The sequence below is a fragment of the Mustela nivalis genome (genome assembly GCF_964662115.1).
Source record: "Mustela nivalis genome assembly, chromosome: 14".
NCBI classification, from domain to species: Eukaryota; Metazoa; Chordata; class Mammalia; order Carnivora; family Mustelidae; genus Mustela; species Mustela nivalis.
Window position 1 is genome coordinate 1468201 of NC_139033.1, and position 285993 is coordinate 1754193.

Here is a 285993-nt window from a genome sequence, read left to right on the forward strand (position 1 = left end):
TGGGTCTCTCCCCCTGAGATCATTACCTGAGCTGAAGGCAGAGGCTTAACCCACTGAGCCACTCAGGTGCCCCATGAATGGTTGTTTTAATGTATTATTGGATTTGGTTTGCTAATATTTTTTAAAAGATTTTATTTATTTATTTGACAGATAGAGATCACAAGTAGGCAGGGAGGCAGGCAGAGAGAGAGGGAGGGAAGCAAGCTCCCCACCGAGCAGAGAGCCTGACGTGGGGCTTGATCCCAGGACCCTGGGATCAAGACTGGAGCCGAAGGCAAAGGCTTTAACCCACTGAGCCACCCAGGCGTCCCTTGGTTTGCTAATATTTTTTGAGGATTCTTGTATCTCTGTTCATCAGAGATATTGGCCTGTAGTGTTTTTGTTTGTTTTTGTAGTGCATCTCGTTTTTGGTATCAGGATAATGCTCACATCATGGAATGAATTTTGAAGCTTTCCTTCCTTTCCTAGGACTAGTTTGAGAAGAATCGGTATCAAGACTTTAAATGTTTGGTGGAATTCACATGGGAAGCCATTTGGTCTTAGACTTTTGTTTGGGAGGTTTTTTTTTTTATTACTTATCAATTTCATTGCTGGTAATCATCTATTCAGACTGTCTATTAATGATTCATTTTAGGGCCATATGTTTCTAGGAGTTTCTTTCTTCTAGGCAGTCCAACTTGTCAGCATGTAATTTTTCATAGTACTATAATCCTTTGTATTTCTCTGGTGTTGATTATTTCTCTGCTTTAATTTCTTTTCTTTTTTTTTTAAGATTTTTTATTTATTTATTTGACAGAGAGAGATGAGAGGCAGGCAGAGAGGCAGGCAGAGAGAGAGGAGGAAGCAGGCTCCCCGCTGAGCAGAGAGCCCAATGCGGGGCTCGATCCCAGGACCCTGGGATCATGACCTGAGCAGAAGGCAGCGGCTTAACCCACTGAGCCACCCAGGCGCCCCATTCTCTGCTTCAATTTCTGATTATAATTTTTTTTTTCAGTCTGGCTAGAGGTTTTTCAATTTTGTTGATCTTTTCAAAGAATAAGCTCCTGGTTTCCTTGGTCTGTCCTATTATTCTCTTAGTTTCTATTTGATTTCTTCCTTTTTTTTAATTAAAAAAATTTTTTTTAGATTTTTATTTATTTATTTGAAAGAGAGAGAGAGTGAGAGAGAGCATGAGAGGGGAGAAGGTCAGAAGGAGAAACAGACTCCCCGTGGAGCTGGGAGCCCGATGTGGGACTCATTCCTGGGACTTGCTGATTGTGACCTGAGCCAAAGGCACTGAATCATCCAGGTGCCCTATTTCATTTATTTCTAATTTAATCTTGATTATTTCCTCCCTTCTACTGGTTTGGGGGCTTCTTCTTCTTTCTCTAGCTCCTTTAGGTATAGTGTTAGGTGTTTCCTTGAGATGTTTCTCTAGAAAGATTCCCGAGGTAGGCCTGTACTGCTCTTATCTTCCTTCTTAGAACAGCTTTTGTTACATCCCAGAGATTTTGGACCATGGTGTTTTCATTTTCTTTTTTCTCCATGTATTTTTTTTTTTAATTTCCTCCCTGATTTCTTGGTTGACACATTCATTGTTTAGTAGTATGCTCTTTATTTAACCTCCATGTATCTGTGTTTTCTCCAGATTTTTTCTTGTGGTTGATTTTCAGTTTCCTAGCATTGTGGTCAGAAAAGATGCATGGTATAATTTTAACCATTTTGAATCTGCTGAATGTGGCCTAACAGGTGACCTATCCTAGAGAATGTTCCATGTGCCCTTGAAGAGTGCATATTCCACTGTTTGGGGATGGGATGGTCTGTATATAGATTTGTATTCAGAAATATTCACATTCATATTCAGAATCCTGTTAGATTCATCAGGTCCAACGTGTCATTCAAAGCCACTGTTTGCCTATTAATTTTCTGTTTGCATTGTCTATCCATTGATGTAAGTGGGGTGTCAAAGTCCCCTACTATGAGCCTATTCCTATCAATTTCTTTATGTTTGCTAATAACCATATTATGTATTTGGGTACTCCCATGTTGGGGAGTATTTACAAAGTAATACTTCTTGTTGGATTGTTCCCTTTATTGAGCATGTAGCGTCATTCTGTATCTCTCATTACAGTCTTTGTCTTAAAGTCTGTTTTCTCTGGGGCACTTGGGTGGCACAGTTGGTTGAATGTCTGACTCTTGATTTCAGCTCCGGTCATGATCATGAGAATGAACCCTGCATCAGGTTCCATGCTTATCACAGATTCTGCTTAGGACTCCCTCTCCCTCACCTTCTGCCTCTAGCCCCCCTCAAATAAATAAATAAGTCTTTAAAAAAATTCTACTATGTCTGATAGAAGTATTGCTCCCCCATCTTTCTTTTCATTTCTGTTTGTATACTCAATGTTTTTTCATCCCCTCACTTTCAATCTACATGTGTCTTTAGGTCTGAAATGAGTTTCTTGTAGGAAGCATAAAAAGGGGTCTTTTTTCCCCCATCCCATCACCCTATGTCTTTTGATTGGAGTGCTTCATCCCTTTATATTCAAACTAATCATTGATGGGTTTGTATTTATTGCTATCTTGTTATTTGTTTTATGGTTGTTTTTATAGTTCTTTTCTGTTTCTTCTCTTGCTCTCTTGTGGTTTGATGGATTTTTTAGTAATATGCTTAGATTCCTTTCTCTTTATTTTATGTATATCTATTACAGGTTTTTAATTGGGTTACCATTAGGTTTATATATGATATCCTATGTATATAGGGGTGTATATTAAGATGATGCTGACTTAAGATTAAACCCATTCTAAACACTAATTTTTTACTCTTCTTCCTCCTGCCCCCACAACACACATGTTTTAGGTATATGGTGTCCTATTTTACATCTCTGTGTGTGTGTGTGTGAATCTTGTAACTGATTTTTATAGATATATTTAATTTTCCTGATCTTTGTGCTTCCTACTTCTTTCTTTTTTTTTTTTTTTTTAAAAAGATTTTATTCTTATTTATTTGACAGAGAGAGACACAGCGAGAGAGGGAACACAAGCTGGGGGAGTGGGAGAGGGAGAAGCAGGCCTCCTGCTGAGCAGGGAGCCTGATGTGGGGCTCCATCCCAGGGCTCTGGCACCATGACCCAAGCCGAAGGCAAATGTTCAATGACTGAGCCACCTAGAGACCCCTGTATTTCCTGCTTTTCTTACTCCTGATTTTGGTCTTTCCTTTCCACTCAGAGTTCCTCTTTTTTTTTTTTTTTTAAGATTTTATTTATTTATTTGACAGAGACACAGCAAGAGAGGGAACACAAGCAGAGAAAGTCGGAGAGGGAGAAGTGGCTTCCTGTGGAGCAGGGAGCCCAATGCAGGGCTTGATCCCAGGACTCTGGGATCATGACCTGAGCTGAAGGCACATGCTTAATGACTGAGCCACTCAGATGTCTCCCCCACTTAACATTTCTTATAAGACTGGTTTAGTGGTGATGAATTCCATTCACTTTTGTTTGGGGGAAACTCTGTCTCTCCTTCTATTCTGTATGATAGCATAGCTGGATAGAGTATTCTTGGTTATATGTATTTTTCCTTTTGATGCTTGGAATATATCATGGCACTTTCTTCTGGCCTGCAAAGTTTTTGCTGAAATATTGACTGATACCCTTATGAGGTTTCCCTTTATATGGAACTGTTTTCTTTTCTCTTGCTTCTTTAAAAATTCTCTATCACTATTTTTTGTCATTTTAATTATTATGTCTTGGAATGGACCTCCTTGGGTTGATTTTATCAGGGGAATCTTTGCACCTCCTTGATCTAGGTGTCTGTTTTCTTCTCCAGCTTGGGAAGTTTTCAGCTACTTTTTATTCCAATAAATTCTCTGCCCCATTTTCTCTTTCTTCTCCTTCTGGGATCTCTATGATGAGAATGTTATTAGTTAAATGTTAATGGTGTCACTGAGTTATCTTAACCTATTTTCATTTTTAATCCTTTTTTCATTTTCCTTTTCAGCTTGCTTATTTGCCATTACTGTCTTCCAGCTCACTAATCTGTTCTTCTGCTTCTTCTACTCTATTTATTCCCTCTTGTGTATTTTTAATTTCAGTTACTAAGTTAATCTGATTCTTTTTATATTTTCTGTCTTTTTGTTGAGGGTCTCCCTGAGATCCTCCACTCTTAAGTTCAGTGAGTATCTTTAGGATGATTACTTTATATCCTCTATCAGGCATATTGCTTATCTCTGTTTTATTTAGCTCTATTGCTGTGATTTTTGTCCTGTTCTGCCATTTGTCAGAACTTAACACCTCTGTCTCCTCATTTTATCCAACTGTCAGTGTCTGTTTTTATGTTTTAGGCAAGTCAGCTTTGTCTTCTGCTCCTGAAAATAATGAGAAAGAGGTCCTGTAACAAAAAAGGCACAGTATTTGAATAGACACTTAAAAGGAAATATAGAGCTAGTAAGTACATGAAAAGATGTGCAACACCATTCACTATTAGAATCACAGTGAGATACCACTAACATGTACTAGAATATCTAAAAACAAACATATGGGCATTACCAAAGTTTGGTGAGGATGTGAGCAATTGAACTCTTGTACACTGTGGGTAGAAATACAAAATGGGACAGTCTTTCTGGAAAACAGTATGGCAGGGTTTTTTTTTGTTTGTTTGTTTGTTTTTTTATAAAGTTAAACATACACTTATGACCCAGCAACAATTCCACTCTTAGGTATTTACTCAAGAAAATGAAAACTTAAGTCAGCACAAAAATCTGTATGCCAACATTTATAGCAGCTTTGCTGATAATAACCCCAAACTGGAAAGAAGCCAAATTTGCTATCACTTGGTGAATGGGTTAAAAAAAGACATGGTATGTCCATACAATGGAATACTACTCAGCAATGGAAGGAATGAACTACTTATACTGATCGTGCAACAATTTAGATAAATTGAAAAAGCATTAAAATAGCTAGAAGAAGAGAGTCTTGTATGACTTCATTTATATGAAATTCTGGAAAAGTATAATGCTAGCAAAGCTAACCAGTAGTAGCCAGGGGCCAAGAGGGAGAGCACAGCGGAAGGAGGGAATTAACTGCAAAGGGCATGAAAGAACTTTTTGAAGACATGTTTAAGTTCTATAGCATTATAGGGATGGTAGTCATATGATTATATCATGAATACTAAAATTAACTAACTCATATACCTGAAATTGGCAAATTCTGTCATATAAAAAATATATTTCAATAAAGCTGACCCCAAAGCAAAAGAAAACATTGAGCTCATGGTAAAAGAAGTATCAATATTGACAACAATAATTAAGTCACTTCAATGGGTCAGATACTCTGCATATATTTGCCTCCTTTTCTAGACTAGGAAGCAGATGCTCAAAGACATGAAGCAACATTCCTAATGCCACACATCAGGGATGTGGCAGGGCTGGGGCAGCCTGTATGCTTTCTGCAGAAGTCCACATCTGGGCTCTGATACCAACTAGCCTGCTATCCTGAGGCTTGGAAATTGGATGACTTGCTGGAGAAAGATGCAGCCCTCACACCTGAGGGATTCCTGGTTTCTGCTTGGGAATCAGCTAACAATTACCAAATCCATGCATTTAATGAGGTGGAAAGTGGCCTATGATAATAATAATTAGCCCTCAAACATTGTTCTTTCACATTAGCTTGCTTTAAAGGCATGTTTATTAATTAAATACTTTGCACAGCCCTAGGAGGCAATAGAAGGATGGGGTGGCTGGCTTTCCAGAAAAGTCAGCTGAAGCGAGGAAGTGGGTATGGTATGTCCCAGGTCAGGGTGCTGTCAGCCTCCTATCAGGAAACAGTGGCCTCAGTAGTTCATTCAACCCATCAACATGCAGAGCGAGGACACATAATGGGTGGAAGCTCTCTGACTCGTAGCTTTGACATCAAGAAAGTAGGTGTGAAATACCGTGTGCCTTTGGGCAAAGCCCTTTCCCTCTCTGGGCCTTATTCCCCTGGTGGGTCAGTGTGTGTGATTCCAAGTCCTCCATATGCCCCCAGTCTTCTCAATCCAGGGGTGAATGAATTCTTAGGGGATTGTCCAGTTCAGCATACTGGTTTTGCAGAGGGGAGACCAAGACCTGGAGAGGGTAGAGCCTTGTTTTGGTAGTTTTTCTGAAGCAACATTTAGCTCCTTGATGAGGGAGAGCAGAATGAATGGATTTGAAAGGAACAAGGAGTCACTGAAAATGCCACTCTGTGGTTCAGTCCTTGTAGGATAGCCTGGATCTGCAGGAGGGCTGGATTCCTTGTGAAGTGTGTTGGATAAGTAGAACTCACCAGGGAGCGAGTAAGGGTGTGGTGATGAGTTGATGGTGAACCAATCATTTCGTGAATAAGCAAATAATGAATTCCCGTTTCTTTGCATGCCTTGTAATTTTTTGTGGACAGCATTTTGAGTATCATAACGTGGTAACTCTGGAAATAAGGTTCCCCCCAACCCCCTTCTCTAAGGTTTGTACTTGTGGATGGTTGGGGTCTGCAACCATCTGTTTCGTGACTTTTCCAGCCATCTCTATCTGCCTCTTGTATTCCTTGTTGTGTGTGGTCACTGAAGTGTCCACTCTGTTATCTCCATGGTCAGTCCAAAGTCTGAGTCCTGTCACTTACTTAAAATGCAGAAATTCAGTCCTTACATTGTTTTCTTCATGAAGCGTGCCCTGGTTGCTGGAAGTCTTGGATTAGGTTTCAAATGCAGAGGAATGTTCCTCTTGTCCGGAGTTGATTTTTATTGGTCTTTGCAAGTCAATGGTTGTTTCAGTGAGGGGTTTGATTCTTTGAATGGTGTACTCCACAATCTGGGATGCCAATGTGCTATAGAATTCCCACCTCATCACAGTTCCAAGCCCTCCCTATTGCCTCCCCCACCACCAGTGCCAAGTTGACTGCACTAGTGTATTTTTCTTACAGTAGAGAATGAGTTCTCTGGATGTGTCTCTAGTAAAGGTGTGAAAACTAAGGATACGAGAGCCTGATCAAGCAAGTCAAGAAAATGGGGAGGGTCTATTTCTTTACAGAAAAGAGGAATATTCCTCTGTGTTCAGTGTGTGGGCTTACTGCACACTTACCTCCTTTATGGCGCTAGACTGCTTCCCCCTGGTATTCAAGTTTGAGAACTTCTACTAAAGCTGGTCTCATGGTTTTTTCACTTGGAAGAGTGGAGAAAGGAAGATTTTAGAGCATTCTAGCTGAGCCAGTGTCAGGTGGAACCTGTTCCAGAGTGAGCTGCAGATAGGGACTGGGGGCATGTCAAATGAGCTCCTCCCTGAAGACCATTATAGTGGCATTCACCCACAAAGAGCCTCCTGGCGACTCCCTCTCTCCCTCTCTCCCTCCCTCCCCTGCCAACCTTCCCTCCATTTCACCCTTTGTCTCAGAGTCCCTCAGAGGCACCCAGTTTTGTTTCCTAGGAGTTCCCTTTGTGGGATAAATCATGTCAGACAGGTTCATGAAAGTGAGGCAGATTGCAGAACTGAGAAAAACCACTTTCAGGTCAGTGCAGCTGCACTGGCAGAAAGGTGACCACTCCTGTTTGCTGGGCACCTACTGTATGCTTTAAGAGAGTAAGTTCAGCCCCTCCTCCCAGCAGCTCTGTGTGAGAGAGGTGCCATTATGCCTACCTTATGGAAGGAAACACCAAGACTCCGAGAGTTTCATCATCAGTGGGGGTGAGGCTTGAGCCCAGAAAAGGAATTGTGTGTCTGTGGTGCCACACACTTGTTTGCTCACTCTGGCTTTCAGTCATGGCTGGTGTGGACCATTCTGTGCAGGGGTGGAGGGTGGGGCTTCCCATTCTCATTCCTGTCTTGCCTCAAGTGTGGGCCACACACCTTGCTTTTGGTCCTGGGTCTCTCTAGTGCCATGAACTCCTGCTGCATTCCACATGGGCCATACAAGGAAGATCAAGGCTTCACTGATGACCCCTGACCTGTGAAGGTGGAGAGCTGATGGGCAGATGTTCCCAGCTCCATTCTGTGCATGGTCTGGGATACATCCTGTATACTCTTCAAGGGGTCCTTGTGGCATAGCCCCTTCCCTTCCCTGCCGTGGTCTCCACCTGAGACCTTCATAAGATACCTAATGTTGTCCTTTTCTTGTGTCATCATTCCTGCTCCCAGGGATTGCCTCTTGATTAAATGGCCTGGACATAAATCCTTGCCTCAGGCTCTGCTTTTAGTAAACTCCCCTCTGCCCCAAGCAAAGGCAAGTAACATAGATTTCTTAAATCAATAGTCATCCCAAAGATGGATGCTGGGGTTCTAACTGGTGAATGTAGGAAGTGTGGGTATGCAATTATAAGGGGGTGTTTTCTATGAACTGCTAGACCAGATATGCCCACAAGGGGGTTGTCCGTCTGCTCCAAGACAGTCCTTGTGACAAGTGCCCCAGTTGACATTGATGAGAGACATTCATCTACTTTGGGGCTAGTTTATAAGCTGCACAAGGAGAAACAGTCCTGTGATCACGCTGCTGTGGTACATTTTCAGTCTGACAAGACACCTCTCACCTTAACCACATCCATGGAGGTGGCTGTAAGAGAACATCACGGACTGGGGGATTTAAACAAGACATTTATTTCTTGTGGTTCTGAAGGCTGGGAAGGACCCTCTTCTTGCCTTCTTGCTGGGTCCTTACATAGTGGAGGGAGGGAGAGGAGTAGAGGGACCCCAGTCTTGTGTCCTTGTCTTCTGTTATATGGGCATTAATACCATCATTACTTCATTGAATCCTGGTTCCCTCCAAAGGCCCCACATCCTGCTACCATCACCCTGGGCCTTAGAAGGATGCATTTTGGGAGGACATATTCAGTCCCTAGCTGTCCTGGGTCCCTTGGGCTAGCCAGGGAGAGATGCTTCTCCAAGTTATTACAAATGGAATCCTTCATTTGTGAAATCTCCCACGTCACCATTAATAATGTCATGAGAGCAAAAAGTACAGCACCCTTGTTCTTCACTTCCCCTGATAGGGTCCTGTGGCCAGCATAGCAAGCCCCCATGATTATAATTCACGATAACCTCCTTTTTAGAGATGAAGACATTAGGTAGCTCCATACCCCCACTCCTCACCCACTTTGCTGAATCAATGAATGAAAGAATGGATGGATGGATGGATGAATAATTCCCCTTTTTTGATATTATACCAGGGTTTGTCGACCTTAGCGCCACTCACCTTTTTGGGCAGATCCTTGTGTCATGGAGGGAGCTGCTTGTGCTCTGTGGGATACTGAGCAGCATCCCTGTATTTTACCCAGTTGATGCCAATAACCCTTCTCTCTCCCCCAGTTGGGACAATCCACAATATCTCCAGACACTGCTAAATATCTCCCCGGCTGCAAGATCACCCCTGATGAGAACCCCCGTTACGAGAGGCATCACATTCGGTTTTGATTAAAGATAGGATTCCGTTGCCCTAATTGGGAAACCACTACATTAGATGATTTTTAAATTTCCTACTTTAGGTCCCAAAGGATCTACACAGTCCCCGAAACCACACAAAATTCTGTAAGTGTGGGTGCAGGTGGGCGCTCATGTTCTTCTAGGGAGGTAATGCATGGTTTGTGTGAGATTTTTATGGTGGTCTGAAAACCACATTCTGCAGGCCCTTCCCAGTCTGATGATTAGACCTTTGGGGTTTTAAGCCCCCCTCTCTCTTTTCTTCTGCCCCCACCCCACTCCAATATCCCTTTTCTATTGTCATAATAAAAGAGTCTTGGCTCATCTTATCCAGCACAGCTTTTCCTGGGGAAGAGGCTGTCACCTTGCCTCTGTGGGCTGGGGGGAGTGGCCATGAAAGGAGGAGGAAAGAATTTCTAGAGAATCACTGAGCTGTGGAGTAAGAGATTATCGCTTAGCAGTTGCCATGGGGATCTATAAATCAGCCTCGCTGCTTAGAATCCAGTGACGTCTGGCACACCGCTTCCCTGCCTGCCTCCCCGCCCCACCCTGAGGGTCCTCAGCTCCAGAAAGGCCAACCCTTTCCAGGGTTTATTTTCCTTTCTCATCTCCTGTGCTCTGGTCTATCTTCTTCCCCAGTTGCCTTGCCAGAGCGGCGCCTTCCTTCTTGGTTTGGCACTCCTTTTCTCCTGAGGATGCAGCGTAGTGGTTAAATGCAAGAACTCTGAACTCTGAAGCTAGACTTCCCAAGTTCAAAGTCCGGTTCCCAGAGTCTGGCTGTGGGACGTTGGGCAAATTACTTACCTTCTCTGAGCCGCCGTTCTCTGGTGGTAAAATGGGTAAACTGCCTTCCAGAGGGCACTGATGATTCCATACATTCCTCATGTGAAGCTCTTACCTTAGTGTGTATATATATATATATATATATATATATATATATATATATATAACTTGCACTCCAACGTATAATTTGTCCTCAATAAATATTAGTTACTCTCATATGTGGTTTCTCATTTCCCTTCTTGGCCCTTGTCTGGGCAGCTGGATCCTTCTATCCTTCCATTGCAATGTTTGTGAGCACTGAGATTGGGAGCTCGTGTTAAACAGAATCTTTCATTCTTTCACTGGCTAAATATTTGCTTATTACCTAGTCTGTGCTGGGGGCCATGGAAATGGACATTCAGAGGTAAAGATATGGTTTCTGTCCTAAAAGAGCTCAGGTCCTGGTGAGGAGAGAGAGAGAGAGAGATCCCAAATTATTCAAGTGATCACAACAATGGTCATGTCCAAATCTATGATCAAGGTTAGAGGAAGAGCTGAATGTGGTCTTTGTAGTCTGGGGAGGCTACCTAGAAGAGGAAGAGCCTGAGTCAGTTCCTAGGAGGTGAAGATATTAACCAGATAAAGGCTTTCCCAGAAGAGGGGACAAGCCCTAGCACAGTGTGTGTCTGTGTGTTGTGGGCAGTGGTGTGCTTGTAAGTACTTAACAAATGACTGGCCCTACCCCTCACTGCCCCACCAAAAGACAACTCTGCCTGATTTGCAGCATTTGCCAATTTCCATGGTGTAAATACTCTCCCCACAGCCAATTTCCAGCTACCAGCACGACTTCACTGAATGTGAATTTGAGAAGAGATGTGACAGACGTTTCTCAGGATCATGTGGAGCCATTGGCTTTGGGGATTCAAGCAGGGGGTCTGTCATTAATTCGGTATTACTGCAGATAAAACTCAGGGCAGCTAAGGGAATAATAACTCAGGTCTGCTTCGGCTGATGACTTGTGGCTTTTCTCTGAATATCCTTTAGTATTCCTTAATTCACTTACTCAGAAAACCCCACACACATTTCCTTAGCACTTACTGTATGCCAAGTACGAGCTAGTTCCGAGGCATACAGAACTCTCAATGCATGAAAAGCCGGGATGCATGCATGATAGCAATGGTCCTTTATGCTTTGGCTGTGGTGATGCCCAGAATGGGGCCAGTGGTCATCAGTAAGACCCTCATAAGCATACATTTGCCTCTGGCCCCCACTCCTGGGCTCCATCTTTGGGAAAATCTGACTCAAAGTCTGACCTCAGACCAAAAAGCCTGGTGGACTTCTGAGCTTTGAAAGCCCCGGCAACGAATTACAGATTGGGTGTTAACTCGGGTCCCAGAGGAGAATTTGGCCTCATGCTTGCCTTCCGCTTGCTCGTGTCCCGTCCCCACTGTCTTGGACACACAAGAGTCTGGTCGCCTCTGGTCCCCTCAGAGATGGACCCTCTCCATTCTGGTTGATTGGTTGTTCCCTGTAATTGTTGAGCAAATGACTCCAGAACACACAAAAATCCTCTCATTTCCTTGCATTCCATTCTGTAAGGACTGTTCATTTCTTTAAGATTTTATTTATTTATTTGACAAACAGATCACAAGTAGGCAGAGAGGCAGGCAGAGAGAGAGGAAGGGAAGCAGGCTCCCTGCTGAGCAGAGAGCCGGATGAGGGGCTCGATCCTAGGACCCTGGGATCATGACCTGAGCCGAAGGCAGAGGCTTTAACCCACTGAGCCACCCAGGCACCCCAAGGACTGTTCGTTTCAATTACCCATCAGAGGCCCGAAGCAGAGATGCGTGGCCTGCTCTTGTCCATCCCCACCTTTGTTTCATGTTGGATTTTGGGCAGCCGGGGAGTGGGGGTGGGGGATGGAGTGAGGGGATAAATATTTTATCATAGCTTCTTCCACGATGTTCTGCCAGTTCTCATTTCCATGTTTCTCCCCCTGCACGCCGGCAGATTGCAGACTGTAAATTTGAGGGGAAATAGTAAACGTGCAAACATGATAAATAAACATGTTGCCTTTGCGAGGTTGGATATTATCATCCAGATTTATGGCTCGCCTCGCCCGCACGTTTTATTGCATTTTGGGAAAAGCCGAGCAGGGATTCTGTGTTCCATTGATCAACTTTCTGCCCTTCGCCCCTGTCACCCTCTCACCCTCACTGAGTCACTGAAATATCAACCTGGACCAGGGACATAATTTGTCTCCCAGGAAGGGAATGCATCTTGACAGGTGTTTTCTTTGGGGACAACTATTTATAGCTGTAATAACGATCGTACTGCTGGGCACTGTTGTCTATCCCTCCCCTCCCTCAGTTCTCAAAAATGAACATATTTGTGTTGTCCTGGTGGGAAAAAGTGCCAAATCAGTGATTTAAGTCTCTGCTCTGTTCCTCTGTCTCTCTCTGCCTCTCTTTCCGTCGTCAACCCTCTCCGTCTTCTGCCTTCTGGTGGACAGGCTCTGGATCATGCCCCGGTTCGAATCCAAGCGTTGCCACTAATTTCTGTGTCACCCGAGCAAATTACTGACCCTGTCTTGCAGGGAGAATTGCCGGAGGCATTTCTGTGCCTGTCTTCACCTTCCCTCCCCGGTCTCACCCCAGCTAGATGGTGAAGGCTTGACGTCTTCTTTCCCTGCCCTCACCTGCTCCTGGGCCCCATGTTCTCCGTCTGTCACAGGACCCCCACCTGGGAGCTGCCTAGTAGAACCTTGGTGACCCCACTGCCTTCTTTGTCACTGCCCCTTCCCCACATCCAGCCGTTCACCTGGTCCTGTGGATTCTTCTGCTTGCCTCTCTCTGCCCCTATATCCCTCCTATTTTTGAGTGTCCCTAGAGTGCCAGGCACTGAGCTGGTCTCTGGGCACCGTCCCTTCTCGGGTCACAACAGTGATCTTTCCGGAGACTCTTGTCTCCCGGCCTGACGCTGCCTTCCCGCTCTCAGTACTTACTGTAACCGCTAAGGGACCGGGCAGTGGCACGCGTGCCTGCATTTCTGTTGCTAAGGAAACCACTTCCTTGGTTACCGGCCGGGTAGCATTTGTCTCACTGTGTCTGCCTCCTGCAGAGTCACCCCTCCACTCTCCAGGAAGATGAGGAAGAGGAGGAGGAGGAGGAGGCAGGAGAGGACAAAAGGGGTGGGGGTGAGCAGGGGACAGGTAGGGAGATAGAGATCAAGAGGTAGAGAGATGCTGGCACAGACAGCACAGAAATCAAGAAAGAGATAAGGAGGAAAGAGGGAGAGGATGGAGGGAGAGGGGGTTGGTGAGGACAAGACAGAAGAGGTTTAATGAGCAGCTGGAGAAAATAAAAGCAGAAAGACGGAAATGGAGCCCAGGAGGCATGCGAAGGAAAATGGAGAGAAACCAATTGGGGGGGGGGTGGTCTGGGCCTCTGGGATGAGATGGATCCTTGTGGGATGGGCCCCCAACAGCCCTCTGCCTCCTCATCCTTCTCCCCCTCCCACACTGTCCACTGAATGTTTGCAGTGGCCTCCTTGTTACTACGCAAATCGGGAGGAAATCCCGGCTATCAGCAGACCCCAGGTGCTGCCTGTTCTCTTCTAGAGGTGACAACAGGATAAGCCAGTTGTCCTGACTTCTGAGCCAGGCACCCTGCCCCTACTGGGTGACCCCTGGAATCCCCAGTGGGCACTGTTCCTCTGTGCATGCAGGACTTTCTGGAGAAGGCCCAGTTCTGCTGTGGCCTCTGTGGTGCTCAGGCCAGTTCCAACCAGTCTCAGGTGTCTGTGTGTATCATTCCCACCCGTTAGGGTCGTTAGTAACCTCCCGGGGGTCGGCCAGGACCCGCATAGGGTCATTGCCTTCTCGGCCCCGTGATCACATCCTCAAAAGCTTTCTGCCACTTACAGGCATCTGCTTGGGACTTGGTAAAATGTAAGCTTGGCAGGAGCGGGGCTTTTTTTGTGTTTTGTTCCTCTTTAAGTCTCTAGATGCTAGAGCAGGGCTGGGCATGCAGGAGATGCCCAGTAAATATCTATTGAATGAAGAGTCAATGCTACCTTGGTTCCTTTTGGGTCTGGAGTACATATTTGCTTCAAGAGGGTTGCAGGAGTGCAGTAAAGATGGGCAGAGACCAGCCAGAGAAGTTGCTCAACTGTCCAACTCACCAGCCCCCTGCCCTGCTGTCCAACTCACCAGCCCCCTGCCCTGCCCTTTGGTGGGAAGGACACAGCACAGGATCTGTGAGATCTGGGGAGGAGCGTCTAGGGGAGCACAGGGTTGGATAATTGCTTCTGGTCGGGGAGGAAGAGATCATAGACAAGGTCAAAGAAATTGGCATAGGGCTTCAGCACTCTATTTGGTAGCAGAGTCAAGTTTCCACCTGTGGTTGGGTGAGGGCCCAAGGGAACCAAGAGAAAGACTCCTCCAAGGTCAGGAGTGGAGCTCAATCTCCAGCCAGAATCAGTTGTGGCAGATTCAGGCTCAGTCCAGACACACCCTCGGCCCAGGTTTCGGGGCAAGTCAGGGTTTAGCCTGTGCCCCAGGTTGGAGTGTTGCCAATGACCTGGGTCAGGACTCAGTATGGAAAGGGCCAAGGTTTCACGTGTGGCTGGAATTGGGCATCAGTATGAGACTGGGATCGTTGATCAGTAGATGTTCAGAATAGGGACTCAGTGGTGACCCGGGATCAAGACTCTAGGATTGGGGCTCAGTCTATGAACAGGTCAGAGTTGGCTGATGGGTGTAGCCTGGGGCTGGTGAGTCTCTGGAGAAGGCTTTCTGAAGCCCCAGAAGAGAGAGACCCTGCCCTTGGTCCTGGAGCAGCCTCACACTTTCCCCCTCCCTGAGCTCTTGCCCTGCCCTCCCTATTTCAGAGAACCCAGGCTTGGGGGTGAAAGGCCTCCTCCCCCTCCTCCTGAGCACTCTCCCATGCGGCGGGTGGGGGAAAGTCTCTCCCTGCCCCTCCTCTGCCTGCCCCAGCTCTGCTTCCGATCTCCCTCCCCATCTCCGTCCACAAGGCTGTATGTAAACTCTTGTCCCTCCCAGAAGCCGCCTGCTCCGCCCCCTTGTGTGCTCACGGGTTTCCTCTGCACACACAGGTGCATAGCACCACACACTCAGGACACATTCTGTTGCTCGCACGCAGAAGGGACATCCCTCCTTGACAACCTCTTCCAGACCCATGCACCCGCCCCCACATATGCACACTTCCCAAAGATCAAGGGCAGAGGCAGGAGACACCCCCCTTCTCTGGCAGGGGGCTCAGGTACTCTGGCCCGCTCCTGTCTACACATGGGAGCTGACACAAACGCCTTAGAAGTGGGGTGGTTAAAAAAAAGTTGCCATAAAAAAAAAAAAAGTTGTCATGTGAACATGGGGGACGCAGTCTCTTCACTCAGAAGGGCAGGTGAACACAATTTTACACACACACACACCCCACACCCCCAAATTCCCAAGCACAGACACAACGACCTGCCCCAGAACCAAAAAAAGAGAAAAACCCGTTTGTGAACTCGCCTTACACAACACTCTACCACGTGATAGAATCAGCAACAAAACTCGCTTTTAATGACGGTGTTGACCTGAGGAATCTTCAGACAGAGGCCTGCGGCCTGAGGCGACCGCCAGCAGAACGGGCCCAGGTCTCAGACCCCATGGCTCCCAGAGAGAGCAGATGTCCCCGTGGGAGGGGAGGCCATGCCGTCTACTGCTTCTCAGAAGACTAGAAACTAGCCTGGGGTGGGGAGGAGCGGGGAGAAACATGGAAACACGGTACAAAATACATTCCGGGCTCCCTGGCTGGGTCCTGAGCCTGGGTGGGGGGCAAATCTCACAGAGGAGGGGGTCAGGGAAGAGAACCACAGGCCCAGTCCCTAAGCCCTGCTTCTCTTTGCGTGGCCAGGTGCCAAGGGGCAGAACGTAGTAGTTATATTCCTCTTAAAAAAATAGATCTCTTTACAGTCACCTTCTCCATAGTCTCTTGGGTATTTGGGAAAGAGCATTTACCTGCACCCCAAGCCTTCAGAGGGGCTGACGGGGGGCTGCTCCAGACAGAAGAGCAAAGCTCTGGGACCTATGGCTTTTGCGTCTATGTTGTAGGGGGCGGTGCAGGTGTGGGCAGGACATGAAGCCACTGGGATCCGAGGTGGGACAGATGGGGTCCTGAATCAGTGCTTTCTGAGACTGATGGTTAGCGACCCAGGTCCTGGAGAATCCTTTGGTTTGATGTCTTACCACCAAGGGAGGTGTGTTTCTATGGAAACGAAAGAACCATTCTCTTCCTTAAAGAATCATTTCCAGGGGAGCTGGCCCCACAGGACTAGGACCAAGGGGTGGTCGGTGATCTGGGAAGGTAGTGGGCGATCTGTGTGGATCAAGGTCCCCACCTGATGTGGAGCACTCCAGGCTCTCTCACCTGGATACCAAAGGACCCCCTGCTAGGGGTCAGAGGGCAGTATAGGGTCACTGTGTTGGGCCCCACTGTGGGAGAGCTGCCCCTGGGTGCGGTCAGTCTTATTCAAGCTTTTGCTTGTAGCATGTGACCATCCTGGGGTTAACTGCTGGCACCTGAGGACCCCTGGGAGTGGGATCAAAGATGCCAAGGTCCCCTCCTGGGTACAGTGAGGGGGGGGGAGCAGGGAAGGGCAGCATTCTGGCAACCAGATTGTTTCTCGGAGCCGTGGGACCTGGGGGGTGGGCTCCTCACACCAGCCCCCACATGGCAGTGCCCGTTAACCTCCTGGGGGTACCACGCCTCCATAGCTCCCACCGAGTGTCAGAGACCCTTCTTCCAGCAGAAGCAATCTGGGTCCATGTTGGAGTCCCTGCTTCCCTGGGGCGTGGAGGAGAGAAGGGGAGGCCGTGAATGCTCAGCCTGGAAGGGAAGAGCACCCGGGGCCACTTTCTCCCTCGACCATCCCTTTAGCTCTCGAATCAATATCTTTGATTTCTGCAGTGGGACACCTGCTTCTCGGGGGACACTGTGAGCCCTCGCTCCCTACAGGCGGGATCCTGAGTGGTGGGGGCTGGGGCACCGCAGACAGGCAAGGGTCCATGGGGCTCGAGTGCCCCAAACCAGCAGGGAGTTGGGTGGGGAGTACCCCCACGGTCTCTTCCCTTGAGCTTCCTTCGTCATGCAGGAAACTCCACTGAGGGCCAACAGCCACCATGGGGATTGTTCCCAAACCAGAAAGAGAGGACAGGTTGGGGGGAGGTTCCCCAAGGGAGGAGAACCTCGAGACCCCAGCTGGGTGGGGACTCCCAACCCCCTCTTCCCCAGCCCAGGCATCATCTGGGGTAGTAGTCGTCGGGGACGCCCGTGAGGTTCCTCCCCTTAAGGGCCGCATCCACCATCTTGATGTAGGCCGAGATGACCTTCTGCATGTCAGCCGTGTAGGGGTCATACTCGAGCTTGCGGAGGCCCGAGCGCTTGAAGTTGCCGTCCTTCTGGCTCTCCACGCACAGTAGCCGGTCCTCCCTGACGGCCACGCCCAGCAGGCTGACCATGCGGCCCAGCTGGACGAAGAGGTCCTGCTTCAGGTCCTCAAAGTGCACCACCAGCACCTTCTTGCCAAACTTGAGCCAGTCCAGCGTGTGAGTGGCCCACCACGGGGCATAGTTCCTCACGAACTCTGGCCACTCTGGGGAGAGGAGGCAGGGCAGGGTCAGAGAAGGGGAGGGGCGCCCAGAGGACCAGGGTCAGGATCAAGGCAGTTACGGCAACGCCCTTCACTCCTTCAGATCCCACACTGGCCCAGTCCCTCCCACCTCCGTGCTGTTGCTGCTACCTGCAATGTTCTCCGCCTTTTCTTGTCTTTGGAGAGAACAGTAACCACTCTTAGGTGCTTCCTGCGTGGCTGCCCCAGCCTTCTCCATAAATGCATGTTATTGTGTTTTTATATACGTTTGCATTAGTGTAGCTAGTAATTTGCTTATTCCTCAAGGCAACCGTTCTCTTCCTTGAACCAAAAGTGAGGCACAGAGAGGTCAAGTAACTTGCTGAAGGTCACACAGCTATGCAATGGCAGAGCCAGGATTTGAAACCAAACAGTCTGGTTTCAAAGTCTGGGCTTTGAACGATCAGATCAAGTTGTCCTGTTTAGTGATGTTATATACTCACAGGAGGAGAGTAGGACCTTTGAATAGAGAAGTGAATAAAAGCATATGAGGTTTGGCTGGGGGGATGGGGTAACTGGGTGATGGGCATTAAGGAAGGTACTTGACAGAATCAGTACTGGGTATTATATGCAACGGATTACTCCTAAATTTTACCCGAAATTAATAATCTATACTATGTGTTAACTAACTTGAATTTAAAACAACAAAAAAGTGACTTGCCCACAAACAAAAAAGGCTCTGAGGGTTTTAGCACGGCACCCTGTACCCAGTAGGTGCTCAGTAAATGCTGCCTGTTTCTCTTCCTGTCATTGTTCTGAGCTAGGACCGTGTCTCCCCGGACTCCCCAGGCCCAGGCTGGTGCTGCCTCTGGGCTTCACTGCCCCCTCCACAACCCCGTGTATTGTGTCTCTCTCCAGTAGACCAGGCTGGGGGTATAGTTTAAGTCAGATTATCTATCTTGCAATCTTTGCCTTACTGTTCTACTTTTCATCATGTTTTTTTTTGTTGTTGTTGTTGTTTTGGATTGTTTGTTTTTGTTTTCAGTTTATTACCTTGCTGCGGTAATCTGGCAGCGGGGGGACTGTCACGAACAGGGAACGGTGTGTTGGGGTGGTCTGGCTTGAAGACAGGCTACACCAGAATGTGGCTGATTGCTTGGGAAGCCCCAGAGAGGATCTCAAAGAGCTGCAAAGCCAGTCCTGGGGCTGCAGAAATGGACAGAATGAGAAGTCCCTGCAGAGGAGGGGGGTGTCACAGAGAACGTCGGGAAGGGAGAAAGGGATGCTGAGCCCCCGATGGACAGTCACAGGCGGGTGCTCTGAAACCCGGGAGCCACACCCCTGCTGCTCACAGAGGCAATGCCACCCTGTACCCCCAGAGGGATCTGCTTTTTGAATGAGGGTCTATCAGTCTCCCCAGCTGGGCTGGGGGAGCCCAGTTGCTTCTTGACAACGAAATCCTCCTCCTTTGCTGGGTGATGGGTACTTACAATCTCCTTTAATCCTAAAGTGTACCCTGAAGGGAAAGGGCTATTGCAGACTTGTATCACCAGTGAGGAGACAGGAGGCTCAGAGAAGGGAAGTGACCGGCCCAAGGTCACACAGCCAGGCCCCAGGTCCTAATCTTTCCGAGGCACCAGCAGCCTCACCCCACTCCCTCCCACTGCCTTACCCCCAGCAGGGGCTCAACGAACGGCTGTGAACTAAATTGGAATTCCCCACCGCCAAACTGTGACATGATAAAGGGCTCCTCTTTCTTTGCAAAACCCATCCAACCCCGTGGCGAGCCTCCTGCTCCCCCAGCGCCCGGAACACCGCTGCTGCTAGGGAAACGTGAATGCTGGGGACAAGGATATCTTTTATCTTTACGATAGATGATTTACAAGGTGTCTGGCTAATTGGGCCCACACTGTTGTAATGGGTTAAGACCAGATGTATCTGAGTGATTAGAAGAACGTAGAGCATGTACATAGTCTGTTGTAATTTTTTTTTTTTTTTGGAGTCTGCCCCCTCCTGAGTCCTCCACCCACCCCTGCACACATCCCTACGAGGTCCAGACACCTGCTGCTCTTACCATAGAAGCCCAGCAGGATGAAGGTGGGACTCAGTTGCCCAGGAGCACAAGGATCAGATTTCTAGGCCGGGCTACTTCTGACCAATCATCTCAGGTATTTGCTGGGGGGTTACTGCACAAGCTCCCCCCAAAAAGGAGAGGGAAGACCCATCTGCAGGGTGGTCAGGGGCCTGCAGAGGTGGTCCCAACCTTGGGTGCTTCTTCAGGGGTTGTTTAAGGCTCAGGGTCTGGGCACAGACCATTTTGGAAGCAGACAGCAGTGTTCACAACCCCCTTCCTCTCTCTGTTAGTTGTGGCAGTGGGGGGACCTCGGTTGGTCTCGAGACTCAGTTTACCCATCGGTGAAAGAACTGTGCTAAGACCTGCATCCTGGACGCGAGAGGGAACAGAAGCAGAGGGGCCAGGACCCCGGCCCCAGGCCCCAGGAGTGGCTCCTTCAATGTCAGCTGCTGGTACGAGGATTCTGGAGGTAAGTGCCCTGGCGTAACCAAGATGCACCCCCTTATGTCCCATCAGCTGGGTCAGCGCTTCCCACCAACAAGGCTAGAACTCCCCCGGGCTGCTTCAGCAATAGCTGCTCACCTACCCCCCCTCCCCCCAGATTCCTTCCTGGAAGCTCCTGAATTACTTCACTAAAAAGAAAAAAATTATAAACAAGAGCCCTGATGAGCACAGGATCCCCGTCCCAGTGGGTCATAAAGGCACGCTGAGCCCCAGACCATGGGTCCTGGCACCGGTTCTGCCAAAACAGTCACCCACGAGCAACTGGCAGGGCCCCTAGGAACTCCCGCCTCTTGCCAGGGGGAGGAACCAGGGCCTGATTAATAGCTTAACTGCACTTAATTCCCTGCGGAATCATTAAACACAGTCTGTTTCATTAAACGGATCCGGGACAATTCACCTTGTGTAATCATATCACATAAAACTTTGCTTTGGACCCACTCCAGGGAGACTGTAAAATTAACATTATGGAACCAAAAATGGGGGGCGCGGGGAGGGTTGCAAGAGCCTTGCTCCAGCTCTACATGGAAAAGCGGGCACCGGCAGGGAGGGGTGGACCTGCTCCCCAATGGGGACCTCTGCTTTGGGGGGGGGCGGGGAACCCTCCCACCCTAGGCAATGATGCCCAAACATTCAAGTGCACTGGAAGCTTCAGGTGAGGGGTGTGTGTGTGGCGGGGATCTTTTTCAAGTGCAGATTCCCATTCAGGGATCCTGAGGGCTGAGCTGGGCTTTTCTAAACCCTCTTCCAGGTGGGGTCAAGGCACTGCTACAGAGACCCCACTGGGAGCAGCAAGGGTTTAAGGCGGTGGTTCTTAAATTGGAGTGTGTATCAGAAACGTCTGGAGAGACTGGGAAAACACAGACTGCCAGGCCCCCTCTGAGTTTCTGATGCAGCAGGTTGTGGGGTGGGAAGGTGTGGGGCTGGAGGATACGCGTTTCTAACCCATTCCCCCAGGCTACGTGTGCTGGCATGGCTGGCAAGGGCACTCTAAAGCCAGGGTCTCAACTCAAGTGCCTGCAGGGGCCAGATGGGAAAGCCAAGAGCAAAGAAAGAAAAGGGGTTCTTTGGGGGAAGGCTCTCAGAGCCCTGAAGACTTGGGTCAGGCCCGGGAGGGGATACAGAGAGAAGGCTCCCCATCCCAGGCTACTGTGGGGACCCTAGGCCCTCTGCCAGGAGATGCGTGTGCTGGAACCTTCTCTCTCCATTGCCCTGCAGTCTCGTGCTGCAGCAGGTCCTGACTCCTCCCTAACCTTCGGTTTGCAAGCTCCCAGCTGCTCCGAGGGAGGAAAGAGAGGCCAGGCGGCTCCTAGGAACGGGAACTGCCTGAACCTGAGACCAGGTGCCAGGCCGGGCAAGCTGTGAACTCATCACAAAGCCAGGGTCACCCCTAGGTAAGAGACAGCTTGGGAGCCAATGCCTGGGGTCATGCTTGCTTAGCCCCGTGATTGCTCCCTTCCTGGGCTGGTTTTCTCACCTGTGCAATGGAATGCTGCGGTGACCAGCAACCTTTCTTACCTCCTCCAGGAATTAGGTTTAAATGACCCAATGAATGCAAAGAACTCAGACTGGGAGCTGCCCCATGGAGTCCCCTCTCTTCCCCCTGGGGGCAGCAGGAAGCCTGGGAGGCAGATAGTTGGATTTTACTCCTGTCCCTGGGTGCCCGAATGACCTTGGCAGGTTCCTGCCTCTCTCTGGGCCTCAGTTTCCCTGTTAATCAATAGAGGGCCAACCGAGGTTTGGGGTCCTACCTGCACTCTAGAAGCAGTGAGAGCTTTAAAAAAAAATAACACTGGAGCAAAGGTTGCATTCCAGCAATGGTCCCAGTGTGGTCGGGGCACTGGGCTTTGTCCCCACTCCTCCAGGGAGGCGTGGCTGCTGTGTGGCAGGGGCTGAGGACCCCTGGGCTTGGTCGCCCCCAGGTCCTTTCCAGCTGGGCTGGCAAAGTCTTTGCTCAGCCAGGCCTCTGCCAAGTGCACCTGCAGACTTCTCAGCCTAGCCCTGAGTGTTCATTTCCAACCGTTCCACAAATGAATCAGAAACCTCTTCTGGGAACAGTGGAACAAATGTCACCACCTAAGCTCCCACTCTCTGAGAGGGGGAATGAAGCAAGGGGAGGGACAGAGGACCCCCTGGACTGAACTGGGAAGCCAGGGCCCCGGTGGCCAGACAGGCCCAGGGGTTTTAAGGAATGACATCATTAACCACAGGATGGCCGCGTTAACACCTGTGTATGTGGGGGGGCAGTGTGTGTGGGGGCTTTGGAGCAGCTTTAGGAGGGGTGAAGTGGGAGAGCACCCCTTCAAGGCTGAGGCTGAAGCAGCCTGGTTCCTGGAGGCTAAGGTGGAGGGAGCTCCCCTTTATGGAACACCAACTGGACTGACTGACCCCACTGTTCCATCGACATTTTATCCCATCCATCATCATAGCTCAGTGGGTAAGGGCTTGGGTTCAGGAGCAAAACTGTGTGGGGTCAAACCCCAGGTCCACTACCTCCGGGGAAAGCCTCTTCACCTCTCTGAACTTGGCTCGTCCCATCTCTAAAACGGGGTTAATTATGGGGTTTCAAGACTCTCCTTATAGTGATGGAGATGCGGGTGATAATGGATATGGGATTTTTTTTTTATAAAGATTTTATTTGAGAGGGAGAGAGAGACAGTGAAAGAGGGAACACAGTAGGGAGAGTGGGAGAGGGAGAAGCAGGCCTCCCTCAGAGCAGGGAGCCCAATGCAGGGCTCGATCCCAGGACCCTGGGATCATGACCCGAGCCGAAAACAGACGCTCAATGATTGAGCCACCCAGGTGTCCTGGATATGGGATTTTAAGAGCCAGAGGGCTTAAAGTTTTTCAAGATGCTCAAAGTTGGGTCTGACTTCAATGCTCTCACCACGATCGTGGGCCACCGGCTCTGGACTGAGATCTTTATCCACATGGCTCTGGACTGAGATCTTTATCCACAAAGCCGTCATCTACTAAGTGCCAGAAGTGAATCTCAAACCCTGATCATATTAAATTCACGGCTGCGGGGCCAACTTTTTCACTCCTCAGCTGGCACAGTCATTTGTGTGACCTGGCACAAGTCACTTACCCTCTCTGAGCCTCCCAATCCAGAGCTGTTGGAGGTGGTTCATTGAAATGATGCTCTGTGAGTTCTTACGGGGCTCTTGAGTGACCTCCTGGCCATCAGCCACTGACCATGGGCTGAATTCTGACCATGGGCTGGATTCTGGTCTCCCGACTCCCAGGAAAGGGCTCTTGAAACTGCTTCCAGCCATCCCATATCAATTACACGAGGATCTCCATCTCCATAATTACTGAGTGTTTTTAAAGGGTTAAACTCTTAGAGCCCCACTATTATTAACCCCATTGTGTAGGCGGGACAAGCCAAAGTGCTGGGAGATGGTGGAGCTGGGGTTTGAACCCAGGGAGTCTCGCTCTTGAGCCCATGCCCTTGACGGCTGCCTGTGACCCCATCGGGCTCCCAGCAGGTGCAGCTTATGGGCTGGAGGCCATGGGGAACCCTTCTGGATCCCCGGCAGCACCTAGCACCAGCTATACCGCCCACCCCCGCAAGGCAGCCTGCCCCTCACCCCCATCCCTTCAGTACCTTTGCCCTTCCAGTGGGCGTGTGCAGCAAAGCCAATGTGGCCGCCGTACTTGCGGTTGAACTCAGCCATGAGTGCCTTGTAGGGGTTACGAATGAGCAAGATGGCAGCATCGAAGGCCTCAATCTCCTTCTGGCCACTCTCATGTGTCTTGATGCAGATGGTCCTGCCGCTGCGCCAGTGGTCCCGCTCACCTTTGAACCCTGCTCCAGTCAAAGGAGGGAGATACAGAGCAGTGAGCCCAGGGACAGGAGTCCTGCCCAGTACCCCAGGCCAACTCAGGAAGCCTGCTGCATTCACTTGTTTCTGCCCATGTTTACTGAGTACCTGTGTGCCAGGCACTGTGCTGGCAGGTGGGAATAAAATCTGCAAAAATCTTCATGGGTCTTGCCATCTTTGGGAGTCAGGTAATGCAGATCATGACCTCGTTGACCACAATGAGCCACTGTGCCACAGAAGTGGCTGGGATTTCATGCCCAGGTGCCCCAAGAAGCACGGGAGAGGGACGCACTGGGGGAGTCCTCTTTGGGTGGAGTGTATGTCTCCAGGCATAGCCCTGTGACTCTCCTTGGCCAGGGCAATGAGGACAGAAGTGGTTTTCTAGCATAGCCCCCAGGTGCGTCACATGTTCGTTTAGTCTTATATGCTCTGCTGTTACTGTGAGAAGGACATGCACTACAAGGCTGCTGGTCCCAGATGGTGAGAGACTCGTGAAACAGACACGGGTGCAACCTGGAGGGGAAGGGGTGTAAACTGACATGGAAAGGATGAGAAGGAATGACTAGCCCGAGAGAGGAAGGGAAAGGTGTGAGGGGAATAGCAGATATAAAGGTCCTGGGTGCATCAGAAGAAATGTGTCACATGGATGACTTCTGAGGGGGAAAAGAGGGGAGTGTAAAGTCAGATTGGATTGTAGCAGTCATGATGGAGAGTTCAGCACTAAGACCACAAAGATTAGGAATCCCTGAAAAAGGATAGACAGCAGGACAAGATCAGATTTTCCTTTCAAAAGCCGAGGAACTGACAGAAGTTGTGGGTTGCAGGAGAATGTTTCTCTGGCACCAATGGTATGCTGGACACTGACCTGAGCCTTTCATGTAATTGGGCAACTCCATGCTTGCACTGATCCTAGGAGAGATTTTTATGGATAAGGACAACTGAGGCACCGGGAGATCAAAGAATTTGCCCAAGCTCTAGAGCAAGGGAGGGAGACATGAAGCCAAGATTCAAACCCAAGCCATCTAGGCGCCAGAGACTGAGCTCTTAGGCCTCCTGCTCTCCCGGGAGCGAAGGCACTTGGATGGCATCTTGAAAGCCAAGAAGAAATGTTCTCAGATGACGCCTTCAAGATACCCGCTGTTTTTCCAACTCCAAGTTATTTCTTTGGGCCTCCGTTTCCTCATCTATAAAATGGAACCACGCTGCTGCTTCTTCACCGGGCTGTTTGAGAAAATCAATGAGGCCCAGAGGAGGAGTTCAATCAATGGCAGCTCAATGACAACAAGTGTTGGGGGGGACACGATGGGCTGAGAAGCCACGCTTCCTCCCCTTTTCTCTCCTTGTCCCAGGCACAAAGGTTTCTGAGGCTTTTAATAAGGTGGATTACAATGAGGCCAGCCTGGTACCTATTTCTGTTCCTGGAGATCAGGTTTTAGAAAAGGTAAAAGTCCAGTTTCAGAAAAGGTACAACAACCCACCCCCCGACTCCCCGCTGGGGTCACAAGAACTGGAATATCATATCCTGAGCTAGATTCCATCCTGGGACTTGCCAAGTGAAACCTCAGGAAGTATCTTAGCCTTGCAAATTAGCACTGGCCCCTGCCCAGAAGGAAATATTCACCCCGTGTTGGAGCCCCACGGACTGCCCCATGTCATGGCACAACGAGGAGTGGGGTCTGGGAGCTAGAGAGCAGAGCCTGGGATACAGATGTTGGCCCATGAGTTGGGTCCAATTTCAAGGCATGCAGCCCCACATTCCATCAGTAAAGTGCCCCACGACACAGACAAGGAACTTCCCATCTAGGATGGCATTTTATCTTTGCCAAAATGCATTTCAGCATGCGCACAGTAAGAGAAAAACACGTGCGGGGGTTACATAAGGACACATACAGGTTCTCAGAGAAGGAAGAGAACTAGAAACGTGGCAGAGGGGTTACGGTAGTTTAAATCAGCTTTTGCCATCAACAGATGAATGGATAAAGAAGATGTGTATATATACACTCTGGAATACTATGCAGCCATCAAAAACCCAAAGTCTTGCCATTTGCAACAACATGGATGGAACTAGAGGGTATTATGCTTAGCGTAATAAGTTAATCAGAGAAAGACAATTATCATATGATCTCTCTGATATGAGGAATTTGAGAGCAGAGTAGGGGATTGTAGGGGATAGGGAGGAAAAAAATGAAACAAGACAGGATCAGCAGGGAGACAAACCATAAGAGATTCTTAATATCAGAAACAAAACTGAGTGTTGCTGGGGGGTGGGAAGGGAGGGATAGAGTGGTTGGGTGATGGACACTGGGGAGGGTATGTGCTATGTTGAGTGATGTGAATTGTGCAAGACTGATGATTCACAGACCTATACCCCTGTGGGCAAATAATACATTATATGTTAATTTAAAAAAATCAGTTTTGGTGCATTGTGAGACCTGGAGTCCATTTCTCTGTTACATGGTAGAGTCAACCCAGCACAGTGTTTATCAAGATACAAAGATTACACATATTGGAAAAGACCTGGTCTAGACTCCAGATGTAGGTCTCCTAAGAAGTTAGTCTGTAAGGGCACTGCAAAAGTAGGTAGGTGGAGAAAATTCCATTTAGCACAATGCCTCCCAGAGAGAGGAGTTCTCTGTCTAGGAAGGAGCCTTTAAGAATCTGCATGGGATCTGCCTGCCTGAGGAACTAGGGATGGTTGCTCCAGCAGCCTCCAGGGAGGGCCTTCTAGGTGATTTCAATCAGGGATGCAAGAGGGGGGCCAGAGCGGAATTGCTGAACTCAACCACCGGGGGCCCCCTCTCCCCTCCTCCGTGATGCAGTACCCAGCTCCATTGCATCTGTGCGGAGCATTTCAATCCTGTTCCTTTGACGGTTCACCATAATAGCAGCTCACTGGGGCATGCATGGGACCCTCAGAGACTCTGAGAAGCCAGACAATGGTCGAGGCTTTGGAGAATAAGCTATTTATTCTCCTCTCCACCCCACTGCCCACTATGACATGTGCTTGTGCACTCTGCAGTTAAAGAAGCTGTCACGGAGAGGGGCAGGAGGCAGGGCTCCACATTTCTGCATGCCCTGCTGTTTACTGGGGAGGGAAAGGCCCCTAAGAGCCTGCCTCATCCACGTCCCGCCACATCTGTGTGGCCCCCAGGAGCGGAGAAAGGCCCTGCCGAACTCTGGGCAGTCATCCCAGCCCCTCCTGCCTCGGGATTCACTCAGCCCAGAGAGCTGGAGCCTGCACTCCCGGCAGTGGGGTCCCTGAGATGGGGAGGAGGACAGAGAGGGGAGAGGGGGCCGAGGGAGAGGGAGGAAGAAGGGGAAAAGCAGACACAGACACAAAAGAAGACAAAAAAGGAGAAAGGGAGACAAAGACAGATGGACACAGACACAGAGAAAATCATGTTTTGCAGATGGCCAGCCTCTCTGGGTAAGGGCAAGAGGGGGCAGAATGCAAGTGGCACATACAGTCGGATTCCAGGAGAATGTTCTCCCCCGGTACCCCTCCTTCACTCAGCAGCCCCTCCGGGGGGCAGGCTGTTGCCAGGAGGAGAGAAGAGGAGGTTGCAGACAAAGTGCCAAGCAGCCCGTTAGACTTAGAAGGACCCTGGGGGTCACCCACTGAACACAAGCTTGTTACACAGGAGGAGATGGAGGTTTCAAGCCGGAGGGGTGGGGGGTTTTCCCCCCTTATCCAGCTAGTTAGCTGCAGGGATGAGGGAGGAAACTCTGAAGTATCACAAAGCCAGAGTCCCTGGAGCATCAGCTCATCCTACAGAAACCAACCCCCTCCAGGCCCATCCCTGAGGCCCCTCACTTCCAATCAATGGGCTCCTACTGTCTTTCCCACTGTCCCCACTACTGTCCCTGCAGCTGGACATCCTCTCCAAGTTCTGCAGCCAGAGGCGTATTTTCACACACACAAATCCCAGCACACCACTCCTCGGCCCGAGATCCCTCCATACCCCACTCCGCACCCAGCCGGGGGCCCCAGCGTAATAGGCTTTCAAGGGCTTTGCCCACCCAGTCCTGGCTGTCCCTCCTGCGTCGCACCCCCAGCCCTCACCCCTGCCACCGTCCAATGCCACCGAATGGTCATTGACCAATCACATAGTCCCCTGCTCCTCACATCACTGCCCCCATCCACAGCCTCTCTCTGGAACTCCTCCCCCACCAAGGGGAGTCCTGTGCACTTTTGCACATCCCTGCCCCAGACTAAATCACAAAATATAGAAAAGCACCCACCCCAGAGCTGGGCCCATCGCAGACATTCCATAAACACCCACAACACTTAGTATCACTAAGGGCGACATGGCGTATTGTAACGATAGGGACCATGATGAAAGAGAGCTCTGGGAACAAGGAAGATGGGGCAGGAGGACGCGGGAGTCTGCCAGAGGTGCTGGAAGGGGGTTGTGATCTCGGCTTGGGAAGAGCAGGTTTCCAGGCAGAAGAGCTAGGAGGGGTGTGGGTGGGGACTGACAATCCAGGGAGAGGACAGTCGTGGGCGTGTGGCTGGCATGTTTCCCAACTACGAAGACCACATACTACCTGGAGCCTGACACTCAAAGGGGGCAGCAGACCAACCAGCCAGTGGGCGGCAAACCCCCTCTCCATCCCCCACCCCCCAGCGTTTGAGGATTTTCTTAAGCTGAATTTGTCTCAGCTGCAGAGGTCATGTGGGGAGGGACTTGGGGTTAGCAGGACTGACCAATGGTATTTTAACACCAGAGCCTCATAACATTGTCTTATATCTTTGTTCAAAACCAGTGTGCATTCGCTGTTGACATCCCCGTATTATAAATGAGGAAACGGAACCTCAGGGAAATAATGAAATCTTGCCCAAGGTCCCACACCTGATAACTACCAGCGTTCAGTCTGAAGAGTCAATCCCCTGACTCTGTCTTAAGACACAGTTTCCCTTTGAAGCTAGGAGGCTGAGTTAGATCAGAGGTGGTCCTATCAGGCATGTAGCCCACCATTCCCCCTTCTATACCCTCAACAGGCATCACTGCTAGATTAAGGCACTTAAAGAGAACCTCAGAATCCTTCTTAACACATCAACCTAAAACAGGGATTCATCGGAATGAACACAGGAGATGAAACCACTTTGAATCCCTGGACTGATGATCCTGAAAGACCCTTATATTTGTAAACTCTAATTCCATAAATAGGGTTCCTGCCCCAGCCCAAGGGCCAGCCATGGGATGCTTCCTGAGTCTGCTTCTCCTTGCCACTCTCTAGGACAAGCCAGAGATATTCCAGACTCTGCCTGGGTTTCTCCCAACAACCCCCATAAAGGCAGCAGGACAAAGTGTTTGTTAAAAGCATGGATGTAATGTTGACACCTGGGCCTGGGTTCAGATCCTGATAGAAGCATGAAAAAACCTCACCTTGAAGCCTCGAACACATTTCATGCTCAATAAATGATCGCATAAGCCAAAACTAAAAAATCAGTCCTACCAAACATTGGGATCCTAAGACACACCTGACCGCTTGTTAACTCCGCCCTTCAACCTGTCCCTTTTCATCCTTCTTGACCTTCCTGCTTCCCTCCCTCAGACAGAGGTCCCCTGGCTCTCCCAGTGCCTGGTCCCCAGACTGTAGTGTTTACAGCCTACACTGATGGCTCGCTCACTCTGTGCTAAGCCTGTTACATGGAGCAACTTCTTAACTCTCACAATGACCTCACCAGGGACATACCATGATCTCTGATTCATGCATGATGACGCAGGATCAGAGAGGTGCAGAAACTTGCTCAAAGTCACACAGCCAGTAAGCGGGTCTTCATCTGGTTTGCAGACACAAAGACCCACAGCCACAGGCAGCCCCATGTAAAGACAAAACCTCTCACAAATAGAGCTGCTTCCCTGATGCCCCTGCCAGAGCTGGGGGGGGGGGCTCACATCCAATGGGGCTTTCACCCAAGGTTTTCAGTTTCCCAGTAAGAACCCCCAGGGTCTTCTTGCCCATATGATGGGAATAGTAAGAATGCAGGCTTTGAAACTGGGATATCCTAGGCTGTAATCCTTCACCAGCCTGTTGAAAACAATGTGCGTGACTTGGAGTAAGTTACCTTTTCTCTCCAAGCTTCAGTTTTTGCATCTGGAAAATGGTACCACATCCTATGTCCTAGGGTTACTATGCTGGGCTAAAAATGGAGCACCTGGCATGGCTCTTGGTGGCCAAAGTAGTCTGTCCATGACCATCTAAACCTACACGAAGCACATGGCACACAGCGCTCCATAAATGCCTGCCAGGAGACTACACTTAGGAAGTGCCTCTGGAGCCCAGAAACGCTCAGTGAACATCTGTGAGCAGAAGGAAAATAAAGCACCCGCACAACAGATACCACTGGTTTCAGGGTAGGTAAGACACTTGGTACATAGTAGGTGCTCAGTAAATGTCTCCCCAAATGAGCCTCCTTCTTTCCCTCTGTATACAGCACAGAGATGCTGGTCCATCGACATTGGTGGGGAGGGACCTGGCTAGAGTTGGTGCTCCAGGCAAGTTGCAGTGCCCTAGCCAGAGAGAGAAGGTAGCATGCACATAGTAGGAGCTTGATAAATGCCCCTTTTTGAGTAGATGCTGCTCAGGCAACGTTTGTGGGGCATACAAGGAGGCAGGGTACTGAGTGCACAGTAGGTCTTAGCAACCATGCCCAGGTGACTCAAGTGGCACATAGTAGGGACGCAGGAAGGGTTTCCCCCTGCCCTTCCCCAGGTGGGTCCACTCCAGCCTCCTCACCTTTATTGTAGAGGGAACCGTCGAAGTAATAGCTGCCAGTGTAGAAGCCGGTGGCCAGCTCGATGAGGTGGCGAGCCCACGTGTTGCCGGCACCGGGGAAGCTGGCCAGAGCAATGAGCTGCTTGGACTTGGCTGGGAGGAACTTTCGGTCCATGCAGCGGTTGTCTGCAAAGGGCAGGACACGGTCAGGTGCAGGCAGATGGAGCTGGACAGGAAGGGAGCAGGGCATGAGTCCCACCCCGACCCCTTCCCAGCCCTGCGGCCCAGGTCGTGTGTGGGACCCCCCCAGGCCCCCTCCCTTCCCATGGCTAAAAGGAGAAAAATGGTTCCTTGTCACTGGGTTGACAGGAGGGTTGAAGGAGACCATGGATGAAGAGGGATGATCCCATAGCAGGAATTCAATGAATGCCGGCTAGTTCTGATCTCCTGCCTCAGTTTCCCCCCAGGACAGAGACTCACTCTCATACTGCCCCAACCATCCTTTGCTTTAGAAGACAACCCTCCAAAGTCATCTGCCTACATGGGGTGCAGTCCAGGGTTCTGACCTTGACCTCCAAGCCAGGTGTGGCCAGGCTCATGTTTCCTTCCAGGCTCACCCCTCCCACCCACCTGCTGGCCTCCAGGGTCCCTCCACTTTCTGTCTGTGCTCTGCTCCTTCCTGACCCAGCAGTACCCCCGGGGACAGTAAGACTTTGCTGCCCGCACCATCCCCGCTTTTGCCAGGCTCTGCCGAATCAGCCCCGCCTGGCTTCCCTCTTCCCCAGGCGAGCCTTACTGAATGGGGTCCTTCCCCTCCTTGTCACGTATCTCCATCGTAAACTCGAAGGATGATTTGATAATGCCCTGTGCTGATTCTCTAGCAATTTCTATATCCTCTGGCACAGAGTAGGGATAATAAAAGCGTCTTGGGTGGATGGATGGACGACAGATGTGTAGGTAGGTGGACGGATGGAAGGATGGATGGTGAGTGGGTGGGCAGACGGGGAATAATAGTATTTACTTTATAGGAATCTTGTAAGGATTGACATAATACATATAAATACATTAAAATGATAAAGTACTCAAAGGGGAGATTTTTTCCTTTTTTTTTTTTTTTCTTTTTAGTCTTCATCCTCATGTGTATGTCTAGATTCTCTGGCTTTACAGAGTCCTGAGGGTGCTCCTGTTGTCAGAGCCTCAACACCTCCCACTGCAGCACAGAAGGCACCGTGCTGATTTATTTTGACCCCTAGAGATGCAAGGGAAGCTGAGGGAAGGCCCAGCATAGGGGACTCTGCAGTGGGGGAAGGAGAGGAGAGAATCCTAGATTGGGGTTCTAGCCCTGCCTCCTCACTCAGGACCAATGAGCTCGGTCCTTAGTTACCACAAAGGGACAGCAGACAGCCCTGTCCCCCGGACACGTTTCGCCTGCCCCTGAGCCCGCCAGACCACCTGCCCCCCCCCCCACGCTCCTCCTTCCCTCCCACTCCCAAGGGAGAAGGGCTATCACCGCTCCCGTGCCTGGGTCCCATGTCCGCCCTCCTCCCCTTCTCTCATCCAGCTGGCTCCATCACATCCACATTCACACATGAACAAATCATGCCATCATTACAAAAATCTCTTTAAAGGAACACCTCTCTGTCCTCACCCAATTCCCATCCCACCTCTGGCTGAGCTGTCCACACTCGCCATTCTACTCTCTTTCTGCTCCTCCTTGCTCCCAGGAACTCCCCTCTGAGCTCCGCCCTGCTCATGCACAGACTCAGACCCTCTAGAGGCCCTCGTGACCGCCCGGAGCTCTGTGCAGCACCTGACACCATGCCCCATCCTGCCCTTCACAGAATTCCTCCCAGGGTTGTCTTTCCTGTCCTGCAGGACCTGTCCTTACCAAGATCTAGCTGGGAGCCACACTGATGTCTTGTAACAGCCCATCAGGGAAACATCTGAGTTCCTAAACTGAAATTCCAATTCTACCACCTGTTTGCTGGGTGCCCTGGGAAAAATGACAGGTCTGAGCCTCACTTTCCTCACCTATAAAATGGGACTACTGATAACAGTGCTGCCCTTGGGAGGGTCACAGGAGGGAAGGTGTATGAACACAGGGCTCCCACATTAGAGCTCCAATCAACCACACCTCCTCATGCTGTGGCTTCCAGTTGGGGGGCCCCAGCTCTCCATCCCCCACCGCCCCAGGTTCAGTATGTTCAGAGCAGACTTCAGAAAAAATAAATCCAGTTTTGGTCTTTGTTAATGCCAAGTGGGTGTCTGGGGACAGTTTTCCTGGAAACACTGCAGAAAAAGACTAGGTGTGTAAAATTCTTGGTTAGGTCTTATATTCTGATAGGGGTACGGATTATCCTGTTGACTCTGAATGGTCCCCTTAAAATCTGAGCATTTCATGCTATGTAAATGTTACTTCAAAAAATCAATAGTGGGAAGCCTGCGTGGCTCAGCCAGTCAAGCCTCTGCCTTTGGCTCAGGTCATGATCCCAGGATCCTGGGATAGAGCCCTACATCGGGCTCCCTGCTCAGCGGGAGCCTGCTTTTCTCTCTGTTAGTTGCCCCCTTTGTGTGCGTGCTCACACCCTCTCTGTCAGATTAAAATCTTAAAAAAAAAAATTAGCGAAATTCAAAAATTTTTTTAAAAAGCCAAAAATAGCAAATATTGAATTATAATTAATGACATGAACATGTAATAATGCAACTTAGAGGTGACCTTCAAAAGACCTGGGTTTGAACTGTGCAGGTCTGCTACACACAGAATTTTTTTTAAATAAATCCAGTATATCACCATAAATGTGTTTTCCTTAATATTAATAATAATATATAATAATTTTATAATATACAATAATATAATTATAATATATTATATATAATACATATAATAAATAGTAATAATATAATAATAATAAATGTGTTTTCTTAATAATATTCTTTTCTCTAGCTTATTTATTTGGATACAGTGTATAACAAAATAACATACAAAATATAAGTTAACTGAACGCTGGTGTTACTGGTATGGCTTCTGACCAACAGCAGGCTGTGAGGTAAGCTTTTAGGGAGTCCAAAGTTAAATGTGGGGGTGCGTGGCTGGCTCAGTCGGAAGAGCAATGCAACTCTTAATCTCTAGCTTGTGAGTTCAAGCTTTGCGCTGAGCACAGAGATTACTCAAAAATAAGTAAAACTTAAAAAAAAAAGTTAAATGTGTGGGGCGCTTGGGTGGCTCAGTGGGTTAAGCCTCTGCCTTCTGCTGGGGTCATGATCTCAGGGTCCTGAGATCGAGCCCTGCATCGGGCTCTCTGCTCAGCAGGGAGCCTGCTTCCTCCTCTCTCTCTCTCTGCCTGCCTCTCTGCCTACTTGTGATCTCTCTCTGTCAAATAAATAAATAAAATCTTAAATAAATAAATAAATAAATAAAACTTAAAAAAAAAAGTTCAATGTGTGGGGCGCTTGGGTGGGTCAGTGGGTTAAGCCTCTGCCGTCTGCTCGGGTCATGATCTCAGGGTCCTGAGATCGAGCCCTGCATCGGGCTCTCTGCTCAGCAGGGACCCTGCTTCCTCCTCTCTCTCTCTCTGCCAAATAAATAAACAAAATCTTTAAAAAAAAAAAAAGTTAAATATGGATTTCTCAACCACACTGGGAGGTCATCACCACCCCTAACCCCCATGTCGTTCAAGGGTCAAGGGTGTTTTGAAACGCATGGAAAAAATAAGAAGGATCGAAGGATGGCAAAACGGAGAGATGGAAGGTCAAGTCCGTATAATAAAATGTCTATGGGATGCATCGTGGGTGTTCACGGTGTGATTCCAGTTTTTTTGTGGAGGTTTGACAATTTTTCCCCCCCAATCATAAAATGTTGGGAGGGAGGAAAATCAAAAACAGAAAACAAAACCCTGGCCCCTCAATTTCTCTAGAAAACGGCATTCTCCATTCAAATGCTGCCTGGGAGGTCAAGACCCATTCTGAGGTAAAGGCTGTTGTGTTCGGCCCGCAAAATAAAGTTTATTTGTTTATTTCAGCCCTGAAAAAGACAGCTCCTAAAGTCCAAGCAGGTGCTAGAGCTTTGGAATCAGAGCTCATCTTATACCAAGGCTGTCACGGCCAAGCGTGAACAAGGCTTTTCCCTCTCAGAGCCCATTTCTTCCTGGAAAATGGGGCTAATCTCCTTACAAGATGAAATGGAGAATACGTGGGAAGCATTTTCAATGGATACTGAGAAGCTGCAGTTGCCCAGGATTCAGACCCCACCTGGGTCTGCATCCCAGCTCTGCCCCGTCCTAGCTGTGCCACTCAGGCCCAGCTACCAAACCTCTCTGTGCCAAGTTGGAAGACAGTCATTTTAGAACTTTTGTATATTTCAGAATATTTCTAAGTATTTAGAATTTTTGAGCAGGTGTGGATCAGTAATAATAGGGGCACCTAGGTCCTTGCGAGGACTGAATGAGTTAATTCAGTCTCAAGGGCTTGGACAGCACCTGGCACAGAGTAGGTGTTGGAGAATCCCATTCCTGGCAGGAACATCAGGGTTTAGCACACAGCAAATGCAGAATAAATGGCAATCATGATGGACCAGACTCTTGGCAACCTAATAAACCTCGGGTCTCTCGAACCTTGCCAGTGTGAGGGACTGCAAACCTATTGTGGAAAACTGGAGAGCAGTAATGGCCTGAGGACATGGCCCAGGGGATGAGCAAAGCCATCCATCAGGGACTCTTTATCTGCTATTGAAAAGGCTCCACTGTCTGCTTCATCCACATCAAAGCCATTCACAGTCATGGAATAATTAATCTGTGCATGACTCTGCCTTAGGCCAGGGCCACACGGATCTGTGCAGAGTCACCCACACTTCCTAAATGCTAACACATGTTCATCCCTCCTCGCTATGCTATAAACAAAGCTAAGAGCTGCACTTACTAGATTCTTGCTCACTGGGCTCTTAGCACAACTTCAAGTACCACAGAAGAAGCTCCAGGAGGCTACTACTGGTATCCTCATCGGACCAAACAGGGGACAAGCTCTTACTGGAGCTGCCACTAGCTCTTTAGACACGTTTGTGCCCATTAGAAAAAGACACTCTGCCCTTCCTCTGGGTAGAGGTGCTGCTATCTAGAGTGCAGAGCATGGCCTGACTTTTGGGCACCACTTATCTTACAAGTTGTGACTGTGCAGTGCCCAACCTGCCCAACTGTACATAGAAGCCCAGTTCCTGGAGATGAAAAGGAGGTCTAGCCCAATCATGTTTCATTGTATCTCCAGGCTTCAGGGGATATGGGGAGTGTTCTTTGCTCTGTGGGCAGAGTTTTCTAGCAAGGGCTTTGGAGTTTGAGACATGAAAGCAAAGCACTCTCATAGAGTGCAATTGTGGCCGGTTCCCAACCCCGGAGTCCTGCTCCTCCCACCTCGAAAACAGCGATGATGTTGTCTTGATTATAGGCTTACTATGGGCTTTACATCATTCAGAGAGCTGAGGTGGGGCAAGGGACCTGTTCTTAGTAGGTGGTCAGCATATTCAGATATTCAGATACTGGGGTAATCCTTCAAGGGTTTCCTTTGGCCTGAGTGCCCCAGCACCCTATGTGCCACCCACACTTCATGATGCCTCAGTCTGGGGAAATGGCTTTCAGCTAGAAATTGTATAAGCAGCGTGACCTCGGGCAAGGCTCTTAACGGTTCTGTGTCAGTTTCCCTGCCTGTTAAAGCATCCATATTGACCATTCCCACCTCCTGGGAGAGCTGAGGGGATTCAGCGAGGAAGCATGAACTAAGAACTCAACACAGACTCGAGCACCAGGAGACCCTCAGCACTGCCACCATTATGGGCCAGCAGCCCCAAGAGTCGGGAGGGCAGCCAGGCAAGAAGCCGAGGTCCTTCCAGCAAAGAGAGGATGACAGAAAATGAAGAAAGAGAAGATTTTATAAATAAATGGACAGACTCCTGGAATTGAAAGGCCTCCTAGAGATCAACCATCTAGAGCTGCGTTTTGCAGATGGGGAAACTGAAGCCCGGAAAGGGGCCGTGACTTGCCCAGGATCCTGCTGCAGGTCTGGGTCACCCGCATCCCCCACTCCCAGCCCCAGTGACATCACACTCAGTCTCACAGCCTCTACCACAGGAGTTGAGCCACCCAGGTGGGCGGGGGGTCAGTATGAGGGACAGAGATGAGGGTCTCTGGAACCTCCACATCCCTTGCCTAGGGCCCTTGCCTCTGCTGTCCATTGGGATCACTGAGCCAGGCCAAGTTCTCCAGCCCTGCCCTTGCCCCTGCACTCTGGCCTACATAGTCGGAGCGGGATAGGCTGGGATGGGCAGGCCGGGAGCCCTCGGGGTGGGGGGCGTCCAGGGGGAGAACCCCGGCTTACCTTGGACTTGTGTCTGGTACACAATGAAGTAACTGGGAGTCCCGCAGCTCTCAAACTCTTCTGCACTACACTTCTGGGCACAGAGCTGCTCGTCCTCCCTCTCGTGGAGGGGGAATCGCGTCGTGGGGAACCCACAGTGGCAGGCATTGCCAGCAAGGGCGGCCAGCGGGTACTCCTGGACCGGGGAGATGGGAAAGAAGAGCGTCACTAAATCCCCAGACGGATGGCCCAGACTCCCCATGCAGACCAGGCCTGGTGTCCCAATCATCCCCAGACTGAAAGGTCCCCAAACTTCACTTGGATGAGTTCCCCGCCCCCTTCACGTCCCTCCCATGCTAGCATTTCTTTCCAGCTTAATTAAGGTATAATTGACAAATAAAACCAGGCACTTCGGTACCTTTTGCAAATACTATAGAAAGAAACAATGTAATTACTTTCCAAGGAGGCACTCTGCCTGCCAAGACTCTGAGCCCCCAAGGGCTCTGTTTCTCCTGCAAAGGGGAGATTAGGGGAGGGTTGAGAGGCGTTAGAGACACCTGAGCATGGAGACAGAGCTTTCTCCAGGAGGACTAGAAAGAAAACTACAAAGAAACTGCTTTTCTTACCATCCTGCGCCCTGCCACCAGAAAGCCTCGGCTCTCAGAGGGACCCGAAGCCCCCGCTTTGGGAAAAGCTGTCTGAGCCCATTCTTTTAAGCCAAAGAGGATACGGATCCCCACGTCAGCTACGCTCTTCTTGGGGACAGCTGCTCCTAACTGCTTAATTTGTTCTGTGGAACAGCTGAGCCAGAGTGAGGTGGGGCTCAGTTTGCTGTCCCTTGTCCAACCCGCAGCCCTGAATCCTCCCCGACAGGAATAACCTAGTAATACACCAAGGTCGCATCTCTGTGGCCAGTCCTGCAAACTTTGCACAATAGGTTCGGCTTCTTCCTAACACATACTTTACCTCTCCGCTGAAGGGCAGAGGCAGAAAGAGAGGGACAGCCAGACGATGGTATGCAGGTGAAGCTGCGTGGGGCGTGACCGATGGCGTTTCTAACAGGTGATACACATTGAGTCTCGGCCGATCGCCTAAATCTCCTACCCTCCACAGCACAGGCAGTTCTGTACCCCTGCCCACGGGATCCCCTCAATTTTTCTCTTGTGACCCCTAAGGAAATCAGAGGAACTGGAAGAGGGAGCTTTGCAGAGGGGCCTTCCTGTCCATCCACACACGCTCGCTTCCCTCCAGTCCTGCGTACAGTCTGACTCGTTGGGGCCTCATGGTCTCACCTGTGTCCCACCTGCTGCTGACCTGCATGGTCATCAGGGACTGGGGCGTGTCCACGGAGGGGATGCTACGGGGAGCGGAAGGGCATTCCCGCCCGAGAGAGAAAGCTGGGCACACCTCCTCAACTTAACAACTTGCCCCCTGACCTTCCAGGATGCCTCTTAGAAGCAGAGAAAGCACTCAGGAAATGCTCGGTAACTTGAACTCGCCTGGCTGCCCTCGAATGGTTCTGGAAGCCTCTCTAGTGTAGCTCAGAAATTCGGAGTGTAGATGCGGAGTCAGGCCCAGGTGTCACCCCTACTTGCTTGTGCTATGAGCTCGGGCAAGTGACTTCACCTGTCTGGGCGCTGGCTATGTCATCTGTGAAATGGGCTTGAAAATCCTCAACTCCAAGTCTCCGTGTGAGAGGTAAACTGAGACCCATGGTGCAGAGGGCTACACAGTGAATGTGCTCAGGAAGCAACAGCCTCCTGGCATTCGTGGATGCCATGAGGGGCTTCGTGGATCAGGAGGCTCAGAGGAGTGAGACAAGCAGGGGAGGTGGGCACTGGAGAGTTGGGGTGCAAGCTTGAGCACCCAGCAGGAGCCACAAGGCAGGCCCCCAGCAAGTGCCAGCATCTCTGAGGACAAACACAGCATCTGGTTGACCCCGCATCCCCAGCACTGAGCACAGGGGCCTGGCACAAAGCAGTTTCTTGGTAGATATCAGCAAATGAATGAAAGGGGCAACCACTTTTTGTGGCGTGGAAGGGGTGGTTTTTTGGCCCCTCATGGAATGAGCTCATCTTGAAAGAAGGTTGGAGCTCCTCAGACAGCACTTCCTAGCCCAGCTCTGGGTGTTGGGAGGGCACCAGCGTTCAAGGCACAGCCCCTACTCTTGTGGAGTTCACAGTCTAGTCAGGGAGGAAGGATCTCAGGATCTCAGGCTAAGACAGGACCCACAAATCATCTAGTTCAACTCCAATCCAATGCCCGAAGCCACTGGATTCAGCTGGACACAACACCTGCCCTGACTCTACTTGCATGCCTTCAGTGACGGGGATCTCACTCTGTCTCAAAGTGGGGCTGCTCTTGTCTTTCCCTGATAATCTCATGCTTGTGGGCCCAAGTTAGAATGTTACCCTCATTCCTGAGCATTCCTGAGATTAGAACAAACTCACCTCCTCAGTGGGAAACAGACCCCAAGTAACTTCTACCCCTTAGATTCACATGTCCCCCGCCTGTGTCATAGATCACAGAAATGACCCCCTCATCCTGGCTGGGCCACTGCCTCTCCAGCCAAGCCCCTGCTTCCTGCAGCTGTTCCATACCGCCTCTTCCCGTAATTCTCTGAGAAGGACCCCTGGCTCACCTTCTCAGTGCAGAGGTCCACACACTTATCCACGGACATGTTCGGCATGGCAGCTGTCACGGGCAAGGCCAGGGAGAGGTTGTCAGGCCTTCGGAAGCAGCCTCGGAAGACTGCGCTTCCATCTGGAGAACCGGGGGAGGGGAAAGCAGGAGTCAGATTTCAGCTGGAGAACCACCTTCTGAAGAAAGTGCTTTTATTTACTTATTTAAGATTTTAAAAATTTATTTGAGAGAGAGCACCAGCGGGGAGGAGGGGTAGAGTGAGAGGGAGAAGCAGACTACCTGCTGAGCAAGGCCCGCCAAAGCGGGGCTTGATTCCAGGACACTGAGATCATGATCTGAGCCGAAGGCAGACGCTTAACCGACTGAGCCACCCGGGAACCCTATGACGGTTGTTTTAGGTCAACATGGCTAGGCCATGGCGCCCTGTTGTTTGATCAAACATACATCTAGGTGTGGCTATGAAGGTATTTTGTAGATGTAACTAACATTTATACGTACTGGATGTCAAGGAGACTTACAGGACATTACCCTGGAGCACATGAGTGGGCCTCACCCAATTAGTTGAAGGCCTCCAGAGCAAAACCTGAGGTTCCCCAGAGAAGAAGGAATTCTGCCTTAAGGCTGCAGCATTAACTGCTATCCGAGTTCCCAGCCGGCTGGTCTGCCTACAAATTTCAGGCTTGCCAGCTTCCACAACTGCATGAGCCAATTCCTTAAATAAACCTCCTAACATGTGTGTATGTGTGTTTCTCTGGAGAACGCTGACTAATAGAGTAGCATCATAGGCAATTTTTATTCCGATCTTTTTAAAACCGTTTCTTGCTTTCTCTACAGTGAATATGTATTTTTAAAGTAATTAAGACAAATTAAAAAAAATGTTTAGGGGCACCTGGGCGGCTCCGTCAGTTGAGCGTCGGACTCTTGATTTCATCTGAGGTCGTGGTCTCAAGGTCGTGAGATAGAGGCCCACATCAGGCCTTGAGATCAGCAAAGTCTGCTTGAGATTCTCTCTCTCTCTCTCTCCCTCTGAACCCCCACAACATGCTCACATTCTCTCTCTCACTCTCTGAAATAGATAAATCTTTAAAATTTTTTTTACTGCCCCTGTCAAATCTATCGAAAGGCTCATGATGCCCATTTAAAATTGAGGTCAGCTGTTCTCAAATTGGAGTTGCACGAACCTTTCCAGAACACAGCTGTCAGGTAAAACCAAGGACACTGTCCAGACAGCACACCAAAATCAGAAGCCCAGACATTGGTGTCGTTTACTGAGTGCCTGCCGCGTGTGATCTACTCTGCTGGGAACTTTACTGACATCCTCTCAATGCCCCTTCTGGAAAACTCTGCAAGGTCTGGAGTAAGCTCTCATTGTGCCCCTGAAGGCAGCAGGGCTCAAGCCTTCGGTTACAAACCGAAGGACCCACTGTTGGCAAAAACTTACTGAGGATCATCTCCCCAACCAAATAAAGCAAGCTGCAAAAACCATGCACCTCCATCCCTGTCTCCCGGTCCTTCTGGAGCATGAAACCTCCCGGTTGGCACACACGCATATGTTAGGTTTGCGTGCAGGGAAAAGATACAGAATTGTTCCCCGGGCAGCTGGGTGGTGGAGGAGCAGGAGGGAGGGAATTCGGGAGTGATTGTTTTAAATGTCAGCTGTCATCCTGGGGATTATCTCTAGCACTTGGCACCCAGGAGCCCGAAGTCTTTCCTGGCAGAGGCAAATCTAGCAAACTGACAAGATATCTGGAATTTGGGTAAATGGTGGCTTTCCAGAGCTAATTTCCAGCCTCGCACCATCCAGTCCTGTCTCCCTCACTGTCCTCAGCCATTGCTCCAGGCTGGTGAGGGAGCTGGCAGTGGCTGTGGTGGCTAGAAGTGGTCAGTGTGCTATGGACCCACCCTGAGGTCCTCTGGGCCTCAGTTTCCCCACATACAATTGGCAGAGAGGCGGAGAGACCACACAGATTCTCTTCCATACAGGGGGCATTCCACGCCCCCTCAAGTAAGGCACTGTCACACCCCCAAATACCACTAGGGTCCCATCCCGTGGCCCAGGGTGCTCACAGGGGAGCCCCAGAAATCAGTCACCCCCAGGAAGATTTGACGATGCTCAGAGAATGTGCCATCGAAGGTGAGGCCTGGGAAAGGAGTCAGGCATTGGAGCTAAAGACTCACGGCTACGAGGTAAAACACCGAACACAGGTGTGTGGACCCTCATTAACCAGAAAACTCTGTCTGGAAGCCCACTTGGGTCCCAGGCCAGAGAGACACTGCCTGGTTTCCAGAAAGAGGGGAGCTTGCCTTCTCTCTTCAACTCTCCCTCCGGCTGGGTGCCTGGCCTCTCTTCACAGCAGCCCCTGGGGTAGATGCTGGGGCTCCCCCCACTTTTGGATGCGGAGCCGGAAACTCAAGGATTTTCTGCCTTCCAGCATCACCAAGTGGTCCAACGACAGAGTGATATGAAGCCAGGTTGCTTTGCCTTCCAAGTTCCAGCTTCTTCCAATAAGAATAATGCAGTTATGATGATTGGGGGCTTCGAGGAATATTGGGGTATGGCTGGGATCACCATGGTTCCCGCGTACCAGCCACATGGCTGTCTGGGGGAACCAAGCTTAGCTGCTCCCACGCATAGACTTGGTGAACACGACCATCACTCTGGTGGCGTACACTTTCCCCTTCGTACGGATGCAGGAACAAGGCTCAGAGAGCTGAAACCACTTGACACAAGTCAGTCAACATCAAAGAGGCAGAGTGGATTCTGGAATCGAAGCGAGACACCTTGTCCTGGCTGGGTGCCAGCCACTGGGTAAATACCTCTTCCCTACAAGAAAGGTCTCATTCTCCCCATTATATAGAAGGGGAAATGGAAGCTCAGAGAGGGAGAGTGACTTGCCCAAGGTCACACAGCTGACGAGGAGTGGCTTCTGGATTCTGAACCCAGGAATATCTAAGCTCCAAGGCCTCACACTCTGGGCTGTTCTTCTTTAAGAAGCCACATCCGAGCCTCACTCGTTTTGCCTCTCCTGCCCTTTATACTCACTCCACTTTGACCATGAATCCTTCACAAAGTCAAGGCCGTCGCTCTGAGGTTATCTTGACACTGGAGTCAGATTTTCTTTAAGTACCAAGAAAAACTCTTGACCCTGAGTTTCCAAAACCAGATTCGAATTGTTAACCTTGGGGTGCCTGGGTGGCTCAGTGGATTAAGGCCTCAGCCTTCGGCTCAGGTCATGATCCCAGGGTCCTGGGATTGAGCCTCACATCAGGCTCTCTGCTCAGTAGGAAGCCTGCTTCTCCCTCCCCCATGCCTGCCTCTCTGCCTACTTGGGGTCTCTGTCTGCCAAATAAATAAATAAAATCCTCAAATTGTTAATCTTCCTCTTTCCCATGGGATTCTATTCAAGAGACCATCCTATAGCCACCTGGGTCATGGTTGAGGCTGGGAGGGCTGCTCTGGGAGATCATTCCAGGGCTGAGGCTCAGGGAGGACCATTCCGGATGGGGGGGCAGGCCGGGGTGTACTGTAAAGTTCTGAAGCTCACCACCTCTTCCCCTCTAGGAGCTTCCTTCCTAAGTGCCCCTGCCACTCCCTTGAGACCGTATGGGGAAAGACAGAGTGTGTTAGAAGGTGTCAAGCGTGTTGGGGCACATGTGGGGTGAGAACATGTCTCTGCATCAGTGAGGCAAGAGGAGACAGCCATGAGGTTAGCTGTGGCCTGATTGTAGTGAAGTGTGTGGGAGGTGGGACAGGTGTGCATACTGTGTGTGACAAGGAGGAAGTGTGTGTGTACCTGATTGTGGCAAAGTGAGTACAAATCGACTTGTTCAGGCGTGTGAATGCTAAGCACTGAGACTGTGAACCTGGCCATGAGAGTCTGTCTATGTGGGCATCTGTACGTGGCTGCGGCTGGGCATGGCACCCCTACCGTGGGGTGGAGACATAACCCTAGGTGATCTCTCTGGGCTGCCCGGCAACCATGTACCCAAGAAGAGGGCTCCTTGTCTCCTAGAGGAGGGCCAGGCGGAACATCAGCCAACCTCCCACCAGACAGGCTCAATGCCACCAGGGGTTGGGCATTCCTCAAAAATCCCTGAAGAGCCTGCACCTAGGTTCCAGCCGATATGGGTTTCCGCAGTGCACCATGCAAGAGAGAGATTAGGAGGGGGCGGGTCCCTCTATTGAGCCCAGCCTGAGTGGTGTCTTTCCCCAGGATGCTGAGAGTATGGGGACTATCCTCACTGGAGCTCACAGCTGGGCACTACTGGTATCTGTCTGGGTCCTGCGTATCACAGGACCTGATGTATAGATCTCTGGACAGCAGTGTGGGTCTGCCCGTGGGCATGTGTGTGCAGGCACCCACCCACAGTGGTCTCTGGGGTCGCCCCGCTAGGAGTCACCCCTGCATCCTCTTGCAGACGTGACTTGGAGTAACTAAGGTCATGGGGCCATGAGCCCACACACACCAGGACCCACCCCCAGGGCCAAATGCTCGGCCTTCCATCACCCCAAGCCCGATATCTGCATCTGGGGGTCCAACTGCTGACGGGCCCACACCAGCATGTATCTGCAGAGGCCTCGAGGTGCTCAGCCCTGACTCAGGGTCTGTCCAGTCTGGCCCCATGCCCGGAAGCCGCAGTTCCTCCCTGGAACCGACAGACTGGGGACGAGCTGCCTGGTCTGGGAGCGGAAACCCAGTGGTCAGCACACACGAGCTCTGGTGCTCACTTTGCTTCTCTCCCCTGGAACTTGGAGTCTCCACCTGCCACACAGGCAGCTCCACCCTTCCACGATGTTTGCCCCTGGGCAGTTTTGGGGCCTTTACATTCTCATCTCTAAAATGGAGGCACGGATGCTGGGTGGAGGACACAGAGACTGTGATGCAGAAGTCTGGTGAGCGGGAAGTAGGGTGGAAGGGGCAGGGGAAGGTATGGACACCCGTCTCCTTGTCACCCGGCCTTAGGCTTAAACAGAAAAGCAGGTGAAGTAGTTGAATCTCTTCCCCACCATCTCTCTGCGTGACTTCTTCCGGCTGGCCTGGACACCGTCTTCAGGCAGGCAGACTCCGAGGGCGGGAAGGGGTGGGAAGACTCTGTCAGCCCAGCTCCACGCAGGTTGTCTCCCTTTGACATTTAAGCATCTGCTAATGAGTCCCTGACCCTCCCAGCTTCAGAGGACGGCTGAGCTGAATTCTCTGAACAGCAAATGTGGCGAGGTTTTCCAAGGATGAACGAGCCAGGATGGAATCAGGAGGGCACTGTTCTGAGTCTCTCTTTGGGCAAGGTGTGCGCTAGGGTTGGGGAAGGAGGGGACCAGAGGTGGGGAGGTGGGTCCAGGCACAGCTGACCTGTGGGATGTGGGGTCTTCCTCCAGTCCTACCTGGTCACTGGGGGCTTCCTGATGTCCGGCAGAAAGGCAGGGCTCCCAGGGATCTGGGAAGCATGCCTTGGAGGCCACTTCTCTCAGCAGCTTGCTCTCCTTCATGGTTTGGCGATCGGAACGTGAATATCCATGGTGGCCAAGACCTTTAACTCTTCCGCCCAGTTCTCCCCATCAGCGGTGAGTGGCCCTCTCACTACTTACATCTGCAAATGAAGAAGGGGCCAAACCCAGGTCCCTTGACCTTCCTGACACTCTTCTTTGATAGAAAGAATTTTGCATTTCCACGGCAATCAGGAGAAGCCTTCCTGTTTGCAAAAATCCCTGGTGTCTGAAGAAAGGGAAATGATTTACAGTTCAGGCAGACCTGGGCCAGATATTGACTAAGCTGTGTGTCCTCGGGCAGGGGTCTTCCCCTCCCGAGCCTCGGTTTCCTGAGGAAATAAACAGGGATCCTATTAGCGCCGCACAGTGAAGGTGGAAGTCCGTGTGATCATATTTACGGTGCCTGAGACCTAACCAGGACTCCCTGCTCCTTTCTCCTTTGCTCATCCATGATATGGGAAGGGTGTCCGGATCCTACAAAGGAGCCACTGTCTGTGCCCCATTAACGAGCCCCTGGCACTCCCTATCCTGAGACAGGTGGGCAATGATCAACCACAAACACCCAGGACTGGGTCTTTGAACCAGTGAGGAATGGACTGGACCTACCAGGGAGCTCCTCTCCCTCGGACCCCCCCTCAGCCCATGATGGGGGAATGTGGGAGGGTAAACACCGCAGCTGCCTGTCCCTTTGGTGGGACACCTCTGAAGCATGTTCACCCCCATCTCCCAAAGCTCCCCAGTGGGATTAAGCTTCAGCTGTCCTCAGTGGTGAGATCTGCTTTGTAAAAGACCTTGTAAGGGCTTCCTCCCTTCCTTGTCTCACTCCTTCTTCCCTCTACAGGTGCACCTGCAGCTGACTTCCCCAACAAACCAAGGGTCACATCCTGGCCTCTGGGGGAACCCAACTTGAAATGGCTTTGGATCTTGAAGCATTTTTAATCCACAGGGGAAATCCCACATGGAGTTCAGGGCCATTGCTCTCCCCAGGCCACAGTGTGTGGGAATGGTGCTCAGGGAGTTGAGCCAGACTTAGCCTCTGGACAATGGCAGTGACCCTGGGTAGGGTCTTCCTCCTGACCGACACTAAAGCCAATGGAACATTAGCTGCTGGCTCTATGTCACCAGTGTTGTGTGTTACATGTACCGTACCTATAATGTCAGCCAGACTGTTACCTGGTTTCACAGGTGGGGACCCTGAGACATAATGAGAATTCAGTTGCTTTTCCAGGTCACACAGCTAGCAGGGAACAGAGCTGGGATGTGACCCCCATCCTGCTTGACATCTCCTCTTGGTTTTCTACCCCTCTGCCATTCCGCGGGAGGCCTGCCCTATTCGCACATGGCTGGGGGCTCCAGAGACCCCACACCAGCCCCCTGAATTTCCCAGAAACCCTCTCAGGCCCCACAGCAGGGGGCCGGGAATCACAAAAGCCCATGGCCCACATTCTGATAATGTCAGCTCTTCATTGCCGGGCCAGCGGGGATGGTGCCTGACCTCGGCAGCTTGAGGCTTTTACTAGCAAGAGGTAAGCAGAGCAACTGTTTGGCAACTCCCTTTGCTGGGGGCAGAAGAAGAACAGCCTGGAACCAGCTGCAAGTGTCTCTGAAGTCCTATCATCTCTTTGTTCTGGGGCTTCACAAAAATGAGGTAAATGTCACCAGGCGTCAGCTTAAAGGCAGGTGTGGAAGAGTTCCCCTCGGTTTGAAAGAGGCCACCACCCCCTGGGTAATTAGGCCAGGCTCTACTGCATTAAAGATGCCAGTGAGGAGGGAAGGCAGTGAGCTGGGAGCTGTTAACGGCTACCTATAATCAGAGAGAGATTGAATTACACAAAGAGCCTAACTGTCCGAGAATTCAAGCCAGCTATTTTTAGCCATCACCAAAGGCTCCAGCAGGCTGTTGCAAATTCAGAGAGCATGAATTGGGTGCTGCTTAGAGTACATTGAGAAGTTTTCATTTCAGGAAGAAAGGGGCATTACAACTGCTCAAGAACACTGAGCTAGGTGCTTGCTTGACTTTATCTCCCTTGGTGGTCACAGCCATCTTTAAAGGTTGGAATTGTCCCCATTTTACCGATGGGGCACTCAAGGCTCAGAGAGTCAGCAGCCTGATCAAAGGCAACATGCCAGGTAAGTGAGAAACCTGGAAAAGAAACCCTGTCCACCTCAGTTCAAGACCTACAATGTCTCTATCATAGTCTTTGTGGACTTTCTAAGGGGATAAAAGCAAACCAAGTATTCCCCATCATGCTGTAAAAGAAAAATTTTTTAGCTATCATCTTTTTTTTTTTAAGATGTTTATTTATTTATTTGTCAGAGAGAGATAGAGAAAGAACACAAGCACAGGGAAAGGCAAGCAGAGAAGGAAGCAGGCTCCCCGCTGAGCAAGGAGCACAATGTGGGACTCGATCCCAGGATCCTGGGATCATGACCTGAACCGAAGGCAGACGCTGAACAGACTGAGCCACCCAGGCATCCCTAGCTATCATCTCCTTGACCCTACACAGCAGAACTCCTGAAGACTCATATAAATTATAAAATTCAGGGGTCCTGGGAACATATCAAAGGGGACAGAGCTCCAGAACTGGCAAAGAAGGAGCTAGGGATGGTCCCTCCAGCCACTGGGACTTTCCACGATCATCTGTGGCTCTCCTTGGCAGAAATGGCTGGAATGGAGTTATCAATGAGCATAACACAAGCACAGACAAAAAACTCTCCTTCTAACTTTCAAAGATAACAAATTGCCAAAACTCACAGTGCACAAAATACACTATGTAAATTGTGAACCCTAAGTCAAGGATTTTTTTCCATGATCATGTAATACTTCCACTATAGTAATAACTTCATAATACTTACACCAAGACAAAAAACAAACAAACAAACAAAAAACAAGAGGAAAATGTGCTGAGTCCTGGGAGAAGCTAGTCTGTCGGCAGTCCCGGGGGTTTCAGGTAGAACTAATGGGAGGTCAGCACCATGGACAGCCACCCAGTGGGTCCTATATGTACAGAACAGGTCCAATATACTTCTAAGAATCCATGTAACACGTATCTTGGCAAGACTCTTCCAGGTAAATAGAATTTCTTGCAACATCCCATAAAGCCGTAATGCTCTCAAATCACCAGCAGGTCTGCCCCTGGGAGGAGAGCTATGCTTGCTGACACATTTAGCAAACTTCTGTGAAAAATGTAATCCAACCAAGAAGGAAGTCCATTTCTCGCTTCTTTTGTAACAAGAGCAAAGAGTCCATGTGCCTGAGAGTCTGTGCTAAGGAAGAATAGCAGGACGCCTCCAGACATTTGTTCTGCCAACCTCTTAATGCTCTTGCTACTAAAGGAGCATTCCATCACCCAGGAACACATAGGCTGCCTCCCTATGCAAGGCGTATGTCCCACCAGAGTGGAGCTCAAAGATAACAAGCCTCCTTTAGATCTTTCTAGTCATTAAGAATTCTGTGCCACTGCTCAGGGAAACACAATTAGGATACACTGTTAATATGAACTAATGACTATACAAATGGAGTCTGGTTTCTACCATACCTGTTTCCTGGTGCATTTTCTCATTTCCCTGACTAGTGTTGTGAGCCAGTAACTTGGAAGGCCTCCCATTCTGATTCATTTGTACACAAATGTATAAATCAGAACCAGAAATGGGAAGCCAAAGGTACACTGGGTTAGAGCAAAGACACTGGCAATACTGTTTTGCTTGGAGTCAGCAAAGGGGGCAGGACAGATCAGAAGTCAGGGAAAGTGGAGGTAATGTGCTTTACCAAGGGTTGTAAATCCAAGGAATTCTCCCAAAAGAGAGAAGCTGAGGTCCAGAATCCAATACAAGATGTCAAGGGACCCAGAGCACCCAAACTAGGAGTCAGAGGGGTGGGTTCCTGCCCATGTGCAGTCCCTAGGAAGCACCGTGGCCTTTGGAAAATCATGCTTGCTCACCATTTCCTGAAGCCACCTTCAGACATTTGCACACTAATTTCTTCTGCCTACATTTCTCTCCCACCCCTTTGCAACTTGAGTCTGGATATCCCCCTCTCCTACACCAAGAAAAATCCTATGCATCTTTTCAGGCCCTAATCAAATAGCTCCCTTCTGTGAAGCCTCCCTCTATGGCCATTCAACTCAGCCACTTATGCTCTCCAGGCTTCAGTCCCTAAAGCTATAAAAGGGGACATAAGCAAGGAAGGTGCTTCCAACAGGGTACTCAACATAGGACCTTTGCTGACCCTGTACCTTTTGCTCGTGGTTGGAATACAGGGCTCTCCCTTTCATCTAGAAATCTCCTTGGAATGAGATTCAGCTCAAATGTTGCTCCCTTGGTTCCCACTGACAGGGCCCTTGCGATCCACCAACACATACCATCCCTGGAACTGCGTCTGTTTCTCCACTGGACAGTGAGCTCCCAGAGGACAGGGACTGTGCTTCATTCTCCACTCATCTTCTATGCCTAATCCACGTGCATGCCCCTCAAGCATTTTGCCTCAATGAATGGTCCCCATGCTCTCTCCAGACACCATGTTGCCAACTGGGAGCCCACCACGAATCTCAATCTGACATATCATCAACCATCCATCCCCTTATCCAAGCCACTTCCATTCTTGTGTCAATCTTGAGGTTAATAAGGCTTCGGTTTTCTTCCGGATGCTTTCGTTGAAGGTACCCAAGCTGCAGACCTTGTAGAGTGATGTTTCGGAACAATGTGTTGGACTGAGAGACTCTAGGACGCCATCCTCTGTAGACACGACTTGTGTTCCCTTCTTGGTCATCAACCCCAAAGACTCCTTTCTCAGATGGAATAAAATGCCATCCTGGGTAATTTTGCTGCTGCAGGAGGCGGGTAAGCTGAGAGGAGGCAGCGGCATCCCTGCCAGCCCCTGGGGGCTGACTCCAGCAACCACTCCAGACCTCCTGCTGCTACAAGGGCAGGACACACCCTGTCATACAGAATAGAGGGTCTTTGCATGCTGTGGCTTGTGTATTTCAGCTGACTGAAAAATCTTTGATGGCCTGTGATACTGTTCTTCCTATCAGGTGGTCACAGTAGTTGTGTGTGTGTGTGTGTGTGTGTGTATAAGAGAGAGAGAGAATGTCAGAAGTCGGGGGGGGAGGGGCAGAATATGTCCAGATTATCCAGCCAATCTGAACATTAACCAAAAGGAGGTCTGGCTGCTTTCTGGCTAATGACCGACATGGCCTAATTCGGTGACCCAGCTCTTTCTCACGCACTAGGATGCTGTAATGGCAACAGCTTTCTCGCCAAACACCCAAAACTCTAATGCCACCTCTCCAGATAGTCAAAGTCGCCATCAAAATAACATAAATATTGGCATAAAGGGATCTGCTTGAGGATGGTAAATCTGCCATCAAATTAAGACCTCATTACACTAACGACCAAACCAGAGCCTTGCCATGTGGACATTCTCCAGCCTGGATGTCACACACTGCCTGTGCCCGCTGCCAGCCAGTCACCTGGGGCAACTCTGGGGCCGTCGATGGTGCCACTGTTTGCAGCAGTCAGCACCCTTGGAAACTGGCAGCACCCTCGACCGTCCTGTAGCGCAAAGCTCGAGCAGAGGCTTCAAAAGCACGGGATTTGGGAGACAGAACGCATTATCAGGCAAACCAACAATGAGTTTTTATAAACAACAGCACTGGCCCTGTGGAAGACAGGCAAACCTGCCCACGTGGGCAGGCCCCTGTTCTGAGCAGGGCGAGTCCCCCGCTGAGGTCTGAGGCCTTATTATTCAAAGTGTGGTCCCTGGCCCAGCAGCCTAGCATCAGCTGGGAGCCTCCTCAGAAATGCAAAATCTCACCCTGACCTGCTGAAACAGAATCTGCATGCTAACAACATTTCCATAGGGTTCACAGGCGCAATCAGATCTGGGAAGCACTGGCCCAGGGGTCAGAGGTGCAGTTGTGGGTTCCTGACCCTGCCTTGGGACCGCATCAGAAGGGTAACGGGGGAAAAACGCAGCCCTCCATCTTTTGTACAGGCCCTTAGCCATTTTCCCAAGTTTGTGGGTCACCTTTAAATAGCCGGGGTGACCTTGGCAGGTTTACTTAAACTCAGCGAGCCTCAGTTTCCCCACTATAAAATGGGAATTAACACTGGTAACCGCCTGGAGAAGCTATAGGGAAGGGATAAGAAATCGGGTCTGCAGCAGGCTTGGCATAGCCCCTAGCACACGGCAGATTCTTGCTAAACAGACATCACTGTTAGGAAGCACCCAGAGCAGGGGACAATGCGAAGATGTCAGCAGAAGACTGGCCAGCGCCCACGCTCTCCTGCTTGTCTCCCTCCCTCCACGTGGAAAGGGAGGGTTTTTCCAACAAGAATGAAGCATCGATATGCAAGAAATTGTCTCAATGGGAGCATTAAAGACACAGGCTGCGGAGTTGGTTTAAATCCTCTGTGGCTTAGGTGACACGACCCTCAATTTCCTGGTCATCAGATGGGAGTCAGAGGAGAACAGTGCCTACTTGCAGTTGTGAGGATGGGCTACTCCACATAAGGCACTTAAAAAGGACCAAATGTCCGCTCTTGCCATGGTCATAGTCATCTCCCTCGCCCGCATCATCAATACAGACAATAGGCTCTCAGGAAATCAGGAAGGCTCACTTTGTCAAGGAGGAAGACAGGGGAGAAAGGGGGACGTGGCTGGCACAGGGGACAGCTCGGTGTGGGAGGGAGAGGTCACCGACAGGGGGGAAATGTTTGGAGAAGCTGGAGCAGAGGATTCTGCAAGGACTGTGGTGGAAGCTGGGGCAGGGCAGGCCCGTGGGGGTGCTGGGGAGCCAAGGAAGGCGCAGGGCAGGGAGCAGCACAGCCACGGAGAGGGGCAGGGCCGACTCACGTACACCTGCGTGCAGACTCCTGGGCCAGCTGCAGCCGGTACACGGAGAGGCGGTTGGCGCCACCGCACACGCTGCCACGCTCGCCCTTACATCCCATGTCACACTCGGCCTCGCTCACGTTTGTCGCCTGGATCTTGTGGCCGCAGTAGCACTCGGCTCCGAACTCCAGCCCGGCATACAGGTAACCCCTGGGGAAGGCTGCAGTCAGGATACCGTGCGGACCCCAGGGGCCAGGAGACTCGGGGGATGGGAGGTCTCCCGGGCCCAGGACCCCCAGGACCACCCCCTGCCTTCATCCCCATACACCTACCCACGTGGCCACAAGTGTCCTCCTGACTTTATACATGTCACACACACACACACACACACACACACACACACGCCTCCAAGCCTGGGGTCCGTCCATCCTAACCCACCCTCTTGCTCCTCCCGTCTAGTGCCAGGCACTAATTCTATCTCCAGAGTCCAGCCCCTTTATTCCAGGAAATGTCCCCCAGGAATGATGCCTCCAGGTCCCTTGAGAAGAGTTGGAATGAAAGGGGGAGGCAGGGACTCTTGTATCCCCTTGGAAGACAGCAAAACCAAGGTCACATAGCCAGCCAAGGAAAAATTCCTTCCCCTAAAAAAAAAAAAAAAAAAAATCCAGGCACTGCAAGGTTTTCAACTTTTTTTTTTTTCTCTCCGTAGCCATCAGATTGTTTCCTAAAAAGGACTCTCAGTGGACACCCATTCTGTAAACAGAAAGGCATGGCCTGCTCTGGCTGCAGGGGTGGGGATGGAAAGAGAGGCTTGGGACAAGTCCTGCTCAGCCCCCTTGCCAGTGAGGTGTTCTCCAGAACCAGGAAGGCTCAGCCTGCAGGGACCCTGGCCATGCATGGTGGCTCCAAGGGGAGCGGTCAGTTCACATCTTCAGCCTGGATGCCCGTGGGCAGCTGGACAGATTGACCCACGCAGACTCAAGCCTCCACACACCCCCACTACCCATGTGGCATGTGCTAGCCTCTGCTTCACACGTTCACCTGGACAGGTGCAGCCAATGGGTACCTTGGTGCCTATCCCCAGCATCCTGGGGCTGGGCCAGCCTGCCTTGCTCCTGTCTTTCTCAGAACTGCTGTCTTTCTGAAGCCCTGGTTCTGGGGTACCCTGAGCCCCTCTCGTATAACTAGATCCACTGATGGAAGGAACCCAAGGCGGGGGAGAACCACTTTTAGGGGGTGTCACAATTCTAGAACAAGCAGTAGCTTCCTCCTAGCCCTCTCCCTGGGATGGCTCACAGCAGGGAGGGCGGGGGACAGCTGCCCTGGGAGGATACAGCCACCAGCTGGGAGCGCCTGTCTCAGAGGGGGATTTTCAAGTCCCGTCTGTGCCCTCAGATGGCTGCAGTCGCTGCCCCCCTTGACTATAAGGTCATAGAGTCACTGAGGCAGAAGCACCTGGCTAACCCCACTCCCAGGCTGTAGTTTCTGGCACCCAGAAACTCTGGGAGATGATAATGTTTGTTGGCTTAAGACGCTAAATTTGGGGATAATTTGTGGCCCAGTGAAGGAAAACTAATACAGGAAGGGAAACAGAGTTGGCCTTGCTATCCTTAGGGTCCCTGGGAGGACCGCAGACAGTTAATCTTGATGTGCCCACTGTGGCCTTCGACAGAAAGATCTTTCCAGAATTCAAACAGATCACACCTCTCTACTGCCCCAACGCCCCCTCCCCTGCCCCACCCCCAGCTTCCACTGCAGGCAGATAAGCTTCCAGATGGCTTGGCTCAGCCTACAAATCCTCCGATCAGTGGTTCTTTAACATGGACAGCCATTAGGATCACCTGGGGAACATTTTTTAAACGCCACACCTGGCTCCCGCTTCCACAGAGTCTAATTTAATTGGCCCTGTGATTCTAACATGCCGCTTTGTGTGAAATTTTGAGGAGTGGTGCTCCAGCTGTGGGCCCGGGACCCACAGAATCCATATGATCTCTGTCTCGGAACTCAGGAAAAACGCAAATTCTGGTCGCCTTCCGCCCCCTCTCCCCCACCCCGGCCCAAACCTACCAAACCAGAAAGTGGGAATGGCGTCCAGCCATCTATTTTTACAAGAGCCTGGGTGATGGAGATATTCACTCCAGGCCGAGGACCCCTGTCCTAGATGATCTGCTCCCCGCCACCCTGTATTCCCCCCCAAACTACCCCTTCATTCTCAACACCTGGTGTATGCTAAGTGTTTAACAAATATTTGTGGAATGAGTTTAAATCAATCCCCCAATTAACAGCCTCCAGCAGCTCCCCCTTGCCAGTGGCCAATCCAGATACTTCAAATGGCATTCAAGGCCACACATCAGCAGGCGTCAGCCAGCCCTACAGCTTCCCCTCTCTCCTGACAGCTCCCCATTGGGACTCCCTGTGCATCCCCATCCTGCCTACCTGAGGAGGCTTGGTGTTGAGGATGTTTCAGGAGTTCTGGTTTTTGAGTATGCTGCTCTTTCTGTCCTACTCCCTAGAAAACTCCTATTCATCCTTCAAAACCTGGTTCAAGATCTCACCTCTGTAACTTCCTGAGCTCCCCATTCCCTCAGCCTTTGCAAGCACATGCCTGGGTAGCACATGCAGCCCAGCACCCCTCATACTTGATGTCCCCATAGTCTGGTTTCCTCATCAGCCTCTTAGGGATTTTGTGGGAGGGGAAGGAGTTTAAGAGTTAATATTTGCAAAGTGCTGAGAACCGTGTCTGGCACGGAACAAATGCCCAGCACAGATAATATACTGCTCTTCTATTCCCCTAGCCTGTGCCTGCTTCTGTCTTCCCAACTAGCTGGGGAGCCCCCAGAGGGCAGGGCTGTGGCTGACTCATTGCTGTGTCTCCAGCACCCGGACACACACACGGGCAGCAATAAATATTTGTTGAACTCAAACGGATTTCGTGAGTTCATCTGACTCACTCTGAAGCTCACCTTGGTAGTCACCTCCTCTGAGTCTTTCCTGACGGCTGAGGCAGGCTGGGGGCTCTTCTGCATTTCCACAGTCTGCAATTTATGCCATCTGAACCCTCATCCCGCTACAAGGCCCTTTTTGGTGTACCTGCCTATCTTCCCATCAAGGCATGACTCCATTGGGGCCATGAACTCTGCAGAATTCACCTCTGTCTCCCCACAGTTTGGTACATCCTCAAGGGCTCCGCATCTTTCCCAAGATGGAGAGGGCCCTGGGCTCAGGGAGCTGATTATAAAGGGACATCCTCATCAAGCACAAAGGGAGGAGTCCCTCAGCCACCCTCCTGCTCATTTCTAGGACAGCCATGCAGCGGAGGTCCATCAGAATTTGTGACCTTAGAGCTAGCCAGAGAGAGTCTGAAGGTAGGCAAGCTAGCAGCCCCTTCACAAGTCACCCCCAGGCTAAGGTGGCAATGCCAGGGCCCAGGCACAAGCTGAGGTCCCCATCCCCACTTGCCAGTCCTGTGGGACCTCCTCCACCTTTGGGAAGTCCACTGCCTCTCTCAGTATATGTCCCCATCAGGAACATCACTTACTGCAACTGGAAATCACTGTGGGTACAGGTGTGTTTCTACGTGTGAAATGTCCCATGGGTGTCCTACAAGCCTCCGGCTCACCGAGTCACATCTGTGAGCTTCTCCCGCACACGCGCACAGGTTTGGAGCCTTGCACACAGATTCACAAAGTCTCCTGCGCACACAACAACCATTACTTAAAGATCATGGCGCATGCGCGTGAGGCTTCCGAACCTAGGCCGCTGTACGCACCCGCACGCTGTACACACAAACTCACACCGAGGCACAGGGTCAAACTACGCGACCAGAAACTCCCACAAACCAACGGTCGGGGGGCGCCTGGGTGGCTCAGTGGGTTAATCCTCTGCCTTCGGCTGGGGTCATGATCTCAGGGTCCTGGGATCGAGCCCCGCATCGGCTCTCTGCTCGGCGGGGGGCCTGCTTCCTCCTCTCTGCCTCCTCTCTGCCTGTGTCTCTGCCTACTTCTGATCTCTGTCTGTCAAATAAATAATTAAAAAAAAAAAAAACGTCCGGCTCATTTGCATACACGCAGGCGCACAGCATACACACACCCCCACCCCCGGCATCATATGTCCCTGGTGACCACGTGCTCACCCTCCACCGTGCCTTTCGGGGAAGAGGAAAGAACACCGCCGAAGGAGGGAGTCTGGAATGAATGGAGCGAGGGACATCAGGGCCCTACCGTTCTGCGCAGTTGTCCTGGCAACGGAAGATGGTCATCTTCTTGTAGTCGAAAAAGGACACACCTCGCAGGGCCCGGCTCTGGGTGTCATCCAGGTAGCAGCCGATGTACTTGGCTTTGGGGAGAAGAGAAAAGTCAGATCTGGCTGGGCACAAAGCCGAAAAGGATTTGCAAACGAGTGGCAACCGGTGTCCCTCGGTACTGGTCCGTTCCTCCTTCCCATCAGAAAAGCAGACAAAAGAGACTGAAAGTCACGTGGGCTGGCAGACCGTGACCCTGAAGGGCAGCGGAGGCCAAAACAGGAAGAAGGGACTCTTCTGCGGCCAGGGTAAGGAGCAAGCCCTTGGACTCCACTGGCGACAACCAGTAGACGCCCAGAGAGCCAAGCCAGGGTCATTCTCCAGTGACCAAGCAGAGACCCAAATGGAGACAGCTCGGAAGAGTCTGAAACAGCTGATAGCGTGTTCTCATTTCTACAAGCTGCCTCGAGATACTTACTTTTCCTTGCACATGTGGGCTGGGAAAGCTCAAAGGACAGCCTCAAAGGCTTCCCAGTTTGGTTACTTCCGGGCACTGGCCTAGTGAGTCTGGGCCAGGGTTCCTCTCTAAGGTCTATTGTTCTTCACTGTGGGGATGAAAACACTACCAGTAAGGTCAAAACGGAACGATCTGCATAAATGTTTCTACCATAGTGTCTTGAGTGTAACAGGCGTGAAGGTAAAATGAGTGCAACACGATCTGCCATTCACAGCGCCTGCAGGTACTTCACAGTGTGCCCGCACGTGGGCCAGGGTGAGTGCTCTCATCCAAAGAAAAATTTTAAATGATGTTTGAAAACCAATGTGCTTTTGTACTTCACGGTAAATAGTCATTCTTGCACATCAAGACCACACTTCACAGTTTATAAAATGGTCTTTCCCTGTATGTTCTTGGGACTGGGACGTGTGCTTTGCTAAGTGGTTTACACAGACAGTCTTGCTGAAACCTTACGATGATCTTCCAAGTGCTAATATTCCCACGCTATACAGAAGAGGAAACGGAGGCCCAGAGGGGTGAAGTCACTTGCCCAAGGAAACACAGCTGGTACTTGTGGAGCCAGGGTGGGCCCCGGTGCATGTGCTGAACCCCTGCTTATTTCTAGAATCCAGAGAACCTTGCAAGGACCCAGGTGAAGTGGGGAGTGCTGGCAGGTTCATGCTCTCTGATGACTCAGCAGAGGCCCAGAAAGGTCCAATGGCTGGCCTAAAATTTGAGGCTCAGTGGTGGCAGGACAAAGATTTCAGTCCGTATCTATGGGAGCCCCAGATCATGGCTCTTTCCACTAGTCCATGTGCAAGTAATGGGTGGATGCCACCAGCCCTCACCGAGGATGACAGGACAAGATGACATGTTGCTGGGTCACTTTCCCTGGCAGGCCTGCTTCTCTTTCAGCTGTGAGCTGGCACCCCCCTCGCTCGTGGTGGAGAATGGGCTTGAGCAGAGGGCACAGGCTCTTGCTGAGCAGCCAAGCCCCTTGGGGCCAGCCTGCTAAGTGCAGAATTTGTCACCGCTGCTGGAAACGGGCCTTGTCCTCATCACTCTGAATTTCTTTCTTTCTTTTTATTTTTTTTTAAAGATTTTATTTAGTTATTTATTTGACAGAGATCACAGGTAGGCAGAGAGGCAGGCAGAGAGAGGAGGGGAAGCAGCCTCCCAGCTGAGCAGAGAGCCCGATGCGGGGCTCGATCCCAGGACCCTGAGATCATGACCTGACCTGAAGGCGGAGGCTTTAACCCACTGAGCCACCCAGACACCCCTGAATTTCTTTTCTAAGACAGCGGTGATGTGGTTGGCTAAGAAGAGTCCAGCTTGAATAGAAAGATCGCTACCCTGCAGCAGGCCCATCAGACCGGGACAGTTGTGGAGAAGCCCCCTCCCATCCCCATGTTTGCTCTATGGTGTGTGTCTTTCCTGTCACAGAGGGGGTCCTGGTCTGGGGTGCTGTTCGCACCGGAGCTGGGAGGAAGAGCTTCAGCTCAATAGTTCGGTAGAGGACATAGTGTTCCGGGACGGATTATAGAAGGAATAGGACAGGCGTGGGGACAGGAATGGGACAAATGGGGAGTAGGAAGAGGGAGAGAGGAAGGAGGAAAAGGTTATTTTGACAGCGTGAGTTCTTTGTTATCAGATCAAAAGACTGTGTGTGGGGCCATGGATTGAGCATCTACCGCATGCTGTCTACTATGGACCATTCCTTTTAGTTTAAAAATTGTTAAGGTTTTGGGGCGCCTGGGTGGCTCAGTCAGTTAAGCATCTGCCTTTGGCTCTGGTCATGATCCCAGGGTCCTGCGATCGAGCCCCACGTTCCTTCTCCATCTACTGCTTCCCCTGCTTGTACACTCTCTATCTCTCTCTCTGACAAATAAAATCTAAAAAAAGAATGTTTAAAATTTTTAAAGTTTTCATTCCAGTAAGTTAGCGTATAGTGTTATATTAGTTTCAGGCGCACTATACAGCAATTCGATAACTCTGTACGTTACTCACTCATCATGGTGAGTGTCCTCTTCCTCCCATCCCCTATTTCCCCCAGTCCCCCTCCCACGTCCCTTCTGGTCACCATCAGTTTGTTCTCTAGAGTTAGGAGTTGGGTTTCTTGGTTTTTCTCCCTCTCCTTCTCCCCTCCATTTGCTCATCTGTTTCGTTTCAGGAAGTCCGGATAGGAGTGAAATCATACGGAATGTCTTTCTCTGGCTCATTTTGCTTAGCATTACTTTTTTTTACATTCACACCCTCCCATGCTTATTAACCCATTTTACAGATGAGGAAGCTGATCCTAATGACAATGACACATTCCTGCCTTAGAAGCGAGTCTGAGTTTTGGCATATTGTGTCTGTTCTGACCCGTCACCACATTACTTCTGTTTCTCCTCTTTTCTAAACAGAATTAGAAGCTACGGCATCTATCTCAACTTCCTACACCCTTAAAATTTAAGCCCGAGTCTGTCCTCCAAATGTTTTATTTGTGGGGAGGATCTGCTTCCATTGGTCCAGGGTCACCAAGAGCCACATAGACCTAATGGGGAAAATTGCAAACACTCCTGGATCTGCTGGGCTTGAAATGAGATGTGCTATGGCTTCAGGTGGTCTCACCTAAGGGTGGAGGTAGGGGCATTTTGCTCTATGCGGGACAGTGGATCTGTGCTCGATGCAATTTTGATCATCAGAGTAACAACAGTCAGAGTACATGTGTGTATACACATGTCCACTTTGGAGTGAATGGGGGTGGGGGGGCTGTCATGATATCGTTCACACCTTCAAAGCAATACCTCTTCTGTTTTTTTTTTCTCCTAATAGACCTTACCCGCCCCTGACCTTGGCAGGGCCAATTATGTTGCCCCTCCCACCAGCCAGTGATTGCCTGATTGCTCCAGGGAAGAGCACATGGTCTAGACTCTGGATTCTTGCAGATCAAAGCTGGGAGAAAGAAATCTGTTTCCCTTGGGTTAATGACATTGGCAAGTCTGTAAACCCAGAGCAACCAAGAAACATGATCCCTGGGACTAAAGTCAGTCTGTTTAGGAGGATGAAACCCATGGAGGCAAGCAGAGAGGAGAGCCACAGAGAGACAGGGCACACATCACTCCTTTGAAAACTCCAGTCCCTTCTGCAGTTGGGTGACAAGACACAATGCATTTTCCTCTTTAGCTTAAGCTGGTTCAAGGTGGGTTTTTGTTCCTTGCCCCCAAAGTGACACTGATTTACATGTTAATACTCAAGCCAAAGGGCCTGAATCCACCCCGCTCTGAGGGTCCAGACTAAACCCATGCCCAGGCCTGTCTGTTCCATGCCCCTGGATGTGTACCATGGTGAGTCTTGGCCTGGGAGGAGGACATCTCTGACCCCAACAGAGAGACCACCCTGGCGATGCTGGGAGAGAGAGGACCCCTTAGAAGAGAGCTGGGATTTGAGCTTATGTCCATCTGTCCCAAAACCTGCACTTTTAAGTGCTGTGCTACCTCCTCTCCATCCCTCCCATCTGGCCAGACATCAGGCTGCAAGGTCTCACACAACAGGTGCTCAAACAAGGTGGGGGTGAGGTGGGGGGGAGATACATGGTCCCTCGTGAATGCCCTGGAGAAACATGGGTGTGTTACACACTCTGACCTGATGGAACGGCTGAACTCTGTGGGTTAGGAAACAAATTCTGAATGTTTCCTCCCTGGCCTGGGCGATTCTAGAGCGTCTTTCCCCGCGGACCCCCGGTCAGCACAGCCGTCATCCGGCCCCGGTGTGAGCCACCTGCTGACCTCATCACTGCGGTTCCCCCGCCAACCCGCCTCAGCGATTTCCCCAGCGCCCTGCCTTCAAATCTTGCTGTGGTGGCACGATGTGTCCAAGACGAGGGGGGACGCCAGGTGTGTAAAACTCAGGCAAAACCACAGGCAACTTGAGGGGGGATAAATGGCCGAGTTCACACCATCTATCAGCTCATCTCTGCATCTGTTCAAATATTGCTGAAACGGCAGAGTCGCCCCGGCTGGACTATTTATCTCCGGCACGGGCACCATGGAGTGGGGAGCCCGGGGGGACGCAGGCAGCTGGAACAGAGCCCTCCCCACTGTGGGTTCCCCTCCCCGCTTTCCTTTCCTTTTTTCCTTTTGCTTCAATTAATCTTCCTTTTCAAGAAATTTTGCTCTCTTCAATAAAGGTAATTTGTTAAAAGGATAACTAAACACAAACAGATCTGTATTCCTTTTCTTTACTATCCGTGAGTAGATTCCACAAACCGGGAGGGATTACAGAGTGTGGGAAGAAAACCAGCTGTGGGGTCAACCAGATTTGGGTTTCAGTCTGAGCTCCTGGATATATCATTACCCTGCCTGGAAAGTGGGAATAAGAAAGTGGGGGAGGGGATGGGTTGAATTGTGTTCCACTCCTCTCCCCCCACCCCCCAAAAAAGACAGGCTGAGGTCCTACACTCAGAACTTAAGGATGTGACCTTATTTGGAAACAGGGTCATTGCAAATGTGATTCATTAAGGTACGAGCGCATATCAAAGTGATGGCACAGCAGTCGATAGGACTGGTGTCCTTATAAAAAGATGGCCATCTGAGGACACAGAGCCACAAGGCAAAGGCATATGAAAAGAGGCAGAGGCAGGAGTTTTGCAGATGCAAGCCAAGGACTGTCAACGGTTGCTGGTGATGCCAGAAGCCAGGAGAAAGGCATGGAACGGGTTCTCTCTTGGTGTCTTAAAGAGTGCACGCCCCTGCTGACAACTTGATTTTGAACTTCTGGCCTCCTGAACCGCAAGAGAATACATTTCTGTTGCTTTAAACCACCTAATTCCTGCTGTTCTGTTATAGCCGTGCTAGAACAGGAATACAAAGGGGTGTTATTAAAGTAAGTAGTATTAACCTATACACTGAGCCTTGGCACCAGGCTTGGCACAGAGCAGAGGCTCAGGAGTTATTTTCTCTGCCATCCTGAATTCTCCATCCTTCAAGATGACCACTCCAGTGCTGTCTGTGTTTCCTAGTGCAGAGAATAAAATTTTCTGCTTGTACCCAGGCTTCTGTGTACCCAGGCACAAGAGATGCATCTTTCACTTTGGTCAAAAGGCTACAGATACCACAGACTCAGCTCAATAGTCTCTTCCTCCAGGAAGGCAGTCATGATACACTCCAATGGCTGAACGGGATCCCTCCCTTACGATGCCAGATCCCCTGGCCCCCACCCTTCCCTAATGCTGTTCTAAACAATTCTCCAGACACTGTCCATTCCTTTTTCAAACCAGAAATGATTTAGGCTCATCACAGAAGAATTCTGACCACAAAAAAAGGTGTTAGCATGGGGGAAAGCAAGACACAATGCTATCTAAATACAAGATGTGCTTTGTCAATACACACGGGAAGGAAAGAGACCGGCAAGACACCGAGGATAGATGGTGGTTGCAGGCAGATGATCTGTATTTTCTTTTTCTTTTCTTTTCTTTTTTTTTTTTTTTTTTGATCTGTATTTTCTTCTCTCTTCCTACACATTTTAAGTTTTCTACAATGAGCACGTGTGATTTTGATAATCAGGACCAAGTTATTTTTTGAACATACAAATTTTTCGTTTTACTTGCCTGTCTGCCTCCCCAGGGACTGTGACTGTTCCTCAGAGGGAAAACTGCTCTTGAATCATTCCTGTGTCTCCACCAAACAGCACTGGGCAGAGGACATAGGGGGCATGTGATAACTATGAGATGGATGGATGGATGGAGTGAGGTGGGGATTGTACAATTCAGTGGTTAATAAGAGCTTTAGGCTCAGACTCAGGTTGGAGTCACTTCTTGACAGCTGTGTGACATTGTTTAAGTCACTTAAACTCTCTGAGTTTCAGTTTCTTTGTCCATGAAAGGGGCTCCAGTTGCTGCCTCATGGGAAGCTGAGGGTATGGATACACCGTCCCCGACATAGACTAGACCCTCAACAGCCCGCAAAGATTGTATCTTCAACTGTAGGAGATGGGGAATGGGTGCCCCGCTGCTCTTTCCAAAATTGCAGATTGATTCTCCCTACCGTCTTTCTTCATGCCTGGGCTTCAAAATCAAACTGGATTTGTTTTCTGCACAGGCTCTGCCTGTGACTAGCTGTGTCACCTTAGGCAAGTCCCATCATCTTTATGCTTCTCTGTTTTCTCCTGTGGAATTATAATATTGATAATAAAAGCTGCTATGCCTTAAGTGCTTGCTATGTGCCAGTCTCTGGGCTGAGCCCTTCCTGTATACCAAGAAGTGAGGGGCTACAATGGTCAAGGTTCAGAGGTAAGATTCAAAATAGCAGCGTTCACATCACTAGTTTATTCCCTCCTCCTGCTGGACAACCTTGGGCAACTGCCTTAACCTCTCTGTACCTCTGATTCCTCCCTGTAAGATGGGGTTAACAACAGCGTGCACCTTGCTGGGTTGCTATGAAGATTGTGGGATGGAACAGGTACAAGGTGCTTGGAAGCATGCCTGGCACTTAGCCCACAATCGATTCGTCTTAGGTAATCTGCAGGATAGCCTGCTGCTGTTATGTACTTCTTAGCTACAAGAGGAAACGGAGGCTCAGAGAGGTGGAGAGACCTGCCCAAAGCTGCACAGTCAGCAAGCTACAGAACTGGCAGGTGGACCCTGACTTAGCAGCTCAGAGCACAGGCTCTTCCAGGGCTGGGGGAGGTTAAAGGAGCCCACAAGGTGGGCGTGGTACATCCAAAGTGACTGCCCCACCCCAGTCCTGGAGTGGCTCCTCCTTCCCCTCCGAGCCGGGGATGGGCTCTGAATCCTTGACAGCCCAAGTCCTGCATCACTGCATCAAGTAGAGCCCTTGCCAGCTTCAGAGAAAAACCAAATGTGTTCCGCGTCAGGTCAGATAAGCGTCTTGTTTTTATTAGTGTTAATCTAATATGTTGTCTTTCCTCGCTGAACTCTGAATAAGTTAATCAAGGACAGGCTGGATTTGTGTTTTCTTAATAACGCTGCCTGATTCCGAAGACTGCCTGCTGTGAGCTCTAGGCTCCGGCTCCTTGTTTAGTTTCTCTTCTTCTCTCTTTACATTTTATAAAATATCTATGATGTCCAGGGGCAGAAGGGTTAGCATGGTATAGAAAAAGGCTTGAGAGCTTTGGAATGAAATGAACCTTGTTTCAAATCTCAGTTCCTCACGTCTACCCATGTGACCTGGGTTTCTGAGTTTTAGATTTTCCCATGTGTGAAACAGAATAACAGTTGGTTTCTAACTTTCTGAGTTGTTGTGATAATTAAGTAAGGCAATGAAGCACTTACAACATGGTCTAGACCACAACGATCACTCAAGAGGTGGTAGTTACTATTTCTACTATAGACAGTAACAATACCGATTAAGTGACCTATTATTATGAACTAGGAGAGGTGATAAGCATCTTACATATAACATTCCATTCAAATATTATGTGAAAAACAGGACACCTGGGTGGCTCCTTCATTTAAGTGTTTGCCTTTGGCTTGGGGTTGTGATCTTGGGGTCCTGAGATCAAGCCCTGTGTTGGGCTTCCTGCTCAGCAGGGAGTCTGCTTCTCCCTCTCACTCTGCCCCTCCGCCAACTCTTGCACTCTCTCTCTCTCTCTAATACATAAAATTTTTAAAAATCTTTAACATACGGAAAACAAACCGGACAGTGGTTGGCATGATGTAGGTGTTCAAGAACTGATAATAACTGCTAGTAGTAGTGGCAGTGAGTTCATTCTCACAACTGGGAGGTGTTGAGGTGTTGTGAGTGTTGTTTGTATCAACTGCACCACAAGAAATTCATATTCTGTCTGGAACCTTGACAAGCACAGGTGATTATCATTCGCCTAAGGGCCCTGACAAAGACCAGAGAGGAAGGAGGAGCATTTGATCAAGTCTGGCAGGGGATCACAGACAATTTCCTGGAGGTGAGCAAAGATAAGAGCTGGAGGAAGAGTAGAGTTGACCCTCAGAGGCACTCCAGACAGAAGGGTAATTATTCATTCACGGGTCCATCTGATCTTTCATTCATTCAACAAGTCGGTACTGAGCACCATGCCTGTGCTGGGCGCTGTCCCAGGTGCTGAATGAACAGAAACACCCACCCGGGGTAGGGAGGGATGGTGGGAATAGGACTGGCAACATCTCTGCCCTCACGGAGCTGACAGTCTAGTAGGGGAGGCAGACTACAGACAAGTAAGCAAAGACATCAAGAGGATGCTTTTGGGTGATGGTAAGTTGGTAGTGCTGTCACAAAAATAAACGGGGAGTATGGATGTGACCAGGTACAAAGTGGGGCTATTTTCCTTAGGAAGGCTTCTACCAGAAGGTGAGGTTTGACTGGGGACCTAAAGGAAGGGAGGAATAGAGCCATGGAAAGATACAGAGGAAAAGCATCCCACAGAGAAGGAAATGGCCATGTAAAGACCCTGCGTTAGGAATGGGCTTAGTGCATTTAGAGAAAGGGAAGAAGGACGGTGGGGTGCGGCAGTAAGAGGGACAGTAGGAGTGCTACGAGATGAGATCTGAGAGATGGCCACAGTAGGAGACTCTGGACTTTATCCTAAGTGGAATAACAGTATAGCCTAAGATGCGGGCTTGTGAAAAACTTTGGGTCTTGCAAACTACCAGAAGGAGTTGGGAGTACTTGGGGAGAAATACAGCCAAGTGGGTGGAGAAGGAAAGAGTAGCCACTTCCTGATTTCTCCATCAGTGCAGCACCTCAAACCTCTCCCGTGCCTACAGGATGGGGTCTCTTCCCCCAGGCAGATCCACGAGAGTTTCCTGGCCACCTTTAAGAACCACTATGTGCCAAGTGCTTTTACAACCACTGTCTCAGTGAGCTCTCAGGAAAAGCCCAGGCGGGTGGGGTTCCTGTCCCTACTTTACAAATGACGAAACTGAAGCATGAGAAGGTAAAGCCATGTGCCTAGTCACATGGCCGGCTGGGACAGAAGTGGAATACAAATCCAAGTCCCCCAATCTGTTCTGCCACCTCCCACCTTCTCCTTCACCTCCCTGTGAACGCAGTGTTCTTGAAGAGGCAGCTTCTAGGAAATCCCTGAGGACGGGATGGTGGGGTCTCCTGGCTGGCTCCTGAGCCAGGTATGGGGTGGGACGGAAGCAAGGGAACGTGTTTGCGGGGGATGGGGGAGGGGCAGTCCCACCATCAATCCTGCTTCCCTCCGTGGAGAGAGAAGGGGTTTTCTAGGCGCTGAATCACAGCGGAAGTGTGACATGTGGCAGGAAACACAAAGGCTGGGGAGGATTTCCTTCTGTCCTGATTGGTGCTGGATCTTCCCAAACCATCTGGTCCGGACTCCCAAAACGTGCGTTTGTGTTCATCTCCGGACTGGCGGGGTTGCCAGCTCCTCCCCCACACGCCAGCCAGCTGCTGGGGAGACATTGGTCCACTTCGGGAGACTGTCAGGGGGCCAAGCATTCAGACCAGTTGGGTTTGATTTCAACTCTACCGCTCTCCGGCCTTGGGCAAGGGTCCGTCCCCCTTCACCAAGACTCAGTTTCCCAAAGTGTAACCTGGTTGTAGGATCATGGTTCTTGCTCAAGTCCGTGGGGTGGGGTAGAAATCAGATAAGGTACTGCACTCACAAAGAAGAGCCCTTTTTGACTGAAAGGCTAGGAAAATGCAAGGACATGTGCCCAGGGCAATGATGTCCTCCGGGAGCCATCACCAAGAGATCCAGTGAAGCATGCGGGAGAGCAGTAGCTCTACCGCTTACCAGCTACACAGGCCTGGGCTTGTGGTGCCTGTTTCCCCATCCCTAAAATGGGAATAACAGCACCATCCATGTGGAATCGTAGGAACACTTTAATACACGTAGAGGGCTTAGAAAAGTCCCAGGAACACAGTAGGCGCTCAATAGATGCTGCTTCATTCTCGTGTGTTATTTAACAAGACGGAGAAGGCTGCGAGGAAGAGTTAGCTTTGAACTCTAATGGTTGCAGGATCCTAATCCATGCTTGGCTGTTAACAAGCTGTGTGACCTTGGGCAAGTTACTTAATCTCTGAGCTTCTAAAATGCGGGTTACAGCACCGCCCCAGCATGGATAGCAGTGACTGTATGGCAGCTGGCTCCTATTATATGCTGAGACCTGGTGGCTCTTGGTATATTCTTCCAAGCCCCTCCCTTCTGCTTGGCCACCATCCCTGTCTACCCCTTACCTCGTTCCTCCTCCTTCTCCCGGACGATCCTCCCCTTGAGGGCTCGGCTCCAGGCTCCACCGTAGTCACCCAGCTTGGTCCTCTCACTCCCGTCCTTGCCCTTGAACCAGGGTCCGTAACGGCGGGCGATGCTGGAGGCTTCGCCTGTGTCCCGGAAACCTCTGCCCAGATGCAGGTCGCCCAAGAAGGGCAGCTCGGCGCCCTCAGCCGGGACCCCCGCAGCAGGGCTGGCCTGGTTCTGGGAGACGGCCGGCTGGCCCACAAAGCCAGAGTGCAGGAAGACCAGGCTCCCGGCCGTCAGGTAGAGCACCAAGAAGGTAAAGAAACGCACGGGCTTCCTGCGGAAATACCGCTGGAATTTGAACCAGAGCTTGGCCATAGCAGGCTCATTCCGGACTGGCTCGCTGGGAGTTCGGCTGGTAGGTCAGGGGTTCAGGAAGGGGAAGGAGGGGGCTGCGTTTCCCAAGCTTCCCTTAGGGATGGAATCCCTGGGGGTCTGCAGTCTTCTTTCCTCCGTGAAAGTGATGGCCAAAACCAGAGCAGAAGGCCAAGACTGGCACTTGGCCGAGACCAAGAGAACAGGACTCTCCTGTGGTCAAGGCAAGCTTCTCTGGGCCACAAAAGAGGCCCAACATCCAGGAGCTGGTCCCATTTTCCTACATCTTGTTCTTTGTCATGGAGAGTTCCCGAAGAACTTTGACCACAGCAATTGCAGGAGAAATCTGCCAGCTCACTTCTCGCCTCTTCCCGGCTCCTCAGGCCTGTCAGGGCTGGATGATTTCATTCAGGGAAGTTTTCTGGTCCCTTCTGCAGCTGGGAGCCAAGCTCAGCGTGTCCACCTCATGGAAACAGAAGCGGGCGGGCTTCCATCAGAAGCGGGCGGGCTTCCATCAGCTTAAGCATTAAGGCTTGAAGCTGTGACCTGCAAAGCAGCACGAACACAGATTTAAGAAGCTTGCTCACAGAGACCCTCAAAGGTTCCCTGAAACCTTCTCAAGGGGGATGTAGAGGCCCAGAGAAGTGAGGAAACCATGTCCTGAAGCATGCAGCATGACCGGGTCTTCTAGAATCCCTCCCTTTTTCTTCAAACCAAACTGGGAATCTGGGGGCTTGACTCCTACAGGGCCCATATTTTGGGACAAGCTTTATCTTGGACAAGCCCAAGTTCTTACACCTCCCTATTTCCTATATGTTTGTCAGATATATACAGATTCATGAATTGTTTTAGGTCCGAAAAACACCTCCTGGGGTCCTTGCTGAACTGCCTCCTGGACCTGGCTGATTCTGAACCAGATCAAATTCATTCCCCACTCCCACCCCACCAAGGAAATACTTAGTGATCCCCTACTATAAAACAGGTGTTGTGCTAAGTTCTGGAGATAACTCTGTGAACCAGAGAGACCAAGCCCCTTCCTTGATAGGGCTCACATTCTAGAGTAGGAGAGATCAGTGTCCTAGCCTCTCTCCTCTATCCAAGGAAGAAAAGGAAATCAGGATTATTTAGCAACAGAGTCATTCGCTCTGCATTTATTTAGCACCTACAGTATACCCAGCTTTGTGTCAAGCCCTCTATGTGTATTACTCATTCATTCTTCCCAGTGGTCCTAGGGGAGGTAACCATTTCCTCACTTTACAGATTAGGAAACTGAGGCCACGTAGCCAATGAGTGGTGGAGCTGGGACTTCAACCCAGGACAGTCCAAAGGCAAAACCACAGCTCGTAACCACTGCTTTTATGACTTGGTTTTTTTCCCACCCAGACTGGGTACCGGGGGGGATTGGGAGAGAGACCCTGAGGCAGTAGCCCATCTCCACTGCCTCCCGGTGACCAGTGACTCATTAATTTGACAGGGGGTCCTCAGAGCGTGGTCCAAGAGCCCCTGATTCATAATCACCTGAGAGCCTGGTCAAGTATGAAGATTCTGGACCTCTCCAACCAGAATTTGATAGAAGGGGAAACCTACAGGTATAACAAGGTGCCCTCAGAAAATGGTGATGGGCACAGAGGGCTGAGGGCACTGCTTTATGAGTAAACGTTAAGGATCATTAGTCAAGAGGAAAACAGAATATAAATTAGGAAACAGAATATGCCTTTTGGCCAATGCGATTTCATATTCTCACCAGCAGGGGGCCTTGGGACCATCTTGGCCAATGTCCAGGATTAACTGGCCCCCAATGGAAGATCAGAGGGGTAACCGCTCCTCTCCAGTCCAGAGCAACATGGGAGTTTAACTGTGGTTCGTAGTAGATTCCATCAGTCCTCCCTATGCCATCCTATTCATTCCGGGACGAAGTACTAAGCACGTACTAGGCACCAGTGATTGTTCAAAGCACTTGGAATAGATCAAGAAACAAAACAGCCCCAAATCCATGCTTTTGTGGAGTCAAACTACCTGTTTATCCATTGATCCATCTATCTGCCCATCATCCTTTAATCCATCCATCATTCCATCCATCTATCCATCCATCCATCCATTGCCCACAACTCAGTCCATCCACCCACCCCCCATTTGTGTCTCCATCCATCTGAACTACAGCACCCCATTCATTTACACAGCTCTCCCCCCATCCGGCCACCTGCCTGTTCCTTACTCATTCAAACACGTGTGTTGCTCGCCTACTGTGTGTGCTTGGGAATAAATCGTCCAGGGTCCCGCTTTCAGAGAATTCAGAGTCTACTGAGGGGGACAACATCACACCAAATGGCTGTACTAGATAGTGATAAATCCTGCTGGAGAGGTACGTAGAAGACAAGTAACAGCAATAACATGAATAGCTAATGTCTCCTGGGCACTTGTTATGTGCAGACATTGCTCTGAACACGTATGGACTCTGACTCAATCCCCACACCAATCCTAGGAGAGAGAATAGTAGCCATTTCACAGAGGAGATAAGTGAGGCTCAGAGAGATTAAGGAATCTATCCAGGGCCACACAGACACAGCAAGCCTTGAAGGCAAGTGCAAGAGTCTGGTTGGGGTTCTAATGGCTTGCGCGGGGAGTCAGTGAAATTTCGTGGTCACACCAACAATCTAGAAAGACCGATTTCTTAATCAACCTGAAAGCCTCCAGCCCCCAGGCAGTGGGGGATGAGCCATGGTATTCCGCGCAAATCACACACGGGCCAGATGTTTCTGCAGCTGGGCCAGGATGAGACCCAGCCAGCAGCCAGCATGGGGATGGGCAGGTGGAACACCAGCCCTTCCCGAAGCAGACAGGCCTGGGCTCTGGAGGTGAACTGACCTGGGTTCAGAACCTGCCTCTTCCACCCACCTGTGGCATGACATGGGTCAAGACACCTGTTCTCACCGGCTGAAAAGCCCGGCCTGTGAAGTGGGCATAAGAATCTTGACACCTCCCCAAAGATACATAGCTGGCAGGACTGCATTTAAAGACGTTGCCAAGGGCCTGGCATGGGCGCTCCAGGGAAGCACGTCCCCGCCCCGCTCCTCGCTCCTCGTAAGGGCACGTGGGAGCTGCCTTCAAAGGCGTTTGCCTCGGCAGCACATTTGCTGCTGTGGAGACGACAGAGATTCTGGCTGTTGTGTTCCCTGTGGCTTTTTGTCTCTCTGAAGATATTTCTGGGTCTAGTCCTTTTTTGTTGTTCCCTTCTCGTTCTTTTCTATTTCAACACATCTTTTCTCTAAGTGGGTGCCAAATGGGTTTTAAGAGGATAATGAGCTCATTAGAAGCTGGCAGGGAACAAAAAGAGATGGAGGCACTGGTGATGTGGGGAGTAAAGGCGGCCCAGCCGGGAAGGGACTGTGAGGAGGGGGACTCCTTCCAGGGGGCTGGGGCTGTGTGGGGCTGACTTGAGCCACCCACACACCTGCCAGGGCTGGGAGGGAGGGCACCTCGGAAGCTGGGCTCTCCACAGAGGTGGTAGCATCCTGTCTGTTCTCTCTCCAAGTGAGCCCCAACATCTGGAGCACAGGCAGTCCCCAAGACGTACAGGACATGAGTGAAAAGAGTCAGGGGAATGACCTCCCCTGGGGGCTTAAACCTAAACCCTGTCACCAGACACTGAAGAGCCTCAGAGAACAATGTTCAGGACTCTGTGGAGACAGTGTCTTCCGTTTCTCAGCTCTGGGTTATCCTGGGGTTCAGGGCCCCCCACTGAGCCTCCCCAAGGGAACCCGGAAGACTTCTCTGCCTCTCATGACCCTCTGTCACTCCCCCATCCCCAGGTTGCTCTCTCTGTCTTTCCCTCTCTCTGTCTCTCTCACCAGACAGAAATTCTGACCCCAAAGGGAATGGGGACATGAAGCGAATGCCATTTGTGGAACACCTGCCACACGCTGGACACTGCCTTCAAAGGCTTTGCAATACATTTGAACGAACTCCTTCCTCCCAGCAATCCCGTAAGGCAGGGGACGGTCCTCCCCAGCACACAGACAACACATCTACAACCCCAGGCAGGGGGTACGTGGGGGCCTCACATCTCGGTCTTCATTGGCCCATTATGTGTTGGAAACCACAACCCTGTCAGCATTCTCTCCTGTTGCTTACAGGCGTGAGACCCGGGCACGTACCCTCACCTCTGTGAGTTGCGATTTTCTTTTTCTGAAAGGGGTCAACCATAGAGTTTTCTTCTTGGGGTCCCGGAAAGGCCTAATGGGACAGCCCACCAAGGGCTGGAGCTAGTGCTCGCCATGAGCTCTTAGGCTCGATCCGTCTCTGTTCTGCATGAGCACACTCTGAGCCTCAGTTTCCCCATCTACTGAATGTGGTGGATGACCTGATGCCTACCCTGCCTTCCTTCCCCGGGGCCAGTGTGAGTTTCCACAAGGGGGAGGGCAAGTGGCTGCCTTTGCAAGAACGGCAGCACTTGGTTACTGCAGCTCGTGTTTCCAGCTGGAGTCTCAGAGTGTCTAAACACAGCCTATTTTTAGCACCGAATGAACCTCTGGTGCCAAGCTGCCAAGAAAATGACTGGCGGGGCAGAGCTGCCCTGCGGGGAAGGAAAATGGGAGGTTCAGCTGCCCACAGCTCCCTCCCCTGGGGGGTGTGTAGAGCTGCTTCTCCAGATTTGGGGGGCAGGCAGATCCCGCTGGAAACCCATGAGCCTAGGCAGGGGGCACTCCCTCTCTCTCTCCAGCCCCGTGAACTTGACTTGAGGGCACCCGCCCAGGGACCAGCTGACCCATCAGACGATCCAAGCTTGGGAGCCAAGAAAGAGCTCCCAGGTTGTGATTTCTTCACACTCTGAGTAGGAGATGTTGCCGGGGCTCTCCAAGAAGCTGGGAGACCCGAGATAGAATTTTAGTCTTAGCCTAATGATAACAGTATTAGCCAGAAATCACCAGTATTTGCTAGGGATTCACTTTGTGTCAGGCACTATGCCAAGCACCTTATTCCCACTGGGCCATTTAATCCCTTCGAGGACTCTTTTAGGTGGTTATTAATCTCTCTGTTCCTCAGTTTCTCCATCCCTAGAATGGGGGAAATAATAGTACTTTTCTGATAGGATCCGGGGGAGAACCAAATGAGTTCATGTACCCAAGTGTCACCTATGTGTTACCTCTTACTGTAATGATTTGTAGATCATGTATGTGGTTTTGCCTGCCCAGCACCGTTTTTGTTTTGTTTTCCAGGAGGACCCCATTTTCCTGCACAGAGCTTCTGTGTCATTAATTCTAGCTTGTATGGCTGGGGTAGAATGAAACTCCCTCACCGGCTGCTGCAAACACTTGAACCTGTCATCTCCTGATACCCGTGCTCCAAGCCCCCCTCCCCCCCAGTTGGAGTATGGGCTTTCTTGTTGCTTCAAATCAGCATCAACACTCAACATTGTCAGCCTTTTGCAGTTTTGCCAATCTGATAGGTCTTTCATGGATACTGTATGTGTCCTTCCCGGGGAGTTAACTCCCAAAAGCCATTTGGAAGCAATGGCGGGAGCTGGTGAGTCAACACCCCCAGCCCTGGCTTCATCTACCCTGGGATGGGGTAACTGTCAGGTGGTCAGTTTTTACAACCTCCCTCACTCTCCCTGGAGGAAACTGCCAGTTTTCCTCCCTTATAAATAAGTAACCCTACAATTAATCTCGTGTACGTAGATCTTTGTCCAGATTCCTGGAAGGCAACATAGGACCACTCAATAATGAGATGTCATTATAATTATACCCATTTTATAGATGAGGAAAGCCAAGGATCACAGAGATGAAGTGATTTGCCCAAACACATAGCTTGCAAGACACAGAGCATGAATCCAAGTGCCCAACTGTCTATATCTCAAATTTGTGCTATGCTACCACCAAGTAGATCACCAGAACAGCCAGCTTCCCCTTACCTATTCCCCCCTTGGGGAATCCCAGCCTCAATGCAAAGGTTCTTCCTGAGCTTGGAGACATGGAAAACCATCCCTCAAACACTTCTCTAGGGAGCCTAATTAAAAAGTTCTGGGGCTTCTGGGTGGCTTGGTGGGTTAAAGCCTCTGCCTTCGGCTCGGGTCACGATCCCAGGGTCCTGGGATTGAGTCCTGCATTGGGGTCTCTGCTTGGCGAGGAGCCTGCTTCCCCCTCTCTCTGCCTGCCTCTCTGGCCACTTGCGATCTCTGTCTGTCAAATAAATAACTAAAATCTAAAAAAAAAAAAAAGTTCTTCTTTCTCATCCTTCCTGCTCCTGGACCAGCCATTTAGCAAATGAAGGAAGTCATGAAATAGCCCCCAAAATGTCATTATAAATTATATGCCAGTCTCGTGGTTTTCACTCATGGTCTTTAGGAATCTAGAATTTTCTTTCTGTTTTTTTTTTTTTTTTAAGATTTTATTTATTTATTTGTCAGAGAGAGAGCAAGCGAGAGCGAGCACAGGCAGACAGAGTGGAAGGCAGAGTCAGAGGGAGAAGCAGGCTCCCTGCGGAGCAAGGAGCCCGATGTGGGACTCGATCCCAGGATGCTGGGATCATGACCTGAGCCGAAGGCAGCTGCTTAACCAACTGAGCCACCCAGGCGTCCCTCTTTCTGTTTTTTTTTTAAAGATTTTATTTATTTATTAGAGAGAGAACATAAATGGGGGGAGGGTGGCAGGTAGAGGGGGAAACAGGCTCCCTGCTGAGTAAGGAGCCCAATGTGGGATTCTATACCAGGACCCTGGGATCATGACCTGAGCCGAAGGCAGATGCTTCATGACTGAGCCACCCTGGTGCTCCAAGAATCTAGAGTTTTCTTAACCCAATGAACCTGGGGAAGAACTTTATACCCCTCCATGGTGTGTGGACACCCCGGTAGGACATACCCTTCTCCTCATGGGTGTCCGCCATATAATGATGCCACTGGGTCCATGATGGACCTGCCGTGTTGGATCTCCCCAGTTCCTGGCTGCTCTGTGCAAAGGTACAATGGGCACTTCAGTACATACAGACTTGCTTTGGGGACCCGAAATGTGGGATTATGGTGTCCCAGATTGCACACATTTATGTGTGTGCCCACCGGGGGAGAACCTTGCTGCAGTATCCTAAAATCAGCCTCTCACGTGGCCTCCAGGAAGAGTCCTGGAGCCCCCGCACTTCCTTCCTTCTGTTCCTAGGACGGGACTCACCCGCCACCACCCAGCATCCACAGCTCGCCATCCGTGTCCATTATCATTCATCTTTCCCAAAACTCAGGAAAATAAATGAGAAGGCAAAGTGCCATTAGCTTAATGGCCTTTAACACCCAGCCATCTGCCATGATGTAATTAAATAAAAAAATCAAAAGGAGCATATGGTGCCCATTAAAAATAAATATTAAAATTTTGTTTCCCTGGGTAATGACTCTAGTGCCTCTTGCTCCACCAGCAAATTTTATGGCCTTCTTCACTTGTTGCAGAGAATCAGGCTGGGGCCACAGTGAGTAGAAACCAGCAGGGGAGAACCATGGAGAAGGATCTGATCCAGAGGCAGCCATTTCTGGTTTGACCCCATGTCAGCCATATGGTGGCTGTGGGATTTTCTGGCAAGTGGCCTGCCTCTACAAGACTCAGTTTCCTCACCTCAAAGATGTGGCCAATCAACCCTGTCTCACTGGAAAGACAAGCTAAAGTGTGTCAAAGACAGAATACTGTAATAATTGCACGCCCTCTTGTTCATTGAGCACCTACTATGTGTCAGGCACTTTTAACCCTCCTAAAAGAAAGGTCTCATTGGTTAGCCCCATTTTACAGATGAGAAAGCTGAGGTTTAGAGAGGTTACAGCATCTGTGCAAGATCACACAGCTAGGCAGTGGTGGAGCCTGGCTCCGGACCCCACATTCCGCCAAGATGGACACAACAATTTCTCAAAAGATGGTCATACTATGTCCCAACATTGGCCAACTCAACAAACCATCTCCCCCCTTCTCATGACCAATACCGTTGGTCCAGACTTCATCTTAGAAAAGGATAAAGATTCAATGAGCTGTTGTGATGAGTCTTGACTACCCACAGTAGGTGTGGAGGACCCATTCTGGGGGGTCGGTCTAGTGAGTAACCTCCAAGCCCCTGCTTATGGGGGCCAGGCCCCGGTGGCCATGTCTGTACCCCATAACATGCCCACCGCCATTGCTGTTGACCACAGGTGGACTCTGATCTAAAACTGGCCAATCTGTCCTTGCCCCCCTTCTCCCAGAATGTGGAGATGGGATCTGAGACATGATACTCTCTGCTTGTTGTTTGGACGAGAAGCTGTCATCACAGAGCCAAAGAAAGAGCTAAAGTTAGTCCGCAAAGAGAGAAAGAAAGAAAACAGACAGAGACAGAGGGGCCAAGAAAGCTTCAGGTTCCTGACTCATGGCGGGCCACATGCCAGGCTGCAAGGCCTAGAATCAGTGCTGAATGAGAAGATGTGGGCACTTCGCTTTCTGTGGGGCTGTGTATACAGCAGGGACTCAATAAGAGTTTGCCGGGGGTAGGGTTCAAAGGGCAGCCTTACAAAACTGAACATACTCTAACCATGTGATGCAGCACTCACGCTCCCTGGTATTCACCCGAAGGAGCTGAGCACATAGGTTCACACCAAAACTTGCTCACAGAGGCTTACGGCAGCTTTATTCATAACCGGGACAATGTGGAGTTCACCAGGATGTTCTTCAGTAGGTGAATGGATACCTAAACCGTAGTGCACCTGGACAATGGAATATACCTTAGTGCTAAGAAGAAATGAGCTCTCAAGCCATGAAAAGATATGGCAGAAGCTTCGATCCATCTTACAAAGTTAAAGAAGCCAACCCAAAGAGGCTATGTTCTTTACAATTCTGACCACAGGACATTCTAGAAAAAGCAACACTAGAGAGACAGTCAAAAAATCAGTGGTTGCCGAGGGGTGCAGGGGAGGGGGGAAGGAAGGATAGGGAGGAACACAGAGAATTTGGGGGACAGGGCAGTATTCTATGTGATACCAGAGCAGCAGATACAGGTCATTATAGATTTGTCCAAATTTGTCCAAATCCAGTGAGCCCGAACATAAACTGTGGCCTCTGGGTGACAGTGACGTGTCAGCGTAGATCCACCCACTATAACAAATGTCCCACTCAGCTGCAGGACGTTGGTGGTGGGGGAGCCTGCGCAGGAGTGGGGCAGGAGGCCTCCAGGCCATCTGTGTACTTTCTGCTCCATTTTGCTGTGAACCTAAAACTGCTTTAAGAAAGTAAAAATCTGTTAAAAAGGGGGATTGCAATCCTACACCTGAAAAGGCGGGACCCACCAGAGCGGATGTCCATAAGCCCTTAAAACTCTGGCCTAGGAGAAGGGGCCGAGGTACAGGAAGGGACAGAGTGGGGGAGGGTCTTGAGAGGGGTAAGTAGCAGCTCCCCCTGCCAAGGGTTTGATGAAAGCAGCCCAAGGTGCAGCTCGCCCAGTCCCCTGGCCTTTCCTGTCAGCTGGCAGCCTTTCTTGGAGCCCAGATCACTTTCCTCCCCAAGAGGGACGTCTAAAGAAAGGCCCTAAATTCCTATCATTAAGCCATCTGGAGTCGTCCTTCTCCTCCAGGAGCTGCTCTGTCGCAGGTCAATTAGGGCACATTTGCATACAGTTCCTTAATAGGTTGCTAATTGTCTGGGGGAGATAATGGATGGCTCTGGTGATTCTGGGCAGAATGTTTACCCACAGGGGCAGACCTACAGGGGGTATCAGAGACTAGGGAGGAAGGCGGGAAGGGAGTAGAAAGGAGGGGAGGGGCGGGGAGGGAAGAAGACAGGGGGAAGGAACAGAGCAAACGGTTACGGCTTGACATGCAGCCAGGGAGAAGAACTATCTTGTGAACCTTTTGCTTCAGTTGTGTGTGTGTGTGTGTATACTGAATCCTAACTGTAAAATGTCTTTCTCGCTGTAAGTCCATTAAAATTGCTTGAAAGCTCTAGTAATGGAGAAGAGCAGGGGAGAGACATTCTGGGTAGCATTGTTGCAGAAGGATCCGCTGAGAATCAGGCGGCATTGGAGCGGAGAGCTGATCAATGAGAAAGGGGGTGACCGTGGAAAGATCCGGGGCAAGGCTGTCCCAGGCAGAGGGGACACAGTGCAGAGAAGGAGGTGGGAAGGGGCCCAGCACATCCTAGAAGCAGGTGGGCAGGGTCCGAGCAGGCAGTACAGGGGCCAGGCGCTGGGGCATGGACCCCAGCACCCAGGGGCCTGTGGGAACTGTGGCGTGAGCCACACCTGTCTCCCACAAGGAACCACGAGGAGTGGCAGAGGGCACTTGGGAGGACCCTTTTTGTCCCAGGGGATGGTGCCGACTCTGTGACCCTGAGCTGGGACTGGAGCGGAAAAATGTTTGTTTAGTGGTGGAGCTGGGAAGTAGCCAAGCGATCAGTGGTGGCTGGGGAGTTTCTTTCTAGGTGGGGCTCAGGGGAAAGCTCCGGCCACAAGGGCAGGCTCGGCGTTTGATCTGACCGTGTGAGATGCCAAGCCCTTAGAAGAAGTGAGAACGTTTGTCACTATCAGGGTTGGCCAACTGTGACCTCGGGTCAAACTGGCTCTTGGCCTGTTTTTGTCAGTCCTAGAGCTAAGAATGGCTTTTATATTTTTAAAGGGTTATGAAGAAGGATAAGCAGCAGCAGACCCCATGTGACCCCCTCAAAGCCCAAAATATTTACTATTGGGTCCTTTCTCAGCAATGGAGGCTGAGATCACACTCTCCTGTGGCGATCACAGCAGAGAAAGGCGTAGGGCCTTCCTACCCCAGAGCTCAAAGACCACCCCCGTGCCCCTACTCTCTTAGCAAGTTCCTCAGAGCAGGTGACAAAGGGCTGGAAGGAAGTCTGGAAATCATTGGCCTTGAAAAACAGTCTCCTTTTACAGAAGAGGAAACTGAGGCCCAGAGAACCCTCATCCATGTGCAAAACCTGAACCCAAGTAAAGCTTCATTAAGTTTTAGCTATTCCCATCGTTATTACTATTGTTTTTACGCCAACATAAAATCATAGAGTCAAAGGGTCCTTAGAAGTTGTGAGAATAAGTCTGAGAGTTTCCAGATGAGGAACCTGAGGCTCAGAGAGGTTCAAGGGTTCCCCAGGGTCACACAGCCAGGCCAGGTAGCACCAGTTCCCAGACCAAGCCTGAGGCCCTACGACTTTCTTCCCCGTGCTCATGCCTCTCCCCCTGCCACCACCACGAGTCCGTCCATGGACACTTACTGGCTCCCAGCTGGCCAAGGTGGATTACACTCTCATTTAGGACCAGGGACAGCTCCCATGAGCAACTACTCCCAGGAGAGGTTTTCTTTTCTTTCTTTCTTTCTTTTTTCTTTTTTAAGATTTTATTTATTTATTTGACAGAGGGAGAGAGATCACAAGTTGTCAGAGAGGCAGAGAGAAAAGGGGAAGCAGGCTCCCCGCTGAGCAAAGAGCCCGATGCAGGGCTCGATCCCAGGACCCTGAGTTCATGACCTGAGCCAAAGGCAGAGGCTTAACCCACTGAGCCACCCAGGCGCCCCATGGAGAGGGGTTTTCACCAGGGGGTTCCCTGGCAAGAACCTTTGCTCCCACCCCCAAATCCCTCAGCCCCATCTTTCTGCCCAAGCTCATATGTATATGTGTGCATGTGTGACATGTGTGTTCATGTGTCCATATAGGGGTGTGTGTGTGTCTGTCTGTCTGTGTAGGTGTAAGTATGTTTGTACATGCGTATCTATGTATGGGTTGGCATATATGTCTGTGTAGGTGTGTGTATGTATGTCTGTATCTACGTGTTTGTGTGTGTGTGCAGGTGTGGGTGTGCATGTACGTAGGTGTGTGTGTGTGTGGGTGTGTCTGTGGAGGTCTATGTACACAGGTGCAGATGGGTATGTAGGTATGTGTGTGTCTGTAGGTGTGCGTGTGTAAGTGTATGCATGTTTGTATGTATGGTTGTGTGTGTGTAAGTGTAGAGGTCCATGTATGCATGTGCAGATGTGTATGTAGGGGTCTGTCTGTTGGGGGGAGGGAGTCTCTGAGCCCCCAGCCCAGCTGCTCACATTCAAGCTCTCTCCCCTCCCAGTGCACTGACCCCTCTGTTCTTAGAGCAGAACCGAGAGGTAGGCGCTCAGCCCATCAGAGCTGGAGAAAGGACCCTTCACAATCCCCAGGCCACTTTCCTCACTGACCCAAAGGGGAAGGTGGAGTCAGCCAGTGACTCTACCCAGACCTCCTAGATCCCTGCTGAAAGCCGTGATGCCCTCCCTGGGGGAAAAGGACAAGTATAAATTGCTGTTTATAGCACACCTACTGTGTGCCAGACCCTTCCACTTACACCACGTCACTGCTTCTCTCCCCTGGCTCTATTCGGCAGGTTGGGTTTATTCTCACCTTACAGCTGAGCCAGTCGGGGTGGGCGGTGGGGGAGGCCAGTCACCTGGGCAGAAGGCCAAGCTGGTGAGTAGAGCAGAGCAAGACCTGACCCCTGGCCTGTCCAACCCCAGAACCTTAATCACAACATCCCTGTGACATTGCCTCTGGCTGCAGCACCGACCTCCGAGACCACCAACCTCTGACCCCTTGGACCTCTTTGTGGCAAGTGTGCTGATCCCAAAGGCTCCAGGCCAGAAGGGCTTTCTCCAGAGAGTGTGCCCAGGCAGCTGGTGCCCCTTCTGAGACCCCTCAGCTGGGAGTGAGGGAAAGGAGCCCCTTCTAGAAGGCACAGGGGTCTGGGGACTTCAGTGTGGACTTTGGTGGTCCAGAGAGATCTGCTGGCATCCAACAGAGATGTCCCCTCCCACGAAGGCAACCACTGCCGAAAACGGACAATACCTCAGCCCCCTGTTTCGCCATCTGGATGTCATCAAGAAGAGACACATGCATGCATGAACACGGACACCCCCAAGCCTGTCACCCTCCCTCACAGCACGCATGTATACGGACTCACTCCGGCTTCTCCATCCCCATTAACGGCACATGAAAGGAAGCCTCCAACCTGACTCCCGGATGACAGACAGCAGACCCTGGGTGACACCCAGATATGCTTTGGGTTACACCTAAAGCCAGAAACCAAAGCTTCTCATTGGGACCAAACACGGCCCCTTGTGCCCTGGGATTACCAAAAGAACAGAGGAATGGACCAGAACACCCCTCTGAGCCCCTCTGGCTCCAGATGCAGAGTGAAATCATTTCTACAGCTCAGTTCTAAGATTTCCCCCCACTGCTCTGTCATCAGAGAGATCATAAGCTCCAACACCAGGATCCCTGACGCCTAGCGCTCTGTGCTGGGATACTGGGGTCCGTTTTAATGTTGGCAGGGTCTGAGGTTCTGAAATTCTGCTCTGAGTCCTTAAGATACCATCTCCTCCTGTGTCAAGGTTGAAATTCTCCCCGGGTGACAGCCATGCCTCGTTGCCTTCCAGTGACCAGGATGAAAGACGAGCGCATGAATTATAGATTTCCAGGCATCTCTAAATTGCTCAGCAATTACGGAACACCGAAGGTCAGCCGCCTGGAGCAAGACTGTCCCCTTCGGCAGAGAAAAACAGCTGGATGGAAACTCACCAATGTACATAAAGACATTACCTCTCACAGGGTAGGTGTAAGAGGGATTTTTTTTTTTTTTTCATTTTGCCCGTCTTTTCTTTCTTACCCTACTGGCTATGGCTTAAAGAAAGAGATGGAGAGTGCATGGAGACTTGAGTTAGGATCTTGGCTTCATCACCAGCACTGAGCAGGAGAGGAGGCCATTTACCTCCCCTGGCTGCAGACTTCTCATCCATAAAATGGGATAAGGATGGTGGCCCCACTTCATGGGTTGTTTTAAAGCATTTGTCCAAGGGGCCCCCTGGGTGGGTCAGCTGGTCAAGCATCCGACTTTTGATCTTAGCTCAGGTCTTGGTCTCAGGGTTGTGAGTTCAAGCCCTGTGTTGCGTTGCACACTGAGTGTGAAGTCTTCCTTTAAAAAAATAAATTAAAAAAAAAAAAAAAAAAAGGATTTGCTCCAGGAATGCACATAAACTACTTTGTAGCACAGGGCCAGGCACACTGCTGGGTCTCAAAAATCACAACCGTTGCTAACTTCATGTTTGAGTCCAGCAGGTAGCCGAGACTTGGATGAGAGCACGGGGTTTCTGGAAAGTACTGGCATCATTGAAATCCTACTTTAGCTGTCCCTGCCTAACCTAAGACTTCAGTAGAGCATGGCCTGTCTCTGAGGCTCTGTTTTTCCAGCTTGTAAAACGGGCAACACAGGCCGCTTCTTGAGGTCTCCCACGGGCGTCTGGCCCCAGCAGCTGTGTCTTACCTGCAATGATCATTCCAGTGAGTGAATATATGGTGTTACACTAGCTTCAGGTGAACGATAAAGTGATTCAGCCCTTCCATTTATCAGCCAGCGCTCAACCACCAGTGCTCTCCTTCATTCCCATCTCCTGTTAAAACCCCCTGCTGCCAGAGGGTTGGGGCCTGCCTGGGGCAGAAGTCAGAAGGAGGGGGGGCATCTGCTCCTTCAAATTATTCCTGATTCTTCTTAAGGAGAGACCTCACCAGTCTCCACATTCATAGGCTGTTGCTGACATGATGGCTTTAAATTTAGACAAACAGCTCCCTCACAAACACGCATCCACCCACACACTCCCAGGAATAAATCTTCCCCTAGGGGAGGCAGAGGGAGGTCTGTCTCCTTCAGTCCTGGGAGGGAGAGGGAAGCAGGGGAGCAGTCAGGTCCCTGGGGGGGTGCGGGGACAGGGAAGCTCCTCTCCTCCCAGCCCAGAGTGCCAGACAGCAAGTCAGAGCACTCAGACGCTCAGCCCCCCAGGGTGCTCAGGGACAGGTCAGCACAATGAAGGAGCAGACTTGATGACTGCTAAGGTCCGTGGGTTCGAATCTGGACACCCGAGGACAGATGGGGTAGCCCAGGTAAAATGTGCAGCCTGTCCGAGCTGGGGTTTCTGCGCCTATAAATGAAGTGGTCACAGGGCCCTCTCCCTGGGCACGTGCTCCGTGTGGTCCCGTGGGATCCCACCCTTGGTTTATGGCCGCCATCTTGAAAGTTTTGGCAATTACTGGACAGGAAGCATCCACATTTTCCAGGAGGCCCTGTAAATGACATAGCTGGTCCTGGTGGCTGTGAAGGTAGAAGAGGCTCAGGACTGACGCCCGGTGCAATCACCAGGTGAGGATTCAGATTCAAGTGTCTTTCACTCTCCTACCTCCTCCCCCCCAACCTTTCAAGCTCCTTCGATGCATATGTGTCTCAAGGCAACTGGATTGTCCTCTGGGTGCCCTCGGTTTCTCCTTTGGAAAACACAAAGACTACCTAAAATGTCTTCTGGTTCCTACTCACTGCCCCCTCCCATTCAAACCATGATTAATTCATTCAGTGACTGAATGCTCACTGAGCGTCAGCTACCTGCCAAGCCAAGGTTTGCTCCCCAGGCCTGATACAGACCAGGGGATCTATCTGTGGTGAGAGAGCTTGTCCTGGAGAAACTTCACAAATGCATCATCTCTGGAGAAAATTTCTCCTTCCTCACCTCGAGAGACCCCTGCTCTGGGCCACAAGAGCCCAATACTCTCCCCCAAATGTCCACCATCTGGGGTGTGCAACGTGTTTTCATTTCTTCATTCAGCAAGCATTTATTGTGTGTCTGCTGTATGCCAGGTGCTGTAGCGATCTCCCGCCACCCCGCCCCAAAGAAGATAGGGCCTCTGCCATCAAAGAGGACAACCTGATTTCTTAGCCTGGGGTCCAGGGGAGGGGGAAGGGTGAAGTAGGTGATGGGGATGAAAGAGTACATTTATCATAGGGAGCACAGAGTAACATATAGAATTATTGAATCACTATGTTGTATACCTCAAACTAACACTCTTTGTTAACTCTACTGGAATTAAAGTTTTAAAAAATAAAATAAAATCTTGGGGTCTACGATGGTTTCAAGCACTAACAATGACACTTCGTTAGCTTCCAGAGCTTGTAATGTGGAATTTCAAATGCTCATAATTTTGTAAGGTGGGTGCTATTCTCTCCATTGTACAGATGAGAAACTGAGGCTCAGGTAGGTCACTCAGCTCACAAGAGGCAGAGCTGGGATTTCAGCCCAGGGTTCTGTGGCCTCTAAAGGTTTTTGGTGACACCACTGCCTCTTGGATATCTTTCCCCCAAAGGGAACATGTGCTCCTCAGGGCTGGGAACCCTGCCTCAGAGTCTTCTCATCTCCATGGTTGACTTGTAGCTTGGGGCATGGAACCTTCTAGCAAGTCCTGACTGAGTCTCTGGAGCACACCATATATATATGTTTTTTTTGTTTTTTTTAGATTTTATTTATTCACTTGACAGAGAGATCACAAGTAGGCAGAGAGGCAGGCAGAGAGAGAGGGGGAAGCAGTCTCCCCGCGGAGCAAAGAGCCCAATGCGGGGCTCGATCCCAGGACCCTGAGATCATGACCTGAGCCGAAGGCAGAGGCTTAACCCACTGAGCCATCCAGGTGCCCCGAGCACACCATTTCTGAAGGAATCCCAAATACAAACACCAGCCCCACCAGAAGAAACTTATCTGTGCTACTCAAACAGTGAGTCGGTTCCCAAAGTCTCCGGAATCAGAGACGAGGAAGCCATTTAAGACCAAAGAGCCACAGGCTATAGGCCACCTGGGGCTGAAGCTTTAGGTCCCATCTGGGATCTGACGTGCCCTTTTGACCTGATTCAGTTAGGCAATTCCGTGCTTCGATGTGATCCCCAGGGTTGACAAAGCAGGGGTTCTCAAACTGGAGTCAGCACAGAAAACCTCTGGAGGGCACTGGGCCCTACCCCCAGAGTTCCTGATTCAGCAGGTCCAGGGCGGAGAGCCTGACAATGTGCTTTTCTTTTTCTTTTCTTTTAAGATTTAATTTTATTATTTATTTGAGAGAACAAGAGCAAGTGGGGGGAGGGAGAGAGACAAGCAGACTCTGCCCTGAGCACAGAGCCGGATGAAGGGTCTTGATCCCAGGACCTGAGCTGATAACAAGAGTCAGATGTTTAACCGACTGAGCCACCCAGGCACCCTGACAATGTGGGTTTCTAACAAACTCCCAGGGAGGCGGCGGCAGCTGCTGCTGCTGGTCCACGGTCCAGACTGTAAAATCTTCCTGTCTAGGTAATTTGTAATTACAAGAGGCTGGGACAAATCAGGATTTGATCCTCTGGCCAGGGGCACAGCCTCAGGAGACAAGCAGACTTCCACTCACATGCCAGCCCCCGACAGGGACCCAGGAGACATGGGGCCCAATAAGGAGCTGTTCTGAGCCTTAGTTTCTTCATGCCTGAGTGGACGGTACCTCCCTCACAGGTTGCCGTGATGAATACAGGAGTGGCGCCGCTAACAGTCCTCCAAGAGTGCTTTCTATGCACAGTGATGGGTTGAACTGGGTCCACTCCAATTCCCAACCAAATTCAGATGTTCAAATCCTAACCCCCACACCTAAGAATGTGACCATATTTGCAGCCAGGGTCTTTACAAAGGTAACCAAGTTAAAACGAGGTCACGCCAGGGCTCCTGGGCGGCTCAGTGGTTAAGCATCTGCCTTTGGCTCAGGCCATGATCTCACGGTCCTGGGATGGAGCCTCCTCGCTCAGCAGGGAAGCCTGCTTCCCCCTCTCCCACTCTCCCTGCTTGTTTCCCTCTCTCAATGTCTCTGTCAAGTAAATAAAATCTTTTAAAAAATAAAATAAAATGAGGTCATGAAGGTGGGTCCCGATCCAGGATGACCAATGGTCCTGTAAGAAGACATCAGCCGCAGGTATGGAGGGAAGCCAGTGGAAAGTCATCGGCAGGAGGTGGCTTTGTAGGAGCCAAGGAGACAGGCCTGGGACAGAACCTTCCCCCATCACCGGCCCTCGCACCCTCCTGACACCTGGATTTTGGATTTCCAGCCTCCAGAGCTGTAAGACAATACATTTCTGTCATTTGAGCCACTGGAGCAACTCAGACTTTGTCTTACCATTGCTTCTTCTTCTTCTTTTTTTTAAGATTTTATTATTTTTTTGAGGGAGAATGAGAGGGAGAGAGATCACAGATGAAGAGGAAGAAGCAGAGTCCGCTGAGCAGGGAACCTGGTTCGGGGCTCGATCCCAGGACCCCAAGATCACTACCTGAGCTGAAGGCAGATGCTCAACCAACTGAGTCACTCTGGCGCCCTGTTGCTTTTTTTTTTTTTTTTTTTAAACAAAACAAAACAAAACAAAACACCCCAAGAGAACCTGCATACAGTTTGGTAAAAAACGCCCATCTTTTTTTTTTTTTTTTAATAACCTTTTTTTAAAAGATTTTATTTATTTATTTGACAGAGAGAGATCACAAGTAGGGAGAGATGCAGGCAGAGAGAGAGAGGAGGAAGAAGCAGGCTCCTTGCTGAGCAGAGAGCCCAATGTGGGGCTCGATGCCAGGACCCTGGGATCATGACCTGAGCCAAAGGCTTAACCCACTGAGCCACCCAGGTGCCCCTTAAGTGCAGGGGAGTCCTATAGAATCCTATGTTACACACATATCCACGTTCATGTGACCTCACCGGGATCAAGACCTGGAACATTCTCTGCACCCCACAGAGGATCCCTCGTGCCCTCTCCAGCAGCCATGCCTGGTCTATCACCGTACATCAGTCTGGCATGTCCTTGAGCTTCACGAAGGGCTGAACAACATGTAACATGCAAACCCACCCTTCACATTTTAAAGCCACCTGACTCTCATAAAAATCCCCCCGTCCCCGAAAAAAGTACTATGCTGATCTCCATGATACAGATGAGGAGTCAGGGGCCCCGAAAGGTCCTGTAACTTGCCCAGGATCACACAGCTAGGATGTAGGCAGCAGAGCCAGGATAGGAACTCAAGCAGTTTGGCTCACTCGCTATATTTACTGCTTTTATAACACACAGTGAGTGCCCAGTGAATACAACCATGGTAACTTCTACCAAGCCAGGTACACTAAATTATATAATATATACATATACACACACACACTATGTAGCATAGCTAGTTGTAAATATTAGCACTGTTCCCTTTTACGGAGGGAAAACTGAGGCTCAGAGCCCATCCAAGGTCATGGGGCTCGTGAGTGGGACAGTGGGGATGGAGTATGCCTGTGTGCAAACTTCATGCTCTTCACCGCTGACGTCACCAACTCCCGGCCAGCTTCCTCTAAGGGATAGCACCAGGACCAGAGAACTCAACAAACTGCACTTCCATTAAAACCGCAATGAGATACCACAGCATGTCCCCCAGAAGGACTCCAACATGTGACCCAATAATCTGAGTGCCAGAGAGGATATAGAGCGACCGGAAAGAAATTACAGGCATGGGGCAATGCAAAAGAGGATATGGACACTTGGGCAGACAGTCTGATGGTTTCTTATAAGATTAAATGTCCACATAGGACCCAGCAACCCCATACCTGGGTACTGACCCAAGAGAAGGGAGAACTCGTGCTCACACGAAAACCTAGATGCAAACGTTGATAGAGGCTTCATTGTTGCTGCTGAAAATAAAAACCACCCAAATGTCCTTCAAGGGTAAAGGGACACCCTCAGAGGCATTTATACAAATGGGAGTAGTACTTGGCCATTAAAAGAGATCCACTACTGACACACACAATGGCACTGAGGAATCTCAAGGCATTTCACTGTGCAGAAGACGACAGACTCAAAAGGCTGTATGATTCCATTTATAGGACATTCTAGGAAAAAACCAAAGGCAAAGAGACTGGTCGTTGCCAGGGGCTAGGACTGGGGAGGGGGCTGCTGGCGCGACTACAAAGGAGCACAGGGGAATTTTGAGGGCAATGAACTCCTTTCTATCTTTATTCTGGAGGGGGTTCTGTGGCTGAATCCATTTGTTAAAACTTGTAGAACTATAAACTACCATGGGCAAATTTTACCGTAGGTAAATGATACTCCAAAAACTGTGCTTTTTTTCTCCCCCCGCTCTACTGGCTGAGCTCCGAAGGAAGAAAGCGAGACTTCCAGGAGAATCAACACCTGCTCTCTCCTCCTCTCGGGGCCCCTGGGATGCTCACCTGGCGGGAAGGGAGGGCTCAGCCAGGGCAGGGACAACTCCCATGAGCACCTGGGTGCCCATGTGACCCTCCACTCATCGCAGGCTCTGCTCCGAGAGCAGGAACAGTCAGGGTTATTTTTGCTCTGAGAAGTACCAGCCATAGGGTACATCCTCCACAGGCAGCCGCCATCCCCTGCTGTGTTTACATAAAAACACATTTGCTCAGGGTTTTGTTTTTACATTTGTCTTAGCGCCCTGGATTCTATTAACTCATGGGGAGGCCTGATGATCTGGCAGCAGGCAGCTGATGGGAGAGGGCACAGGCTGAAGGCAGGTGGCAAAGGCTTGAGCTCCCTGCCAGTCCTACGGAGCCCTGGGGTCTCTGTGCAGAGATGACAACACTCCCCATGCTCCCTGGTGCACACACTGGCATTTCCCAACCTTGGCATCTGGGGGCCAGATGATCCATTGTGGGGCGGAGGGGACTGTCCTAGGCATTGCAGGATGTTTCTAAGCATTCCAGCTTCCGCCTACCAGCGCCCCTCCGCCAGGCGTGACAATCAGAAAGGTCTCTAGACATTGCAAAATGTCTCCCAGGGGAGCAAAACTGCCCCCTCCCAGTTAAGAATCACCAGCACACACACAAAGATTCATACACGCCAGCTCTGCTAGGCAACTCTCCACCTTCCATCCCTGACTCCTTCCAAGGTGCCTGACACACTTGTATGCTAGACGCTCGGAGCCTTTTGTGGGGTGGGTGACCCACAGCAGCAGGGCTGACCCCTGTGGTCCCCAGCTGCCTTGGTTTGGAGGATACAGTCCAGGTCACGTGTTCATCTACACCCTGTACCTGGCGGTCCCCACATCACCACACCCAGCCCCGGGATGGAGGTCCATGACTGTCCCCATTTGACAAGTCAGGTAACTGAGGCAAGGGCGAGGAAACTGGGGCACTTGGCTGGTGGGCGGTAGAGCTCGTCTGACACGAGCACCCGATCTCTTCATCATCTAACTCCACTTAAGGCAACTGCAGCCTTCAATATTTTTTAAGGACAAGATGGGGAATAAATAGTGACAGAGATTCTCTGCTTAGCAAAGCTCTACTCAGCCTTCCCTGAACTTGCCTTCAAGTAGGCGTCTCTGCATTGTCCAATTTTAGCAAGAATCCTGTCAAGTCAGCTCAGCAGTTTCCCCATCCTCTGTAGCTGATCACCTTCAACACCGTCTCGAGCTCCTCATCTCCCCTGCGCCCCACCCCGCCATCTCCTCCAGCTGAAGGTAATGTCTGATCCCCCAGCCCACCGGCGGCACCAATCCTGTTGGGTCGGTTTAGCCAGAATCCCGCCCTATCCCCCCCGGACAGTTCCCAATCTCCCGCCCACTGACCGCCCCCCCAACCTGGTTTTAGCTCTAAGTTTCCATTTGCCCATGTGGGATTCAGATCGGAGCTGCTTCTACCCATGTGTCTCTTTTCCCCACACTGCACAGTCTTGAGTACGATCTGCCTCTATCACTGTGGCCACTGCCCAGCTCCGGGGAGGGAACATGGTCACAAGGCAGAGACCCTCCCAGGGTCACTGCGGTCAGGAGGTGTGGACTTTGGCGGAAGACAGAGCCGCTTACCAGCTCTGTGAACTTGAGCCAAGGACTGAGCCTTGATTTTTGGTCATCTGTAAAATGGGGACAATGACAATAATACAGTCTAGGATGTCTGTAATGGTTAAATGAGATAATGCTGGAAAGGGCTTTCCTAGAGCCTGGAAAATAGCCCCGGGCACCATAAATACTAGTTGGATGGGTATGCACATAGGCTTAGGGGAGAGTAGCCCTGGCTAAGGTGGAAACCAGAGGGAGAAGTGACTTTATCCCATCAAGCATCAGGCAAGAGTGTTCAAATCCCAGACAGTCCCTAACACACACACACACACACACACACACACACACACACACACACAGTGAGCCTGAAGCCAGCTACTCCTCAACAGCCTCCTCCCCATTTGATTGGACCAAGTGGAGGTCCACGGTACATGTTAACCAAGGACAGGCTGGCAGGCTGAGTAAGAAGCCTACCCCGGGCCCTCTGCGTAGGCATCAAAAGGCTGCTGACCCCCTAGAAATGGCAGAACCTAATTCAGCATCCCCTGACCTCTTCTGTACAGACAGACCGAACCCCAGAGACTCTGACCTGGCCGTGGCTGAGACTCTGGGAACCACCGAGAGGCACCACTGTCCCTCCCAGGCCTGACCGCAGGCTGAGACAAAGGCGGCCATCAGTCATGGAAGGTTCCCTTCTCCTCGTTAATTCAAGAGCATCCACGGCCCCTGCTGAGTCGCTGAAGAGCTCTCTGGAACCTCTTTTCAACTGAAAACAGTAATTTGCAAGATCTCACAATGCAAGCAGCAGACAGGATGCTGAGTTGAGCCCAGCCGGCCTTTTTCACAGCCCCCACCCCACCCCCGCCCAGCTCTGTGGAGACACTCAGAGGCTGGGCTACTGCCACAGGCCGGTGGGAGGGGACAGGGACAGGAAGGGAGCACCACACGTCCACAGCTCCCTGGAACAAGCTGGGGCATTCACTGTGACAAGCAGCAAGACTGTCATGGCTGGAGCATCTGCTTCCTAGGGCTGTCCTAACAGATGACCACACTGTGGGGCTTAGGACAGCAGAAATTCATCTTCTCCCCAACCCGGAGGCTGGAAGCCCAAAATGCAGGTGTCGGGCGGGCTGGTTCCTTCTAGAGGTTCTGAAGGGACATCCATTCCGGGCCTGTCTCCTACCTTCAGCTGACTTCTGGAAATCTCTGGCTTTCGTTGGCTTATAGATGCGTCAATCTGATCTCTGCCTCCATCTCTACGTGTGTCCTCTCTGGGCATCTGTCTTTGTTTTCTCTTCTTAGAAGAATACCAGTCACTGGGTTGGGGCCCAGTCAAACCTAGTAGAACTTCTTCTTAACTCCTACCTAGTTCCATCAAAGGTCCAGTGTGGAGGCTCCTGATGGACACAAATGTTGGGGAGACACTATGCAATCCAGTCTACACTGTACTGAATTCCATTTTTGCCACTTCCTGCTGTGTGATGGAAGACAAGTGACTTAACTTCTCTGATCCCATTTCCTCATCTCTATTTATTATTTATTTTTTTTAAAGATTTTATTTATTTATTTGACAGAGAGAGAGAGAGGTCACAAGGAGGCAGAGAGACAGTCAGAGAGAGGGGCAAGCAGGCTCCCCACTGAGCAGAGAGCCTGATGCAGGGCTCCATCCCACGACTCTGAGATCATGACCTGAGCTGAAGGCAGAGGCTTAACTCACTGAGCCACCCAGGCGCCCCTGTTTCCTCATCTTTAAATAGGAATAATTTTAAGACCATTGTGATAGCTAGACCATGATGCACTATAGCAAGAGGTCACAAGCAAAGACTCTAGAGCCAGATGGCCTGTCACCTCCTTGCTGTGTGACCCTGGATGGGTTGCCTAACCTCTCTGATCATTTGCTCGCCTGTCTGTAAAATGAAAAGGCTGAAAGAAATCATGGTCCTCCTCCCCCTCCCATATCCCAAGTTCTTAAAAATCCCCAAAGGTACCACAGAGGTCAATAGGACCTCTTAGGATTTCTAAAAGCCTAGAAATTACACATTAACTGTCAACGATGGTACAACTCCATGTTTGGGGGCTGGAATTGGATTCACTCTTGCTACACTCCATCCTCTCTCAAGACACAGAATTCCTCATCAAGAATTATCAGTGTTGGGGCGCCTGGGTGGCTCAGTGGGTTAAGCCGCTGCCTTCGGCTCAGGTCATGATCTCAGAGTCCTGGGATCGAGTCCCGCATCGGGCTCTCTGCTCAGCGGAGAGCCTGCTTCCCTCTCTCTCTCTCTCTCTGGCTGCCTCTCCGTGTACTTGTGATTTCTCTCTGTCAAATTAATAAATAAAATCTTTAAAAAAAAAAAAAGGAATTATCAGTGTTGGGGTGCCTGGGTGGCTCAGTGGGTAAAGCCTCTGCCTTCAGCTTAGGTCATGATCTCGGGGTCCTGGGATCAAGCCCTGCATCAGACTCTCCGCTCAGTGGGGAGCCTTCTTCCTCCTCTCTCTCTCTCTGCCTGCCTCTCTGCCTTGTGATCTCTGTCAAACAAATAAAATCTTGAAAAAAAAAAAAAAAGAATTATCAGTATGGGGGTGCCTGGGTGGCGCAGTGGGTCAAGCATCTGACCATGGGTCTCGCCTCAGGTCGTGATCTCAGGGTCATGAGATCAAGCCCCGTATGGGGCTCCACACTCAGTGCAAAGTCTGCTTATGACTCTCTCCCCTTCTCCCTCTGCCCCTCTCTCTGATCTCTCTTTCTAAAATAAATAAATAAATCTTTAAAAAAAATGATCGGTGTCTCTGATAAGTCTTTCTCTTTTTTTTAATATAGTGAAAAAAAATTCTTACTTAAAATCATGGTCCCAGAAGGGACAAATAAGAACATTCTCGAGGCTGGAGAGGTCTGGGCTCCATGGGGTCAGCCCAGATCAGCTCATAATAAATGGCAGCACAGTTCTTAGTTATGGAACACTCACCTGATGCCAGGTGCTATTTTCACTACCGTCCACCTTGTCTCTCATTTGCTCACAAGATAACCCTATGAGGCACGTATTCTTTCTATCTTTATTTTATGGTGGAAGAAACTAAGGCCCAGAGAGGGGCAGTGAGTTGCCCAAGGTCACACAGCTGGTTAGGAGCTAGGAATCTGGAGATCTGAATTCAGGTCTGGAACTCTCCTGAGCAAGCTGTTCGACTGTGGAACTATTAAATCTCTGTTAACTGTGAGCTCAAGAGCACAGAATTAAAACGTCAGCCACATGCATAACCAAAAATGCTCAAGCAGCCACATCCAAAAGGAAAAACAGGAGAAATCAGCTTTAATCAGGTACTTCAACAGAGCCCCCAAATCTAGAACATTGCCAACCCTGCATGAAATTAATAGAAACATGATTATTAACAACGTATTTTATATTCTTTTCTTCACACGAAGATCCCCAGATCCAGTGTGTGTCTTACAACCTACACAGCACAGTTCGGATCGGACTACCCCCTCTTGACCGCCCGGTGGCCCCACAGAGGCTGGGTAGCCCGGCAGATCCAGAGATCCATCTGCGGATTTGCAGAGCTGGAGAAAATATCTGGATGGAGCTCACTCCAAATCAGGAGGCATCCCAGGGCCTCCTCAGATGGGAGGCGAGGGAAGTGGCAAACTGTGTGCCTGGCATCCAGATCATCTAGGCACCAGGAAACTCCTGCCGTGTGTCCCAGAGCTCCAGCCGCCCCTACCTTACCCACTCCAACCCTGCAGGCAGCCCTGGGCCATTCAGCAGAGGGCCTGCTGGGGGGCTGGCTCAGCTCAGCATGCTCGGGGGCCCATCTGGGCTCGTGTGGGCCCAGCCCACGCACCCCATGGATCAAAACCACCATGCAGGGACGACTGAAACTGCTTCTGCAGGCCATCGGGGCTGGCCGCCCATGCCTGGCTCAGCGCCTTCTGTGTGGGAAAGCAGGCCTGCTCCGTAAGACGGGAGGTTATCAGAATACCCCTCCTACACGGGGTTCACAGGAGGGCCCCACGAGGAACTCTCAGAGTTGCTTTTTTTTTTCTTAAGATTTTGTTTATTTATTTGAAGAAAGAGTGAGAGAGCATAAGCAGGGGGAGCAGGAGATAGAGAAGGAGAGGCAGGTCCCCACCCAGGAGAGAGCCCCAGGCAGGACTCAATCCCAGGACCCTGAGATCATGACCTGAGCTGAAGGCAGATGCTTAACTGACTGAGCCACCCAGGTATCCCAAGAATCATCTTTATCTGGGGAACCTGGGCAGCGCAGTCAGTGAAGCGTGGGGCTCTTGATTTCAGCTCAGGTCATGATATCAGGGTGGTGGGATCGAGCCCAGCATCAGGCTCCATGCTCAATGGGGAATCGGCTTGGAAGTCTCTCTCTCCTTTTCCTCTGCCCCTCCCCCGGCTTAAGCTCTCCTTCAAATACATAAATAAATCTTTAAAAAAAGAAAAGAGAAATAAAAAGTATCACCTTTATCTCTTGAATGTTTATGTCAAACACTGAGTGTGCTCCCGGGACATGCCATCTTAGGGACAGGGAAGCCGAGGCTGAGATGAAATCACTTCCCCAGCATCACACAGCTGCCACATGGTGGATCCAATGACAACAGATCCTGGCTCACAGAGCGGCTCCAAGAATAAAATCAATTAGTACATTAAATGAAATCACTTCAAAGGATGCTGGGCACCTAGTGGGCTCAGTGGGTGTTTGCTCGGTCATGACGCCCACCGTCATTGATATCACATCACCATTTATATCATCGTCACCATCGTCATCATCACTGTTAACACTGTCACCATCATCATCATCACTGCCATCACCATCACGACCATCACCGTCATCATCATTGTCATCACCAGCATCATCACCAGCATCATCATCATCATCGTCATCACCATCATTGTCACTGTCATCATTGTCATCATCACCACCATCACCATCATTGTCATCACCATCACGACCATCACCATCATTGTCACCATCATCACCATCACCACTATCATCATTGTCACTGTCATCATTGTCATCATCACCACCATCACCATCATTGTCATCACCATCATCACCACCACCACCACAATCATCGTCAACCCCATCACTACCATCACCATCATCTTTGTCACCACCATCGTCATCATCACTGTCACGATCGCCACTGACATTATAACTCTCACCCTCGTCCACTGTCTCGCCACATGTGTCGTGAGCAAAAAGCACTGCTGGGCATAGAGGGACAGGGCCCAGCTTGAGTAAGCTTCTTTTTTTTTTTAATTTTTAATTTTTATTTTTTATAAACATATAATATTTTTATCCCCAGGGGTACAGGTCTGTGAATCGCCAGGTTTACACACTTCACAGCACTCACCAAAGCACATACCCTCCCCAACTGAGTAAGCTTCTTAACCTAAGTAAAAAATTGACTGAAACCCAATCAATAACACATAAAAATTAAGGTAAGAGTGAAAGCGGATTCTTATTTGGGACAGACACATACCCATACACACCTCTACACCCAGGACATTTTCTTTGGCCAAAGAACACTGCCAGCACACAGCTTTGAGCATGCCTGGGTTGGGGGGCGTGGGTGTGGAGAGAAAGCTAAGTCAGCCCCCATAGGTCCTGTGCAATTTATTTTTATTTTTCTCCATCTTTGGCTTCTTGGCCACCCATGGAGAACGCTGCCAAGTGCAGTAACCTCCCTCAGGTCTTTAATGGTCTGTCCAACAGAGGGGGGCTTGTTTGGGCATTCTGTTTATTTATTGTTAGCTCTGCTGCTGGCCCAGCTTATACAGGGTCACTGCAGGTCAGGCTCTGGGCAGAACCAAAGACGCTCTCTCCAGCTGACTTTCCCCAGCCTCTCAGTGACTCCTTCTTTCCTCCATCCCTGACCCAGCAACATCTACCAGCTGGGTGTTCTACCCCCAACAACATGCTGCTCTTCTCACTCACTCTTTATAAAGTCAGTGATACCCTGGAGACCACGGATTTAGGACCAGATATCTGGGTGTTCGTGGGGCCTTCCTGAAAGTTGAGGTTCTGGGTGGGGGGTCTGGCAAGAGCAGAGACTGGAATCTAAGAGAAGAGAAACCTGAGACATTTATTCCACAAGTTTCATTATGCACATACTCTACACCAGAAGGATGCTAGATGAGGTAGAGGAGAGAATGACAGGAAGCCCCAGTGTCATGTATCTTACATGACAGGAGGCTAGAGAGTTTATTTCATTAGCTCAATAGTCCCCCAGATGTCAAAATCATCCCTTTTTATTATTTTTTTAGCATTTTAAGAGAGAGTACAAGCCTGAGTAGAGGGGGAACAGGGGGAGGGGGAGCATCTCAAGCAGGACTCCCTGCTGAACAGGGAGCCTGGCATGGGGCACAGTAAGGTTGACAGACTTACCCCCACCTCATTCACTGAGAAATTGGGACAAGTGGGACTTATACCTGGAAGCCTAAGGGTCTACAAGAACATGAAGAGCCATCCAACCCATCCTGGGGTCAGAAATCCGGCAGTGACCTGAGATGTGTAGGTGTGCCTAGTGGAGGAGCTGGGGATAGAAAGAAAAGGAAGTGGGGGAGATGTGGAGCTGTTGGCCCAGGGAGGGTAAGACACTTACCTGAGGACCTGAGTCAAAGTGGCAGAGCCTAATCAGGTCCAAAGACTTGTGCCTCCAGTCCCATGTTTCTGCTCCCTTTTTATACCCTTGACCTCATGAGCCCTGTTCTTTAACTAGCTAAGCTAAACCAGGGCTCAGCAGGGGCCCAAAATAGCTGCAGCTTCCAGGCAAAATTAGTGCAGAATCAATCTTGCCCCATTCATCACTCTGACTCCAACCTTGTTATTTTCAGGCCACAGAGCACTGGGAATGAGGAGAGAGAGACAGATGGACAGACAGACACATAGAGAGATGCTCCTTCAAACCTATTGCACTGTTGGGTCTCTAATGGAAAATCTATCCATTTCTTCATCTCAAAAATGTGTCCAGACATTGGCTGATTGCAACCCCAGCATCCTTTTATCCGCACCCCCCCCTTCCAGCATCAATTCCCTACAAAATCTACATATCCTCCAGCCTGTGTGGTTTGAGTAAGGCTAACTCTCAATTCAGTTCCAAAGATGGGCCCTGACAGGCTGAACCCAATCACCATAGACCACCTCCCTCTCTCACCCCTGGCTGGTTCAAAAAAACCCAGGTAAATTAGAACCAATAAGCCTGGCTGGCAGAAGTCCTGGTTCCCAATGGGCATCTAAGAGAAGTAGTCTTGGATTCCTTGGGAGATCTTGCTACTATCTGAGTGCCAACAATGAGGGAAATGCAGAGATGCAGAAAAGCTAAGATCTCATGGTCCTTGAGCCTGGATCAAGCCATACCTGAATGTATTGTAGATTTTGGTGACTACAAGCCAAAATAAATTGTTTTCTTCTTAGAAAGTCTATCTGAGTTGTGTTTTTGCCACTTTCTACATAAAAAGGTCTTACCTGAGTCAGAGCTGTTGTAGAATTCCTACCCAGGTTTGTGAAAATCTGTTGTCTCGGCAGAATTTGAGGACAGAATTACAGTTGAGAGGGAGGAACTTCCTGACACAAATATTTGGGATGATCAGGAGTTGAAGAGGCAGAATAGGCTTTGCAGAGAATTTAAATGCAGTCTATGGCTTCCTCAAGAAAGAATAATTATAGTAGCAGTTTTTAATCTCATAAATATCTGGCTATTGTCTTTTGTGCCTTATCTAATCCAGTCATTCTTATCTCTTGATGAGGTAAAGGTGAGTATTCCCAAACTGAGGCCCAAGGAGAAGTGGCATAGTCAAGGCACAGGGTGAGTAGACAGTGGAACTGGGCTTGGAACCCAAATGGTCTGACAGGGACACCCCCTCTCCACATCACAACCTCCTTGAAAGCAGGTGCATGGGGAGATCCTGTTTACCCTCCAATGGATGGGATTTAATGTCTGTGCCTGTGAACAAATGACAAAGTGTGAATTTCACCAGGACCATATTCTCCACTTAACCTTGGCAGGATCCCAAGGGCAGTAAACACTCCCCTAGAACAGTATGAAGTGGTCAGATGACTTTGCTTAGGAGCAAGGGCCCTAACAGGAATTGCCATATGCACAGCCATCCTGGATGCTCATTCCCGCTGCAAACCCCGAGATTCGTGAGCTGTCCCCATCAAGATGCTGCCAAGATCACGGTCATTCCATAGGAAACCCCCAGGCCGCCAAAGCTGGGCCATGTTGATCCTGTTGTACAAATGAGGACACTGAGAGGTAAAGTCACAGATTCAAATCATAGAGTTCAAATGACAAGATTCAAATAAAGACCACTCTCCAGGACCCTGGCATTTCCCCAGGTATGGACCCAGCCTTGCCATGAGAGAAGATTCCAGCATTAAGTAACCTCCGATCACAGATCACAAAGTGAGAAAGTAATTCCTTTTTAGTTTTCTTTCACTGTCCCTGATTACATCAAAAACAAAGTCTTGGGGAGCCTGGGTGGCTCAGTGGGTTAAGCCTCTGCCTTCTGCTCAGGTCATGACCTCAGGGTCCTGGGATTGAGCCCCGCATCAGGCTCTCTGCTCAGTGGGGAGCCTGCTTCCCTCCCTCTAGCTACCTACTTGTGATCTCTCTCTCTGTGTCAAATAAATAAAATCTTTAAACAAAAAGTCTCACTTGGGTTCTAACAATTCTTCAATGCCTCTCCTCACTGATGTTCACCAGTCCACCATGATAACAGAGAGGAGTCTCAGGGATGTGGCCCCTGGCTGGCGACAGTACCTGGCTAGAATTCATTAACTTTGTTTTGCTTTTATAGACTGTACGGGGATTAACCACTACTTACAGACAGTCCAATTGATTTCATATTTGCAGGTAAGTTAACTCCTTCAATAAATAGTTTTCAGCCAAAAAAAAAAAAAAAGGAAGTCAATTCAAAGGAAAGCATACAAATGGCAAAAATCTCAAAGGTGGGATGCTGGTAAGTTTGGGAGAAATCACTACACACTCAGCTGAACCCAACCTTCCACCTCACGAACTCACCACAGGGGGCGCAAAGATTTCCAGCACAGAATGAGCCCCAACTGAAACAGAGAGGCCCTGCCCCTTCCTGTCCAGCTGCACCCATGTCCCACACACCCTAACCCTAACCACCAGGTCGGATGATGCTCTCTCGGGCCGGGAGGGGAGGGACCCTTCTTGCACCTCCTTGTCTCATAATCCCGGGAACCAGAGCAGCCCAGAGAAAGAGAATGGATCTTCTGGAAATAAGGCTGAGGTGGGCCAAGAAGGCGCTCCCAAGGTTTACTCCAGGCCAGAGAACCAGGGTATCTACTACCATCTACCTGTCCTACGGTCCCACAGTGCCACTCCAGGCACATACCTATGAGAAAGGAGCGCTTGTGTCTACCACAGGACGTGTACAAGAACACTCCTAGCAGCTCTGTTCATTATGGACCCCAACTGGAGAAACACCCCACACATCCTCCGGCAGGAAAGTGAATGAACTTGAACTGTTGATACGTGTAACAACGTGAGTAAACCTCAGACATGATGTGGAGCTAAGGAAGCGTGCACAAGAGAAAAGATGCCACGGGATACTATTTATATGAAGTTCAAGGATAGGCAAATTAATCTTTGGGGACAGAAATCAAAGAGGCGGGTTACCCCCAAGGGGTATCGGTTAGGAAGTTTCTGAGTGATGGGAATACCCTACATCTAGACTTCGACGACAGCGACACGATTCTATACATTCATGACACATCCTGATGTTTTACTTTACCATATATAGGCTGTACCTCCATAAAAAGTTCAGTCCCCCTCTCCTGAGATCAGTGGTTAAACAACCCTATAAGAGAATAAAAGACTTAGATCACAATGGCAGTGCCAACCACTCCCTCACTGGGCCCCAGCAGGGGTGGGGGCGGGGAAAAGATTGTAACCCCACTGGGATGTCCTACATGAGAACACTAAGTCACGTGTATCTTTCATTCATTCAGTCCCGCTAGGGAGCCACACCTACATTCATGATCTCTCAAGACATGCTTTATGTTCTTCGTTAGCACCTTTCATTTTTCTTCTCTATGCTTCGTGAATTCACTTCCTAGGGCTGCAGTAAAAAAAACACAGAAGCTTAAAACAACACAAATTTATCCTGTTAAGAGTTCTAGAGGTCAGAAGTCTTTTAAAAGCAAGGTGTCCACAGGGCTGGCCTCTGTGGAGACTCTGGTGACTTAACTTCCTAACTTCTGGGGGGCCACTGGCATTCTCAGCTTGTGGTCCCTTCCTGCGATCTGTCAGACCTCTTGCAAATGTCATTGCATCTCCTTCCCTGACTCTGACCCTCCCCCCGCCTTTTCCTCTTCTAAGGACCCTTGGGAGGACACTGGGCTCTTCCAAATAACCCCAGATAATTCCCCTTCTCGGGATCCTTAACCTCATCCCATCTGTCAAGTCCCTTCCCCCATGTCCGGTAGCATATTTATGGGCTCAAGGGATTAGAACATAGATCGTTGAGGCAGGAGCCTTAATCAGCAGACCTCACTTAGAACAGAGAGACTTTTTTTTTTTTTTTAAGATTTTATTTATTTATTTGGCAGAGAGAGAGATCACAAGTAAGCAGAAAGGCAGGCAGAAGGAGAGGGAAAAGCAGGCTCCCTGCTGAGCTGGGAGCCTGATGTGGGGCTTGATCCCAGGACTCTGGGATCATGACCTGGGCCAAAGACAACCGCTTAACCGACTGAGCCACCCAGGAGCCCCCAGTAGACACTTCTGAAGAGCACAGATTTCGGAATCCAGTCAGACCCGTGTGGGCTCAGATGCTTGTCCCACCACACACTAGCTTCTCGTCCTTGGGAGCGGCGCTCAGACTCTCTTGAAGGCGTTTGCCTGCCTGTACAATGGGGCGTCAATGCATTTCCTTCGGGCTGCTGGGAGGGCAGGTGAGGAGTGGGGCAGCTGGCGTTTAGTCTGGCTCATTGGAAGCACTTGGTAAGGAGCCTGTGCTTCTTCAGTGATAGTCAATGAATGAATGATTTTTCTATTCTCGATACTCCCCACGGTAAGTGTGGTCACCATCTGTCACCGTACAACGGTATGACAGTATCACTGACTGCGTTCCCTGTGCTGTAACTCTTCATCTCTGTGACTGAGTTTCTAAATCAGGTTTGTCTCCTTTAATTCCCTTTACCTAGTTCATTCATTCCCTCTGCCGCCCACCTCCCCTCTGGAGCCAGGGTGTTCTCCGTGTTTATGAGTCGGTCTGTTTTTTTGTTTTGTTTTTTAAGTTTCACATAGAAGTGAAATCATATGGTATGTGCCTTTCTCTCCCTGGTTTCCCTTAGCCTGATACCCTCTAGGTCCATCTGTGTTGTTGCAAATGGCAAGATTTTATTCTTTTTTGATGGCTGAGTAATATTCCTGTGAGAGAGAGTGTGTGTGTATGTGTCACATCTTCTTTATCCATTTATTTACCAATGTACCTTTAAGTTGCTTCCATCTCTTGGTTACTTTAAATATGCTTCAGTAGCTATAAGGGTGTGTATGTCTTTTCAAATTAGTTTTGGGGAGGGTGTTTTCACTGGGTAAGTACCCAGTAGTGGAATTACTGGATTGTAGGATATCTCCAGCTCTAGTTGTTAAAATTTTTATTATTTATTTATTTATTTTCTAAAAAGATTTTTATTTATTTATTTGAGAGAGAGAGAGATCATGAGTGAGAGTGCAGAAGCAGGGAGAGCAGCAGGGGGAGAAGGAGAAGCAAGCTCCCCACTAAGCAGGAAGCCTGACGTGGGACTCGATCCCAGGACCCTGGGATCATGACCTGAGCTGAAGGCAGACACTCAACTGACGGAGCCACCAGACACCCCTATTTTTATTATTTTTTTAAGATTTTATTTATTTATTTGAGAGAGAGAGAGAGCACAAGTAGAGGGAGCAGCAGAGAGAGGGAGAGGGAGAAGCAGGCTCTCTGCTGAGCAGGGAGCCCAGCCTGGGACTCAATCCCAGGACTCTGGGATCATGACCTGAGCCAAAGGCAACTGTTCAACTGACTGAGCCACCCAGGTGCCCCCCAACTCTAATTTTAAGGAACCTCCATACTTTTCTCCACAGTGACTGCACCACTTTACATTCCCACCAACGCTGGTGGTTTCTTTTTCTCTACATCCTCGCCAACACTTGCTATGTCTTGTTTTCTTGAGACAAGCCATTTCTGACTGGTGTAGGGTGATCTCATGGTTTTGATTTGCATTTCCCCAATGATGAGTGACGCTGAGTATCTTTTCATGTGTCTGTTGGTGGCCGGGATGTCTTCTTTGGAAGAGTATCTATTCAATTCCTCTGCCCATCTTTAAATCAGATTATTTGGGTGATTTTTTTTTTTTTTGGTTTCTTTTTTTTTTTTTTTTTGGTGTTTATACATCTTGGATATTAACTCCTTGTTAGGTCATTTACAAATACATCCTCCCATTCAGTAGGTTGCCTTTTCGTTTTGTTGTTGGTTTTGCTGTGCAATGAATGAGTGATATAGAAGGGGAAAAGCCACCTACTAAGTTCTGGGCACTTTTCTACCGAGTCTACCTGACTCTAGAATTCTTCAGAAATGTTCCTGATGTCCTCAGGTCTGGGCAGAGCTTATGTGGAGATGGCGAAGGAAAGGACTGGCCCCAGCTCTTCCAGAAAACAGATGGAATGTGTTCTTCAGAATGCTGGGCTGCAGGTCTGAGCCAAATTCCTCCCCTACCTGGGAGTACACTCTTAGCGTTTCTGGTGACTGCTTACTGTTTATTAGAGGTGGAAACTCCTTGGCATTTTGGGGGAAAGAGATGCTGAGAAGCAGAACAAAATAGCTTTTTTTTTTCTTCCCCCCAAAAGCATAACTTGGTTCATATACGTGCATATGAATATACATTCAAAAAGCTGGAATGAGAAAGCTTTGTGGACCATGGATGTCACACTGTGTGTGACGTGGGTTAGAGGGGTTGAAGCACCCCCCTCCACAGCCCCAGTCCCTTTGCATGGTACATGCAGTCGATTATTCTATATGTGGATCTGAGGAGGGATCTGGGACTCCCCACCCCCACCCCCTCACCATCTTATCTCCCCCAGTAAACAGAAGGACTCTTAATAGTGTGGGGAGTGACGCAGACTACAAGGGAGACACTGGATAAGCCCAAAGGAGGAGATGACAGGAACAGGGCCAATCCCATCTCCCTGCCTGGACAGAATCTGAGATCACCCTCTTTCTCTTCTGCCCTCGCTAGAGCTCCATGGCCAAGGGTCTTAGCATGCGCAGTCTATGTTTGACCCCATGTCTGCCACTTGGCCTTAGTATGACCTCGGGCAGGTAACTTCTTCTGTCTGGGAGCCTCAGTGTCCTCATCTGTCAAATGGGGAGGAGGACAGCAATGATAGAGGTCACTGGGAAAATCTGGGAAGAGAGAGCACAGAGAAGTTGGAGTGAGATGGGCATGCAAGTGGTCCCATTGAGCATCCACTTTATGAGTTAGGGCACTGAGAGGCCCTGAGAGGGAAAGTGACTTACCTAGGTCACACAGCCTTGCTGGGAAGGGGCTATCTGCTAGCTCTGTCCAGCTCCTGACCTACTGTCAGTTATACAAGAATTGCACAACGGAACATACTAGTGATTGCAGCAGTGATGGGCATGGTGCAGTGGGCTCTCCCTCTGTGCCGGGCTCTGTGCTAAGGCCCTAGATTTGTTTGCTACAGTTGCTCACCAAATACCACAGACCAGGGGACTTTCATAGCATGGATTTATTCCCCTCACTTCTGGAGGCTGGAAGTTAAGGTCAGTGTCAGTTCCTTCTGTGGCTAGGAGGGAAAATTGTTTCCACAGTTCTTGCCTGGCTTCTGGGGCGTTACTGGTGCTATTTCGTGTTCCTGGGATATGCATCAGCCCGATCTCTGTCTTCACAGTTCCCTGGCATTCTGCCTTGCTGCATGTTCATGTCCAAATTTCCTTTTTATATGGACACCCCTCCTGTTAGATTAGGACCCACCCTACTCCAGTATGACCTCAGCCTAATTGAATGAATTACATCCACAATGACCCCATTTCCAGATTTAGTCCCATTCTGAGGTACTGAGAGTGGGGTTAGGATTTCAGTCTACGGACTCTAGGGGGACGCAACACAATTCAACCCATCCCAGCCACTACATGTGTTATGACATTTTCCTACAATAGCTCTACAAGGTAGACTGGAAGTAACATTTGCACATTACAGATGGGGAAACGGAGGCTCAGAAAGGTCGTGGGACAAAGCTGAGGATGCACAGCATGTCAGGGGACAGAGCTGGGATCTGAATCGGGGCGTCTACCTCCTAGGTTTGTGTGATGTCCTTGTCACTTGGTTTCTGTGAAATCTGGGTTTATTACGTGGCATGGTGTATGTGGTACAGAACAGATAACACGGTACAGTACAGACAGTTTAATAGATGGTATTGTATGGACAGTTTAGTATAAATTGTGTAGCAGAGATAGCATAGAATAATCCAGATAGTATAGCTCGGACAGTATAGTATAGAATAAACAGCATACTACAGATGGCTTAGTGTAGACGGTGTGGTATACAGAAGGGATAGTATAATATAATACAGATAATACAGAATATAGTGTAACAGTATAGTACAGCGCAGAGAGCATAAGATAGATAGTATAGCATATAGTGTGGACAGTATAGTACAGATAATATAGTACATACAATAATAGAAATCGTTTAGGATAGCATAATATAGTATAGGATAGAGAGTGTAACGCCGTATAGAACAGACAGGTCAGTACACACAGAATACAGCAGAATACAGTCTAGTACAAATAGTGCAGCACAGCATAGAGAGGATAGCACAGCTTGATCATCTGGTAAAATGAGAATATTCTAGTACACATCACACCACAATCATATCTAGCTACAGCACAACCAGGAAAGGATTTGGAGCAAGCCGTGTAGACACCAGACCTCAGGCACTGAAGGGAGTTCTTCCGACAGCCCTTGCTCCCCTGCCCGTGCTCCCAGCCATCCTCCCGCAGATCCCACAGCGGTTCATGTGCTCTTTGGGTCTTGAAACCAGCCTAACACTCAGCAGCCTCCGCAGCCCCAGCAGCCCTCACGCCTGGTCCAGTCTGCCGCTAAGTTAAAACGAGGAGGCTGTCCCGAGGCGCGGCTCTCATGTTGCCACACCCGTGTCTAACATCCCCACTAAGGCCCCAGCAGAGCCCCAGCCAAGCAGACGCCCTGTGTCTCAGTGCAAGGGGAAACCTCAGGAGTCTGCCCCCTCCAACGCTATCGTATCCTCGGACGCCACTGCCTGCTGGAGGAGACAGTCTCTATTGGAAAACAGTCTGAGAAAAACAAATGAGGGCAAGGACCCTCCTCCCACACCCTCACTGCCTGGCGAGAGATGCTTTGGTGGCAGCCAGGCCTCTCTGGGGCAGGGAGACTGGATTCCTCCCTTGGCGGAACCAACTTACAGTCCAAGTGGAATAATAAGGACCCCTTACGAGCAGGCAGTTCCGAGCAATTCAAGCAGGGCTTTGACCATGATGAGCTCATTTATTGCGCAAGATGGTCATTCATCATGCACGGAGACTTTGCTGAGCACCCCCTCAGTGCCAGGCCCTGTGTGCTGAATGCTGAGGCACAGCCAAGCAAGACAGAGACCCTGTCCCGGGGGACCCATGATGGAGTAGACAGAGGCAACTGTAACATTGTGGGACCCCAGCAAAGACACTTTGCTCTCTGTGCCTTGGTTCTTTCATCTGTAAAATGGGCACAGAGTCAGACACACAGAAAGCATGGTCTGTGTGTTCAGCTGTTACTCTCATCAGGGCTGTGATGGAGAAGCAGAGAGGGCTAAGGAGGGCTGCCTGGACAATGTGGTATCAAGAGTGACACCTGAAAAGAAGATGATGTTGTATTAAGAACACGAAAGCAAGTGGAAGGAACGGCAAGGGCAAACATTCAGAGGCCAGGGAGGTTCCATCAGCTTCAGGAACAGAAAGGAGGCGAAGATGGCTGGTGAGTTTCCGTTTCATCTGAGAGGCAGCAGGGAGCCCCAGGTACATTGGATCTGTGATTCAGGAGGAACTCTGGCTACAGTGTGGAGAATGTTCCAGGAATCCAGGCAAGAGACAGAGGTGGCCCAGATCAGGGTAGCTGGAGGTGAGGATTAAGATACAGAGAAGGTCACTGATGAGACACTGGTTTCCCAAGGCCAGGGACACGGTCTATCTTGTCTACCACTGTGTTCCCTGGAGCCGAGGACAGTGGCTAGTAGCACCTAGTAGGTGCTCAGTAAATACTTGTGGATTAAATAAATATGGAAGGCAAGGGAAGGGGAGAGGGGGAGGGAGGATTTGAGTAGGACAACTGGGACAGGAGCAGAAAGTTGGTGCTACGGGGAGGGAAGAAGGGTGGAGACAGAAAACAGAAGAGCCCCTGAGATACGACAACTGCACTGACACTCCCATGAGACCTTACTGCCACCTTCTCTTTTTCCATCCAGAGATGAATACAGGGATTCAAAGAGACACAGCAACTTGCCTAAGATCGCACAGCAAAAAGGGGGCAGATACTGGACTCCAAATCAAGTGCTCTTTTCACCACTCCTCGACCTCTCCTGGAGGCTCTGAGCATAAGCACCACAGAGGGCCTTGCTGGCGCGGCAGGAAGAAGAGAGCACGTTCCCATCATGCCAGCTCACGTTTCACTGCTTAGAGATGCAGGGTTTCCTCCCAAGTAAAAGCCCGAGACCAAGGTCAAGGGCTGTCTTCATTTCCGGCCGTGTCTCAGTGATGCTCTGGCCTCACGTCTCCCCGAGTCTCCCCGTGCACCCGCCACCTCCACTCCACCACTCCACTGGCAATTTAATATCTGGGTGTCTAGTTCCCCGACACACTCCAGGAAGGGGGTTAGTAGGGTGAGTTGCAGCATTAGCATAAATAATTGACCCAGTGCTGTGGCAGCCACTGAAGGACACTGTGTGTAGCCCGATGCCGGGGTCCATGGCCACTGACAACCAATACTTGCAGGTTGTAGGGAGAACACAGGGGAATAGAATCTGCTGAGTGCAGGATGTTGGCTGACTTTGCCCCAGCCTCACATGGCCCCGCAGCTGGGTGTTTGCATGGCTTCAGGTGAGCCTCCCACAGGTGATAAGATAATTTCCAGGGAATAAATTTGTGTTGGATTTCCCTATGTTTTTCTCCTCCCCATTTCAAGCAGGTGGCCAGGCTGTTGTGAGACCTGGCCTTGGGGATATATTTGCAGGGCAAGAAACAGAGGCAGCCCCCATATCAGAGGCTGTTCTGGTCTTTGTAGGAGGCCAGAGCAGGGCAGCAAACTCCAGTTCCTCTAGGAGCCAACAAAGGGAGAGGGCGCCACCCACACAAGGACACAGAGGAAAGCATGGGATGGCTCATTCCCCTCTGAGAGGGCAGCAACTGGAAACCAGAACCTACCGGGGATATCCTAATTCTTCATGAGATTTTGGTCCTCTGGGTTTTTAAATAAAATTGTCTAGTTTTTTTTTTTTTCATCCTGGAAGCTAAATTAAACAACACAGAAAAGGCAAAACTATGGAGATAGTAAAAAGATCAGTGGTTTCTAGGGGTGAGGGTGAGGGAGGGAACATAGGATTTTTAGGGCATGAAGCTATTCTGAATGAGACGGTCACAGTGGGTACAAGTCATTACGCACATGTCAAAACCCAAAGAACGTACAACAGGGAGTGAACTTGAACTTAGGTAATAATAATGTATCAGGGGACACCTGGGTGACTCAGTCAGTTAAGTGATGGCCTTCAGCTCAGGTCATGATCCTGGAGTCCCGAGATCAAGTCCCACATCAGGCTCCCTGCTCAGCAGGGAGTCTGCTTCTCCCGCTGACCTTTCTCCACTCATGCTCTCTCTCTCAAATAAATAAATAAAATCTTTAAAACAATAATGTATCAGTATTGGCTCATCAGCTATAACAAACAAGCACACTAATACATTTAACATAGAGGAAGCCCAGGGTGGAGGTGTGGGGGGAGCAGGGTTGAATGGGTATATAGGAACTCTGTACTGCCTGGTCAATTTTTCTATAAGCCTAAAAATGCCCACTCTCACACAAAGTCTATTAATTAAACAAATAAGCAAATAAACCCAGCAGGCAAAACTGAAACATTGCAGGGAGGGGGCCTCATTCATTCTTTTTTTTTTTTTTTTTAAGATTTTATTCATTTGACAGAGAGATCACAAGTAGGCAGAGAGGCAGACAGAGAGAGAGGGGGTAAGCAGGCTCCCCGCCGAGCAGGCCTCATTCATTCTTTTTTTTTTTTTTTTTTAAGATTTTATTCATTTGACAGAGAGATCACAAGTAGGCAGAGAGGCAGGCAGAGAGAGAGGGGGTAAGCAGGCTCCCCGCCGAGCAGAGAGCTGGATGCGGGGCTCGATTCCAGGACCCTGAGATCATGACCTGAGCTTAAGGCAGAGGCTCAACCCACTGAGCCACCCAGGTGCCCTTCATTCATTCTTAACAACGGTCCATCTGCAACGTCTTGGGAGTACCAGAGCAAAGTGGGGAGACCCCTGATGCCAGAAATACCCATCTGGGCACAGGTTCCACCCCCACCCCTTCTGTGTTGGCCCAGAATTGGCAGAGTTTCCTGACTTGGAGAAAACATGGAGGATGACTGCATGAATTGATGGGGGCAGGTAGATGGGCTAAGTTCCTGGGGATATCTATCCATCCCCGGTGAAGGAGCCCCAGCAATGATGAAAATTCAGTTTCTTGCAAACTGGTAGAGACTCCATGTTTAATCTGAAATCACTCGCAGAGATTTAAGAAAGTTAGTATTTCTGGTAAACCTGAATTTGTTGGCTTAAATAGATTTCTTGACACCCACCACCCACCCCTGCCCCGCCTGCACCAAACGCAGCACTCTGTCAAACCAGATTCTTAAATGAGCTGGTTCCTGAAATATACAGACAGGGCTGGATTTCAAGCCATTCTTGGAAAGGCACTGCTCAAATCCAACCAAACTTCCTCCATGGATCTCTATGCTACTGGGTCCAGCTTCCAAGGACGGTAACAAGAGTTAGCCTGTTGCTGAAAGACCAAGGGACTGATAGGAGAACAGGCAGGACAGTCCCAAGAGGTCAGCGCTTGCTGTGAAGCCCCTCGTGGGACTGGAAGCCCCTAGAACACTCCACGGTGAGCATATGGGCTCTGTGAATCAGACAGGCCTGAGTTCAAATCCCAGAGTCACACTTAGGTGCTACCTACTGTGTGCCAGCCTCTTCATCATTATTTTAAACACTTCCAACAGCGACTAGTGGTTGGGCTCACTGGGTACGGAGCTAGCGCGAAGGGGCAACGTGGGAGTGACCCATTTGCATAGAGGGGGCACCCGTTCGGAGACACCAAGTCACTGTTCTGAAGTCACTTGATCATAAGCGGCAGAGCAAGGCGTGTACCCAGCTCACCCTCCTCTTCCCCCTCCTCCTCCTCTTCTTTGTGACGAACATCTACTGCCTTCATTTGCTCCCCATCTCCAATCTTTTCGTGCAACATAGCACCGATTAAAGATATTTTTTCCTCACGTGGGATTTTTCCTTTCAGCAGGACTGGAAGAAGCCTCTTGAATACGGTTTTGGCTTATTGCATCTGAACCCTGTTTGCACTGCAACAGGACGCTGTTGGTGCAAAATGGGAGCGGGGGAGTCCACGGACATTTTGGAGACCCCAACATGCCTCCTCATATACAGGGTCTCCACAGAAGGTCCCCCCATGCCCCTGTGGGGGCCTGGGAGAGGTGTGGGCACTTATCGGATCATCTACATCTTCCCCAGACAACGTGGGTGGCAAAAGTAATAATAGCCCTTTCAGTTGTTATTTCTAGAGCACTCTGTGCCGGGCGCTGGGCTGGGTGCTCTCCCTAGATGATCTCACGGAACTCTCAGCACACACTTAGGAACCGCCTTCCATGAGTGCCCCCGTGAACATCAGAACAGCGAGGCTCAGGGGAAGTAACTTGCCCGTGGTCAGGGAGCTCCTTGGGGGTGGCTCCGGGATTTGAACCAGGGTCTTTCTGATTCACGGAGCCTTCATGCTCACTCCTGAGTTTTCTGGGAGCTTCTGGCCCTGCGAGGGGCTTTTCAGCAAGCGCTAGCCTCTTGGGATGGTCATGCCTTTTCTTCAGCCAGTCAGTTGGTCTTTCAACACCTGGGAAATATGCTGAGTGTGTATTCCAGGTCTGGTGTGATGGCCGCGAGGCTGACTAAAGCTCGGCATCCCCACTAAGAGCCATGATGGGTATATGCATGTGGCGTGACCTGGGGCCCAGGAAGCACAGGTCATGTTGGTCCTGGGATGGAGAGTGGACCCCTACGGGGCCTATAATTGGAGCTTACATGCTAGCCGTCTGTGTCAAGGCCAGTCTGCCCCATGCTCCAGCCTCTCGTTACTAAGGTACCAAAAGGTGAATAGCAAAAGCTTTGCGTGTCTGAACTTGAGAGAACCTGAGGAATGGTCCCCAGCACCCAGCTGGGAAGACTGAGACCCCCCTCCCCCAGAGTGGAAGAGACTTGCCCAACATTACAGAGAGCAGACCCAGAACGCACACTTCCGGCTCTGAGTTCTTTCCATAATGTCCCTGTAAGGGTTAATTTTACGTGTCAGCTAGATCAGGCCATAAGGCGCCCAGACATTTGGTCAAATGTCCCCCTGGGGGTGTCTGTGTGGGTGTTTCTGGCTGAGATCAACACCTGAATTGGTAGACGGAGGGAAGCAGATCGCCCTCCAGTACCTGTGGGCCACCGCCCATCCTTTGGAGGCATTCGTAGAATAAAAAGTTGGAGTAAACGGGTGTATTCACTCTCCCCCCGTGTCCTTCTGCCTTCGGATTCGGACTCGGAATGGAATCCACCCCATGGGCTATCCTGGGTCTCCAGTTTCCCAACTGCAAACCGGGGGACTTCTTGGCTTCTGCAATTGTGTGAGCCAATTTCTTATGATAAATCTCTGTCTCTCTCTCGTGTCTCTGCCTCTTACACACACACACACACACACACACACACACACATTCTGACTAATATAATCACGGTGCAGCTAGCAGACTGGGACTCAGTATATTTGCCGTTCAGGCAACAAATTTGCTTTTAAGATGGTCGCCCAGACCTCCCCACTGTGTGGTGCACATAGACCCAGAGCATTCTATAAGGCACTTTTTGGTGGCTCATATATCAACTTTCCTTAAAATGTCAATACTTAGGTAATTGAATGGGAACAGTTAGAAAAATTAGAAGTGAACATGAAACCTTGCCTTTACACATATTGTCATTTAGGATGACCCAGAGTACAACAGTGAGTTGATGTAAGTTCCATTTAAAGATAAATACGTTGCTCTGGGAAAATTCTGGAAGGAAGATCAAGAAGTACTGGAGTTTGAGAACATCATTGGTCCAAAAAAGAGACACGAATGGAGGGCATTTGGGATTTCCGGGCATGGCAGTGGGAATATATTTTCCCCCTGAGAAGATTCTAGAACCTTTTAGTGGTGGTCCCCAAAGACGTCCTAGTCCCCAGTGACTCTGTAACCTCCCATGTTCAAGGAATGCTGCAAATGGACTAAACTAAGGGTCTTGAGGTCAAGGAGGTTATCCTAGATCATTCAGTGGGCACAATGTCATCATAAACATCCTTAGAGGGGACGCGTGGGTGGCTCAGTGGGTTGAGCCTCTACCTTTGGCTCAGGTCATGATCTCAGGGTCCTGGGATGGAGCCCCATATCGGGCTCCCTGATCAGCTGGGGGTATATTTCTCCCTCTCCCTCTGCCTGTCGCCCGACCCCTGCTTGTGAATGCTCTCTCCTCAAATAAATAAAATATTTTAAAATAAATAAAGATCCTTAGAAGAGGGAGGCAGGAAAGTCAGAGTCCAAGAAGCAGAAACGACAACAGAAGCAGAGAGCAGCAGAGTGGCACAATCGATTCAAGATAGAAGTGGATCATGAGCTAAGGAACATGGGCAGCTTCTAGAAGCTTGAAGAGGCAAGAAAATGACCTTCCCCTAGAGCCTCCCAAAAGAACCTGCCAACACCTTGATTTGAACGCAATGAGACCCGTTTTGGCCTTCCGACCTTCAGAATTCTAAGGGAATGACCGTGTGCTGTTCTAAGCCACCAAGCTGAGGGTAATTTGTTACAGTCCCAATAGGAAATGAACATGCCTTTCAACACCTGGGGAGCCCTCTACTTGCCCTGCTGTGCATCTGCCTTCCCTCCTTCAATAACCACGAGAATACCTTCAACCTCTGCGTGTTGAGCACCACACTTCACCTAGACTAAGGAAAGCCTTCCAGAACTGAGTCTGTCAGCAACATAACTGGTCTTGCCCATTCTCTGCCGGGATCTCTGCCTGAGGGGCGGTCTGCATGGACCACGCCAACAGGCTCTCCAGCTCTCTGGCTACCCCTTCAGTATGACCACTAGGAGAGCAGGAAGTGAGATGTTAGGCTGAGAATGATCAGGGCACTCCTTCCCCCAGTAACTCGGCTCTCTGTGAGGCCACCAGGGCTGGCTGAGCCCCTCCACTGAACACTCCAATTCCCATAGGTGGTCCTTTCTACACAGCTACTTCCTGCCACTGCCCAGAACTAGCACTGGGAATGTCTCCCCCTGTTACTAACTCTGGAGTGCTATCCCATCCCTTGTGATTTCCCCACATCACCCCATACCTCAGCATTAAACTCCCATCCACTGCCCAACGTGAGTGACTGATCATTTCCTGCCAGGTTCCTGATGGATACCCCAGACAATGCAAACATGACACAGACAAATTGAGCCACTTGTCCAAGCTCCAGAACCAGGCAAGGGGAGAGCCAGCACTGGAGCCTGCATCTGTCCAAAACATTTGGCCAGAGTTTGCCAGGATGACCCACAAGCTGTCATCTACTGACAGCCAGGGGACAAACTGTATTTACCTATTTTTTTAAATTTGAGTTCATTACCAATGGTTAATGATCTGGAGCTCTTTTTTGTATTATGCTTTTTAATTTATTCATTTGAGAGAGAAAGAGCACACAAGCAGGGGGAGAGGCAGAGAGAGACAGAGAGGGAGAAGCAAACTCACTGCTGAGCAGGGAGCCCAATGTGGGGCTCAATCCCAGGACCCTGGGATCATGACCTGAGCTGAAGGCAGATGTTAACCACCTGAACCACCCAGGTGCCCCAATCTGGAGCTCTTGAATACAAACCCAGTGCTCTTGCTTGTCTTAAAAGAGAAAGTTAGCTCTTAAGTGCTTTTGTGTGTGAATGCTTTAACCCTCACAAATTGCTGGTATTAACTGGAAGTTCCATGTAGGGAAACTGAGACATGGGATCAAAATTACTTGTCTGAGGTTACCTAGCTAGCAGATGGAAGAGGTGGCATCTGAACCTGGCTCACCAACTGGCCGTGGTACATGGAGCCATCGCACGTGCAGGGCTCCCCACATTGCCAGGTCTGCCACAAACCGGCCTTCACTTCCCCTGCCTGGCCCCTGATGGCATTGGGTTTGCAACCCCTTCCCTGGGCTCTTCAGTGTCTCCGGGGCAAGAAAACCCAAGCTCTCCCCATCAGGTTCCTGGGATGGACCTGGCTCCTTCTATCCCAGAGCCGGCCTGGCCACGGAGAGGCGGACAGAACTCATCCCAAATGCAGCTCACCGAAGAAACTCTGCTCACAGCAAGGTCACATGGCCCTGGTGCCGCCCAGCCACATCATGGATTTCTGATTGCATCCAGTGCGGGGCTAGAGCCGGGGGCATGTGCTTTCCAGCCCCGTGCCCAGGAACACAGAGCCCTTGTTCTCCTGGCCCCCATGCTGCCCCGCTCAGGCTGGACCCTTGCCTCGGCTTGTCTGAATGGGGCCTCTGACTCTGTCCTCCCCTGGGCACTGTGCCCTATCAGCCCACCACTGGGGAACACAAGCCACGCAGAGGCACTTCCTCAAAAAATCTCTGAAATCTGACCTGGCAGGGCCTCATTCTGCCAGCGCATGGCCTTCGGAATGGCCAGTTGTGCTGGCTTCTGTTTCTTTGCTTTCTCGTCCCCGCTATTCCTCCAGTTTCTGCCTCTGAGAAGTCCCCGGAGAGGCGAGTCCGGCTAAATGCCCTCCTTGTGACGGGAAACTGAAGCCCCTGGCCACCTTGAGATGGGTCCAAGGAGGGCAGTGCTGAAAGGGGATCGGTGGCGCTCTTATCACGGAGCTGCCCTCCCAGTCTGGCCCCGGTGCGGGCTGGGGGAGGACGGGGATGGCGAGAAGGCCACCGCCAGAAAGCTGGCTGGAGCTCAGGGGAGGCACACGAAACTTCTAGAAAAGAAGAGCAGCGTTATCTGGCTGAAGGGAAGCAGTTAATGGGCCATTAGCCCGTGGAGTAGGTTTCCATCTCCCAAACTCCCAGAGATTAGGGTGGAGACAGGATTAGTTCCAGGGAGCACTTTGGAGGAGTTCCTGGGTACATGTGGTCACTATTTATGGGGGTGCCCTTGGCTGCAAGGCATTCTGGGAGGTGCCTGGGATTTTTTTCAATAACTATGATATGGTATATAAATGTATTTGCTCTTCCCGAGGATTTCCTTAATCACAATTTCTTTCCTCTTACTTTATTGTTAGATTATAGGAGATTATATATAACATACAAAGTATGTATTAACATGGCTATTTATGTTGTGGGTAAGACTTCCAGTCAACGGGGGCACCTGGGGGACTCAGTCTGTTGAACTTCCAACTCTTGATCTTGGCTCAGGTCATGAACTTGGGGTCATGGGATGGGGCCCTGCATCTGGCCCTGTGCTCATTGTGGAGTCTGCTTGTACCTTCTCCCTCTGCTCCTCTCCCTACACTCTCTAAAATAAATTTTTTTAGGGGAGCCTTGGTGGCTCGGTTGGTTAAAGCCTCTGCCTTTGGCTCGGGTCATGGTCCCAGGCTCCTGGGATCAAACCCCACATCAGGCTCTCTGTTCAGCAGGGAGCAAGCTTCCCACCCACCTCCCCGCCTGCCTCTCTGCCTACTGGTGATCTCTGTCAAATTAACAAATAAAAAAATCTTTAAAAATTAATTAAAAAATAATTTTTTTGAAAAAATAAAAGGCTGCCATTCAACTGCAGACTATTGGTAGTTACGTTTATGGGGGGAGTCAAGTTATACACAGATTTTCAATGACAAGGGGCTCAGCACCAGTAACTTCAGAATTGTTCGATGTCAACTGTTTTAACACCACTGAACCATATACTTAAAAATGGCCAACTTTATATTATGTGTACAGCTGACCCTTGAACTCAGGTCAAAGAAGGGTCTGAAAGGCAGGGACGGAGGTCCACATGGCTAACTTCCAGCGGCTACACTGGGAGGCTGGTCCATGGCTCCAACAAAGGGGCTTTTCTTCCGAAGCCCAGGGAGGTCTGCCCAGAGCACGCTGGGCCGCAGTCACTACCCACGTAAAAGGCTGAGGACAGTGCCTGGCACATAGTAAGTGATTAATAAATACTGTTCACAGACATTCCACATAAGGAGTGTACAGCCAAAGAGGGAGGCTATGTCATGGAAACACTGTCAGGCTGGGGCTACACAAAGAGGAACGTAAACAACCTTTGGCTTCCAGAGGGCACCCATTTGTCTCCCAGGAAGTCTGGGTCTCAGCTTCCCCATCTGTAAAATGGGCTATGAACACGGCTTGGGGGCCTCCTGGCTGAAGTTCAGGCAATACTGGTGCCTATTACAAGCTTCCACTCCAGGCCCCCTGGGAAAGCTTCCAAAGAGAGGGAGGGAGGAAGAGAGAAAATGTAAGGGAATTTAACAAAACAAAACCAAAAAACCCCCACAATGCCATAGCTACAATCCACTTCCAACCCAGTGGTGACTTAAGCTAACATTGGGTCCACTATCTTCGGCTAGAAAGAAATAAAAGACTCTATTTGCTCAGGGGCTTGCTGACTTGACCTCACATGCAGGAATGCTGTAAACCCCCAGCCCCAATCGGCCCAGGTCCCCACCCCAGCCACTGGGCTAGGCTTGAGGTCAAGGTTAAGGAGCAGGAGGTTTCTCAAGACTGAGGGCCTTGTGAATTTTACAGAGTCTCTGCGGCCTTGATAATTAATGTGTCAGTGGGAGCCCTTTGATCATCTGCCCTCAGCAGACAAAAGGCAAAGGAAAGACTCTCTGGGGTGATGCAATTATCTGGGGTGGGGTGGGGAGAGGTTGTGCCTCTTTGTTTCCCACATAGAAGTCAGCCTTAGACTCTGGAGTCAGACAGGCCCCTTCCACCCAGGCTGTGTAACTCTGGGCAATTCATTCTACCTCTCTGATCCTCAGAGTCCCATTGGTAAAAACAGGATGAGGTCGTTGGAGGCTTTAACAAGGGGATCCAACCACGGCACACCGGCTGGCCAGTAGCAAATGCTCCATAATGGCAGTCGTTGTTCTATGAGGGTATGGGATGCCTGGAAAAACTCTCAATTTGGTTTCTTAACGACTGAGATTTTTACTCCCATTGCTTAACCTTTCTGACCCTCTCCTCTGTTGTAGGATGAAAGCCCTAGAGAGGATTATGAAGAAGATCTCCATTTTCACTGTAGCAAACACAATGGCACCAAATCCCTCTCTTCCCTACTGGCTCAAGCCAGCACCTCCCACTCCATTCATTCTTCCGGCCCTTGCCAGGGACCCCCAATGGGAGGCAGGCTTTGGCCTTTCAGGCACTGGGGAGACAACAGTGAAGGACCCTGACGTTGCAGTGCCACAATCCTCCACTGGGGGCGATCCTGCCCCCTTCCTCTCCTGGGGACATCCTCCTACATCTGCAGATGTGCCTTAGATTAACAGCACCTGGGGAGGGGAGCTCCTGCATCCATCAACTTACAGGACAGCTCCCTTCCACGACGAATTATCCAGTCCAAAATGCCAATAGCTCGAGGTTGAGAAACGCTATTCTTGGAGGGGGAAGCAGCAGAGAGTAAAGAAAATAACTACGTAGATTACATGGTAGATTGGAAGGTGGGAAGAGCTATGGAGAAAAAAGGGGACCTGGGCTGGGGATGCCAGGATGGGGATGGAGGAGGTGAGAAGCAGCTGGATATACTGATGATACTTCGCTGAGCAGGAGAGGAAGCTAGCAGCCAGAGATGAGGCTTTGAGCCTGAAGGATTAATCTGGAAGGATTAATAAGCAGTCCTACCCAGTGGTCTCTTTATATCCATTCTTAATTCTTTCTTAACTCTTCCCCCCAGCCTATCTCCTCCCTTTCTCAACATGGGCCAAGACAATTCTTTTTTTTTTTTTTTTTTTAAAGAGAGAGAACAAGCTGGGGTTGGGGGCAGAATGGGCAGGAGCAGATGGACAAAGCGAGTGAGACAATCCGGAACAGGCTACACACTGAGCACAGAGCCCAACATGGAGCTGGATCTCACATCCCTGAGATCATGACCTAAGCTAAAATCAAGAGTCAGATGCTTAACCGATTGAGACACCCAGGCATCCCTAGGACAATCTTTAAATATTAAACTTGGTGCCTCCAGTTCATTTCTCTATCCCCCCAATAGGGTTTCCAAATGCCCAGTAGGTGCCAACACTGAGCCAAAAGGTCCTACCATGACATGAGCCCTCCAGGTCCCCTTGCCTCTCCCCCAACCCTTCTCACCACCACCCAGTACCCCTGAACAACAACAACAACAACCAGGCTCTTGCCTCTCTCACCTGTCAGGAACCCATCACCCTCCCCCCTTTACTCCTGCCTGACACTGTTCCTCTTGAAGGCCTTAGTTTAGATGCCACCTCCTCCAAGAAGCCTTCCTGGACATTATCTGCTGGGCGAGGGGCCTCCTCAGGGCTTTCACACCGCCCTGTGCTTCCTCCACTGAAATGCTCATCTCATGGTTTGTAATTCCTGCCTCCTCTACCTGGCTGTGAGCTCTGTGAGAGTGGGCCAACCAGCCAGGTTTGCCTAGGACTGAGGGGTCCCCTAGGTACTTAGCCTGAGGGCTAAAATGGAAAATCCCAGACAAACCAAAGACAGTTGGTCACTCCAACTGTAACCTGATGCTTTGTAGAGTCTAGCCCAAGGTAAGCTCAATTCATGTTTGTTGACAGAATCGCAAGCAGGAAATCTACCTGTGTTTCCTAAATGGATGGATGAAGTTCATGATCAAGGATTTAATAATCCAAAACCATTGGATTTAATAATCCAAAACCACAGCCAGGCTTCTCAAACTCCCTGACCCCATTTCACTCTGATCTGAGCTCCAAGGTCCTATAAAAATCATAGAGTTTCTGCTCTTCCAGCCAGGGCCAAGATTCAAGGTCAGAATCCAGGCCCACCCTCCTGCCTGCACAGAAAGTGGGGGCCAAAAGTCACAGGCAAAGAGCCAGGACAGCAAGTCCAGAGACCTAATTCTTGTGGACCTAGAGGCCAGCCCACCCTGGGCAGCACTCAGCCTCCCCACCTCAGGGCCCCAGGTCCTCATTCTCATGCGGCCCGGCCCTGTTATCTGACCCTCCATCCAGGACAGCTGATCTCCCAGTCTTTCGGTGGTGGCCTGCAAAACTAGAAACTCGAAAATGCTTTGCAGGTTTTATTTCACTCTTTCTTTCGTGTTTTGTTTTTTTCCTTTTTCTGGGGCAATCAACACTCCATCCTTATCACACTCTAAAAAAGGGGCTAATCATGTCTTCTGGCCAAGCGGCCTCAGTGCCAAGACAAAAGCTGTTCGGGTTGTTCCTGCCCTTGGAGATCTGCAGCCCTCAGACAGGGGTGCACTGCACACCAGAAGCAATTCATTGCACTGGAAAGAGAGGCTTAAAAGAAGATGGGGGGGAGGGGAGGTTCTCTGTGCATGAGAGCCAAAGTGGTAGGTTTTGGGTGGGGACCCCTCCAAGTTAGGACAGACACAGGGGATCTGTCCATGGGACCCATGACTCACATTAACAGCAGAAAACAAAGATGAACCATTTAGTGAACTGTTGCACAATGAACACATACCTTCCAGGGCAAGACACAGAATGTGGCCGGCACCCCAGAAGCCCCTTCTGTGCTCCCTCACCACCCAAGGGAACTGCCACCCTGACAACTGTGGCCATTTTTTCCTCGCTTTTCTTTATGCTTTGACCTAAGGGAGCAGGCATCCCTCCACACTCACGTTTAGTTTCTATTTCAAGTTTTTATAATGGGGATTATATACTATAGGATCTTGTATGTCTGCCTTGTTTGCTTGGTATTATTATGTGTGTATGTGATCCATCCTTCTGAGGCCTGTAGCTGCACTTTCTTTCTACTTTCAACCTTTCTACTGCTGTGTGTTATTCTGTGGGGCGATGGAACTTCCTTTTACTGGTCCAGTCCACCAGAAAGGACAGCTGGGTAGCTTTTGTTTTTTTCACTATTATATTATTATATAAATATACACATTATTACATACATGTAGTCATATATTTGTCATAGCAGTTGAAGAAGTAGACAATACATACACACATCCTGATTATTGTTGAGTCTGTATCTCAAAGGGGATGAGCAGCTTGGAGACGGTCTCAAGCCACAGCAGTAAATACCGCCAGGTGGTTTACCAAAGCAGTTGTGCTAATTCATGCTCTCCCCCCAAGTCCAGCTGCGTATGAGAATCCTCAGCCCTCCTTTTTACATTTCAGTTAATAGCCCCAACCTTTTGCTGCCGCAAGTGGCAGGCTTGGAGTGTGAACACAGAAAGGGAGCTCAATACCTTCCTGACCACCCCCCTCCCACTCTCATCCAGAGCAGACAGCAGGGTAGAGGCGACACAGGCTAGTTAAATCGTCACACAGCGCTGTAATCCCAAGCCCTAAGGAACTGATCTGGAGTTTGGAGAGCTCATGGCAGGGGAGATCTGACCTGGTCTAAGGGTACCCCAGAGGAATTCTCAGAAGTAAGGTTTCAGCCAAGAACCAAAGGAGGACTTGCGGTTCTCCAGGTGGAGAAGGGTAGAAACAGAGAGGGAAAAGCATGCTGGGCAGCTGGCATAGTGTGTGCAAAGGCCCAGAGGTAGAAGGGAACAAGGTGAGTTTAAGGAGCTAGGGAGGGGTGCCTGGGTGGCTCAGTCGGTTAAGTGTCAGGCACTTGATTTTGGCTCAGGTCATGATCTCAGGGTTGTGAGGTCAAGTCCCACATGGGGCCCTGTACTGGGCATAGAGTCTGCTTACAGTTCTCTCTCACTGCGGCACCTGGGTGGCTCCATTGGCTAAGTGCCTGACTCTTGGTTTCAGTTCAGGTCATGAGCTCAGGGTCGTAAAATCAAGCCCTGCATCAGGTTCTGGGCTCAGTGGGAAGCCTGCTGGAGATTCTCCCCTTTTCCTCTGTCCCACGCCCCCACTCACACATACTCTCTCTAAAATAAATAAAATCTTTAAAAAAGTTTTTTAATGATTTTATTTATTTGACACGGAGATCACAAGTAGGCAGAGAGGCAGGCAGAGAGAGAGGAAGGGAAGCAGGCTCCCCACTGAGCAGAGAGCCCAATGCAGGGCTCCATCTCAGGACCCCAAGATCATGACCTGAGCCTAACACAGAGGCTTTAACCCACTGAGCCACCCAGGTGCCCCAGAAAATACTAAAAAAATTTTTAAAAAGGAGTTAAAGAAAAAAGGCCCAGAAAGCTGGGTCTAAACTCCATGGCAAAGGGGTCCTGGCACAGAGTGGGTGCTTGATACGCAGAAAGAATCCAACCATCTCCCCAGGCTGCTGGGGCTGCAGCTATACAGGAGAAGCTAAGCTTTGCTGAGTACCTACTCTGCGCCCCACACCTCCTTAGGAAGCAGGAGCTCCAAGGACCCCCGTGTTGGCAATGAGAACACTAAGACTCAGAGAGGTACAGTAACCTGCCCTCAGCACACAGCAGAGGGTGGGAGCCAAGACTGAATCCTCCTTCACCTGGAGGAATGGCCACTGAATTACCTTCTCAGCCTCTGCAGAGAAAGTTTTATACCAGGAAATCAATAATGTGAAGGAGGAAATCAGAGAACGTTAATAATCTCAGGCAGCAGAATGAACTCCTTCTAAATGGTCGTTCTCACCGAAGTCCATCCAATCCACAGAGCCTGTTAAAAATGGTGCAGCTCAGGGGGAAAAGTTCCTCCTGTGGCCATCCGAGGGGATGCTGAAAAACACTGCACATGACCCAGGTTTCTAGAACAATGGGCCGCTGTGTCTTTTGAGGTCATCCACAACGCAAGCACTCTACAGTATTTGCAAGAAAGGCTCCGTGTCCCCCTCCCTGGCGACACCCGGCTTTACAACATTGGTCCGAATGAACCCACAGACAAGCTTGGTTGGTCTGTCGTGTGCTTTAAAATCACCCAAATTTGTGGCCAACATTTACAATCAGGCGAATTTTGCATCAGACCTTGGAAACCTCTTAGAAGAAATAATCAAGAGACGTTGCCACCCAGGGCTCAGCACTCCTCAGCGATGGTGGGCAGGGACTAGAAGCAGGAGCCCCTGTAGACAAGGCACCTGGTCTCGGGTTCAGTGCAGTCCCTGTGCTCTGTCTCCCTCCTGTGGGACTCACCTACCCCTGGAGGGGTCTGGATATTCAACCCCTCCCTGCCCCTTTGAGTCATCGCAGCTTTTAGCTGGGGAAGTGATGTGTGCGGTGGGGTTTGCTGGGTAAGGAACAAGGCAATGGCTTTCAGCAGCCATCGCTGGAAGGGGAGTAACAGGTCCAAGGCTCACAGCGGTCACCAGGGTGTCCAGGCTGAGGATTCTGGTTAGGGGTGTCTCCCATCACCCTAACTACTCGCAGAGCTCCAGCCTGGCCTGTTATCAGCACGTCAGTAATGACCATCACCGTGGCAGCGCTGAGAAGAGCTAGCAGAAACCCCACCTGGCACATTTGATCTCATGTCAGCCTCGTCCTGCTGGTAAGGACTAGACAGGCTGCCAGGAAGTCATGTTAGTCTGACTGGCATTCGCCCTTCTTCAGTTAACTGGGTCCTGATTTCCTTTGAGGACCCACTTTTCACCCACTGTGGGTCTTCAGGGTTTAGGAAGCAGCGAAGAGTAGTCACCTGCCACAAGGCTCCAAGGGTCATGTGACTTAAGAGTGGAGCCATGATGACTGGTTCCAGGAGGCACCAAGGCTCACTTCCAGCCCTTACTGGAGCTGGTCTTGCAGCTGGCACAATGGTAACATGGCGCTACAGGGGCGCCTGGATGGCTCAGTCGGTTAAGTATCTGCCTTAGACTCAGGTCATGCTCCCCAAGTCCTGGGATTGAGCCCATGTCATTGGGCTCTCCACTCAGCAGGGAGGCTGCTTCTCCCTTTCTTTCTGCCCTCTGCTCCCCTTGCTTATGCTCTCTATCAGATAGGTAAGATCTTTAAAAGTAAATTTAAAAAATTAAAAAAAAAAAAAAGGAAACCTGGAGCTACTAATGGGCATTTGTGCTCAGAAGAAGATAACCAGAGCCAGTCTGAATAGAAAGCCCACACAGAGAAAAGGAGAGTCAAAAAACTGGGAGGAAGGAAGGAAGAGAGTGAGTGAGCAGTAACACTGTCGAGTGCCTGGATCCAGCCACACCTGAAGGTAGGATGCTAGTTACATGAAGCAATATATTCCCTTTATGTCCGAGAATAAGAGCGTAATGATATTTAAGTTGGGTTTTCTGTCTTTGACAAACACAAGAATCCTGATGAATATAAATACCATTATTAGTTTCCATTTTACATAAGTTACTGGAGGCTAAGGGGACTGAAGTAAATGACCCAAAGCCACACAGCTATGAATTGGTAGCATATGAATCTGAGATTTGCCCTAAACCTAAAGCAATCGGTTCAGAAATCTTAGAGGTCTCTTACTGAGCAGTCCCTGTGCCTCTAGGAGCTGAAAGTTGGGGGTTTTTAGGAACACCACATGTTCAGAGCTGCTGGTACATTGTGGTGTGCTGGGGAGCCAGGAAGGGAGGAAGGGAGGCTGCACCGAGATGAAAGATATCATTATTACTTAAATCAGTTCAGATGCCATAAGGAGAAAAATCAAAGCTTTCCGTGGCATTTCCCCAGTGCCATTTTTAATTCTATCTTATCAAAACACGGCTGAGATTTGTTTTTCAAAAAGAAAAAAAAAATCCTTTAATTAAAAAAAATTTCTCTAAAAAAAGTTAAAATAGCCCACAGGCCATCAGGTGACAATGGAAGGAAGACAGGGCATTTCAGCAACTTAAAGCAGATTAAAAAACTAATTTGTTGACTCTTTTTTCCAAAGCTCACCTCTCCCCTAGAAAGCTGTGTGTTTTGCATAATGAGGCTGAAATCCTGAAATCGCTGCTGTCCGCTCAGCTCCCTTTTGTTGGGATTTCAATGGGCTCCCACCTCATGTGGGGGTGCAGGGTTTTATCTTGTTGCTCTGACCAGGGTTTAATGGAATCATTTCACTCTCTGTGCTTAAAATCTTTACAAGGTGTTCCACTGCCGGAAGGATAAAAAGCAGAATGTATATGGGGCCCACAAGGCCCTGAGAATTGTCCACCTTCATCATGTACCATCATGTACCAGCCCCCCAAAACACACACTAAAAGCCCTAGTGTCCGTTTCATTGGTTCATACCACTCTCCTTCACACCCCAGGGACTTTGCACATGCTACTTCCCCTTTCTTCCCATTCTTCACCTGGTCAATCCTGCTCATCCTTCAGATACCAGATCATTTTCTCTGTCTCGATGCAGCCTTCTTTTCAAATGCCCTAACTTGTGCCCTCCCAGTATCAGACACTTCCCCTTCTGGCAGTTACTTGGAGTTGTAATTATATGCAGGAAACCATCTTGTTTTTTGTTGTTTGTTTGTTTGTTTGTTTGTTTTTCTCCATGGTCTTCACGGGGTTTGCACATAGTAAGTGCTCAATAAAAATTTGCTGGCAAACAAATGGATGAGCCTCAGTGGATGGGAGGGCATGGTATCAGCATGCCATGGGTTCTCTCAACACCTGCACTTCCTTTACTGCGTCCAAAGCAGTATACTCTCCCATCTTGTCTCAAATACTCTCCCATTTAAATGGGAGACTCTTGTCTCCAATACTTTCTCATCTTGTCTCAAAATCAGCTTGCACATTCACCTTCTGCTGTGTGTGGCACCCTAGGCATGAGACCATGCTGTGCAGAGAACAGAGCATGGGCTCTAGGGTTGGACCGATGTTCAAATCCCAGTTTTGCTACTCTAGGCTGTGACCCTCTAGATGTTTTTTCTTTCTTTTCCTTCTCTTCCTTCCCTTACTTCCTTCTGCCTTTCTTCCTTTCTGTTGGATGGCTTGTCAGTTGGAATCACCTCCCTGAGGTGCTCGGCTTGGCTGAACACAGAACCTGGAAGCTCATATGAGGTAGGCACCTAATAAAGGTATGTTGGATAAAGAATGGATGCCCACGTATGCTTTTGAATGGAAGAGAAAGCTCAAGTTCAAAAAGAAAGCCTTCCAGAGATGTCCCAGCTAGTTTGAGGTAGATGCAGAAATTGGCATACTCATCTCCCTACTGGTCCTGAGCAGAAGCCTATGGACACTTCAATGCTAGAAGGAATCTAAGTTATGCCCATTCAAGAAAATAACCTGTCTTCTGGGTGAGGTGATTATCACTGTGACTCACTTATATGTTGGGCATTATTTCACTGAGTCCTCCTTAACAATCCATCGTGGCAAGCATCACTGTTCCTGTTTAGCACATGGGTAAATGGACGCATTATGAGCTCAAACAACTTGCCGACGATCCCTCAGCTTGTGAGGGACAGAGATGAGATCTGGACACAAGACTGCTCACCTGTGCAGACCACGGTCTTGGTCCCCACTCCTGAGTTGGACCAGAGTTAGATAGGCTACCGGACATGTATAAAGACACTGCTGTACTCCTTGGAGGCTGTGGCATCTATGAGCCTGGCTCATCACTGAAGTCCATCGCGATGTCCTGTCCTGGTGGGCCTTCCTGCACGCCAGCCACCTGACAGCCAGAGCCCTGCATCTCAGTGCTCCTGCCAGCCGGGTTTCTGCAGGTGGCTGGCTCTTCGATGACACATACAAGGCAAACATCACAAGCCAGACACCAAGCACAGAAAGAGGGCCTTTGATTTTCGGCACCAACTTTAGCTCATCTGCAGGTGTTCCCATTTTACAGATGAGAACACTGATCCCAGAGATGGGACCACTAGCTGTTGTGAAGTGTCTGGCCTCTGATCCCAGATGTGCCTGTTTGCAAACAATGTTTATTTCCTGAGTGCCTACCATGTGCCAGATACTCTTCTAGGGGCAGGAAAATAGGTCACTTATTCAACACTGTCAGAAACGAGTTCCACATAAGTGAATTTTCGAACCCCTGAAGCATCAGACACAGAAAAGTGTATCAGTTTAACCATGGAATAGAAATATTTTATCCAATGAATTACTGTTGACCCTTCACCCTGCCTAATGAATGAGGTTCACCCGTTCTTCGTGCCATCACACAAGCCAACATTGTTGCTGTTCTAGAATACTGCATTACAGGGCATTACAGGGTTCTATAATGGGTTGCACGGTTCTGTAATATTGAGACGAGCAGTAGCTAATGGGATGGGGGGGGGGGATTTGACCCCTCTTCTAAACTCCCCCCTGGGCTGTGATTCTTTTATTTCCATGCTTAAAGACTTTATTTGTTAAGCAATCTCTATCCCTAAGGTGGGACTTGAACCTATGACCCCAAGATCAAAGTTGCCACATTCCACCACCTGAGGCAGCCAGGGGCCCCTTGTGCTCATGCTGAGAATCTTGTCATCTGTAGCCTCGTTCTCAGGCTGTCAGCTGCTGTTCCTGGCTGCAGTCTCTCTGCTTCCTCTACCATCCCACACATGTCCGATTTGCTCCCCCTAAGGGCTACAAGCCTGGAGAAGTCAGGCTGCTAAGCTTGTGCAAACTAAGAGTAAATGGGCTCTGAGTGAGAAGAAATGTTGGCTCTTTTCTGATGCGGACAGTGCAACCATTAAATGGGACGACCTTCCTGTTCTGATTTACATGTAGTTGAGTTCCCAAGAAGGGCCTGCAGTCATCACAGTGATAGACCTAACAGTCTGATTGCTCTAGAGATTCTAAATTTTCTCCTCATCTGAGACATGGGCATTTAAACTATAAAGAACCCAGGCCAGTGCCTTGTCAACAGGCACTTTGTGGGGGATTTACCCAGGCTCTCTTAATGCAGTAGGGCTCACCTTAGGGACAGTTCAAGAGACAGAGAAACCCAAGGAGTCTGCCATCTCCAGATGCTTCTACTGGGTTCATCATGGCCAATGTCATGTGGCCCCAGCTTCCTGGAGGTTCAGGGACTGACTCTGAAAAGCCAGAGCCCAGTGCTCACAGCCCCAGTCCCACGGGCATTTTCTGCATTTCACTGTCCCACTGGGGTACTCCTTGGTCATCCGCAGTAATCCAGGCCCACCCAGTGTGCAGCCTTGCCCCCAGACCCATGCTTGCCATCATTAGCGGGAGAGGGAAAGAGACTTACTCAAGGCCACAATGTCAGTGGGTGGCAGAGTGGGGACCCAGATCCCTCACTTCCCCTCTAGAGGGGCATACAGCTGTCCTCTTAGATTTCTAGGTATCAAGACCCCAGCCATCCGCTTTCCCACTAGCTGAATGGCCTTGGGATGTCCCTTCCTTTCTCTGGGTCTACATCACCCCAACCAAGAATTCCCCTAGCTCACAAAGTTATAAAGTCTCCAAAGGGGCTACCCTCTCCCTGACCCCCTGGAGGGAAGCCTCAGGCATCACCTGACCCACAGTGGTTCAGCCAAGTGCACGAACTTCTCGCCTCATCACTCTTGGCCAAAGCCCAGGACCCTGGCTGGCTTTTTAGCTCAGAAGTCAGCAATTTTTTTCTGTAAAGGATCTGATAGTAAATATTGTAGGCTATGCAGGCCATATGGGCTCTGTCACAACTACTCACCTCTGCAGTGAGAATTGGAAAGCAGTCATGATACATACACGAATGGCTGTGCTTGTGTTGCAATAAAATTTTATTTGTAAAAGCAGGCAGTAGACTAGACTCGGCTTGTGGGCCACCATTTACCAATCCCTGTTCTAAGTCATCCCAAGTGGGGTCTGACACCTCCTGTAGGACTAAGGTAATTAACTTTTCCTGGTTTGCATATGGGACTTTCCTGGTTTTAGCACTAAATCCTGCATTCTGAGAAATCTCACAGTTTTAGACAAAACAGGATGGTGATCACTCTATCTGCGATCCTGTGAGCCCTGCTTTCTTCCATCTCAGCATTGCTCTGGCTCCAACATTCAACTGTCTCCTCCACAGGGAGGAGGAGGAAGAGAAAGAAGAGGAGGAAGAACGGGCTACTGTTTATCGTGGCTTCCTGGGTGCCAGGCACCGTGTGAAGAGCTTGGTCAGCGTGACCTCCTGTGATCCTCTAAGAGCCAGAGACAGATGAAGCCACTCCCAGGAAGAGGCCAAGACTGGAGTAGATCCCAGTCTAATCTGCCTCCTCCTTCCTCTCCAAACTGTAAGCTCCTGAGGACAGAACTGGGGTCTCTCCCGTCGGTATCTTCAGCACCTAACACAGTATAATACTTAGAAGGTTCTGAGCAAATGCCGATCATTGATTTGAATGAGTATGCCCATGAATGAACGAATGAATGAATGAATGAATCATCCCTTCATCTAGACAGACATTTCCCACATCTATGACATGATTCATCCCTGCCTATCCAAACTCCAGGGGAGATAAGCTGAGAATGCCAAATATATGCTATGCCGTTCGTTCTGTAAAACAGGCCTGTGGCACTGGAGAGGCAATAGGACATCATAGTTGAAAAAATGGTCCCTGTCATCAGGTGATTGGGGCACAAACCTCAGCTAGGCCTCTTCTGGGCTGTGTGAAAGGACCAGCCAGCTCGCCTCTCCAAGCCTCCCAGGTTAAACAGAAGATAGTAACAGAACTGCTGGAGTTTGGGCCACGAGGCATGGAGGCATGGAGTTCGGTAAGCCCTCCAAAAACATTCACACATTATCATCATCATCACTGCTGCTGTCGGGATGAGCAGAAAGCAAGGAGGGGACAGGGGATATCCATGCTGAGGAAGCACAGGTGCTCACTCTCCAGCTCTGAATGAGCACCCAGGCCACACGGGAGGAAATGCACAGGCTGGTAAATGCGTCGGCTAGCTAGAAGCACAGTAATGGTGCATAACAAACAACCAGAAAAGTTTCTCCGGAACACACAGTAAGAAGCATTTCTCTCTCAAAAAAAAGAAGCATTTCTCTCTCACTAACCCTGCAACTGGTGGGGGCTTGGCTGAGCTATGCTCTTTATTGAAGTTCAAGCTCAGCGTAGTTGGATGCCTGTTCATTCTGGGGCCAGGCTGAGGGGGCTCTTCCCCTAGCCATGGCAGGAGCCCCTTGAGACCTAAGCTTGGAACGTACCTGAGGTCACTTCCGTCTTCTACTAAAGACCAAAGCCCGTCATGGGGCCAAACCGCCAGGGGCCTAAACCACCCCCGACCCCTTGAGTGAGAAAAATGCCAAGTCCCACAGTGAAGGGCAGGGGTGCAGGGAGGAGGGAGGAAGCAGGGCCAGGGATAGCTCCATCCCAATAGCAAAACACCAGCCACACCTTGGAAAGCACCCCCCCCCCACCAGCCCTGCCCTCCTCACCAGGTTCCTCTTCAGCCCCTTGGCCTCATCAGCATTTGGTCAAAATGTAGAAGAGACCCTGAGTGCTAACACTTGCAGTCCTGGGGGACCCCGTCCCCAACTTCCCAACATCTGGACCTGCTCCGGGGAGCCATTAATCTCGGGCAATTTCTTTCCTCACTTGATTTGTTTATTTAAGGAAAACAAGTTGTTCCTAATTAGAAGCACTGCTGGCGGGATGTTCAGTGCATCCTAGGCTGCCTATTTTCAGACCTTCTGCCTAAAATTACACCTGCACTCTTAACATCTGCGAGCATGTTTGACAACTGTCCCGCATGCAGGCTTTTGGCGAGAGAGGCTTGCAGTGCTGTGGGGGCCGAGGGAGCCAGGGGCAGGGGGTCCCTGAGCTTCAGAGCAAAGGCACTTGGAAAGATGCACAACAAGCTGCTCGTAGCTGGCACAAATCACCGAGTCAGCCCTTGGTGAGTGCACAGCCTGAACACCATCCTGACCCCAGGCATGGGGCAAGGAGTGGTTTTAAAGAGTCAGAGAGGTTTTCTGGTGGGATGTTCTCAGCTTACAACCCCCCACCAGTCTTGCACCTCCACGGACACTCAGACACACACACACACACATTCACAGAAGTCATTCTGTCCCATAGATAGGCCAATACACCGCAGGTGTGCACACACACACGCACAGGTGCACACGCTCAGAAACTCACACACAGGAGACATGCACTAATGTCACACTGCAACCCCCCCCACATAATCAGAGACATACGCACGTGGAGACACACTCCAGTGTGCACAGCAACCCAACACACTGGATACTAACACTCAGAAACACGCACCAAGAGATACAATCAAGTGTGCAAAGCTACACACAGGCACGCACAACCGGAGACACAGGTACATACACAGAGGTGCCCAGAAAGTTCAACACGTCATACACACAGGTATACGCCCCCCAAATACACGCAGTGACACAGAGACACCCACAAAGGTTACAAACAGGTCCCCGCACAGACACAGAGACAAGGGAGTGTGCAACATGGGCACAGAGAGATACAAAGGGATGCTGAAAAACAAATAGGCTGGAAGCACATACCACAAGTTCACGCTCACCGTATTGCACACGCATGCAGGCACTCACACACACCCACACAGCTGCCAAAGCAGGCGCCCAGACAGGCCTGCCCAGCCTCTCCAATACAGGATGTGCCACGCGGAGCCCCCCAGACACATGGGTGGAGCCGAGCAGCTGTGTGCCTCCCTGACACAGACACACATCCAACTCACAGATACAACCGCTGGACACGCACAAGCTCGTATCCAAGCTCATATCCACTTGCTCTGACTCACCGACGCACACATTCCCCTGAAAACACACAAGCACACACTCAAAAATCCACAAGCAGTCTCACAAGTGCATACCCAGACTGACCCTATTCACATGTGTGCACACACGCGTGCGATTTTTATGTAAGTCAGACTCCTCTGAACATGTGTGCACGGACCTGCATGAGAATGCACTCATTTACACACATCCACCTGCACACACTCACAACCTACTCTACCGAGACAGCAAACCGTTCATTTTCTGAATACCCAAAGTCAGGCCACAGATGAGCCAGCACCTGGCCAAACTGCTTCTGTCCCACCTCCAACTGCCTGCACTCTACCTCAAACCAGATATGGTCTGCCCCTTCACCATGGACTCGGGGTGAACCCTGGTTTTGGGAGAGGACCCAGAGGTCCCAAGCCTCAGAACCACTCAAAAATAAATAAGATGGACCAAAATCTACTGCCTTTCCCCACCATCCTGGCAAACCCTCTTCCTTACCCCAAACACACACACACACACACACACACACACACACACGCACATGTGCAGCACAGGGCACTTTCCCCAGCACAGCTGTTCCTCAGGAACAGCAGCTCTGCCCCCTCCAACTGCCAACAGCAGCTCTGCCTGCTCCAACAGCCTCAGCAGCCTGGGTGCCCGACGCCCAGACATACTGAACTTCTCGGTCCTGGGTCCCTACACTGCCGTGAAGTTGAAGCCATGGAGACAGCTTACCTCCACCTTCTGTTGTCATGGCGACGTGGCAGCTGGGCGCCTCCAGCCCTCCCTGCCTGCCCTGAGCTCCTCTCTAGAGCTGCTGGCCCAGCAGAGCTTTTATGGAGGAAGCATCGAGGGGGCGGGGACTTCAGGTGTCAGTTGATTGGAGAGAACAAGGGCCCTGCCTCCCAGCCAGGATCACCTGGTGCTCAGATGGGACAGGAGAGAGCCTCCCTGGGGAAAACAGCCCCCACAGGCTCCCACACACTCGCTGGAAACAGACAGCCCCACTCCTGCATACCCGTGTCGGAGGAGACCCAGTCTTCACCAGATTGTACCATAACCACTTTCCAAGCACCAGCCCCCTGCCCCCCCAACACTCTTCCTAACAAGAACTGTGAACTCCGCATCTTAACAGAGGCCCGCCCATGCCCTCGAAACATTCAACTGTACTACGGGATTCTGAAAATCTCTGTGATGATCACTCAGGGCATTAGAGTGTCTGAACTGGGACCTCTGAAGACACATGAAACCTCTTCATTTTGCAGAAGGAGCAACTAGAGCCCAGAGAGGTCTAGCAATTTGCCCAAGTCACATAGCACATTGACAGAAGGCTTGACGCTCAGTCTTCCGACCCAGAGATGAGGTTTCCCCAGGACATCAAGCGCCAGCCTCTGACCTCCAGTCTCAGCAGTAGAGGGAAGCAGCTCCTAGCTAGGCCCCAGGTCAGAATCCTAAGCAAGGGCAGAAGGTCCTGAGACTCCTACCTCATCACTCGAGAACCGTCCCAGAACCACACAGCAATGTATTATTCCCCAGAGGCAAATGCCCAGCCCAAGTAGGACCAGCGGATTATTTCTAACCTTCAGGTCATGGTCAGAGGCATTTCCACTACATGCCTTCCTGACCAACTTGTCCATCCAGATGGCCCCAACTCTAGGCTGTATCCCCTGCAAGAAAGCCCCATACATCTAGGAGTCTGTGACCACAGGGATGGCTCCCAAATGGTCCTCAGAGACCAGGTGGCCTTTTGGGAGCAGGCTTTTCATTAGGAGGGAGAGAAATCTGGCCAAACTCATGAGTTCTATGTTTGGGCTCTGCAGAGCCTCTAGGGACCTGGAGAGTGTGGGGACTACCGACAGCCCAAGCTGCAGATGAGGACAGTGCGAGCCTCTATCCAGCTGTCCATTCCAGCCCCTTTACCGCACAAAGTTCATCCCTCCCCAGGCTCTGAATGCTCTTATTCAGCGGCCCAGGTAACTTCCCCAAATCTTTGGCTCATCTCAGGAGCTGCAGGTAATGGGAGATGATCCCCACCTCTCCTAGCGTCTCTGCCAAGGAGCTGAGTGGACCCCTGTGATGCCACTTGGGGCTGCGGGAAGAGCTTGGATCCAGGAGGTCTGGGAGAGGGGGCCAGGCCTCATTTCTCTCTCCCCCTCCTGACACACACACACACACACACACACACACACACACACACACACACACCGGCGGGAATGGGCAGAAGCAAGGCTGCAAAGCACACAGCCCTTCCCCTGGGCAGCCCTGGAAGCCGCATGCACCCCAGCACCACCACGACAAGCACCTCCTGAAGCCAACTTGAAAATAGGACCGTCTCTTTCTCTCCCGAACTGTGAACAGGCCGAATATGGGGAAATTCATCAATTCAATTAAAGGGGCCTACTGCCTCCAAACACCCCACCCCCCACCCCCGGCCCGGCTCAGCCTGAGAAGCCTCGAGTGCCTGCCTTTGGGGACCCAGCGGGATTGCCCGCAGGAAGGACGCATGGATGAGCCTGAACGTCCCACCCTCTGCCAGAGGAGAGAAAGTTTGTCATTTACCCGGGCGCTGGGCTGTCACCACTCCGGGTTCCTTCCTCACCCGGCTCCGGGTGTTGAGCCCCCAGCCTGCGGGGAAGCGGCTGGACCTGGAAGCCCCGATTGGGGGTAGGAATCGTTTGGCGGAAGCTCGGCCGCCCCGCTCCCCCTCCGGAGCCCTTCTACCCGGCCCTGCCGCCTCGACCCTTACCTGAGGGGGGGGGTCTCGGCCACTTGCAAACTCTGCCAGCGGAGCCCAGCAGGCGCCGGGGTCTCCCTCGGTGACTCGCGCGTCCCCCTCGGCGCGCCCGCTCCGTGGGCGCCTTCCCCGCTGCCAGCCGCTGCAGTGGCATCCAGCAAAGCCGACTCGGGATCGCCTTTCTCGCCACCAAGCCTGCTCCGGGCCGGGTCCGGGGCGGGGGTGGGGGGGGGCTGCTTTTCGGGGCTGGCGCAGGGGGCCACCCTGCGCGCGGCCAGCGGGAAAGTGCAAGAGTGTGCGTTCTGGATTGCAGCAGCGGCGACAGCGGCGGCCGGGGACGAGGAGGCGGTGGCGACGCCAGCCGGCGAGCCGGGGAGGCGGGCGGCGGCGCGAAGTGGAAGCCCGGTTCCCGCGAGCCTGGCGCCCGGGCGGGCTGGCGGGCGGGCGGGCGGCACTGCGGGTGCCCCGCGCCGCGACGAGGCCCCGCGCGCGCGCGGCCACCCAGCCGGGGGATGGCGAGGCCGGGGCGCGGCGGGCGCGGGCGGCGGCTGGGCGCCGGGCTCCGGCCGCCTTGCCTCGCGCTCGCCGCCTCGCGCGCTGCCTCGCTCGCTGCCCGGACTTCCCGTCTCCCGCCCGAGCTCCCCGCGCCGCCGCCGCCAGCAGCGCGCCTCAACCGGGCGCGCTCCTCGCGCGGAGCCACAGCGCTGCCCCCGCTTAACTCCTTACGTGCCACCTGGCCCTCCTGCAGCCGTCCGCGGAGCCAGGCCACTCGCCGCCAGGTAGGCCTCCCGGCCTCGCTTTGCTCATCTCTAAAATGGGCTCGCGGCCCGGCTCTGGGGAGTCGGGTAGAGAATTAACGGAGCGGATTAGTGATGCAAAGTGCCATGCGGCGGGCATTAAGGAAGTGCTCGATAAATGGCAAAGGATTGGCTGCTTCTGCTGCTACTGCTGCTGCTGCTGTGCTGCTGTGCTGCTGTGCTGGGTTAGCAGGTTACCTTGCAGAGTAAACACCCTGAAAAGGGCGGTTTGGTTTGTTAGTGTTTACTTTGTTCTTTTTAACAGGAAATAGGTTTAAGCTGTGTGACCCTGGGCTAGTCATTTACCCTCTCTGAGCCTGTTGCAGAAGATTTCCCTCTGCGCTGTGTGACCTTGGGTCTCAGCACCCCCTCTGAACCTCTTGTAGTAGCCTCATCTGTAAAGTGGGGGATGATCGATGTGGCTCACCTTCAAAGGACCTCCTGCAAATCTCTGGAAAGGGAGCTGCTCTCAAGAGAACCACCATGGAGCCAGTCTCCTAAATGCCAGGCACCTGGCCAGGGTAGTTCCAAACACATCACCTCATTAAGTTATGGAAACAACCCTAAGAGGCAACTTGTTTCTTTTCTTTTCTTTTTTTAAGATTTTTTTATTTCTTCATGTAACAGAGAGAGAGATCACAAGTAGGCAGAGAGGCAGGCAGAGAGAGAGGGGAAAGCAGACTCCCTGCTATGCAGAGAGCCCGATGTGGGGCTAGATCATGACCTGAGCTGAAGCCAGAGGATTAACCCGCTGAGCCACCCAGGCCTCCCGAGGCAACTTGTTTCAACTCCCCTTCGCAGATGAGAGATTTGGCACCCCAGGATGTTAAGTTCACCCAAGTTAGCATGCTTACAGAGGATTGGAGCTGGACCCCAGGACCTTCTGACTCCCAAACCAGTACTGTTAAGCTGGGGATTGAAGGAGAAGCCCTAATGTGGGCCAACCTTTGTTGAGGCTAGCAACCAGAATTTGCATCTGCATTTCTTTAATTAGAACATGTTGTATTTCCAATTATAAAATTAATTCTGGTCTAATGTAGGTATTTCAGAAAATACTAAAATATAGGAAGGAAAGCAAATCAACCCTATTCCTACCATCCAGAGGTAATGATGAAGATCTTGATGTAGTTCCCCCACTCTTTTTTCTATACCCACATGTAAAGGCAGTTCGCATAAAGCGAATAATCCCAAGCACACCATTCCAATCAGGAGATAGGAGGGGTCTGGCAGATGCAATTCATGAACCCCTTGCTGAGGCTGGACCCCCAGCTGCCCCCAGCTTCAACAATCCCAGATGACAGTTACCCTACCACTAGTCCAATAGAAACCCTACCAGGTTGGGGACTTGTGCATTTCACCCAGTTACCATTGGACAAACTCTGCTCTGATGCTTTCCCTTCTCCCACTGTTCCTGTGTCTTTTAGAAGACCAAATCATTCCTTTGCCTGGAGTACAGAGACTACAGATGTCACACACACCTTCCAGGCTGCCCAACCCCATCAGGAACAAAGCATTCCCAGAGTGAAGACCCCAGGAGGACAGAGGCAGTGCTACGGCTTAAAGGTGCAAGCAATCTGGGTTCAAATCTGTGCTCTGTCTCAAGCAGCTGTCACCTCTCTGAGTCTCTGTTTCACATCTATAACATGGGGCAGAAAGAACACCAACCCTCTGGAGTCGTGAGGCTTACACAAGACGAAGACCAGTAAATACTCAACTCATAGCAGCTATTGCTTTTCATTAGCGAGGAGAAGTGATCTGAATAACACTAATACTGATTGTCAACAACTGTTGAGTCCTTGCAAAATGCAGACACAATTCCCATTAATTCCTAACAACAACTTCAGGTGATCGGTATTAGGACTTGGTCCATTGAGAGATGGGGAAACTGAGGCCCAGAGAGATGAAATCCTCTGTCCGAGGGTACATAGTAAGCTCACAGTAGAGGTTGGGTTAAATGCCAGCTCTTCTGGCCCCTGAGGCCCAATCACCAGCACAATTCCAAATGGTACCTTTCCCATGTCCTCCTCGTCCCTCCCCAGCTCAGAACCCTCTTGCTCTGTCTGGGGAACAAACCTCCTCCTGGGAGTGATCTGAGTGATCTAGGGACTGACACCTGGCTATGGAGCCCCCTGCAAGGTGCTGGGGATCTGAGAACAGAGCTATTAATCTCCAGCAGCCAACGCCAATCCCCAACGCCCCCTCAGGCATAGGCATTGGGCTCATGGAGAAATGGAAAAAGCCCCAGGCTGGGACTCAAGCAGGTGAAATTCAAATGTTAGGCAAGTGTCCTGCATTGGTTACTCCCCCTTTCGAGTCCACTTCATCAGCCACAAAAGGATGAATAATGTTTTCCCTGCCTACTTCCTAGGGTTGTTGGGAAAATTATGGATTGGAAAACACCTTGAGGGTAGAACCATGTATAAATACACAGCTGTGATGTTAGAGTCATCACAGGCATCACCATACAAGCAGTACAACAGAGCATCGTGACATTCTGTAGCCGTGGAAACTGGGGGCTCTGGAGACAGGATTGTTTTCCCCCATATAATGTCCACCATGTGGAGGGAGGGGGCTGATTCTGCTTTTTCTTCCCATGCCTAATTCTTGGGGTTGCCAGGGCACCATCCAAACACTGTGTAACCCCCTTGCTGGTCTTTGAAACCAAGAGATTGAGATTCGCTATAAAGAGTAAGGAGTAGGGGCTCCTGGGTGGCTCAGTGGGTTAAGCCTCTGCCTTCAGCTCAGGTCATGATCTCAAGGCCCTGGGATTGGGCTCACTGCTGACCAGGGAGCCTGCTTCCCCCTCTCTCTGCCTGCCCCTCTGCCTACTTGTGATCTGTCAAATAAATAAAAATTTTTTAAAAGATTTTATTTACTTATTTGTCAGAGAGAGAGAGAGAGAGCACACAAGCAGGCAGAGGCAGAGAGAGAAGCAGGCTCCCTGCCGAGCAAGGAGCCCGATGCGGGACTCGATTCCAGGACCTTGGGATCATGACCTGAGCCGAAGGCAGCGGCTTAACCAACTGAGACACCTAGGTGTCCTGAAATAAATACATAAAATCTTAAAAAAAAAAAAGTAAGGAGTAAAGTTTTAGGATTTTTGTCTAAACCACACAGTCAGTTTGGGCAGAATGAGACATTGGACAAACTAATTTTTGCTAAGGTCCTGCTCTGAGCGGGTCCTTGGCCTGGCCCTCTTTTGGGTATCAGGTTTCTGAGCCTCTTCCTCTCTCTGCTCTCGCTATTTCAGCACAGAATCTTACTGTTTCTTGGCCCAAGTCTGCTGCAGGACTCACGGAGGAGAGTGAAGAAACAAAGCCATCTTTGAAATCAATTATAAAGACCAAAACAATGATGTAAGAGAGCTTCTGTGAGTAAGTGACATAACAACTCCAAGCTACGTTAGTAGAACAAGTCACCAACCAGTACATCCCTGTCTTTGAACCACAGCGTCTAAAAATAGTATTTGCTGTAATTTCCTGAGTAGCTGGTATAAATGGAAAGAGTGTTAGAGTAGTGAGTGAGCTGTGTTGGGTGGTAACTAACTCCCCTTTGATGGTAGTTTTCTTTTTCTTTTTTAATGTCGTTTATTTTTTTTATTTGACAGAGAGAGAACACAAGCAGGGGGAGCATCAGAGCGAGAGGGAGAAGCAGGCTCCCTGAGAAGCCGGAAGCCCAACACTGGGGCTTGGTGTGGGGAGTCCCAGCTCATGACCTGAGCCAAAGGAGTCTGCCAGGAATCTCTCTCTGCTCCCCAGCCCCTCCATTCAGAATCCTCCTGTGATTTCCCCCCCACACACACACCCCCCGCCCCGCCCCAGCCCCACCCGTCTGATGGGGGCTGGTCTGCCATGCAGAATCCCAGAGTCCAAGGGCTGTGTCTTTCAACCATTCCTCTGTCCCTGGCACTCACTCAAGACAGCGCTCTGCACACAGTAGGCTGTGTTAGTCTGCTTGGGCTTCTGTAACAAAAACACTGAAGACTGGGTGGTCTATAAGCAACGGAAATTTATTTCCCACAGTATAGGGGGCCGGGAAATGCAAGACCAAGGTGCCAATGGATTCGGTGTCTGGTGAGAGCGCACCTCCTGGTTTGCAGACAGCCATTTTCTTGCTGTGTCCTCTTAGGGTGGACGGGGCTGAGGGATTTCTCTTTGGGTCTCATTTGTAAGGGCAAGGATCCTATTCATAGGACTTCCACCCAGGTAACCTATTCACCTTCCCAAGGCCTCACCTCCTCCTACTATCACCTTAGGGGTGAGGTTTTAATGTACGAATTCTGGAGGGACACATTCGGTCTAGAGCACAGGTGCTCTGAAAGAAATGAATGAATTAATAAAACTGTCCAGTATTGCCACAGATATATACAGGTGAAAAGAAAATCTGGTGTGATCCGGAGAGTTCACTCATTAAAAATTCAGTAAAAGAGGCAAAGGTATGTAAAAGTAGAAGAATGTGTACTGCAGTACCTTTTAATGGCAGAACGCCAGAAAGAATCCAAATGCCCAACAAGCGAGAGAACAGAGGGACCAATTCCAGTATATTCTTAAAGGGAAGGTACCACACGGCCGTGAAAAGTAATGAACTAGAACTCTATGCATCAGCTTGGATAAATCTCAGAAATTAGAGCATTGAGTAAAAAAGCCAAAAAGCTGGCTGCAAGATAATAAATAAGCTAATTGCAAAAGGACACATACATAATACTAGTTAATAAAATTCAGAACTATGGAAGACAATTCAGTATATTTTTATGAGCACCTACATGTACAGTAAAAGCAGAGAAACTGTGAATACCAAGTTCAGGAGAGAGTTTATGGCTGTGGGGGGAGAAAGGGGGCAGCAAAGATCCCAGAGCACTTTCATTGTGTCTTTAATGTTCTACTTCTGATGCCGTTTGGTGGATACATAGTTTTATTGTTTTTTGGATTTTCTATTGTATGCCTGAAATATTTTATTTTATTTTTTATTTTTATTATTTTTTAAGATTTTATTTATTTGATGGAGAGATCACAAGTAGGTGAGGAGGCAGGCAGGGGGTGGGGGGAAGGAGCAGGCTCCCTGCGGAGCAGCCCCAAATGGGCTTGATCCCAGGACCCTGACATCATGACCTGAGCTGAAGGCAGAGGCTTAACCCACTGAGTCACCTAGGTGCCCCTGTATGCCTGAAATATTTTATTAAAGAAAAAAAACCCAAGCTAGCTCTTGAGAGTGAAGGCCTAATTCCTATCTCCATTCAGATATTTGCTATGTGTCTCGAACAAGGGATTTAATCTCTGAGCTTCGGTTTCCTCAACATTACAATAGGGATAATAAATCTTGGAAGAATTAAGTGACATCATGGGTGTAAATTGCTTAAAGCAGTGGAAGTATTCAACAAATGGTAACTATTCATATCATAATTAATTATCAATAGCAGTTAGTTTCAAATTATTTGAAAACTGGAGACATCCAAGAAGATCAGCCATTTTAAAAAAGATTTTATTGTTAAGTAATCTCTACACCCAACATGGGGCTTGAACTTAAAACCCTGAGATCAAGAGTCACATGCTGCACCGACTGAGTCAGCCATGCACACCCAAGATCAACCACTTCTAACCTGTCTTCACAGATGACACCCCAAGACTTGAGAGGTTGGGAAGTTGTCTGAGGTCATGGGGGGCATGGGAGGCAGCACTGAGGATGGGAGGTGTGCAGAGGACCCCCCTCTGGGTAAGGTGCTGAGCAGGTCTCTGTTCCAAAGTGCTTCCCTCAAAACCTCACTTCCTTCTAGGGAGCCAACAATGGTCACATGGGGACCTACTAAAACAGGGACACAGGTCCTAGAGGTACCCGGACAGGTTTTAATGTGGCTTCCTAATCCCAAGGCCTATTTATGTCACCATGAAAGAGATGGAGAAGAATAATGTCACAAGGGCATCCCTTTCTATTTTATATAACTATATTTTTTAATATTTTAATTATTTATTTGTCACAGAGATATCACAAGTAGGCAGAGAGGCAGGCAGAAAGAAAGGGGGAAGCAGGCTCCCCACTGAGCAGAGAGCCTGATTCGGGGCTCCACCCCAGGACCCTGAGATCATGACCCAAGCCAAAGGCAGAGGCCCAAACCACTGAGCCACCCAGTTGCCCCCTATTTTATATTTTTTTAGTAAAAAATCTGATGCCTAACACACAGAGGCATATATCTTCACATAAATACACAAATTCAAATGCACTGTTTGTTAATAGCCCCAAACTGGAGACAACACAAATGTCCATCCATGGAGGAATGGACAGCGTTGCACTCTTTCTGCAGGATAATACTCTCCGGCAGAGAATGAACACACTACTGCTATCAGGACCACACAGACGAATGTCCCAAACAGTGTGGATGAAACAAACCAGACCCAAAGCTTTTACTTGCTGATATTTACATGAAGTTCAGCACTGGCAAAACTAACCAGGAGGCTAGATGTCAGAGTAGTGGTTGTGCTTCAGTGAGAGGTTGGAAGTGGGCTGGGGGGGCCATCCGGGAATGGATAGTGTTGCGTTGGTTGGTCTGGGTCTTGGTTCCCAGGATGTGTTCTTCGTGAGAATGCATAAGCTATACTCTTATAGCTTTTACATTTATGGCCATATATTACACTTCAATTAAAATATTGTTTAATATAAAAAAAACTTGCCAATTGCAGTATTTTAACCACTATTAGTTACTGATTGTTTATGCGACATCACGGATGGAGTCATATGATATAGAGGGCAATTGTGGGCCTCTCAGTTAGCAACTTCTCCGAAGCCTTGACCTTGAACGGTACCAGCTGAAACCAGCTTTCGTTTCAGGCTCACTGAAAGGGGGGATTGTCTACTGAGGACCCAGCCAGGTGGAGACAAGGGCCATTACTTAGGACATCTGATCCAGAGAGACAGGCAAATTATCTGATTTGGCAGTTTCCTGGGATCAGATGCCCCAGATAATGGTCAAACTGCCATGGAGACACCACACACCCCAGCCAAAATACCCACCAGGTGGACTCTTCTCCTGGAGCCCTAATTGTGAGCGGAGCGCAGAGAGAGGCCTGTGCCACCCCGGGGTTTCCATTCTGCAAGAGGAGCCAAAGGAGCTCTTCCAGAATCTGCATAGGCGCCAGAAAGGTAAGGCCATCTGGTCCCAGCAGCGGTCCAGCCCTGTCCCCTCCAAGGACCCAGCTCTGAGCCTTTGGGCAAAGATGATCTCATTCAATCTAGCAGCCCTAGGAAAGAAGTAGCATCACAACTCCCATTTTGGGTGGAGGAAACAGGCTGGGAGGGGTTGAATGAGTCTCCCAGGAGTGAACACCAGGGGCGCTATTCCCCATTTCTTATCCAAGTTACTGGCCCATCTGGCATCCCTATGAGCTTCACTTCCACTGGATGCTCAAGGAGTTCAGGTCCCCCGCCATGCAGGCTCACAGGTGCAATTCAAAGTGCAGGGGTTCCATGGCAGAAACTGCTGCAGAGGTAGAAGACAGAGAAAGCAAGGTCGGACAGGAAGAGCCTTCAAACTGAATACAGGTCTGCCCTCTGGGAAAGGCCACAGGAAGGAAGGCAGTCTGTGCGGGGAGATCCCCATACCACAGCTCAGCTCAGAGGCAAGAACATTATCCTGAGTGTACCTTGACTTCCATGGGAAAGTCATATTCAATTATATACTGACACACCTCTCACCGACAGGAGCAGTACCGAGCAGAGACTTATTTTTTTTGAGATTATTTATTTATGAGAGAGAGAGAGAGCGCGAGATCGAGAGCGCACACATGCATGAGCAGGGAGAAGGGGCAGAGGGAGAGAGAAGCAGAATCCCCGTTAAGCAGAGAGCCCAATGTGGGGCTCGATCCCAGGACCTGGAATCATGATCTGAGCCGAAGGCAGACTCTTAATCGACTGGGCTACCCAGGTGCCCCTGGATGGATTTTTTTTTTTTTTAAGATTTTGTTTGAAATAATCTCTATACCTAATGTGGGACTTGAACCCACAACCCCGAGATCAAGAGTTGCACATTCTACCAACTAAGCCAGCCAGGTGCCCAGAGTAAAGACTGTCTTAAAACACTGTTGCTAATGTATCCAGTTATCTGTGCCCCAAGCCTACCCATGGAGCCAAAAGCCCTGTCTTATTTGTCAGGTAGTACCAGCACAGAGCAAGGCGTTCACACATTATAGGGACTAATAAATGCACATTTCTGAGCCTGAACTGGAGGCATAGCCATGGGACCATGTGCCACATTCATTAGTTGATTTAATTCCTGATGTGAGAAACAAAGGCAGAGGAAAAATTATTAATTTTCCTTACTACCTACAGCCCACTGATAAGCCCTTGAAACAAGAACTTCCTCTAGAAACTCAACTGCCTTGATGTTGACACTTTGCTAAGGGCAAAAGGCAATCCTAGCTCAACTCCACCCCCCTCCCCACTGCCTAGGATCCTGTAAGTCAACTTTAACATATATAATTTCCTTTGGAAGTTTCCTGTATCTCGTAACCCCCCCAAGATAGGTCTTGGCAATCACCCCACAAGCCTGTGGTCCACTGATAAACATCTGAAGGGTCTCATGGCTAAGGTTTTATTAGACAATAATAAATGAACTTTTCCAACAATAGCTAGCCTCTTCAAGGTCCTAGAAACCTTGTTCCCAAATTCCTTAAAAGGTTTACTCTAACCTATCCCCTTCCCAACTTGAAAGTGCATAATGGGCCACTCCTCAGGACCCGAAGGCAGCTCTTACTCCCAAGAGGTCCTGTCTCTGTGCTTTAATGAAACCACCTTTTTGCACTAAAGATCTCTCAAGAATTCTTTTTGGTACACTGAAAAGAAACTTTAAAAAAAGGAGAAGAGAAAAGAAAATAAAGAAAAGGAAAGAAAAAAAAAAGAAAGAAAGAATTTGTTTTTGGCCATGGGCTTTGAACCTTAACGCTTTTCCTCCATCAGTCCCCACCACAGCCCCATGTGGACAGTACTGTTGCCATCTTCCCAATGGAGAAACTGAGGCCCACCAGGGTGAGACAACCTTCCGGAAATCATGCACTGGGAGGTTTCAGGCTGGGGTCGTCCAGGCTCCATGCTGGGGTTTTTCCGGCGGGACATGTGGCTGTCAGGCCCGGCAAACAGGTCATTCCAAGATGCAGCCCGATGTCCTCATTCTCCCTGGAGATGCCCGCCCAGCCTCCAGGGAAATACTCTTGGAAACCAACCTCTTCTGGCGTGTTCCAATTGAAACCCATGAGTATCCTAGGAAGAGAGAGAGCCCGGGGCTTGTGGGCTGAAAGGTTTTTACCATGAAGGTCAGGGGATGTCAGCCCGTCCTGGTTACAGAGCTGGTCCAAGAAGCTTGCGTTTTGAATGTTATTTCTTTCCCATGTCTTCTGTGTTCAACCTTTTTCCATGTAAATAAACTCAGGAGCCACAACTGTGCGAATCACAACAGCAATTTTTGCTGATCTCCTACTAGGGGTGAGTCTGGGGTCTGCTGGTCTGGGACCCATCACATCCACGTCGGCCTTGCAAACCCACAGCCGCCGTGCACCGTGGGAATTCCTACTTCCATTTTTGAGGTGAGCAAACAGGCTAAGGGAAATGAAGTAACCTGCCCACTGCTGGAAAGTGGCACAGAGAAGACCTGGATCCAGCCAGGTCAAGGTCTGAGCATAAGGCAGGGAGAAAGGACACCAGCAGCCTGAACCGGGAGAGCCCTGGAGGCAGCCATTCCTTAAAGACATATTGGGACAGCCTTGTCCTTGGCACCCTGCCTCCCATCACCACTCCAAAGTCATCCACAGCAATCTCTTAGAACATACACAGCTCTGACTACACCACCCCCTGCTCAAGACCTCCAAATGGCTTCCTGTTTCCCACAGCTGAAACCCAGACTCCTTCACTTGGCACCCAAGGCCTTCTGCAGCCGGGCCTGAAATCCACTTCCTGCCTCCTTTCCCACAGTTCCAGCCTACCCTCTGTAGCAGACGCTCCCCTGCTCCCCCACACCGCATGCTGGTTCTCCACCTTGCCTTCGAAGACGCTCTCTCTCCTCCCTGGAGTGTTCTTTCTCTCCTTCTGCTTCTCCACCCAGTGAACTCCTGCTCGTCGTTCGATTTCAAATGGTACCTTCTTTTGAGAGGTCTTGGTTTCTAGAAACCTGTGACTTCACTAACATACCAGGGATGGGAGAGTAGAGTGAAACCAGTTGGGCCAATGGAATCTTCTTCTCTTTATGCCTTAGGACACAATCAGAGAAGGCAATTCCATACCCTTGATCGAGCCTCCCCAAAAAAAGAAATGCCTCCCCAAAACCATTTACAGAAGCTGGAAGCCTCCCTCCATCCCCTTTTCCCCCCACTGATTGTTTTGTTTGCCCAGAAATAGCATAACCCATCTTGGGGAAAACTGCTTCTTTCCATTCCAGTCTTGTCTGTCTTGGAGCAAGCCATCCCTGAATGTGGTAGGGACACCTTGGAGTCTAACTTGGCCAATCTCAGAATCCCAAGGCCCCGACCACAGTGATTGGTCCAAGAATTGGCACATGACCCAAGCCCAGCCAATCAACGAACTTCCCTGGGAGTTTTCTGACTAGTTGGTGGGGAACAATGCTATTTTGTGTGGTCGGAAGGTTCTAATGTTTAGATGTCCAGAGCCACCGGTGATACTGGTATGAGACCAGTGAGGATGACTAGCTTGAGGGAATGAACCAGACTACACAGAGAGGATGTTGCTGAATTAGTTTCTGGCTTCCAACACTCCTGGAGATTGCTTTCACCCCTGATCTTTCTGCAAATGGGTCTCGGGGGCCCATGAAGTCTTTAGTAGGAGTTCAAGTTCAAGATGGGTTCTGATCTTAAAACCATAGGGTGAATTTTGGTCACTTAACAACTACAGGGTTCTAACAAACAAAATTTAAAACTCATTCTTCAATTACATTAGGTGATAATGCAGTCAATAAATATTTATTAAAGACCTGGTATAGACTAGGCACTCTGCTAAGGGGGATCCCAGAGGTAGAGAAAAGTATGGTCCCTGACCACACAGAGCTCAGTCCCCATTACCCTCACTTAGTTATTGAAATTTAAAATAGTTAAAATTAACTAAAATTTGAAGTTCAGTTCATTAGACTCATGTACTACCTTTCAGGTACTCAGCAGTCCCATGGGGCTGGTGGCTACCATATTAGGCAGCATGGACACAAACCCTCACCCTCAGCACAGAACTTTCCACTGGCCCATGCTGGTCTAGAGCCCTGCCCATCCAAAGTGTTCTTGAAACCAGCCCCATCAGGCTCACTGGAAATGCAGAATCTCAAATACCATCACAGATTTAGTGAGTTGGAATCTGCATTTCAAAGAGATTGTTGTGACTTCGTTAAATTAACATTTGTTAATGGAGCATGGGGGAGGAGGGTGTTGAGCCACAGTTACCCAAGACAGCAGTGGTGTGAAATAGAGTTCATTGGTTACTCACCTGTCAGGCAGGCAAGGGGTACTCAGCTGCGTGGAGGGGTCTGAGCAGGAAGGGCCAGGCAGAGTGCTGGGGGCCCAGGCCTTCATTATGGTCCATGGGTTCCCAGTCTGAGGCTAGATTGGTCAGTTCTAAACAAAAAGGGTGGGATTCTTGTAAGCCTCGTGGCCCTGGGTGGCAGGAGAGAATGCTTATCACAAGGGCCCTTGGTGGGTTCATGTGAGGAACTTACATTTACTTATGACCACAGGTTGTTCATTTAGGACATGTGGCCATGGAAGAGTCGGCATCAGTTCAAGGCCCCTGAAGGCTGCTGGGCCACACAGAGCAGATGCTGAGAGCGAAAAACTACGGAGTAGTTGAGCGAAGTGCTCAACACAGACGCCCAGGCGATTCACATGTGCGTTATCCAAAGAAACGCCATCCTAAGAGCCGCTCTGAGTTTAGCCCCTCTGCCTGACGCTGTCACACACACCCTCCCATGAGCAGCAGAGGAGGGTCCCAACCTGGCCTTCAGCCGACTGACCTCCCCGCCAGCCACAAATTCAGCTCTCACAAAGTGGACGGTGGTGCACCCACCTAGTTGATAAATAGGATTCCGGTTAACTAGGACCCCTGGACAAGGTGGGACCCTAGGGGCAATCCCACCCCAGGGATGATTTTCTGGGATCCCTTTCTTCAGGGTAAAACCACTGCAGAGAGCTGGGAGTGAGCAGGCATTTATGCTGTGTTAATAGTTTTATTTTTTTCCCCAGAAAGAGGAAGAAGGCCCTTGCTGTGTGGCATGAGTTCTGTTCGTTCTCATGCTATAAAGGATGTGCCCACCCCTGTGTGGGCTTAGGGGCTCTCAACCATCCCAGCCTGATTGAGAAGCACTCTTTGAAAAACCTGTGTGCGGCACGGCGCGCGCCGCACGCGCACACACACATACACACTTCAACTAATTGGTGGCAACCAACCATAACCAAGAAAAAAGGCAACAAACTATCCATTTAAATTGCAGATTGTGACCTTTATGCTTGAAATCTTTCAAACATCCTGTTTATAGCTTTGGGGTTCTGCCATTCAATAATTCTCCAAATTATTTTTCTCCGTTGGTTGTTTTATTTTTCCCCCAGTTGTCATTATGATGCATTGCATTCTCCCAATTTCTGGGCCTCACCACTTCCCCCTCCCGCCCCCTTCTCCCCAGTTGGTTTCTCCTGAGAGTCCCATAATTTGCAAAGACCAACAGCAGGACTTTTCTTGAATGTTGCCACTTTAATCAGGCCAACCAGCTGCAGGAGCTGCTTTGCAAGGCTTCACCCTGCCCACTCAGAGACCAAGGCAAGGGGGTTTCCGAAAGTCTGGGGGTGGAAAGGAGGGCTTTTTCTCCAAGCTGTGCAATGCCTCTGCCCCCCCCCCCCCCCCAAAGATCTCCGATGCACTGATCTGTGAGGTCATTCCCGGAAGTGTTAGTAAGTTACAGGGGCAGATATTCCAACTGTGTTACAAGTAACTAGGGGTTAAATTCAGAGGAGAGTCTTCCTTATGGGGGATTTCTCAGGACCTTCAAAAACCAGCTCCTTTGGGGGGTGACACGAGGTGGCAGGTTTCCCAAGTTTACTTAATCAGAGTGCACCTGTTTTCCTGGATGGTCTCGTAGATCGCAGTCCACCATCCGCTTGTGGGGTGCTGCTTGTCCCAGTTAGTACTGCAGGGAGGGTCCGGAAAACCCAGCCCACAATGACAAGAAGGGAAGTAGGCTCTGCCTCTCTGTAGAATGTGCAGCTGCCTCTGGTTTCCCAGGCAGCACAGTAGGGATTCAGGATCAGAAAGAATGGGTTTGAGCCCTGCTTCCTGGCATCGTTAATATGCCCATTTTAAGTACACAGCTCATCCCCACACTTGTACCTGATGATCTGGGAGCCTGAGTGGACATGGTTCCTTCTGCCTGCCCATTCTCCTCTCTCTTCTGGAAACAAACCCCTTTTTTCAAGGGGACGCACAGATCCTTAGAATTAATTAGCCTGTGGAGGCTCATTGCATGTTTGATTCTTCTCAGAGAGCTGATGTCTGCAACAAAAGTGTTTGATGACTGAATGTGGATCGCTGAGTCATTCCAGCAAAAATAACGTGTAACAACAACAACAACAACAACAACAACAAAAGTATCATGGGCTTCCTGTGTACCAGCCACTGTGCTGCTCCAGTTTCCATTCTCAGACTCACTTAATCCTCAGGACAACTCCATGAAGGGGCTCCTACAATTATTCCTATCTTACAGATGGGAAACTGGAATCGTTTGCCATATGACTCAGAGAGAGTAATCAGAGATGTCAGGCCGGACCTGTCCTCCTTCACATCTGCAATTCTTAAACGCTTGGACTAGACGGATGGAGAAAAGCAGTCAGTATCCAGGAGAGTTACTATTTTTGGAATATTTTCCATATGCCAGGCTCATGGGTTACTGTTTATCAAGTACTTTCTGTAAAGCAGGCTCTGCTCTAAGAACTGTGTACTCATTTAACCCTCATAGCGACCCCATAATCTAGGGATCATCCTTTAAGGAAACTGAGGCACGGCAACATCTGTTAACTTGAAAATATAGAAGTTCTTTTACCAGCAAAATGTTTTTTTTCTGGGAACAGCAGAGAATAGCAAAACAGAAGAACCATAGGCAAGTGTAACCAACAAAGGAGAGAAACGTTTTATGGAGAAAGAGGAAGTTAGTATGGTTGTTTTGAATGAAAGTCCTCTAAGCAAAGCAAGACTTCAGGGTGCTGACAGCTTCTCACTAGCTTAGTTGTTAGGGTAGTTGATTTCTGGTGAGGAATGCAATATACACCCCCCCCCCCCACGGCCCTGCCCTAGCCTATAATTGATTATTTCCTGAATCTTCTGTTGGGAGTCTGCAACTGACAGTTCTTCCTATAATGAATACTTGAACAATACTCTGCCCCCTGCTAGACTCTCCCTTCTAGCCTCCTGACTCCCTTTTAGTGAGGTTTCCTTTGATTACTTTTTATATGTTCAATGCAGGCCCAGGGCTTACACAGCTTCTTGGTGATGGGAACAGGATGTGAACCCAGAACTCTGGAGTCCAGGGTGTGTGCTCTTTCCCATGCTGCTGCCCCAGCAAAGGGCTTTTGTTCCTCTCCTGGAGGGCAATAACAGTTTGAACCAAAAATCCAGGTCTCCATGACACTCAGCTCTCTCTGAACATTCTGAGGCTGGAGCATCAACAAGGCTGTGGTGGTGTCCTTACTACTGCCTTGGTTCTGAGGACATTTAACCTTCTCAGTTCCCCTTACCCTCCTTGGGCCAGCTCCTGCATGAATCAAGGCTTTCAGACAGGGGAAGGAAAACTACAGATGGGCCAAGAGCCCAGCCTCAGGGGTCCTGCCTACCAGGCCCAGCTCTTTGAACAGCCCACATCACGTCTGACCACTGCTCAGACACCAGAGTGAAGAAGTTTTATTTAAGGGGCTCTGGAAGGCCCTGGCAGGCTCACCCTGAATTCCCCGCATTCCCCACGGCCTGGGGCGTTAAGAATTTCCAGCCAAACTTGGCAAGCCAGGAAGGACTGTGGTCTGGCTTCTCCCTTTGAAAGGTGCTATGCAGCTCTGGCAGCCCAAGGCATCTTTTTCCTCTCCTACCTCATTGCTAAGAATAAACAGGCCACCTCCACGCCCTCCACTCAGGCCCAGCCTGTGCCGAGCTCTCCCTCTGCTGGGTTTAAATGGTCTTTGGCAGTGAGAGTGTGGACAGTGAGCCCGAGAGTTGGGATGTAAACCCACGATGTGTGGTTCCAGACCTCACTCTTGTACTGTGTTGGAGGAACCACCTACGGGTAGGACAGCAGAGATCTTTTTCTGGAGATCAGACCTGTTTTCTACTCGGAACTGCATTCATGGTGTGGGGAACAGACCCTCAGACCTAGCTGTGGCTGCTGCTGTCAGCATCCTACCTGTATGCCCGGACACTCATCACTCTGTTGCTTGGCAGTAGCTTCTTTTCTTCTTCTTCTTCTTTTTTTTTTTTTTTTTTAAGATTTTTAAAAATTTATTTGACAGACAGAGATCACAAGTAGACAGACAGGCAGGCAGAGAGAGGAAGGGAAGCAGGCCCCCTGCTGAGCAGAGAGCCCAGTGCAGGACCCTGGGATCATGACCTGAGCCTAAGACAGAGGCTTTAACCCATGAGTCACCCAGGCGCCCCACGGGCAGTAGCTTCTTAGGCCAACCCGGGTGTCTGGGCCAAAGTGCTAGAGAATTGGAAAATGAGAATAAGTAGGTAAATGTCCCAGGTGCTTGTCCCTGGGGTGGGCTAACTCTGTCCACATTATACCCTGTCTGTCCCAGAGCCCGCCATGGGGCTGCCCACAGCACTCATTTGCTCAGTAACACCTATTTGTTGGTTTCCTTCCCTTCCCTTCCCTCCCACCCTTCCTACTGTTCCCAAGGATCTGTTCCTTCTTCAGCGTCTCTTCTGGGGGACGCTCAAAATAGACGGCCCTCGAGAGTCCTAAAGGGGCTAAGGCTAAGGGGTCTCTTTCTTTAACGAGCCAGACTCTTAGCTGTCCAGGCTCCTGAAGGTGCCAGGACGGAGTGGGCGAACAGACTGGTGGCAAGTTCCCATGTCTTCAGTCCATGGCCTTGGAATGCACTGCTTGGGTTTCTTTCCACTTCCGCTGCTCTGTCTTCAGGGAGCCTGTGCCAAGCAGAAGTTCATTTGCCCTGAAATCTGTACTGAGCATTGACCATGTGCTAAGCACCACGCTGGGCTCTGGCCACCCAGAGGGGAGCACTTAGCTGAGAAAGTCGCCCAGCAGGAGACCAGTGGACAGCCTTGTCAGAGAAGATTGAGATGCCTAGACTCCATCCCCAGAACCTGATTTGATAAATCAAGGTGTGGCCTGGGCACTGACATGTTTAAAAGCTGCTGAGGTAGTTCTAATTGTTGCCAGGGTAGAGACCCGCTTGCCTTAAGGCCTGTTTGCCTGTTCAACCATGGGCTGATGAGGAGGTGAGAATGTTGGCAGGGACTTCTAGGGAGCAGGGTCCCTGGTCTCCGTTGTCTTGCCCACCCTGGGCCATGGGGGTAGAGGAGGGTGCAGAGTCAGGTTTCCTGGTCCTCAAGGTATGTCCACCTTAAAAATAAAAGTCGATCTTTTACCAGCAAAAATGGGTTTACTCAAGAAGAGTAGAGAATTACAATGTGGGACACACTATGGCAAAACCATAGGCAAGTCCAACAAACAAAGGAGAGGAATGTTATTCTGTGGAGAGGAAGTTGGAAGACATCACTTTGAACAAAAATCCCTTAGAGAAAAGCAACAGTTCAGAGTGATGACGGGTCCTCATGGGCAGACTTGTGGAAATCGTTGACTTCTCCTTGGCGATGGATGTACATCTCTCCCCTGTTGGGGCCTGTAATTGATGATACCTCTCGACCATACTTCCGTTGGGGTCTGTAGTTGACATTTCTTCCTGTAATTAACAGTGAACAACGCATCTCCCTGTTCCAGGCCCCCACACTAAGTAGCGAGGTTTCCCTTTATTAATTTTCACAAGTGTGTACCCCAGATAACCAATCCATCTACACCAACCGTGCTCTGAAGCAGAGCCCAGTTCTGAACCAGAATTTATACTTGTCTACACGTACACGTTCAGCACGAGGCCCTGCACCTGATTACAGAGTCTCCGGAGTCAGAAAGATATGGGTCCTAACACCACCTACACCACCTACTTAGCTGTGTGCCCTTGTGCAGAAGAATTCACCACTCTGTGCGATAACAACAACACCTCACAGAGAAATTTTCCCGAGGAATACCTTTTGACGATATCTAGAGACATTTTTAGTTGTTAGAACTAGGGGGTGATACCGTCATCATGTCGGTGCTGCTCAATGCTGTAGAATACACAGGGACCCCTTCCCTCCACACACGCCCACCCCAGCTGCATGGATCATCTAGAACAAAAGGTCGATGGTACCACTGTTGCAAAAATGGTGATCTAAGTCAATCATGCAGCACTGAGTTAGACACAGAGTGAGGGGCCCCGGAACATCAGCTCCTTTCCATTTGACTTATTTACTGCCAAAATGTCGACCTGGTATGGTGATCCTGGGCGGCGCCTCGGGAGAAAAAAATACTAATTAATTAATATGGGGGGATGAGGCAGAGGTGCTAGGCTAAGGCTCTCTACCAGAAATACGGTAAGAGCCACAAATGCAGACCATATATGCGAGGTGAAATACTGTAATATTTTAAATATTTTACTTAACCAACTTATTGAATATATTAGCATTTTTACATGGAAACAATATAAATTATTAAGATATTTTATACTTTTTTTTTTTACACCAAGTCTGCAAAATCCAGCGTCCATGTTACCCTTACACATTGTGGACTGTGACCTGTAGTAATGTGGACTTGTCACATTTCAAGTGCCCCATAGACACATGGCTCCTGGCTTCTGTGGACAGCAGAAGTCGGACTAAAGCCTTTCCTCTCATATACGCTTGGTGATGATCAGGTCAGGCCAAAAGAGAAAACAGAGGAGGAGATAAAGGAGGATGGGAAGGGAATCTTTGAGAACATATAAACAGGAAGCAGGAGTAACATCTCCAAAAAAGGCCTAGAGCCCTGTGCTCTGCCTCTGCCCACCGGCAATGGGGACACACAGGAGGACCTGCCTCTGCTCTCCAGGTTAACTTTGCTCATAGGCACCAGCCCCAGAGGAGCCTGGGCAGGGGTGGGGGAGGTGGGGATGGATGCTGACCTACCAGCGGCCCACAGCAGGAACTCAGAGCCCTGGGGAGACCATTCCCCCAGCCCACCCCCAACAAATTAAAGAGACCCTTTACATAAGCCTCATCTAAGGCTGGCTCTCGCAATGTTTTTAAATCACCTTTGGCTTAGGGAGATGGAGTGTCCGCTTGTTCCATCAAGTGATGACTCCTGGACAAGACAAAGCCCATTTCCGTGGCTAAAAGGACAGAGTGTTCAGAGAGTGCTGAATCCATTAGGGACCAAAGTGGTTTCCTGCTGTCATCGGCAGAAATGCAGATGAAGATAGAGCTCAGGGCGCTGGGTGGAGGCCCTGGGATCAGCATGGGGATTCCCAGCCCCACAGCTAAGTCACAGCAGCCCCGTGAAGACCAGCCCTGTTAAGACCCTCTACAAAGTAGCTTAGGGTGCGTTTACTGTGGGTGGGTTACCTGAGGCCAGAAAACTGGCCCACGTTCCAGCTCCATCTGACAATGGGCGATCAATCCAATCCTTCCAAGCCCATTTAGTCATCCATAAAAGGGAGTGATAACTGTTATTCCCACTGGTCAGTCTGCCCCCAGACATTTAGGACTCACACAGTCATCTCTTCTGAGTCTGCGTTCAGATGTTGCCTCCTCCAAGAGATCTCCCCGCCGTGTCAGAAACCACAACTCTATTCTCACCACTCTTCAGCCCTTCGTGGCTCTGATTTATTTTTTCATATATGTAGTATAGATTTACATATTCTGTTTGTGTTCTAGCTCACCCCCAGTAGAATTTCAGCCCCAGGAGGGAGGGAGTTTTGTCTCTTTTGTTCCCTGCTATCTTCCCAGCACCTAGAACAATGTCTGGAATGAAGTAGGTGTTTGATAAATATTTGTTGAAATAATTTTATTTAGAATTCATTCTTTTCTTTTATTAATCTCTATGCCCCCAACATGGGGCTCAAACTCAGATTCCCGAGATCGAGTTGTATGCTCTTCTGACTAAGCCAGCCAGGTACCCTGTCTGACATAATTTCTTACTTAAAGAAACATCAACAATGCCTGGCACATAGTAGTTCATTAGGATTACTCAGATGTTGGTCACAAAAGCAGGAAAGTGCCACATGGTTCCTACTTTCACTTTATTAACTCATCTAAAAATGTGAACTCTGGCTTTACCAAGGTGCCAGGCAGAGTACTAGGTTCTGTTGCAGCAGGGCTGGGCAAGAGGGCACAAAATCTCAGCGAGGATTTAATAGTACCCCACTCACGAGTTGTTGGGAGGACTGAATAAACTCATGCCCGAAAATGCTTTGCATGATCCAGGAACATCGTGTCTGCATTAGTCAGCTTGTGCTGTGATAAAGCCATGTGACAAACACTGCCCAAAAATCTCAAGAGAGCTCTAACAGAGTCACTTCTCACTTTTATGTCTGGAGGGGAGATGGGTCTCTATTGGGTCTGCTCCATGTGTCTTCTCATTTGGGCCCCTCGTAAAGGATCAGCTCCTATCTGGAAATGCTATTCTCTGGAGACAACAGCTGTTCTTTGACATAACTGCCTAGAAGTGGGAGACATCATCACTTTTGCCCACATTCTGGTGGCCACTTCAATCCACATGGCCAAGTCCCACATCTAGGCCAAGTCCCACATCTATAGTCCCACGTCTATAAGGAAATGGACTCTCTTCACTGACCAGGGAGGGGAGAGGGACTACTTGCTGGATAATAGTACAAAACACCCTATGTTTAATAGAAGGTCTTTAATATTCTAAGGGAGAGAGGAAAAAAAAAAATAAAACCCTATTACAAAATCTGGGATAGGCAGTCATCAACGGTTACAGATCACTCAAGGAGAGCTGAGTTCCAGAATTGGAAGCTGGATGCCCTCCTGGTGTTTTTTATGAATCAGAGAGAGCACCCGTTTGAAATCAACACAGACTCAGTATGTGCATCTCAGCCCTATCAATGAACGGCCAAGCCTCTGTGTGTCCCTTTACCTCTCCAGGAGTCGTCTACACAGTGAGGTTCTCACATGACTCTGGGAGTTTCTGTGAGGATCAAAGGACTAATATGTGCGCAGACCTTTTGTGGGCCATGAACAACCACAGTGGTTGTCTAGGATTCCAGAGCCATTCATATGATGGCCCTGAGTGCCCAGTGAAGCTTCGTGGCCACCCAGCTGAGCCTCAAGCCTTTCCCAGGGATAGTCTGCATAAAGGCACCCTTGAAGGTGACGTTGCAATATTTCTCTTGCAGTTCCCTCTCCTGCACTAATCCAAAGCAAGGCTGAGGAAGTCAGGCACAGTCCAGACAGATATTTCCTGGGCATGTCAATGGGCCTGATGCTCTGCAAGGGGCTGGGAATAAGGCAGGAAGGGAGGCAATTGTACCCACACCTGCTGTCATGAAGTTCACGTCCCATGAAAGATGGTGGGTAAGTAATTCTAAGTGTGGGGGGTGTTGGGGTGGCACAGGGCATAATGGATGAGGATGACAGAGCTAAGCTGGAGGAGAAGCCTTACCGATGAAGCTGCTACTGTGATGCCCAGCGAATAGAGGTGTGCAGGAGGGAGGCCATGTTGCAGTGGCCATGCCGTCTTATAATGGGCAAGGTTAACAAGCTCTGAGAACATGCTCCAGACTCAAAAGTCAGAGGTAGCTTCCTGGGGGCCATGGATGGCGGCTGACCCTTTTGCATCAGCTGCATTAGAGATGATTGGATGTGTCAAAGCCAATGAGAGTGATGTAGTCCTCTTCCTGCCAGGGACCAGCTCAGAGAAGACACGTACCCATTCCAGGACAAGGAGACTTGAGGGAGCTTTGCCTGGAAGCTGCAGGGAGGGGTTTCCTTGACTGTCACAATGAAACACACATTAAAATAAAAAACCCTCTGATTTCTTTATGCGGTTGGGTCTGGATGCAATGCCTGGTCTACAGCAGCTACTTTGCCACCTGCCATGGGTGAAGCTTACCAAGCAAAGAAATGGAAGAGGTGGGGATTCTTGAGGACACTGCACAGCGGCCTCAACCAAATGGGGACCCTCCTCCCTCACCTCCGGACTTCCATTTGTGTGGGATATTAAATTTTCTTATGGGTTGTGCCTGTTTGGAAACAACAAAAAAAAAAGGACTTTTTATTACTTTATTGCTTTACTAAGAACCAATAGGGGTGATACGGAGCTGGGTCTTGAAGGTTGCATAAGAGTTTTCTAGGTGAGGAAGAAAGGAAGGTCCCCCTGGGGAGAGGGAATGGCTTGGGCAAAGGCATGGATGTATTCAGAGAAGGATCAAAAGGGGAGATCGGGACGGGGGTGCTGCTACATCATGGAGGGCCTGCTTTGCCTTCCTCTGGCTTTCCTCTGAGAACAGCTCCTCTGTAGATTAGTCAGCACCCTTCAGAGACAGTACAAAGCAAACTCTGGAGTCTGATAGAGCTAAGTTCCAATCTTGGCTTCTCCGAGGAAAGCAAGTAGTGATGCTAGACAATGAGGATAAACCTTAACCAAGCCTCAGCTTCCTCCCCTGTAAAATGAGAAGGGCCACTGTGACAATTAAATACAGACACAGATCTAGAGACAGAAGCAGATAATGACCTGCACAGTCCTTGAAATGTGGTACAGGATGGCTCTCGCTACCATCTTATTATTCTTATATAACTATCATCACACATATGCTGTATCGGTGAGTTGTTGCTGCCTAACAGACCACCCCCAGGCTCCCAGCTTAAAATAAGAAGTGATTCTTTTGCTCACTGTCTCCAGGTCAGCTGGAGGTTTTTCTGGGCTTGGCTGGGCCCACTGATGGCTCTGAGTACCACTGGGGTCGAGTAGGGGGCTCTGTTCTCTGGACTGGGCTGAAGTTTCTCATATTTGGGGGCCCTCTGGGGAGGGGGGTGTCTCTCATCCTCTAGCAGACTAGCTTGGGCTAGGGCTCAGTAGGGATGCTGGGCAAGATTCTAAAACAGATGGGGCGCCTGGGTGGTTCAGTGGGTTAAAGCCTCTACCTTTAGCTCAGGTCATGATTCCAGGGTCCTAGGATCTAGCCCCACATCAGGCTTTCTGCTCAGCAGGGAGCCTGCTTCCCCCTCTCTCTCTGCCTGCCTGTCTGCCTACTTGTGATCTCTCTCTGTCAAATAAATAAAATTAAAAAAAAAAAAGTTTCAAAAACAGAGAGCAGGCATGTTCTAGTCTTCTTGACCCCTGTGCTGGGGATCACCGCGGACACCTCCACCATATTCTGTAGGCCAAGACAAGTGACAGGGCCAGCCCAGGTTACAGGGGCTTCCAGGGAAACCGAGTTCCCTCCTTAATGGCAGCAGCTGCAAAGCTGCGTCAGGAAACAAGAGGATGCCTGTGAGGGTAGAGAATCGAGGTCAGGAGTTACGAAGGCCCTGCTCAGGTTTGTACCTGGGTAAGAGTCTCCAGCAAGCAAACATCCTGAAAAGGCCTTGGCCCCCTCTGGAGGTGTCCCCAACCTCTTCCTCAGCTGGATTTGCATATTTTGATGGGTTCCCCTACTTATCATTTGTCCCAGCAGGAAGAGCCTACCTGTCTCCAGCCCCTGGAGAATGAGTAAAATCCCATGCTCTCGTCTGACCTCACCATGAGATTCCTGCAGGCAGAAACCTGACTTGCCCTAATTTCCCATAATTAACTCGTCAAGACACCTGGTGTGCCTGCTGCTCCCCTCAGGGGCTCTGGCTTTCCCCAGCGCCATCCAGTGGGTCCCTCCCTGCTCTGCTCATCTCCTGGTGGCGGGGGTTGCTCTGTTTCTGGAAGACCTACTGTGAGCCCAGCCCTGGAGTGAGTGTATGTGTGAAGTCATTGCTTCCCTTAAACACCCCTGCCACATGGACACTATGATTCCCATGTTACAGATGAGCCGACTGAGGCTTGGAGAGGTGGGCCAAGGACACAGAGCTGGTAAATATCAGAACTCCCGTTTATGGTTACTTGCTTACTTAGGGAGCCATACCTGGGCAGATACTAAAGAAATTGGCTTAAAGCCAGTGTAGGATCCTCTCTCTGGGGAGAGGCCTGGGGGAGGGGAGAGGACTTTGACCAAGTTGTTGTCTCCCTTCTGGCTTGTCACAATGCCTGGAACATCCCCATTAATCCTTCCTTTCAAGGACTATGCCCCCCATCCTCACCCCCACCTCAAAACTGACACCAGGCAAGAAGACCCTATTAAAATACAAATAGAGTTGACCTTGAGCTACAGGAGTTTGAACAGTGTGGGTCCACTTATGCATGGATTCTTTTTCAATAAATACAGAATAGGACTGTAAATGGATTTTCTCTTCCTTATGATTTTCTTAAGACCATTTCCTTTTTTCTAACTCATGTTATTGTAAGAATACAATATACAATACATACAATGTACAATATTGGCATCAGTTGACTGTGTTATCAGGAAAGCTTGGGGTCAACAGCAGGCTATCAGCATTTACGTTTGGGTGGAGTCAAGTTATATGTGGGTTTTTGGGGCACCTGGGTGGCTCAGTGGGTTAAAGCATCTGCCTTTGGCTCAGGTAATCCCAGGATCTCAGGATCAAGCCCTGTATGGGGCTCTCTGCTTAGCAGGGAGCCTGCTTTCTCCTCTCTCTCTCTGCCACCTCTCTGCCTACTTGTGATCTCTGTCTGTCAAATAAATAAATAAAATCTTAAAAAAAAAAACCTTTAAAAGTTATATGTGGGTTTTTGACTGTGCGGAGTGCCCCAAACCCTTCATTGTTCAAGGGTCACCTGTATTGTGCTCTACAATTAGGTTCCTTCCTTCAGGCCTCTTAAAATGGACTCTTTCTGAATGAGGTGTGGGAATCTCCATTTTGATAATCCTCTTGTCTAGATGATTCTGAAGCCCTTGCCACTGACGACAGTCTTTGCAGAAGAGTACTCACTGTTGTCAAGTGCAAAGGGTGCATTGTGTAAAGAAGGGGCCTCTATTTGATGAGAGAAGAGATGTCAAATGGACACAGAAAGAAGTCTGGAAGAATAGGTTAACAGTGGGCAGTCTCCCCTCCGAGTGGAATTGTAGGGCTGGATTCCGGATATCCGTCTTGCTTGATCATTGTGCACTGAGCATGTGTTTCCTTGTACTCAGAAGAGGCAACGAGGATCTTTTAATGCAAAAACCTTGAAAGACAGAGAGGGTATTAGCAGCTGGAAGGCAATGTTGAAAAAAAGATATCTGGCCCTGGCAGCCAGCTGAGAACAAAGGCTTGTGGGAAAACAGCTTTGGTATAGGCACCTAGGGGACATTGGGGGAGGTGCGAAAGTCCCAGCGGTGAGAGGCACCAGAATTCAGGCCTTTCTGTTTGCACAACCTATGATCTTGATCTCTGGGCCAGACCATTGTGGCAGATTCCAAGGGTGGACCCAATTCACCCCTCCCTGATCCTGCGTCCTTGACCATGGGACCACAGTGCTTCACCTTGCTGACTCAGCTCAACCATGTGGCCTTCTCTGGCCAGTGGGATTTTAGCACACACACATTTCGACAACTCCAGAATCCTGTACCCATACCAAAGCTTGAAAATAATAGAAATAATTTATTGAACTACGTATCAGGAATTCTGCTCATGCTTTAATCCTCACAAGATAGTGCAGTGGGAATCATTATCATAGGCTTAAAAAAAAAATCCAAAAGATAATTCTACAAAAACACTATAATGCAAGTAAGAAATAAGGTCCATACTCTAAGGGTAATGTCCATACTATAGTAAAGAGCTCTCACTAATTAACAAGTGACAAAGCACCCAATACAAAAATGAGCAAAGGTGGGGCACCTGGGTGGCTCAGTGGGTTAAGCCTCTGCCTTCGGCTCAGGTCATGATCTCAGGGTCCTGGGATCAAGCCCCGCATTGGGCTCTCTGCTCAGAGGGGAGCCTGCCTCTCTCTGCCTGCCTCTCTCTCTCTGCCTGCCTCTCTGCCTATTTGTGATCTCTCTCTCTGTCCAATAAATTAAATCTTAAAGAAAAAGAAAGAAAAATTAGCAAAGGATAAGAATTCATAGAACAAATCTCAGTGGCCAAAAAACAAATACAGGAAAAGATGCTTAAATTCTCTAGAGGTTAGGGGCACCCAGGTGGCTTAGTCGGTTAAGTGTCCGACTCGTGATTTCGGCTCACATCATATCTCATGGGTTGGGGGATCCCCATGTCCAGCTGGGTGCCAAGCCCGGGTTTGAGCTCCACATTCGGTGACAAGTCAGCTTGAGATTCTCTCTCTCTGTTGCTCCCCACTCTTGCACCTTCTCTCTCTCGCTATCTTACTCTCTCTAAAATAAATAAATTGCTGGAAAAAATTCTCTAGAGAAGAGGGGAATGCAAATTGAAGTAACAATGAAATACCACTTTGTGCCCACTGAACTGGCAAAAATGTTAAAGAGCTAGAACACCTCCTGCTGGCAAAGATGCGGGAAAGGAAACTCTCATGAATGGCTGGTGGATGATCAGAAATGGGCTTTGGAAATATCAGCTTCCCCAAGTTAAGGAAGGTAGTTAATGTCAGAGTCATCATTCAAATCTGGTGGGCTGCACTCCAAAGCTCGCGCTGTCAACCACTGAATAAATGGAAGGAACTTCATGATCTAATCTAGAGTTCTTTGGGGCTTTTTTTTTTTCTTTTTAATTAAAGCAGCAGAAGCTTCTCTTCAAAGAGCATTGCACAGAAAACCCAGCTGGGGTGGGGTGGTGGTGGGCTTCCCATTCCTGGGCTCCTTCCTCATTATAGAGTCAATGAATCTCCAGAGCTCCTTGGAGAAGAGTTTGAAAATGATTGGTCAAGCTGAACCCCATTATTTTTTTTTAAAAAATATTTAATTTATTTATTTGACAGAGATCACAAATTGGCAGAGAAGCAGGCAGAGAGAGAGGAGGGAGCAGGCTCCCCGCAGAGCACAGAGCCCCATGCAGGGCTTGATCCCAGGACCCTGAGATCATGACCTAAGCTGAAAGCAGAGGCTTAACCCACTGAGCCACCCAGGTGCCCTGGAACTGCATCATTTTAAATATGGGAAAAACTACATGGACCAGAGAGGGTAGGAACGGCTCAAGGTCACACAGCTCATCATGGCAAAACTGGCACTAGGACCTGGGTCTTCCTGCCATCAGAACAGCCCTCTTTCTGCTACGTGATTCTCGAAGCACTTAATAATCCCTCCATAATCATCCTCAGAGCTGTCATTCACTGAGTATCTTCTAAGTGTCCAACAACATACATCCAAGTCTACCCCTCGGAACAACAACAGGGCAAGAGACTCAGAGGTGATAGCACATTCCCAATGTCACATACCTAGGGAGTAGCAGAGACGGGATTTGAACCCATGTCTAACCTGAATTTTAAAATGGGAGCACTCAGGACGCCTGGGTGGCTCAGTTGTTAAGCAGCTGCCTTTGGCTCGGGTCATGATCCCAGCGTCAGGGGATCCAGTCCCACATAGGGCTCCTTGCTCAGCAGGAAGCCTGCTTCTCCCTCTGCCTCTGCCTGCCACTCTGTCTCCCTGTGCTCACTCTCTTGACAAAAAAAAAAAAAAAAAGAGGGAGCACTTTCCACTGTACCAAAGGGGCCCAGGTAAAACACTTGCTGGGTGTGGAGAGTGTGGGGAATGGGAGAGGGGCTGGAGCCAAGCACCACCAAAGCAGGTGTGGCCCCGCCCCCCATCAGGTTGTGCTCTTCTTAAAGGATCTTTACCGTTTTCTCTTACTTTTGGTGTAAGCCTCCTATGGCCCAGCACTGCCCTCCATCCACCACCACTGGATGTTCAATATCTATCATTTGCCAACTGCTCATTCTCAGAGGCAGGCTATCTGTCACCTAGGCAGGCTGGGGGCAGAGTCCTGGGTTCATAATCTAATTCAGATGTTCCTCTGCTGATGTGTTAACCGGCTTCTCCTGTGCCTGCTTCTTTAGGAATAAATTGGGGTTCTACAATAACACTGCTGCATCGAGTAGGATGCTTGGGGATACAGACCACAGATGCCCTCACCTGTCCTGGCTAACGTGCACTGGGGAAATCTACTATCCTCCAGAACAGGAAGTCCAAGAGGGGACTTTGCAGTTATCGACTTAGCTCAGTGACAGCCGTGAGGACAGAGTTCTTCTCATCTTGCCCCTCTGCCACGGTCAGAGTTACAGTTTCGTCTCTTACCTTCTGGCCTGTAGCAAGATAATTATAAAATCGCAGCTGTCCAGGACCCTATGTGGCTCCCGCAGTTAAGGTGGGACTCCTGATCTTTGGCTCAGGTCAGGATCTCAGGGTTGTGAGATGGAGCCCTGTGTGGGCTGGGAGCTGGGCGTGGAGCCTTCTTGGGATTCTCTCCCTTCCTCTCTCCCTTGGCCCCTCCCTGATTCTCACTCTCCAAACAACAATAACAACAACAAAACAAAACAACAACAAAAACCCACCAAAAACCCAAAACCCAAAAGCCCACACAAAATAAAAAACCCTGCAGGTATCCGATCTGCACATACAGCAAGTGATGAAAGAGAGCTCCCTTCCTCTAGGACCTGCTTAGTCATGGGGGAAAGTTGCTCTAAGCCAGTGTAGACTTTCCTTCACTTCTCACTGGGCAGAACTGGGTCACATGCCAACGCCCAAGCCAATGACCCGCAAAAGGGTCCCATCACTGTGATTAGATTAAACCCATCCTCTGCAGCACAGGGACTGAGGGGGAAGCCCATGATTCACCCTGAAAAGATACAGTGAATGAGGATCTGCCCCGCTAAATGGCCAGCACATGGAACTTCTGCTTCTTCAGCTCTGAATCCCGAGCCCAGGACCCTGCAGACACTCAGCAACCAATGCGTGAATGCGTGAGCCCGTGCACAAAGGAAGAATTTCTTTCCTCCCCCTGCTTGGCGTCACCCAAGTCAATCCTCTCTTGATGACCTCAATGCCCAAATGAAGCCACGAAAGATGGTGTATCTGGAACGAATTAGGAAACAATTTGATCTCTCTGGGAGGCGCTACTGAAGAAATGAGTGGATCCTGGCCAGGCCTGCTGTTGTCTATGTCCAAAAATACTCATTGGCTTCCCACCTGGCTCCCTTGGGCGAGGGTGGATACCCCACAACTCTCTTGTCCATTTTGATTTTGTCATCAGTGTTGTTGTTGTTGTTTTCAGTGAAGAGTTTCTAGGACTGAGGATTTTGGAAGCCTCGTTTACCAGTATGGCTAACAACCACCACCCTGTCTTCAGCAGTGAACCAACCAACATTTATAGCCAAAGGAAACCGAATGGGCAGTGTTGGGCACTGAGTATTGGAAATCTGGTGGTCATTATCCAACATGGGGGCTGTCTTGATATTTTCTCCCACCCTGGGCCCACAGTGCGGGTACGAAGGTGGCTGCCTTCCCATTCCAGTAGTCAGTTAGGCTTTGTCTGGAAATTCAGACTAGACTAGGGGCTACCTGTCAGAACCCCACCAATAGGAAACATACAGCGTCCCTATGGATGCTTCCCAATCCCTAAGAGCCCCTGGATTGGAGACCACCATGGGAAGGGGGTTGCTCACCGCTGAGAAACACAGAAGGCAGTGTGGGGTAGGTGATGGAATCATTGGCCCGCAGCCTTGCTGTGACTTTTGGCAGCTGTGGTACGGATCCAGTTCTCCACCCCACCCTCACTATAGTGCTCTGTGGCTGGAGTGAACCCCATTGCTATTGGGCTGGACCGTACGCCTTGCTTGGGCCGATGGGATATCTTGAAGCAACTGTGGATCAGTCCTGAGTTCAAGCCTTGAGCAGTGTCTGAATTTTCACTCACCCCTCTTGAAATTTCTTTGCCCACCTTTAGAAGAGCATGTCTTAGGTCTTAGGTGGCTACTTGTCCCAGAATGAAAGACAAGGGGAGCAGGCTAAACCCAACCCAAAAAGCCATCCCCAACTGATCTGTGAAACTGAGAAAAAAAGGAGATAAACACTCTTATGAATCCTATAAGACTGTTGGCCTGATGGCAGCAAAGACTAATACATAACTTTGATCATTAATCATAATAAAAATAATAGCTAATAATAAATAGAGGGCACTTACTACGTGGCAGCTTCTACTTGCTCTCATAACAGCCCCATGACACAGGAATGAGCTGCGTGTTATGGGTGAGAAACTGAAGCTCTGAGGAATTAGGGAACTGGCCCCAGGTCACACAACCAGAGACCTGCAGAGCTGGAATCTGATGGCCTCAAAGGCTGGGCTTCTCCCAATCTTCTACCCAAGCACATGATGCAAGTGTCATTTTTCTAGGGCACAAAGACTGCTGTTCTGTCATCTGAATGCAGGTGGGAAAGTAGGAGCATTTTCTGGAATGCCTCTCTCCAGAGACAATGGAGTCAAACCCAGACTTGAGGCTCTGGAAGCCTGGTGGTCCCAGGTTTGCTATCTGTGGTTCTGCAAGAACAGATGAGAGCAGGCTTGCTCCCTACTGCTAGGGTTGACATTTGATTCTCAGAAGCATTTATTGAGCACCTACTACATAGCATATAGAAATGGGGTGGTAAAACCCTTGGCTTCCTTCTGCCCCTCGCTCACCCTAGACTCAGGCACCTGCAATTGTTTCGATTCAGGGCTTCATTTCACTAATTCCTGGGGTGCCCTTCTCTCTCTCCCATCTCAATGATCACACTTCTGTTCATCATGAAGGACCTCAATCAAAGGTCACCTTATGGGATGTCTCTTCCTCCTGTGACCTCTGTGTCTTCCAGGACTATTCATCTCGCCAGCTGATCTAGAGGAAATTCTGTCTTTCCCCAAAGCTCATGAGTTTCTCAAGGATGGAGTCTGTCTCTTGCTGATTATAATCACTTTCCATCTGAACACAGAGCATGATGGGGACACTAGGTAGACGATCTGTTCAGAAATGATGCCTTTACTACCAGAGAGCACTTTTCAATTTACAAACTTCTCGTCAGCTGCAGAGTCAAGTTCAGACCCTGACTGGGACATGGGCTGTTGCTTACCTCTCTGCGGATCTGCCTGATGGTATTACTGGAGGATTCCAGGAAATCATTCACCAAAAGCAGCTAGCAGAACGGTTGGCTCATAGTTAGCCTTCCAAAAATACAGTTGACTTCCATGGCTGGTGTTTTATCATTTATTACACTAGGTTCTGGGGCAATAGATGTTGATTTTTTCCACCTCCTAGGAGTCAGAAAACTTTTTCTCTAAGGGGCCCAAAATAAATATTGCAGGCTTTGTGGGCTATACGGTGTCTGTCCCTCTACTCCTCTGTGCTTTGGTAACATGAAAGCAGCCACAGACCATGTGTAAATGAATGTGCATGGCTGTATGCTAATAAAACTTTATTTACATAAAGGGGCAGCGGGCCGGATTTGGACCAATGGCTGCAGTTTGCTGACCTTGGCCCCAGGAAATTAGAGGAAGTCAGAGATGGAATGTCCACTGTACCTATTTAAGGTTGCAGTTCTTTAACTTGGATCTCAGGATGTTAGCATCAATTGCAGAGTCACCGGGAGGAAGAACTCTGCAGAGGGGCAGGGGAGGGGGCATTCTTGGCTTGCAAAGTGGAGGACGACATCATAGGGCATCAAAGCATAGGCTTTGGATTCAGACAGACACCTGTCCAGAACCCAGCTCCATGACCTGCCATGTGTGACTTTGGGCAAGGAACCCCTCTCTGTTCAGCCTCAATTTCCTTATTTATAAAATGGAAATAATAACAACCTTCATTTCACAGGCTTTGGGGAGGATAAATCCCATCAAGCGCACAGCTACCTTGCCAGAATTTGTAGAAACATCTTCAAAATGCTGAATGGAGCATTACCTAGACTCTGGGCAGCAAGAAGAAAAAAAAAATCGAAATAGAAAATGCTGACCTTCTATTAGCTTCTAGTACATGGAATTTCTCAGCAAGACCTTGTAAACCGCTTAACTTTCAGCAAGGCTGACATTTGGGGGATGATAAACTCAGGTCTTGCTCATAGCCAAGAAGCTTTTTAAAAGAGGACACCAAAGGTCTCAGTGTGGCAATTCCACACCTCTAATCTCGCCCCCAGCAGGTTCAGGCAGAGGATGGGGTCCTGCATGTCTGGGGCTCCAAGACCCACCTTCACCAGGGTCTGGGCACGCTGCCCTCCCCCCTCCCTTGCCCAGTGTAGTGGGCGACGCAGGCGGGAGTCCCAAGGGTGGATACAGTTCTCCTGACAATCCAAAGCGGAGGGAAATTCAGGGAAAAAACACGGCTTAACGCTGGCAAGCAAGAAGATTAAAAAAGACTTCAGAGGGTAAAGAGAAGCTACAAACCCCGATCTGTCGTCTACTTCTGTATCAGAATGCTGGGTTTTCTCTTGATTCCAATAAGCTCTTTAAAAAATTCATGAGGTTTTTGTTTCTCTGCTTATTCATTCGAGTCCCCAGGATAAACTCATGAAAAGCGGCTTCTCGTCGTGGGCATCCTGGGGGAAGGTATCATTTGTACAGTTCAGGCTAATAAATTACATAGTGTCAACATCGTCCATCACGAATGTCCCACGGCAATCCCAGGCCCTGTTAATGAGGGGTGGCCAGAGTAAGTAAGCTTTCTCAGGCTTCCTCCTCCTTTCTTTGTTTCCTTGCCTTCCATGTCTGAGGGGCTTCCTGGTACCCGGCACTGGGGACACAGAAGTAAAAAGGCTATGGAGGGTCACGTTGAGGCAGGAGACAGGAGGATTCATTGGAGAGTCCTTTAAGGCAGTGTGCCAGGTGCAGAAATAGAGAGAGGCAGGGAGGCATCCTCAAGCATCATTTACAAAGTGCTTGCTGTATACTCACAGCTGCTCTGGGGAAGAGGGGAGGGCAGGAAGCAAACTATTAATCCATGCAAAACATCTACCTCATGCCTCCCACTGCCCCCACTTATATTGGACCCAGGAGCCACAGATAGGGCTGACTGGAAAAAGCTGAAACTTTCACCCACAAGGATGCAAAAACTAGAAAAGACCTGATGTTCAACAATAGGGAGCCAGTTATGTAAATGAGGTTACTTAGGGACACATCAGGGAGCCATTAAAGTCATAAGGAAGAAGGTTGAGTTGAACAGAACACCAAAGAAATGCTTAGAAAATAACCCCAGGAGGGGTGCCTGGGTGGTGCAGTGAGCTAAGCATCTGACTCTTGGTTTCAGCTTGAGTCTGTGATCTCAGGGTCAGGAGATGGAGCCAGCATTTGGCTGCCTGGTCAGTGTGGCATCTGCTTGAGATTCTCCCTCCATTTCCCTCTGCCCCTCCTGCTCATGCGCCTGTGCTCTCTCTCTTTAAAATAAATACATCTGTGGCGCCTGGGTAGCTCAGTGGGTTAAAGCCTCTGCCTTTGGCTCAGGTCATGGTCCCAGAGTCCTGGGATGCATCAGGCTCTCTGCTCAGCAGGGAGCCTGCTTTCCTTTCTCTCTCTGCCTGCCTCTCTGCCTGCTTGTGATCTCCGTCTGTCAAATAAATAAATAAATAAATAAATAAAATCTTTAAAATAAAATAAATACATCTTAAAACAACAACAATAACCAACCAACCAAACAAACAAACAAAATACTCCAGGAATGGAAGGTGGATAATCTGTATTTTACCAGAGGAGATCATGGGGAAAAAAAAAAGTTCACAACGACCTGGCTGTCCAGGAGAACTGAATCTGGAGGGATACTATTCTGGTTATTGGGTTAGCTGCTGATGGAAGGATCTAGATCTTTGAAGAGCAGGGTCTCTGATATCGATGTTCGTATCTATAACTATTCCTACATTCCTGTATCTCTATTTGTACCTGTACCTATATATGCACATATATCTCTAGCTCTATATGTCAGCATCAATATACCCATCTATAGATTTGTGACTGGGTCCCAGACTCACTGCCTGGTTGAGGGCACATGATAAACGGAAGAGAGAAGAAAAGATGTCTCTGCCATTCGCTCCTGCATGCGGGGCCGTGCACAGTATCTTGCATACCGAGGCCAAAGGATCAATACTGGAAGCAGGAGGGAGGGCAGGATGAGCCGGAAGGGAGGACAGGAGGCAAGAGAGAAGAAAGGAAGTAAATGAGAGAAAGAGAAAAAAGGAAAGACAAAGAAAGCGGTAGCAAGGAAGGGAAAGAGAAGAATGACTCTGCTGCTCAGTCGCATCTATTCAAGAAGACGCCTCAGCCAGGACCCAGCTAGGATGGGACACCCACACAACTAAGTCCCTTAAGAAGCTGCTGTTCTTGATGGACCCAGAGCCGGACCTCCTGGAAGCTGCAGCCAGGGAACTCCCTGGGACTGTCTTGGGTCTCAGGCTGGCTCATGGCAAGGAGCTCAGGGCAGAGCTCCTTGGCCACTCTGTGGCCAGTCTCTGGCTGTCAAATCCCAAAGCCCACCTGGACCTGGCAAGGACCAAAATTTTCCTGTAGGTCTAATGGGGGACAGAGAATGGAGATTACAGAGCACATCTGTGAGCACAGCTTTTTTTTTTTTTTTTAATTTATTTTTTATTTATTTTCAGCATAACAGTATTCATTATTTTTTCACCACACCCAGTGCACCATGCAATCCGTGTCCTCTATAATACCCACCTCCTGGTACCCCGACCTCTCACCCCCTGAAGTGGTGGGGTGGGAGGTTGGGGTGAGCAAAGCTTTTTAAACTCCCCTTCTGGTTCTCTGTCTTCACCAGATTTGCATTTTACTTTTGGCAACTGCTGTCCTCTCTGCCAGCATTGTCCACTCAGGCTGGTTTCTCTCTGCACCTTGCTTCTCGAAACCTCCTGCTTGCATACCCACTAGCAATAAGGACCAAGCTCCAGCCTCTAGCTGTGCCCACCCTGTGCAGCTTCCCCAGCCTGCCCCAGTTTCTTCTTCAGGGCCCCCAAGTCACTCACGTGTTTTTTCCATCTAGTATCATATGGGAATATGGTGAGTGACATACTCTTTGGTGAACAAGACAGGCTGGAAATTCTGACTTAATCTTCTCAGGCCGGATGACCTCAGACACGCGACACGTCTGTTTTTGCCTCTGGATCCATTTTTCCACTTATAAAATGAGGATAGCATGAGCACATGCCCATTCAGATTGCTGGGAGTGTTCAGAGAGTTGATGCATGAAAAATTTTGGAGTGTGGAGAGTGTGCAGTAACCATTGGCCATCAGTACTATGGTTTGTCCACTGGAAAATTCTGTGAGGTCAGGAGGATAAAGACTATGGTTCCAATTTTCTTTCTTTTTTTTTCTTAAAAGATATCTTTATTTTAAAAAGAGAAAGAGCGTGAACAGGAGGGGCAGAAAGAGAGGGAGTGGGAACAGAGCCTGATGGGGCTTGATCTCAGGACCCTGAGATCACGACCTGAGCTGAATATGGTTCTAATTTTCTAAAGAACAAGCCAAGGACCAGAGTGGTGAGTTGACATGCATGTGGTTGCACAGGATAATCAGCTAAGCCAGAAGTCAAACCTGATTCCTTGAGCCCGAGTTTTCAGATTCCAGCTCAGCTCCTTGAAGTCAAGCCCCAGGAGGCACAGGCTAGGGAGTGAGTGGGTCCCCATGGCTTGGACCCTGGTTAATCATTCGGAGGAGAGGAGGTTCTCCTTCCTGACTTTAGTTTTCAGCCTTGGCGTGAAATTATGATATGTAGGACATGGGATTGTGCTGCCTTTTAGTACCTGACAATTAAATTTCTTCCAGGCACATCTCCAGAAGGCCCATTTGGCCATTCTCAGCAGAATTGGAATGACCTATTCTAGTCCTTCTGCTTGGGACAAGAAGTTTGGTGCCCTCACGAGCTGTTTCTAATTGCAGCCATTCAAGAATTTCCTTAAAAAATTTTTTTTTTAATTTTAAAGTAATCTCTATACTTAATGTGGGCTCGAACCCACAATCCCAATATCAAGAGTCACATGCTCCACTGACTGAGCCATCAGGCGCCCCAAGGATTTCCTATATCATTTCTAGTTAGACTGCATGGTGTCCCTCTTTGGAGTACTGTCAACCCCACATTCAAGCAGAGAATTCAAAGGTCATCCCTGACACCCTGCTAGTGTCAGGATTCCCTCTCCCCCATCTGTTATCACCACACTTGGTACTTCAGAGTACAGGGTGGTAGTTAGGAAATTCTGGAATTAGACAGATGCTAGTCCAAAGCTCAGTTGTGACACTGAGTCTGAATTTGGGTAAATTATTTAGCCCCTCTGAGTCTCCATTTCTTCATCTGTCAAGTAGATATTTGGATAATGGAAAGCAGACAAATAATACTTCATAGGGCTGTAGTACTTCAGTGAGATGTATTCACTAGCTATGGTTATAACAATGCCACATAACAAATACCCCTAAAATCCTGGTGTCACATGACCATCAGCAATCCACAGAAGAAGAAATAGAAGTAGCCAGCACATTCATGCGAAGGCTTCACTGCAATAGGAAACAAAGAAAGTTAACTAAAGAAAACCCAAGAGGTGCCTGGATGGCTCAGGTGGTTGAGCATCCAACTCTTGATTCTGGCTCAAGTCCTGATCTCGGGGTCATGGCATCAAGCCCCAGGTCAAGCTCCATGCTCAGCATGGAGTCTGCTTGGGTTCCTCTCACTCCCTCTCCTTCTCTCCCCCACGCTCTTAAATGAATAAACAAAATCTTAAAAAAAAAAAAATAAAAAAGAAAACCCAAGATACTATTCTTCATCTATGCCTAATTGGTAATTTTTAGAAGTTTTAGATTGATTTACTTTTTAGAACAGTTTCAGACTGACAGAAAATTGGAGAAGACAGTATAGAGTTCCCATATATCCCCAGTTTTGCCTATTAGTATCATCTTACTTACATCTTACTTACATTTGAGATGCTGTTGATACACAAGTATTAACTAGAGTTCATATTATATTCAAATTTCCTTACTTGTCACCTAACATTCCTTTTTGAATTCAGAATCCCACCCAAGATAACACATTATGTATATTTGCCATGTGTCTTTAGGTTTCACAGACTTTCCTCATTTTTTTTTTTTAAAGATTTTATTTGTTGGGGTGCCTGGGTGGCTCAGTGGGTTAAAGCCAGTGGGTTAAATAAATAAATAATATCTTTTTCTTTTTCTTTTTTTTAAAGATTTATTTATTTATTATAATAAATAATCTTTTTCTTTTTCTTTTTCTTTTTTTTGAGATTTATTTATTTATTTATTTGACAAAAGGAGATCACAAGTAGGCAGAGAGGCGGGGAAGCAGGCTTCCCGCTGAGCAGAAAGCCATACAGGGCTCGATCCCAGGACTCTGGGATCATGACCTGAGCCGAAGGCAGAGGCTTTAACCCACTAAGCCACCCAAGTGCCCCGACTTTACTCATTTTTGATGACCTTGAGAATTTTGAGGCGTACTGCTTAGGTATTTTGTAGAATGTCTCTATTAGTACCAAATAATTTATTTTAAAGTTTTTATTTTTTATTTATTTTCTTGTTTATTTATTTATGTAATCTCTACCCCCAACATGGGGCTTGAACTCACAAACCCAAGGTCAAGAATTGCATGCTTTTCCAACTGAGCCGGACTGAGCCGGGCAAGTGCCCTGTCTGATTTTTTTTTTTTTTTAAGATTCTATTTATTTGAGAGAGAAAGAGTGAGTGAGCAAGAGAGAGCATGAACTGGGGTGGGGGAAGGAAAGGCAGAAGGATGGGGAAGAAACAAGTTCCCTTTGAACAAAAAGCCTGAATGGGGCCCGATCTCAGGCCCCTGAGATGGTGACCTGAGCTGAAGGCAGATGCGTAACTGACTGAGCCACCCAGGTGCCCTTGTTTTTTGTTTTATTTGTTGTTGTTGTTTTGTTTTGTTTTGAATGAATTGACTGGGGTTGTAGTTTTTTGGGAGGAAAACCAGAGAGATAAAATGCAATTTTCATCACATCATATCAACGGTATGTAATATTAACATGACATAGGACCCCTGATAATGGCCTTGATGATCTATCTGGTGAGGTAATGTCTGTCAGGTTTCTCCACTGTCAAGGTACACTTTTGCCCCCTTGCCACACTGAGCACTTTGGAGGGAAGTCCATGCATAGACCCTCTTCAAGGGCAGAATACTTACATTAATTCTTTGTAATTCTTCTGCATGGGATATTTGTCTTTTCTTCTCATTTATTAAGTTACTTAATCATTTAGTTATATGAGTATGGACTCATGGCTGTTTGTTTTATACACTGAGTTATAATCCAATAATTCTTTATTTTTCTTGCTCAAATTGTTCCAGCTTGGGCCACTGGGAGCTTTTCAGTTGGCTTCTATGTTCCTTTGATAAACTCTAATCAATTTCTTTCTTTCTTTCTTTCTTTCTTTCTTTCTTTTTTTTTGGAGCATTCTTACAATTTGATAGTAGAAGATGCTTCAGGCTCATCTTGCGTGTTTATGGTTCTGGTCACTGAGTTGGCTATTTTTTCCAGGGATCCCTGGTTCTTTTTATGGGGGAATGGTGTTACAATCCAAGACATGGCCATTGAATATTCTTGTTGCTCTTGGGGTATTATTGCTTCTAGGCCTACTCAGTGGGCAGAGCAAGGAAATGTAGGCTACTATACTAACCTATGTTTGTAAATAAGTGTGGATATAAGTACTTCTATATGTGCCAAGAGGTACATATATTAAACTACACATGAGTTCATACTGATGTCTCCAGGTCTAATCCATTACCCCACGAATCATTCAGCCTCCTCTTGCACATTTTATACTCCAGCAATGGGAAGCCTGGCTCCCACCACACACCATCCGTTTACAGAATTCTTCAATTCCAGAATACACATACAGTGGTCTCAGAATCATTACCCTGGACCCCACGGACATCAACTTTACCAACTAGAGTACAGTGTTTGTGTGCTGTTCCTTTTGCCTTTAGTCTTAGAGACTGCACATTTCCAAAGTTACTTAGATCGGCACATTTTCCTCCTACCCCCTTTAGTGTTGTTGTTCTGTATATTTGTAATACATGTAGATTCTTCATCACAGTCCTCACAAAACATGGGAGCTGGTGTGGACCTTCATGAGGATGCAGGGCAAGTACAAGGCAACGTCAAGTGAGACTAATGCATTTGGCACGGAAATTAGCTGCAGTGTCTCACATCAACTCCTCTCTCATATTACAGAATTTACCAGGCATCATTGAATTATTTATTTATTTTTTGAGAGAGAGAGAGAGAGAGAGAGAGAGAGAGAAAGAGAATCTCATACAGGGGCTTGATCTCACAACCTTGAGATCATGACCTGAGCCAAAATCAAGTGTTGGACACTTAACCAACCGAGCCACCCAGACACCCCAGATAATTTATTCCTTCCTCACAATCATCCATGTCCTGGGGATCCAAGGTATATCAGACACGGGTCTAGGTAAGTTTAGGAAGGCACAGAAGGCATGGGCGTAGCTCACATTAAAACCAGGCAGACAATGAAACACAACATGAGAGAGCAGTTCAGAAAACAAAGCCTTCACTTCCAGGAGGGTTTGGAACCCACAGGAAGATCTGGGAAATTTGTGCAAGATGATGTCCAGGAAACTGAAAGGGAAGAGACTACTTGGAGGGGAAAAACATGGGGTGGAGAAAAGTCAGCAGTCCTGTGAATGGTGGCTAGTTTCCTGATATCCTTTTGTTTCACTTTTCAAATCAGAAACAGCTTTGTCACTTCTATGCCTAGAAAAGGATGTCAAGACATCGGGCTCATAGAAGAACAAACAAACAAATACAAAATGGCTGCCTATATTCCACTGCAGGACAAAAGCAAAGGTTACTCCATCAGTCTCACTGGTCAGACATTTAGTTTCTTTTCAAACTTTCACTGTTATAACAGACCCTATAATAAAAATATATATTTGCACTTGTCCAGGTTTTGCCTTAGGATAAACCCCTATTGGTGAAGTAGTTAGGTCAAAGAGTGTGTGCATTCTAAGTTTTCAATATAGACTGAAAAATTTCTCTACGTGCACCAGTTTACACATTAAGACACACGAGAGGCCACAGCTGTATTATTGATAGTAATTTCCTGATGTCATTCTTTGTAATCTGCTGGCTCTGGGTGGCAATGCCACAGGATATCATGAGTGACATGATACCAACTTGGCTGTCACCATTCACCTTCATCTTCCTCCCCACATTGAGTTCTGCGGCTCAGACAAAAACTTCCAAAATCCCCCACAAGCCACATTTGGAAATGTCTCCAGACTTTTTCTTTCTTCCCCACTGACAGCTTGAAAGCAGACAGCTTAGCAGTCTGAGCTTAGCAGTTCAGCCTGAAAGCAGTATGTTCATTTTCTCTTGCAGGTTGGGTACAGAAAAACTGAACTAGAGGCACGGAGGCCTGTGCTGTGATGGAGGGATGACCTAGTCTTTAAGAATATTTCATTGACGTGCCTGGTGTGAACCAGTATTTCTGCAGCTACAGCCCTGGGGTCCCTTCATGCAGATAGATCACTTGAGGCCCCCAGGACAGAGCTCTGCAGAGAGAATTCCCATCACTCTGGACACACACATCACGTCCCAGCCCCTTGGAACCGATATTTCCGTAACTGGGGATGGCAAGCTGGTGGGCAGCCCTGGAATCTTGAGAGAAGGGGCTTGAGGTGGGGTTTAACCAAGACCACTTGTCTCATCTCTAGTTCCAAATCTCCCTATGCTTTGAGTAAAGCAGGGTCATGAAGGAGGAAAAGTGAAGCTCAGAGAAGGGGAGACATTTGCCTGGGACCACACAGCAAGTCAGCCTGCCTAAAAAGCTTTCTGAGCCTGCGTCCTTATCAGACCTGGCTGCCTCCCACGTGGCAGACCCCTAGAAGCATTCTAGATCTCGGTACATGGTGAGACTTGTGCAGCGGCTTGTTTATAAGGCTGCATTACTGAGCTTTTAAAAGTCCAGATGGTTCCAGTTGTGGGGATCTACAGGCCATGAAACTGTCATGCTCACAATGCAGTGTCTCTCGCTCGAGGTAATGATGTCATCTGTTTGCAGAAAAAGGCCCCTGGTCCAGGCTGTCATGAGAGCTGTCGCAGCATGGAGCCGCAGCCGGGGTATGGAGGGCATGTGATGGGTCTGTGCAGAGTCACTCTGCTGGGTCTGCGCTGCGTTCTCCTGCACAACAAGGGCCTGATGTGCTTGGGGAGAGCGGGAATCAGGTACGCGCACCTCATTCTTTTCCTACGTCTTGTCCCTGAGCAGAACTGCAGCCAATGCTCCTGGCCCTTTCCCAGCGCTGCAGGAATGCCCTCCTCTACTTTTGCCTTCAAAACCAGCTTAGGAGGCACCTGGCTGGCTCAGTGGTTGAGCCTCTGACTCTTGATTTTGGCTCAGGTCATGATCTCACCAGTCCTGGAATCGAGCCCTGTGTACAGTCCAGTGCTCAGTGGGCTCATCTCTCCCTCCGCCTCTCCCTGACTTATGCAGTCTCTCTCTTTCTAAAATAAATAAATCTTTATTTTTTCTTTGTTTAAAAAAGATTTTATTTATCCACTTGAAACAGAGAAATACACAGAGAAGGAGAGAGAGAGAGAGAGAGAGACCATGAGCAGGAGGAACAGTAGAGGGAGAAACAGACTCCCTGCTGAGCTGGGAGCCTGATGAGGGGCTCCATCCCAGGACCAGTAGGAGATCATGACCTGAGCCCAAGACAGATGCTTAATCATCTGAGCCACCCAGGCGTCCTAAAAAAAAAAAAAAAAAAAAAAAAAAAAATCAATCTTTAAACAAACAGACTAACAAACAGATAGACAAACAAACAAAGAAACCAGCTTAGAACTGTGGGTACCAATCCTGCATATGGGGTTTTCTGTCTGATCCAGGACAGGCCATTTCACCCGTCTCATCACATATTTCCTCATCTCTAAGTTGGTGTCAGTAAAAGATCCAGCTCCACAGGTTGTTGCAAAGATTAAGCAAAATAATTTTGAGGAGGGTGAGGGTCTCCTCAATATGGGAATAAACCTAATCTTAAATGTAGGGTGTGAAAAAGTGACATCATGTTTCCATTCCAGTTGATCCGCCAAGACCCGCGCACCTGGGACCTCCAAAGTCTTCCTCTTAAACGTCCCAGCTGCACCCTTACCACGCTGACTTTTCTTGGGTGGTTCGTGGATCCCAGGGCTGGACATCACAGGGAGAGGCTTCCATAGCAGAGAGTGACTTGCCTCATGTGCCAGAGGACCACCCGGCCCCCAGCGACCAAGCTGAGCTCCCAGATCGCAGCACTCAGCCTCACACTTTTTAGTCCCATTCCCCTTGCCAAGTACCTGGAGTAAATTCTGTAAGGTCAGGAACCCTGTTTGTCTTATTTATATCACTGTGTGGCCAGCATCCAGAACAAGGACTTGGCACACAGTCTCCATTATACGTTGAAGGGATGAACGGGTGGATGGACGGATGGATGGATAGGTGGATGGGTGGATGGATGGATGGATGGATGGATGGATGGACGGACGGATGGATGGATAGGTGGATGGATGGACGGATGGATGGATGGACGGATGGATGGATGGACGGACGGATGGATAGGTGGATATATGGATGAATGACTGGATGGATGGGTGGAAGCCCGGCAAGCATGGGAGGAAATAAAGAAGGAAGCAGAGAAGGAAGGAGGGAAAGAAGTAAAGATGACTGGACGGACATACAAGGTGTGAAATATCAGCCCCAAGTCATGCCTAAAAACACTTCATAAGTGACCACTTTTAGTGATTTAGCATTTTAGACCATTTAAAACATATATATTTTTTAAATAGAAAAAGTAGGTCAACATCTTTCAAATCATAGTCTAGGAACTTGCTGACTCTGCATGAATTTGTCAGCTTCTCGCTGCCTTACATAATGATCACAATTACACAGGTAAATATGTTTAGAAAACATAGTCTCTATCACATGGATGTGATTTCTGTGCATGCCTCTGGGGAAAAGGTCAAAGGATACCAGAACAGGAATGAAAGCAAACATTTACTGAGTGCCTACTATGCATCAAATTGGTTTATCAAAATACTACCCCATCAGAGCCTTTCAATTCTGCATGGAGAATAATTTCATGCCTGTTTCTCAGGTGAGGGAACCCAGATGACATGAGGTTTTAGGGCCTGTGGGAGACCACACAGCTGGTAAATGGCAGAGCTGGCTTGGAATTCAGTCCTGCCTGGGAAGAGGAAGAGGGCCTTCTGGAAAGGCAGGAATGGGACAGGTTGACCACTGTCTCAGGACAGTGCTTAGATGTGCTGGCTCATTAATTTCACAGCAATCCTGTAGGAAGGGAATCGTTAGCATCCCCATCTCACAGGTGAGGAAACTGAGTTTCAGAGCTGAACATCACTTCTGAAGTCCTTGATTTAATCCTCAAGAAAGGTTTTCAAGGTCAATCGGATTTCGTGGCAATATGGCCCCAGTGAAGGCAGACAATGGGCTTGGGGCCCCATGGGCTCGCTCAGTGCCCTAAATTCCTTCATTACACTCTCCTCAGAGTCACGGTGTGTTGATTCTGGTTAAAATGCAAATCGTACCTGGAGGGATAACACAGAAAGCCATTATTGGCCTGGAATAAAGCCAGGTCACATTTGTGTCCAAATTCCATTTTCAATACCTTTGGGTTTCTTTCTAATAACTTTAATTTTTTTTCCCTAAGTAATTCATGTTCATTGTAGAATTTTAGAAAATGCAGAGAGGTTAAAAAAAAAAAGAATAAAGAAAAAAATTGCTCATAATCCCTGTGAGGCAGCCATTTCTTTCCATATTATCTAGTAGCGGTGCTCAAATTTAAAACTATACATTTCTCACTCTCCACACAGCTAATTACCGGCTGATGCCATCTCCACGCTGGTTAGAGGGCGGATGGGGAGAAGCATGTGATCCAGAAATGACCAATCAGAGCACCCCAGCCCTGTCCACAGTGATTGGTTCATGAAAGGAAGACTAATCAAACCCAGGCATAAGCCAATTAGAGTTCTGCCCAGACTTTTCTCTGGATTCCAGATTCCCTGGAATCAGTGGGAGAGTGGTGCTTTTTTTTTTTTTTTTTTTTTTTTCAATTGTCCTAAGTTGCAAAGAGGCTGGGACCCGAGATGGCCACTCTTGCCTCAGTCTGTGGAGAGTTTGCCAAAGAATAAAGCCAACTCCACAGAAGAAAGGATAGCTGAGACACATGGAGAGAGAGAGATTGCTGACATTGTCTGAGTACCTGGCTCCAACTACACCTGAAGCCAGTATTTTAATAGAATTTTTAGTTATTAAATTGAACCATATGCAGCTTCAATATTTGGCAATTTTTGATCCCCAAAAGACAAGTTCCTATCATTCCACTAAATACATGAGACAACAAATCCCCTTTCCCACTTCGGTAAGTTTAAATTGAGTTTCTGATTCTTGCAACTGAAAGAATGCTGTCCAATATACCTGTCATCCAAAGAAAATCAATATTCACATTTCGGTCTCTCTCTTCCCATACTTACTTCTTTGTGTGTGCCTATATCTGTATATGTTTGTGTAATAGAGTATAGCCCAGTTTAATATAATATAATAAACTTGTGATACTTTATTTTTAATTTTTCTTAAGATTTATTTTTTTATTGGGTGGAAGGAGCAGAGGAAGAGAGAGAATCCTGAAGCAGACTCCCTGCTAATCAGGATCCCAACACAGGGTTCAATCCTAGGACCCCAAGGTCATGACCTGAGCCAAAATCAAGAATTGAACCCTTAACTGACTGAGCCACCCAGGTGCCCTAATTTGTGACATTTTAATTTAACTTTAATTTAATTTAACTCATCTGTATAAATTCGTTGTTCAGTAATTGCCTTCTCCTACAGACTGAAAGTTAATGTCTGCTGTCCTTCACAGAGAACACAGAGGCAGGACTATACTAGCTGCTCAGTAAACATTTGTTGACTGTATCAATATAGGTATATGCTAAAAAGTGGAATCCAGCACACAGAAGTGATTTGGAGACAAGCCAGTTTGCAGCCAGGTACCTACATCTATTCCATAAAAGTGAGATACACTGTCCCATTAGAGTCGGGTCCACATGCCCAGCAAATCAGTGAAAACTGAACACTTGCATTAAAATTTAAATGGTAAGCCAGCTAAACCTAGCAGGTTAGAAAGAAGACCAGCACCTGCTGAGGAAAATACGTTGTTCAACTTATCAGCCTTTTTAAAAAAAAGATTTTATCACAGGCGTGTGACTCATTACTGCCTCCTCCAGGTGGCATAGGGAAATGCAGGGGAAGAAATGGAATGTAGTTGGTCAAGCCATTAGTCCTGCTACTGCAAGCATCATAGGCTCAGTGATGACCAGAACATGGAGGTGTGCTCTCTCATTGTTGCTGTAGTTCTTGTGACCACTGTATTGTATCCAATATTCCCATTATCAGCACTAAGAGCGGCTGGTGGGAACAGCCAGGCAAGATGCTAAGAGGTTCTTAAGTGTTATCTCATTTCTTATAATATCCTAGGAAATGGATACTTTTAGGGATCCATGTTACAGATCAGGAAGCGGAGTCTCAGCCAGATGAAGACTTTTGCCCAAGGACACATAGTTTGGTAAGGGGCAGAGCTAGGACTTGAACCCAAGGTCTTCTGGCCCTTTCTGCTCTGTTGATTTTCTAGATGATCTAATCCACCCTTGCCATTGTACATGTGAGGACCACAAGGCTCTGAGCAGCAACCCCCCACCCCCAGTTCTGAAGTTGTAGAGGATCCCAAATACCTATTAGGACTTTTACCTGTTTATACTTCCATTTGGTTTTTCAGAAATGATCCTAAGTAGAGGATGGGAGGGGTCCTGATGTGGTGAGGCCCATGTGGGATCGAGCAGAAGATACTGGCTAATGTTTGCATTCTCGGCAAGTACTGACTGGGAGGGTGGCCGGGGCCATCAGTGAAGTCCACATGTTGGAGGCTGGGGGTACATGTGATATTGCTCACCATCGGGCCATCTGTGGTGACAGCAAGCTGAGTCCCTCCAAGCGTCGGCCCCTAAATCAATGGATGAGTAAAGCGTGGTGGACACACACATAAGGGAGTGCCATATGGCAGGCCTAGATGCGGGCATGGCAGCATGGGTGAGTCTTAAAGTCACAGTACCACGAAGACAAGGAGAAACAGGATGCAGCCCACAGCACAGTACCTTTTAGGTAAATAAAAAACACATGCACACAAAACATGTTTCCCAGGAACAGGTACAAATAAAAGGACATCAAACAGGTCAGACTGGCTGCCTGTGGGGTGCACATGGGAAGGATGGATAAGAGTGGGGCATGAGGATCAATGGAAATGAATGAACGAATAAACAAATGAATGACACATGGGAGATGCTTGCAGACAATAGTGTGAACGTGTCATAAGCCAAGAGACATACATGCCTCGACCTCAGCCCGCGATATTAAAAAAAATAATAATAAAACTCAAAACAAAATCACCCTACCAGGCTCATGAGCAAAATAAAGTCACAGTGGAAGGAGCCCAGCATTTCTAAGACACGTAAATTATATCAGGTGCTGTGCTAGGGGTGTGTTATCTCATTTGCTCTTCAACTGAATATGGGAGGGAGGTACTGTCTGTTTTATAGATGGGGAAGGTTGAAGAGAGAGGAGAAGCAAGTTGTGTATTCACTGGAAGAAGGTGTTTCTCACCTGGGTTGTCCAAATCCAAACCCATTGGTTTTTGGATGGCCCTGGGGATTCCACACCCTGCATGGTTCACTTTCTGGGAAGGGAGCAGAAAGACATTCTCAGATTAGCTTCAGAGAAAAACTGACAAGTCTATAGGATGGCCTCATTTAAAAAAAAAAAAAGCGTCATGTGACTTAGCACAGAAAAGGAGCTGTAAGGATCTGAGTCCAGGTGCTAGCGGCACCTGGGAGCAGGGAGGAGTCTTTGCTGGTGGCCCCTTGTTTTTAGCACACCCAGCTGGGCTGACCCACAAGAGGGCTTAATATACTTTCACACGTGGTTCTTTAGATGGGAAGTACAGGCTTTTCTCTAAACCTTTATGTATCATCTGTATGTCTTAGAAGAGCATAAATGGCTTTTGTAATCAAAAAGGAATGAGAAAGTATTTTCTGTTGGAAGGAAAATGTTTGTTTACTATGAATGGGCAGAGGAAATCTGAAGCCAGCACTGTCTGACATTCCTGTCTCCCAGGGTAATGATTACCTGTTTATTTGCAGGGACTCCGACCATCCTTAGAACCCACTGGGAGCATGGTTCAGGGCAGAGGGCTCCAAAGGAAAAAAGCAGCTTTTTCCTAGTGTGATGCTGCACATTTTCTTTGACAATGAAACCTCTGTTTGCACACCTGCAAAATGGGCATAATGCCAACTATGACATCAAGACAAAATGAGAGACTGCATGGGAGGGGTTTAGTACTAAGCTTAGCACAGAGCAGGGGCTCAACACAAAATAACCTTTTTTTTTTAAGGTCTTATTTTAAAGTAATCTCTACACCCAACATGGGACTTGAACTCACGACCCCAAGAACAAGCGTTGCCTGCTCTTCTGACTGAGCCAGCCAGGTGCCCCCTTAACAGGTAATCATCTTTTGATGGTGACAGAGGGCCTCAGCTGGCAGAAACAGTGGGGACAGAGGTACTCAGCACAACTGTGCCAGTCCTGTCAGGCTCTTCATTCAGATTTCTACTTTGAAGGATTCATAGCCCGAGTGGCTGATTCCTTGTCCTCCCTCAGCCTCCTGGAAAGTAATGCCAGGGAAGCCTTAATTCCTGGATAAAAAGACAATGAAGTATCATTTGGGCCAATTTCGTCAGTGGAGCACTCTGGGTGCTCAGGAAAAACTAGAGAATTCCAGCACAGCCCACAGCTTCCAGGCCAGGGACCTGGACCAAGTGATTAGAGGTGAAGAGATGAGAGTCTAGAAGCAGAGAGAGTAGGTGTTGCCTGAGGATGTGACGAACTGTACCCAGACCGAAGCCTGGGAATTAACGGACCCCACACACATCTCTGAGGTTCTGGCAGTAGTTTCTGAGGAAACACACACACACCAGCTCAGGGAACTGTATTTAGAATTTTCTTTCACCTCAATCACATCAGAAATGATACCGCAGATTGTCCTACCACAATTCACCATCGCTTTCATTCTTGCCTTTAAAGTAATAGGAATATCTCTACCATATTGAGTGAATTCTATTAGCCAGACACTGTGCTGACATCTTTACAGAAATTAGCTCATTTAATCCTCTGAACACCAGGTAGCAATTAGGATTCCGATGGATTGTAAGGACCAGAAATAAAATAACTGTGGCTTAAGAAAGAAAGCTCATTTTTCTCTCGTGCTAAATGAATTCAGAAGTAGTTGGTTCAGAACAGATGTCAATGACTGGATTTCCGTAATTCTTGAGGCTCTGTCATCCTCACCATGTGGCTTTCTCCCCATGGTCCAAAATGGCTGCTTGAGCTCCTGCATCAGAACTACATTCCAGTCAGCAAGCAGGAGGAAGGCACAAAGAAAGTCTCACTTCTCCCTCTTAGGGTTCTTCTAGTCAGGTGCATTTGATGTCTGTTTTTTATATCTCCCCAGCCAGAATTACTCCCATGACTACCCTCCCCAGCCAGAATTACTCCCATGACTACCCTTAGCATAGAGAGTGATGAAAAATAAGGCTTTCACTCTAGGTGAGCATGAGTCCACTTCCAAGTCAGAGGAGGAAATGGGAGAATGGCTATTTGGTAGAGAGAAGACTCTTCTGGCTTTGGCCACAGAGTTAGTAATAATTTTTGCTTCCCAGAAACTGAAATTCAAGGGAGACAAAGGCTCAGAGAAAGGTCAGAGGTCACTCAGATAGTATGTGAACCAATGCCCGTCTGATGGAGCCACTGGGATCTTTGAAATCTCTGTAAAAAGATATAGGTGGGAAGTTCTGCAAACAACGGAAGCCCACAGAGACACACCTTCAAAATCACAGGCTTCAGACACACCTTCAGATTCGCAAACTCACTGGATTTTATATGCAGAGTTTCAAACCAGAGCCATTTTGACAACTGAATCCCAATCCCCAGGAAACCGTAGTTTCTAGCCAGGGCTGTGACAGAGCCTTAATTTCCACAACCCCAAGAATGTCGTCCTCTGTAGGACCCAGGGAACAGGCTGTGAATTCGGTTTAGAAGGTCCCTTCCTGGCCAGGCTAAACCAGGGAGGAAGGAGGTCAATGCCAGCCGTGAGATCACACCCGGAGATCCCTCTCTAGGGTGACGGCAGGGTGTTTGGCAGGGGGGCCATTTGTCTCCTGCCCTCTCTGGTTCAGAGGATGTGCAAATAATCATGGTGATTTGAATTGCTGCTCAGAGCAGGGAGATAATGACATCCTGCTGAGGAGTCTGTGAGGAAGGTCGCGTCCAAGGTGAACCCTCCTGTTTTGTGCTGACATTCAGGGCCCACAGCACCTTGATTGTGGTTCCTGCCAGCCAACCATGGGTGCAAATCACCCGGCAGGAGGACAAAGACAAGTAACAATGATTGTAGCAGAGCCCCTTGGCGCTCAAGTTCCTGACTTCCTCCTTACAGCACCTCCGTAAGGGCCACGCATCAGTCCCTGCTTACAGCAGAGAAAACAGAGTCTTTTAAAAATTTTTAAATGTAAATTCCATTTAGTTAACCTATACTGTATGTTAGTTTCAGGGGTAGAATTTAGTGATTCATCAGTTGCAAATAAGACCCAGTGCTCATTATATCACATGCCCTCTTAATGCCCATCAACTGGTTACCCATCTCCCCTCCAGCAACACTCTGTTCTCTATGGCTAGGAGTCACTTACGGTTTGTCTCCCTCTCTGTTTTTATTTTATATTAGTTTTCCTTCCCTTCCCCTATGTTCATCTGTTTTGTTTCTTAAATTCCACATATGAGTGAGATCATATGGTATTGTCTTTCTCTGACTGACTTATTTCGCTTAATGTTATACCCTCTAGTTCCATCCACATCACTGCAAATGGAGAAAACAGAGTCTCAAAGACAAAGTGATACAATCGCTTTGGAAATCTGTTCGTAAGTTTCTAGTAAAGCAATACATAGTCTTCTCATTCTTATCACAGGACCAATTCTTCTCCAAGGTATTTATCCACAAGAAATGAAAACAAAAACACTTGCATGGGACATCCCAAATGTCCCTCAACAAGAGAATGGCAGGGATTGGGGGGGCAGAATTATGAGTCTATACAGGAGAATAGTACTCGGCAATAAAAAGGGATGAACCACAGACGTTCAACAGTGTGGATGAATCTCACAGAAATTATGGAGTATGTACAATAGGAATTCCTGCACCTGAAGTTCAAGGGCAGGCAGAGGTTCCCAATGGTGATAGGAATCAGAGGTGTGTTCACCCCTGGGGGAAGGGTGCTGAGTCAGAAAGGGGACAGGGAAGTTTCTGGAAGGATTTTATAGAAATTGATCGAAGTGATACAAGAGTGTTGCCTTTGGCAAAACTAAAGGAGCCATGGACTTAAAATTTCCACATATTACCATATGTAAATTTTGCTTTGATAGAATCTAGAGAAAAGAATAAAGAGGTGAAGTGATTCGTCCTGTTACACAATGAGAAAATGGACTCAGTTGTGCCATAAACCAAGAGCCAGGCAGAACCAAACACAGAAAGGATGGCTGGCTGCCGCTTTTCCAGGGACTGGGACGATCTCTGTTCAGGGTGCGTGTGTTTCTGAGTGTTCTCCCCGAGTGGGGCTGGGGTGGGGCTGGGGCAGAGATCGATGTGATGGCCACAGTCCTGTCCTGATGAAGTGTTTGACTTGGACAGGGGAGCAGCCACTGCCAGGTCGCATGGGGTGGTGGGCATGGGGGCTAGTGGATGCTGGGGACCAAGTCCTGATTTTCTGGACAAAGGGGCAGCAAAGCCAGAAAGGACTAAGGGAAGAAAGCGACATAATGCAGATGTAAAGAACAGGCCAGGCAAGCGACCTGCCATGCGGAAAGAGAGAACGTGGTCCGTCTGGGGACAGAGCTGCTTCCAACAGTCCTCCCTAGAGATGGGACAGGCAGTGGTGAAAAATGCCATCCCTAAAAATCATAGAAGGGCCTATGCTTATACACTACTTACTCTGTGCGAAGCACTCTTTATACATTAACTCATTAAATCCTCACAAGGTCCTTATGCAGTCAATCGTCCCCATTGCAGACAACGGATTTGAGGCTCAGAATGTAGAAGCCATCTGCCTAGCGTCCCCCAGAGGGTAAGTGGTAGAAACAGGATTTGAGTCCAGGTCAGCTGTGTCTAGCCTCATTACCCGCTGTCACTCTGCTGTCCATCTATTGGGGCAGAGAGGGACTGATCTCAAAGTCCTGCAGTGGCCACTTCAAGATTTCATTCTGCAGCTGACAGGAGCTAGCCCCTCTCTGAGCTTCAGATTCCGTGTCTGAACAATACAGATGTTAACCATGTCCACCTCAAATAGTGACTGCAGAGTGTAAAGCAGCAGACGAGGGGTCTGGCTTGGATGACACCGTCCTGTATGGAAGCTGTCACTACGTGATGGGAAGACCCAGTGAATGGCTACCACGCCAGGACCTGCTACATGTGGGCACTCTGCTAAGGGGTTTGCGTGAATTTCTGCATAAAATGCTCACAGGAGCCTGTGAGTTACAGGCCGTGATTGTCACACACCCCACAGACAAAGGAGGTGAAGGAGAGAGGTCTGTAACAGAATTGATGCCATAAGCAAATACATAATAACAAACACATAAGCAAGGCTTGAGCCTGGAGCGTCAGGCTTCGCAGGGCGAACCCTGACCTCCCCAGTGCAACAGCCCCATGTGCCTGGTGAGCGCAGATGGTCACGGCTGATTGGAGGTGAGCTAGGCATGTTGAAAACACACAAGGTCCTGAAGACTTTGTTTCTAATATTGTACATAATTTTTCCTATTGATAATGTGTTGACATGATACCCTTTAGATGTACTGGGTTAAAACAAGAGATTATTGGGGCGCCTGGGTGGCTCAGTGGTTTGGGCTGCTGCCTTCGGCTCGGGTCATGATCTCAGGGTCCTGGGATCGAGCCCCGCATCAGGCTCTCTGCTCCGCAGGAAGCCTGCTTCCCTCTTTCTCTCTCTCTCTCTCTGCCTGCCTCTCTACCTACTTGTGATCTCTGTCTGTCAAATAAATAAATAAAATCTTTAAAAAAAATAAATAAGAGATTATTAAAATTAATTTCAACTGTTTCTTCTTACTTTTTTTTTTTTGAATGTGGCTTCTAGAAAATTATAAATCACCTGCAAAGTGTGCACTAGGTGTCTTTGGGATGGTGCTACCCTAACCACTGTACTACGTGGCTCCCAGAGGATGGGGTGAGCCACGAGGCTTGCCTCCCAGCCCTTCCGCATAGTCCTTCTGATGTTGCTGTACTTGGGCTTCAGCCAGTGAGCCAGTGAGCTGATTACCTTGTCCCTCACGCCTTAGTGAGTGAGTGTGTGTGTGTGTGTGTGTGTGTGTACGCACGTGCACACTCACGTGCAGGCAAACGTGTGTCCTCTTCAAAGTCACTTCCCGCTGGGCTCCTTCTTCACCACGGTTAACATCACAGCCTCTCACTGAGGGTGGGAGAGGGCAGAGAGCCCCCCCACCCCGGGCCCCCGTGCAAACACAGAATCTCCACCCTCCGCTCCCACTCCTGCCGGCCGCTCCCTCTGATGGCCCACCAGCCCTGCATTTCCAGGGTCTGGCCCCTGGCAAGGTTATTGAAGCCGAGATCGGTTGTCCTCCCTCTCCCAGGGAAAATAAAAATATTCTAATTAAAGCTGGGAAGGCCCTGGGAACAATAGGGCTGGCGCCAGGCTGATGGATATAATTCAATTTGCAGCGTGAAGAGCAGGACTCTGGGCTCTCGCCATTACCATGTGGATTGTGGAGCGGACTTGATTCAGAAGTAAATTTAGTGAATGCAGGCCAGCCAGAGTGGCGGTGGAGGTAGGGGACTTGCGTCCTGTTCTATCCGCAGTCAGGGAACAGGCCAGGCCATGGGGTGCGGAGGCTCAGGTACACCTGGCTCCTCCAAACTTCAGCTTCCACATCTGGAAACAGGGGATAATTTTGGTACCCCACCTGCTCGGTCTTCATGAAGACCGAGGAGGGCAACTTAGGCAAAGGGCTTGGTTCAGGGCCTGGCACAGAGTAAGCGCTCAGTGAAACAGGGCAGTTCTCTTTCTCTCTCTCTTTCTCTTTATAATGGGAGGGGAGGGGCAGAGATAGAGAATCCCAAGCAGACTCCTCGGCTCAGCACAGAGCTGGACATGGGGCTCGATCTCATGACCCCAAAATCATGACCTGAGCCAAATCAAGAGTCTCACACTTAACCCACTAAGCCACCCAGGTGTCCTGGGGCCACTCTCTATTATTTTTGCTCCTTTCCCCCATGGTGACATTGGACATCACCAATTGTCATGTTCTCAGCAGGCATCTAATCCTACAGACAGGCCCCTGGTTCCAGGGGCGATGCCCTGGGAAGGCAGTGAGCGGAGGAGGGGGAGAAGCGAGAGAAAGGCTCCTGTGTTGGTCTGTGGTCATAGCTAAAAATAGCCATCGCAATTAAATGGGAAAATATTATTATACTAACAGCTGGCTACTGAAGTAGGGTCGGGAATAGAAGGTAAAGTTGCAAAGGGCTGGTGTCAGATCTCCTACAGCTTTTGGAGAAGTCTGAAGTGACTTTGTACTAGACAACAAAACTAACTGATTTTTTTTTTCCCCTCGGGGCAGAGGGTAGGAAAGTGAGATTAGGAGAGCCTGAAGAGATGGGAGACAGAGGAGACACAGCCAGATGGGGAGGGTTGGAGTTGAGTGAGGGAAAGGGGGCTTGAATCACCCCCATCACCACCACCAAACCCAAAAAGTGTTGATCCAGGGATGTTTGAAAAATCCTCATGCCTAGTGTTCCATTTGGAAGCTGTTCTCACTAAAGCAATGTTGACCTTGACTGTCTTCTACTCCGCCCCTGAAATCTGTGGAAAATTTACTATCCTCACAAATTGTGGGTTCCTTCCTTCCTTCTTCCTTCTTTCTTTTTCTTTTCTTTTCTTTTCTTCCCCTCTTTTCTTTTCTTTTTCTTTTCTTTCCTTTCCTTTCCTCTTTCTTTCTTTCTTTCTTTCTTTCTTTCTTTCTTTCTTTCTTCTTTTTTTCTTTCTTTCTTACATAGAACTCAAGCAGGAAGCGGAGTTTCACCTCCAGAGGGATGTGGGACTACCAAGTGTGGAGGTAAGAACAGTAAGCACCTGAATCCTTCTGAGAACTGGCAAAAATCTTGAAGGAAGCTTTGAACTTCTCAGGCTGCTGCTGAGCTAGCATTGTATTAGGTATTGTATTATTGTATTATGTTATAATATAATACATTGTATTATAACTTCCACTTAAATACCACCCCCCCAGTCCTTCTGGCAAAGCAGACTGCCAGAGAGTTGGGGTCCTTCCTCTCTGTTGGTATCAGCTCTGTAACAAAAAAGCAGATTGAATTTAGCTCAAAAGCAAAGGGAGGGTAAATTGGAGAGTTACTGCAAGCTCACAGAATTGAAATATGAGATAAACAACAGGCCACAGAAAGGCCAGTAAGCGGGGCAGTCCCAGGGACCTTAGCAGCAAGAATAGTGGGCTGCCTCAAAGGACAAATAAATCCATTCCTTTTGTCCCTGGAGCATCTGCTCAAGATTCAAATCCCCAAGAAAGGGCCTCGGACTGGCCTACCTCAAGTTACTTGGCTACTCCAGCATCCGAGGGATAGGGCTCAGTGACATGACATGGTGGGGGTCGGGGAGGGACAGATAATTCCCTAAAGAAAGGGGATGGTGCTGTTCTCAGAATAATCAGAGATGGGATACGGGGTTCAAGTACATGTGCACACACACTCACACACACATTCTACCCCCCGCCTGCCCAGCATCCATCCTCCTTCCCATATGTACAAATTTTAAGTCACCTTCCTCACCTGATGCAATTCTTCCACCTGCAGCTACAAACATGCGCACCCCTACTCAATGACAAAAGGGCAAATGAAACAGCCCGTTCATCTGGAAATGCCACTTTCTGGAATAAGAGTCACAATTTCAGGAAATCTGTAAGAATGTTCAGGTAGGAGGTGAGGGGGAGAAGGTTGGGGGCCGGCTCTCCGATGAGAATTACCCAACCCGTAGTCAGCCCATAGGAAGACTGCAGCTCTGGGGAAGATGGGGGTCCTCGGGCCATGTATGGGGGCCACTTGCTCCTCAGTATTTTTGGCTCTCAGAGTGGTTACATCAGAGAGGAAGCCGTGCCACCCAGTGGGTCTTTCCAGCCCTTGGAAGACACTATGTGGGGCACTTGGAACTGGCTGAGGAGGAATTTTGCTTGAGTTCACAAATTCTCCTTGCTCCTGTGTCTTGGCATGCTCCTGGTCCTAAAGGAAGCAAGTGCACAGGAGCAAGTAGAGACTGGGAGTAAAGAATATTGGCATGAGGTAGAACTAGCTTCGAGTCCTCGCTCTTCTTGCTGGTCACACAGCTTCGGCCCTCAGTCTCCTCAACTGTGAAATGGGTCGATGTCTCTCTCAGAGTGTCACTCTGATGAGTAAGGGAGCTAACGCATGTACTTGTAATAGTGTCTGGTAAAGGCTCCCTACATAGTAACTCTGATTTTTCTCTCTTTCTGCCTGGCGAGGAAGCTGAGACTCAGAGAAAGATGGAATTTATCCATGGGACTGTGGAGGTCATCAGATTTCATGAAGCAAAAATATAAGAGGGAAAAGAAGCAACAGACCAGTGTCATTCAACAGAGAAATAATGAGAGTCACATATATAACTTTAGATTTTCTTATAGCCACATTAAAAAAACTAAAAAGGAACAGGTGAAATTAATCTGATGAACATATTTTTGGGGCACCTGGGTGGTTCAGCCATTAAGCATCTGCCTTCGGCTCAGGTCATGATCCCCGTGTCCTGGGATTGAATCCTGCATCGGGCTCCCTGCTCCGAGGGAAGCCTGCTTCTCCCTCTTCCACTCCTCCTGCTTGTGTCTCACTGTGTCTTTCTTTCAAAGAAATAAATAAAACATTTTTAAAAAAAGAATATTTTTACTTAACCCCAGTATATTGCAGATAATATCATTTCAACATGGGACCCATAGAAAAAGTTACTGAGATGTTTTCCACTCGTTCTTTTCTGGTAGTCACATTAAAAAACCTAAAAAGCATTTGCCATTAGTTTTCTAGTATATTTTATTTAATCAGATAGATCTAAAGTGTTGTTATTATTATTTCAACACATTATCCATATGAAAAAGCAATAAGGAGTTACTGTCCATTCTTATTATCAAACACCTTGAAACCCACTGTGTACTTTTATATTTGCCACGTGTCTCAATTTGGACCTGCTGCATGTCAAGGTCTGGGCCATGGTAGGTCGTCTGCATCTCCTTCGTTGAAACTTCCCAGGAGCCCTGTGAGGTATTAATAGACCCATCTCCTAGATGAGAAAATGGTCTCTGAGGTCAAGTGACTTGCCTAAACTCATACAGTCAGAAAAAGAGCAGAGCCGGGTTTGGGGCTGTCTGATCTGTTCCGATATAACCCTTCTGGGACTTCTGGAGCCCCAGTGCCTGCCTCCCAATTGCCCATCCCCAAACTATCGATTACCACCATGATTTATGACCCTCCGGCCAGGCAGTCCTGGAGATGGAAGTAATTTGTTTCTGACAGAGGAGGCGTGCCTGGACACCTGCACCTCCCCATTCTGCCTCGGCTTCCAGCCCAGACGATCGATCGATTCCCTGCTAGTCAATGGTGCCGAGGAGTAACCTACGGCGGCAGTTAGATTCGCTTAATCAGGCACTTGCTCAGAGCAGCCCATCTGACAATTTTATTGGGCCGAGAGCGTCATATTTCAGTTTCTGTTTCCGCCCGGGGCTTTGGTTCCTAGATCAGCCAGGGTTGGGTCTGTTGCTTTTTGTATTACAGCAGAGTCTGCGCTCCTTCCCTGGAAGAGTAAACCTACCAGCTGGAGTATAATCGATCCTCTGACCTGGAAGGGGTCACCTGGCATCCCACCGGCATTTAAGGAGAAAAATCTGTGAGCTCAGCTCTCAGTGACAGTGTTACTGACAATAACACCAGTCGCTATAACAACAGTAATACTTAACATTTATTTAGCCCTTACTGTGTTCCAGGGACGGTTCTAGTGTGTTGCACACAGACACACAGTATGGTAGTGTTCACTGGCAAGCAAAGGGAGGCTTAGGAAGGTGAAGGGGCTTACGCAAGACCACAGAGCTGGAGAGGGATTTGAAATCTAATCTCAAGCAGTCTGGTGTTTTCAAGAGTTTGGTGAAGTGGCAAGATATATCCCCCCCCCCCCCCAAAAAAAAGTGTGATGAGTAATAGAAAAGAGAAAGCAACAGGGTCTACTATTTCTGGACCAACAATTATAGTATCACAGCAAATACTTACTGGAAAGCTTATGAAGCGCCAGCCTCTGTTATAAGAGCTCCACATACCATATCTCATTAAAGCTCTACAAAACTTTGAAGTAGGGACTATTAGCACCTTATTTTACAGATGGGGAAACTGACAAAGAGGTCAGATGGTTTGGCCAAGGTCATGATGATGTAACCGCAGTGAATGGACAGAGGATCCTGCTGTGATGTTTACCTATATATTTGGCTTGTTTCTGATCCCTGGGCTATCCACCCCAAGGCTGTAAGGTAAGGCTGACACCCCAAGAGAGACGTCTGAGTGGGAAGAAACTGGCATTGAACTGGGCACTCCCAACTGACACAGCTTGAGTAGTGATGACATTTTAGGATCCATGAGGAAATATTTCATTGGATTCTCAAAAAAATATCTGCTTTAAAGGGTTATTTGGAGGAAGAAGAGGGGTTTGCCTGTCAATGGAAAGCACTGAATAAAGCAGTAAAGAGGCTGTGGGACCTGGAGCCAGACCTGGGTTCAAATCCTGTCACTGTCACCAAATAGTCACATGAACATGGGCATGTCAGTTACCATTCCTAAGCCACGCCTCCTCCTCTCTCGCATGGGGGTCAGAATGGCACTGAGTTCATAGGGTTGTTGTTGTAGGATGTGCTATAAAATGATGTGCTGTGGACTGGATGTGTCCCCCACCTCCAAACTCATATGTTGAAATCCCAAACCCGATAAGATGATATTTGCAAATGGGAGCCTTAGGGAGGTAAGGAGGTCATGACAGTGGAGTCTTTGTGATGGGCTTAGAGCCCCTATGTGAACAGAGAAGAGCAGAGAGCTTGCTTCTTCTCACTCTCTCCACCATCTGAGGACACAGCAAGAAGGCAGTTGTCCCTAAAGTAGGGAGCAGGTCCTTAACAGACATTATACCTGCTGGCACCTTGATCTTGCACTTCCCAGCCTCCAGAACTGTGAGACATAAGTGCTTGCTGTTTAAACTGCCCAGTCTCTGGTATTTGTTATAACAGCCTGAGCTGACTGAGACAGGATGAAATGAGACCGTGTGTATGAAGTTCTTAGAAGCATAGCATGTAGTTGGCTCTCAGTGAATGTTAGCAGCTGCTATAAAGTCAGTCTCCACCCCTCCCATCCTCTTCTCCTGACTTCCAATTGGGACTTCTCTAAAATGTAATATTAAAAACCACTTAAGCCTCCACTTTACCATTTGCCTGCACAGCCCTCTTTGCAAGTGTCATTTCTAACAAAGCAGGGTCTGAACCAATGGGACCCCACAAGACCCTTCCAGCCTAACGTAAAGGGGACATTTCTAGAATAGCTTAGAACCTCCCCTCTCACTGGCCCTCTGGCCCTCTGCCCTTGACTCACATTCTCCAGTCCCCACGGCTTCTTGAACCCAGTCCATCTGCAGCCAAATGGGAATGAAGGGTGCCCAAAGGAAATTTTCCAGAAGAAACCTCAGGCTGGGGCACCTGGGTGGTTCAGTGGGTTAAGTGGCTACCTTCAGCTCAGGTCATGATCCCAGGGTCCTGGGATCAGGCCCCACATTGGGCTCCCTGCTCGGTGGAGAGCCTGCTTCTCCTTCTCCCTCTGCCTGCTGTTCTGCCTACTTGTGCTCTCTCTATCTCTCTGTCAAATAAATAAATAAAATCTTTAAAAAAAATGAAAAAAGAAAGAAACCTCAGGCTAAGACCCAATTGAGAAACACCTGCTGTCATGGATACCTGTAACAGCCGCACATTTCCTGCTCTGAGCCCTTTCCCTACAAGTGCTCATTTAAGTCCTCACAGCCCCCTCTGTGGTGGGTGATATTATTACCCTCATTTTCCAGTTGGAAGCTACAACTCAGAGAAATGAACTTGCCTGAAATCACACACAGCCAAAAAGCAGCAGAGGCAGGATATCAGCCCCAGAATCCACATTCTTGACTGCTATGCTCTGTTGCCTCCTTCCCCCAGGGCAAGGGTTCTATTCTGTACACAAGCATGAGTTTTTACAAGAACCCATGGCCAAATGGATTTTTAACCCCGATCTATTATAAAGAACAATCCAGCAGAAAGAAACTGGCAAAGAGGCTGCCGCAGGAGGGAAAGGGAAGACCCCCACCCCATTACAAAAATCACAATGGGATGTCTGTATACGGAGGACATGGGAGTAAGGAGGGCACCTCAAGACTAAATAATCAGGGGGCGCCTGGGTGGCTGAGTGGGTTAAGCCTCTGCCTTCAGCTCATGATTCTAGAGTCCTGGGATTGAGCCCTGCATCGGGCTCTCTGCTCAGCGAGAGCCTGCTCCCCACCCCACCCCCCCCCCCACCTACTTCTGCCTACTTGTGATTTCTCTCTCTGTCAAATAAATAAATAAATAATCTATAAAAAACACTAAATAATCAGTTTGAAATAACCTTTTTTTAAGTGCCTCATGTGATGGGCTAAAGCCTCGTGAAGTAGCATCATGTTCTGGGTATTTATTAAAGTCATTATTCCGTATTACATGTCCCCACAGCACCTCCTCTCTGCCCTGATTCAGGCAGCAAGTGGCTGGCAAGGCATCTCTGCCTGAGAAAGAAGAGTTGACACAGAAGAGTAGACCTAATATAGCAGTCAGGTTCCTGACTTGAGAGCCTTCACATCTTTCTCCTGACTCAGAATCCCTGGAGATGTGACCCAGGCAAAGCGGCAGGGTTTATGAAGTTCCCCAGGTGATTCTTGTGCATGCTCAAGTTTGAGAAGCTCTCCTGGGCTGCTGCCAAAGTATCTGGAAGAATGTTTAGTAAGGACAAGATGTCCTAGTTTTTGAAAAGCTCCGCGGGGATCAAGAAAGAAGAGAGTCAAGGAGAACCCAAGAGCTCAGATTGTGTTAGGACCCTGAGAAGGAGCTCTACTCCTTGCCCACCATCCCCCCAGGTAGGCTGGAGCACCTGAAAGCAGCAGGCTCCTGACACCCCTCCCTTGGGTGTCACCTGCAGACGGGGCTGGGGGGGGTGGGGAGGTAGGTAAGAGCTGCATTCTTGGTGCCCAGCCTGGAATGGGTCTGAGCAGGTAAACCTGAGATGCGCTCCCACCCCCACCGAGGTTCCTGTGCCCAAAGCATGGCATCCAAGCAGAAGAATCCAGGTGTCAAAGCAGGTCCTGGAGATGGTTTCATAATCCTAGAGTGGTGTGAATGTAGCAGAAGAGCTCTTGCGGGCCAAGCAGGGTGTCCAAGATCCAGACTCATTTGTCAATGACTCGGATGGGCAGAGGCACCAAGAGCACAAAGGTGAGGATGTTGCAGCTGTTGCCAGAGGGAACAGATGAGAACAGAAGGATCTGATCCCCATCTCACTGCCACACTTGGGTACATCGTATGCTCCCCAAGGTAACCCCAATGAGACCAAGTCTAGATTTCTGCTTGAGACAGCATGGGATTTGTAACACCTGCTCCTGGTGCCTACTTACCTCCCTCGGATCCCTTCCATTTTTATGCACATACTCTTCCAGGTGTTGGATTTTCTATGGCCAGCACTTATGTCTCTATATGGTGGGGCTGCCCTTGGGCTTCCAGATCCCCCTTGGCCCTGCCCATCTAGAGAACCCAAAGTGCCTGTGCATTCACAGCTCCCGGGGGAAAGCCTTTAACTAATACTTGGCAGGGGCAAAGAGAAGGAGAGAAATACCTTCAATTTGAGGTGCCGGGGTGGCTCAGTGAGTTAAGCATCTGATTCTTGATTTCAGCTCAGGTCATGATCGCCAGATTAAGCCCTGCATGGGGCCCCATGCTCAGCTCGGAGTCTGCTTGAGATTTTTCCCCCTCCCTCTCCCACCGCCTCTACTCCTCTTCCCCACTCACATGTGCATGCTCTCTCTCTCAAATAAATAAATAAAATCTTTTTTTAAAAAAAAATCTTCAACATGTGTGCCCCCAGTCTGGAACATTCTAATGTGTGGTTGTCACTGTCCCCAGCACCTTGCAGTTCTGAGCAGAGACTGTCCTCCATGAGACCTGGCTTAACACGCCCTTCCCTTGGGGCTCTCACTTGCCTTCACCTTTGTCATATTTTCCTGAGACACTTTTACCTGAAGACACTTTTACCTTCTAAGTCACTTTTAGCTGAATCTTCCCCTTAAGGTATGTTTCTGAGAAATCGAATGTAAAACAGGAAGAGCTCAAACTAAAACCAAATCTGGTTATAGGGAAAAAAAATTTAAGTCCATTTTTGTGCCTGCCTGAGTTTACAGACTGAGATTTATAAGACTCTACCTGTTAATGAATATCATTATAAAAGGAACTTCTTTTCAGCACTCACACATTTCCGTGAACCATCTCACTAAATCCAAAAGTAGGAAACCCATCCTTGTGCCCATTTTGCAGATTTCAAGAGGTACAAAAACTCTTGGTTTGAAGGCTACAAATAAAGCTGGAGGCCTGCCCAAACCACAGACTCTCTATACTTGGGTCTGGCCCCAGTCTCATGCTCTGAGCAGAAATATTTAGGAAATTCAGAGACATAGTCACTAAGCCAGGGGCCCTGAGCTCCTGCTATATAAGATGCAGGTCTGGGCCTGGAGGAGCGACAGAAACAGACCTCACAGACTGCCTTCATCACAGAAGGGGCAGAGCACAGGCTCAGGGTATACAGACCCTGAGTGGGTTTAAATCCCAGCATTAACAGCTTCTTGTTCTGGGACCTTGGGTAGGTCCTGTGAGCCATCTCTGAAGTCCTGTTTACTCACTTGTAAAGCGGGGTTAGTAATTATTTTTAAAAATTATATAAAATCAGCTAGTGATTCAGGGAACAGGATATGGATTCCTAACAGCTGTGGTCTTAATAAGCCCCTAACAAAGTGTGCTGATGGCTACAATTTACTTCGAAATGTATCAGAAAAACAAGAAGCTTGGGGGTTGATAGAGAAATAAGTGATAAAACAAGAAAAATAAAATATTAAATGGTAGGATCTTTGTGATGGATAAAATTCTTTCAACTCTGCCATAGGTTTGAAACTTTCCATAAAAAACTATTGGGAAGAAACTCTCCCAAGGAGTGGTTCCTTTATCTTTTTTTCTTTAAGTTTCTTTCTTTCTTTCTTTCTTTTTTTTTTTTTTTTTGACAGAGAGAGAGATCACAAGTAAGCAGAGAGGCAGGCGGGCGGGGTGGGGTGGGGAGCAGGCTCCCTGCTAAGCAGAGAGCCTGATGTGGGGCTCAATCCCAGGACCCTGAGATCATGACATGAGCTGAAGGCAGAGGCTCAACCCAGTGAGCCACCCAGGTGCCCCAAGGGGTTCCTTTCTGATGTGAAATGTCCCTGTGCTGCTTTATAAGTCACTTTGATGCCCAGAGCTGGCAAGAGAGGCAAGGCAAGGGCCTGGAAACTTGGTTAGTTTTCCAAGGTCCCCTATCTTGGTCATTTAATTAAGCCTTCAGTTTGTATTTTCTTTTTGTTTGGGAGTTCCCAAGAGAGCATGTCCCCAATGAGGTGCTTAGCTGCAGAAGCATGCTGGATTTGATGGCAAGAGAGTGGGAGCAGGGCTAGAGCTACCTGGGGAGAGAAGAGATGGATGTCTCTGGGCCCAAGATGATCACAGACACCAAATGTAACTTCACTGCGGGGCCCATGATACTTTCCAGTGCTTCAGAAACCACTCCCATTCATCACCCTTTATGCTTCTGATTCATCTTGCAGGCAAGACAAGTTGTTTTACGCTGAAACAAGAAGGATTCCTTTCATATAGCCTTCTGAGTCAGTGGGCTATTTATTCTCTGTTTCCAAAGGCTTCTGTCAGTTCATGCTGGATCTACCCAGGTTTTTTCTAAGTGCCTTCCTCCAGCAGACAAAGCTATGAGCGGCTACAAACTTCATGGGTAATGCACCCAGACTCAGAGAGATGACCACACCATAGCAAAACAACAGGGGTCGGCGTTAACAAGCTACTTTTTCATCAGGGGTATCCAGAAAGTGACAAGAGGATGCTGGGTATCAGTCAAGAGCCTTGGGGTAGAGAACCAGCTTTTCTTCTGAAGTTTATTTTTTCCCTTTTTTATGATATAAAAATTAACCTGACTTTTTGGTGGCAGTTCAGTGCCCAACACGGCCAACCCAGCCACTATCTTTAGCATACAGCCTGACCTATAGTATAGACTCAATAAATTTCTGAATGAATAAATGAGTGGACAATGTAGAAAAATCCATTTGCCTTCATGGATTAATAATATAATATTAGGCATCATTTATTGAGTGAATTGTGTGCCAAATGATGGATGATTGTTGGTGAAAATGGTGTTCATTATTCCCCTCCTTATAGCTATACTTCATGGTGATGTGTCTTTGCATCTTTTCCCATCAAGAAGAGGGAGTTTCTTTTCCTGTTCCTGCATCTTGATTGGCCTTGTGACTTGTCTGGGTCAAAAGAATGGTGTAAAAGTGATTTGGGGTGCTAGTTCCGATCCTAAGCCCCAAAAGGCCTTGTGCATGTTCCGCCACTCTCTTGGAACCCTGTCCCTGACCAGCTGGAGGATTAGAAATTAAATAGAGCAGAGACAAGATGGGCCAGCTGGGACTGTCCTAGATCAGCCAGCTCCCCCGTCAACACAACACAACCCAGCAACCTTCTGCAATGAATGGCCCGAGGAAGCCAAGATCATCTGAGATTAGAACCATGCAAGTGAACCCAGCCCAAACCTGGAGCTAAACTAGTCATTGTTCTATGATCTAAGTGTTATTCTAAGACACTAAGTGTTACAGTTGTTGTTCTCACAGCAAAAGCTGAATGATATTCAAAACTGTATTATGCACAGAATATCCTCTAGCTCTTACAATAATCCTCTGAAGTAGGCACGATGGATAGTTATTTGTCTTCCAAAATGCATTCTCTCCTTATCCCAAAGCAAAAGATTTAGCTAGAACAGAGCTGCCCAGCTGGGTCTAATTCCTCAGCTCCTCTAGCAGGTGTGAGTGGTAATGTGAGTTCTTGCCAAGAATTGGAAGAGTAGAAATGATGTTGTAAGTGCTACCTCAATTGCTGGAGATAAAATCTTTAGCCTTAGAAATCTGCTCTTATCCCCTTCCTGCTGGCTGGACTGGGGATAACTAGAGTGACCCTGTGTGAGAGGAAGCAGAGCCCGCCATCTTGAATTCTTGAATGTCACTCGGCAGAGACATGGCCGTGGATTGTTACACAAGCAAGAAAGAAACTTCTGGCTTGGAGCCACTGTGCCACAGAAGCTGCTTGTTGGCCTTGCTTGTTGGCAGCTGGTGTTGGCCTAGTGACAGAGAAATTATTATTTCCATTTGACAGGGGAAGAAGTGGAGGCTTGGAGGGGGTGACATGAATGGACATGTACAATTGCACTGTCCAGGACAGCAGCCACTAGCCACATGTTGCTATTAAGTTTAAATTAATTAAAATCAAGATAAGTTAAAAATCCAGTTCCTTGGTGGTATGAAGCACACTTCAAGCCCTCAAGAGCCACAGGTGACTGATGGCTACTTTGGACAGCACGGGTGTAGAAGACTCCATTGACACAGAATGTTCTCTCGGGTTGTCCTGGTTTAGAAGGCAGAGCTGTGATTCTAAGTGGAGTCTGCATGGCTCCAGCGCTTTGCTTGTCTGCCTGCCTCCTGCCATGCAGAGTGCTTTTCAAGAGTTGGTCCCCTGGTGCATGTTCATGTTTATTTACAGATCATTATTATCTATCTGTCAGAGAGGCTAGGAGGGAGGAGGGGAGAGGAGACACAATTAAAGGGTGAGGACAGCTGGCAAAAGGATCAATAAAAAAAAGAAGTCAACTCTGAAATGTTCACAGGGAGTCATTACAAAAATATCACTTGATTTGCCAACCTTGGCTATGAAACGATTTAGATGTCTGCATCTCTACCCAAACCATTAAAGCAGGGTGACGTGCCCTGGACAGGATGAACTGTCCCTTTCTTTGCACCCACTGTGAAAGGGACTAATATTGATCTGTCTAGGATGGTTATGGTTAGTGAGGGCCTGATGAATCATGGCAGTGGTATTCGTGGGCACTGCTAGACATATTCACCACACTGCTCTAGTTGGTGAGATTAAGCTGTAATCAAGGCACAGTCAGATTTCATCCTGCAAAGATCACCTTGAAAGCATCCGTATGATGGATTTCAGGGGCAAGATGGGGGGCTGGATGACGGGTTGAGCGACTAAGCAGTGGTCCACATCAGAGACAGTCCAGATGGTGGCTTGGACTAAGGGAATAGGAACAGAAAGGAAGTGAAGAGGGCAGTTTGGAAAGATCTTGAAAGAGACAGGCACGGCAGATGGAGGGATATGGAAATTCCAATGGGGTGAGGAGAATCCTTAACTTGGTGCCCAGTCGTAGACCCTGAGACAAAGATTCAAGAGTGACAATCTCATTTAGGAAGTGAAGATGGAGGAGTCGGGAGATAAGAATGGGAGAGGAAGCAGCCAGTAAGGATCCAGTTAGCTACCACTGAAGACAAAAGCCACTTAGTCCTGCTGGGGAGCTCTAGGGATAGTGTGGACCGTGACCGCCCACTCCCTTGCCCACTCAGGCTGCAAGGGAGCTGGAGTATTTATACACCAGCTCCTGCCAGGATCAGCTGAGGACTGCTTCTGGACGGTGGGCTCATTCTCCAGCTCATCTGAGCCCCCATATAGATGACAGAGAAGCCCTCACGCCACAGACTGCAGGTGTCAGCAGATGAAGTCTGTTTGGTGTACTCGGAAGGGTCAGGATGAGAGCTATGCTCAGGGCATGCGTCTGCCCCTGGTCCTATGCAGCTCAGGCTGCTGAGAACATCCATTAGACGCATAGAGTTTCGGGGTAGCACAGAGGAAAGTGATTACTAAGAAGAAGTATCTGAATTAAGGAAATAATTCTCTAGCATTTTTTAATTAAAACCTTCAACCCAAGAAGCTTGTTAATTTTAGCTTCGGCAAGTGGTTCTGTCGCCTCTCGGCGTCCTGCTGCCCGAGCTCTGTCGGAAGTGGCTGCCTCTGATTTCCCTAATTTGTGAGGTGCTCACACTTCGGGTGGCAGGCGGGTGATTGCAGCCAGATGGGAAGCCAGCCCCTCCAGAAGCAGATTCCTGTTGGAGTTTTGCAGCCAGCAGGAAGCTGGAGGGAATCCTGGGGCCTTTTTCATTCCCCCTCTTTCCTCCCCTCAGGTTAGATGCATTTGAAGAGCAAAAGAGAAAACTCCTGCTCTGTCAGGGGTTGACAAAGAGATGATCAAGACAGGCTGGTTGAGAACTCCCCACTGTGTGAATGAAGAAGTGATATTCTTTCCTGATTAGCTCCATGGACAAATGGATATATATGGAGTTCTTTCCATGAACCAGGCATTGTGCTCTTTGCCTGTATTCTCTCACTCAATCCTTACAATTAGTCTGCAGATTGGGTAGGATTAGTAGCCCCATTTTACAGATGATATAACTGAGGCTCAGAGAGTTGTGTTTGCTGAAGGTCACACGGTCAGCGAGTGGCTAAGACAGCCATCCAGGTTCCAAATGGTGGGTTCCAAGAACAAGCCCAAACATGGAGCCTGGGGATAAACAAACTAGTTTTGTCTCCCTTGCTCTGTGAATGCTAGCTATTACTATCTTCATGATGATCCCCATACTTTAAATAGGCTTCAGAAGACTACTACCTCAACCATGCAGAGAGATGGGCCAAGATTCACATTCAAGGATGCTTCTCCCACCATCATTTATTCCCAGATGTGAAAACTGGTTGGAACTAGAACCAGTTCTAGATTGGTTGGAACCAATCTAGATGTACAACAATAGGGGATTGAGGTAATTAGTTATGAGGGATCCCTACATGTCATAGCATGTATGTGTTAAAAATCATATGTAGTGGGACACCTGGATGGCTCAGTTGGTTAAGCGGCTGCCTTTGGCTTAGGTCATAATCCCAGGGTCCTGGGTCGGAGTCCCACCTCGGGCTCCTTGCTCAGTGGGGAGCCTGCTTCTCTCTCTGCTTCTGCCTGCCACTCTACCTGCTTGTACTTGCTCTCTCTGACAAATAAACAAACATAATCTTAAAAAAAATCATATGTAGATAAATGGTTAATGACATGGGAAGATATTTGGAATATATTGTTAGGTGTGGGAGTTCTTTTAAAGCATGTTACCAACAGCATATATAAAAGTATGAAAATGATTTGAAAAATAATATATGTGCATATTTGTATATATTCACATATCTCTACATACATATTTGGAAACTAAAAAGAAAGACACTAAAATAAAAATGTTTTCTCTCAGTGCTGTGATAGGAATGATTTGGATTATTATGTATTTTTTCCCATATTTTCCACGGTTAGCAGATATTCTTTATAACAAGGGGAAAACCCCCCATGTGATTACCATTCTATTTTTTTTTAAATTTTGACATACTCTAATTGATGACAGAATCCCCCGCTCTTGTTTGAGGAATTCAGCACACTATATTGCCCTTCTAAATTGGCCGATCCCAATTGGTTTGCCATCTTCTGTTGGCTCTGTTATCTCTGCTCACTTGGACAGTATTTTTCCCTTTCAGGAGTGTGTGTGTGTTTGTTTTTTCCCCAAATACTTAGAAATTCTTGGCTCCTGAACATGTTTGCCTCTGGGATGCAGTTTGCTTGCCTGCGAGTGACATTTCTGTTTCCTGTTGCCCGCTTTGAGGAGGAAGCTGTGACACGTGCTGCCGAGAGGGGAGTGTGAGCAGCTTGTCTTGCGGGGTCCCTCCTGGGGTCAGTGGCTCCCTAGAGATCAGCCTGCACCAGAATCCCAGTGTCCACACTTCCACTGCCCCCAGACTAAGGAGGGCAAAGGACTCAATCAGTCTCATTGGTCAGATCATAGCCCCCTTACTCCTTCTGTCTCCAATTAGCTGAGGCCACGGGCCTGTAGCAGCGTCCTGTGCTTGGGGCCCTATTCCTTTACCTTGCAAGAATGTTGCCCTAAAGACACTCCCCAATCCTCAACAGACCCTTGGAAACCCCAGAAACGTGTGGGTGCCGTGGGGGGGAAATCCCAAACCAGCCATTTGGGACTTGACTGAACACCTCAGGCTACCTCAAAGTGGGACACGACATGCCAGTGATGAAGGACTGAGCTGGATAAATGTCTACAGGAATGAAGTGCTGGGAAGACACTCACAAGCTTGGGGTCTCAAGTCACCCAAACCTAAGTTCAAATCCCAGCTTCACCACTTACCAGCTGAGGGCTCAAATAAGCCCTCACACCAATGAGGACTTCGAAAATGGAGGTAGTTAATACCCCCTATCTTTTAGCATAGAGATAAGGACAATGAGATCATTCCCACTGAGGGTTCTTCACGTTGCCTGGTACATGCTCAAAAATATCCACTAGTAGCTCTTTCATTCATTACATAAACAAATATCTACTGACCATTTACCAAGTGCCTATTATTTACTGACCTTCTACCAGGCAGGGCTCCAGAGGCACATGAGGTAGTGAAAAACAAAAAGGAAAAGTCCCTGCTCTCCTGGGATTCCCATTTTGGAGGAGAGATAGGCGGTAATCAACAGGAACTAGCACCTGGGCAGAAGCACCCTGAGACAGTTGATATAGGACAAGGTCCTAGAAGCCGAGGAGCGGCGACTGTCAACTGTCAGTGGGGTTAGAGGGAGCTACTCTGGAAAGGGGCTGGAGTAATGACTTGAATGAAGAGAAGGAGCCAACAGAGAGGAGGTCGCGGGATGACATCAAAAGCAGGGGAAGTGGCTGGGGACCCCCTGGTCATTGTTACTGGACAGGGTAGTGGGTCAGAGGTCCGAGAGGAAGCTGGGGTCTCATATATCAGGCTTCATGAGCCAAGGTCAGGGCATCGTATTTTATTCAGAGGCCTCTGAAGCCATTGTGGGATTTGCAGCAGGGGGGATGGGATGTGACCTCCCTTCGGTTTCATCACATTTGTCAGTATCTCAGTTATTGATCGACTTGCTGTAGCCTCCCCTGTGTCCTGCAGACTCTGAGGGTGGAAATCAAGCTCCATCCGTCTTTACAATCCCCTTCCTTCAGGTCCTAAGAAACTGCCGTGGGTCCCTGCAAATATTTGTTGAATGAAAAGAGAAACAAAGATGGATGGGCCTGTTTTCTTTGCATTTGTCTTAAACCTTCTCTTGGTTCTGCTGCCTTGTTTCCTAGGGGAGGGAGTGTCAACTTGGCTCTCGTGCTCTCATCTTTGTGAGAGAAGCCCCAGGGGTTCATGCAGGGAGATTTTCCCTCTGTCAGCCGGGATGGATGGGCTGGCTCCGCAACACTCCCCGGTGAGACTCTCCGTGACCATGACTGGGGGACTGAGCGAGAATGATGATGGGGAAGCAGGGCGGTTGGTGAAATGGCTGGTCATTCGTTACCTGCTGGCAACTTGGCACAAGAGAACTAGGGCCCTTGGAATTCTAAACGAACCTGTCTCCTTGGATCAAATAGCCAGGGTTCCACCCAAACCCAGATGTGTGGTCCTGGAAGGCATTCCACAGAGACAGCTGGTTCCCGAGGTCCATCAATGCAGGAAACCAGGTGCAGGTTGGGTCACCCCAGCTCTGGGACTAAAGACACACCCAGATATGAAATCTTCCTTCACTTAGATGTTACTAACGATGCTAATGATCTCAGGCAGGGATAGCAAATATGTTTCATGTCTTGCCAGTTCAGATCGAGGGTAGTGGCTGCCTGTGTTAAGAAGGCTTCTGAGGTTCCATCTGAGCTCAGATGGAGGGAAGCTCTGATTGATTAGTGATGTCTGTCAGGACATAAGATGAGGGTATAAGAGTCTAGTACCACACATTTTCCATCCTTGTTCTAAAGTATCTTGTCCCACAAAAAGCAAAAGCGGGAAACATCTTCTCCAGGGCATGAAATTTTGGTTTTAATTTTACCTCAATGGAATAATTTCTGCCCTAATTACATAAAATGTGCCAGACACAAGGCTCTGTGCTTTACATTTATTATTTTCTCGGCATTATTGCCCTAAGGTTCTGTCATAACTATCTGACACATAAAGAAATTCAGGCTCGGAGAGTTAAGTGATGTGTCCAAGACTCTCAGCCAGGAAGTGGCAGAACCAGGATTTGAACCCACCTCTGGAATAAAGACTCTACAGCTTCTCTCGGCAGCAGGTATCTAAATTTTAGCCCCACCCCCACTCACACATATAAGTACCATACACATACATATGGACATGCACACGCACACACACATATACACATGTAATATCTATACATGTGCATACCTATACACATATGAGCACACACACACATATACACCTACACATGAAGCTCTCTCCTATTTTTAACCTCCATTCCTCTTGCTGCCATAATAGCACAGTCTATCTTAGAATCCCACAATCTAAATTCAAGATCTCAGCCTCCCTGGTGTTTGCTGCCCAATATGGAGATCACTGGCCATAAGCGGCTAATGATGCTTGCCATGCGGCCAGTCCAAACTGAGATGTACTGTAATGTATGCACACCTGATTTTGAAGACTCAGTAGAAAAAGAAGAATGTGAAAGATCATACTAATAATATTTTATGTTGATTACACATGAAAATTATAATATTTTTGATATATTGGGTTACATAAAATATATCAGAATTAATCTCCCTTGTTTTTTTCTCTCTCTAAGGATTTTTTAAAAAATATTTTATTTATTTATTTTTGTGAGAGAGAGAGAGAGAGACAGAGAGCACACACAATCATGAGCAGGGGTGAGGGGCAGACAGAGAAGCAGACTCCCTGCTGAGCAGGGAGCCTGATCCAGGATCCACCCCAGGGAACTTGATCCCAGGATCCTGGGACCATGGCCTGAGCCAAAGGCAGATGCTTTACCTACTGAGACACCCAGGTGCCCTCTAAAGATTTTATTTTTAAGTCATCTCTACACCTAACATGGGGCTCAAACTCACAACCCTGAGATCAAGAATCACAGGCTCCACCAACTGAGCCAGGCTCTCTCTTTTTTCTTAAATGTGGCTATGAAAAACTTGAAAATTAAACACGTGGCTTGCATATGTGGCTCATGAAATATTTCTCCTGGACAGCACTGCTTCTGAGATCAGAAGAGGCCAGAGAGGCAGACATGGGGCTCTCTCCCGTCACTTTGGGCAAGAGATAAAGACCACATCTTAGCTTGCTTGTCCCTATGGCCTATGCCCTTTGTTCTTTAGAGGAAGGGCAGCTGGCTGGAAACCTTTTGTTTTCCTTTCAGACAAACTTTCACAGGGAGGGGAGGGGGAAGGGAGAAATGAATTTAGACCAAACAGGAAAAAAGCCATTTTTCCCCCCAATCCGATGTCTGATGGAACACAAGAAAACTGTTCGATGAAGCTGACTCATGAAGGCTCCACTGCCTTCCCCTGGAGGTTCCCAGAGAACCCGGCAGCTGCCTCCCCGTGTGCTCCCAGCAGGTGTGATCCCAGATGCAGCAGCCTTCTCTCAGGCTTGGGGAGTCCAGGGCGATGGGAAGATTGACTACACCCCAGAGACTCTGCAGTTAGCTGTGGCTCCGGCGGGCGCGGACAGCCTCGAGTCACAGCAAGTCCCCATCCTGCCTGCCAGGTCCTTACCTTCCGGCTCGTGACAAGCCGCCTTTCTAGCACAGCACCCCATGGCCAGCAACAAGCGTGCTTCCCACACGAACCTAGGTGGTTGGACACTCCGAGATGAGATCTGGCCTCTAGAGTTAACGGTCTAGAAATGCAAACCTGACTCTGCGATCCACCCTCTTAAAACCTCCTTGATGGCTCCCCATTGCCCCCCGAGTGAAGTTTATGCTCTTCAGCTGAGCCATGCCCAGAAGAGGGACTCTACCGAAGCCTGCAGGCTGCCTCTTGTTGCAGACAAGGTCAGTCCCACACTGGAGTCACCCACGGCCGGCCTTCCGACTGGCATGCTGCACACAGCTGGGGATGCCGCTGCCCGAGGCTCCCTGCCTAAGGGCTTTCCTGACTCCAGAAGGCTGCTCTGCCTGCTGCCAGAAGTGCTGGCAACACACCCCTTGCAGGAGCAGCCCAGGACCAATGGAGAAAGGCAGATCTAGAAAAGATACCCCAGTTCTGTTGTCTCTCTGTGGAATCATTCTGTGTTGGTGTTTTACCCCATTGCCCTGCATCTTTCCCTGGGATGAAGTTCCAGCTGCCTTCTGTATGAATAAGGAAGCCCATGATCTCTCTCTCTCTTTTGAAAAATATTTTATTTATTTATTTGACAGAGAGCGAGCAGGCACAAGCAGGGGGAGTGGAAGAAGCAGGCTCTCCGCTGAGCAAGAAGTCTGATGTGGGACTCAAACCCAGGACCCTGGGATCATGACCAGAGCCAAAGGCAGACGCTTAACCAACTGAATGACCAAGGTGTCTATGACAGATCTCTTTCCAACTCAAGAGAAGTCAGCGTTCAGATTAAGCCAACACATGGAAGTCAGAGAGAGGAGGAACTAGGGGATTGGATCATTGGTGACAAGGCAGAGCTCCTGGATACAGCTTTACCTGGTCCCCTACCTACCTCCTGATGTTCTGGTTATAGTCACCCATGCATTTCTTTGATTTTCTGAAGTAATTTTTTTTTAATTTAATTTTTAAAAAAGATTTTATTTATTTGACAGAGAGATCACAAGTAGGTAGAGAGTCAGGCAGAGAGAGAGGGAAGCAGGCTCCCTGCTGAGCAGAGAGCTCAATGTGGGGCTCCATCCCAGGACCCTGAGATCAGGACCTAAGCCAAAGGCAGAGGCTTAACCCACTGAGCCACCCAGGCACCCCAATTTTCTGAAGTAAATTTTTATCTGCAATGGGGGTGTGACCTGCTCATTGTTCTCACTTTGAGGTGGCCTGATTGCTCCGTTGAGTCCCAAATGGCTGGTTTGGCGTCTCCCTTGAGCACACCCACACATTTCTGGGGTTTCTAGGAGTCTTCTGAGGCTTAGTGAGTGTCTTTAGCACAACATTCTTACAAGATGGATGAATGGGGCACAAAGCCGAGGAAAGGCATTGATGCCACTTACCTGGTGGCAGGACTGTCAGCAGGAAAGTTCTGGAGCTCCAGGGAGGGGCTGGGTCCCTGGGTGGAAATCCAGGCTGGGTGAGCCATCCTCAGGTCCATAGGCTGGTCCTCTTAGGGCTCAAATGCTGTCCCTCCCAGGTACTGACCTGCCCTGAGACCACTGGAGTGACAGTCTTGGGAATGGAGCTCAACCCTTCAAGTCTCCAACCTCGAGCTCCTCCCCCACCCCGGCCCTGGCTCCTCCCCCATGCACCTTTAAGCTCATCCTCAAAATTCTTTCAGGTAACAGTATTTAGTGGCATATCAGAAAGACAGTGTGGAAAAGGATCCCATGGCTTTGGCAAGCCGGGACACCCCAGGGAAGGCCCTGTGATTAGAACAAGTTTCCCTTCCCTGAAAAGGAGAAATGGTATTTTTATTCTTCCTAGAAAGTCACCCTCCACCCAAGGATTAGCCAAAAGGCTGATTCTAATGCTTCTGGATCTGGTGGATGCATTTCTAAACCACTCTAACCTTGAATTACAAAGTAGTCCAGCGTGCGGGAACAATGCAAGGCTGCCATTTTGGTGACGTACATGCATCCCAGCTTCTAGAGGCCTGTGCGCTCCTGGAGGACAGGGATGATATATTCAGCTCTGTTTACCCAACACTGAGCTCCATTTATGGCCCATATTCACCAGCACGGCCTGCATTGGACTAGGGCTAGAATCAAGCCAGGATAGAACATCTTCTCTTACCCCTGCACTGTTCCCTGTCCAACCATCTCCCCCATGTATGCCAGTGACCTTGCAGTTCCAAGTTACAATATATCACCTCTCCACCCTTAGAGGAGTGAGTCTATTAAATCCAGAAGTTCCACCAGGCCCAGAAGAGGTGGGGATTTATCACACCCCGCTATTGGGCCCTTATAGGGCTAAGCAGTGGGCTAGATGTCTCACATGGCTTATCTCATTTATCCCTCAGGATATTTCTACAAGGTACTTGTGATTATAATCCCCACTTCACAGCTGGGGAAAATGGATGATCATAAAGTTTAAGTCATACAGTCTAGGATCACACAGCCAGCTAATGTCAGAGCCAGGATTCAACCCCAAGCAGTCTGACTTCAAAACTCACCCGGTCAACCTGTACTCCACTGTGGGTGGGCCCAGCGTCTGTCCTTTTGGAGCCACTGTGAGCTACACTCGGGAAGGCAGGAGTGTCTTCCTTTTGGGAAACTGTTTTACACAGTGTGTTTCTTGGCCGAGCCTCCAAAAAAGAATTCTGCGGGAACTAAAAATGATTTTCGAATTCTGCGGAAACTAAAAATGATTCTAGCTTCCTTCCGGGGGAAGCCAGTGTTTTTGATCTCATCACAAAAGATACTCCGTGTGGTTCTCTGTTCCATTTTGGACTCCCTCTATTCTGGTCATATCCTTACTAAAAAGGAAGGCTCTGCTCTTCCTCCTTGGCTCTTTACTCTTGAAGCTGCACTCCCTTCACCGTAGTGACTATTCTCCCTCACCATTCGCAAATGATTTCGGAGGACCTTCCCATGTGTCAGGTGCTGGCGACACCACAGCCAACATGGTAGGTACAGGTCTCCTCCCCAGAGTGTACAATTGAGAAGGTGGCTGCAGTACTTTCAGCTCTGTTTACAAAGCATCATGGATTTTTTTGTTTGTTTGTTTTTAAATTTGGAGGCTGTGCTGAAGGAGGGGGCACTAGGGGAGGGCTGGCGTACCCTCAGAGTAACCCTCGGAGCACGGGTGGGTTAAATGCAGTGCAAGGAGAGCAGCAGTGGGGTCAGCCCAGCTGTAGATGGAAGCAGCATAGAAAGTTCCAGGGCCGTCTTCCTGCCTCCTGTCTCCGCCACCTGGGCAGGACCCAGGTCTGCTGGGGTCCCGAGAGCGTGGGCATCAGCAATGAGGAACCAGGCTTGTCTCTGCGCCGGCCTGGTCTCCCAGCGCTCCCAGCGCAGTCCAAATGCTTTTCCTCCTCCGGGCTCCCGCGAAACGCCTCGCTGGCAGACAGACAGGGCCTGGCTGACCGCAGCTCCACCTTCCAGGAGTTTGGAGGGGAGGAGTTCCTTTTCCGGAGGCCACTGGAACTGACCTTGAATTCTGGGGCAGAGGTGCAGCTCCTGATGGAACTGTGAGCGCTGCTAAACGGAGCCGCGTCTTCCTTCCCGCGGCCTCAAGCCAAACTTCCCCTGGACCCCTGCGGGTTATCCTGTTCTGTTAGGCTTCAAAGGGCAGAGCAACAGGACTACTAATGCCCTCCCGGTGGCCTTGCCGTGGGACGAAGTGTGATCGTGCGTGTAGAGCATCACTTAACACAGTCCACTGGCTCTCTGAGGGAGTTTGGTACTCACGCCCGCACCTTGGCCACAGTGAATTGGACAGTGATGGTCACATGACCCGGGGCGCCCAATCCCAACGCTGCTGGCCCCGCTGTGCGTGGTGGCATCAAAGGGTGAGTCCGACGCTTTCCACCGGGTAGGGTGTACCCGCTGAGGGCACAGAGAACAGTCTAAGTTGGTACAGATAAGATTTTTAAAATTGTAAATTGTTATGCTTTTATTTTAATTAGGAAAAGGCTGGCTCCCATTTATGGTATGGATTAAAAACTCCCGTTATGATACATAATATTAAATTCACAAGGAACTGGTTTTCTTTTTCTTTCTCTCTCTCCCTTCTTGCCTCCTTTCCTCTCTTCTTTTTCTTTTCTTTTCCTTTCTCCTTTCCTTTCCTTTTCTTTCTCTTCCTTTCCTCTTCCCCTTCCCTTCCCTCCCCTCGCCTCTTCTTTTCTTCTTTTTTCTTTATATATGAAGTGAATTTTATCTAGCTGGTAGAAGTCTGTGGCAAATAATTCAAAAGCAGAAGGCAAAGGATTGACACGTGGTGAGATCCCAAGATCACATGTCTCCCTCAGTAATTGGAAATGAGAGGCAGGGTGGTAGTTGGTGATACATTTCCCTGGGGTTGAGTCAGGACCGCAGCACAGCCAAGCCAGGTGCAGGCTGCAGCTGTGAGAGAGAGAAAAATCAGTTGGGTAGGAAACTAGGAGACTTGAATAAGTGTGCGTAAAGGAGTTGAGAGACAGAGACCAAGAGACAGAGAAATAATGGCGACAAAGGTAGAGATGGAGAGACAGAGACAGAAAGACCGCTGCACACAGAGAAAAACCTAGAGAGGCAGAAATGCCCTGTTACCTTCCTCTGAGGACTCTGTGGGTCTACCTCCACTCCACACATGTCCTTCCAGGGAGTTCTTCTTATTTCCCTGAGATGCCTTGAGTGGGTCTCTATGCACAGCAGAAAGCCTAACATAAATGGATGGATAGGAAGGAATTGTATTTTGAAGATTCTTGGGCACCAGCCAGCACATTTAAATCTACAATGGCAGGCAATGGGGAGCTATTGAGGGTTCTTGAGAGAGAAACAAGGAGGTACTAGGGTGAGCCAGCTGAGGCGCCTAGGGAGAAATTGAAGGGTATACTCATTTGACAAGTTCAGAGATCAAATTGTAGTAGATGGCTGATTTCCACAGCTCTTCTGGAAACTTCATGGAATTCACTGAGCAAAAAACGTGTGCAAGTATGTCAGGTCCTACTCTATCCAAACCCCAGGTAACCATCTCTAGAACTTTGCTAATCTAGAGGCAAATGAAAAGAACCGGTTGGTATATAATTTAAATTCTGCTAATGTGTATTTACTATCTACACCCAATTATCACCAATCAATATAACAGTTATTACTTAATGGGTGAAAATTGTAATTCCAGTGCCCCAGATCGGCATAGGGCATTGAGCTAATTGGGACGGAACTTATTCAGGAGTGTAATGAAAATGTAAATTCCCACACATTAATCAAACAATTATTTCTATAACCACTAGACAGCTGATCCTAAACCTAATTAGGAAATAAACAAAGTTAATCAGTGAGCAGACAACATTTACTAATCATATATGTGTCACAAGAAAAGAAATATTAGGCAGTAATTCATTAAAACATCCCAAACCCAGACCATTCTGCAATCTTTAATAATACAGCCTCTCAGCTTCAAGGAGGCAATATATGAATTTTTATTAAAGCATTTTTCTGCTTTAGGGTCTAGGAGACACCAGAGAACAGAGATACATATTACCTTGTACGATAAATAATGGCGTCACTCTAAATAACAGGACCAAGAACTGAAAATGTACTTACTGACATGGTGGATACTGTTGGCTCACTTGGAGCTTAATTACCAGAATGCAGGTCTCTTTAAGTGAGAGAGAAAAGGAAGCTCATTCCAGAGCAGACATAAAAACTGTAAGACGACATAAACCAAAGCCAATTGCATTCCTCTCTCCACCGCCCATCCTTAGCTTCTTGTCAAAACTGCTGCCTGGTGCAGTTTTGGGCCCAAAATGTGGATTTTTCCCAACTTGCCTGGGCTGCTGATTGGTTCCTGGGGATTTTACTGTCCTTGATAGCTCTGTGAGGCTCTGCCGGACCATCGCGTGAATCTGATGATGGTGCAAACCCATCCAGAAGTTTCTTAAGAGATGTTTGTGCTCTCCTCCTGGAAGTAGCAAATGCACAGAGTGGAGACATTTGGAAGGTTCCTGGGAGAGGGGTACCTAATATGAACACTTCCCTTGGACAAACATGGATTCGATCAAGATCAAACTGATCAAGCTGTGTAACCCCAGTTAACACAGGTGGAATGTTGTCAGCGAGCTCTCTTAGACCTTTGCATATTGCTATGGTCTGTCTGTTTATGTCCTCCCAGATGCATCACCAAGGTGATGGTGCCAAGAGGTGGGGCCTTTAGAGCCATGATTAAGTCATGAGGGTGGAAACCTTATGAATGGGATTAGTGCTGTTATAAGAGAAACTCCATGCAGAGAGCTCCCTTGCTCCTTCATCATGTGAGGACATGGCCAGAAGCCTGTGATCCAGAAGAGGGCCCTCACCTGACCATGTTGGCCCCTTGATCTTGAACTTCCACCCTCCGGGACTGTGGGCAATACATTTCTGCTGTTTATAAGCCTCTTGGTCTGTGGTACTTTGTTGTAGAAGTCTGAATGGACTAAGAGACTTAATGTGTAATACCCCTCACAACAACCCTATGAAGTAGGTACCATGGTTATAATCTTCACTTATACAGACAAGGAAACTGAAGCACAGAGCATTCAAATAACTTGGCCTGTCATGCAAATTTTAAGTGGTAGGTAGAGCCAGGATTTGAACCTATATGGCTAGCTCCTGGAGCCCAGGGAGTTTACTCCTTGGAACACAGTTTACTGTGTTCACTGGCTGAGTTTGGGCTTTCCAGCATGCCCCATTTGTGCTCCCAGAACACTTTGTGTTGCTCCAATTGCATCATTTATCAATTGGTATCACTGGGAAATTATTTTTCAGTTGGTAATATAATATTTCCTACAGTACACCTTTCAAAAGATACCGGAGGTTCTATGAGAAAAAGCCCCCTTGTCACCCCCACCCTCAACTACCCAGCTCTCCTCCCCAGAGGCTGCCAGTGATTGTACTTTCAATCTAACAACAAGCAGTGACAATGTCTTAATTTAAGTTTCCTCTAAAACAGACTTCAAGGTAAATATTCAGTGCAAGTAGTTCATTTGGGAGCTTATCCCAGGCAACATAGTGAAAAAGTGGGGAAAGGAGATAGAGAAGGGAGGATATCTAAGCATGTGTGAATGAGCAGGTCATGACTGTGGGTAACTGAGGCTCAATCCACATCTCTCAGTTGTCGCCACTGAGGGGTGAGGGAGCTGAGGTATTTATCCACCAGTGCCCCTCCTTTATTCATTGAGGGTCACTTGAAAGTGTCAGACCTCTAGAAAAAGCCTCTGTGTGCATTGGAGCAGTCTGCAGACAAATGTAATGTACATAAGTGTTATTGTCTCAATACAGGTGGTAAAACACACACACACACACACACACACACACACACACACTGTTTTGTATTCTTCTTTAACTTAACCCTAAATCTCAGTGATCTTCCCATCATCAGTATATAAAGAGTTCCACAATATTCTTGTGTAAATATGCTATCATTTGTCCAATCGGTCCCCTCCACTTGGTCATTTGGGTGATTTCCAAACTTTTGCTATTTCCAGTGATGTTGAAGTGAATAGCTCAGTACACAAGTCGTTTTCTACATGGATGATTACACCTGCAGGTTACCTGTCTAAACGTGGAATTGAGGGCTCCAAGGGAATTTGCAGTTATAATTCTACTAACCTTGCACAGAGGGGTCATATCTATTAAACTCCGCATCAATGAATGAGATGTTCTGTGATGATTAGCAACTTACTTGTCTTCCTTTCCCTCTATACTTTGGGCTACTTGGGGCAGCAACCATTTTGGAGAACGCTTGGCTCCATATATATTTGGATGAGTGGAAGGGTGAGTGGTTGGGGTGCATGAATGGACTGGTGGGTGGATGGATGAGTGGAAGGAAGGAAGTTCGGAAGTCTGGATGGATAGATGAATAGATGGGTGGGTGGGTGGGTAGACAACTGGATGGATGGATGGATGGATGGATGGAGGAGTAGATGGATTACCCTAAAAACAATAAACAAGAATTCAGAATTAATTATACTGGCTTTGCATTATTATATACTTTCATAGCACCTTTCATGCTCTCTGAGAGTGGTAGGAAAAAATTCAGCCATGCTTGGCTGGAGGCAGGGCGCTCACATGGCTGTGTTAGCATAAGCCAGAGCAGCTCAGGTTCCTGAGACTTATGGGACTGGCCAGTTGTCAGCTGCTTGACTGCTTGTTTATGAAAACAGAGCTGCCCCCCACTCTGAAGTCTGCAGTGGCAGCTTCAGAACCTCAATAGGGGGGCTCCAAGTACACTGTTCTTACATAAGTTTTAAAATTATAGATCTAGTGGTACAGTTGGCTTAGTGACTGACTCTTGGTTTTGGCTCAGGTCATAATCTCAGGGTCTTAAGATCGAGCCCCACATCAGACTCCACGTTCAGCACGGAATCTGCTTGAGTTTCTCTCCCGTCTCTCCTCGTACTCTCTCTCTCTCTCTCAAATAAATAATAATAATTGGGGCACCTGGGTGGCTCAGTGGGTTAAGCCGTTGCCTTCAGCTCAGGTCATGATCTCAAGGTCCTGGGATCGAGTCCCGCATCGGGCTCTCTGCTCAGCAGGGAGCCTGCTTCCCTCTCTCTCTCTCTCTGCCTGCCTCTTCGTCTACTTGTGATTTCTCTCTGTCAAATAAATAAATAAAATCTTAAAAAATAAATAAAAATAAATAAATAAATAAATAAATAACAATAAAAAATTATGATCCACTAAAATAGCCAAATTGTGTAAAGATGCTTTTACCCATACCCTACAGAGGATGGAGAAAATGTTGATGGTTTATAGCCAAAAGAATTATAGAATGCTGTAATTCAGGGTGTGGCCTTGAGATGATGGGAAGGTAAAGCCCAGCCCCACTCTCAGTCTGTGTCAGCCCACCCCCACACCCCACCCTGCTTCCCTGATCAACATTCTCTCACCAGAGCGCCAAATCCTTCCTTTCTGAAAGTGTTGCTTCTTTGTTCTTCCAAGGACCATGGCTGGCAAGGGATTGGATGGAGCATTTGGCTCCCCTCCCTGCTAGTTCCTGAACAGATCTCCTTAAGCTGCATTTTGGGTTTATTTTCCTGGAATTTTTGTCAGCCAGGCAGACCCCAGGGAGGAGCACGTGGGAGCATCAGGAAGAGAGTAGAGTCGCAAACTCAGATCCAGAGCAGCTCCATTGGTAAAATAGCATGCAAGATAACATTCACTTTTTCCAGTGTAAATCTAAAATTCATATTTATGATGGCAACTTCAGAAAATGCCAATAAACAAATAGAAGAAAGTAAAAGTCATCCAGGCCCTCATACAGAGGTTACAACTGTTAAGATTTTGGTCAATAATTTCATGCTCCTTTTTCTATCCTTGTAGCTGGTTTTCATCATGAAAATGGCATGGAATTGTGCCAAAATTTTGGCTTACGTTTTTTCTGCTTGATGCATAGTTTCAAATATTTTTAACCACTGTGTAATAGTCCATTGGATGGCTGATTTAGCCACCTCCTGTTGGTTATTGGAATTGTCCAATAATGCCAGAGAGAGAGAGTCCTCAAGCGGACTTCTCGCCAAGCACGAAGCCTGACATGGGGCTCAATCCCAGGACCCCAAGATCATGACCTGAGCCAAAATCAAGGATCAGATTCTCAACTGACTAGCCACCCAGGCACTCATACATTGCCCCCTTTTATTATCAAATGCACTGCTAGCAAGAATTAGTGTTTTTAAGAGCTTTCTGTTCCCCCAAACATTTCTGAGGTTTCTCAAGGGTGACCACACCATAGTTGGTGCCTGTGAAGGAAGAGAGAAAGCATCATTCATCATCACAAAAGACTATAGGATGCTTTTCCTTTAAACCTGCTGAGGGTAGAGGCTGTGGTATCAGGGGATCTGGGGCTTTGCCACTGCCCTGATGCCTCCTGGTGTTTTGGGCTTTTGCAATTCCCACCATGACTTCTACCTTCCCCTTTACTGATCTTTCTGCATCTGGGAGTAAGCCCTTACTTTAAGTCTCATGGCACAGCCAAGACTAGACTGTCGAGTTTGCCAAGAAGTTGCTGATCTTCCAAGAGGGATTTACAACCAAAGATGCAATTTATTTCTGCTGCTAGAGGTGGCTTCTCTCAGGCTCCAAGCCCATCCTATGGGCCCTTCACAAGCTGCCCCTTGCCTGGCTGCTGTCCTTCCTCCAAGGATGGGGAGTGGAGCAGCTGATCCCACCCACCAGGGGCACCCGAGACCACGCCTACATTCCTGGGTCCATCTCTCCTTGTCTAAAATGCCACTTCAACTGGCCTCCTTTCCTGTCTGCAATCCAACAATGGGAATCATGGCAAGAAAGGAGGACCACCCAAATAAGAATAAACAAAAGCTATTTATTGAGAGTTGGCCATAAAACAAAGGAGTTGGCCACAATCACTTGCCTTTGGCAGGCAGATGAATGAGAAAGCTTTATCATGGAAACAAGGGACAGCCTCAGGTGTGCCCTGAGTAGAGGCTATTGGCCCAGGAAGCTGGAGGCTGGTGAACTAGAAGAGGGCATTCTACCTGATTGGTTAGGGAGTTTATTTTCCTTTCTCTGGTTTTCATTTGCAAGTAGCAGAAAAATTAGGGAAGCTGGTTGTTCTTTCTCTTTTCTTTTATTTTTTTTTAAAAGCTGGTAGTTCTCGATCAAGTCCTTACCACATGGGGCTCATTGCAGCCAAGGTTGTGTCCTGGGGCTGGTGAGCTTGTGAGTCACAGTTTTGCTTTTGTATATGCTCTGGCCACAGTTTTGCTTTTGTATATGCTCTGGCCATTATCCGTCAGCAAATTTGGTCTCAAATTGTCCCTCTATGAGAAGCCCCACTGGGGACCAAAAAGGGGAAGCCTGGCCTTTGGTCCCAATGCAAGGCAATGGCATCAGAATAAAATCACTCGGCATCTTTGTACCTTTCCCAAAGTCTGAGTAACTCAGTCTTCAATAGCACTGTGAGAAAGACAGTTTCTCCTTACATCAGCCCTTACTTAAACTGGTATTACCTAGCCCAACAGCTTGTTGTATCCCATGGCAAATGGTTACAACCAGCTGCAGCTGATAAGGGGCCACAAGCTTTTAGTGACCCTCAGCTCCAGTCCTCACTGGAAGTACTTGGAGACTCTTTCCTGCCCACTGGATCTGTGTACAGACCTCGGGATGCATTCATCAGCTTCCAACCCACAATTAGCAGAGCACCATCTCTTTCTAGAAGTCCCTTTCTAGCACCTCACACTCCTGACTTCAGCCCCTCTGTGCATAATCTGCTCAGCGAAATTCCTCACCGACATTCTTTCGCATGACAGGTTAACAGACTCAGTTTTGTGGTTTTTGGTAAATTCTTGCATTTGTACTTTTAAAAAGAATTTTTTTTTTTTTTTAAGGAGGCTCCATGCCCGGTGTGGAGCCCAGTGCAGTGCTTGAATGCACGATGCTGATATCAAGACCTGAGCTGAGGTCAAGAGTCAGACGTTTAACTGACTGAGCCACCCAGGCCCCCACATTTCTATATTTTTGATGACACCATCTGTATGCCCTCCACTATAGAGTTAGACTCCCCTGAGCAGGACCAGGTTCTTTTGCAAGCTGGACCTTCTCTTCCTTCCCATGGCTCCTTCCCAGGACTTCTGCCCCAGCTCCGCATCTGCAATGCTCATCACCAGCACACACTAAGCCCCGAAGGCCTATAGCATGATCCAGGCCTCCCGCACCTGCTGGCTGAACAGCACACAGAAAAAAAAAAAAAATCCCCCTAACCGCCCTAAAGGAAACAAAGTCTCCAGAGAGTTAGGAGGACCTTGGCCTAACCATCTGTGTTCAGGATAACAGCTAATTCACAGCTTTCCCTGATAAAATTGGCATCCACTTGCTTTGCTCTCGTGTAGCTCAAGGGCCCGTTCAGGTGGTTTTTCCAGAACAGAGGAACAGCTTGCCCCAAAGGGCATTTAAATCCCCAGTATTTGCCAAGCAGAAGGCTTTTTCCAGCTATGAAATGAGAGTTTTTCCAACCTTTGCTAGTCCCAGTGGTTTTTGTTTTGTTTTTGTTTTTGTTTTTGTTTTTAACCTTCCTGCATATCAGGCAGGGCACACTCTGTTATATCCATGAAGGTAGAAGGGTGTAATCCACCACTTTTCGATCAATAGATTTTCCTAGTGCCTTAAAATGGGGTTTTAATTGGCCTACAAAAAGCAAAAGTTTTACATAACACCATTTTGTAAACACCATGAGATCAGGAGACAGATTTGTTCATCTCTCATTTGCACAGAATAATTTCCCCAGAGCCTTGGTAATAGTGGATACCCAATAAATACATTCTGATTGAGGGAATGAAGTCCATTTCTCAGGGGTGTTCTAGATTAAGAGAAAGACTTGGGGAGCAGGTACTCAAGGATGCCGGAGATGTGCATACATTTGTGGGAGGAGAGAGAATGGGGGGAGGAAAGCTGGAGGGAGGGATGGTTGGGGGAGGGGGGTGGAAGGTGGAGGGACCGAGGATGAGAAAGAGTGAGAGGGAGAGAGAGAGGAAGATAGATTCAACAGATAAATAGGCAGATAGACAGGGAGGCAGGTCTTAAAAAGAAACCCTGGTCTGATTTATCAACAGACGGAGTGTTTCTGAGAGGGTTGATCAAAGAGAAATGGATTCAGGCGAGAGATTGAAGAACGAGGTGGGGAGCTTTCCATGGTAGTGAGGCATGAGGCAAGGGACTTCACCTCGCGGACCTCGGTGTGCTCAGCTGCAGAACGAGAATGACTTCAGAGTCTTACTCAGGAGCTCACGCATGCAAAGCACTGATCAGAGTTTAGCACAGTGCAACTCCATACATGAACATGAGTGGCCGGAGGAAGGACTGCGTTTCATCTCATCGACAGCCCCACTGGGTACAACGCATGTTATTTCATGAACCACTATAGCAGGGAGACCGTGGGGCCAGCTACCCTGTGACACGACATTTCACGTCCGTCACTGGTAAGAAACATCCTGATTTCAGAGACGTTAAAATGTGTGAGAAAATGGGCATGTTAGACCCAGCGAATATAAAGATAAAATTCATCTCTTTCTCAGTTATGCTCTCTGGGACAGTTCTGTGGCTCTGGCAGGCTTTTTTTTTTTTAAGATTTATTTATTTAATACTTGGGAGAGAGAGAGTGTGTGTGAGCACAGGGAGGGGAAGGGGTAGAGGGAGAGAGAGAACCTCAGGCAGACTCCCTAATGAACACGGAGCCCAACACGGGACTCGATCTCATAACCCCAAGATCATGACCCAAGCTGAAATCAGAAGTCAGATGCTTAACCAACGGAATCCCCCCAGCCCCCCAGGTGCCCTTCCGGCAGAGTCCTTCTTAAACACCCCTCAACTACAGAGTGAGGATCCCAATAGAACCTCTAGCTCCTTCTCACTGTAGAGAGAGCCGAGGGCCCTGGGTTCCCTCAGAGGCTGAAGCTGGAGAAGCGGAATGGGCACACTTTCTCCTCTGACCCGGACTGAACCCCTCATCTTCTAGTCACACAGCCTGTGTTTACAAACCTGGCTGGCTCACTGAGTTTTTGGTATTCATCCTACAGGATTCAGACTTGTCGCATTCAGGAAAGAATCCAGCCTTACAAGACACTCGGAACCTGACCCCACTCTCTGTGATCTTTGGCAACTGCCCAGGGTCTGGAGTTTTAACCTCCCTGGAAAGACATGATTCATGCCCTCCTTCTCAACACTTGACATCAACCTTCCAGAATCTGCTGAGGCCTCTCCGGTGGGAAATCTAAGAGTGTGTGCTTTTCAGAACTGTGCCCTTCTGCCAGAAACAGGCTGATGCTGTAGGCCGGGCTCACCAGCGAGGAGGCAGGCATGAATGGAGGCGTTCTAGCTCCCAAGTCTGACTGGGCTTGAAAGGTGAATTCCAAACATAATGGGTCTGGAGTGTCAAATTCCAACCATGACCAAGTATAGTTATCAACCCTACCTGTGGAAAGACTGATGGATTATGTGACAGATAATGTCCAACCTATTTTATAAGCATTACCTCATTTATTTTTATTTATTTTAAAGATTTTATTTTATTATTTGACTGACAGAGATCACAAGTAGGCAGAGAGGCAGGCAGAGAGAGAGAGAGGGAAGCAGGCTCCCCGCTGAGCAGAGAACCTGATGTGGAACTCAATCCCAGGACCCTGAGATCATGACCTGAGTCGAAGGCAGAGGCTTAACCCACTGAGTCACCCAGGCGCCCTTGCACTACCTCATTTAAAACTCATACCCCTTGGGGCACCTGGGTGGCTCAGTGGGGTTAAGCCTCTGCTTTGGCTTAGGTCATGATCTAGGGTCCTGAGATCGAGTCCCAAGCTGGGCTCCATGCTCAGTGGAGAGTCTGCTTGACATTCTCTCCTTCTCTCTCTCTGCCCGTCCCCACTGCACATGCTCTCATGTGCTCTCTCTCTCTCAAAAATAAATAAATCAATCTAAAAAACAAAACAAAACAAAACCGAACTCCTACCCCTTTAAGTAGCGAATCATCTGTTCCATTCTATAAAGGAATCAAAGCTCAAAGACGCAAAGCTAGAAAGAGCTGGAATGAGGAAGTGAAGCCAGGCAGATGACTCTTACCCGTAAAGCCCCAGGAGAGGGTTGGGATAAGAGCACTGTCTACACACTTAGCAGCAAGGCAGGGTTTTGAAAGAGTTCTGAGCGTTTGGGGCCTGAAGAGGACAAGATTCTCCGTCTACACCCCCCACCCCGGGATTGCTTTTCCACTCCCGTTGTCTGGGGGTCACCTGGGGTTTGGGTGACCGAGGCTGGGCTCAGCAGGGATGGGCTCAGGTCAGCTTCCATCCACATCTGTTCCTCCTCGGCATGAATGCATTTCAAGTCTCCTTTGAGTGACCTCTTCTAACATCCTATTGGTCGCAGGAGACTGCACAACTGAACCCAAGGCAAGGCGTGGGATGCCTGGTGCTCCTTGCAGGTGGGCGAGGGAACAAATATTTGCTGAACGACCATCTAACAGGCTACATCCTCCTTGTGGGATTTCCTCCTTATGAGTACCATATGATCAATCATCCAGCCGTTTAGAGGGCAGAAACCATTCCCCCAGCACGGACCAGGTCAGGGCTCCCAATTACTGGTGCAAGCTCTCTCCCATTTCAATTGTCTCTAGCTGTAAGTGGAGTTCCTCCTCTGAATTCTAGATCTCTAAATGGGAAGCTCCTTTCTTACTAAGGAGTCCTCACTCTTGGGGAAGCAATGCTCTCTAGGCTGCTCACCAGCTTAACTACCTGAGGGCCAGGTAGTTGTGCCCAACCATGACACTGACTGATGGGCCTGTCAAACCTGGAGCCTGCCCACCAATAATCCCTCTAGGCCAGCCTGTGGTCTGGGACAGCTCCAGGCCGACCGGAGGTGGATTGCTCACCAGGGCTTAACTTGCTGGCTTAAAAAAATCCCTCTTAATTGGCTACTCCCTGCAGGTAAGTGCCTCCTCTTGCCTTCTCTGGGGTCCTTTGATGTTCTTCTCTTCAGCTGTCTCCTGACAATGAGCAACCAACCCTGTTTCCTGATCTGCAAGCAGGTATGCGTTCTTCAAAGAGCTTCTTCATTTTCCTTTTCTCTTCTCCTTTAAGGTTAGTTCAAATATTCAGGTCACTGTGCTTTTGTGCAGCCTCTCTCGGGAATCCAGAGTGACTGTGTGGGACAGTCCTGTGCCCCAGCGTTTCCCTCTGGACATGGCACTTCCCCTAGATGGCATAGCAGGGACCAGGCACTATTTCCCAGGTGTCATCCTCTCCCCCACTGCCCCACTAGGAGCCCATTTCCATGAGCTGAAATTCCTCTGCAGGTGTTACCCGTTAATCCAGGATGAAGAGAAGGGCGTGGTGTGAGGGGCTTTCTTCCCCTTGCTGTACAACCCATCAGAGGGATCTCAGCACTGCTGCTTGGCTCTCAAGCTTTGAGAAGCTTCTCCCTTGCTTTGCCCTGTGATGCACGCATCCAGAGAGCTGGCCTGGTCCAAGGGTGCATTTGAGCAACGCTCATAACATCATCATCTTTCCACTCGCATCCCTTTGTCCCTAGGATGACTCAGCCTCTGCTGTTGGACTCATGTCCTCGCACTGGGCCATCTCTTCCCTTAGGGCGAGTTCTCTCCCGGAGTGATGACAGGGGTCATATTCTAGGGTCAGACCCAACCCTTTCTTGTCAATCATGTTCAAATCCATGTTTACAGGATATCATTTTGTTTATAGGAAAATAAGCCACCAATCGATCCCAGGTATCGAGGGGAGGGGAGGGGATGTCAGGGAATCAGAACTGGAAACAGACACGCTTCAGCCTGGGCCAGACCCCTAGCACGTCCCCGATGGCCCCATGATTCGTGATTAGATTTCCATTTGGGGTTAACATCTTTCAAACTGCTGAAATCTAAAACGGCTTCTGGCCCAAGCAGCGGGAAGATAGGGAGCCGTCAGCATCATTATTAATACCCTGTATGTAATTTCAAGAGAAAATGGTCAGAAATTGGTGGTGAGGAAGGAGGGGCCACACAAATCAGAATGCCCCTATCCTTCCCCCCACCCCCCGGGGCTATAGTTGGTGACATCTCTGGATTGAAAGCGTCCCGAGGGCGCCCCCTCTCTAGGACCATCGGCTTCCTGCCTGCAGAAGCCAGGGGGTGTGTTCACAGGAAACCGAGGTGATTAGCACAAAACTGAAAAAATATCCCTTCTGAGATAAAAGCAAAACCTGCAATTGCACTGTACTTGACTAACTCCAATCTGAGAACCACTGACTTTTCACTCATCACTACGTTCTGTTACAGAACATTCCAGCTCCATCTGGCTGCTGGGCTGTAAATACTGTCCTCTCTTCCTGACCAGACGTCCCCGTGGAGGGCACGGAATTCCAGATGGAAAGCTCGGATGATGGACAGACTGTCTGCCCTTCTCAGGGCCCTAGGGGTCAGGGACATGTGTGGGAGCACGATGGAAGGAGTGGACAGAATTTACAGAAACCGTGGGTCACCCAAGCTGGCATTTCTCAGAAAGCAGCGCTCACAGCCAGGAGGCTTGGCATCAGGGCAGGAACAAAAGCTGAGAAAATCCATTCCCTTTTGAGTCTAAATCGTGGTGAGCAAATCATTTCCTTTTCAATTAATTCCCTCCCATCCTCCTGATTCAGTCACGTAGGAAGTCTCTCTTTGGTGATAACTTGTTTCTAACTTCTAACACCTGCTAATCTGTCCTGATGACACAAAGGGCCACCAAGCCCCAAGGGGGAGACCTTTAGGCCAGCAGTGGTCTTCAGCCAGGGTTCAGGAACTTTCTTGGGGAAATGGTATAGCCTCACCTCTGCCACAGGCTAGTGGTCAAAGGAGCCCCAGGGCTAGCCACATTGAATGGGAGAGAACAACACTAGGGTGTAAATATTGGGAGTGTGGTTCCCTGGGGGCTGCCAAGAGGTGCACACTGGCTGTATTCTAGAGTCTGAATCTCTCACTCTACCCAGTAGGGTCAGAGAACCCCTTTGGCATTTTAAAAAATGATGTTTCATGTGTTTCACATTTTCCTTTCAGCAATACACATTGGCTCAGGATGACTTTGTGCTGGACCCAGAAATCATTGAGGCACGATCTAATAGAAGGTTGCCAAGATCGAGACCCTCGGCTTGCTCTGTCCGGTCCGCACTGGCCCCTGCCTGGAACCAGACACAGAGCTGTATCTCTGGGCTCAGGGCTCTTCGGTGGAGGGAAGAAAGTCGGGGGAAGGAAGGGAGAGGGGCTGAGCCCCGCACATGTGGGCCGGCAGCCTTCTGAGTCTACAGAGAGCTTCGTGGTCCTGGTGGTGACAGTGACAGTAAGAACAGCTAGGGTTCTAGAGTTCTTCTGACACTCCAGCCTCCATCCCTGGTGTATGATCTGCCTTTTCTCATTTAGTCCTGGGAGACAGGTGTTCTTCAGAGGAGGAAACCAGGTCACTGGGGTGAGGTGGGTCTCCTGAGGACATGGGGCGATTAAATCATGTAGATGCATCCCGACTCAAGCTTGTCTGGATCCAAAGGCTGAATCTGTAAATACCCTAATACACCAGGGGGATTTCTTTGAATTTCAGAGCCCACTCTTCCACCTCGAGTTCCCGTTGGCCTGATTCAGTCCTCGTTGGGTGCAAGAGGCAGAAACATTAATTTAAATTTAAACATTAATTTAAAGGCCCCTTCTCTGGGGTCTCAGAGCCCCCTCCCACCTCCATCCCTTGCTGTGGTTATTGTTGCTTTACCTGCCACTGGTCCCACAAGGACATGGGTTCCCAAGGAGAAGACCACGTCTATTGGGGCCCCAGCACCCAGCATAGCTACGAAAGGCATTCCAGGCACACACCTGCTGAAGGAATGAGTGAAGGAGTGTGCTCAGCTTTGCACTGGGCAGCCTGAGCAGGGAAAGCTCAATGTATTGTCCCTTGCTTGCCCTCAAGGAAGCTCAGTTTCCTTGAGGAGCTCTAGAGTAGTAGAGCTCTAGAGTAGTAGAAATATTACTACTACTAGAGTAGTAGAAATACTACTGGGTCCGGAGACCGAGTTGTGAGTCCCGCCCCCAGGGGTACAGGTCAGTTAACAGGCTGTAAGCTCCACATCCCATTCTAGAAAATAAAATATTAATGGAATATATCCGGGATCGCCCATGGGCCAAGCACTGGGCAGAGAGCCAGGGGTTACAGAGTCAAGGGGTAAGACCTTGACACCAAGAGTCAGACTATACAGGTCTAAATCCCAGCTCTGCCACTCGCTTGCTGCATGACCCTCTCCAGCTCTGTTTCTTCCTTGGTAAAATGAAAACTATGAGAGCACTAGCTTCTCAGCCTGCTGTATGCATCAGCTGTCCTTGGAGAACCCCGGCAGTGGGGAGGCAGCCCTGAGCTCCTATTTCCCTGCCCCCAGGGCACTGGCCTTGAGAGGCTGTGAATGTCCCTGTCTTGGCAGCTACTAATTCTGGAAGGTCTCCAAGCATAACTCAGACCTCGCAGAGAGAATCTGCAAATGAGGCCTCCCGTAAATCACAGCTGACCACTCCAATCAGCTGCCTTGTGTTGCTTTCAGTTCCAATAAAGCCAGGCCCTGTCGCCGGACCCACGCCTCCATCCCCTCTCCGTGATCAGTGACCCTGGAAGGGAAATGGCTCTGGGGCTAATGTTCTGAGACCCGTGGCCCTGCTGTCTCTGTAAGTGAGTTGTGAAGAACTCAGGAGTCCCAACGCCACTGTGAGTCCCCCCTCTGCCTCCCCATCCACTTGGACTTCGATTTAATAAAAATCGCGTCCTCCCGGGCTCCCTCCAAGGCCAGAGACTGTCAGGAGCCCTCCAAAGTTTAAACCAGGCCAGCTCTTAATTAGGCGGCAACATCAATATCACTTTTTCCCCGTGATTTGCATTTCAAAGTAAATTCCACATCTTGGGCTGTCAGCATCCAGGAGCCTGGCAGAAGGTTGTTCCGTGCGGCAGAAAAAAAATCCCACCACGGAGTGCCTGGGATTTCAGAAACTCAGCAACTTCGCCAAGGCTTCTTCCCTCCACTGCTGATTTTGTGCCAATGGCCCTGATCAACTCCATTTTACCCCGTTCCATCTGTGGGGCTGATCTGCCCCCTCCGAGGCCTGGAAGTGCCTACAACTTTGAGTTGTAAATGGAGGGCCGACTCCCCTAGCAGATGTGTTCATCTAGACCAAAAAGAAAAAAATAATGTACACAAAAGTCTCCATTTCTGGCTTCTCCAAGATGAGGCCACACCCAGCTGGCCGTCTTTGGATGGGCAGGGACTCTCCAATGTGTCACAGTCCCTACCAGTGCCTACTGTCCCATGCCTGGCTGTCCCACTGCTATGTCCTTGGCCCCTGTGAAAGCTGGAGTTTTTGTCACTTCTTATATGGGCTGAATTGAAGGAGGCGGGACTGGTTACAAGAGGTATTGAAGGGAGAGGCAGGAAATTATCAGTGGCCCCTAGACCTTTCCAAAGTAAGACCCAAAGGGTTGCTCCTTGAGAAGAGGAGGAGGATGAAGATGGGGTGAGAAAAGTCTCTTGGGATATGAAGGAAAAGCCTGGCAGAGGGACGGGACATGCTCAAGTTGTCCCCTGACCCTGTGTCACCCCCACCTCCCTCTCCCTCCAGCTCAGACCTGGTGAGAATCTCCAAGAGTGGGGATAGGGTAGAATGTACACCTGGATGAGTGATGGGATAAATGGGTCCTGCCGGGATCTGTCATGAACCTGATGGGTCACTCACCAGGGACAAGTTTCTCTGGGCTTTGGTTTCCACTTCTAGAAAATGAAGTCATTGTCTTGGGTTACTGACCTCTGAGCTTCCTGCCCAGCTCCTTGTTATTTGTCCCAAGATGGAGGTTGAGTAACCAGAGGGTCTCTGAGCCTTGGGGAGGGTCAGAATGACCCTTCCCAGTGGATTTAAACACTTCTCCTCCCCATAGTCTCCATCACCTGCTTCCATTTCTAAATCTTAGGGAAAGAGCTTGGCTTATCATGCAGCTTCAAGTCAAGCCCCAGGAAATCTGCCCCTAAGCCACTCCCAAAGAGAAATCCTGGCATTAACACTGACCACCTGCTGAAGGCTTTTTCTGACCTTCACCCTCCCTGTCTACAAACAATTCTTCACTTTTCATGCCACACACTTGTACTACATGTGTTTTCAGTGCCTTTTCTGTGCCAGGTCCTAGGGTTTTGGTGTCTAAGGAGAGTGTAGAGAGAATTCTGTTGCTGACGGACCCCACCCCCAACTCTGCGTTCTGCCACTCCCACCCACCCAGCACTCCCCATAGGCAGAGGAGAGGACGGAGGTAATCCATCCATACGGAGAGGATCACGTATGGAGTACTTGGTGCATGCTGTGTGCTTGACTGGTTCATTCTTCCATCGACTTTCCATAATAGATCGACATAGATGCATTACCATCCCCATTTTGCAGATAAGGAAAGTAAGGCTCAGGGAGGTGAAGCCTTTTAACTGAATGTCACTTTGCTACCAAACAGTAGGAAATGAGTCTGTCTCCATGGTCCTTGCTCTTGGGCGATAAATGGCACTGGCTTCCATTATAGTAAATGAACTAACTACCTAATATCAGAATGGTAAGAATCATTGTTTCTCTCTGGTTCCACCGTGCTTGGAACAGAAGAATATTTATGACATTGACCGTTCATTTTTTTTTAGAGTAATCTCTACATTCATTATAGGGCTTGAACTCATAAACCCAAGATCCAGAGTTGCACACTCTACTGACTGAGTCAGCCAGGTACCCCTCACACAGACTGTTTATAAATCACTTTCAACTCCTTAAGTGAAAAATGGGCACTTAGCCATCGATGAATCCCTAGAACTCAGTAAGAAGTCCAGGACATAGTAGGTGCTTCAACCAAGTTGGATGAGGGGCACCTGACTATCAGCTGGTGGAACATGTGGATCTTGATCTCAGGGTTGTGAGTTCAAGCATCATATTTGGTGTTGGGATTACTTAAAAAAAAAAATCTAAAAAAAAAAAAAAAAACAAAACCCAAAACAAGTGAAATAAATTAAGTTGGATTTAATCTAACTGAATGGAGCCAATGGAATCAAATGGGATTGAATGGAACGAAATTGAATTGAATTGCATTGAATCGAACTCTTGCCAAGTAGGTGGAGACTGAGATCATAGAGCAGAGAAGCCTAAGAAAATGCTACAGCCTTTTGCATATTGGACCTATAATCATCCAGGATTCTTTTGAGTTGCAAGTGGTAGAGAGCCAACCCAAAATGACTTCAACAAAAATTGGAATGTACTGGCTCATGAAATTGGAAATTCCAGACTGACCTTTGGGGCTCAGATGTAGTTGGATCCAGGGAACTCTGAGTCTTTGTCTCTCTTCTATGTTTGGCTCTCACAATACAATGAGAGACAACCATTGGCAACACTGGATTCACACTGTCCTGTTAAGCTGTCTCAGTGGGAAACCTATCTTTCCCAAGAACTCCATTAGAAAAATCCTCAGAAGGGCTCTGGTTGGCCAGCCTGGCTCCTGAACTCACCATCGAACCAATTACTGCAGTCAGAAGGAGGAGGTAGTCTGATTAAGTATACATGTCCACAGTTGTGGCTGGCCAGAGTTGGGGTCAGCCCAGCCAAGCCACATGAAATCCACTCCCCACCACCCAGAAAGAGGAGTTTAGACTCCAGGAGAAGAAAGCTTGGAAGCTTCCAGCAGGAACACATCTCGGAATTTCACTTTTCAGACTTTTCCCACAGATGTAGGGGACCCCACTGAACACCCCTTTTCCAGCACCTACTTGAAATACAGACCCCACCTTTCCTGGGGCTTGCTAAGTGCATCTGTCTTCGGTCACTTTCTTCTATCTAGGGATGCCATGACTGTGTTAAACTGACTCTGAATAGAGACAGAGCTGTGAAGCCCCTCCCACCCAGAGCAGGTGCCAAAGGAAAGTGATTTATTTTCATTCATCTAGAGGCCCAAATCAGGACATTGTCTCAGTTCCAATTCTTCAGAGGAGGGAATAAAGGAGGGGTGTGTTTCTTTATGCCTCTCTGGAAGCCAGTGGCCATTGTTGGGAAACTGCCTTTGGATTTTTCCAGAATTCTTTCCCTAGTTCACAAACATTCATTCTGAGAAACTTCACAATCAGTGAGGGTTCCTGACACACTCCTACACAACTGTGGGCCTGCTGGTGGACACGAATTCTCTGAAAGGGGCTCTGTCCAAAAATAACAAAGCTTTAAAAATTTAAGTGTGATGGAGGAAAAATATGTTAATATTCGATTGTTTACATCTTTTAACCCTCTTCCACCTGCTAGGGATAATTATGTGGTTGCCTATTTAGCATTCCCTCTTTTACCCTACACCAGTAGAAAGAGTTCTGCATTAACCATCTGGGTTCCTGAGCTTTTATGGTACAAAATTGGGTATAAAAAGAACTGGATGAATGAGAACAGGGGATTCTCAGCTTGTTAGAGAAAAAAATAAAGGTGGAAGGAAATGGAGAGGAGGAGGAGAGGCAGGATCCTAAGGTGGCTGAGTGTCAGTGGAAAGGGAGTGATTCAGAGGTAAATGTCAGGAAAACCATGAGGATGCAAGAAAATAAAAATGGGGAAATAGGACTTTCTGAGGGTTGCTAAGGATTGTGAAATCAAGTCTTCTTTGATGTTCTCTGAGAAGCTCCAATAAAGATTTTTTTAAAAAGATTATTTATTTAGTTAGTTAGTTGACAGAGAATGAGATCACAAGTAGGCAGAGAGGCAGGCACAGAGAGAGGGGGAAACAGGCTTCCTGCTGAGCAGAAAGCCCAATGCAGGGCTGGATCCCAGGACCCAAGATCATGACCTGAGCCGAAGGCAGAGGCTTTAACCCACTGAGCCACCCAGGTGCCCCTCCAATAAAGATTTATATTGCTTCCAGCATATATAGAAAGATATAGATAGATAGGTAGATCAATAGGTAGATAGATAGATTGATTGGTTGATTTCAGGATTATATATACTATTCCCCTGTACATCTGTTTATCTAACCAGTTCTCCATTGGTGGAAATTTGGGTTCTTTTCCATTTTTTGATATTATAAATAACACCACGAACATCCTTGTAACTAAGTCTCTGTACACATCCAAGATAATTTCCTTGGGATTACTCATTGGGTCCTGAGTCATGGCCTAAATCATATAAAAACCTGAGGCCTGAGGGATTCAGCGCAGCATATCCTAAGAAGGTGACTTTATGAAATCAATTTAATCTGAGCCTCAGTTTCCTTATCTGGGAAATGGGACTGTTCATTCCTCAGTTACAGGGCTGCTGTGAGGAACAATTAAGATAACATGTAAAAATTGCTTTGGGAATCTGAAATAGGCTACAGGCACAAACATCTCTTCTCCCCACTTCCCTGCATTATTTGGATGCTCAAACTATGTTCGCAAATTGTCTTGACAAAAATAGAAATGAAATGTGTATTTTAAAGTCTGCATCATGTATTTGCATTCTCTATTAAAAAATTAATCTAAAAAAATCAGGCACCTTCTCAATCTCCACCAAATTCTCCTGTTTTATTTTCATTAAAGCCCTTGTCACTGTTTCTTTTTTTAAAATTTTTATTTAGTTGATTTTTTATCTTCACTCTAGAATTTTGTCAGGTCTCAGAGAGCAGGCACTTGTTTAGTCATATTCTCTGCCAGGTCCCCAGGGCCCTGGCACACACCTGGCACATGTCCCATAAATGTTTGGTGATGTATGTGCAGAGAGAGAGGGATTGAGAGAGCGGTGTATGGAGAGATGGATGGAGAGAGGGATGGAGGGATGGATGGAGGGTTGGAGAGATGGACAGATGGATGGAGGGATGGATGGAAGGATATGGAAGGATGGATGGATGGAGGGAGGGAGGGAGGGATATGGAGGGATGGAGAGATGGAGAGAAGGATGAGGTGTGGTTATGGAGAAATGCAAAGATGGAGGGATGGATGGATGGAGGAAGGGAGGGAGGGGTGGAGGGAGGGAAGAACTTCCCAGACCAAGTTCTTAACTACCTCCCTGACCTTCATATTTCCTTTTCTCTTGCTCTCTTATTGTCTTTCACAATCCATCTTCTTGTCCCACCCTTTCCATGCTCTGCAGGTTAATTGGGCAGAAGAGTTCAGACCAGAGACCTGTATACTGCCCCTGTCTTCACTGCTATTCTGAGTTTGAGGTCTGGTTCCAGTTTCTCAGATCATGGGCCAATCTGCCCGACCTTCTCACTCCATGTGTCCTCTTGGGGCTGCCCAGCAGCCTCTGCTGCTCCAGTCCCTGCCCCCTGGAACAGAAACCCTAAGAGTCAGGCCAGTACCTCTCCCACTGAGAAGCCCCCTCACCCCTCACCATGAGGGCCTCTAGATTCAGAGATGTGGGAGGCAGAGGGGAAGGATAGTGAAATTGAGGATGCTTTTGAGACCTCAGCAATGGCTGGGCTGCTACTGGATATGGCATTCTCTTTCCTCCTTCTAGACTCCAAGGACTCTTCTAGGAATATTGGTTTTGCCATCTGCAGGAAGCTGGCAGCAAGAAAGGGCCACAGAAGGCTCCCGAAGGACAGGGCCAATAGGCAGCTACTTTCCAAGTGAGTCCAGCTCCTCCCTGCGAGCCCAGAGTCACCTGAAGGAGGGTCTCTCTTGCTCTTAAAGGGGAGTAGACTGTAACTGCCTCCCAAAATGCAGTGTATTTCAGGTTGTGTTAAAAAGAAAGGCATAGGCCCAAAATGGCATCACTTAACATTAAGGCCCCACATTAGCAAACCAAGATTTAATACCTGACCCACAGTTTCAGTTTTATAGGAATGCGACCTTTGACAAGTCCACCTGGAATTTCCTGGTCAGTACTGGGATCATACCAGTACTGTTCCCCTTCTGTTCCCCTTAGAAGGGCAACCTTACCTAAAATAGTTCATTCTTTGCTACTATTTTCCTATCAGTCTTTACAAACCTGTCCTTTCCTACAGCTCAGCGGAGCTCCTTTCTGTTTGCTGAATGGGATGCTGCCTGAATCAGGAAAGCCCATTAGATCTTCGAATGTACTCAGTTGAATTTTTGTTATTTAACACTTGATTGTTTTTAAAAAAACAGTGGACATAGGAAAAGTTCTGAAAACCGAATAGAGTAGAAGTTATTCTTCCATGGGTGACATCAACATTGACAAGGGAAATCTCTGTAAGGGTGTCTCCCTCTCAGTACTAGAAGAAGAAAGGTGACTCAGAATCTCTAGAAACTCCTATCAGTGAGAAAGCAGAGATTTAAATCTTCACAAACACCTCACCCTTGTTTACTGTGTCTTTTCTGGTCACCTTCCATAACCGGCCTTCCTCCCCTCACCATTTTGTGCTTAGCGGGAGATGTTATTTAAGGTGGTGGCTGGGGCCACTTGGGGGAGTTGCTTAGTTCTCCTAGGTCTCTCCCTTGTATATAGGAGGTATGTATGTTATTAAACTTCTGTGTTTTTAAATTTTAAAAATTTAAATTCAATTTAGTTAACATATAGTGTATTATTAGTTTCAAGGGTAGAGTTCAGTGATTCATCAGTTGCATGTAACACCCAGTGCTCATTATATCACGTGCCCTCCTTCACGCCTGTCACCCAGTTACCCCATCCTTCTGCCCACCTCCCCTTTGGTCACCCTCAGCTTATTTTCTATAGTTAAGAGTCTCTTATGGTTTGTCTTCAACTCTGTTTTCATCTTATTTCATTTTTCCTTTCCTCCCCCTATGTTCATCTGTTTTGTTTCTTAAATTCCACATTTGAGTTAAATTATATCATATTTGCCTTTCTCTGACTGACTGAATTCACTTAGCATAATACCTCTAGTTTCATCCATATTGTTGTAAATGGCAAGATTTCATTCTTTTTGATGACTGAGTAATATTCTATCACACACACACACACACACACACACACACCCCACATCTTCTTTATCCATTCATCCATTGGTGGACATCTGGTCTCTTTCCATGTTTTGGCTGTTGTGGATATTGCTACTATAAACATTGGGTTTTGTTTTTCTCTTCGTAATCTGTCTTTCATTACAGTGGGCATCTCAGCCAAGAACCTAGAAGGGTAGAGGGAAAATTATGGTTCCTCCTCCACATTCTTTCCAAGTATCTCTCTGCTCTGATCAGGCTTTCTCATTTGCCTCTCTCATCTCTTATTATCTCTGATCTCTCTCCTTTACTGTCCCTTGTCCTCCCATGTCTTTACCGTCTCACGTTGTCTTCCACAAGGTGGTACTGTGTGGCCCGACAATCTGAGAAACCTCCAGGTCAGAGGACGTTCTGCCCAAGCATCTTGGGGACGCCACCTCACTAAAGGGTCCAGTCTCAGTCCACTGTGTCCCATAGACAATCACAAATAGACGGGGGAATCCGTGAATCCCGTCCCCCTATATAATACATATATTTTTCCAGGGAAAGACCCATTAACATTTCTCAATTTACCAAAGGAGACCATGGAAGAAACCTACAGTAAGGTTTAACAGACTTTGATGAATTAATGAGTGACTTGGAATAAGTGACCTTACCCCAACCATGGCTCAGCTTCCTCTTCTGTAAATTAGCAGTAATGACTTTCAAATGCTACTTTTCATAGCCCCAAGCTTCTGGGTATCTGTTCAGATGAGAGGATGGTTCTGGGGCCCAGGAGTCCACATCCCCACTTCTGCTTCCTCCTCAGGGACCCTGTATCCATCTGAAGCGCATATGTGGGACTGCCAGGACAGGTTTCCATGGCACAAATGATTCTAAAACTTTACAAAAATGCTGAGGTGTTTAGTACTGATGTCTGCAATTTCCTTTGAAATACATCATAAATCTGAGATATGATAATGCAAGCACAGTACGGTGCTAATGGTAGATTCTAGGTGGTGGGTTTATGCCTGGTGGTTCATTGATTTCTCTTCTCCTTTCCTGAGACTCCTGACTCAGAGAGAAATAACAAAAAGGATGCATCTGGCTTTAGGCACATTGGGGGATCCAAGTGTGGCTGGAATGCAAACAAACACAGTGACTAAAGTGGTCACAAAAAAACCCAGAATTTCTACCACCAAGACCTCTTAGGGTCAAGAGACAGTGTCCAATGAGATATCCATCCCTTGAACCATTAGCTCATATCTGGACCAGGACAGACAGCTTTGTGAGTTTGTAGGACCCAACCACTGATCTTATTCTGTCTCCTGTGCTCCTCCACTTGGATAGGAAGGCTGCTTTCCATGCATGATTCCATGCTCCCTGGCTCCCACGCCACCTCCATTGGTGACAACCACATAATCATGACAATAACGTAGCAGCTAGTGTTACAACTGTGAGCGGTACCCCTGATGGGTAACAGCCATGCTAAACTCTCCAGAGACACTCAACTACTTCATCCTCTGAACAATCCATCAGCCAGATATTATTGCTTTATCAAATTCACACCATTTACTCACTGTGTGATCTGGGCAACTTAGCTAGCCCCTCTGAGCCTCAGTTTCCCCATCTGCAAAATGGGAATCATGAAGACACTGGCCTCACGGGCTGTTGGGGGATTTTCCCATACATGCAAAGGGCTTGGCCCAAAGCCTGGCTCATGGAGGTAGAAGCTGGCTTTTCAGAGAGGTTAAGTGACATGTTCAGGGACACAGAGCCAGGATTAGGACCCTGGTTTTCCTGCTCTTAAAACAAGTGCTCTCAGTTAGTGTGCTATCCTAAAAAATCAGAGCTCTCTGCCGCTGAAAGCACCAGGGGAAAATCTTTGCCTTCCCTTAATTAGATTAAAAGATCCATCATGAGCATGTAAACCAACGAGCCATAATCCATGGACGCTGTTGCATTTTAAACAGAAATTCAGAGCAAGTGGTTCAGATGGGACTGAGCAGCTGGTGGCTGCTGATGGCACACACTGTGTGGTTAAACAGCAAATCATTCCTTCCTCTTGGGAGAGTGAGGGCTGATGGGCATTTGCAGCAGGTTGGTCAGGTCTGGGCTGGAGGCTTAGTAAGAACCCCCTCCAAGCTGGTGAGCCCCTTTGTGTGTTATGTGCAAACAACATCTCTTTTTTTTCTTTTTCTTTTTATATAATTTTTTATTTTTTATAAACATATATTTTTATCCCCAGGGGTAAAGGTCTGTGAATCACCAGGTTTACATACTTCACAGCACTCACCAAAGCACATACCCTCCCCAATGTCCATAATCCCACCCCCTTCTCCCAAACCACCTCCCCCAGCAACCCTCAGTTTGTTTTGTGAGATCAAGAGTCACTTATGGTTTGTCTCCCTCCCAATCCCATCTTACATCATTTATTCTTCTCCTACCCACTTAAGCCCCCATGTTGCATCACCACTTCCTCATATCAGGGAGATCATATGATAATTGTCTTTCTCTGCTTGACTTATTTCGCTAAGCATGATACACTCTAGTTCCATACATGTTGTCGCAAATGGCAAGATTTCATTTCTTTTGATGGCTGCATAGTATTCCATTGTGTATATATACCACATCTTCTTGATCCATTCATCTGTTGATGGACATCTAGGTTCTTTCCATAGTTTGGCTATTGTGGACTATGCTGCTATAAACATTCAGGTGCACGTGCCCCTTTGGATCACTACGTTTGTATCTTTAGGGTAAATACCCAATAGTGCAATTGCTGGGTCATAGGGCAGTTATATTTTAAACATTTTGAGGAACCTCCATGCTGTTTTCCAGAGTGGCTGCACCAGCTTGCATTCCCACCAACAGTGTAGGCGGGTTCCCCTTTCTCCGCATCCTCGCCAGCGTCTGTCATTTTCTGACTTGTTGATTTTAGCTATTCTGACTGGTGTGAGGTGATATCTCATTGTGGTTTTGATTTGTATTTCCCTGATGCCGAGTGATATGGAGCACTTTTTCATGTGTCTGTTGGCCATCTGGATGTCTTCTTTGCAGAAATGTCTGTTCATGTCCTCTGCCCATTTCTTGATTGGATTATTTGTTCTTTGGGTGTTGAGTTTGCTAAGTTCTTTATAGATTCTGGACACTAGTCCTTTATCTGATAGGTCGTTTGCAAATATCTTCTCCCATTCTGTCAGTTGTCTTTTGATTTTGTTAACTGTTTCCTTTGCTGTGCAAAAGCTTTAGATCTTGATGAAATCCCAATAGTTCATTTTTGCCCTTGCTTCCCTTGCCTTTAGCGTTGTTCCTAGGAAGATGTTGCTGCAGCTGAGGTCAAAGAGGTTGCTGCCTGTGTTCTCCTCACAGATTTTGATGGGTTCCTTTCTCACATTGAGGTCCTTCATCCATTTTGAGTCTATTTTTGTGTGTGGTGTAAGGAAATGGTCCAATTTCATTTTTCTGCATATGGCTGTCCAGTTTTCCCAGCACCATTTATTGAAGAGGCTGTCTTTTTTCCATTGGACATTCTTTCCTGCTTTGTCGAAGATTAGTTGACTGTAGAATTGAGGCTCTGTTTCTGGGCTCTCTATTCTGTTCCATTGATCTATGTGTCTGTTTTTGTGCCAGTACCATGCTGTCTTGATAATGACAGCTTTGTAATTAAGAGCTTGAAGTCCGGAATTGTGATGCCACCAACGTCGGCTTTCTTTTTCAATATCCCTTTGGCTATTCGAGGTCTTTTCTGGTTCCATATAAATTTTAGCATTATTTGTTCCATTTCTTTGAAAAAGATGGATGGTACTTTGATAGGAATTGCGTTAAATGTGCAGATTGCTTTAGGTAGCATAGACATTTTCACAATATTTATTCTTCCAATCCAGGAGCATGGAGCATTTATCCATTTCTTTGTGTCTTCCTCAATTTCTTTCATGAGTACTTTATAGTTTTCTGAGTATAGATTCTGTGCCTCTTTGGTTAGGTTTATTCCTAGGTATCTTATGGTTTGGGGTGCAATTGTAAATGGGCTTGACTCCTTCATTTCTCTTTCTTCTGTCTTGCTGTTGGTGTAGAGAAATGCAATTGATTTCTGTGCATTGATTTTATATCCTGACACTTTACTGAATTCCTGTATAAGTTCTAGCAGTTTTGGAGTGGAGTCTTTTGGGTTTTCCACATTTAGTATCATATCATCTGCGAAGAGTGATAATTTGACTTCTTCTTTGCCGATGTGGATGCCTTTAATTTCCTTTTGTTGTCTGATTGCTGAGGCTAGGACCTCTAGTACTATGTTGAATAGCAGTGGTGATAATGGACATCCCTGCCATGTTCCTGACCTTAGTGGAAAAGCTTTCAGTTTTTCTCCATTGAGAATGATATTTGCGGTGGGTTTTTCATAGATGGCTTTGATGATATTGAGGTATGTGCCCTCTATCCCTACACTTTGAAGAGTTTTGATCAGGAAGGGATGCTGAACTTTGTCAAATGCTTTTTCAGCATCTATTGAGAGTATCATATGGTTCTTGTTCTTTCTTTTATTGATGTGTTGTATCACATTGACTGATTTGCGGATGTTGAACCAACCTTGCATCCCTGGAATAAATCCCACTTGGTCGTGGTGAATAATCCTTTTAATGTACTGTTGAATCCTATTGGCTAGTATTTTGATGAGTATTTTCCCATCTGTGTTCATCAAGGATATTGGTCTATAGCTCTATTTTTGATGGGATCCTTGTCTGGTTTTGGGATCAAGGTGATGCTGGCCTCATAAAATGAGTTTGGAAGTTTTCCTTCCATTTCTATTTTTTGGAACAGTTTCAGGAGAATAGGAATTAGTTCTTCTTTAAATGTTTGGTAGAATTCCCCCGGGAAGCCGTCTGGCCCTGGGATTTTGTTTGTTTGGAGATTTTTAATGACTGTTTCAATCTCCTTACTGGTTATGGGTCTGTTCAGGCTTTCTATTTCTTCTTGGTTCAGTTGTGGTAGTTTATATGTTTCTAGGAATGCATCCATTTCTTCCAGATTGTCAAATTTATTGGCATAGATTTGCTCAAAGTATGTTCTTATAATAGTTTGTATTTCTTTGGTGTTTGTTGTGATCTCTCCTCTTTCATTCATGATTTTATTTATTTGGGTCCTTTCTCTTTTCTTTTTGATAAGTCGGGCCAGGGGTTTATCAATTTTATTAATTCTTTCAAAGAACCAGCTACTAGTTTCGTTTATTTGTTCTATTGTTTTTTTTTTTTTTTTCTTTTTGGTTTCTGTTTCATTGATTTCTGCTCTGATATTTATGATTTCTCTTCTCCTGCTGGGCTTAGGGTTTCTTTCTTGTTCTTTCTCCAGCTCCTTTAGGTGTAGGGTTAGGTTGTGTACCTGAGACCTTTCTTGTTTCTTGAGAAAGGTTTGTACCACTATATATTTTCCTCTCAGGACTGCCTTTGTTGTGTCCCACAGATTTTGAACCGTTGCATTTTCATTATCATTTGTTTCCATGATTTTTTTCAATTCTTCTGTAATTTCCTGGTTGACCCATTCATTCTTTAGAAGGATGCTGTTTAGTCTCCATGTATTTGGGTTCTTTCCAAACTTCCTTTTGTGGTTGAGTTCTAGCTTTAGAGCATTGTGGTCTGAAAATATGCAGGGAATGATCCCAATCTTTTGATACCGGTTGAGTCCTGATTTAGGACCGAGGATGTGATCTATTCTGGAGAATGTTCCATGTGCTCTAGAGAAGAATGTGTATTCTGTTGCTTTGGGATGAAATTTTCTGAATATATCTGTGATGTCCATCTGGTCCAGTGTGTCATTTAAGGCCTTTATTTCCTTGTTGATCTTTTGCTTGGAAGATCTGTCCAATTCAGTGAGGGGAGTGTTAACGTCCCCTACTATTATTGTATTGTTGTTTATGTGTTTCTTCTTTGATTTTGTTATTAATTGGTTTATATAGTTGGCTGCTCCCACGTTGGGGGCATAGATATTTAAAATTGTTAAATCTTCTTGTTGGACAGACCCTTTGAGTATGATATAGTGTCCTTCCTCATCTCTTATTATAGTCTTTGGCTTAAAATCTAATTGATCTGATATAAGGTTTGCCACTCCTGCTTTCTTCTGATGTCCATTAGCATGGTAAATTCTTTTCCACCCCCTCACTTTAAATATGGAGGTGTCTTCGGGCTTAAAATGTGTTTCGTGGAGGCAACATATAGATGGGTTTTGTTTTTTTATCCATTCTGATACCCTGTGTCTTTTGACAGGGGCATTTCACCCATTAACATTCAGGGTAACTATTGAGAGATATGAATTTAGTGCCATTGTATTGTCTGTAAGGTGACTGTTACTATATATGGTCTCTGTTCCTTTCTGATCTACCACTTGTAGGCTCTCTCTTTGCTTAGAGGACCCCTTTCAATATTTCCTGTAGAACTGGTTTGGTGTTTGGAAATTCTTTCAGTTTTTGTTTGTCCTGGAAGATTTTAATCTCTCCTTCTATTTTCAATGATAGCCTAGCTGGATATAGTGTTCTTGGCTGCATGTTTTTCTCATTTAGTGCTCTGAAAATATCATGCCAGCTCTTTCTGGCCTGCCAGGTCTCTGTGTATAAGTCAGCTGCCAATCTAATATTTTTACCATTGTATGTTACAGACTTCTTTTCCCGGGCTGCTTTCAGGATTTTCTCTTTGTCACCGAGACTTGTAAATTGTACTATTAGGTGACGGGGTGTGGGACTATTCTTATTGATTTTGAGGGGCATTCTCTGAACCTCCTGAATTTTGATGCTCGTTCCCTTTGCCATATTGGGGAAATTCTCCCCAATAATTCTTTCCAGTATACCTTCTGTTCCCCTCTCTCTTTCTTCTTCTTCTGGAATCCCAATTATTCTAATGTTGTTTCGTCTTATGGTGTCACTTATCTCTCGAATTCTCCCCTCGTGGTCCAGTAGCTGTTTGTCCCTCTTTTGCTAAGCTTCTTTATTCTCTGTCATTTGGTCTTTTATATAACTAATTCTTTCTTCTGCCTCATTTATCCTAGCATTGAGAGCCTCCATTTTGGATTGCACCTCATTAATAGCTTTTTTGATTTCAACTTGGTTAGATTTTAGTTCTTTATTTCTCCAGAAAGGGCTTTTATATCTCTCGAGAGGGTTTCTCTAATATCTTCCATGCCTTTTTTGAGCCCGGCTAGAACCTTGAGAATTGTCATTCTGAACTCTAGATCTGACATATTACCAATGTCTGTATTGATGTGGTCCCTAGCCTTCGGTACTGCCTCTTGTTCTTTTTTTTTGTGTTGAATTTTTCCATCTTGTCATTTTGTCCAGATAAGAGTATATGAAGGAGCAAGTAAAATACTAAAAGGGTGGCAACAAGCCCAGGAATATATGCTTTAACCAAATTAGAAGAGATCCCAAATCGTGAGGGAGGAGAAAGGGGATAAAAAGAGGTTCAAAAAGGAAGAAAGAAAAAAAAAAGAAAAAAGAAAAGGAAAGAATTAAAAAAAAGAAAACAAATAAGAAAAATATAAAAAAGAAAAAATATATATATTAGATAAACCAGTTAAAAAACGTTTAAAAAGAAAAAGGTAAAAGTTAAAAAAAAATTTTCCAGAAGGCGAGAAAAAAACTAAAAAATGAAAAAGAAAAAAATTAAATTAACTGCAAGACCCAAAAAAATCACAGGGAAAAAGCCATGAGTTCCTTGCTTTGCTTTCTCCTCCTCTGGAATTCTGCTGCTCTCCTTGGTATTGAAACTGCACTCCTTGGTAGGTGAACTTGGTCTCGGCTGGATTTCTTGTTGATCTTCTGGGGGAGGGGCCTGTTGTAGTGATTCTCAAGTGTCTTTGCCCCAGGCGGAATTGCGCCACCCTTACCAGGGGCCGGGGTGAGTAATCCGCTCGGGTTTGCTTTCAGTAGCTTTTGTTCCCTGAGCGCTTTCCGTAGAGTTCCGGAGGACAGGAATACAAATGGCGGCCTCCTGGTCTCTGGCCCGGAGGAGCCGAGAGCCCAGGGCCCCACTCCTCAGTGCCCCCTCAGAGAACAGCGCCCAGTTACTCCCTTCTGCCTGACCTCCGGCCCTGCTCCGAGCTCACCGAGCCTGCGACCGGTTCAAGGTCACCCCGAGCTGCGAGCTTACTGTCGGCTCTGTCTCTGTAGCCGGCTTTCCCGTTCCAATACCCGCAAGCTCTGTGACACTCAGACACCCCCGATCCTTCTGTGACCCTGCGGGACCTGAGGCCATGCTGACCCCGCGTGGGCTTCACTCCGGTTTAGCCTCTGGAGCGATGTCCCTCAGCGGAACAGACTTTTAAAAGTCCTGATTTTGTGCGCTGTTGCTCCGCCGCTTGTCGGGAGCCGGCCCCTCCCCCCGGGGTCTATCTTCCCGTCGCTTTGGATTCACTTCTCCGCCGGTCCTACCTTTCAGAAAGTGGTTGTTTTCCTGTTTCCAGAATTGCTGTTCTTCTTCTCTTCGATCTGCCGGTGGATTTTCACGTGTTTACAATCTTTAGATAAGCTATCTAGCTGATCTCCGGCTAGCTGAAGTAGTCTCAGCCTGCTACTTCTCCGCCATCTTGACTCCTCCCCTGCAAACAACATCTCTTAATGTTCTATCTGACTTTGAAAGCAGGGGAAAAAAAAGATCATTCTCTCAGCTCCATGTTTCCCAAAGCTGGGTGTGTATCATATCACCTGGAGACTTGACAAAAATGGACATTGGCACCATCATCAGATCTAGTGATTCAAATGCTTTAGTACAGGGTCTGAAGATCAATATTTCCAGGGCATCATCACAAAACATTTCTGAAATAGCAGAAAACCACCACATTGTGTCCTTGAATTCCCACAGTGTTTCTAAGGGTTTGGGATTTATAAACCTATTTTGTTGATGAGGTACTGAGACTTGGAGAGGCAGCAAATTTGTTCAAGGCCACACAATTAGTATATCAGGATTCTTTATACCCTGAGGAAGAGAGAACTAAAAATTTAAAGATAGCATAAACACAATGGAAGTGTCTTTCTCATTCACAGAATCAAAAATTGCCGTGAAGGAGTTCAGAGGCCTGGGTTTCTTCTAGCTTGTTGCTCTGCCACCACAACACAAAGCTTCCTCCTCAAGGTTCATAATAGTTGCTCTAGCTCCAGTCATCACACCCACTTTCTAGCTTCCAGGAAGAAGGAAAAGGAAGTTAGTTTCCACTGAGGAGCTTCAGTTGCTTATCACATGTGGGTAGGTGGGAAAGGGTACAGGATGAGGTTAGGAAATTGATGGAAAAGCAGGGCATGGCTTGTTTTGTTCTGTAAGCCTTCTATAAAGAGTCATTTTTATAGACAAGTATTTATTTTGGGATTTAGTCATTTAATATGCAAAATAGCATTTTAGGTTTTTATGGCCTTTTCAAAAGACATGTATGTTCATTATAGGAAAACTTTAACATATCATCGGGCACTAAGAAGGAAACAGATCTTCATCTATCATCCACATCCTACAATAATGACCCTGTTTTGATCTTTTATCCATTTCATTATTTATACTGATGTATGTTATACATGAAAACGTTTTTTTGATGCAATCATGGGATCATACGATATCTACTGTTTTATAACCTGATTAAAAAATAAAATAAAATGTGAACATGATACCAAAAAATAAGGTGTTTCCTAGAAGTTTAAATAAGGCACCAGTGGCTCTTACATCTGGTAGCCATAACCATACTCACATGGCCCTGTCCAGCTACAAGAGATTGGGAAATATGGTTCTTATTCCCCATTTCAAAATAGAGAGTAGGAATTTCAACTACTGAATGGCTGGTGTTTTGGATTTCTCATCTTAATCTTAATAACCCTCAAGGAGGCAGCTATCATCCCAGCTTTGGCCACGAAGGAACTGATACTCAGAAGAGTTAGTAGCTTGTTCCAAGCTTCCCCATGGCAGAATTAGGGTTTAAACTTGGATGGGCGGACTCTAAATTCTATAACTTTTCCTTCCAGAGGTGACACTGTAACACCAGAAGAAGGCAGCAGCGGAACCCGTGTTCAGGCGAGACTTCCCCAAGGGGAAGAAGACAGCTTCTTCCATAGGTGCATCTGGGGGAAAAGGTCACGGCTTCCCTATCACCTGGGCTCAGAAGGTCAAGGAAGCAGGTTAGTCTGCAATGGGAACCAACGCCTGGCAAGAACCGGGGGAACGCCAAAATGCCAGGTGTTGTGCCCCCCGTCTCCCTCCTCCCCCCACAGCCCCCTGGACACAAAGGCTTGGCAGCTGTGGTCAGAGGTACCCTCTGCCTTTCTCCGCCCCTCCCCCACACCCAGGGCTACTGCTCTTGCGGTATGATCTCATCAACCTGAAAATAAGGAGCCGAAATGAGAAGCTAATGAGCATTTATTTTAATTTAGGGAGCTCAGATTCGGGTAGATCCCTGAATAGTGCTTCCACTTGGAGGGTGGAGGTGGGAAGTTTTTATGAGGAAAAGGAAGAGGGTCTGTGATCATAGGAGTTCATATAACACGCATTGATCCACTCCTCTTCTGGTGTTAGCAAGCAAAAAAGATTCCTGCGTGCATTAGTGAACTGTTCTTCTTTTCAGAGTCTGCAGCCAACAGTGTTATGATCAGGATATCCACGGTCCTGTTTGCTTTTTTTTTTAAGATGTTATTTATTTATTTGAGAGAAAGAACATGTGCAGTGGGGAGAGCGGAGGGAGAAGCTGAGTCCCCAATGAGTGCAAAGCCTGATGTGGGGCTCTGTCTCAGGACCCCAACACCATGGCCTAAACCGAAATCAAGACTGAGATGGTTAACCATTGGAGCCACCCAGGCGCCCCTGTCCTGTTGACTTTTACGAACATTTGTCATTTTGTCATTTTGCCCCATCCAGAGCTTCTGGCGCTGTTCAGAAAAGGCAGGTAAGGCAGGCTCTCTACAGTGGCCTCTTGGTCTCCCTTTCCAAAAAGGGCTCCAGTCACATCAATTTTTCATACTCTGAAGTGGCTGTCCCTGTATTGTCTGTGACAGAGATAACCCCCCTCCCCCGCCCAAATCGAATGCTTCTCCATGGATATCAAGACATTCTGCTTCCTTACAAGGGACATTCCTTCCCTCAGACAACCCTGGGTGCTGGCTTATGAAAGACATTTTCATCTTTTCTCCTTCACCTCTCCCTCCTCCTTCTCCATACAGTGGACTGTATGACCCATATTGACCCATATTCCCAGGGCATTTGACTTGTCACCTCCTTCCACAAGAAGACAGGCATCGTCTAGCACAGGGCTATGCAAATGTTGTCCGTAAAAAATCTGATCAAAGATATCTGAGGTTTTCTGGGCCACAAAGACTACTCGACTCTGCCATTGCAGCATGAAACAACCATAGATAATATGTCCACGAAGGACTGTGTTCTGATAAAACTCTCTCTACAAAATCAGGGGAAGGCCTTGTTTTAATCATGGGCCAGTGTTTGCTAACCTGTGGTCTAATGGATACATGCACAGATTGGTATCCTTCAATACCTCCTGCAAATCTCGTTTTCTGGGGTGCATGGGAATTGTCTGCCTAATCTTCTTGGGTTTTAGTTTTCTCATCTCTCAAATAGGAATAAAAAGACCTGTCACCTGTAATCATTGTAATAAAGTCTCTTCTCCCCCAGACAGGCAAAACTTGTTCTGGCCTTAGGGCCTTTGCACTTGCCTCGGTAGCCTTTCTACCCCTGAGTGCCCCTCCTTCCAGCAATTGCATGCTGGCTCCATTTCATCACTGAGTCTCTTAACTCACCCTCTTGGAGGCTTCCCTGGCACCCCCTGCACAAAGCAGTGAATCTCCCAGGCAGACACATAGCAGGTACAGAAGTTGACTTGTTTAAGGAACATTGATTCTTGTTTGGATGAGGAAAATTTGGATTTTTGCAGCCCAGGTGTTTCCTGCACTGGGAATGCTACCTTATCCTCTTTCCCACAATCTTCATGACAGGTCACATGTGTGATCCAAAACTCAAGGCAAGAAGAACCAACACCCCTTTTTCCAGTGTGTACTTTTCAACCCTGGGCACTTCCTCCATCAACTGGAATGACTGCCTGGGCTGGCAGATAAAAGAAAACAAAGGAGTGATCTTCGAGGTCCTTCAGACCCGTCCCCACTTGCTGATGGGCCTTCATGAGTCACCCAGAATTTTCCACCTAGATTTATAAAATCCATTTTCCCTGAGACGGACTAAGCAGTTTATAGAAAACCAATATCATTAGGTTAATGATTCCCCATAAATTATTACCCAGGCAGCATAGTTAATCCCACAGATGGAGCATTAATGGTGGAGGTCAGTTGCTGGCTTTTCAGAGTTGCCTGGCATGACCTTGGCTCAGGCAGATGGCATACCCTAAGAAAGGTTTGTGTCCTCCAAATCCTGGGTTGAATCCCCTCTCTGTAATAATCTTCCATCAGCCCCTTCAGGGCCCCCACTGTAGCCTGGGTGTGACGCCCCAAATGAGCATCACGGAATAGGAATGATTTTCTGTCTTGTTCTATCCTCGGCCATGACTTTTCATTTCCCACTGATGTCTGATTTATTTATCTGTTTATGAAGCGACCCGTTTGGCTTGAAGCGACAGCAATAGGCATTTGATCAAATAGAGCTGCAAATCTCATCTTCCACCATCCTGAATTTTTATTCCATCATTACTTAACAAAATAGAATTAAGTTGGGGAGAAAGCGGGCTCCTGCATTATGCATTGGCCTCATTTCATTGGTCTTTATGTTCTCTCTTGGGACTGCAGTATTTTCATGTTACCCAGCGTTCCCTGAGGGAGGCAGAGCCCATCTCCAGTGACTGAGGACTGTCCTTCTCCACTCTGATTTGGGTTCAGAAAGATGGTAGAGATGTCCAAGGGACATGGATTTCACAAGCATCTGATTGTCTTCAACCAAGTTTGTTGCCATGGGGCAGTACTCTAGGATGGTTTGCCATAGACTGAGCTCCCCCAATTCTAGCCTCCTTAGAATCAAGTCTGTGTTTTCCCAATTCATCCCATAGGCCCAGCTCTTCCTCACCCAAGCAGGTGTGGAGTTGCATAGAACAGACAATATCAGTATCATCATCATTATCAGAATTATCAGAAACTTATTATCAAAGTTCTGGCCAGGTGCCAGACACATTATTAAGGGTTTTTACAGATCTATCCCCATTCTATAGATGAGAAAACCAAACAAAGACAACTAGCATTTAATTCTCATCTACCTCCCACCTTCGCCAGGTTTTAAACAACTGTAGGATCTGGGCTCATGAAGAGCTGTTTCCTTTTTTTTTTTTTTTTTAAAGAATAATTAATTAATTAATTAATTTGAGAGGGAGTGAGCATGAATGGGGGAGGGGCTAAAAGAGGGAATAGCAGACTCCCCACTGAGCAGGGAGCCCCATGTGGGGCTCGATCCCAGGATCCTGGGACCATGACTGAAGCCGAAGACAGACGCTTAACAGACTGAGCCACCCAGGTGCCCGAGCTGCTTCCTTTCTTGCCAAGGGGAAGGGCAATTAATTGATATCTACTGGGCACCTCTGTGCTAGGCACTGATCTGTATTATCTTGTTTTATTCTTAAAGTCCCCCATGACATATGCATTAATCCATTTTACAGGCAGGAAAACTGGGGCTTAAAAATCTGAAGATAATCTGATTCTAAATCTAGGATAGCAATGATATCCAGTCAAATAAGGGGTCTTTGAAGGAAAGGTATCTCTGTAGCAGAAGGCCAGGTCCTGAGATGGGCTTCAGGGCTCTCACAAGTCTTACTATGTGCATGGGTGCATGGGAATATTTCTTAAGGAAATAACTCTTAATAGCATAACTCTGATCATACACTTGACAGGGTTCAAACCCAAAATAAGAGATAACTGGTCTAGAAGATGGGAAGCTATGTGGAATACAGCTTTATTTTTATTTATTTTTATTTTTAAGTAATTAATCTCCACACCCAACATGGGGCTGCCCAACCCTGAGATCAAGAGTTGCACCAACAGAGTCAGCCAGGTGCCCCCAGAACAGGACTTTAAGTCCTTGTTGACTCAGGCAACCAGCCACCAGCACACATAGTTTCAGTACTGAGTCCACATGGATGCCATGGAAGATACAAAGACTGAGATCCATTTGTCCAAGGAGGCAAATAACGGGAGGAACAAGGTGAAGTCTGGTCACTTCCCTGCTTAAAGCCCTCCACTGGTTTTCCAGCCCACTAAGAAGAGAATCCAGACTTTTCACTGTGACCCACAAACAAAGTTCATAGCTGGTTTCTTCTCATCCTTCCAGATGCAGAATGAAGGTCACTTCACAGAGACCCTCCTTAAACTCATGTGATTCTAGCATATGTTGGCATCCCTTTTAGTTCCTGTCACAGTCCGAGTCCATGATCATTTTGTCTGTGTGGTTACTTACTCCTTGTCTCCCTAGCTAGAAGTAAGCTCCTGGGTCCTGGGCTTGCCCAACCTGTTCTCCATCTGCAGGACCTGCTACAGTGCCTGGCCCAGAGTCAGTAACCAATGATATCAAATAAATGAAAGGGCATGTCGCTTACCCCCTCTGAGTCTCAGTTTTATCACACATAAAATGAAGGCTTATACTATGGGTGGCTTCCAAATTATGCTCTCCAGTTCTCATATGCCTCCCCCAAGTGCCTCAAGACCCCATAGAAGGGAAAAGAAAGGTATATATAGTGATGTTCCTAGTCTCCTAGACGAGGAGACATACCCCATCTATGTATTTTAAATATTACCACTTGCAATAGGATTTCATTGGAATGAAAAATAATTCCTCAGCTCAAAGGTAGAGTTTTAAACAGTTGGATAATAAGCATCTTTCTAACTCTAAAGTCTATGACCTGTACTCTCAGCCACTATGGAGTCACGGAGAAGGAGCCCCAGCATGTGGGAGAGGAGGCAGGTGCCACCGGGCTGGGCCATCAGGATGACCTGACCAAGGAAGGACTTGAATCAGACCTTGAAGGACAAGTTGAGAAAACCGGAATCGGCAGGCATGGTGTTCCGAACCATGGCAGTGAACAGCATGTAGAAGGGCCAGCCATTAAACAAGCAAAAATAGTTCTAAGACCATGGTTTCGAAGGATGGTTCCTAGATCAGCAGCATCGGCCTCACCTGGAGCTTGTTAGAAATGCAAATTCTCAGACTCCACCCCAGCTCTACTCAACCAGAAACTCCGGGCAGTGGGGCCCAGAAATCTGTATTTCAGTAAGTCCTCTGGTAGATTTGATGTTCCTCAAGTCCCAAGGTCATCAGGGTAAGGCAAGAAGGGTGACAAGTCTTCCCAAATCCAGCTACAGAGCAATCATGACACAATCCTGGAGGATAACTTGCTTCATCTTAATTTTCTCAGCCTTGGCTGCCTATTACAATCACCTGGAAGGATTTTCAAATGCTTAATTCCCCAGGCTCCATGAAGAGCAATTAAACTAGGGAGAGGACCAAGGCTTCCGTGTCACTTTAAACCTCCCCTTGCAATTCCACTGTTCAGCTATGGTTGAGAAGCATGGCATCTGTACTCTTTTCTGCAGAGCTGGTAGCCAGGGTAGCCAGGACTCAGTACACCTGAAAATTCTGTGTGATAATTAACCTCCTGGGGTTCCTTGACCTGCCACAGAGAGGCAGAGAGGTTGATGGTGGTACTGGCTCGGGACGGGGAATTAATGTATTTCAAAAGGGAGGATGCGTTGAGTTAATTAAGTGTGGTAAATGCACCTCATAAGTAGTTCTGTGTGAGAGAGAGAAGGAGAGGGCTTAGGAGGAGAGTTGAGGTATAATCATGTGGTTGTATAAGTTATCTCTTGATGTTAGAAATAGAATGTATTGGATTGGTAGAATTGGATGAAAAGTCTTAATGATAAAGAATAGACTGAACACCAAGGACATCCCAAGAGAAAGGGTGTTGAGTCGAATTTGGGAGGATGTGATGCAGAAGACAAGGAAAGGTCAAATGTGTGTTGTAGAGGTCAGGACTCTGAGATCTGGGGTTCAAACGTCATCCCTCCCCTTTCATAGCTATGTGACCCTGGGCATGTTGCTCTACCCATCTATTTCAGTCTGTTTGTTTGTAAAATGGGGCTAATAATAACTTCTATCTCATGGGCTTTTTATGATGATTAAATGGGTTAATCCATGCAGTGTGTTTATGGCGGAACCTGGTACTCAACAGTAGTTGCTGTATTAATTGTTGTTTTTGTTTAGAGGATTGTGGATCAAAAGGGTTGCACTGAACCAGGAGCTTGAGGATTTGTGGCTTGGGACACGCTTCTTGTCTTCCCCCAATAGCGTGGCTCTGACTCTTGCAAACAAGCCAGGGTTAGTGAATACATGTGGTCTCAAGTGTTCTACCTGTGTTGACTTCTTAACAAGTGTAATGATTGTTGCTTCAGCTGTTCTCCAGCTTCTGGCCATCATCAAAGGGTGTCAAGTCAGCCCAAACTGTGGAGGAACAGTTCAGAGTCTGCTAACCAACATAGTAGGTGAGTTGACATCAGAACCCTCTCAACACTCTGAGCACATAGGCATGCAGGATAAAATACAATATCTAAAGCTTCAAATGCATAGGTTGGATCAAAAAATAAACATAAAGGGAAAGAGAATCCCAGGTGCCAGAAAGGATGAGCAGACTAAATGAGCCATACAGTCCATGTGGTATCAGAGCATACACTTAGACAGTCATAATACCAATGCCTGGAGAACAGAATTGCATCCACAGGATAGGAGCTAGCAAAGTCCATAGCAGGAAATCATAAAGGGCTTTCCATCCATGAAAGGAACACTAAAAAGCTCTACCCACTGGCTTGAGCACATGGCCTGTAGGTAAGTTGGCCACCCCAGACCACAGGTGGCAAAAGAGTCATGGGGAGCAATTTAAATATCAAGCCTGTGCCAAGAGCGTCTTCAATCTTTGCCCCCAGGAATCCCAGAGAAAAATTTCCCACCAAAGATGAGTTCACAGTTAGAAATTGTAAAGCATGTAGGTAACCAAGTCCCCAGGAGAGTCAGAAGATACAATTAATTAAGGAATTCAAACCATAGAAACTACATGCATGAGACTGTTTAAAAGCCTCTTTGATGGTATGTGAGGATATGCTCAATAACATAAGAGAAGAATTAGAGTCAGCAGGGGCTACAGATCATTCATTAGTCATAAGACACAAAGTTGCATAAAGGAGATTTATGTGGTAAGCATTAGATGGGCTCCTGTTCTATCTCTGCCTGCTGGCTTCAAGGAGGTGTGGCAGGTGAGTGAGACAAGGACACTCCTACCCATGCAGGCTGTTATAGCCTTTCCAGAAAATGGCAAGTTACCAGTTTTTTTGCATTCACTTTGGAGACATTCACTTTTAGGAATTTGTTCTAAACAAATAATGATGGATATGAGCAAAGATTAGCTCTAAGGATCTTTTTTTCCCCCTTTCAGTGCTGAAAAACTGGAAACATTTTTATATGTCCAGCAGCAAAAGATTTGTCAAATATATGAGGATATAACCAGATGTTGGGATTCTAGGCAGGCATTAAAATGGAAACTATAGAAGAATGTTGAATGACATAGAAAGATGTTCATAACATTATAAGTAAAAAGGCAGGTTTTTGTTGTGATTGCATGGGCAATACAAATTCCATTTTTATAAATACAAGATAAATACTGTGGTTTAATATTTAATTGTGGAAACTCATATTATGAAAAATAGATATAATACTGGAAATAGAAGTCACAAACAGGATTATTTTTGAGTGGTAATACATTATGTTTTTGATGGAAAGACACCACTGGCCCAGCTAAAAAATAAAAAAATGCCTTTAATGGGAAAAGTCACAGAAACTTTGGAGATGTTACCTGAAGCAGAGAGAGAGTTTCAGTTTTCCTGAATTCTCCATGAGGATGACAGTGATGACAGTGTGATGTCTTTCCCTGTGCATTTTTCCAAGCGTCTCCTCTCATCTGCCCATTCTAGAGACTCTGGCTACCTGTCTGCTTGAAATCAGGTAATAGTCACTGATTTAAAAGAGCCCAGCACATTCCTGGTAGTTCACGGAAGGGCTGGATTAAGAGATGGAATCTTCAAGAACATTCCACAGAATACCACAGCCACCTGAGGCCCAATGGTGTCCATATGACTATAGATTTTTTCCTGTCCTTCTTTGTTTATATTTTCCAAATATGTTACTCTATGAATTAGTCACGACAAGCTCTATGGTAACAAAATAACCCCTAAAACAGTAGCTTGGCCGAATAACTTTTTTTCCCCTAAACTAAAGTCCTGTTGCCATCTTGTAACTAATGCATTTAGGATACATGGCTCTGAAGGTTGAGGCAGCAGGGGAAGAGAAGGCATAAAGTTATCACACCTGTCCCTAAATACTTAAGGACAGAAAATACAAGTGTCATTTCAGCCTACCCTTCTTTGGCTGTATTAATCACATGGCAAGGCACTGGGAAGTATGTTCTTCATTTGTTGTTTAAGATTTTATTTATTTATTTGAGAGAGAGACACAGCAAGCGAGAGCATGAGAACAGAGGAGAGGGAGAAGTGGGCTTCCTGCTGAGCAAGGAGCCAGACAAGATGTAGGGCTCAATCCCAGGACCCTGAGATCATGACCTGAGCCAACGGCAGAGGCTTAACCCACTGAGCCACCCAGGAGCCTCTAATGAATAGTATTTTAAACACATTCACCAGGGTGAGGGATATTGTCACATTAGAATTAATCTATGAAGGAAATCATCATTTAACCTATGAAGGAACAATTAACCTATGAAGGAAATTTTCCAGGTCCTGGGAAGCTCTCAGTAATTTGCCAGCACCCTCCCACAGATACCTAAACATGAAGAAACCAAATTCAGGGCACCCACCCCTGTATTATAGGATGGGTGCAGGCTGGGTGAGCCCTAAAACACAATAGTATCACCTTGACCCCATGGCCACCCTCCATACGGTCTCAGGATAGCTGCCTCTGCTTGAGACATGGGACTCCTGGAATTTCATCCAAAGGCAGAATGAGGCATTTCTCTAGTGCAATGACTTTCATCAAGAAAGGACACCTTTTGGGTACCTGGGTGGCTCAGTGGGTTAAGCCTCTGCGGTTGGCTCAGGTCATCATCTCAGGGTCCTGGGATCGAGCCTTGCATCAGGTTCTCTGCTCAGCAGGGAGCCTGCTTGCCACCTCCACCGACCCACCTGCCTGCCTCTCTGCCTACTTGTGATCTCTGTGTGTCAAATAAATAAATAAAATCTTAAAAAAAGAGGACACCTTTTCCCACAATCTTTACACCCAGCACACTTGACTTACATTGGCCAAGGCCACACACACACACATGCACACACTTAAGCTAATCGCTGGCCAGAATTGTGGAATCACTATGATTATATTGAAATAACTAACATCCATCCCCCCGGAGTTGGGAAAGGGGCCATGTATCTAGACGGAATTGGTGGTTCTATTAATAAGAAAGAAGCAAGAAGAGGTTGTTGAGTGGGAAATCAATAGTTTTCTATGGATGGAATAGGCAATGCTTCTTGTAGGCCAGGTTTCATCTATATATTCATTCTACAGATGTTTCTACCTAGTGTCAAGAGTCAAAATGAGCATTCTGGAATCAGAGAGGAACTAGACACAGCCCCTACCTTCAATCCAACAAAATTGGTCAGACATGTAATTAAGTAATCATAACAGATTATGATAAATGCACAGATTAATGTCTAAGATATATATGGAAGATAATGTGGAGGAGAGACTTGAAGGCAATTAAGGAAGGCTTCGCAGAGAAGGTGACATTTGAGCTGGGCTTTAAAGGCTGGGGAGGAGTTCACCAGTTGGACAATATGGAAAAAGCAGTTGAGGGAAAGGCAGAAATGAATGAACCAATGAAAGAATTAATGGAAAAGACAGCGTGAGAAGATTTCTCAAAGAAAAAGAGAGAGTAGTGTCAGCCTTGGAAAGGCCTTCGAGAATATTGAGAGGAGCCTGTGGGTTGTTGTATCTACAATTATATGCACTACTGACTGTGTAACTTCAAAGAGTAATTGCAGGGAAGGAGAATGAAGTACTTTCAGGTATAGGAAAACACATTGAGCAGAAGTAATAAATCTGCAAGCCCTTCCAAACACAGACCATAATGGGTATGAAGTATCTTGGGAACAGTCAAAATCAGGTACATTGAATCAGTGCATCTTAATGTGGTGGAACTTAGGAACTACCTCTCGCTCATTCTGGATCTTTCCAAAGAGTTAACTCTTAGTGGCTGGTCCTCCTTCAGGCTACCAGGGAGACTGGAGAGGTTTAATCAAAACAAATGGGAAGAGCTGGAGGAGAAAGATGTCCAGTCCTCATAGAAAGCATGTCCCTACTGCCATGTCTCCTGGGACAATGGAAATGCATGACCAGAATGTACTGACTGGGGGCTCTTCTGCCCTATGATATATCCTTGCCTTTTTTTTTTTTTTTAAGGAGAGGGAAAGAGGGGGAGGGGCACAGGGAGAGGGAGAGAGAGAATCCTAAGCTGGCTCGATGCCCAGTGCGGAGTCCAACACAGAGCCCAACATGGGGCTCAATCTCACAATCCTGAGATCATGACTTGAACTAAAATCAAGAGTTGGATGCCTAACCAACTGACTCACCCAGATGCCCCTCCTTGTCTTTTTTCTCCTGAAAGTGATAATTAGCTGTCTTCAATGATTAAAATACAGGCTCACCTGGTGGCAGGTGGCTAATTTGACCTCTTAAGACCTTCCTTCAGCTTTTTATTGCAGGAGACAGCATGGTAGAGGGAATGTGATATAATAAAGAATATATCTGCTTTGGTCCAGGTTCCTGGCTCAGTGCTTCAAAAACTCTTGGAATTTCCTGAGCTATAGGAATATCTTTTGTTATTTATAATGAGCTCTTTTTGTGAGGCAGAAAGTGCAAGGAGGGGAGAGCTACATGGCTTCAGGAGGTGGAGGGACTGGCTGCCAGAGGAACCATCCAAGTGATTGGAGGGTTGAACCTTTCATCTCCACACCCCACCTCTGGATAGGGGACAGGGGCTAGAGATTGAGTTCAACCACATGGTTTAAACTAAATCAATGATTTAATTAATCGTACCTACATAATGAAACCTTGACAAAAGCTCTTGGGTGCCAAAGTGTGGGGAAGTTTCCAGGTTGGAGAACACATCAATGTATCTGGAGGGCGACAAACCCTGATTCTATGGGGAGACAGCATGGAAGCTGTGCTTCCCCGCCCCACACACCTCACCTTACACATTTCTTCCATTTGGCTGTTCTTAAGTTGTATCTTTTATAATAAAATTGTAATTGCGAGTATAATGTGTTCAGCAAGTTCCATAAGTTGTTTTTGTGAACTACTGAACTTGAAAGGGAGTTGTTGGAGCCCCCAGATTTGTAGCAGAAGCATGGGGATCTAGGGGACCTTTGGTGCTTGTGGTTGGTGTCTGAAGTAGAGACAGTCTTGTGGGACTGAGCCTTTTACCTATGGGGTATGCATGAATTCAGGTAGTGTCAGAATTGAATTGAACTGAACTCTAGGACATCCAGCTGGTGCTAGAGAATTGTTGGAACCTAAGGAATGATGATGATGGCTGACATTTATTGGCCACTTATTAAGTGCCACATGTATACAAATGCTTTCATGTGGATTTTCTCAGACAAGAACCCAGATTGCACCCTGGTGTTAGTTGGCATGTTTCTCTTTGCCTCATGGGTAGATCCCTCCACATATATAGCTTTAAGTCAGGTCACACATTCCTTAGAATGTCCTTCAATGAATCAGGAATTCTGCAATTTTTTTTTTAAGGTTTGCCTCCCAATCTACAGCCCTTCCAGCAAGCAAGTTATATATCTGTAAATACTTCAAGGGTGCTATTTTAAGACAGCACTTTATAAATCAGAGTGGTTCTGAAACACAAATGGATGTAATCACCCCTTAATTTGCCTGGTTCGTGGGTTTGGATTTGCTTCCTTACTTTATTTAGACTGCTGCGAATCCTGTTGTGGGCTGAGAATCAACAGATTCAGCCATAAGTGAGCCAGCTCTGTTATGTCTTGTTTTGTGCAACACCAGGTGTGATGCCAAATGAATGATGTTATTTTGTTTCCAATGCTATAAGGCTGTACATTCAAGTGAGCATTGTTGTTCAGAGTTCTCACTTTGAGAGCACCTGGAACACCCCTGCAGCGTCACTTCTCCCACACCCTTCACTGGGAACCCAAGGCTTCTTTCAGTACAAAGAGTGGCAGTTTGTTTTTATATCCTTATGGGTAGCACATGACTGGGACCTACTCACCCCTACACTCTCCTTCATGGGCCTCCCCATTTCAGTTGATGAGCAAGAACATAAGTGAAGAGAAAAGGGTTGTGGGGGTTCAGGTGCAAGATGATGGGGATTTAGACAAAGGAGGTGACAGTGGGGATCAGAAGAGGTAAACTATTTTTGGAGTCCACCGCTCATTGGATGTGTGGAATGTGACAGTGAAGAGAAAACAGGTCACTCCTTATCATCTCTCACCAAAATTCTTAGTGACCCTTCAGAGGCTTTGTCATACTTTGGGATCAGAGGTATTTGTGATTGTTTTTCCATTGTCTGTCTCCTAGACTGTGAGCTACAGAAGGGCAGTGGGTGGCAGAGGGCTTAGCACACAAGAGGACCCAATAAATATCTGTGGAATGAATAAATGAAGGAATATCCTCTCCCCCTGATAGACACTTACACATGAACATAAACTTGTTGCATCCAGGGGTTGGGCCCCCTAATTTGGCTGTGAAGCTTGGAAGGTGAAAGCACTCACAATCCCTTTAAGCCCCCAGCATGAGCAGTCCAGGTAGAGAAACATAACTCTCCAGACTCACAGAGGACATTGGAATCATGGCCTAATTTAGGACTGAACTGAGATTTATCAATTGTCCAGCCCAGGAGTTTTCCAGCTTTGAAGGTCCTGGACACTTTTGAGAATCTGAAGAAAGGTATAGAGCCTCTCCCCTTTCCCAAATGCACATCCCCTTCCCCAAATATCCATTCCCCAAAATGAATATTTAGCACAGTATTTCAGAGATTACACTGACCACACATGGACCAACTTGAATTCTTGGTTAAAGATTTCTGATCTCTAATCTGAGGTTTTAGTTTTGCAAATGTGCCCAGAGAGGGTAAGTGACTTGCCCCGCATCACACAGCTGGACAGAAAGAAGTGGGGGAAAATCCCTTCTTTGAGCTGTGAGTGGTCAGGACTTCCTCATCATTTCTGATCCCCTGTTTTCTCTGGGTAGAGACAGCCAGCTCATTTATTCAGAGCTAGATTTTCCATTTAAAATTCCTCATTTAGGGGCACCTGGGTGGCTCAGTGGGTTAAGTCTCTGCCTTCAGCTCAGGTCATGATCTTGGGGTCCTGGGATCAAGCCCCACTTCAGGCTCTCTGCTCAGCAGGGAGCCTGCTTTCCCCCCTCTCTCTGCCTGCTTCTTTGCATACTGGTGATCTCTGTCTGTCAAATAAATAAATAAAATCTTTTTAAAAAATAAAATAAAATAAAATTCCTCATTTAGAAAAGCATCTTCAGAAATTTCTTTGTACCAAAAATCCCCAGAGACTAAGTTTAAGTTCTGAAGGAGAGAAGAGCTGCACACTGATGCATATATTGGAAGAGTTTGGGGAAAATGATTTCTGTTATTAGTTAGGAGGGAAGTATTTTTCTTTTTTATCCTCTTTTTACTGTTTCCCCAAGTGTTTTCAAACTAAAGGTGAACCAGAGCTCAGTTCTGCTCCATAGGATTAGTTAACAATCTTGGACAGTGCAGCATTCTCACTGGAAGTCAGAACCCCTGCAAAACACTGAATTATTCACACCAAATACGTCACATTTGCTGATGGTACAAGTAGAATTTTGTGTGTCAAAGAAAGATTTATTAAGCTGAGTGCTTCAGTAAAGCAAGCATCACTGGGGTCTAATTTATTGGTGTTACTTGACTGCTTCCCAAAAATGATGGGTGCTGCCTCTGTCCACAAGGAGTAAGCCCATTTCTGGCTGTGACCAAGGATGCATGTCTCATGAGGGCGTGCTCCAAGCTCTGTCCTTCATCCATGCTACTGGAATGTAGATACTGGAGTCTTCTGTGCTCAGAGTTCTACAGGGGGAAGAACAACAAGACTCATCATTTACTGGATGAGGGTTCCTAATCCAGTGATGCTGTCTTTATCAGGAATCATTTGGTTGCAAGGAATGGAACCTCCCTAGACTGACTCAGGTAAAAAGAGGTTGATTGAATGGATAAAGGGGATTTTGGGGGGATCCCAATGGTAGAAGAAGCCACTGGGCTTTGTAAGAATGAGGAGTCATCAATCAGATAACTACAGTTCCTATCCTTTCCTCTCTTTCTCTCTGAAGCCATATGACGGAATAAATGAATGAATGGCATGAATGGATATATAGGAACACAAGTGCATCAATTATGCCAGATGGCCCCATGAATTCTGTTTAAATATGGCTCCCTGACAACCTAGGGCCATTAATGAATGTAACCTGATGATGTAGTCTAATCTTAGTAGCCAAGGGAGGTGCCAATGCATGTTGCTGTCCGTGGTTCTAACCAACCATTGTGTACAAATATTTTTTTCCCCTGGCACTGGGATCTTAGATGCCTCATCCAAACTGGCCCAGGACATCTTTATCAGATTTTGAAAGAGTGTGGAGAAGCTAAAAAAGGAAGGGTGAGAGAAAAAGGCTATGACAGGCAGACATTCAGGGCTACAGTCCACGTGCAGTGACAGGAACTAAGCAGGACCCTTGGAGAGTCTATTCTAATGGACTCCTGTTCATTTTGCTGTCATGGCTCTTTAATTTTCTATACCAATGAACAAATTTTGTATTTTTCACAGTTGTAGGATAAATATAATTACCAATCCTGTTCCATTCTATGTCATACTTAGGAGTGTCAGGGAGCTCTCTGCTTTGTAATATAGCCTAAACACATTGGTATTGGAAGTTCTGTTTTTTGGAAACATTTCTTATGCCAAACTCAGTCTGCTCACTTGTGACCATCATCCTCTTCCATAAGACAGCCCTTCAGATGATTAAAATCTGCTCTTGCCTCCCTCCAGGTTATCCCTTCTCCACCAGCTTGCTCAGCCCCTCCCCAGTTGACCCTGGGACTCCTGCTATGCTGCCTCAGCACATCCTGGCCCAGCATCAGGTGGCCCATAGAGACTGAGGCGAAACTGCTGAGGTGGGAGTCTGGGCTAATGACAGCATCTGGTTGCTCAGTTCTGAGCCATCCCAAGTCCTGCCTGATTACAGGCTGTAGGAAGGTTCCCTGAATAGGCCCCCGGGATCAAATAACCCAATTAACCTGCTTCCATTCTGGTATAATATGCCAGTTTTGATGAATGTGTGTGTGCACGTATACACAACCTGGGAGGGTAGCCTGCTGTTCATGTCAGCTTGTCTGCAGGCAGAATGCTCCTACTTTCTCTAAGCCTGCCTCCCAATTCACAAGGAATAAACTAGAAGGATTTGAAATCTAGTGTGTGGGTCTTACTTCATAAAGTCTACTGCTTTGCCAGGATCCTGTGGCCCCATCAGTCCCTCAGGGAGGTCTAAGAATGGTGGTGTTCTCTTGCACGGTTGCTGTTCTAGACTATGGGCTTGGAGGTTGGAATATCCAGGGTGAAATATCATGGTGCTTTTCCCCAGGAGCTGTAGTAAACACTTGGAGGCCACTTGTTGCCTCACCTGTCTTCACTTTGCTCTGAGAATTGTAGCCAGGTTTGTACTGTTATCCTGCTCTCCTCACCCCTCCTCCTGACCCTGCTGACTGGACCAGGCATGCACACCAGATAGAGGAGATAAAAAGCTTATTCTAGAAGGTTGGAATTAGGACTGAGAGCTGCTCATCAGACTGTGCTGCACATTGACAATGGTATGAGCTGGGCAGCTGTGGCTGCAGTGGAGAGAAGGGAAGCCAATCTGCAGACCAAATAAGAGAAAACAATGAAATAGAGGCCAAAGCTGGGCCCAGGAAGCATGTAGCCAAGATAGAGACAGGGAAATGTAGACTTCCCTTAGACTCAGACAAGCAGGGCCCCACAACTCAAGAGAACTTGCCATTTGGAATGCCTTCATGTTTTCCTTGAAACCTTCTAAGGACCCTCTCTAGAGCCTGGACCTGCTGGGTATGGCTGTAGCATCCAGACAGGGCACCTCGAACTCAGACAAGCACCCATAGAAGCTCCAGTCTCTGCTTTCCCCTGCAAGGATCCTTAATCACATGTATGGGGTTGACAAGATGCCCCAAAGATTGTGGTTGTCCCTGGCCCTGGATCCTCATGAGCTAATGGTTCACACTAGCTAGTATGATATTTCTTTAATGGCACTGTGTGCCATTAAATTGGTCCACAAAAATATGCCAACCCGCTGATATTTATTTATTTATTTATTTGTTTATTTGCCAACATGCTGATTTGGGTTGACTCATAGTGTTTATGTAGTCAAGAGATCTGCAGAAAACATTTGCCCTGGGACCTACACACCTTAATGACAGCTCTACCCTGCAAGTCCTGATAGCTTCCATTTCCTTCTTCCAGTCCTTCTGGAGACCCTGGTCTCTATAAGGGGTGCAGTGCCTCCCTGTAAATTCCTCTGTTTGCCTCAACCATCTGACAGGACTATTTTTTAGAATCCTGGCAGCCCAGCAGCCTAACATACCTCTCCCTGCTCAGGGATTCCACTGTCTGATCTATGAAATGAGAAAATAACCCCAAGTATCTCCTTTACAGAGTTGTTTGAGAGTCCATGCATTTATTAATTTACCAAATACTGAGTGCCTGCTCCATTCCAAGTGCTGAGATACAAGAGTGGACAGACACAGTCCAATATGTTTTCTTACAAACATGACACTTAGCAGGAGGAGACAGACAAGAACACATTTAAAAATATATGTCTGTGGTGATAAGTGTTATGGAGAAAAATCAGGCAGGATGAGAGGACAGGAAATTCCTGGGGTTGTGGTATATGCTATTTTACATAGGGTGACTAGGGAAGGCTTTTTTGAGAAGACAGCATTTGAGTAAAGACATGAGGAGATGAAGAAATGAGACATGTGAAGATCTAGGGAAGATTTATCCTTGCAGAGGGAATAGTAAGTGCAAAGGCCCCGAGACAGGAACATGTTTGGCATAATGCAAGAAGAGCACAAAGGCCATGTGGTTAGAACAGAGTGAAGGAGGGAAGGGAAGGTCAGAGATGAGTCAGGAGGTGAGGAGAAGGTCAATCCTATAGGGCCCTGAGAGCTGTCATAAAGACTTTGCTTTTTCCTTTGAGTGAGATGGAAGGCATAGGAAGGTTTTGACAGAAGAGGGATGTGACTTGAATTACATGTTCATAGATCATCCTGACTTCTGGGTCTAAATTAGACTGGAAGGGAGAGAGGTGGATGTTGGAGCATGAATATAGGCAGAGAATCATTTATGGGGTTATTATAGTCCTCTAGGCAAGAAGAGGTGGAACAGGGTAGTATCAGCAGAGGTGGTATGAAGTGGTAGGATTCTGGAAATATTTTGAAGGGTTTTGTAGGGTTCATAGGTTTTTCTAATGGCATTGTGAGAACTATACCCATAAAGCAGATCTGGTGTGTTTGGGTCCAGGATCCCCATTGTCTTCAGAGAGCAATACTTTAAATGTTCCTGGATGTGGGCCATGGCACCAAGGCATGTACCCTGGCCTGCCCTGTCTCCCTAAGGTTAGTTGAGAAAGGTGATGCTGTCCCCACAGAAGAGAGGAGAAGAGAATGATGCCCTTCCTCTCAGTCTTCATTGCATCTCATAATCTAACCTGTCATCCCCATGAAATAGAAAATACAACTATCTTGATGGTGTCCACGGAACTGTGGCCCCAATGATAACACACAGTCTCTTATCCAGACAGTGGAAATTTGTTGATCTGCTTTTGTGTGCTGCTCACAGAAGATAGAAAGGGTTTTAACATCCACACCCAGCTCCAGAGAAGCCCCTGACCCGGTGAAGGAAACGGAAACATATAAAAGACAAATGAGTACAATAAAATAGTCCTTTGAGATAAGGACCAAATGACATATAAACAAGGTGTTTGGAGTCATGATGTAGAGAGGCTAGGTCTTATTCAGTAGATTAAAAACAACAACAACAACAACAACAACAACAACAACAACTTTGCAGAAGAGAAGGCATTTGGTCTGGGTCTTGAAAGGTACAGAGGGGTTTTCCAGGTGCTTTAGGATGAGAATAAGATTCCAGAAGGTATTTGCCAAGGCATGCAGGTCTAAGAATCCATGCACTGTCTGGGGAAGGACTGATGGCCCCATGGGGAAAGAGGGTTGGATTCACACTGCTAAGTTGACCAACAAAGAGGAATGAACCCTGCTAAGGGCCAAGCACTAAGGATATAGTGGTGAATATGCCAGGCCTGACTTGCAACTTCCCGGAGCCTCTACTGCTTAAGGGAGAAATTTCAGGGAATGATGACCCTTAGATCCTTCCAAGGACATACTTCTGTAACACCCTGCACATCTTGAGGTAGCACCCATCACTCTTTGTAGCTGTCATCAGGGGATCTGTCATGGTCTCTAACTAAGACATGCATTCCTTAAGAGCAGAAAGCTGTTGACCTATCCTGTATCCCTTATGCTCAGCACAGTTCTGGCACATAGTGGCTACTCAAGACATATGCAAAGAAAGAATGAAAGAGTAATTAATGAAAAGGGTAGTAAGGTTAGTTTGTAACTGGCCTGTTTTGGCTCCCAAGCCTCTTGAGGGAAACTATTACTATTCCTTCTATTCAATGCAACAAGGCAGGAACTTTCCTTAAGCCTCAATAATTGCATTACCCTAACCCAGGATTGAATTAAACACAGCCTTTAACATGAGTGATTAAAAATGCTTCACATCTCCCACTGGCACTTAGAAGTCAGCTCTCCTCCTGAGCCATTCTCTTCCTTCACTGACTTCTCCTTATCAGGGACGTCAAGATCACTGGCATTTAGAAAGCACATTATGTTGGCTCTTTTCTTTCCCAGCACTGCAAAAAGAAGCAATTTGACCTTTCACAAGGAAAATGGAACCTCGAGTTTCCCCTACATGGCAGCAGTGTCTGGGATTTCTTATCTTCATGTCAGGAGACCTTCTCCCCAGCCAGGCAGGAATAGGGCTGGGGAGATAGAGGAAGACTATCTGATACTATTTCCTCGAGGGAAAATGCTGAGGAGAAGGTTTATTAATAGTGCAGACCAGCTCTGCCAAAGGCAACCGTGAGGAGGAGGTGGACAGTGAGGAGGGGAGCGCTTGGCTCCAGAGTCACAGTGAACTCTGCTGACATTTCATCTCTGTGACATCTGTGCAGAGGATCCCAGGCTGTTGTCCTGGGGGATGAAAAGAAAAGAATGGGAATAATCAGAAAATTAAAATGGAAAAAAGTGGACTGACCCAAGCAGCCAGAAGGGGAAGAGTGAATCCCCTCTTAGAAAAGGGCTGGTCTCCATAAGTCTCCTGTTTGGGTGGGAGAGATAAGAAATGTGACTATTGCTATCATCTGCTGATTAGAGCTCTCTTTTGTGGTTACTTTTACACTCCAGAAGAATTAGAAGTTCTTGAGCCCTTGGAGTAGGTTACCAAATTGCCTCAAATCTTCTTCTCAACCCTGCCCAGGCCCTTTGCAATGAGACTCTGTGACAGCTCCCACCAAGGGGCGGGACCTATCCTCCACTTGCAGTACTTGCCTGGACCCTGTGACTTGCTTTGGCCAATAGAACACCAGCAGAAGTGCTATTCTGCCAATTCCAAACCTGAGCCTCAAGAAAATGTACCCACTTCCATTGTCCCTGGAGAACATTCCTGGCCGTCCCATCAACAGCACGGGCTATAACCATGGGAGTCAGACTCAGTTCAGAGTAATAATCCCTGTTGAGGCCTCAAGTTTGCAGCCAGCCAGGGTCAGTAAAGCTGTCTACCTAACGTGTGTCTGAACACAGATGTAAGAATGTGTTTAGCTGAGATGAGAAAGACCACCCAGCTGAGCTAAGCCCAAGTTGCCAGTGGCAGAATTTCAAGCTAAATAAATGGTTTCAATTTTAGGCTGCTGGGTTTTGAAGATATTTTTTAAAATACAGCAATAGCTAATGGATACACTCCTGATCTTGTTCAAGCACTGGTAGAGGACAGGGGGACTTATTTGTTTATTTATTTTAAAAGATTTTTATTTATTTATTTGACAGACAGGCCCCTGGGATCATGACCTGAGCTGAAGACAGAGGCTTAACCCACTGAGGCTCCTAGGCACCCCATGAGGATTTAGCACTTTAGAAGATACTAGAGCTCTGAGGTAGAATGTAAGTCCTATAAGGGAAGGAACCAAATGGGCACCACAAGAGACACAGGTAAGGTGGTAATGAATGAATCTTGCTGGGTTGAATGTGAAGACTATGCAGAAAATTAGGCGCCTTTAGAGGATGCTTTCAGGAGAATGTATGCAACTTGCTTTTCTGGAACAATTATTACCCTGATTCAAACTTTGGTAAGAATGGCCGGCAAGACCAACTGAGCTTCTTGAATTTAATCTAAAGAGGTGTGTTGCCTGGTTAAGAAGAGCCAACGAATAGTTAAACATCTCTACCCTACACACTCCCAGCCCCACAAGATGGCTCCACCATCCACCTTGTTCCTAAACCTGGAGTCAGTCCTGACATCTCATGTTCTCTTCTCCACTAAGCCTCCATGTCCTGTTGCCAATGTCTCTTAAATATATCTCAATCTATTTCCATCTTGCCACCATCTTCATTTAGACTCAAGTGGCCATAGCAGCCTCTTAAATTAGTCTCTTAGTTAATCTTATGACCTTCAACTCATTCTCTGCCGAGCAGCAAGTGTGATCTTTACAAACTGCCACTCTGATCACCTTCCCCTTCTAGGCTTCAATGGCTCCCCATCACCCCAACAGCCTTTCTTTGTGTGTGCTCCTGCTGGCTTTCCTCCCTCACTTTTCTCCCTGTTTTGTCACCAAAACACATGCTTTTCCTGCAATGCTGAACTATTTGTAGTTTTCCAGGCCTGGGATATTTTTGAGCGGAGATGGCCTTCCTGTTTCCTGCTCCATTTTCCAGTGGTTTCCTTTCTTCTTTCCAGGACTTACTTGAGATTTCAGTTTCCTTCCCTAATCCCCAGGCCGGGCAGGATGGAGAGCATCTCCTTTGAGGCCCTTCAGCTTCCTGTGTATTTCTAGGATCTCACTGAGGTGTCAATGCCCTTTTTATCTCTCCCTTCATCCCCAGCAGGAGAACCATGAGTTCTGTGAGACAGGGGGCTAGTTCTTTCATCTCCATGCCTAGTGCATTTAAGAGTCAACAGGATCCTGGTCAATAAACACAGGGTTTGTTTGTTTGGTTTTTCTTCCACCTTCTTCCTGAGATAAGAATCTTCAGGGCACATTTGTTACCAAGAGTGAAGAAGTGAAAATTATATATGCATTTAATGGGGCCAACTAGCATCATTCTCTATTTGTTTCTATTGGAAGATTAGTGTTATTTTCCCTCATATTAACTTGGCTTTACTATAAAACTAGTCACTTCCCCAGCATCCTACAAACTGTCAGCTTTCTGGCCTTCACCTGTGTGGCTTCCCTTTCCTGAAAGCCACCCCCATGTAAATCTGTCACTTAAGGTCAAGTTCATGACCCACCTCCTGCTGTCTTGCCACATCTTCTCATTCTAAGAAACATTACATGGAGCTCAGTGACCTCTCTGCTCTGTCTTGTGCTGATCAAGACAATATCTGCCTACACACATGTTTTTGCTTGGCCTGCATGATTTGGCATCACAGAATTTTTTTTTTTTTAGTTTTATTTATTTATTTGAGGGAGAGCAAGAGAGCATGAGCAGGGGAGGAGTAAATGGAGAAGCAGACTCCCCGCTGTGCAAGGAGCCTGATTTGGGACTCCATCCCAAATCCCATGACCTGAACTGAAGGCAGACACTTAACCAAATGAGCCACCCAGGTGCCCCCAGAATTTATTTTTTAAATCTGCGTTACTTGCCAACTTTAAAAAATCCTGAAATTCAACATTTCCAGCTGGCTTTCCTACAATTCCATGTCGTGGGGTTCCTAGGAGCCTCAGTGGGTTCCTACAATTCCAGCCTTCTGGTTTTCCTTGGGAAGCCATAAAAACTAATAACTGCATAGCCATATTCTTCTGTGACTGCAATTATCCAGAATTGAGTAGCTGTTTTCTGAGACAGAAGAGTAGATACTGGGGTGCCCCCTGCAGCCCTGACTCCATCACCACCTGCCAATTCTGTGTGCCTAGCTGGCCAGCTGATTTCCAACCACATGCTGATCGGGTTCTTTGTGTCAGGTGTCCCCTCTGCCCATGGAGCCTGCTCTGTCTCATTGCAGGACAGGAAGTACCAGGCAATAAATACCTCCTCATCTCCCTCTGAGGGCAGCTCTCAACCAATGACTTCAAGAAACTCCCTCACAATCTAAAGATTTCAGAGTACCGACATCCTGGTGGTCTGTTTGTGGTCTAGTGATGCAAAATAATCACTCCCAAATATAGTGGCTTAAAACACTATATTATCTCTCACTATTCTATGGGTTACCTGGGCAGTTCCTCTGCTTCATGTGGTGTCAGCCGGTCGGGGCTGGGAGCTGGGAAGGCTGCACTCATGGGTAGGCTCAGGTAAGCTGGACCATCCAAGGTAGCTGGAGAACATGCCGGAAGTCAGCTGGGAGCACAGGTGTATTTGTCTAAGAGTAAACATGCCAAGAGAGTGAGACAGAACCTATGAGCTTCTCATGACCTGGTCTCAGAAACCACACAGCGTCCCCCTGCCCCCATATTTTATGAGTCAAGCTATAACAGGACTCTCTGGACTAAATGGGAAGAGGATGAGAGGCCATCTGTCCAGGGAGACATGATGGAGAGTTTGTACACATCTTTGATCTAGCACTGACTGCCATTTCATTACTTAAGCCACTGATTCATCTTTGGACTCAACATTTAGTGAACATCAGAGGAACAACATGAATCCAACATGGTATTGGCCCTGGAGAAGCTCATTTGGTAGAATGGCTTGTGATCGGAACAGATTGAAGCCCACCTCCACATTCGTCATGGGTCACATGCAGTTGCACATGAGAATCACCTGGACTTTGTTGACTTTGTTTAAACAAAAAAAGTGCATATATATATAGATATAGATATAGGTATAGATAGATAGATAGATACTTTACCAGAGGAGCACCTCACAGTTTCCAGGAGCCCTTAGAATGCTGCCTGTCCAGCCTAGGAGTGGTCTTCAGTGGCACTGTATTTGAAACAGCCTTGAGTGCTTGCTTGAAGTCAGATTCTTGGGTTCCTATTCTCCAGATGTTTGGATTCATGGGTCTAGGGGGAGGATAGAGAGTCTACCTTTTTAGGAAGGATTTCAGGAGATTCTGGTATGAATGGTCCACAGACCTCATCTTGTTGTGTTTTCCAAACTCCACATTTTAAAGGAAGCGTATATGCGTGGAATCTGTATGAACACCTGTGATCAGTTGAGTTTAATTGCACCACAGCTGATGTTGATTGCATATTTTTTTTTTTTTAGCAGTCCACACAGTTTATTCCGCAGTAACAGGAGAGAACGTCCATTGCAACAGACATAAGGCAGATACAGGGTAGATCTCTGGGATACATCCTTTATACAGATGAACAAATAACTTTGGGTTTCACAACATGTGGCAGGCATGATTTGTTGCATACCAACAGCCATTCATTCCTCCCTTCTCCCTTCCTAAAAGGGCCATGGTTTTATTAGGGGAGACTATGTGCCCTACCCACCCAAGCACTGCTAACCCCATTCCCCTTTGCCAGGTTCCCCCGGCTTATGAACCAGTACTTTCTAATGACACATAAGGAGAAATCTGTGAGGGACTTTTAAGATTTTTTTCCCAAATAAAAGACACAGACTTGAAAGGCAAAAGCTTTTGCTTCCTACTTCCAGCCTTTGGAAATGAAATGTCTGAATAGCAACAGCCACACTTAGGCTCACCCAGGAAACAACTATAAGGACAAAAAAGCCACCATGATAAGGATCCCAGTGGCGAAGAACAGAGCGAGCCTGGGACCTTAGAACATTGTTGAGCTGCTACACAAGCAACGGGTTATCTAGGATCTTGGGCGGAATTTTAAAATTGTTCAGTGGCCTCTGAGATGTTTTCAACAGAAATTCTAAGTTTTCTCCTGTACTCTAAGTTCCATGATTCTCATCAAGTGAAGGCCAGCATGTGGTCAATGTCCAGCAAGACATTCTTAGTTCTCAGAAAGACGCTTCCTTTAGACTGTTCCTCTTGTCTGTGGAGTCAAGCTTGATAACCCCTTGCCACTTATCTCATAGCACAAATACTTTTCCATTTCCAGGGGAGTACATTCTAAGTTTACTCACCACTAAAACAGGACAGCCTTTGCTTATGTGGTGTCAAGTAAGTAAAGACAGTGGCATTTCTGCATGTTTTTGTGTATCTTATGTAGGTATTACCACTGGTTAATGTACAAGAGGTGGAATTTAGAACAATGCAGTTTCTAATCAAAGTATCTAGCTGTTTTACTGGAATCCTCTATAATCCAGCTTCAAAGTTGCTTTCCCACAAAAGTTACCACTAAAAGTATCATTATGGTACACACAGTACAGGGCCTCTCCTCCAAGACTATCCTGTCATATATCCATAGTAAGGCTGTGGAGCTTTTTAGGATGGGGAAGCTAATTCCAAAACATGGGGAACATAGATTAGACTGGTTCTAGATGAACAGCCCAACTGGAATACTGATTAAATTCATGCTGAACAAAGTATGTGTAGACAATGAGAATAGATCCAACAATTTAAGCAGTTCCCCAAGGTAGTGACAGTTTAGATCAGACTTAGAAAGGAGACATCTTCCCATTCTTCCTTGGGCTACTAGTACAAACTCTAGAGTCTCCATGATTTTGACTGCTTAAGAAGTTACTTGTTTTGGCCAAGTTTTTTGTTCAAGGTTTTGTCCGTTCTGGTCAAGATTAACTGCAAAGCAGGGTTAAAGCCAGCTACTCTAAAGTCATGTATCCTTTTTCTAACCAGTGGAGGACCCAGAAGAAACGGGTGGCAAGCTTTTTCAAAGGTCCATCTGGTAAGATTTTGGGGAGCCCACTCAAGTGGGAAAGACCAAGGCAGAACAAGGCTTCTATTAGCAGGATTATCAGGGTAACATTCAGGGCAATAATCAGCTCTGTTAATGCGGTCTAAGAACACCTGGTAACATTCATTTTCAACAAGTTCAGTTTGGTACAACCAGTGGCCTAGTTCTAAACTAGGGAACCACTGTTGTCCACAGTCCGGGCAATGTGAATTATCTGAGAACATCTGGGCCTAGAGAGGTAACACAGAAACCAACGTAACAGTAAAAGGCAACAATGACAAAGAGAGATACCCAAATAACCAGTCCTAGTACAGGTCTGGTTGAGCAATTTCTCAGTCCAACCAACGATACTTGGCGACCGGAGTTAAATTTGGCTTGCACCTCCGTGCAATTCTTCAAGATTTCGTTGTCTATTTTTCACTCAACTGCAACTCAGTCTCTGAACTCACGGGCCGATCCGTCTACAGTGTGATCAGTCACTCACTAGCTGCACAGATTCAGAATAGCTCCTTCAAATCCCAGTTTCTCGAGAAAAGACAGGGCTCTAGTCTAAATTGGTTATTTTTTCTTGTGTGTTATCAGCTGGTGGTGTCATGCAGAGGCACTTGGCTTACTCTGCTTTGCTGGTAAGTTATTATATCTGCTTGGTGAAACAGAGCAGCTGACAGGTCCAATGGGTCTTTTGTGGGCGCTGGCACTTGCCGTTGTAATACACGTACCCAAGTCTTAAGGCCTTGGCACTTTACAGCGATGTAGGGGGGTCAGGAAAACCTGGTAGAGTCCTCTTGAATGTGGATCCAATGAAGTCTTTCTTGGGAAGACCTTAATCAGGACCCAGTCACAGAGAAGTAGCTGATGCTGAGTTGGTTGAAGCCTCTGGGAATGCTTCACATACAAATTCTAGCTGGGTCTTAAACTGTGAACTGTCAACGTCAGGGGAGCCCTTCGGGTGTTCTTTCCGCTCCACGACGCCGCCGGGCTGCACCCCTGCTCGGACGCGGCCGATCAGAACCGATTGCATATTTTTTAATGTGGGTTTTCAATACTCACTCCCCTAGCACAGCCTTTATGACTGAAAATCAGCACTGAGCCCAGCCCTGGCTGTCGATTTTAAGGTTTATTTAAAGGCACATGACAGCCAAAGCTGTTCATTCTTTAGCAAATGATGCCACATATGGACTTGGGAGTTTAGGGGCAGCGAGCTGAAAGTGGAATTTCCACCATAACTGGGCAGCCATCACAGTTGGTTTTTAAAAACTGTGAGGGGGTTGACTGGGTAGCTCAGTTTGTTGAGCATCCAACTCTTGATTTAAGCTCAGGTCATGATCTTGGGGTGGTGGGATTGAGCCCCAAGTCCCACTCTATGCTCAGCATGGAGCCCACTTAGAATTCTCTCTTTCCCTCTGCCCATCCCCATGCTTACATACACACATACACTCGCAAATAAATAATAAACAAATAAATAAAATCTTTTAAAAAACAACAACAGTGTGAGCTGGTTGGTGTCAAAGTCAGCTTGGGCAGATTAAGTTATGACCCCAGTCAAGAAGAAGGTTCTCTATCCTGAAAGTAGTCATCAAGGCTACTGCAAGCCTAAATGGGTCTCTGTGTGTGAATTGGAAAAAGGTGCCTCTTCCTTCAGTCAGAAACAAACCTTCCCTGGCTTTAATGAGTGGTGTAAAGGCTAACAGATGGTGGCTCCTTAAACAAAATAATACTAAACCATTGTTACTGAAAGGGGAAGGGATAATGACTGTGTTCACTGCCCTTGGAAAAGAGAGCTCAGTATGTGGACTTTATATATATCCGCTCACCCTCTTAACCAGATATCCCTTATGCAGTGCACGACCCATACAACTGCATATGACAGCCATGTAAGAGTTAATACAAGTTTGGTTCAGAACTGAAGAACTGGAAGAGCTCCAAATATCAAATTGGAGGCTGTGAGTGATGGTGGAAAAATAAAGGCACACCACAATAGTCTATTCAGTAAGGCAGATGGTGAAGCCCTCTTCATAAAAGGTGACCACACAGAGACCTGAGGTGACATTTACCCCTGAGCAACCACATGAGTTTCTTCCAAAGGCCACAGTGGATCACTTGGGCTCCATCTGAGAAAACGTGTTCTCTGAGTGGACACAGTGGTAGTGGACACAGTAAGATCACCTCCACATTTCAGATACTAGTACCTCAGTTGACCTTTGAAGAATTGTTTCCTTCTATTCCAGTTTTAATGATTCGGGTACTAATAACCCACAGCAGCTCCAGAGATGAGCAAATGACCCAGATTCAACCATTAAGATAAATCTTCCAGGAAAAAGCTATGCTTTGGATTTCACAGACTGTGGAGTCAGCTGATGGGACAGCATGATAGCAAGATTGTGGCCTCTGAAGTAAGATCCCAACTCCACAAACAACTAGCTGAATGATCTTGAGCATCTTAACCCTTCAGGATCAGAGAAGCTTTGAGGTGGCCCCAGGAACTCCATCTCCTGATACTCATGCTTTGTGTGGCCCCCTTTCCTTAAGTGTGGGCAGGACCCGTGTCTCACTTCTAGTGAATCACTGCCATGAAGGTAGCAGGATGGGGATGCCTGGGTGGCTCAGTCGGTTAAGCATTTGCCTTCACTTCAAGTCATGATTCCAGTGTCCTGGGATTGAGTTTTGCATTGGCTTCTTGCTCCGTGGGGAGACTGCTTCTTCTTCTGTCTGCCTCTCCCCCTGCTTGTGCTTTCTGTCTCTGACAAACAAGTAAATAAAACCTTAAAAAAAAAAAAGATAACCGAATGGTCACTTATGTAAGCTACATAAGACTGTAACATCTTTCTTGCTTAAGACTCTCTTTTGCTAGCTTGGAAGAAGTAAGTGGCTGTGTTTGGGAAGCCCATGTGTCAAGGAAGTGAAGGTGGTCTCTAGCCAAAAGACAACTAGAAACTGAGGTCCTTGTTCCTACAACCTACGAGTGAAGGGCCACTGTCAACAATCAACTGAGCTCAGAAGCAGATCCTTCCCTGGTTGTGCCCCAGATGAGACCACAGCTCTGGCCAACACTGTAACTGCAACCTTGTAACACCCTGAGTGAAGGACTCAGTTAAGCTACATCCAGACTTCTGACCCAGAGAAAAGGTGAGGAAATAAATGTGAGTTGCTGTGAGGTGCTAAGTGCATGGTAATTTATTATACAGAATACATAATAGACAGACTCTCTCAGGAAGGGAATAGAAAGACAGAATCAAGGTGGAGAGTAAGGCCATCAATATGATGTCAAGTGCCCTGATGACCATCGGGAGGCTTAAAGTAGTTTATTGTAGGGATGTGCTTGGTACACAGCAGGCACTCAATACATTGCACTTCCCTTCCCCTCCTCAGTTAGACTAGGGTCATAAGTTGGCAACCTCAGAATGCCATATCTACTGGAAGTGTTCAAACTGAACCCAGTGCGAGGGTCGCCTGAGGAAAATCCCAGAAGAAGTTCCGAGCTGAGTTTCCTTTTGTGGAGGGTAAAATCATTTTACATCATATGAGAGGCTGCGCACAGGTGGAAACTGTTTCATAATTCTGCCATGTAAACCAGCTGGGATTTTCCTTCACATAAATTGGATTTTGATTTATATGTCAATAGATGCCCCCAGAAACCTCATCATTGCAAAATTCATCAATCTCGGTGGGAACTGCAGATATGGCCCTCGAGGTACCTCCCAGGGAAATAGGGCCCTCTTGTCCCAGCCCCACGTGTTGATGGGGCCTGCACGAGGGAATGGGAGGCAGGAGAAATGGGGCATGTACTAGGGCTTTATGGTGTCATGCTAAGGATTCCATTCCCCAGAAAAGCCTTCGGATGGAGGTGTGGCATGGCTGGGGCAACGAAGGACCAGCAGCCAAAAGAACGGGTTGCTAGGGGAGAGGCCAGGTTGCAACAAGCTCTGAATGCCAGAATGTAGGGGTTTGGTCTGGAAGCTAGAGAACAGCGTTATCAGCTTTGAGTCTTCAAAAGAGCCTCTGGCTGCAGCATGGATAGAACAGGATGGAGAGGCAAGACTGGGACAGGGACACCAGGCAAGAGTTGTGTGGAGATGTTGTGTGAACTCAGCAGCACTTTGGGTGGCGGTGGCCTGCTGGGACAGCAGGAATGTGGGAAGTCTTGGGAGATTTCATTCTGGCAATCTTGGTGACTGACTGGAGGAGAATGGGAAGGCTGCGCAGATGATACTGGTTTCTAACTCAAGTGGGAGAATGGTGGTGGCACATACAGATGGAATCATGATTAAGAAATAACAGCCAATAGCCAACCAGAGGTCTCAGAATGGTCCCGGAGGAGGGGAGGGTTTTTTTTTTAAATTTCTTTTTCAGCATAAGAGAATTCATTGTTTTTGCACCACATCCAGTGCTCCATGCAATACGTGCCCTCCTTAATACCCAGAGGAGGTTTTCACGGAAAAGCAAGGGAGAACTGGATGGAGTCAGGAGAGCACAGCCGTTAGCTAGGAGAAAAGTGCCGCAAGTCAGCTACTTCATGCATTACACTGGGCAAAGTTCCAGCCACAGGTGACTCTTAGCATGTCCTCTCTGGGGACATCACCACCAAGCTACAAAGGACTCATGCCATCCCCTTTAAACCTGATAGGTCTCTTCCTGTACCAACCTGACTACTTTGGCTGTTGGGACTTAAGGGATTAGATTGATTTGGCTGAACATTTTACTGAACTAAGGAGGCGTTTGGTTGACCAGTAACATTGACAAATATGACAAATTAGTGCTTGAGGCTTGTCAATTCCATCTTCATTGTGCTCCCTGAATTGACCTGTATCAAGTCTCAATACACGCAATCGTTCTGTCCCTCAATCCATCTGGCACACAGATTCTAAACTCAGAGGGTCATGGTGAGGATTTAGCAGGAGTTTTTTTGATACAAAGGAAGAGCTCAGATTTTCCCCATGACTACACTCCCATGGCCCCCCACCACACAAAGGAGAGGCTCCACACTCAGCCTAGATATCACCACATGACATCATCATACCCATCCAGATTTGGTCTCTTCAACTCTCTAACATGTGTTCTACATTTAACCATAAATCATGACAGTATTTATGACATTTTGCTGAAAAATAGGGAAGGGAATTAGACCCAAATTAGACATTCTCAGGCCTCATGATGTGCTCTGCTTGCAAATTAAGACACCCGAGTGAGAGTCTAGAGAGAGCTAAATATGGGACAAGGGCCAACTTTTTAACTACGTGGGCATTTAGTTTAGAGAATGCTCCAGTGGGAATATTCCCTGATGGGCAGGAGAGAAGTCTATAGAAATTCCCCTTGCCTAGACCCAGCATAGGGCATTATACTGGGCATTTTACCTAATCATCATTCAGTTTGGGGCCAGGCACTGTTCTAGGCACTTGGCATGTATTATCTCATTTAATGAGTCACAACTCCATGAAGTGTGTGATTTCATCTCCATTCTTCAGGAAAGGAATCTGAGGCTCAGTGAGGTTCAGTTTCTTGCCTAAAGTTACCCAAAGAATAAATGTCAATGCCAAACCAAGTCCAAATAATTTGAAGCCACTGGAGTGGCTTTCAGGTTCAGCTTGTCACTGAAATTCACAAGACAAGTGGTGGGCTCACTGGGCATGAGGTTTACTCTGTCTTAAGAAGGGATACAGAAGGCTGGAGAGCAAGATGGCGGGGGAGTAGCAGGCTAAAATATGATTAGGTCCCAGGAGTTCAGCTAGACAGCTATCAAACCATTCTGAACACCTACAAACTCAACAGGAGACAGAAGAGAAGAGCAGCAATTCTATGAACAGAAAATCGACCACTTTCTGGAAGGTAGGACTTGGGGACAAGTGAATCTGAAGTGACAGGAAGAGAGGCTGGGGGGAGGTTTTGGCTCCCGGCAAGCGGTGAAGCAGTGGAGCACTAATCAGAACTTTTAGAAGTCTGCTCCACTGAGGGATGTCACTCCAGAGGCTAAGCAGGGATGGAGCCCTTGTGGGGACAGTGTGGTCTCAGGATCCACGGGGTCACAGAAAGACCATGGATGTCTTTGTGTCTAACAAGTATCAGAGCAGTGAAGCTGGCTACAGAGACAGAGCTCAAGGACTGAGCTCTCAGCTCAGGGTTATCTTGAACCGTGATCCACAGCACAGTTAGGCCACTGCTCTTTGAGCAGGGACACCACAAGTGGCAGATCCAGGGAGACTCACCTTCCTCCTCTGGGAAGAGGGGCATGGGAGTGTGTGGCAGGACTATTCTGGGTTTGGAGACTCCAAACGGGGCTATGAGCCAGAGACGTAAATACTCAGTCACAGGCTGGGTGAGCTTGGACTGTGGCTGGAGGCCAGGGAGACTGCTTTTCTTTGAGGGTGCACTGAGGAGTGGGATCCTAAGCTCTCAGCTCCTCCAGGGCCAGAGATTGGGAGGCCACCATCTTCATTTCTGTCCTCCAGAGCTCTGCGGAAAGCATTCAGGGAACAAAAGCTACAGAGAGGGAACCTGAGCAGATTATTTAGCCTGGCCCCTAGCAAGGGTGGTGCAATTCCACCTCGGGGAAAGACAATTGATAATCACAGTAACAGGCCCCTCTCCCAGAAGATCAGCAAGAACATCTAGCCAAGACTGAGTTCACCCTTCAATGAGAACTTCAAAACTCCAGAGCTAGGGAAAGCAACACATAGAATTCATGGCTTTTTTTTTTCACATGATCCTTTAGTATTGCAAAGTTAAATTATTTTAATTCCATTTTTTCTTATTCTATTTTTTTAAACTTTTCCTCTGTCCTCTTTTAATGTTTTAAAGCTGTTTTATCTTAACAATAACTTTTCTTTAAAATATCTTTATAAATTTTTCATTTTTATAGTCATATTTTGTCCCTCCATGGTATTTAAACTTATTTTTTATACATATAGGTTTTTTTTTTAATTGGGATACAATTCCATCTAATAGATCAAAATATACCTTAAATATAGCACATGGCTTTATTCTAGACTTCAGCCTGGTTGCATTCTCTCCTCATTTTTTTTCTTTTTCCAACCACTTTATCTTATCAATTCCTTTTTAAAAATCTTTTTAAAATTTTCATCTTTACAGTCATATTCCTTCCCTTCATCACGTTTACCCTTATTTTTGTATATATATATATAAGTTTTCTTTCTTTAAAACTTTGGGAGGTAGTTTCTTCTAACAGACAAGAATACACCCAAAATCAAGTGGGTGGCTCTGTTCTATTCACCAGTCTAATTAAAATATATATATATATCCCTCCAACCCCTTATTCTCTCCCTGATTTTGGGTCTCTTCTGAGTTGGTTAGTATATATATTTTTCTGGGGTCTTTCCTACCCAGTTAGTATTTTATTCTCTTGTTCCTATATTCTTATCTGGATAAAGTGACAATGCAGAAAAAGTCAAAACACACACACACACACACAAAAGAACAAAAGCCAGAACCAATGGCTAGGGACCTAATCAATGTGGACATTGGTAATATGTCAGAACTAGAGTTCAGAATGATGATTACCAAGGTGCTAGCAGGGCTCGAAAAAGGCAGGGAAGATATTAGAGAGCCTCTTTCTGGAGAAATAAAATTCCTTTCTGGAGAAATGAAAGAACTAAAATCTAATTAAGTTGAAATTTTAAAAAGCTACTAATGAGGTGCAATAAACTATGTAGGCTCCTGGGGATCCTGGGTTGCTCAGTGGGTTAAAACCTCTGCCTTTGGCTCAGGTCATGATCTCAGGGTCCTGGGATCGAGCCCCGCATCGGGCTCTCTGCTCAGCAGGGAGCCTGCTTCCCTTCCTCTCTCTCTGCCTGCCTCTCTGCCTACTTGTGAACTCTGTCTGTCAAATAAATAAATAAAATCTTGAAAAAAAAAAGTAGGCTCCTACTGCTAGGAAAAATGAGGCAAGAGAGAATTAGTGATATAGAAGACCAAATGATAGAGAATGCAGAAGCTGGGCAAAAGAGAGACAAACAACTACTGGACCGTGAAGGGAGAATTCAAGAGATAAGTGATACCATAAGACAAAAACATTATTAGAATAATTGGGATCCAAGAAGAAGATGAAAGAAAGAGGGGGGTAGAAGATATACTAGAACAAATTATAGTACAGAATTTCCCTAATATGGCAAAGGGAACGGCACCAAAATCCAGGAGGCACAGAGAACTCCCCTCAAAATCAATAAAAATAGGTCCACACCCCATCACCTAATAGTAAAACCTACAAGTGTTAGTGACAAAGGGAAAATCCTGAAAGCAGCTTGGGACAAGAAATCTGTAACATACAATGCTAGAGATATTAGATGGCAGCAGACTTATCCACAGAGACCTGGTAGATCAGAAAGAACTGGAATAATATATTCAGAGCACCAAAGGAGAAAAATATGCAGCCAAGAATACTATATCCAGCTAGGCTACCATTGAAAATAGAAGGAGAGATAAAAAGCTTCCACGACAAATAAAAGCTAAAAGAATTTGCAAACACCAAACCAGTCCTACAGGAAATACTGAAAGGGGTCCTCTAGGCAAAGAGAGAGCCTAAAAGTCGTAGATCAGAAAGGAACAGAGACAATGTACAGTAACAGTCACCTTACAGGCAATACAATGGCACTCAATACATATCTTTCAATAGTTCCCCTGAATGTAAATGGGCTAAATGCCCCAATTAAAAGACACACGGTATCAGAATGGATAAAAAAGCAAGTCCCATCAATATGCTATCTACAGAAACTTATTTTAGACCCAAAGATACCTCCAGATTTAAAGTGAATGGGTGGGAAAAAATTTACTATGCTAATGGGCATCAAAAGAAAGCTGGGGTGGCAATCCTTATATCAGATAAATTAGATTTTAGGCCAACGACTCTAATGAGAGATGAGGAAGGACACAATATCATACTTAAAGGGTGTCTCCAACAAGAAAATGTAAAAATTTTAACCAAATAAGAAGAGACCCCAAATCATGGGGAAGAGAAAGGGGATAAAAAGAAGTTCAGAAAAAAAATTAGAAAAGAAAACAAATACAGAAAAAATATAAAAACGAAAAAAAAAAATAAAACACTGGTGACTAGAACAGGGTCACCCACTTAATTTTGGGAGGATTTTGGTCTCTTAGAAGAAATACCTCCCAAAATTTTAAAGAATGAAAAACATATATAAGGTTAAACACAATGAAGGGATGGAATATGCCTATAAAGATGAAAAAATAATTTTAATTTCTAAAAAAGTAGTTGCTAAAGTAAGTTCGTTGGGAGAATAAAGAAAAAGAAAGTAGAGAGAATTTGCTTGGACTGGAGACTAGAACAAGCCTGGAGCTAGATTTAGGGTATATTTTGATCTATTAGAAGAAGTCGTACCCCAAGTTTTTTAGAAGAAAAAACCTTATGTGTATACAAAAAATAAAGTTAGATACAATGAAGGATAAAATATGACTATAATAATGAAGATTCAAAAAAGATTATTTTTTAAAAAATGAGGTATCATTAAGATAAACTAGTTAAAAAGATTTAAAAGAGGAAAGGGTAAAAGTTAAAAAAAATTAGCAGATGAAAGAAAAAATAAAATAAAAAAAAATTAATTAACTGCAAGACTAAAGAATCACGGGGAGAAAGCCATGAATTCCATGTTTTTCTTTCTCCTCCTCTGGAATTTTGATGTTCTCCTTGGTAAGTGAACTTGGCCTTGGCTGGATTTCTTGTTGATCTTCTGGGAGAGGGGCCTGTTGTAGTGATTCTTTGCCTGAGGCGGAATTGCACCATTCTTACCAGGGGCCAGGCTAAGTAATCCGTTCCAGTTTGCTTTCGGGAGCTTTTGTTCCCTGAACGCTTTCTGTAGAGTTCTGGAGGATGGGAATGAAGATGGCGGCTTCCCAAACTGTGGCCCAGAGGAGCCGAGAGCTTGGGGTTCCACTCCTCAGTGCACCCTCAGAGAAAAGTGATCAATCACTTCTATATCCCTGGCCTCTGGCCATGCTCCGAGCTCACCCAGCCTGTGATCAAGCATCTCTCTCTCTGGCACAATGCTCTGCCTGGAGTATCCGAACCCCCCAGATTCCTGAGCCTCCCCAGGGGGTGTCTCCCTGGATCTTGTGGGGACCTCACTCACAGAGCAGTGGCCTGTGGCATGGATTATGGTTCAAGGTAATCCCGAGTTGAGAGCTCACTCCTCGGCTCTGTCTCTGTAGCCAGCTTCCCTGCTCTAATACCTGGGAACTCTGTGACACTCATACACCCCCGATCCTTTTGTGACCCTGCGGGACCTGGAGCCACGCTGACCCCGTGTGGGCTTCACCCTGGTTTAGCCTCTGGAGCAATGTCCCTCAGTGGAGCAGACATTTAAAAGTTCTGATTTTGTGCTCCGTTGCTCCGCTGCTTGCCAGGAGCTGGCCCCTCCCTGCATGGTCTATCTTCCCGTCACTTTGGATTCACTTCTTTGCCGGTCCTACCTTTCAGAAAGTGGTCAATTTTCTGTTTCTAAAATTATTGCTCTTCTTCTCTTCGATCTCCTGTTGGATTTGTAGGTGTTCACAATGGTTTGATAAGCTATCTAGCTGATCTCCTCCTACCTGATGTTGTCTTAGCCTGCTACTTCTCCACCATCTTGACTCCTCCCCAACAAGAAGATGTAAACATTTTAAATATCTATGCCCCTAACATGGAAGCTGCCAACTATATAAACCAATAAATAACAAAATCAATGAAACACATCGACAATAATATACAATAATAGTAGGGGCAGTTAACACCCCCTTCCCTGAAATGAACAGATCACACAAGCAAAAAATCAACAAGGAAATAAAGGCTTTAAATGACTCACTGGATCAGATGGACATCACAGGTATATTCATAACATTCCATCCCAAAGCAACAGAATACACATTCTTCTCCAGTGCACATGGAACATTCTCCAGAATAGATCACATCCCGAGCCACAAATCAGGTCTCAACCAGTACCAAAAGACTGGGATCATTCCCTGCATATTTTCAGACCACAATGCTCTGAAGCTAGAACTCAATCACAAGAGGAATGTTGGAAAGAACTCAAATACATGGAGACTAAAGATCATCCTACTAAAGAATGAATGGGTCAACCAGGAAATTAAAGAAGAATTGAGTAAATTCTTGGGAACAAAGGAAAATGAAAAACTACTGCTCAAATCTTTGGGACACAGCAAAGGCAGCCCTGAGAGGAAAGTATATAGTAATAAAGCCTTTCTCAAGAAACAAGAAAGGTCTCAAATACACAACCTAACCCTACACCTAAATGAGCTGGAGGAAGAACAACAAAGAAAGTCTAAACCCAGCAGGAGAAGAGAAATCATAAAGATCAGAGCAGAAATCGATGAAATAGAAACCAAAAGAACAGTAGGACAAATCAATGAAACTAGGAGCTGGTTCTTTGAAAGAATTAATAAGACTGAGAAACTCCTGGCCAGACTTACCAAAAAGAAAAGAGAAAGGACACAAATCAATAAACTCATGAATGAAAGAGGAGAGATCACAACCAACACCAAAGAAATGCAAACAAGTATAAGAACATATTATGAGCAACTATATTCCAGTACATTTGACAATCTGGAAGAAACGGATGCATTCCTAGAGATGTATAAACTACCCAAACTGAACCAGGAAAAAATAGAAAACCCAAACAGACTCATGATGTTGAAACAATCATCAAAATCTCCTGACAAACAAGAGCCCAAGGCCAGATGGCTTCCCAGCGGAATTCTACCAAACATCTGAAGAAGAATTAATAACTATTCTCCTGAAACTGTTTCAAAAAATAGAAATAGAAGGAAATCTTCCAAAATCATTTTATGAGGCCAGCCTTACCTTGATCCTAAAAGCAACGACTCCATCAAAAAGGAGAATTACAGACCAATATCATTGATGAACATGGATGTGAAAATTCTTACCAAAATACTACTCAGTAGGATCCAACAGTACATGGAAACGATTATTCATTACGACCCAGTGGTATTTATTCCTGGTCTGCAAGGTTGGTTCAACATCCACAAACCAACCAATGTGATACAATACATTAATAAAAGAAAGAACAAGAATCATATGATACTCTCAATAGATGCTGAAAAAGCATTTGACAAAGTACAGCATCCTTTCTTGATCAAAACTCTTCAAAGTGTAGGGATAGAGGATACATACCTTAATATCATCAAAGCCATCTATGAAAATCCCACAGTGAATACCATTCTCAATGGGGAAAAACTGAGAGCTTTCCCCCTAAGGTCAGGAACACAACAGGGATGTTCACCATTACCACCACTATTCAACATAGTACTAGAAGTCCTAGCCTCAGCAATCAGACCACAAAAAGAAAGAAAAGACATCTGAATTGACAAAGAAGAAGTCAAACACTCACTCTTTGCAGATGATATGATATGTTCTGTGGAAAACCCAAAAGACTCCACGCCAGAACCACTAGAACTCATACAGGAATTCAGTACATTGTCAGGATATAGATATCAGTGCCTAGAAATCAGTTGCATTTCTATACACCAACAGCAAGAAAGAAGAAAGAGAAATTAAGGAATCGATCACATTTACAACTGCACCCAAAACCATTAGATACCTAGGAATAAAACTAACCAATGAGGCAAAGAATCTATACTCAGAAACCTATGAAGTACTCATGTGAGAAATTGTAGAAGACACACAGAAATGGAAAAACGTTCCATGCTCATGGATTGGAAGAACAAATATTGTGAAAATATCTATGCTACCTAATGCAATATACACATTTAATCTAATCCCTATCAAACTACCATCAATTTTTTGCAAAGAAATGGAACAAATAATCCTAAAATGTATATGGAATCAGAAGAGAGCCTGAATAGCCAGAGGAATGTTGAAAAAGAAAACAAAGTTGGTGGCCTCCCAATTCTAGACTTCAAGCTCTATTACAAAGCTGTAATCATCAAGACAGAAAAGGTACTGGCACAAAACAGACACAGAGATCAATGGAACAGAATAGAGAGCCCAGAAATAGACACTCAGTTCTATGGTCAACTAATCTTTGACAAAGCAGGAAAGAATGTCCAATGGAAAAAAGACAGTCTCTTCAACAAATAGTGTTGGGAAAATTGGAAAGCCACATGCAGAAGAATGAAACTGGACCATGTCCTTACACCACACACAAAAATAGACTCAAAATGGATGAAAGACCTCAATGTGAGACAAGAATCCCTCAAAATCCTTGAGGAGAACACAAGCAGGCACCTCTTCAACCTCAGCTACTGAAACTTCTTCCTAGAAATCAAAATCAAGGGAAGCAAGGGCAAAAATGAACTATTGGGAATTCATCAAGGTCAAAAACTTTTGCACAGCAAAGGAAACAGTCAACAAAACCAAAAGTCAGCTGACAGAATGGGAGAAGATATTTGCAAACAACATATCAGATAAAGGGCTAATATCCCAAATCTATAAAGAATTTATTAAACTCAACACCCAAAGAACAAATAATACAATCAAGAAATGGGCAGAAGACATGAATAGACATTTCTGCAAAGAAGACTTCCAGATGGCCAACACACACATGAAAAAGTGCTTATCATGACTGCAAATAAGGGAAATAGAAATCGAAACCACAGTGAGATACAAACTCACACCAGTCAGAATGGCTAAAATTAATATGTCAGGAAATGACAGATGTTGGAGAGGATGCGGAGAAATGGGAACCCTCCTACACTGTTGTTGGAAATCAAGCTGGTGCAGCCACTCTGGGAAACAGCATAAGGTTCCTCAAAAAGTTGAAAATAGAGCTTCCCTATGACCCAGCAATCACACTACTGGGTATTTACCCGAGGATATGTGCTATGATGAGTTTTGTGAAGTGTGTAAGCCTGATGATTCAGTGACCTGTAACCCTGGGGCTAATAATACATTATATGTTAATAAAAAATTTTTAAAAAATTTAAAAAGATACAAATGTAGTGATCCAAAGGGACACGTGCACCCAAATGTTTATAGAAGCAATATCTACAATAGCCAAACTATGGAAAGAACGTAGATGTCCATCAATAGATGAATAGATAAAGATGTGGTGTATATAGACAATGCAATACTATGCAGCCATTAAAAACACGAAATCTTGCCATTTGCAACGACGTGGATGGAACCAGAGGGTATTATGCTGAGTGAAATAAGTCAATCAGAGAAAGACAATTATCATATGATCTCCCTGATATGAGGAATTTGAGAGGCAGAGTGGGGGGTTTGGGGGGAGGGAAGAAAAAAAATGAAATAAGATGGGATTGGGAGGGACACAAACCATAAGAGAGTCTTAATCTCATGAAACAAACTGATGGTTGCTGGGGGGTGTGGAGGTAGGAAGATGGTGGTAGGCTTATGGACACCGAGGAGAGTATGTGCTATGGTGAGTACTGTGAAATGTGTAAGCCTAATGATTCACAGACCTGTAGTCCTGGGGCAAATAATACATTATATGTTAATAAAAACAATTTTTAAAAAAAGAGAGAGGATACAAAATAAGGATCAGAGCAACATGTGAGGCTAATAGCATAATGAATAACTTGGATATCCGGAGCCAAACTCCAACATTGAAACCATCTTGGTCTCAAGGATGAGCATTGGTGTGAATGTGGGTCTGGAGCATAGGGAAGCCGCAGGCCTTTGGATCCCTCTGAGTGAATACCTCACTAGGGACCCGGTGCCCCACTGTCATCCATCAGCAACTTCACTCCACAAACTACAGGTCATGTCATAAACAAACCCAACAACCAAGTATGGTGAGCTTGAGGACACCATTGGGTCAGTGGTCAGCATATAGCCCCCCAGCAAGATGTTCATTTATCTCTAGGGGGTATGTTCCTTCTGTTGATATCACAAAGAGTCCAGCTTCCTTCCGGTCGGCATCCCTGAGACTGGCAGATTTGTGGTTCACCTGCTGACTCCTCCTCTTCCTTCTGATGATGGTGATGGCAATGACAATGGTGGTAAGCAACACGCAGAAAGAATTCACTACATGACAACCGTGTTCACCTTTCACCTGCATTATATCAGCTAATCCATACAAGCCAATGTAATAGGCTCAAGCATTTTTGCTCCCCTCCTACAGAGGAAAAAACAAAAATGTAAATAGAGAGGGCCAGTGACATTCCTAAAGTCCCGCCTCTAGAAAGTGAGGGTGCCAGGATGCAACTCTGGTGTGATTGACTCCCTGGCTAGCGTTCTTCATTAGTCTACAAAAACTAGGTCAAACGGATTCAAAACTCAGTTCGATGCTTAGAGTTAAGTTTGTTGTGTGCATGAGTCTTAAATTGAATAATAAGCCAGTTCAAGGGGGGGGGCGGGACTTGGACCAAGCCAGTAAGTTGTCTAATTTGGCCAATTATTAACTAAATGGCAAGTCATTTTGTTTAAGGTAATTAAACTATCAATCATGTATAGGTGATAATCATGGCTTGGTTACAGTGATTAACAGCTTTGCTCGGTTTTATCACCTCCAAGTTGTATTTCTCAAAGCATTCTCTAAGGCACCCGAATTTTGCAGGTGTCCCACTATGGTCAGGGACAGGGAAGTGAGCAGAAGCAAGCCATGTCAAAGGGGTCTGTAGCTAGACCTCAAGAACCATGCAGCCTTGAACAGGACCCCTTGTGAATCTCCATGGCAGTCCAAATTCAACTCTCTGTGGCCCCTCTTTGAGGAGGGGAATATACAGTTCCCATTGTATACTGGGAAATCCTGCTACATCCTTCTCCTCAGGCTCCTCATGGTCTTTCTCCTCCTAGAACTGCAGCATTTGCTTTGCCCCCATTGGACTGCCTCACATCAGCTCCCTGCTTCCCAGAGTCCCACCTGCAGCACAGATCATCAAGACTAGGACAGTTCCCCAAGGAACAAGGGCATGGGCTTCGCTTTGCATTATGTAGGCCCAGCCCAGCCAGTGTTGAGTATGTCAGCCCAAAGAGAGGATTTACAAAGGATACTAGGACAAAAGAATTGTGAGCATGTGCACATGCACACAAAATGCTATTGGGTTTCATCCATCAAGATGCCTTTGAACAGATCTCATAAACATAAAAAAAATGTTTATGATGGTGAACAATGCACTTTAATATCTCCTGAATAATTTGTGTTGTCAGGAGCGCCCACTGCAATATTTTCTCATTTTTGTCCTCCCATGCTGCTACTGACCACTCCAGAAGAGATGAGCTTCCAACTGTATTAATAGCTTTTTCATCTTCCTGCCACTGCTCTCTCTAAATGGCTTGCTGTTATCTATGCATGAAATAAATAATGGCTACCTTTCATGTCTCCCAAATTCTCCTTGTGCCTAGCGAGATTAGAGAAATGAACTCTCTCCAAGGGCTCTCCAAATTCCTGTGCTGCAAGCAAACTTGGGAAGGGTAGTTCTATAGGAAGCCAGTGGGAATTAGGGAATTCTGGACCTTTTTCTTTTGGTTGCAGGGGAGATTTCATATAGTCTCAGTGTAAGGTGCTCAGCAGTTGGGTGAAGACTTCACTGGGTTGAAATCCTTTTTACAAATTCTGGTAAGTTCATGGCTAGTTTTCTGTGGAGAACTGTGTAACATGGCAGGTAGACATTATACCCCCAAATCTAACAGACATGGGTTCATATCCCAGCTGTACCACTTGACTAGCTCTGTGACCTTAGGTAAGTTGCTTGGCCTCTCTGATGCTCACTCTCACCTATTAGAGAAAAACAACCACAAAAGACTATAACTTTGGGTTTTTTTTTTCATGATTATTTTATTATCCCCACTTTATAGTTGAGCAAATGGATCCAGAGAAGTTCAGGAGTGTGATCGTGTCCACAACTGAGTGTGAACGGCAAGGGCTGGAGTCAAATCCAGTTTTGTCTGATGGCAAAGTTTGTATTTATTCCAACCAGATGATTAGCACCAGGTTATCAGGTTATCAAGTTAGTCCGGATGACCTGAAAAGAGCCAGGGCCCATAGGAGAGACCCAGATGTAAGTCTTAACCAGCTCTTCTGATGCGGTCGATCTGGGTCCACTTATAAGTACTGTCATCATGAATTATGGGGTCAGCAGCCAACATGAATGTCAACGTAAGAACAGCTTATCATCAAAATTCTCTGAGCTTACCTGGGAGATGACATGGGTGGGGTAGGCTGGGACGTGGCTAGTGTTTGGTGTTAGAGATATTTGGGTTTAAATATGTACTTTGTCTCTTGCCACAGGTATGTCTTTCTGAACCTCAACATTTCTATCTACGAAACAAGGATGATAATTCTTACCTTAGAGGGATGTTTTGAGGATAAAGCAGTGAAGAGAAGAGCATGAGCTCAGCTCTCCTCCTCCTCCTCATCACTAGTGACAGGTAAATAACACAGCAAGCTTCGAAGAGGCCCCAGCTCATCCTCCATTAGAAGAAACCACAGGAATAAATAAATCTTCATGACCTTAGATTAGGCAAAGCTTTCTTAGATCTTATTACCAAAAGCAGAAATGACAAAAGAAAAGAAAAGCGGATAAGCTAGATAAATTAAAGCCTTTTTTTTCCCCCTTTAGAAGATGCCATCAAGAAGCTGAGAAAATGGCCCACAGGCTGGGAGAAAAATATTTGAAATCATGTATCTTGTAAGGGACTGGTCTCCAGGATATGTGAGGAACACTCATGAGTCAATAATGAATAGCCAAAAGCCAGTTATAAGTTGGTAAAGGAGCTGAATAGACATCTTCCAAAGAAGACAGGCAAATGGCCATCAAGCACATGGAAAGTTGTCCAACACCATTAATAATCAGGGAAAGGGAAATCCAAACCATGGTGAGATGCCAGTTCACACACACTGGAATGGCTAGGACTGAAAAAATATAAGATACCAACCAGGGTTGAGGAGGATGGGAATATGTTGGTATCCTCGTACACTTTCAGTGGAAATGTAAAACGGGGCAGCCACTTTGGAAAATAGTTGGCCAGTTCCTCAAAAAGTCAAATATAGACTTCTCATATGACTCAGCACTTCCACTTTTGGTGACTTAGCCAAATCCACTCACCCAAAAACTTGTGCACAATATTATTTGTAATAATCTTTTTTTTAAAGATTTTTATTTATTTATTTGACAGATAGAGATCACAAGTAGGCAGAGAGGCAGGCAGAGAGAGAGGAGGAAGCAGGCTCCCTGTGGAGCAGAGAAGCCGATGTGGGGCTCGATCCCAAGACCCTGGGATCATAACCTGAGCTGAAAGCAGAGGTTTTAACCCTTGAGCCACCCAGGCACCCCTGTAATAATCTTAAGTAAAAATGACTCAAATGCCCACCAACTGAGTAACAGATAAATAAAGGTGGCCAGTTTCATACAATGGTATATTATACAGCAATAAGAAAACAAAGTAGGGGAGCCTGGTGGCTCCGTGGTTAAGCCTCTGCCTTTGGCTCAGGTCCTGATCATGGGGTCCTGTGATGTAGCCCTGGATCGGGCTCCAAGCGGGGAGCCTACTTCTCCATCTCCCACTCCCCCTGCTTATGTTTCCTCTCTCACTGTCTCTCTGTCAAATAAATAAACAAAATCTTAAAAAAAAAAAAGAAGAAACTAAGTATTCATGGATGTTGTGGAGATGAACCTTGAAAACATGATGCTAAGAGGAAGAAGCCAGTTACAAAAGACCACATACCATACGATCCCATTTATATAAAATATCCAGAATAGGAAAATCTATAGGGATAGGAAGTAAATTAGTGGTTGCCAGGGAGTTGAGGGAAGATGAGGACTCATTGTTGATGGTATGGGGTTTCCTCCGGGGACAGTGGAAAGACCCCAAGTTGATTATAGCAATGATTGTACCACCCTATGAATGTACTAAAAACCATTGAATCGTGCATTTTAAATGGGTGAATTGTATGGTGTATGAGTTATATCTCTACAATATATCACCATATATTGTATGGTGTATGAGTTATATATATATATAATGAGTTATATTTTGTTTATATATAGACAAAACAAAGCTGTTTTGTTTTTTCAAAGATTTTATTTATTTACTTATTTATTTGTTCATAGTGTGCACACACAAGCAGAAGGACAGAGGAAGAGAGAGGGAGAGAGGATCTCAAGTAGACTATGTCTGCACTGTGCGTGGAACCTGATGCGGGGCTTGCTCTCATAATCTTGAGATCATGACCCAAGATGAAATCAAGAGTTGATCGCTCAATTAACTGAGCTACCCAGGAGCCCCTGAAAGCTGTTTTTTAAAACAAAACAAAACAAAAAACCAAAATAATCCATTGAGGGTACAGGAAGAAAACATTACAGTATTTCTATTTATCTTTACCTTTTAAAATTTAAATTTTATTTATGTTTCAAAATATGCATGTCACGGGTTAAACTGTGGCTGCCCCATTTATATGTTGAAGTCCTAATCCCTACGATCTCAGAATGTGACCTTATTTGGAAATAGGCTCATTGCAAGTGTAATTAGTTATGATGAGGGCATACTGGAGTAGAGTGGGCTCCTCATCCAGTTTAACCTGTATCCTTACAAAAAGGGGGAAATTTGAAGCACATGTAGAGAGAAGATGGTGTGAAAAGACAATGGGGGAAGATCACCATCTATGAGCCAAAGGAGAGAGACCTGGAACAGATTTTCCTCAGAAGAAATCACCTTTCTGATAACCTCGGTCCCAGACTTCTAGCCTCGAGAATAGTACAACAGTGAATTTCTGTTGTTTCAGCCACCCATCTGTGACACTCTGTGTTGGCATCCTTGGAAAAGGACTGCTGCAGTCCATATTGCAGGAGTAGAGCGTTACATCCATACATTTTATACAAACTTAGATACATTTACATGTATCAAGGCACATTCCTTCCTCTGAGAATGAAGCACACTCCTGCAGGGCATTGGCTGGGGAAGTAAAACCTGTCTTGGGGTCCAGCTGACCTAGATCTGACTCCTCATTTGCCCTTGATGGGCACCAAGTCCAAGCAAACTTGCTGTCTGTTTCCTCAATTGCAAAGTCTGGATAATCCTTCCTTCCATGCAAGGTTACAGTAGAGATCATCAATAATATATTTATGAAGACTTCGGGATGCCTGGAACATGGGGGGGCATTCAACAAAGGATAGCTCTGATTATGAATTGTTTAGGATTAGCAGTGTGATATATAAGGAAGCCTTTGAGCCAGGCATTTATTCTGCAAATATTTACTGAGCACTTACTGTGTGTCAGGCGCTGTGCTCAGACCAGTGAATACAGCAGCTAACAAAATAAATATAATTTCCTGTCCTGGGGGCTTAGAGTCACGTAGGAGTGAAGCAGACAATAAAATATATGCATGATAAATAAGTAGATTATATAGCAAGACTGTGTGTTGAAGGTAAAAAGTGCTTTGGAGAGAAGGAAGCAGGGCAAGTGGGAAAAGATATGCAGGCAGAGGCTGGGATCTTTTTTTTTTTAATGATCTTATTTATTTGTTTGACAGAGAGAGAGTGCACAGGCAGGGAGAGTGGCAGGCAGAGGGAGAAACAGACTCCTCGCTGAGCAGAGAGCCCTGATGCAGGGCTCGATCCCAAGACCTTGGGATCATGACCTGAGCTGAAGGCAGATGCTCAACCGACTGAGCCATCCAAGTACCCTGAGGATTTTAAAAGGATGGCCATGATATATGGTGTGGAAAGAGGAATGCCCTATGAGACTTTATTAAAGCAAGTGCTTGTTCTCCGCCATATCTGACATTTCTATTTCCTTTCTGGATGATGTTTGGAAAGCCATCTTATTTCTCCAAGTCTCTGTTTC

At 47.7% G+C, this 285993-nt stretch overlaps 1 protein-coding gene, 1 long non-coding RNA gene and 1 pseudogene across 7 annotated transcripts; 1 reads left to right on the forward strand and 2 right to left on the reverse strand.

The window, feature by feature from the left end:
• Positions 1–15704: 15704 nt before the first annotated feature.
• Positions 15705–132197, reverse strand: WSCD2 (WSC domain containing 2). 3 transcript variants are annotated; one of them, XM_082700103.1, is made up of 9 exons: positions 131782–132197; positions 67097–68011; positions 56424–56538; positions 52229–52413; positions 39882–40003; positions 37262–37436; positions 30923–31087; positions 23962–24162; positions 15705–17803 (listed from the first exon to the last, which is right to left on the reverse strand). In XM_082700103.1, exons 2-9 carry the CDS (start codon positions 67473–67475, stop codon positions 17451–17453), a joined length of 1695 nt encoding a protein of 564 aa, XP_082556229.1. In that variant the 5' UTR covers positions 67476–68011; positions 131782–132197; the 3' UTR covers positions 15705–17450. The 3 variants fall into 3 exon arrangements, with proteins under 3 accessions (XP_082556229.1, XP_082556228.1, XP_082556230.1); XM_082700102.1 differs by lacking the exon at positions 131782–132197 and adding an exon at positions 129777–129849 and having other exon boundaries at positions 67097–68018; XM_082700104.1 differs by lacking the exons at positions 52229–52413; positions 56424–56538; positions 131782–132197 and adding an exon at positions 129777–129851 and having other exon boundaries at positions 67097–68018.
• A 176-nt stretch (positions 132198–132373) lies between these two features.
• LOC309848480 lies at positions 132374–137524 on the forward strand. Of its 3 annotated transcripts, none has more exons than XR_014303066.1 (3): positions 132374–132554; positions 135823–135946; positions 136180–137524. It is a non-coding gene; the product is annotated as an uncharacterized lncRNA (long non-coding RNA). The 3 variants fall into 3 exon arrangements; XR_014303067.1 differs by having other exon boundaries at positions 135823–135942; XR_014303068.1 differs by having other exon boundaries at positions 135823–135928.
• Positions 137525–263667: 126143 nt separating this feature from the next.
• LOC309848017 (torsin-1A-interacting protein 2 pseudogene) lies at positions 263668–266254 on the reverse strand (annotated as a pseudogene). Its single transcript has one exon. The product of its transcript is annotated as a torsin-1A-interacting protein 2 pseudogene (transcript).
• Positions 266255–285993: the final 19739 nt, after the last annotated feature.

Excerpts from the sequence above, each read along its gene's own strand:
- WSCD2 (XM_082700103.1), bottom strand. The coding sequence starts at position 67,475 with ATGGCCAAGCTCTGGTTCAAATTCCAGCGGTATTTCCGCAGGAAGCCC. Across the intron at positions 56,539-67,096 it reads GGAGAAGGAGGAGGAACGAG|CCAAGTACATCGGCTGCTAC; the intron begins GTAAGGGGTAGA and ends TTCTCCCCAAAG. Across the intron at positions 37,437-39,881 it reads TGGACCTCTGCACTGAGAAG|GAGTACCCGCTGGCCGCCCT; the intron begins GTGAGCCAGGGG and ends TCCCCGGTCCAG.